Here is a 288,358-nt window from a genome sequence, read left to right as displayed (position 1 = left end):
TCTTCCTACTGGATGATTCATGGGGAGGGGGAAACAAACCCATGTTGCTAAAAGTCAGGCAATGTAAGACAGCCCCTGCGTATTTCATCCGTTCCCACCCGCTAGTCCCACCCCTCCCCCCCTGCACTCACCTGCAGCGGTGAGGCAGGCGGAGTAATGGCCCCAACTCACTTTGCTCTCCTGGCTGCTCTGTTTCTTGCCAGCAAGTGTGGGTCGGCCCTGCCCCTCCCCGGGCATTGGGAAGAGCACAGGGAGCTGGGCCCATTGGGGGATGGACCCCTCCTGCAGGTGCCAGGTTCCACCCTCAGTAGTCTCAGCCCCTCCTGCGCACAGCATTGGGGGAGGGAGGGGTGAATGTGACCCCTCCTGCATTCTCCCTCCCTGTGTCACTTATGCCACCAGAGGCTGTAACCACACCTCTTGCCTTACCCCGCATCCTGGCTAAAGGAAGGGTTGGCCACCAATTCATGCTGCTTTGAACAGAAAGGACCAGTCTCATGCACGTCTCCTTTATTCCAGGGAAAAGAGGATGGGTCAAAGACTGTTTTACAAGACGCACTTTACATGTGATGGGCTGCACCATGGGGCTGTGCTTCAGTCTTGGCTACTTTTGGTAAGTAGATTGCTTTGGTAAGCAAGAGTCTCCATCGCTCCCCTCCTGAGGTAGCTATTGCCTAAATTCCCTGCAATCTGTGCGGACCAGCCGGTTTAGCACCACACAGGTTCTCAGGGAATCTGCCCCTGGATCTGCCACAGCTGGGAAACGGCTGGTTCGAACCTTGGCCTGGACCTGCCATGGACAGGCACCCCTCTCCCACTCCAGCTCTGCTATGGCCTGAACCTGCCATGACACCTCGAGCTACTGTGGAGCCCAGACCTGCTGCAGTGCCCCTTCCCCAGCTTCCACCCAGTCTTTGCCCAGACTTGCCTGGTCCTGGGCCCAGGGGCCTATTTTGGGCCTCAGCCCCAGAGCTGCTTTGGCTGAGAAAGGTGCCTCTTCTCCCCCCCACAAACGAAGTGTTGCCCCGGGATGAAAAAGAGCTGGGGGAATCCTCTCCTTGCAGTAGCCCCACCTACACCCCAAATCTTTGCACCCCAACCCTCTGCTATAGCCTGAGTCCCTCATCCCTGGCCCTATCCCAGAGCCCGCAGCCCAACCCCCTGCTCACTCTGAACCCCCTCCCATATGCTGAACCCCTCATCCCAACCCCCATCACGTGAATTTTGTTGTGTCACACCTCATCTCCATATTGTTGCACATGATAATTCATTCTGCACATGGATGGGAAAAAGTAGCAGGGGCACTGAATATCTACAGAAACTCAAATCAGTGGTGCAAAATCCCAGTTCTTAGAGGTACACTAGATTCCCCAGTGTTGCGTTAGCCTAGATGGGCAGAAAAATGAGCAAGGGAGCAGACTCTTCTGTCACACCCTGTGCAACAGAAGTGACATGAGCGGGGCTGTCACACAATGGCTAATTGCACTGCACCCTTTAGCTCAAAGTGTAGAAATCATTAACTCTTAAAATCACTGCCCCTCCCTGTGAGCATCCTACAGCCTTTGTCTAGTTGCACAGCACATTTGCTACTTCAAAAACATGGCGGTTCAGACGGAAGCTTTCCCACTGTTCCTGAAGGTTCCTTCGGTTTGTCTCCTGCCAAGAATTGAGCTCCTGCCCCTGAGCTCCTGCTCCTGTCACTGCAATAGAGACCAAAGGGGGAAGGGAACCACTCGGAGGGCAATCCTTCTGCACCTGGGCTGGGAAAGCAGCAGGGATCCAGTCTGGCTCTGGTTGCTGACCACATGGGGCATGTCTACACAGCAGGGCTAAAGTCAATTTAAGCTGTGTAACTTCAGCTACATCAATTGTATAGCTTAAGTCAAAATAGCTTCACTCGGCTTTAAGGTGCTGTCTACACAGCAGGAAATCGAATTAAGCCATGCAACTTCAGCTGTGTCATTCTTTTTTTTGTGACAGTACTGCCCACTATGCAGTACCAGCACCTCCAATCAGAGCTTACCTGGAAAGAATGGAGTGTACTGACACCTCTGTAATGAAAATGGCCGAACGCCGGCTAAGCCACGTGTCTTAATGGGGCCATGTGTCTTAAAAGGGCAAAACCGGGGGGTTGATTTTTTTTTGCCCAACAACTGGAGTACTGGCCCCCCCCCCTTTTTTTTTTAACAAAAAGCACAGCAGCTATGTCAGTTGTATAGCTTAAGTCAATATAGATTAACTGGGCTTTTAGGTGCAGTCTACGCAGCAGGAAGAACACTAGTCCTTCGACCTCCCTTACTCCTCGTAAAATGAGGGTTACAGGAGTTGGAGATAGATGTCCTCCAGCTCGACATTATTCTGAAACAAAAGCTTGTAGTGTAGACGCACTTTGTTATTCCAAAATAATGCTGCTGTGTAGACATTCCCATGTAGATTGTTTGGCAGGGAGGCTGGCCTCATGGATAGGGGCAAAGGCAAAGACATGCCATAGCTTTATTTTAGTAATGCTTTTGACACTGGGACAGTCTCATCACTAAAATAGGTAAACGTGGTCTAGATAAAACCCTTACAAGGTACACCCAAAACTGATTAAAAGACTCTAAACAGTAGATATCAATAGGTGGCTGTCAAATTGGGAGGGTGTGTCTAATGGGGTCCCACAGCAGTCTGTCCTGGGTCCAATACTCTTCATTCTTTTTATTAATGATTTGGATAATGGTGTATGGTTATAAAATCAATGGATGACACCAAGATGGGAGGGGTTGCTAGCTTTTCTGAGGATTAGATTAGAATTCTAAACAACCTGGGCATATTGGAGAACTAGTCTGAATACAACGAAATTCAATAAAGACAAGGACAAAATTCTGCACTTAGCAAGAAAAAAAAAAATCAAATGCCCAACTACAAAATGGGGAATAATGGGTAGGTAGTAGTACTGCTAAAAAGGATGGGAGGTTACTGCAGATTACACATTCAATAAGAATCAACAATGTGGTTTTCCATGTTGGTTCCAGAATATCAGACACCAATTGATCAGAGAGACAAGGAGGTGATGCAATCTCTTTTATTGAGCCAAATTCTGTTGTTGCAAGGGACAAGCTTTCGAGCTTCACAGAGCTCCTCTTTAGGACTGGGGCAAGTATTTGAACTAAACACAACTTGGGAGAAGTTGTTGCACACACTGTGGGAGACTACCTAAAATTAAACAAAGAACAGGACTATGAGCACTTTAAAGACTAACAAGATGGTTTATTAAGTGATGAGATTTCGTGGGCCAGACCCACTTCCTCAGATCAAATAGTGGCTACATTTCTATCACTACCTAAAATTAAGTGAGCAATTAAAGGTTAGCTGGCAGGACTAATTCTTACAATGAGCCATAAAGCCAGAATCCATGGTTTTCAATATCTGGTAGAATTATGGATTTACTTTCCCAAGCCTGCATAACTGATTTTTCAGATTGGGTCTGGACCGAAGGAAAAAAGTCAGTTGGTTTCAATTTGAAACCGATTTTTTCCCCCCTGTCAAAATAAAAAATTTTTTGGGTCAAACGAAACATTTTGTTTTCAGTTTCTGGTTACTTTGGGAGTATTTCATCTTTTTAATTTTTTTTAAATAAAAATGAGTGAAATTTAAAAACAAAGGAGCTTTTGAAGCACAAAAGTTGAACCGTTATGTAACAGAGACAAAAAGAAATACTGTTGAGCGTGAGGTCTTCACAAGCTTGGTAAGTAAACACTACATCTGTTTTGCCATATAACTTTGATTATCTTTTAGTGACTAGTTTTGGCATTCCAATGATGATATAAGATGTAAGCTCCTTATTGCAGAGATCATGATGTACTGGGAGTGCACTCAATGATACATGACATAATAATATGAAACTGCTTTTCTTCATCAACCACAGCATTCTAGCCACCTTTGGTTTGTCTGGTTTGGTTTGTTCTGTTGAGGCTAAACTGCTGGGTTTGTTTCTTTGTTGTACTGTTTGCATCTTTAAACATGCCTAGAGATTGGACTAGGTGTAAAGCCTTTATGTTATTTAGATCTCCATGTTTGACATGACATTTGGATTTAATGTGCAGGAGTGTGTCCAATTATACCTGGCAGGAAACACCAGTCAAGATCTTCAACACAATGAGGTAACTATCCCCTGTTGGACTTTCCTGGATTTTGTGAACCCTTGAGGTCTCAGAATTAGAGCTCTGGAATCAATTCCGCTTTGCTGAGATTTCTAACCACTTCTCTTTTAGCTTTGATAAATGCAAAGTAGTGTACATTGGAAAAGATAATCCCAACTATGCATACAAATAATGGGAAATAATTTAGCTATCACCACTCAAGAGAAAGATCTTGGAGTCATTGTGGATAGTTCTCTGAAATCATCCACTCAGTGTGCAGCAGCAGTCAAAAAAGCAAACAGAATGTTAGGAAACATTATAAAAGGGATTGAGAATAAGACAGAAAATCTTATTGCCTCTATATAAAACCATGATCTACCTGTGGAATGCCTTGCCAGAGGATGTGGTGAAGACCAGGATTTTGACAGGGTCCAAAAATGACGTGGCTAAATTCATGGAGAGTAGGTTCATCAATACTTATTTGCCAGGATGTGTAGGAATGATGTTCCTAGCTAGCCTCTTTTTGCCTGAAGCTGGGAATGGATGACAGGAGAGGGATCGCTTGAGGATTTCCTGTTCTGTTCATTCCCTCTGGGGCATTTGGCATTGGCCACTGTCGGAAGACAGGATATTGGGCTAGCTGAACTTTGGTCTGATGCAGTACGGCCATTCTTATGCTCTTAAAACTTATTTGGGGTTTGCTGCCATGTTTCAAATGAAAACTCAATTTAAACTAGCAAGGACCCCTCAAAGGCAGGCGGAGAGGGACCGCACGGCTCTACTGCTTATCTTTTTCAGAGTTAGATATGTAAGAGCATGTCTGTGGCTGGTATGAATCAGTGCTCTCCTCAAAAGAGCCATCCCCAAGTAGGCCAGGGGTGTCCTTTTCCTCTCAGGTTCTTAAGTCCAGTCATCCAAACCCTTTCACATGCCTGACCCTCTGCACCCCACTCACAGTTGCTTGTCAATGTTGCTTGGCCGCTGCAGAGCTAAAGTTCAGAGGTGCAGCTATAACCACCCCCAAGCAGATTTGAACCTGGGCTTTCTAGAGCTGAGTATAGGAGCCTCTACCCTCTGAGCGAAAAGCCAGCTAGCTCCCAGCCCAGGCTGTAGAGGTCTCTTGGTCTTAATTGTTACTATGGTCTAGGTACCACTTGCATTGCTCAGTAACCTCACTAGGGGCTGTGTCTACACTGGCGCGATTTCATGCAAAAGTAGCTGCTCTTGCACAAAAACTTGCTGCCTGTCTACACTGGCCGCATGTTCTTGCACAAGTAAACTGATGTTCTAATGTATAAAATCAGGGCTTCTTGCGCAAGAACTCTCATTCTCCCACTCAGGAATAAGCCCTCGTGCACAAGAGCTCTTCCAGAAGAGGCCAGTGTAGACAGGCAACATGAATTTCTTGCGCAAGAAAGCCCTATGGTTAAAATGACCATCAGAGCTTTCTTGCACAAGAGAGCGTCTATACTGACATGGATGCTCTCGTGCAAAAGCACATCTCTTGCACTAAAGCACATGCCAGTGTAGGCGCTCTTGCACAACTACTTTAATGCAAGAACTCTTTCGCTAAAGAGTTTTGTGCAAGATCATGCCAGTGTAGACGTAGCCTTGGTGTGTGGGTTACACAACTACAGAGTTCACTTCCCACCCTAGGTGGAGTGGGGTGTAAAAAGGCACCTTATTCTTCCTGCTGCTTGGGTATTTGCTCACTGCCCCTCTCTGCTACTTGTTTGCCAACCGACTATCAGTCACCTTCTGCTACCACCTGCCTCTCTGCTGTGACCTCTGCACATCAGTCTCTTCGTAACTTTCATGTCTTTGCAGGCTGGGCAGAAACGCTGCCCCATCTCACCTAGTTTCAGCTGACAGTGATTTTTATCTTAGCAGGCAGGGCAGAATCAGTCCTCCCACAATGGATTTCAGCTCTGGGTGAGGACTTCAAATAACAAGGCAGAAGTGACGAGGCTTTCATAAGCTTTCTGAACACATGATTATAGAATCAGTGTCACAACTGAGATAAGCTTTATACAAGTTGCCTTAGGTAATATGTTTGGAACGACTGTCATCAACTGAATGAGATTATCCCATGTATATGCATGTATCATTTGTGTAGATCAAGTGAGGATTACTGAATGGGGTCTCTAATGGCATATTTACGGGTTTGCATCACTCCCACCAATTGGTAGGTATCAGTGAGTGGTGGGAATCTGTATCTGTAAACTGTCGAAGGCTTTTTGAAGAGCTATGAAAATCGTTCCTTAATTTGAAATAATTTTTGTTTTCCTGTGTTCCTTTTAGAAAGATTTACTCAAAGCCACAGATTCTAAAGCCACCGTAAGTAAAATTAAAAATAGATGTTTGTGTTAACTTAAGTGACGTCTTAGAGGTAACAAACGAAAGTCAGACCAAAATGCAAAAGGAAGTTTCTGAATTTAGAACCAGAGGCCTGACTGGGACCCTGAGACATAGGCGCTGACTTTCCCTTTAGCTGGGGGGCTTGACACCCTCCCCTCCATCCTTGTCCTTGCCTTTTCTTGCCCCTGCTCTGCCCCTGCCACCACGTACATTCCACCACGGCCCCCAAGTCCCCTGCTCTGCCACCTCCTCGGAGCATGCTGTGTCTCTGCTCCTGCTCCCAAGAGCATCCCGAATGCTGCAGAACAGCTCTTTGTGGGGGTGAGAGATACTATGTGGGAGGAGGAGGAGTTGGTTAGCAGGCCTTCCAGGGGGCAAGAGGCACTGAGGGGGGGGGGGGGCAGGCAGTAGGGGAAGCTTGGCTCCTTGTGCCTGATGAGCATTGCTAGTTTTTCCCAGTGGGAGCTCTACCTCGAGAACATTCATGGAGTCGGTGCCTGTGCATCGAGAGGTCATCTAGTCCAGTTCCCTGCACTCGTGGCAGGACTCACGAGGGTGTGTCTACACTGGCAGATGTACAGCGCTGGCAGTTACAGCTCTGCTCACAGAGCACTACAGGGAACCTCTGTTGTGCTCCTTGTGATGGTGGAGCGCACCTGCATTAGCAGCTCTTGCAACAGCCCAGGGAGCAGTGCGTTGTGGCAGCTATCCCACTGTACAACTAGACACAGGGTGCTTTGGGAAGGGTTTGCAATGCCGCATGGAGCAGGCAGTTTCACATGATGCAGGTTTCCCAATCCCACTGTTCTATGGTCATCCTACTATACCCACAGCTGCTTTTCAGCTGAAGTGGGGAGGGGTCAGAAGGAGAGTGTGACAGGGAGTGTCATTACCCTCATTAATCAGTGAGGATTACTACAGGGGATCTCTGTAATGGCAAATCATCAGGGAGATTTGGGTCACTCCCACTGTTTCAAGGCTGTGATGGCCCATTGCAAGAGACAATGAAGTTGAACCTTCCTGCAGAGGTTTGGGTCAGCCCATGAGATATGGAGACAAGGGCCTTACAGAGACATGATCCCTATCACCTGATACTGGAATCTATATTAAAATCTGCACTTTTGCACAGTAAGAGGGGAGGAGAGCAAACTGAAACAAAGGACTCTTGCTTATACTAATCCAATTTAAGGGTGGAGAATGAGTCAGTTCTCCTGGCTACCCCACCCAAGGTGACTGCTGTTAACAACTAAGACTTAAGTAGCAGAAGGAACTGACCTTAGCTTAGAAGGATGTCTGATCTCTGAAGATGATTATAAGAACAACTTGTAGGGTGAAATATTAATTAATAATTAATTTATTTAGTATATTAAGCTTACTTTGTTTTGTTTTATTTTCTTTGTAACCTAATTTGTTCTCTGTGCTAACTCTTATGATCTCTTACATCCTTCCTACCTTTTATACTTAATGAAATCACTTGTGTATTGATAAACCCAGAGTAAATAATTGTTACCTGTGTGGGGCAAGGAGTCTGTGCATCTCTCTCTTTATATTGAGAAAAAGGACAAAGTTACATGAGCTTGCTCTGTATTCCATAGAGAAGGAGACAGATTTGAGGTTCAGCTCCCAGAGATGCTGTGTGCTAGAGTACTGGGAAAAGGTCCTACAGCAGTGGTCTCTACCCTTTTTAAGCACAAGATCACTTTTTGAATTTAAGTGCAATGTAAGATCTACCTCAAACCCAAATACCCTGGCCCCACCTCCTTCATCCCCCTTCTCCGAGGCCCCGCCCCTGCTCACTCCATCCTCCCTTCCTTTCACCAGGCAGAGGGTTGGGGCACAGGCTCTGGTCTTGGGCTAAGGGTTTTGGAGTGTGAGGAGGCTCTGAGCTGAGCCTGGGGCAAGGAGTTGGGGTGCAGGAGAGTGTTAGGCCCTAGAGAATTGGGCCTAGTGCAGTTATGTTAAGACAGATCAAGGAAAGAGGTTAACCAAGGTTTCTGGGTAGTCCCTGCACAGAACTAGAAACATGGTTCAAGCAAGCAGCACTCCCTACATACTTGCTTAAGTTGCAAAAATAAAGTGTCAGGGGGTGCACACCCCCAGTGTGCCTCAGTGCCCCCTGACTGTCCTCATATAGCCCCTCAGGGCAAGTTACAGTCTGTATGGGTTGGTCATCATAGGCACCAAAGCAGTATATAACTGGCCCTTTACGCAAGGCCGAGTCCACAAAGCAGTTTATAACTGTTGTAGCGGGGCACGCCCCAGGTAGGAGGACCCAGGCCCACCCTACTCCACCGGGTCCCAGCCCAGGGCCCTGTGAGCAACCAGGTACCGGATCACTCCCTCAGCAGGGCCATCCAGCCAAAACGCACCAAGGCCCTCGGGCCAGGAGGGGTAGCTCCCGCTCCTGCCCTGGGCCACTTCCTACCTGGATCCCCAGGCTTCCTTCCCCTGGACTTGCCCAGCTGACTGCAATCTCCCAGCCAGCATCCCCTCGGCAGGCAGTCTCCAGGTGGCACCAACTCGCCTCCGCCTTCCTCCCAGCCTCTCCTGGAGTCCTTCTTCTTCAGCTGTCTCCCTCCAAGGAGCTCCTACTTCCTCTGCAGTTAGCCCTCCACTGGCCTCCCCTAAGCAACCTGTGCTTCTCAATATATACCTGCCAGCTGGGCTCTCACTCCCTTAATTGGTTCAGCTGGCTTCCACAAGCCAATTGTGCTGCCCTAGGTAGTTGCCAGCTGGGCTCTCACTGGCCCTAAACCGCTCCAGCTGGCCTCTTTCTTTCTAGCCCTGGCTCAGGGCCTGAGTCCTGGTCTTAAAGGGCCAGTGCAGGGCCGGCACCCTGTCACATAAAGTAAGTGAAAGGCTGCGCCTATACCGGCTGTGATGGGAACAGCTAGGTTGAGAACTGATAAGGTAACTCCCTGTTTCTGTTCTCACCCTGATCTTAATGAACTGCCCTCTGTTTGTTTTAACTCCCTGTCTCTTTGTTGTTTTGTACTTGCCTTCTGGGCTGATAAGAAAGCTGTTGACGCATTATGAATTGCTTAAGGCCTTGAAGTATACGCATTAACACTAGAAGCTTCTAACTAATTAATGGGGGCCTGAGATGCTTGGGCAAATGTTTTATGACGTGACGGGACTGTCTATATAATCTTACTTGTTACTGAAATCGTGGCTGGTTCACTTTGGAGACGGGCTGCTCTCTATTGTAGTGCACACTATTCAATAAAGAGCTTGTGATTTGGATCTTGCTAGTGTTGCCTGTCTCTTTGCGGTCAGACAACGAACGGAGGCCATCCGGGTTCGAGTCCCCGACAAGAGGGTTCAGGGTTCAGGGTCTGTAAGGAGGTCTGGGGGGGCTCAGGGCTAGGGCAGTGGTTTGGGGTGTAAAGGGAGGTACATGACTGGGGCAGGGCTTTGGAGCTGGCTTCACCTGGGCACTGCTTACCTCAGTTGGCTCCAGGGTGGTGGTGCAGTGCAGCTAAGGCAGACTCACCCCTGCCCTGGCCCGGTAGCACTCTCAAAAGCAGCCAGCAATTTCTATCCATCCCAAGCGCTGTTGTCCCCCTCTCCTTGTTCTGCGGAGACAGAATACAGGGTGGAAGAGGGGGCACCCTGACATCAGCACCCCTCCTCTCCCTTCCCTGCTCTGTACTGCAAGCAGGAGGCTCCCGGGAGGGGAGGGGGCAGGGGAAGCTCTAAGGCAAAGGGCAGGAGATGCACAGCAATGGGGGAAGGGGCAGCTGAAGTGCTTTGCTTGACAGCCTCTTGGCCAAACCAGTCAAGATCACCTGTCAGAGTCTCCAAGATCTACCAGTAGATCCCGATCTATTGGTTGGTGGCCACTGTCCTAAAATAAGGTGCTGCTTTATACTCTGTGTCTGCAGCCTGGGGGACGTGGCCCTGTCCCTGTGACTCAGTTGAAGTAGGCTGGAGATCTGGGCTCAACAAGACAGGGCTGCAAGGTATCCAGGCTGTCAGGGTAAGCAGGCTCAGGGGGGGTCTCAGCACTTCAGTCCCAAGGGGGACCTGACCCATCATAGAGGCTCCTAATGAAACCTATTTAGCTCTTTCTTTGATCAGTGGGGGCTGGGTGAACTAGTTAAAATGCCCCAAGGAGACCACTTCAGGGAGGGTTCACATCCCCTCTCAGAGAGAGCTGTCCCCACTCCTCTTCCTTGGCTAGGTAATTTTGGTATTGAAGCTCCTGGCTTAATGAAGTACTTTCAGATGAGGGTGAACCCCTCATTTAGGAGACACAAAGTAGAGTACTGCTTCCCTGTGTTCACACAATAATTGGTAACAGAATTTTATTACCCCAGCATTCAGTACAGGTCGAACCTCTCTAATCCAGAATTCTCTCTGAAACATCCCTGGTTGAGAATGATTTTAGTTAGCTGGATGTCCACGTTTTAGGGGCGAGGCCAAATTTCCCACGGTGCCACAAAGTTTGTTTACAGCCACCAGTTGTAGCTCTTAGTGTTCTGTGCTGTTATTTAGCTCAAATTTACCCCTAAATGTTCTCTAATAGCCCAGTAAGCAGAGGAAGTGTTGGTCATGATGTGGGACAATACTAAACTACCGTGGTCCAGAAAATTCTCTCATTTGGAACTACTCAGGTCCCAAGGGTGCTGGACAAGTGAGGTTCAACCTGTACTAAAGTGATTTGTAACCCAGCAGCAGCCAAAGTTGACAATTGTGAGCAACAGCACTCTATCTGCTGGAAATCTAAGCAGACTGGGTGTGTTTATATAAATATAGTTTTGTTCTAGATGTCTCTCCTACACCTAGCTAGCTGTCAGGGAAGAACTCATTCAGTTCATTTAGACTCTTACAACAGTAAGCACTGGACAAAACCCCTTACATTGAAGATGTGTGAGCCTTGATTACCTGATCAGAGTTTGCAATGAAATACAGAAGCAAGTGAGAGTGCATGGTTTGAGCTTTAGTTACAGATGTTCTGTTCAGCCCTCTTCCCCCATTTTCTCTCTCACCTGCATTGAGTCTATGGCACTATTTGGGCTGGCATCCAAAGGTGTAATTTATTGCTTACTAAAAACACTACCGACCATTCCTTCTCTAATGAGAGATGATTTGCTTATGGCCATCTTTAAAAGACTAGTTTCCTCTGTCTACCCAGATCTCTCTGTGTGCCACTCCCCCTCAGCCTTCACTTTCCCTCGTGGAGTCCCAGTATCCCCTATGCCTCTCAGCCTTCAAACAGTCCATTACAAGTTCATAACACACAAAAAGGCAATTAAATGAAATGAGTTAATGCTGAATTAAGAAGCATCAATTCAATATTTTGTTTTATCCACATGTGTGCCCCCAGCCTTTATATAAACTAATTTGTATGGCACCATGTAGCCTATGCACTTAATGAGGCAGGTGTCCTGTGGAAAAAATAGCATGTACTCAAGTAATTAAAGACTGTATCCCAATGCATATGCACTATGGGGCAGAATTAAGGTTTCACAGGCATCCTTAATTTTGGCATTTTGTAACTTCTGAATGTTTGACTTTACAGCCGTAACGATCTTCTAATATAATTTTCTTTGTAATACAGGAGACTTTATATAGCATAACCACTGCACAGACTAGTATAGTAATTACAAAATAAATATACTCTTGCTTTTGCCATTATCTTCAGGAGATTGCCCAGTTAGTCTGCACAGAAAAAAACCAACAAATGGTCTGGTAGCACTTTATAGAAAACATGTAGATGGTATCACGAGCTTTCGTGGGCACAGCCCACTTCTTCAGATGACTGGAGTTTTGAGTTTAGGATGTGCAGACCTAAAATAAATAGGAGAGAAGGGGGCGGGGGAGACAGATAGCAGAGGGTATGGAAAATCAGAGGAAAAACCAGGAAGGCAGACCTGGGAATCAATAATCACCTGACGCTTGGGTAGTTAAAATGAAGCAGATAAGAATCAAAATCAATAGATAGTATCCTTCCTCACACAGGAATCTACACAAAGAGTTGTTTGCACCGTCATTGAATGTTAGGTTGATAATTTCCCAACTATCCCTCATCACCATTGAGTCCATTACCAAGTGCGGCCCAGTCTGGCCTCGCTGTCACTGCTGGTGCGCGGCCGTGGAGGGAAGGGCGTTGCTGACCGGCGCCGTTGGGTTGCGGGTGGGCCGGCGCTGTGGGAGCTGGGTGCGCGGCGCCTGATGGCAGCTGTAAGGGATGCCATGCACCCCTTAAAGGAGTCATCAGGCGCCCCCCATTGGTTGGTGCCCTGGGCAGCAGCCCGGCTCACCCATACCTCCATCCGGCCCTGGCAGTGGGGCATTGCTGGCATTTGCTGGCATAGATCAAATTATTGGATGGGTCTGCACATCCAAAACTCAAAATTCCAGTCATCAGAAGATGTGGGCCGTGCCCATGAAAACTCATGATACCATCTACATGTTTTGTTAGTCTATAAAGTGCTACCAGACCATTTGTTGTTTTTCTCATTATGTTTGCTTCTGGGTTTTGAATGATGTTGCAGACCAGAAATTGATTCAGTAACAGTAGACAGATAAAAGTACTTTACTTCCAGGTAACAAGAGGGACAATGAGAGAACCCCACCCACCCAAATATCAGCACATAATTCAAGAGAAACTTGACCTACCTGTTGGAGATTACCACATGGCATGACATCCATACCAGAGCTGTTTATATGAAAGAACTGGCTGTGTTCCTGCCAATCAGTTTTGGGTTTTGTGGTGAATTTTTTTTCTCCTTGCTCTTCCCCACCAACTAAAAGGGATTATATTTCCTCTCTTGTTAACATATAAGGTGGTACCATGTGCTGGCTTGGGGAAAGAGCCTAATGCCCATCCCCTACCCTCCCATGCCTGTCACTATCCATACAAATTTAATTAATACAACTTCCAGCACTTTCTCTCCCATGACTTGGATGAGGCATAAGAAATAAAACATCCAAGGTGGAATCTTTTGTTCCCTTCTCTTAAATGTTTGAATGCTGTTAAACTTTACACTTCTGGTGACTGCCTATTTTGTTCTATGCTGTGTTTAAAACATCAACAACAAAACAACCAAACACTAAATGTGACATGCTTTCTTCCTGTAGCCCAAATACCCATGACCTGGATGACTTTCACAAAATAAATTTACCAAGGTGGGGCCTTTTGTTAATTCCATTTAATATCTGAGACATAATCCTGCAAATGCTTGCTAACTTGACAGGCCTTTACTGATGTGATAATACCATTTGCTTCAGTGGGATGACAAACTGAACCTCTCTAGCCCGGCACTCTCCAGTTCAGTAATATCCATGGTCTAGATTAAATGATTTTAATTAGCCAGATGTCCACTTCTTATGGGTGTCATTGAGTTTTCCGTGGTCCTATAGAGTTTTTTACATCCACCAATTCTGGCTCTCAGGGTTCTCTTCTCTTATTTAGCTCCAGTTTACCCCTAAGTGTCTTTTAAGAGCCTATTAAGCAGCAGAAGTGTTGGTAGTGCTGATATAAAATATTGACTATCCTTGGTTTGGCAAAGTCTCTGGTTCGGCATCGATCAGGCTCCGAGGGTGTTGGACTAAAGAGGTTTAACTTGTACTTATGTGAATAAGGAGTATTAATGTGTAGATTTGCAGATGTATCTTCCTTGGACTTATATTACTTTTAAACAAGTTACGCTCTAATAATACTATAGTTTTGGTAAACTAAATGTTTTCTTTCAATGAAAAAACAAATAAATGATTTTACTGATGTTAAAGAAAAAAAGATAATACAGCAGAATTTTTTGGATAATTTATTTTATATTTAAATGCTGGAAAACATGAAATAACTCAGGGTATGTCTACACTACAAAGTTAATTCAACAGCCGTTAGTTCGAATTAACTTTCATAGCGGCTATACATGCAAACTGCTATTTTGAATTTAATTCGAAATAGCGGAGCGTTTAATTTGAACTAGGAAAACCTCATTCTAGGAGGAGTAACACCTAGTTTGAATTAAGTAGTTCAAATTAAGGGCTGTGTAACCACTTAATTTGAACTAGCTGGAGGCTAGCCCTTCCCAGGTTGCCCTGGTGGCCACTCTGGGCCAAACCAAGGAAACTCTTCTGCCCCCCTCCCGGCCCCGGAGCCCTTTAAAGGGCACGGTCTGGCTACAGTACTTGTGCCAGTTGCAAGCCTGCCAGCACCCAGCCAGCAGACCCTGCACCTGGCACAAGATGAGCCAGCCACCCGCTGCCACCCAGCCCTCTGCCTCTTCCCAGGACCAGGCTGGCAGCTCACAGGAGCCTGCCTGGGGCTGCAAGATGGGTGCCCGCCTGGTCTAGTGCGGAGATCGTGGACCTCATCGAGGTTTGGGGGGAGGCCTCCAACGTCCACAATCTCCGCACTAGGCACAGGAATGCGACCATCTACAGCTGCATGGCTGACAGCCTGGCCATCAGAGGCCACATGTGGACCCAGGAGCAGGTACGCTGCAAAAAAAAGGACCTGCAGCAGGCCTACTCCAGGGCCTCCCAGCCAGGGGCCAACCCGGAGGAATGCCCTCATTATGAGGCCCTGAACCGCATCCTGGGGGCTCACGCAGTCCATGTCCCCCGGATAGTGATTGACCCCGGGGCAGAGGGTCCCATCCCTGACACGGAGGAAGAGGAGGAGGATGCTGAGAGCCAGGAGCCTGCAGGGAGCCTGCCCAGGAACCGGGACCCCTGAGGCATCCCACAGAGCACATCGGCTGTGTTGTCCAAGGCCAGAGAGGGCTCCACATGTGAGTGCTATCATGCTCCCCTTATGTGTATGGGGGGAGGAGAGGGAGCCCAGGGACCGTGCGTCTGAGCCTTGCCCACCATGGAGCAGCAGCTGGGTGTCATGCAGGGGCCCTGGCCCGTTCCCCACACGCCAACCTCACCTTGCAGAGGAGGGCTGGGTTTCACCCACTGTGTCTCCAGGGAGAACTGACCACTGCTCTTGTTTCACCACAGCCGCAGCACCTGAGACTGCAGGGTGCACCACCCCGCCTGGAACAGCCACCCGCACCCGGGCCAGCAGGTGCATCTGCAACCTGGAAGACTATCAGCAGCAGAACCTGTGGCTACTGGAGCAACAGCTCTGCACCTAGGACCACTGGGTCCGGGAGGACCTGTAGCTGTGGCTGTGACAGCAGAGCTTGGAGGCACTGGAGGAGCAGAGCTGTGCCCTCAGAGGCCACCTCCAGACCTTGGTGGACAGGTTCCTGCCTCCTCCTGCTCCAGCGCCTGCGACTGCACCAGCTCTTGCTCCTCCTTCCACCCCTGCTCCTCCTCCTGCTTCCTCTGCACCCCCCGTCCCTCCTGCCCCACCCTCCACACCCACTCCCCTCCTACGCCCCCGCACCCGCAGTGCTGCAAGACGGGAGAGCCAGCAGGACCCCGAGCCCTGAGCTTTCCCTTCCCTTCCTGCCCTTCCCCCTCCTTCCAGCTCCCTCCTCCTAGGTTTCCCCTTCCCTTCTTCCACCCTCATTCCTCCCTCCCCCACCCCAGTTATGTAAAATAAAAAGAGATTTATGTTGCTAAAACAGGTGTCTTTATTTGACATTAGGATGGGGGGTTAGGAAGGGGAAGGAGGGGACAGTGGAAGAAGGCCCCAGTGGGGCCTGCAGGGAGAGTTAAGTCCTCCTCCACCAGGAAGCTCTCCCGCAGGGCTTCCTGGATCTGGATGGCTTCCCACTGGTCCTCCCGGACAGCGATGGTGCAGGGCTATGTGTACCGGCCAGCCATGCGGTCAGTCTCAGCCATCCAAGCTGGCAGGAAAGCCTCCTCCTTCTGCTCACATAAATTGTGCAGCACTCAACATGCTGCCACCACGAGAGGGATATTGTGCTCTGCGAGGTTGAGGCGAGTGAGGAGGCATCGAAATCGGGCTTTCAGTTGGCTGAAGGCCCCCTCAACCACAATGCGGGCCCTGGTGAGCCTGGCATTGAAGGCCTGCTGGGAGGGGTTGAGGTGTCCCGTGTAGGGCTTCATGAGCCAGGGCTGTAGGCCGCATCCCCCACCAGGCAGATGGGCATATCCACGTCCCTGACCCTGATGTGACGATCGGGGAAGAAGGTCCTGGTGTGCAGCCTCTAGCACTCGGAAGAGTTGTGAAACTCCCTGGCGTCGTGTGCCTTGCCAGACCAGCCCACATTAATGTCCATGAACTGGCCCCGGTGGTCAGACACGGCCTGCAGGATCATAGAGAAGCAACCTTTGTGGTTAATGTAAAGGGAGGCCTGGTGTTCCGGGGCACAGATGGGGATGTGCGTCCTGTCGATGGCCCCCTTGCAGTTGGGGAAGCCGATGGCGCCAAACCCCTGGATAACCACGTCCAGGTCAGTGAGGCAGACCACCCTGCGGAGCAGCACCCAGTTGATGGCCTTGACCAACTGCAGAGAGACACACCAAACCACAAATCACTGGGGTGCCCGGGTGACTAGGAGTGTTTTTTCCCTGGCACTGCCCTGTGCCCCACTCCCAAAGGCGACCCCCGCTGCGATCCTGGCCACCATGAGTGACATGTAGTATGGCCGGGACAGACCGAACCCTCCCATGCGGGGCACTTTAGCCTCCTCCCCCCCATTTTCCCTGGGGTGGCCCATCCCCTCCTTGCAGCCCAGTGGCCAGTGAGTGCCGTACCTGCATGAGCACTGCTCCGACGGTGGATTTCCCCACACCGAACTGGTTCCCAATGGATCGGAAGCTGAAAAGCTTCCACGGGGCGATGGTCACACGCTTCTGGAGAGGGATGGCGTGCCTCATGTGAGTCCCATCACCACAGAGCAGAGGTGAGCCACTCGCAGAGCTCCAGGAAGGTGTCCTTTTTCATCCTGAAATTCTGGGTCCCCTGTTGGTCTCCCCAGCACTCCAGGACGATGCGGTCCCACCAGTCGCTGCTGGTGTCCAGACGCTGCTGCGGCTCCCCCACAACCCCCAGGGAGGCCAGGGGGAAGGGCAGGGGGCTGATGTGCACCAGATGGTGCAAGGCAGCCTCCAGCCATTCCTGGCAGGCTTGCAGCAGCAAGTCCAAAAACTGGAGCAGAATGCCCAGGGCGAGCTCTGGCTCCATGTGCCAACTGCAGTGGCGTCCCCAATGGGAACCACAGACACAGGCAGGCAGAGAGGAAAACGCTTTGCTGTCCCTTGGCAAGGTAGGCAAGCAAGTAAAAAAGCTGAGAACTGGCTGTCCAGGGGGGCCCCTTAAAGCACGAGCCTCAGATAGCCTCAGACAGCAGCCACACAAAGCAACTATTGACCTGATGCCCTGCCAGAACCGGTTTCAGCTGCCCTTAAATGTGACCCAGCGTCCAATCAGTGTGGACGCGCTATTTCCAATTAGCAAAACACTAATTCAAATTAGTTTTTGGGTTTAGATGCGTTATTTCAAATTAGCTTGACTTAACTAATTCGAAATAAGTTAGTTCGAATTAGCGCTGTAGTATAGACAGACCCTCAATGATTTCTTGGATTTGTTATTTTCTTTTTCATGTTGTCTTCTTGTAAACCAAACTTCCATTGCTCTTCCTCCATAGCAACCGTACCCACCTCTTGGAGAACTTGCTGGAAATTGAATTACCAAGGTAGAACTTTATTTAGTTTCTTTTAAGCATTTGATCTTCTTTCAGAAGAGCTCTGGGATTCCTGAAGGATGTTCATTTATGCTTGTGGAACTCCAGTACTATGGCTTAGCATGGTGTTTGTGTATTATGAATTGTCAGGAGAGCCTGATGACACTGAGATTTAGAGAAACTTGGATATTACCTACCTTTCAGGAGTGATATCATGGATTTCCCTCCATGAATGTTACCAGCCTGCACTTCTATTATTCAAGCTTTGAGCCACACCCACTGCTCTATCAATGTGCTCCATTCCCCATCTACAAAATTTTTCTTCTCCAATCCTGCAAGCTCACACTTTCTAATGCACATCATTCCTGACTTTTGCTATCTCCCTCTGAGCCTCTCTTAAGCATAGATTGTCAATGAAGACACACAATGTAGCAGTTTTCTGATCAGAACCAATATTAGAGGCCATTGAACTCATGTTCATTTGTGACCTGAACCAGGATTTAAACTCAAGCCAGAGGTATAGTTAAAACTCTTTCCTGGGGAGTCCTGAGTATTGGTCCCTGAGTGGGGGGAATCTTTTAGCTGTAAATTCCAGAAGGTTTTTTTTAACAGCTATGAAAATCGTTCTTTAACTTGAAATAATTTTTGTTTTAATCTTTTCCCTTCAGAATGATTTATGCAAAGCCACAGGTTCTAAAGCCACCGTAAGTAAAACTAAAAATAAGTGTTTTTGTTTCATCCAAGTTATAACTAAAGTTAATAGACTAAGGTGAAACCAAAATGATTAAGGAAGTTTCTGAACTTAGAACCATAGGCTTGAAAGGGACCTTGAGACATAGGTGCTGACTTTCCCTTTAGCTGGGGGTGCTCAATCTCTCCTCCACCACTGTCCCTACTTTTCCCATTCCCACACTCCCAGTCTAGCCCTGCTTCTTCTTGACCCTGCTTTGCCTGCTCCAATTCCATCTCTGCCCCAACTCTTCCTCTGAGCATGCTGTTTCTCTGCTCCTCTCCCTTCCTCCTGGAGTATCCTGAGTGCTGCAAAACAGCTGTTTGTAGGAGTGGGGGGTGCCAAGAGGATGGGAGAGGTGTTGCTCAGCAGGTCCGCCAGTGGGCAAAAGTTATTGGGTGGATGAAGGAGCTTGGCTGCCTATACATTTTTCCCTGTGGGAGCTCCAGCCCCTGAGCATCGATGGAGTCAGCACCAGTGCCTTTAGTCCAGTCCCCTGAACTTGTGGCAGGGCTCAGGGTATGTCTACACTGGCAGATTTACTGCACTGGCAGAGTGCTGCAGGGATACTGCTGTTGTGTGTCCGCACCATGCTCCTTATGATGGTGGTGTGCATCCACATTAGCAGCTCTTGTAATGGCCCAGAGAGCAGTGCATAGTGGCAGCTATCCCTCAACTAGACACAGAGTACTTTGGAAAGGGTTTGCAATGCGCATGGGGCAGGTAGTGTCACATGATGCAGGTTTTCCAATCCCATTGCTCTATGGTCAACCTATTACACTGACAGCTGCTTTTCAATAGAAGTGTCCTCTCTCAGTCTTCTCTTCCATAATAAACAAATCCACTTTTTCACTCTTCCCTCATAGGTCATGTTTTCTAGACCTTTAATAATTTTTGACATTCTTCTCTAGACTTTTTCCAGTTTGTTCACAACTTTCCTGAAATGTGGCACTGAGATCTGGAAAAGATGCTTCTAGTTGAGGCCTAATCAATGTGAAGTAGAGCAGAAAAATAACTTTGCGTGACTTGCTTACAATATTCCTGCTAATATATCCCAGAATTATGTTCAATGTTTTTTGCAACAGTCTTACACATATTTAGTTTGTGGTTCAATATAACCCCTAGATCCCTATGTGCACTACTCCTTCCTAGGCAGTCATTTCCCATTTTCTATGCGTGCAGCTGATTCTTCCTAAGTGGAGTGCTTTGCCTTTGTCCTTACTGAATTTCATCCTATTTATTTCAGACCATTTCTTCCGTTTGTCCTTTTCATTTTAAATTTTAATTTTATTCTCCAAAGCACTTGCACACTCTCCCAACTTGGTATAAAGATAACCTTTATAAGTGTACTCTCTGCCATTATCTAAATAATTGATGAAGATATTGAACAAAACCAGAGCCAGAACTGGTCCCTGAAGAACTCTACTCATTATGATCTTCCAGCATGACTGTGAACCATTGACTGAGAACAGTTTTCCAACCAACTATGTGCCCACCTTATAGTAGCTCCAGCTAGGTTGTATTTCCCTAGGTCATGTGAGACAGTATCAAAAGCCTTTACTAAAGACAAGATAAACCATATCTACTGCTTCCCCTCTCCCCCATCCACAAGACTTGTTACCCTGTCAAAGAAAGCTATCAGTTAGGTTTGACACGATTTGTTCTTGACAAATCCATGCTGACTGTTACTTATCACCTTATTATCTTTTAGATGTTTGCAAACTGATTGCTTAATTATTTGTTCCGTTATCTTTCTGGGTACAGAAGTTAAGATGACTGGTCTGTAATTCCCTGAATTGTCCGTTTGTTAATGTATTCATACAAAATCTCAGAAACACCTGGATCTTTAAACAAAATACAACCCAAGATTTTTTATTCAGTTACAAACTTTATGCATGATGAATAGATGGATACATGCCAGTGCAGTGCACCATTAGTTAGCTGATAGATTCTTATATTATTACTAAATCTTAAAGGGTTAATCCAGAGAGATTCCAATAACCTGTAACATTATATAGCCTTATTGCACAATGTCATGTGAGTTTGTGGACTTGTGTATTTCTATACACCTATTAGTTATCCATTTTTGAACTTTAACACATGGATCCGGTAGTGTCTTTCTAAATGGAGGGAAGGCAACTGCCTCCGTATTTCTTCCTTCTACAGTGTGATTCTAAAGAAAACTTCCTCTTCCACAGGAGAAATGACGTCCTTATGATGACTCCATGGTTTGCGCCAATAGTTTGGGAAGGGACCTATAACCTCGAGATCCTGAATGAGCAGTTCCGACAAAGGAATGTCACTGTAGGACTGACAGTTTTTGCGATCAAAAAGTGAGTATGGCTAATTCACAGAACTATATGTTAGTTACGAAAGGTGAAAGATAACCACTAAGAGGAGTGGGAATCTGTTTTCTGTATGTGTGTAGTGATGGTGTATCCCTTGTTCATCTCATCCTTCCTAGCAGGAGTGTTGTTGGAAGACTGCTGATTGACTTAAAACACATTTCAGTGACAGGGAAAGGACTGGGGTTTCACAGTGGGGCAGAGGAGGAAATTATAAGGATCTGGCATCTATGAAAAAGGGTCAAGTTAAGCTGCTTGTTGTGTGTATCAGAGAGAGGGGGACTGAAAGAATTAGCAACTATGGAAGCAACTATGTTTTATGCACAAAAATAAGGAGTGTGGATGGTTTTTTTTTTTTTTTTTTTTTTAGCAACAACACCGTTTTTACAAGATCCTTATGCCTGTCCCGGATCTTCAGCAAAACAGGGATTTTGTGAGAAAAAAAAAAAAAGTCAACACTGCTTCTTTTTGCGCAAAAACCCCCTGCCCAAAAAGAAATGGCAGAAAATATGCTAATGAGATCATGACTTATGCTACTGGGTCCCTCATTAGCATATTTTCTGCTGGACGAACTTGCAGTGAAGACATAGCCTAGGTCAGTGGTCCCCAACCTGCGGAGGTTGCCGGGCGCCAGGGGGCGTGGCCGTTCGCCCGCCGGGCGCCAGGGGCGGGGACGGGGCGGGGCCCCCCCATAGCCGCGTGCCCCCCCCATAGCCATGCCCGGGGCCGGCGCCCCCCCGCCCCTCCTCCAAGTGCCCGGGGCCACCTCCAAGCGCCGCGCGCCCACGGGCACCGTGTTGGGGACCACGGGCCTAGGTGATCTGTCTTCTCTCTACATTGTTATCACCAGGGCTTGACAAACAATACAATCTACTCGCCCGTAGCGAGTAGATTTCAGCCGTGCACCCCGTTCATTTGCGGCGTGCAGGGCCGGATTAAGGCATGGGCTAGCCGGGCAGCTGCCCAGGGTGCCAACCTATGGGGTGTACCTGATGGCAGCTGTAAAGGGCGCAAAGTGTCCCTTATAGCTGCCATCAGATGCTATGCACCCGGCTCCTGGATCGCAGGCTGCAGCAGCTCCCAGCGGCCACCCTACAGCAGCAGCCCGGGGCGGGGGCCACATTAACCCCCGCAGCGCCGGCCAAAAGCACCCTTCCCCCCACGGCTGCGGGGCCCTGCATGGCCTGGCTTGGCCCAACCCGGGCAGCCCTGGGCTGTGCACCCAGGCACCGGCATGGGGGCAGGGCCGCGCATGCGCCCTCCCCCAACCCGGGTCACAATTAAACTGTCCGCCTGGGGTGCTGGAATGGATCGGACTGGCCCTGGCAGCGCGCGCATGCGCATTGTGGCTCTTTAGCATGCGCAGTACGGGGCCAGCAAGCGGTTTTCGCCGCCGTTTGTCAAGCCCTAGTTATCACTCTACTTGGGGTGGAATATTTCAGAAATAGAACCGTAGATCGGGGTGGGGAACCTATGGCCTGGTGGCCGAATGCAGTCCCTGGCTTGCCTGGATCCAGCTCCTGAGTCTCAGGGCTCCTCCCCCAGTATTGGGGAGTCTGTGCTGGCGCTCCGTCCCTCCGTAGGGCTGGAGCACACAAAATGTACTAGCCTGGGCCCTCTCGGCTCTGGTGTGCTAGAGGAATGTGATTCCTTCTCAGTCAAGGGCCAGTCAGTGATGGGTTTGTTGTGCTTTTGTGTGGCCTCAGACTGGTTTTTCTGTGAGTCAGCAGCACCAGACCTCAAAAAAGTTCTCTACCCTTGTTGATCCAACTTGCTTTTAAATATCTCCGATGATGGAGATTTCATAACCTCCCTAGGCAATTTATCCCAGTGTTTAACCACTCGGACTGAAAGTTTTTCCTAATGCCAAATCTAAATCTCCCTTGCTGCAATTTAAGCCCGTTGCTTCTTGTCCTATCATCAGAGGCCAAAAGAACATCCAGTCGACACTGCCTCATGCTGCCCCTGTGTCTGTCTTACAGAAAGACCAGAAGGCTCCAATACCTTTCAGTTGCACAGAACACACCACTCACTCTTTTTTTAAACAAGTGCATGCCCCAGGCAGTGTCTCTGTCATGTTCCTGCATTCTGCAGCCCACTCAACTGCTAATGTTATATCCAAGCAGAGGGAGCAGGAGAAGGAGGGGTGGAGGGAGAAATTAATTTGAGAGGGTGAAGGTAGTGGGTGCAGAAAGATGGGAACATTTTACACTGAATTAGTATAACTTCCTTCCTCTCGCACGCATGCACACTCGAACACATGCACATCCACACCCAGGTACAGAGTAGCTAAGATTTCCTCCAAAGCCATAGAGGCAGGCAGGGGCAGCCCTAGACTAGCTGCCAGCAACTGGCACCCTAGGCGAACCATACAATCGGCGCCCCCACCTCCAAACCCCTCAACGATATTGCGCCACCATTTGGCGCCCCATTTAACTTGGCACCCTAGGCAACTGCCTAGTTCGCCTATATGGACAGGCCACCCCTGACAAGACTTGCACATTTAGAAAGTAACCCTCAGCCCTGTTGGGATGGAAAGATGATGCCTGTTATAATGAGGTCTCCAAAGCTGTGTCAACAGTCAAGAAATTGGGATCTGGGATTTCCCACCAATGATATTGACTGTAAGAGCTGCAGTGTAGACCAGATGCTGATGTTTTAAGCCTGTCGTTCAATTCTCCTCTGAGCAAGAGGGAGGCCTCAAGCTCCAGGAAGGGGGGAATTAGAGTAGGAGTCTCCCCCACTCCGTTCTCCGGTGATGGAGGGAGTGTAAGGTTCCTATGAGTTGTCTCCTCTTGCTCCGTGGAAAAGGGGAGAAGGGCAAACCATGAGTTGAAGAGCTACTCCAATGACTAATTGGTTTGCTCGCACTCAAGGCTCTGCTTTGCGTTCTAGCTCCATCCCCTTCACTTCCCCTGTTCCAGCCTAGAAATCACAGCCCAGCACCACCACACTGACCCAGAGACAGTGCTGGAGAACCCGGTCCAATTCCACAGTCTGACTGGAAAATGGGGGCATCAGGGTTGCCCAAGAGTGGGTTGCCTCTGTGATTTCAGTCCTCAGCTCCCAGCTTCGCACCTTGAGAAGCAATTGTGTGGAGGTGACCACTCCCTGGAAGTCAGTTTTTCATCCTTTCCTCCCGTAAGTGACTCAGCTGTTACCGCCATTAGGAATCTTATTTTCTTCATGACAGAGTTGGAGCTGCAAATAACTTCCAGTGAACACACCCATGAAGAGCAGGCATCTCCCACCTCCTTCCATTAAAATCAGTTGCAGCTTATAACAGTGTTCCTCAACCCATGGTACGCGTACCCTTAGGGCTACACAAGAGAAGTGTGGGGGGTACATCAACACTAGTGAAATTTGGCAAAAAATGTCTGGGATTTTGCCCTGCAAAGGGGATCGGGGAAGGGGCAGTGGCACGTGTATGTCAAATTGAATGTTCAGAGCCACGTGCCTGGATGTTAACAGCAGCTCTGCGCGCACACCCCAGTGCTGGTGAGAAAAGCGCATGGCTGTGGCTTCAGCAGCTCCGGTAAGACCTGGGACAGTTCCAAGTGGGGGGGTGGGTTTGGATGGGGAGAAAAAAAATCACTTCCACTGCTGCCTCTCTTAGAATCATAGAGCTGGAAGAGACCTTAGGAGATCATCAATTCCAGCTCCCTGCCCAAGGCAGAACCAATCCCAACTAAATCAACCCAGCCAGGGCTTTGTCAAGTTCATTTCCTCTCCAGCAGCCTCCCTGGGATGCTCCAGCAGGTAGGGTGGCTGAACTTGGAAATGTGCATTACCCCCACCCCCGCCAGCAGCTCAGTACAATGCATTTCCATTGCCACTTCCCCGTGGCACTGCGGAGAGGAGCTAAAAGGCGGTGAAGCGGCACAATAAGCTTTGCTCCAAAAGTCCCCCCGCATCAGTGGCGTAGCGAGGGAGGGCAGTTGCCATTGGGCACCACGCTAGGAGGGCCCTGCGCTAAGGTGGGAGCGCATAGCCCCACACAGCAAGCTCAGCGCTGGCAGGTCACTTGCTCCCTGCAGAAAAGCCACCAAGGCAGGGCTGGGCAATGGGAACAGGCACTTCAAACGGAGGGGAGGGACGTTGGGTTAGAGCAGGGAGGCTGGAGAGGCCTAGCTCTGCAGGAGAGTAAGGGCATTGGATTAGAGTGGGGTGGGGCTGGGGATGCCTGGCTCTGGGGGAGGGATGGGTTCATTTGATGAGAGCTGGGGAATTGGGGGTATTTATAATTTTTTTAAAGGGGTACTTTATAAAAAAAAGATTTAGTAACACTGGCCTATAATTGCTTTAAGAGTACCTCAGATGGACACACCCTGTCTCTGCCAGGGTATGGCCTATGTAACCCCATAGCCACAAGTGAAGAGCAGCCACCCCTCAGCCAGTGGAGACATCACACTCACTAAGGCAGACAAAGAAATCTGTAGAAATGGCTCACAGGGCTAAAGAAGTTTCTTTGAAGACATTTTGCTATATTTGTTCTAGGCCCCCCCCCCCCCTTAGGGATGGACCTGGTTGGTGGGACACTGCTTTCACAGCTAGATGCCCAGCCAACAGCCGCCATTCTCCTGCTGCTCAGCTCTCAAGGCAGCACATAAGTAAGGGTGACAAGACTGTGACGCATATTTTTATGGAAATATGCTTATGAGTATGACATAACTGGAATATGTTCTATGCAAAACAGGTCATGTAACATATCACTAGAAAAGTTATAATCTGCTGAATATGTATAGTCTGTTTGGGCACTTTTACACAGCAGGGCTAAACTTGAAATAAGCTACGTACCTTGAGCTACGCTAATTATAAGCGTAAGTCGAAATAATTTATTTTGACTTTTAGTGTTGTCTACAGAGCAGTTATTTTGAAATAAAGCATTCTTTCCCCAACTTCCCTTACTCCTCATGCAATGAGGTTTACAGAAGTTGGAGTAAGAAGCCAGTTATTTCGAATTTATTCTGAAATAATGCTGCTGTGTAGACTTGCCCTTTGTGTGCATGTATCATTCCTGCATTTGAAGTTAGAAATATGAAATATAAACCTGTTTTACTAAACTAGACATGCTAAGTAATACTCAAGAAACTTAATGGCCCACTACTCAGAACAATAATATGTGAATAGTCTTGTTTTCCCTGTAAGCCTGGACTATGGGTGGTCCTGTTCAAGGCTGGCAACAGACTTGGCTGAGCCTTGGGTAATGTGAGAGCAGGCTCAGCTCTAGACCCCACAGAAGGGGTGGAACCTTGTCAGTAGGGACAGCCAGCCCTCTGCACCGTCTAGACTGTTCTGTGTGGGGTTCCAGTGGTGGTTTAAAGAGTCCTCACTCTAGGCAACTGTTCCCTTTGCCTACTCCCCCCATCCCATTGGTGACCCTAGTCCTGCCAAGGCCTGATGCTGAAACCCATTTTGGATGCTGTATTTTTCCACTGGAAGCATGAAGAAGTTGGAAGTGAACACAAAGAATTCCCATCTTTGGCAAAAAATATATAAAGGTGGGAAATCAAACAATAGGGGCTGCTGCCAGACATAAGGACATCCCTCCTTACCACTCAAGATGATTGCTAGAAACATCTAAGACTAAATAAGGGGAAGGATCAAACCCAGTCTGGGAGGCAGACTAGAACTACAGCTAAGGTAAAGTATTGTATGTAACATGTTTCTTAGTGTATTAGGCTTAGCCAGGCCCATTGACAGGGAGGGTAATGGGGACAACTGCAGTGTTGAGGGCCAGCTGCCCTAGCTCTGCTCCTTACGCCTGTGGCCCTGCTCCCTCTCCCCTTTCCCAGGGACCCAGAAGGTCTGTTGGCTCTTCTGGATTTAGCTGGTGTGTTTTGTTTTACTTCGCTTAGTAACTTCCTTTGATCTGTCTGGTATTACTTGCAAATTGCTTCAATCCTACTTTTTGTACTTAACAAAATCACTTTTTTATATTAATTAATCCTGCGTAAATAATTGTTACCTCAGGGGGAAACAGCTATGCATATCTCTCTTTCATTGATAAAGGGGGCGAACATTTTATGAGCTTGCTCTGTGTAAAACTTAATACAGAGTTAAGTGTATTTAGCTGGGATTCTGATCCCATTGGGGATGTGCACCTGAATGCCATGACTAGCCCATTTGACTGAGCCTTCCCAGAGCTGAGCTGAGTGTTTGTTTTACTCTGTTGTGGGCTGAGTCCCCAACTCTGTGCTATTGCTGGAGGAGACCAGAGGGTCTGGATCAGTAGGACAGGGTGGTGAGACAATCCAGAGAGCAGGTAGGTGAGCTCAGTGGTATTTCAGCACATTAAGTGCAGTCTCAAAGATGTCTCTATGACTGAAATGGCCCCTGAAATGGCCTGCAGCTACTTTTTGGGCTAGGGCCTTCAATTTGAGAAACGCCCATCTCCCCACTGCATCAGATAGGGTAAAAGCTCACAAATGATCAGATTTCCCGGAACGAGATCAAATTTCATGGTCCGAGGCATGTTTTTCATGGCTGTGAATTTGGTAAGGCCCCAGGCATGAAGCTTAGGTTCAGACAGCATTTAACAAGCTTTTTCTAAGCTCTTAGAGATTAACAGAAACTTTTTGATCTTTCAGTCCTGTTTTACAAAAGGACTCCAGTGCAAAGTATAGTAAAATATCATGATTATTTTTCCATTATTATCCTGTTAAGCATGGATAAGTAGGTTTTTGTACCTGTGCTGAATAAGCTGCTGAATAAATATATGCAAGGTTGATTTGGCCACCAATCAGATGCAGCAGCTTTTCAATGTCGTACATCAATGAGACACAACACGTTAGGACAGAAAGCATAGAATACCAGATCGTTTTGAAAATACGGGGCCTATTTGGGAAGATGGAATGATAGAAATGAGGTCCAAATTTGTCCAGGATACTGAAGCTAACTTTCCCACTCTTGTAAAAAGTTTAATAGGACTGATAATGAGTACATGCAGTCAGGACTTTGAAAGACAAAACTCCAAGCAATGTAATACCCCAATATGTGTTGCTGGCACAATGACTCTGGCACTATCCCAGAATCAATATCAATTAGAATCTCTTCCCAATAATATGTTGGGTATAAGTAGCACATTTGTACCCTTTGTTTTATAGGGAAGGTTGCTAAATGATTCCTGGTGCACCTTTACATTTTTTTGTAATGAGAAATGGGCTTACTTAAAAATGCTTAGCTTAGAATCAGAAATCAGTTTCTTCAAGCAAGGCTAAATATGTTGCAGAAAGGTCTTCTGGAGCATCCAAACTGCATGTGGCCAGTAACTGCACTGGAAATGACTGTGAATGAACAATTCCAGTCTTCACTCTGTGCTGTATATCTGTATACTGTATAAAGAGCAGCCAAACAAGGACATAGACCGGGAGGATGTTTCTCATTCACTACTACTGTGGTCTAAAGGGGCAACAAATGAGGCTGATGTTAATTTCTAAGAGCCACAGCATACAACTGTCATCTCTCTCATAGTCAAATGAAGGGGGCTTGGATATTTGCAATGTAACTGTAAAGCCCCCTCTCTCCTACTGGGTGTGAGTTGAAGTCTGGTGCCTCATCTCACCCTTCTACTCTTGAGAGGTCTGAATGGATTTTTTTTAACAGGTTCCTTTGCTGACTTTCTCCAATATGACAGCAGGATAAGGCTCCTGAGTGCTAGTGGTTCTAGTGCCCAGGCTGTTTCTCAGCCATTGATGTCAAATCACTGCCAGAGATCTTGGCTCATCGTTGGCTACATGGCGGGGAGCTCTTGTAACACTTGGTTCAGATACAGACAGGGTACATGTCAGCTCTTCACTTTTCCCAGGTAGACTTCCTTCCTGGCTGTGGGGAAGGATAGAGTGCCATTCTGTCTGTGCTTCATTTCTCGGCATTTCTACATGTATTCATGGGCAGAGCACTCGGGTAATCAGCACCAGTATCTAAGATCTCACTCGCTCCTATAGCACAGACTCCATCAGAGTCATGTACACTGCCTTGAAGAGCTGAATGTGGCTCAAGAGATGAAGGTTGATAATCACCAGGATTTGGAAGGAAGTAGTTCTAACCAGGGAACACGCAAGAAATATTTTTAAAGCATTGTTTCTGATTAAAACAGAAGAGTAATTTTGGCTGGGCATGAGCATTATCAATTCCTGCTTGCAACAAAGCCTGTTAGGTGGCATCACAGTGATTTGTTACTTCTTAATAGAAATCTTATATTAATTGTTGTTTTCTCCTATGAAAAAAAGCCAGACAATTACACTGCTTTGATCGTCACCAAGTGCTTTTAATTGGTTCATCTGCCTCTCCCTAAATAACAACAGCTGAATCCTAGATCCCTCTAGTGAGTCCAGCCAAGTCACCAGCCCTCACCAGTCCTTTTACCACCTCTTATCTTTTTCCATGCTAAGTTCAGTATTTTCATCCTCACCTTCATGATACTGTACAGTTCTGCCCATTCTTACACTGCCACCCTTTTCCCCTCTCTATTCCCTCTTCTGCACTTCACTTTGTTGCTCTCTATGTCCCCTTCTTTCAGTCTTCTCTACTGCACCTTTTATTTCTAATAGATAATTTTTTTTTGTAGGTATGTCGTGTTCCTCAAGACATTTTTAGAAACTGCAGAGATGTACTTTATGGTTGGACATAAGGTGAACTATTACATTTTCACAGACAGACCACAAGAAGTTCCTAAAGTTGAGCTCAAAGAAGGAAGGAACGTAGTAGTTCTGCAAGTCCAAAACTACTCGAGGTGGCAAGAAATCTCTATGCGACGCATGGAAATGATCAACCACTTCTCCAAGAAGCAGTTCATTAATGAGGTCGACTACCTTGTGTGTGTTGACGTAGACATGAGGTTTAATGACCTAGTTGGAGTAGAAATCCTGAGCAACTTGTTTGGCACACTACACCCAGGATTCTACGGTTCAGAGCGTCGGTCTTTCACCTATGAACGTCGACCTGCTTCTCAAGCTTATGTTCCCCATGATGAGGGTGACTTCTACTATGCTGGAGGATTTTTTGGAGGAACAATAAAGGAGGTTTACAAGCTGTCCAAGAAATGCCATGAAGCCATTATGGTGGACAAAGACAAGAGAATTGAGGCAATATGGCAAGAAGAGAGTCACTTAAACAAGTATTTTGTTTACCACAAACCAACTAAAATACTTTCCCCAGAATATGTGTGGGATGACAATATGGGTAGGCCACAGATCCTTAGGAAAAGGAGGTTTCTTGCTGTACCAAAGAACCATGCTGCAATCAGAAATAAATGAAGTTTTCTGACCGGTCTTAGTGCAATCGTGGGCAACCTGCAGGCCACATGCGGCCCAAAGTAATCTGATTGGTGTCTGCGAGACATTTTGCTGATGTTGGTCATTTGCAGGTATCACACATCACAGCTCCCATTGGCCAAGAACAGAGAAGGGCTGCCATTGAATGTTACAGGGGCAGTGTGCACAGTCAATGCTAGCAAAATATTTTGTGGTCTAGAATCAGATTAACCTGATGGGCCACAGGTTGCCCACCATTATCTTATTTCAAACTAACCTAACTGATATTGCAGGTTCCCTTGGTTGATGAGAATATACAGACAATTGGAAAGGCTCCATAACTGTTTCTTACATCTCCAGTGGTTCTGGATATGGGAATGGTTTGCAAAATGACACTTATCATAAGGATACTTTGCTGATTCCATCAATTTCCTTGCCAAAAATACATTAATATTTTTGTGCAATACAGCAGTACTGGCATTATGTTGTATTTAGTGCTGGGGAAATACAGAGACCTGTGGATTCAGATACTTATCCAAACCTCTTTTGCCAGACATCTGATGCAAAGAAGCTTTCATGACACTTCCAATTCTTTCTGCTTTTATTTGGCTCTGAAGTGATGTGGAAACACAAGAGATATTAACGTGTGAGTGTGTGACCGTAAGAGGTATTTTGGAATTTCTATTTGTTACAAAACCAAAATATCAGTGGGTATATTTGTGTGTTTAAAAAAAAAATTAACACGACTTTTTGCTTATCTAAAAAATATTTGGTTCACTTTGATTTTCCAGATGATTTGGGTAACTATCCTAATCTTTAAGATATTTGAAATGTGTCTCAAAGTTCTGCTACTTCCGTTCTTCTTATGCTCTCTCCCTTGCAAAATACCCTTGACAATGAAAGAATTTTGTTTCTTAATAGCTGCAATTTATTTGGATCCAACTTTTCAATCTCAGCTAGCTGAAAATGGCATCAAATTTTTAGGTTTTCATCTCATTTATAATGAAAAAAGCTCAGGGTTATCGGATCTATTTTCAATTAATGTTTTCTTCTGAAGTCATAGGACTGTGTTTACATGACCTTAGCTTCTTGGGAAGAAATGGGAGAAGTAGTATCACAATAGAAAGGAACCCCATTAGCGGTGCTCCTAATACCTCATAAATCTTTGAATCCGCAAAGGAGATTCTAAAATTGTGTCAAAGCCACAGACTTTTCCTCTCTGTGACACATAACTCATGAGTTAAGACACACAAGAAATCCTAAAACAATAAAATCTTATTCCTGAATTTAAAACAACTTCTAGGGAAATTATGGAATCTCCATCATTGGGGATTTTTTAAAGAGCAGGTTAGACAAACACCTGTTGGGAAAGGTCTAACCTGAGGTAGGCAATTTTCAATGGCAGGCTGAGTCAAGAATTTGGTAAGTGGTAAGCGGCTGCACTTTCCTGAGCTATCAATGGAGAGGGTGTGGGATCTGGTACAGCATTTCCATAGAGAGTGTAGGTGGGAATTCTGACCTGGAGGAGGACAGCAGGGTCAGTGAGGGAGTTTGAATACAGGAGGAGGTTGTGATGTGGGGCAGGGAACTGAAGTCTGGAAAGGGGTGGGGTGCCTGGTGCAGGCTCTGGTGGCCCAGCAGGACCCTCAGGCAGGTTCCCTGACAGCTGCATCCCCATACCTCTGTAAAGCAGCTAGCATCTGGGACCAGCGTCTGTGTGTCTACTTGCTGTGCCCTTTGAGGGGGGTGCAGTGGGTCTCTCTATGCTGTATGCACGCACAAGCACTGCCCTTGCAGCTCCCATTGACCAATTTCCAGTGGGGGGCAGGGTGCAGAAACTCCTCTCCCCCAAAAGTGGCTCTGGCCACACAGATACACAAGCTGGCCCTAGCATCTGACCGTTTCAACAATGTGTGGCACCATGGCAGACAGAGAGGTTGCCTGAGTGTCCTGTTGGGCTGCTGTGGGATGGAGCCAAGTGTTTGGTGGGCTGGACGTGGCCCACTGCTATATTTTGCCCACTCCTGGTCTAGATGGTGCTTCTCCTGCCATGAATGCAGGGCACTGGAATTAATGAATAGAGGTCCCTTCCAGTTCTTTGATCCTATGAAATGCAGTGGCTTGGATCTGGAGAAGGGGCTACAGCTAGTGTGAGGCTTCTCTGGGCTAGGATTGCCAGGTGTTCGGTATTGACCTGGACAGTCCGGTATTTTTGGCTCCTCTCTGGTGGTAAATTCAGAAAATACCGGACACCTAAAATGTCCGGTATTTTCTGGTTTTTTTTTCCCTGCCAGGAAACGAGAATAACGGATACCTGGCAACCCTACAACATGCTCAGCAACTGGGCCCAGCTCACTCCCTCCAACCCCGCACCAGGCCCCCCCCCCACCGGATGCTCTCCCCTCCCTTGCTTACCTGGTTCCGCAAGGGCTTGAGCTGTTGCTGGAACAGAAAAACAAACTGGGTTCCAGCAAAAAAAGACTCTTCTTAAAGGGGCCATGTTGATTTTTAATTAAAAAAAAATGTTTCTTGACATTGCTGTCAGGATCTTTTTTTTTTTTGCTCAACAATTTTGATCTCCCCCTTTTTTTTCTCAACAGAATTTTTTTCCTGTTTTTTTTTTAAGGGGGGGCGGGGACGGTATTTGGTATTTTTGGTTAAACCATCTGGCAGCCCTTCTCTGGGCAGATGAGGGACAGAACTGCAGCTGGCGCAGGGGACCTCTGAGCGAGTGCGCAATAGGGCTGCAACCAACCAGGGGATCCTCTGGTCAAGAAGTGGTACTTGGAGTTTCTCTGGGTGGAGAGAGGGAGGTTTGTGGCTCCATCCGAGGGAAGGAGACAGGAGCCCATTAACTGTGCTGTCCTGAGCACAGTTACACCGGGCCAAATGTCAGAACCCCTCCCCTTTCAAAAACCTCCTCCTTCTATCTGCATACCACTTCCGGAAAAAAAAGACAGTGTAGAGCCGTACCCTAAGACTGTGTCTACACTGGCATGAATTTCCGGAAATGCTTAAAACGGAATACTATTCCGTTTTCAGTTTTTCCGGAAGAGGAGCGTCTACATTGGCAGGCTGCTTTTCCGGAAAAGCCCTTTTTCCGGAAAAGCATCTGTGGCCAATGTAGACGCGCTTTTCCGGAAAAGAGCCCCGATCTCCATTTTCACGATCAGGGCTTTTTTCCGGAAAAGACTACTGAGCTGTGTACACTGGCCCTTTTCCGGAACAGTATTCCGGAATAAGGACTTATGCCCGAGCGGTAGCAGAACAGTTTTTCTGGAATAGCGGCTGATTTTGTACAGTAGAGCGTCGTTGCTTTTCCGGAAATTCAAGGGCCAGCGTTGACAGCTCACAGCTTATTCCAGAAAAGCAGCTGATTTTCCGGAATAAGTGGCCCAGTGTAGACACAGCCTTTAAGAGTCCAGTAAGCAGTGGCAATCTGGGGAATGCCGCTAGACAATATTGAGCGCCCCTGGTTCAGTGGGTTTCTCCCAGAGGGTGAGGACGAAGGACTCATTGTTTGTAGACTCCTAAGGTAAATACCGTGGTTAGTTCTTCATCTGCCAAATGAAAGGTTCTTGCAGACACCGAGGGCGGGACAGAAAATCTGCTTTTTCTTTTTCTCACAAACCGTGGAGCGTCCAGACGGGAATTCCCTGCAAGGCTCTTCCAGCTCTCCGGGTCTAGGACTCTGTGACTGGGGGGAGCGGCCGGCTCGGCAGCCTTGGAACATGCAGCCCCCGCCCCAGTCACCCGGTAGGTCCACGGGAAACAAAGCGCCGAGAGGGGCTGAAGAACTTGACTGTGCGGCCCTCGGCCGCCTGGGAGACCCGCCCCCACTTCTCCCCTGGGGCTTGGGGGGGGGTAACTGCCCCAGCCCGGCTCCCCCCGCCCCTGTGGGAATAGGGGTGACAGGCAGCGGCCCAGCCTCGCCCCCTCCCCTGCCGGTACGGACAGCCCCGGGCCCAGGCGCAGGCAGCTGCCGCTGAGGACGGGCGCTACTCAGGGCCCCTCCCACAGCAAAAGGGCGGGTGATTTTCCCTGGGGGCGGGGCAGCGCTACCGTACAACCGCCCCTCCCCCTCCCCCTCCCCCGGGTGAGAGACGCGCGCCTCCGCCTCCCTCCCTGCGTTTCCAGGGCAACAGGCAAGCGCCTGAGAACTCGCGCGGCGTGCAAAGGTTCTCGCGAGAAGATGAGTTCTCGTTCCCTATGTCTCCGACGTCCCGGGTTGCCATGGAGACCAGGTACTCCAGGCTTATCCGGGAAGCGGCGCAGAGAGCTGAGGGACTGTTCAGGTCGTGGGAGTGCGCGAGAGATTGAACCCGCCCTGGTGTGGGAGGGGTGCAGGGGAGAGGGACCCCCCTTGTGTTGCTGTGGGAGGGGGTGCTGGGGAGAGGGACCCCCCCTTGTGTTGCTGTGGGAGGAGTGCAGGGGAGAGGGACCCCCCCTTGTGTTGCTGTGGGAGGGGGTGCTGGGGAGAGGGACCCCCCCTTGTGTTGCTGTGGGAGGGGGTGCTGGGGAGAGTGACCCCCCCTTGTGTTGCTGTGGGAGGGGTGCAGGGGAGAGTGACCCCCCCTTGTGTTGCTGTGGGAGGGGTGCAGGGGAGAGGGACCCCCCTTGTGTTGCTGTGGGAGGGGTGCAGGGGAGAGGGACCCCCCCTTGTGTTGCTGTGGGAGGGGTGCAGGGGAGAGGGACCCCCCCTTGTGTTGCTGTGGGAGGGGGTGCAGGGGAGAGGGACCCCCCTTGTGTTGCTGTGGGAGGGGGGTGCAGGGGAGAGGGACCCCCCCTTGTGTTGCTGTGGGAGGAGTGCAGGGGAGAGGGACCCCCCCTTGTGTTGCTGTGGGAGGGGGTGCTGGGGAGAGGGACCCCCCCTTGTGTTGCTGTGGGAGGGGTGCAGGGGAGAGGGACCCCCCCTTGTGTTGCTGTGGGAGGGGGTGCAGGGGAGAGGGACCCCCCCTTGTGTTGCTGTGGGAGGGGGTGCAGGGGAGAGGGACCCCCCCTTGTGTTGCTGTGGGAGGGGGGTGCAGGGGAGAGTGACCCCCCCCCTTGTGTTGCTGTGGGAGGGGTGCTGGGGAGAGGGACCCCCCCTTGTGTTGCTGTGGGAGGGGTGCAGGGGAGAGGGACCCCCCCTTGTGTTGCTGTGGGAGGGGGGTGCAGGGGAGAGGGACCCCCCCTTGTGTTGCTGTGGGAGGGGGGTGCAGGGGAGAGGGACCCCCCCTTGTGTTGCTGTGGGAGGGGGTGCAGGGGAGAGGGACCCCCCCTTGTGTTGCTGTGGGAGGGGGTGCAGGGGAGAGGGACCCCCCCTTGTGTTGCTGTGGGAGGGGTGCAGGGGAGAGGGACCCCCCCTTGTGTTGCTGTGGGAGGGGTGCTGGGGAGAGGGACCCCCCTTGTGTTGCTGTGGGAGGGGGTGCTGGGGAGAATTACCCCCCCTTGTGTTGCTGTGGGAGGGGGTGCTGGGGAGAGTGACGCCCCCTTGTGTTGCTGTGGGAGGGGATGCTGGGGAGAGGGACCCCCCTTGTGTTGCTGTGGGAAGGGGGCAGAGGAGAGAGACCCCCCCCTTGTGTTGCTGTGGGAGAGGGACCCCCCCTTATGTTGCTGTGGGAGGGGGGTGCTGGGGAGAGTGACCCCCCCTTGTGTTGCTGTGGGAGGGGTGCTGGGGAGAGTGACCCCCCCTTGTGTTGCTGTGGGAGGGGGTGCAGGGGAGAGGGACCCCCCCTTGTGTTGCTGTGGGAGGGGTGCAGGGGAGAGGGACCCCCCCTTGTGTTGGTGTGGGAGGGGGTGCAGGGGAGAGGGACCCCCCTTGTGTTGCTGTGGGAGGGGGTGCAGGGGAGAGGGACCCCCCCTTGTGTTGCTGTGGGAGGGGTGCAGGGGAGAGGGACCCCCCCCTTGTGTTGCTGTGGGAGGGGTGCTGGGGAGAGTGACCCCCCCCTTGTGTTGCTGTGGGAGGGGGTGCAGGGGAGAGGGACCCCCCTTGTGTTGCTGTGGGAGGGGTGCAGGGGAGAGGGACCCCCCCTTGTGTTGCTGTGGGAAGGGTGCAGGGGAGAGTGACCCCCCCCTTGTGTTGCTGTGGGAGGGGTGCAGGGGAGAGTGACCCCCCCTTGTGTTGCTGTGGGAGGGGTGCAGGGGAGAGGGACCCCCCCTTGTGTTGCTGTGGGAGGGGTGCTGGGGAGAGGGACCCCCCTTGTGTTGCTGTGGGAGGGGGTGCAGGGGAGAGTGACCCCCCCTTGTGTTGCTGTGGGAGGGGGTGCAGGGGAGAGGGACCCCCCCCTTGTGTTGCTGTGGGAGGGGGGAGCAGGGGAGAGTGACCCCCCCTTGTGTTGCTGTGGTAGGGGTGCTGGGGAGAGGGACCCCCCTTGTGTTGCTGTGGGAGGGGGTGCAGGGGAGAGGGACCCCCCCTTGTGTTGCTGTGGGAGGGGGTGCAGGGGAGAGGGACCCCCCCTTGTGTTGCTGTGGGAGGGGGTGCAGGGGAGAGGGACCCCCCCTTGTGTTGCTGTGGGAGGGGTGCTGGGGAGAGGGACCCCCCCTTGTGTTGCTGTGGGAGGGGTGCAGGGGAGAGTGACCCCCCTTGTGTTGCTGTGGGAGGGGGTGCTGGGGAGTGTGACCCCCCCTTGTGTTGCTATGGGAGGGGATGCTGGGGAGAGGGACCCCCCTTGTGTTGCTGTGGGAAGGGGGCAGGGGAGAGAGACCCCCCCCTTGTGTTGCTGTGGGAGAGGGGCCCCCCCTTATGTTGCTGTGTGAGGGGGGTGCTGGGGAGAGTGACCCCCCCTTGTGTTGCTGTGGGAGGGGTGCTGGGGAGAGTGACCCCCCCTTTTGTTGCTGTGGAAGAGGGTGCAGGGGAGAGTGAACCCCCCCTTGTGTTGCTGTGGGAGGGGTGCAGGGGAGAGGGACCCCCCCTTGTGTTGCTGTGGGAGGGGTGCTGGGGAGAGTGACCCCCCCCTTGTGTTGCTGTGGAAGGGGGTGCAGGGGAGAGTGAACCCCCCTTGTGTTGCTGTGGGAGGGGTGCTGGGGAGAGGGACCCCCTATTTCAACTGGAGGGAACTGGTAGACTAAAGTGTGATTTACTCTCATCCTGCCAGAGGCTGGTAGAATTCCGTCCTCGCCCACTTCTCATAATATTGGAATGTTGCTGCTTCAGTGCTTCTCATTTCCCTAATTGACAAGCCTGATGAATTTTGCAAAAGTGCTAGTGGGCCCCTCCCATTTCTTAGGAAAGGTGTAAGAGCAGAAGGGGGCAGTGTCCTGTTAGGATCTCTGAGGAGAAATTGCATCAAGGGAAGAGCATTCTCATGTGGGTTTGTGCCACTCTGGGTCTCCATGATGTTCACATTAGGGATGTTAAATATTGCTTAATTTAATAGCTGAGTAACCTCACTAATTCTTTTTGGCTAGACAACTATTCTATAGTCCCTGGGGGTGGGGCGGGCAGGCAGTGTGCTCCGGCCCAACTCTGGAGGAGCCCCCTGCTACATCGCATTGCTCCCTCAGTATTAGAGGCAGCAACGCAGGGTGCCAGGTGGGAGCTGGTCTGTGAGGGTCCAGCTCCCCTCATAGGATTCAGCATGAGCTGGAACTGAGCTGGGCTGCCTATCCGCCCAGCTCTTAATACACTTTAAATGCAGAACTGCAGTGGGCTATAAGTCCCGGACCCGGCATGAGCCAGGATTGAGCCAGGCTGCAGCCTGCTAAAAAATTTACTAGCAGGGGGTGCGGGAGGGAAATGGTGTAGTCTATAACATTAACCTATAAGCTTTTGCTTATTGGTTAGTTGGTTAATCGACTGCACTATTACATCCCTAGTTCACACCCTACCCTGTATGACACATGTAGTCCTCTGAAATACCTTAAAATAATTAAAAAGATGTCATAGCTGATGCAATGAACTCACAAATTGCTTTGTACTTTTTGATTACTTATTTAGGAAATGTGAAAATGTTGTAACCCTCAATAGATTCTGGGCCTTCAGTGCAAATCAGTAAGGCTCCACTATTTGCAATCTAGGCTATGGAAGAAACACTACAAAATCACACCTGTGTTCTTCATTAATAGCTCTCAGGATGGCCATCATCATTAGTTTTTAGTTTCTGTAGGTAGAGGGTTTTCAAAACATTTCTCTTAAGGCCCTGATCTTTCAGATGACCATGCCTGACAGATCCTTGTGCCTTTGTGGATCCCACTGATGTCAGTGAGATTACATTGGCACAGGAATTCACTCACATGAAGTCACTTATAGGATTGGAGGCTATGTAATTTGTTTAAAAAAGCCTTGAGTAAGGAATAATTTCTCTTTAATGGGAGAATGGCAACTTGGAAACAAGGCAGTGCAACCTAAGTTTCCTATGAAGAGTGGAAGGATTCTTGTGGTTAGGGACATGGAAATGTGTGCTGGTAAAGGACTGTTATCGCCAACAGAAATGGGTTGAGGGAATGCCCAATAATGGTTCCATTGAAAACCCAGTGTTGTACAGGTATAGATTGGAAGTATAAATTTGTAATTATCGTTTGGTAGCGGTTGAGTTAAACCTCTTTGAAATTAGTTGGTAGAACAGCCAAGCTTCATAAGTGTGAGAAACAGTGAAGCTCCTTTATGGAACCAGCTGAAATATTATCAGCTTCCACCCAAAACAAAGAAACATGCAAGGCACATGTGGGTGGCAGGCTTTCAGTGGATTTGGTGGAAGTGTGTGTGTATATGGTCTGTGTCTTTCTTTTTGAAAGGAGAAGAAAGAAACAGCAGAGAAGCTGGGAGAGAAACAGCAGAAAGTCAAAGCTGCAGCCAGAGCAAACATGGGGAATGTTGCATTGAGAAAGACCAAAAATTCTTTCTCTAGGCCTAAGTGCTACCTGGACAGAGGCTTGGAACTAAGAGCAAATAAACTTACATGCTGTGTTGAGAGGACTTTGTATATTCTTTGTAATGAAACAGGATTGCATCAAAGAAAGATCTGACTTCAACATCAATTTTTTCTCCTAACCAAAACAACCCATTGGACTGCAAACTTTGGCCCAGCTACTTGGGTCAAAAAGGGGTAACCACATGTATTATGACTATGGACAGTGAAATGTGAGCATGGAACTGAAAGCTAACAACTCCTTGAATTTTAATTGTGGCTCGAGTAATAATTCTCCTACTGGGCAAATTATTCAACATCCACATGACTCTGTTCCCCTAGCTGTAAAGAAAGGCAATACTGGCCTGGCCATCTACTGCACGTTTCACGAGGCATAAGGGATCGGTTGGCAAAGGCTTCCGCAGCCGACAGATCTGCGTCTAGACTGCCATGCTGTGCTAGATCAGCTGATCGTCAGCACAGCACGGCGACCATGTTTATTTTAATGATGCGGGGATTATTTAAATTCCTGCTTCTTTGCCTTTGCTGGGTAAACTAGTTTACATGGCTCTGTCGATGGAGCCATGTAGTCTAAACATAACCAAAGTGTCTGCTAACTTCTCTTTTAACAGTCAAGGTGTAAGAACAAGGGTCTCAAACTCATGGCCCACAGGCCATTTAGGGTCTGAGCAGTTTCACATTCCATCCCGGGTGTGTCTGTCCCCCCCCCCCCTTTCCTCCAAACCTCTTCCCCTTAATGACATGGCCTGGGGGATTAGCAGGGGAGGCATGGCATAGGGGAGAGCAGGAGCACTCTCTGCATATTGTGATGATTCTTAATGTCATTTAGATTTTTTTACAAAATATGAAGCAATGCCTTTTTGAAATCCCTACTTTTTCTTCTGTGGCATAGTGCAAGGCTTTCATCACTGTTTCTATTACAGGGAAATTACCACATTTCGAAAAGGTCAAGACAGTGAAAATGTGATTGCAGCCCGTGAAGTTAGAGGCCTCAGTGATTTCATTAGTAAAGTTTACTACTTAATCTTAAGTTATTTTTTTATGATTCTTTGGGTATTTTCCACATGGAAGGGAGGGAATAATCACGGAAACGTTTATTGTATTATTGTACTTGTTTAATTACTCAGAATTTAGAGACATGGAGTCAGATTCAACCCTGGTAAAAACAGGCACAAGTCCTTTGTCGGGATGTTAGCATAGCATGTAGTCGTTTACACAATTAACCAATAAGCCTATTATGTGATCATGCATTAATTCATATTGGTTCAAGGTTTCCTTCGGGTTTTTCACTCAATAACTTGTTCCAGTGTGAAAATTAAAGACAAAGTTTTCTTGGGGCTGGACCAGGGGAATGGGAATCAGTATTTCTTGATTTCTATTCTGTGTCCTTCACAATTTGGCAAGACACTTAACATGTTTTTGCCTTAATTTTCCCCACCTGTTCAATTGGAGATAATATTTGCCTTACAGAGGGAACGTGAAACTTAATAAATGTCTGCTAAGTGTTTTGGCATCACAGGATAAAAAGTGCTTTATTTCAAAGTGGTGCTATTATCTGTGCCCTTTTGTGTTGTTCGTGCTGCACAAAACCCAGAGATCTTTGTGTTGATTTAGTCAAGGGTTGGTGGCTACCTTACACATTCTGCAGCATCACATCCGGTCTGCACCATCTTTATTTTCTTCCTTGGCAGTTCCTGAGAGTACAAACAGCAATATCATTGAAAGTATCTCAGAGCGCAGACGAGGCCGTCATAATGAAGCCACAGCTAGGCTACAGCAGGAGTTAGCCTGCATTGGGAGGGTGAGTCTCTAAGGGTATGTCTACACTACAAAGTTAATTCGAACTAACAGCCGTTAGTTCGAATTAAATTTCATAGGCGCTACACATACAAACCGCTAGTTCGAACTTAATTCGAACTAGGTAAACCTCATTCTACGAAGACTAATGCCTAGTTCAAATGAAGTAGTTCGAATTAAGGGCTGTGTAGCCACTTAATTCAAACTAGTTGGAGGCTAGCCCTTCCCAGCTTGCCCTGGTGGGCACTCTGGGCCAAGCCAGGGAAACTCTTCTGCCCCCTTCCGGCCCCGGAGCCTTTAAAGGGCCACGGTCTGGCTACAGTGCCCATATCAGGTGCAAGCCTCCAGCACCCAGCCAGCAGACCCTGCACCTGGCACAGCATGAGCCAGCCACCCACTGCCACCCAGCCCTCCGCCTCTTCCCAGGACCAGGCTGACGGCTCCCGGGAGCCTGCCCGGGGCCGCAAGACACAGGTGCCTGCCTGGTCTAGTGCGGAGATTGTGGACCTCATCGAGGTTTGGGAAGAGGCCTCCAATGTACACAATCTCCGCACTAGGCACAGGAATGAGGCCGTCTAAGGCAGGATAGCTGCCAGCCTGGCCACCAAAGGCCACATGCAAACCCAGAAGCAGGTCAGCATGAAAATCAAGTTGGTCCAGTAGGACCCCGACCCTGAGCTTAGAACATAAAAATGGCCATACTGGGTCAGACCAAGGATCCATCTAGCACAGTAGCCTATCTGCGGCCAGCGGCCAGCACCAGGTACCCCGGAGGGGATGGACCGAAGTCAATGACCAAGCGATTTGTCTCGTGCCATCCATCTCCAACCTTCCACAAACAAAGACCAGGGACACCATTCCTACCCGAGCACCCGAGCCCAAAAAAAATCTTGTCTTCGAGTGCGGGCAGGTGGGGCACTTCTGGCGAGACTGTCCGTTTATGGATTGTTCCTATGGGCAGGCGCTCACAATGTACCGGGGGGGACCGGAGGGGAACCCCCAACTGACGGTCCAGCTCCACCTTAGCGCCATCCAGGTAGACGCCCTCGTCAACACCGGGAGTAGTCAAACCATCTTCCGAGAGGACCTCGTGGACCCCACGAATCCGAGGGGACCCCCGGTGGAGACGTCTGAGAGTATCCCACTGCCTGGGTGACCCTGACCGATGAAAGGGGGGAGACCTGGTGTCGGGTGGCCTTGGCGCCATGGCTGCCCTACCCCCGATACTGGGATGCGACTGGAGGGGGTTCCAACGCCTATGGGAGGCGTGGCGGCAACCTGAGGGAGCCGGCCGAGCCTGCGCGACCAAACCCGTAACCCCGGGGGCCCACACTACTAATGACGCCCCCCAGCAGATCGACCGAGGCGACGAGGGGCAGTGGCAACCGGCGACGGAGAGGGTCCTCGAGGGGAGGGACTTCGTCGAGGCCCAGCGCGCAGATGCCTCCCTCCAGCGAGTGTGGGAATATGCAACCGACGGGACAGTGGACAACCCCGACAGTGGATGAGACGGACCCCGGTTTGAGGTACATGCGGACCGACTGTATCGCGCTTTTAGGGACCCGGTAGGCGAGGGGGACCGGAGGCAGCTACTCGTCCCGGCCACCCATAGAAGAACAGTCTTGGAGTTGACCCACGATAACCCGTGAGCAGGACATCTGGGGATGGAAAAGACCCTCCAGAGAATCCTGCAAAGGTTCTATTGACCCAGGATGTATAGGGAGGTACGGGATTTCTGCCAGTCATGTGAGGCTTGTTGGAGGACAGCCTCGGGAAGGGTGCCCAAGGCTCCTTTAGGGCCCATGCCGCTAGTGAGTGAGCCATTCGAGCGGATTGGCCTGGTGGGGCCCCTCGAACGCTCTAAAACGGGGAACAAGTACATTATGGTGGTCGTAGATTACACCACAAGGTACCCCGAGGCGGTCCCACTAAGGAACCCCACCGCCCCCACACTCGCCACCGAACTGGTAAAAATGTTCGCGAGGGTAGGGATCCCCAAGGAGATCTTGATGGACCAGGGCACAAACGTGACCTCCCGCTTAATGGCCGAGCTGAGCAAGCTGATGGAGATCAAACTCCTCAGAACGTCGGCTTACCACACCCGTGCTGATGGCCTGGTAGAACGCTTTAACCGAACGCTGAAGGCGATGCTCCGCTGGTTTGTGGAAGAGGACCCCAGCGGCTGGGACACCCTCCTCCCCGCCTTGCTGTTTGCGATCTGGGAGGTCCCGCATGCGTCCACGAGGTACTCCCCCTTTGAGCTCCTGGATGGGCGAAGACCCAGAGGGATACTGGACATCCTGCGGGAAACCTGGGAAGAGCAAGGCCCGAGGGGAATGAGCACGGTCCAGTACATTATACAACTAAAGGAAAGGTTGCAAAGGCTGGCCGAGTTCACCCAGATCATTCTTACCCGGGCTCAGGAAAGACAGACCCGGAACTACAACCAGAGCACGGAATGGAGGAGCTTCGAGCCCAGGGACCAGGTGCTGGTGCTCCTCCCCTCCCAGGAATCAAAGTTGCTGGCCAAGTGGAAGGGCCCGTTTAAGGTCATCCGTAGGGTTGGGGAAGTGGACTATGAGGTACGGCAGGAGGGGAAGAGGCGGACCACCCGGATTTACCATGTGAACCTGTTAAAAAGGTGGCGGGTCCGCGAACAACTCCTGGTCGTCCCGGAGAACCGCGAGATGGACCTGGGACCGTGGGCCAGAAACCTAGACCCCGCCATGCCGATACGAATGAACGAGGTGCTGACGCCGGAGCAACAAGACGACCTCCGCACCCTGCTCCAGCGGTACCCGACGGTACTGTCGACTATGCTGGGGAGGACTGCGGTGACGAGCCATCACATCACGACCACGCCTGGTAAGAAGGTGTGTGACGCGATCCGCCTCCTTCCCCGAAAGATGTGGGACACGGTACGGGGGGAGGTCAAGGCGATGCTGGAACTAGGGGTCGTGGAAGAATCCCATAGCGAATGGAGGAGTCCAATTGTCTTCGTCCCCACGCCTGACGGAACACTCAGGTTTTGCATAGATTTTAGAAAGGTTAATGCCTTCTCCGGGTTCGACACATACCCCATGCTGCGAGTGGACGAATTGTTGGCCCGATTAGGGGGGGCCCAGTACATCTCGACCCTCGATTTGACCAAGGGGTACTGGCAGATCCCCCTTACGCCCGCCTTGAAGAGGAAGACGGAGTTTTACACCCCTTTCGGGTTATTCCAGTTTGTGACAATGCCCTTCGGCCTTCACGGTGCGGCGGCCACCTTTCAATGGCTCACGGACAAGGTGCTGCAAGACCACCAGCAATACGCAATGGCTTACATCGACGACATAGCTGTCTTTAGTAGGTCATGGGCTGATAACCTTCGGCACCTCGAGGCTGTTCTGAAAGCCCCGCAGGGAGCCGGACTGGCGGCTAACCCCAACAAGTGCCAGTTCGGGAGGCAGGAAGTCACCTACCTTGGGTACACGGTCAGGGGAGGGACCCTGAAGCCGCTCATAGATAAGATCGAGGCGCTGAGAGACTACCCGGCTCCTAAGACGAAGAAGCGGGTCCGCCAGCTACTCGGGCTGGCCTGGTACTACCGCCGGTTTGTGCTGGACTTTGCGGCCATAGCTGACCCCTTAACAGACCTGACCAAAAATGACCAGCCGACAAAGGTAAGGTGGACCCCCCAGTGCGAGAGGGCCTCGCAGGTGCTGAAGGACCGTCTGACCCAGCCCTGAGGCACCCTGACTTCGCCAGGCCCTTCATCGTCCAGACGGACGCCTCCGAGGGGGGTTTGGGAGCCATCCTCTCACAGGAGGTGGACGGGGGTGAACACCCCATACTTTATCTAAGCAGGAAGTTGGTAGCTGGGGAGCAGAATTACGCCACTATAGAAAAGGAGGCTCTGGCGGTGAAATGGGTGGTTGACTCGTTAAGATGTTATCTTATAGGCAACAAGTTCAAGCTCGTGATGGACCATGCCCCGCTCAGATGGATCAACTCAATGAAGGACAACAACGCAAGGGTAATGCGGTGGTACCTTGCCCTGCAGCCTTATCAGTTTGAGATCGTGCATTGGCTCGGTAAGGAGGCGGCCCCGCCCAGTCACAGGAGACGTCATCACGGCGGGATGCTTAAAAGGATCGCCGCCGCCAGCCAGAAGGGGGCGGAGAGCAGCAGGACGCCAGGCAGCTGGACAGAGGCACCGCGGACGACTCCTGCAGAGACCTTTGGACTCGGCAAGGGAGGTAGGAAGCGACCCAGGGCAGGGTGCTGGAACCCGGGGGGTTGGTGTGTTTAGGGGACTCCCTCCCCCACCAACCAGGACTGGGGACAGAATTCCCCAGACCTTAGGGCTCTGGGTCGGGGCTCGGAGTGAGGGTGGGCCCGAGCCCCCCTACCTCTCCCCGCCGACGCGGATGCCACTAAGACCTTACTAGCGACGGACCAACCCTGCCGGACCCGGGGCAGGGCAACGGGGTGATCAGCGAACACGAGGGGAAGAGACCTCGGGTGAGGGAAGACGGGGAGGAGGGTGCGGAGGCCCTGTGCAGCCCGGGTGGGGTCGCACTGACACCACGCCTCTCCAGAATTCCCTGCAGAAAATGCTAGTGATGTCTTTGTTTGATTAAAGGCCGAGAACAAGAAAAAACTGCGTCCAGCTCTGGGGCACCCAGACAACTTACCCCTATTGGAGGTTTTGTGCCAGGAAGAGTTAAAAAGACAAAAATACCAAGCTGATGGGATACTCCTGAATACCCAGAAACTGCAGGCATGAGTGACACACTGAATTGTGGTTTATTAGCACCTTTGTGATTTCTTGCTTGAGGTCAGCGGTCGGAGTCTAGGTGCATTTTACCTCCATGGTTAAAAGTGAACTGGGAAACTTTTTTTAATTTTAGGGAGCCCCCAACAAAGACAATATCTTTTGACTCTTCATTCTGTGCTGTCATCATTAGACCCTATGATCTTCATAAGAGTGCATGGATACAGATTTATAGTTAATCTGTTATTCCCATAGGGTATTTGTTCATACTGCAAACTGAGGTAAGGAGTGAACTTGCATTTGACTGCTCCCATAATGATATCATCTTTGGTTCTGAAACAGAGTAGTATTATTCAATCACGCAGCATGTGAAAATGGAGCAATGTTGACATCTCCTGGCTAACATTCTTAATTGCAGCACGTGGGGGGTGCTTTTCCTCTGGGTGTTTCAATTTTCTGTTTAATCATATTGTGCAACTCTTGAGCTTGATAGTCTCTTACTACAGAGATCTTCTTGTGCCATTTTATAATTTACATCAGTCTGAACCGTGATGTGTTTGCAGGGAAGCATTTCCAAGAAGCCAAACTCTGAGCTTTTCCTAAAGTGCTGCTCTGCAGCTGTTGCACACAAGCAAGGGTGGAGAGTTGTGTAGGAGATGAGGATGTTTGGGAGGAGCATGTTTCCCATTTGCACTTGAGTCCTAAATGATAACTGTGCCCCTGCAGGCCTGTGCTACTGAGTGTGTCCAGAAATTTGTTTCTGCACTAGCTAGCCTCACGGAAAACCTGCTTCTGGAGTTAGATGAATGTATCACCATTGATGATGTACAAGTAGCAAGTCAACTGAAAGGAGCACTTACCCAGTTCTCCACTTCTTTCTTGATGCTTCCATCAAAATGTTGTTAAAAGGAGAAATAGAGTCCCTTCTGCACTATTCATTCTATAATTGACGATGCCTATTGCTTATATTAGCTGTATTTCATTATACTGAGGAACTTGTAATGCCAAGTGCAGTCATCCATTGATTTTAGCCTCCAGTCCCCAGGTGCTGGAGTATCTGGTCTCCTTGAAACATCAGAGACTGGCTACCTCCTCATTGAAGGTTCTTCATCGAGTAGTGTCCCCAAGGGTGCTCCACTCGAGGTGCTGGGCTCGTCCCGGTGCCGCAAACCGGAGGAATTTTCACTAGCAGTAGCCCCCTACCGGACCGCGCATGCGCGAGTGCCCCTTCGTGCCTTTCATCTGAGCCCGGTCCGGTCTTGTCAGTTTCTCTCCAAGCGTCCGCAGCCGCAGACGGAGTTAGTTTAGGCTCCCTTCCCCTCTCTGAGGAGAAAGGGAAATTTTCCTAGTTATAGTTAGTTACTTGGTTAGTGATAGGTAGTTATCTGTTATACTGTTTCTAGTTGTAGTTCTCTTCTTTAAAAAAAAAAACAAAAAACGTTTTTTCTTCAGCGGCCGGTCAGTGCCTTCCTGACTGAAATTGACTAACAGACTAAATAAACAACAAAGGACTCAAGGATGCCAGGATCACCTGGCTTCAAGAAGTGCCTCCAGTGCCAGGAGGCTATCCTCATTTCAGATGGACACTCCCGGTGTGTCAGATGTCTCGGGGACACTCATGTCCCAGTGAAGTGTAGCCACTGCGCGAAGATGACAGCTCTTGCCAGAAAGGATCGGGAGCTGAGGTTGAGAGTCCTTTTGTTTAACAAGGCTCTCCAAGCTCCGGAGGTCTCCGAGCCGCGTTCTGCATCTACTGAGCACGCTGGGCAAGCCCGCAAGATCCACGGGACACCGGGTGGCACCACGGACAAGCCGGGGAGCTCTGGCTATGCGCCGAGACTCCCCGCGGGCAAGGGCCGTAGCTCTTCTGCCCCAACTACAGCCTGCCCCAAAAGCTCCGCTCCGGCATCCAAGAAGGGGTCGCGAGCGGAGTCGGTGCCAGCAACGGCTTTAACGGCCATTGCGGAGCCAGCAAGAGAAGCCCCAGCACCGGGAGTTCCGGCGCATGCGCGCCTGCAGCCAGCTGTGTCGGCACCCACAGTGCCTTCCCTAGGTGCCGCTCCGGGCTCCTCAGTGCACTGGGCGGCGCAACAGTGATTCTGATAGCACCTTTCTGGCCCAGGCAGATCTGGTTAACACAGCTGTCGAGAATGTCAGCGGCCTATCCACGACCACTACCGCAGCTGTCCAACTTGCTATCTCAGAAACACGGCACGATTCTTCACCCAGCCATCGACCACATGCACCTCATGGCATGGCTCCTAGTTGGCTCCAAGCTTCTGAACGCTCATGTTCCCAAGAAGTGAGACGCGTGTTGATTAACAGTAGGCGCAGTACAACGCATAAATCCTATCTCTATAAATGGCGTCGTTTCCATTCGTGGTGCTTGGCAAGGGATCTTGACCCTCTATACAACAGATACTGGATTATATGATGCATCTAAAGACGACGGGACTAACTATTTCTTCCCTAAGGGTGCATCTAACAGCAATTTCAGCCTTCCGTCTTCCCGTTGACGGTTATTCAGTGTTCGCCCACCCTATCACCAAAAGATTTCTGAAGGGGTTAGGCAACTTGTATCCGACCCACAGGATCCCACCAGAGCCTTGGGACTTGCCTCTAGTATTGGACACTCTGACTCGCATGCCCATTGAGCCGCTTGCAACGTGTGGTCTACGGATGCTCACGATGAAAACTGTGTTTCTACTTGCCATCACGTCGGCGCGTCGAATAAGCGAATTAGCAGCTCTTTCCGCTGATCTGCCGTATACGCAATTCTTCAGTCATGCAGCAGTGCTGCGTGTCCAACCAGCGTTTTTGCCAAAGGTCAACTCTGCTTTCCATATAAATGAGCCCATAATTCTACCGACTTTCCACCCAAAGCCTCACTCCTCATTGGAAGAAGCACGTCTACACACCCTAGATGTCAGGCAAGCACTGGCTTTTTACCTTGACAGAACTCGGGTCTTTAGGAAATCTCAGCGGCTTTTCCTTTCTACAGCCGAACGCTCCAAGGGCAAACTACTTTCTGCACAGCGTATTTCCCGTTTGGTCATTGCTTGCATCACACAATGTTACGCGTTGCGCAACAAATCTCTTCCGAGCAGTCTTCGTGCTCATTCCACCCGGGGCATAGCAACATCCATTGCCTATCTTCACGGAGTAGCATTGCAGGACATATGCCATGAGGCAACCTGGTCGTCCACCCTCACATTCGCTAAACACTATGCCCTTGCGAACATACTTACCTCCGATTCGAGGGTAGCTCAGGCTGTCTTGTCTACAGCCCAAAGGCGATAGGTCCGAAGCACTCATGTCACGTTGGACCACTGTTGTGTACTCACCTCGAGTGGAGCACCCTCGGGGACACTACTCGATGAAGAAAAGAGAGTTACTCACCCGGTGCAGTAACATCTGTTCTTCGAGATGTGTGTCCCCGTGGGTGCTCCACGTCCCACCCTCCTCCCTGCTTCAGAGCTTCTATTTATGTCTTTCAGATGCTTCCGGTTGGGAGGAAACTGACAAGACCGGACCGCGCTCAGATGAAAGGCGCGAAGGGGCACTCGCGCATGCGCGGTCCGGTAGGGGGCTACTGCTAGTGAAAATTCCTCCGGTTTGCGGCGCCGGGACGAGCCCAGCACCTCGAGTGGAGCACCCACGAGGACACACATCTCAAAGAACAGATGTTACTGCAGCGGGTGAGTAACTCTCTTTTCACCAGGCAGCTATTTTGGCCTTTCACCCGTGTGACGCTGGTTGCTTTGTTTTCATGAGCCCCTGGTTGGGCATTTTTTCGAGGGTATGGATAGACTCTACCCACCAGCGCAGCCCCCTGTCTCTGCTTGGGATCTCAACCTGGTCCTCTCAGCGCTCACAGGTCTCCCATCCTCCACCCCTTTGATCCTTTAGCAACATGTTCATCACTTTACCTTTCATGGAAGGTTGCCATCATCTCTGCTAGGTGGGCGTCAGAACTCTGCACCCTCATGTTAGAACCTCACAATGCTGTCTTCCATAGACACATGGGTCAGCATCGCCCTCACCCAGCTTTTCTCCCCAAAAGTGGTCTCTGCCTTTGAAATAGGTCAGGACATTTTCTTTCTGGTTTTCGACACCAAAGCTCACCAGAGCTCATAAGAACAGCCATACTGGGTCAGACCAAAGGTCCATCTAGCTCAGTATCCTGTCTTCTGACAGTGGCCATTGCTAGGTGCCTCCCCAGGGAATGAACAGAACAGGTAATCATTAAGCAATTCTACCAATCACCCATTCCCAGCCTCTGACAAACAGGCTAGGGGCACCATTCCTACCCACCTTGGCTAATAGCTGTTAATGGACCTAACCTACATGTAATTCGAAATGGAGCTTTTGGCGCCACATTACTTGAGTCAGCTATGCATTGACTCTGACCCGTGCTCCTGGGAATGAATCACCTCAACTGGAATACACACAAGCAAGCACTGGAAGAAGGAAAAACAGCAAGAAAGAAGAGTGGTGCTCGGATAGGCAGGGTCATATATAGTGCACCACACCTGCACCACTCTAGGGGGCTCAACAGTCGACCAAACGGGGAGCACCTAGGGTAAAACTTTCCAGCAGGCATAGGCACAACGCGGGCACACCTCAGTTGGAATACATGGGTATGTCTAAACTACATGGCTCCGTTGATGGAGCCATGTAGTTGAGTTTACTAGACATAGGGAAATAAAGCGGTGATTTAAATAATCACCGCTTCATTTACATCAAAATGGCCGCCGCACTGTGCCAATCAGCTGTTTGGCAGCACAGTGCGGTAGTCTAGACATGCCGCAGTCGACAAGGGAAGCCTTTGTCGACCGCCCCGGTAAACCTCATTTCATGAGGCATGTCAAGAAAACTCATCTAAATGGCTCCGTCAGCGCACGTACGCACATACCCCATATGAGCAGCACAAGGTGAAGAACAACAGTTACAATATTAAGTAACCATTTTTTATTCCAGTATTCTCCATTGTATCTTCTGGGTACATGGAGAAAATGGACAAAAACTTGCAAGCTCATCAAATTAGAAATGGGCCAGAATCCACATTTTTAAGGTGTCCATCGCCATGACAGTGAGAGCACCAAAACATCATTTTAGAAGTAACCAACAGTCCTGCCTCCCTGTCAATTTTAGTTTCAGCTGCTCACGTGTAGGGCTTTCAATCTAGATGGTTTTCTTGAGTACAATTTAATGTGGTACTGTCCCTGTAACTCAAAGCATCATCTCTCAGCATTTTAAAAAACAACATTCTTGGCACTATCTCCATAGCATGATGATGACTGGCCTTGCTCAGAGCAGGTCTCCAAATGGCATGATCGCCTGTGTGCTGCTGGGAGCAATCTGGCATGTCCGTGCTCGGTGTGTTGTTGGCTCATTAGAGGCCTCAAGTGGTTAGGAGGCAGATATTTCTAGAGCAGACCAGGCCTGAGACACATGACACATTCGTTTAAAATCAGGAGAGCAGATCATGGCTGAGTTGTACAAATTCTTGAGAGGAAAGGAGATGGGAGTGTTGCACCCGAGCACCATATGGGCCAGCTTCCTACCTATGGCTTGACGGAGCACAGAGTGAACAAGCTAGCTACCACAGTGTTGTATCATGCAAGCAAGGTACTAACAAGCTTCAACAGACCTTTATTTCCCAAATGTGAAACCTCTTTCCAAAGCTGCTGCTGCTTCCCTCTGTAACTCTCACTCAGGCCTGGCCCATCTCTTCCCCCCTCCTTCCTGTGCTTCCAGATTCTCAACAGCCAGTGCTCCCAGTTCTAATAATTACAAGCAGCATCTAAAACACCACACACGGTTGCCAGCACATAAAGTCTGCAAGGAGCATGCTTAGCAAACAAGTGTTTATTCAAATCCCCAGGTGATAGAGAATGTCTCTTTTTAGAGCAGCAATAAAGCACACCTTGGATAACGCCCTCAACTGCCAGCCTGTCTCGATAGATGTTGCCTTCCAAAGAAAAGCTGGCTCTAGGCCACGGGTGTGGCAACAGTTACTGTACCCAAGCAGCTTACTCCTGCCTCGGATTACACGGACCGAGGGTGAGTTTCTGTGAGCGAGGATTGGACTGCGTCAGAGCACGTGAGGATTCTCATAGGCTTGCAAACTGCCCATTTCATTACTATTTGTATTGATAAGGATATAAAATAAGAGGTTTTGGTGCCTGCTGCCCTCTATAGAGAGCTCCCAGCTTCTTCAGACTGCTCCAGTCAACAGCTGTCAGCAATAAGATCCCCAGTTCCTTCTTCTTCACACTCAGTCCTTTGGGAGTAATTGGGTATACGATGAACAAGGACCAAGGTATCCGTAAATTTTCCTTTAAGACATTCTATGAGCTGTGTCATGTCTAATCTTGTTTGGCTTTTGAAAGAATGCAGCAGGTGTGGAGTTTGTAGGGGGACAATGTGGAGAAAGAACTTTAAAGTGGCGGATATTAAATACACAAAACAAACCAATGTACTATTAACTTAGATCCATTTCCTGCTCTTGGCTATGCCGAGATAGATCTGGATTAATTCTACTGGCTCTCATAGGTCTGATTTATGCTGGGATAACTTATACCAGAACAATATTTGTCCCATTTTCTTGCAGAAATTGAATCAAATTCATATCTGAGTCTAGAGAAGAGGGAAGTCTTAGGCACGCATGCATTTTTAAATATTCTCTTCCCCTTTCTTTCTCTGTATCCCTTTCCCAATTTTCTTTCTCTCTCCTCTTTTCTTTCTTCTCCACATATTTCCCTTGCTATCAACCACTTTCCTTATTTGTCCACAAAGGAATGGAAGCAGTAAATGCTTTTGATATGTGGGGTATACATATATCGTAGACCGAGGGTTATTTTTGTCCTTCCTATGGGGCCAAATTCTTCTCATTTTCAGTAATGGAATAATTAGCAGAGAGTAGAAAACAGCCCCTGCATATTGGCCCCAGTAAAGTCACACCAATGTAATGGGAGAGAATTTGTTCCTGTGCACTTTACCTATATGCTTTTATGTATATAATGAATATAGGACTCAGTCCTGACCCACTAAAGACAATGGAAGTTCAGTCAATGCAGGAAGGGGCCCATACTTTTTTATCTATTTGGGGAATATGGAAGATTATCCAGGAGGAGATGATATCAAACACGGCACTGGCTTTCTATCAGATGTAAAAAAAAACCCTGAGTTTTATTTTGCTCTCCCCAATGTCTGAGTTGATTTTCTATTTTTATAAATAATTTTCAGGGAAAATCTCAAATACACAAAAATCCCAGGCTCTTAGTTGGATTTGCAGCCTTCCTTGCATTCATCTAGCACCTAACAGAAACTCACCATTTGTGAGTGTAACTATATGGCATTCAGAGCCTAAAACCCTGATTTGATTGTACAATTCATTATGTTGCCCTGGTCAACTCAGTGGAGCTGTTTCCATTAGGATCACTTGCATAAGAATTTCTAGACCTTCAACATCTCCCTTTCTTTCCCCTGCATACTACAGATTTCATGACCCTTTCTTCAGTAACCAACATGTTTTCCTGAAACTGGGTTCATTCTGGAGAAAAGCGTCTTATGAAAAAGAACAATTCCTGTTTAAGAATTAGCCTGTGACACTTAAAAACATTTCCATCTCCTGATTCTTGATAATTTATGTGATCCAACTATGTGTGGTCCAAAATCTTTTTAAGGTAGAATTCTCTCTCTCTCTCTCTCCATGTTTCACCTTTTAAAGCGCTTATTTAATTGATTAAAAGATCAGGGCATTATCCCAATGTATCTGTTGTGGTAGACAGCTTAAAAATTTGGTGGAATTGGCTAAGTAGCAGTTCTGCGTAAAGGACCTGGGGATTACAGTAGATGAGAAGCTGGATATGAGTCAACAGTGTGCCCTTGTAGCCAAGAAGGCTAATGGCATATTAGGTTGCATTAGGACCATTGTCAGCAGATCTAGAGAAGTGATTATTCCCCTTTATTTGGCTCTGGTGAGGCCTCATCTGAAGTATTGTGTCCAGTTCTGGGCCCCCCATTATAAAAGGATGTGGAGACATTGGAGAGGGTCCAGCAGAGGGCAACCAATATGATTAGGGGACTGGAGCGTATGACCTATGAGGAGAGACTGAGGTTTGTTTAGTCTGCAGAAGAGAAGAGTAAAGGGGGATTTGATAGCAGCCTTTAGCTTCCTGAAGGGAGGTTCCAAAGAGGATGGAGAAAGGCTGTTCACAGTAGTGATGGACAGCAGAACAAGAAGCAGTGGTCTCAAGTTATAGTTGGGGGAGGTCTAGGTTGGAAATTAGGAGAAACTATTTCACTAGGAGGGTGGTAAAGCACTGGAATGGGTTACCTGGGGAGGTGGTGGAATCTCCATCCCTAGAGGTTTGTAAGTATCCTCTTGACAAATCCCTGGCTGGGTTGATTTAGTTGGGATTGGTTCTTCCTTGGGCAGGGGGCTGGAGTTGATGACCCCCTGAGGCCTCTTCCAGCTCTATGATTCTATGATTCTAAGTGGTGCTTGTTTCCATTGTTGTTTCTAGAAGAGCATTGGATTAAGATTTATTTTGGCTCCTGGAGAGCTCTGAGCAGGCAGTATTTTCTGCGGACACATATGTGACAGCTATAGAAAGAGCTGCCAGCTATGTGGCTGAGCAGATCTGAGTTGCAAACCGGGACTAGTCAAAGAAGGGTATTTCCTAGTAGTTGATCCCTTCCACTGTGGGATAAAATCCACAGGCAATTTTGGTGGATTTACTCCTGTCCAAAGAATGCTGCTCATTTAACCAGCATGGGTTGACAATGAGCACTAAGTCCCTTTCGTTTTTGAGGAGTCCCATTATCCATTGGCTTGGAGAGAGAGACCTTGGATCTGCTGTGTTAATATCTAAGAAGTAAGTCGTCCAGGAGAGGCGAAAGTGTTAACACAACCCTGCAGCTATACAAACACTAAACAGTTGATCTTGGCTCATTAAGTTTGACTATGACAACCAATGCTATAGAAATGATCTTTTACTTAAAGATTTACTTGGCGTTGCTTGGGTCCTTCAGGGCAGGGGGCTGTGGGTGTGGGGTATTAGGAGGAGTTAAGAGGGGGCTCAGGATAGGGGGTGGTAGGTGAGCAGAATGGGGAGTGAAGGACTTAGGATGGGTGGGAGGGCTCAGGGCAGGGGGCTGGGAGGTTGCAGGGGGGGCTTACTGGGGTTGCCCATGGCAGTGAGGGTGGTGCCAGGGGGCTGGGGCTGCACTGGCCTCAAGGCACTTCCTGGGGATGAGCTGCCCAGCCCCCCCCATCCTGGTGGCTACTTTACTTGTGGAGGGGGTGGGGGCTGCCTGGTCCCTTCAGCTGGCAGCTCCTTGTGCAGGGGGTTTGGGAGCTGGGATGGCTGGATCCCCCCACCGGTGGCTCCTCCCAGGCAAAGATGCCCTGGAATGGCCTCTAGGTTGTTGGGGGGGGCGCGGGGTCCATGGACTGGCCTCAGCCTCCTGCCTGTCTGAGGGGGGCAGAGATCCACAGGCCAGCCCTGGCCTCTTGCCTGTCCTATCAGCCCCCTCCCTTTCCATGCGCTGAGAAAACATGCGGATTCCTGGCACAACCCTACTCTACCTTCCCTTAAATTAGGATAAGAGTAAGCTGCCTACCAAATTTGGAAGGAAGGGGATCCTAGCTCTTTCCATTTAGGAGGAATTCTTGAACAAACAGGCTCACAGACAGACAGACGCACAAACTCTCTAAAACCTATACATACTTAGAGAAACTGTAAGAAAATCAATTGAAGCTTTGAATATATTTGTGTTACTTAAGGCTTTCATTTAACAAATATCCTTTCTTCTCTTTCCCATGAGCTATTGGTGGAGTTTTTATAAGGAAAACCTTCTCTTTGATATTAGGTGATATTAATGATCATGATAACTGTCATTTTGGGGGGGGGGGGAACAAAGGTAGGTTAGGTGAGGCTAGAGCTGCTGTTACTGTTAATATCTGAGCCAGTTTCTTTAAACACAAAACAAGACAACACAAACAAAAGGGAAGAGAGGGTATGTCTACACTACAAAGTTAATTCGAACTAACAGCCATTAATTCGAATTAACTTTAATAGCATCTCTACATACAAACTGCTAGTTTGAATTTAATTCAAACTAGCAGTGCGCTTAATTCGAACTAGGTAAACCTCATTCTACGAGGACTAACGCCTAGTTCGAATTAAGTAGTTTGAATTAAGGGCTGTGTAGCCACTTAATTCGAACTAGTTGGAGGCTAGCCCTTCCCAGCTTGCCCTGGTGGCCACTCTGGGCCAAACCAAGGAAACTCTTCTGCCCCCCTCCCGGCCGCGGAGCCCTTAAAAGGCCATGGTCTGGCTACAGTACTTGTGCCAGTTGCAATCCTGCCAGCACCCAGCCAGCAGACCTTGCACCTGGCACAAGATGAGCCAGCTACCGGCTGCCAGCCAGCCCTTTGCCTCTTCCCAGGACCAGGCTGGTGGCTCCCAGAAGCCTCCCTGGGGCCGCAAGAGGCAGGCGCCCGCCTGGTCTAGTGTGGAGATCGTGGACCTCATCGAGGTTTGAGGGGAGTCCTCCAACGTCCACGACCTCCGCACTAGGCACAGGAATGCGGCCATCTAAGGCAGGATAGCTGCCAGCCTGGCCACCAAAGGCCACATGTGAACCCAGGAGCAGGTTTGCATGAAAATCAAGTTGGTCCAGTGAGACCTCCGACCCTGAGCTTAGAACATAAGAATGGCCGTACTGGGTCAGACCAAAGGTCCATCTAGCCCAGTAGCCTGTCTGCTGACAGTGGCCAACACCAGGTACCCCGGAGGGGATGGACTGAAGACAATGACCAAGCGATTTGTCTCGTGCCATCCATCTCCAACCTTCCACAAACAGAGACTAGGGACACCATTCCTACCCCCTGGCTAATATCTCTCCATGGACCCAACCTCCATGAATTTATCTAACTTCTCTTTAAACTCTGTTCTAGTTCTAGCCTTCACAGCCTCCTGCAGCAAGGAGTTCCACAGGTTGACTACGTGCTGTGTAAGAAGAACTTTCTGTTATTAGTTTGAAGCCTGCTACCCATTCATTTAATTTGGTGTCCTCTAGTCCTCCTATTATGGGAACTAATGAAGAACTTTTCTTTATGCACCCTCTCCACATCACTCATGATTTTATATACCTCTATCATATCCCCCGTCAGTGTCCTCTTTTCTAAGCTGAAAAGTCCCAGTCTCTTTAGCCTCTCTTCATATGGGACCTGTTCCAAACCCCTAATCATTGTAGTTGCCCTTTTCTGAATCCTTTCCAAGGCTAAAATATCTTTTTTGAGGTGAGGAGACCACATCTGTACACAGTACTGAAGATATGGCGTACCATAGTTTTATACTTCCCCTCCTCCTTCTTCCCCTGGCTTTCCCCTTCCAGCTCCCTCCTCCTAGGATTCCACCTCCCCTCTTCCACTCTCTCTCTCTTCCCCTCTCCCACCTTCTTTTCCCAGTCTCCCCAGAGGTTAATCCTCTCCCCCCCCCCCCCTCCAGTTTTGTTAAATAAAGAGAGTTTCTATTTTTGAACACACATGTCCTTTATTTTTTACATCAGGAAGGGAGGCTAGGGAAGGGTAAGTGGAAGGAGGTGAGGGAGGAATGGGGCATGAGCCCCCAATGGCCGAGTGCTGTGATGTGCCGAGCGTGGGCATTCAGTGCACTCTAAGACAGGACTGCTTTGCTGTCCCTCATCGAGTTAGACAAGCAAGCGGGGAACCCTGAGAACTGTCTGTCCGAGGTAGGGGTTGGGTCCCTTTAAGCACAGCCCTTGGCTAGCCCGAGACAGCAGCTCCACACTCCTGATGCCCTGCCAGCACTGGTTCCGGCCAGCCTTAACTTCGGTTCAGGGTCCCTCAATGTGGAGCCTGCTGAGTCCAGGGACATATGAGGGATCAGCTTGTGAGTGTTGATTTCCCAGTCCTCTCAGACATGCTCTGTTAGTGGGTGTGAGTGTCTGTGAGTGTGTTGCTAAGTTGGGAAGAACCCCATCCTGAGGAACCTACTTCCTGCAGAAGAGCTCCAGTGGGAGGGGGAACTGGCAGCAGGGAGATTCAGCTCCATATGAAAGCACAAATAAGCACAAACAGGAACTGATAGAATTGTTAACCTTCCCCCAACCCGGTAAGAGTAACCCTAACGAGCATACCCCAGAATATCAGGCAAATCTGGTAACACTGTGCTGCTGGGCCAGAAGCTTTGGTCTCCCCTAGCCAAGGCACAGAGTTGGGGTAACAGCCCCCCTCCCTCCAAGCAGGACAACACAGATGCTGAACCAGATCAACTCTAGGAGGGCTTGGCTATTGGGCTGTTGACAGCATCCAGGAGCTCAGGCCCCAAAAAAGACCAAACCCCCCCCCAATAAATCCATCATACTCTGTATAAAAATGTTGCGCAGAGAAAGTTTGTAAGATTTTCTCTTTTTATTAGTGACAAGGAGATATACACAGCTGTTGCTCTCTCCCAGGTATCAGTTTTTTTCACTGGCCTTGTTAATAAACACAAGGGATTTTATTAAGTATAAAAATCAGGATTTAACTGATTGCAAGTGAAACAGACAGATCAAAGCAAGTTACTAAGCCAAAATAAACAAAACATGCCAGTTAAGCCTAATACATAAAAAGAAATTGTTTCAAAGTAAATTCCTCACCCTTGTCCTTATTCCAGGTAAAATCCTTCAAGATAATTGCATTTTTTCCCTGGCCTGGTCTACGGAGTTCTTTGTTTTCAGGTTTCTTCACGTATTTCATCTTAAAGTGGGGAGGCAATTTCAAAAGACAGTTAAAGACAAAAGACTGATTGCTTTCCATTCCTTAAATAGACTTTCCCCAGGGCAGGAATCCTTTAATATTCCCCATCCTCATGAGAAAATGCCAGATTCAAGATGAATTCCAGCACCAGGTGGCATGATCACATGTGTCCCTAGAAACAACCAAAGTTTGGGCTTACAGTATAACCACCTCTTTCCTCCCTCTTTACTCAGGAGCAGGCCACACTCACCTGTGTGCCTGGGCACCTGATGTTTTGAACATAAAAGGAGATCCTGGGTACTCCAGTAGTGATCTTGTTTAGATGGGGATTCCCTATTCACCCCCTTGCTGCAGTTCCATGCTCCTAAAGGAATATACAATGGCGGTGTCATGATTATGAGTGTAGGCCAGCAGCCTGGGGATTAAGGGGTTAACTACACCTAGCCAGGTGGAGTGACCAGTAGGAATGTAGGTGGGACTTTCAACCTGGGACAAAGGAATTTGGGTTTTTTCCTTTCTCCTTTTGTCTCTCTGAGAGAGTCCTCTGCAGTTACAGAGAGGGACAAGCATGTCCCTCTCTCTCCAAGACACCATTCTTCATTCTTCATTTTCTGTAAGTAGGGTAAAGTTTAGGTAGTTTCGTTAGGCTTTATTGTTTTAAGGGTTGGGTATGGGATCTGATGTCTGGCACTGCTTAAAAGATGTTTTGGGTTTTCTTTGTAACTAAGTTCTAGGCCCATGGAATTTCTCCATGAGTATATTTTGTTACCTTCCTATCTAGTCATTATACTTGCAACCGGAATATTGTTGTAATAATAAAAGTTCTTTCTTTTCTTTTTATTAACCTGGCAGTGGTTAATTGTGTGCCCTAATTTTTGTTTTAGGGGTGAGATTTCCCAAATGATCTTTCCCCTGATTTCTTTATCAACATTTGGGTGGTGGCAGCGGAAGTTTTATTCCCAAGATCTCACTTACTCCTTGTGAAAACAGGAATACCAGCATTGACCAGAGATTCCCTCTCAGTTCGAATTAGCGTGTCTTCACTGGACCCACTAAATTAAACCCTGGAAGATAGACAACGGCGGCTTTGACCTTCTCTGTAGTGTGGACAAATCCTTAGAGATTAACCCATGAAAGCTCAGGATTCTATGTATTTTTTTAGTCTCTAAAAGGTACTACAGGACTACAGGAGGCCCTTGACTTGCGACCGCCTGAGTTCCGACCCCCAGCACTTACAACCATTTTTGTAAGTGCAAAAGGGGCGGGAAACCCCCAACTTATGTCCTTGGCCTGCATTTAGGACGGTGCACGGCGCCTCTTGCAAATGAGGTTTCACATTACGATGCCTCCGACTTACAACGCTTCCCACAGAACCAATTGCATCACAAGTCGGGGGCCTCCTGTACTCATTGTTTTTAAAGTTACAGACTAATACGACTACCTCCTGAGCCGTCTCCCTCCACTATTTTCACTGGCAGGCTCACAGCTACAGCAGCATGGGCATAAATGGTACTTTAACAGTCAAATTAGTACCAACATTGGCCTCTTCAAGGCATTGCTTTTATCTCTGATCACTGGCTCCCAGCAGCAGTGCAAGAGATATAGTCTTTGCTGGTAAGTGAGACATTTATTAATCAGAAGGCAAAGAGAGATAAGAAAAGGAAGTTAAAAAATGGGAAAGGTAAATGACATCAGGGAGAGGTGATAGCAGGAGTGCAAAGCTCACATTGCAGGTGCTGTTCAGGTCTTAACTGAAGCCAGTGAAGGTGGGGGTTTGATCTGTGGCTCATTCTGGTCAGGACACTCTCAGGATCAGGCTGATGAAGGCCCATTGGGGTCCCAGAGATTCCCAGGATATGATGGGGTGGCAGCCATGATGGTAAAGCTTGCACCTACCAATCCACTTGTCTGCATTTTGGCATTGTGATTCCCCTCCAAAGTCTCTTCAAGAACCCCCAAAGGCAGGGTCGTATTAAGATACATCAAGTTTAAGAGGCCCCGTAGCGTTGGCAAGAAAGGTGTAGTATTCTAACAGTAAGGAAGGTGAACATAGAAATAATAATGTTTTATTATTGAGAGGCGAGGATGCAACTAAAAACTAGTCATGTTTCTGTATTTAGAGGCCCTCATAATCTGAGACCCTCCTAAGTTACAGATAAGGTAAAAAGACATCGCCCCCTCTCTCCGCCCCACATACACATACCTGCAAAGTTTGAACCACAAGCTGTTTTTCTTAAAGACCTGGGCTGCGCTGCTACACAACACTCATAATAAACGGTGGCAGGAATGATTCCCTTGGCAAGGAGCAACTAGTGCCCTTCACGTGGCCCCAGTCCCGGCCGCCAGAGCAGTTGCCGCCTGCCTCATGAGTCACACAGGCTGCAGCTCCACCCCTGGGGAAAGGCTGAAGCTAGGGCCAGCGCTGGGTGGTGACTACCCTGCTGCTCCTGGGGTGGGGCGGTGGACAGCCACGCACCCCCCACCCCCAGAGCAGCTGAGTAGCCAGTGTGTAGCTCAGCTGAGGAGGTGGGCAGTCCTCAGCTCAGCTCTTGGAAGGCTCAGTCAAAGGGACTTGACACAGCACCCAGGTGCACTGTCCCAATGGGATTCCAATCTCAGATAAATCCACCTTACTCTGTTTAAAGCAGAGGTGGGGAACCTATGGCCCACAAGGCTATATCCAGCCAGCCAGACTCGGCCTCTCCACCTGCAATGGAGAGCTCCAGCCACGCAGCAAGTTTCTGAGCCTCCATTTCCCTCATGTGGCTGGAGTGCCAGCATCAGCTCCACGCTGTGGGAAGAAGAAGCCCCAACCCTTGCAGACAGGATCAAGGAAAGCTGCAGGACTCATTTGGCCTGTGGGCTGGGCCTGTCAGGGGAAAGAAACAGCTTGGCATGGCAGTACAGGGAAACTCTATTCCTGTGCTCGCTTGCAGGCTCCACCCCCTGTCATTTCCATTGGCCAGGAATTGCAGTCGGGAGGGGGCAGTACCTGCAAGAATAGTGGCATGGAGCCATCTGTGCTCCCTGGGAACTGTGCCACATAGGCACCCCAATTACCTGCCCTTGCTACCCAGACCCTGCATCCCCCTCTCTAGTCCACTCCTGCACCCTAGCTCCTGACCAGACTCCACACCCCCACTCTGCTCCTGCACCTTACCTCCCACTCGGACTCCGCTCCCTCACCCCAGCGCACTCCCCAGCAGCCTTACATTCCCCCCCTTTGACAAAGTCAAATCTGCAGCGATAAAACATTTGGTCAGGAAGGTACCAACTTAACTGCTCTTTAATATGAGTCACATGAAAAACCACTTGCTGTTTAGAGACCCAGAGTCAGCCATAAAAGCATGAACACTGCTATAGGTATATATGAAACACAATTTTTGTCCCAAAAATAAATCCATATTATTTTTTATTGCTCTTCAGCTGGTACCAGCTCTTTCTGAAAGACAAAAGAAAACATTTCTACCCCCTTGAGGGTGGCACATTATATCTTGAAATACTTCTTTCTTTTACAGATATTCTTAATGATTTCTCTCTTTTTCTTAAGTGACTCCAATACTTCCCTATCATTTTGTTTTATAAGCAGACCAAGTTTTAATAACTTTTCCCTTTGTGGGTTGAATTATTCCACTGTTTAATCATTAAATTAATAAGGTGGTGTACCTCAGTTTCCTTATCATACTACAGAAAAGATGTGTTTCCAACTACCACTTCATTATACTTAAAGGCTACGTCTAAACTGCAGGCTTTTTGCGCAAGAATGGCTATTCTTGCACAAAAACTTGTGGAGCGTCTACACTGCTTGTGTGTTCTTGCGCAAGTAAATTTACAGTAAAGAGTCAGAAAAGAGGGCTTCTTGCGCAAGAGTTATTCCTCTTCCTACGAGGAATAAGCCCTCTTAGACAAGAGCTCTTGTGCAAGATGGCAGTGTGGATGGACAACATGAGTTTCTTGTGCAAGAAACCCCTATAGCTAAAATGGCCATCAGAGCTCTCTTGCACAAGAGAGTATCCACACTGCCAAAGCACATCTCTTGCGCTAGAGCACATGGCAGTGTAGATGCGCTCTTGCACAAGAATTTTTGTACAGAAACTTGTACAAAACAGTTCTTGCGCAAGAAGCCTGCAGTGTAGATGTAGACAAAGGATTTTCCTTTTCCAAAACAAAATCATATGCATTACACATTGTTACAGGGTTACTTTGTAATCATTAAGTTTATCCCAGGATTAAACAATAATATTAGTATACATTTCTTACAAATGGATGTTTACCATGTCTTTTAAAAAATTTATCTTTGAGGCCAGTGTATTCCATGTTTTTCTGATATCTTTACATAGTCTTTAATTTATCCTGGAGATATGTGTAATTTAAAAAAAAGATGTATCACGCATGTAAGCAGATCCCTTTTGTGCTGCCACATATATTCACAGACACTTTTTGGCTCGCTCTGCTATTCAAAACTGTTCATAGAATCATAGAACCATAGAACTGGAAGAGACCTCAGAAGGTCATCAAGTCCAGCCACCTGCTCTAGGCAGGACCAATCCCAACTAAATCAACCCAGCCAGGGCTTTGTCAAGCCAAGACTTAAACACCTCTAGGGATGGAGACTCCACTACTTCCCTAGGTAACCCATTCCACTGCTTCACCACACTCCTAGTGAAATAGTTTTTCCTAATATCTAACCTGGACCTCTCCCACCACAACTTGAGACCATTGCTCCTTGTTCTGCCATCTGTCACTACTGAGAACAGCCTCTCTCCATCCTCTTTGAAACCTCCCTTCAGGAAGTTGAAGGCTGCTATCAAATCCCCCCTCACTCTTCGCTTCTGCAGACTAAACAAACCCAATTCTCTCAGCCTCTCCTCATAGGTCATTTGCTCCAGCCCCCTAATCAGTTTGGTTGCCCTCCGCTGGACCATCTCCAATGTGTTCACATCCTTTTTCTAGTGGGGGGCCCAGAACTGGACACAATACTCCAGATGTGGCCTCACCAAAGCCGAATAAAGGGGAATAATGACATCTCTGGATCTGCTGGCAATGCTCCTCTTAATGCAACCTAATATGCCATTAGCCTTCTTGGCTACAAGGGCACACTGTTGACTCATATCCAGCTTCTCATCCACTGTAACCCCCAGGTCCTTTTCTGCAGAACTACTACTTAACCGGTTGGTCCCCAGCTTGTAACTATGCTTGGGATTCTTCCGTCCCAAGTGCAGAACTCTACACTTGTCCTTGTTGAACCTCATCAGATTTCTTTTGGCCCAATCCTCCAATTTGTCTAAGTCACTCTGGACCCTATCTCTGCCCTCAAGCTTATCTACCTCTCCCCCTAGCTTAGTGTCATCCGCAAATTTGCTAAAGATGTAATCCATCCCCTCATCCAGGTCATTAATAAAGATATTGAACAAAATCGGTCCTAGAACTGAACCTTGGTGCACTCCGCTAGAAACCGACCGCCATCCTTACATCGAGCCGTTGATTGCTACCCTCTGGGCCCGGCCTTCTATCCATCTTTCTATCCATCTTATCATCCATTTATCCAATCCACATTCCCTTAACTTGCTGACTAGAATATTGTGGGAGACCGTATCAAAAGCCTTGCTAAAGTAAGGTATATAATATCCACTGACTTTCCCATGTCCACCAAGCCAGTTAACTCATCATAGAAGCTAATCAGATTGGTCAGGCATGACTTGCCCTTTGTGAATCCATGCTGACTATTCCTAATCACTTTCCTCTCTTCCAAATGCCTCAAAATGGATTCCTTAAGGATCCCTTCCATGATTTTTCCAGGAACCAAGGTAAGACTGACCGGCCTATAGTTCCCTGGATCGTCCTTCTTCCCTTTTTTGAAGATGGGCACTACATGTGCCTTTTTCCAATCATCTGGGATTTCTCCCGATCTCCACGACTTTTCAAAGATAATAGCCAAAGGCACCTCAATGACATTTGCCAACTCCCTCAGTACCCTCGGATGCATTAAGTCCGGACCCATGGATTTGTGTACGTTTAGCTTTTTTAGCAGCTTAGAGTCTCTGCCTTAAAAGAGACACAATAAACGTTAGCGTTCTGATTGATGTTTACTTTAAAATCCTACTTGTTTGCTATTTTGCCAAAACCAAGACATTTGGAATCTCTTCCCTTAGTCTTTTCCCATTTTTCTGATTCTGGCTGCTTCTTGTAACAGCCAGATCTTGGTCTATAAAAATATAAAGCATTGAGACACCATAAGGGTTAAATGCTAGATTCAGAAAGTTAAGCAACACTAATTACTAATATCTAGCAAAAATGTCTTGTCAGTTTTGCAACTGTGAAAGAAATAGCATTATTGAACAAAACCAAACCAATTCATTTACCTAAAACCTACAAAACAGAATTTCATAAACATCCAAAAACACTGGTTAGGTCCTAGAAACCTCACATATTTACACAATATATTCATACATGTACATGCACACGCTCTTTTCTCATAGCTAGACAAAAATTGCATTCCCTCATGCTCTTTTAGAAAGTTCCACTAACATGACCATGGCTACATTATTTAAATCAGATTGCCTTGTTGCCTGGATTCTGTACTGACTTTCCTTTGGAAAAGGGGTCCATTTTTCCTCCAGAAAGGCTGCAAAGAAACAAAGGATTCTTCTCCTATAACTATTTTCCTTCTAGCGTATTACATTTACTCAATTCCTTCCACATTCCACAGAATTAATTTCTCACTCTCTTCTCTTTCCCTTTATCACGTGCTTTGTCCTTCAAATGAAAACTTCACGGCTGTGTCTACACTGGGCCACTTATTCCGGAAAATCAGACGCTTTTCCAGAATAAGCTGCGAGCTGTCTACACTGGCCCTTGAATTTCCGGAAAAGCAACAATGCTCTACTGTACAAAATCAGCCACTATTCCGGAAAAACTATTCTGCTCCCGCTCGGGCATAAGTCCTTATTCCGGAACACTGTTCCGGAAAAGGGCCAGTGTAGACAGCCCAGTAGTCTTTTCCGGAAAAAAGCCCCGATCGCGAAAATGGCGATCGGGGCTCTTTTCCGGAAAAGCGCATCTACATTGGCCACAGACGCTTTTCCGGAAAAAGGGCTTTTCCGGAAAAGCAGCCTGCCAATGTAGACGCTCCTTTTCCGGAAAAACTGAAAACGGAATAGTATTCCGTTTTAAGCATTTCTGGAAATTCATGCCAGTGTAGACACAGCCCCCCAGTTCCTTCTACTATGCCCAAAGGGCTCCAAACCTCTTACTCACTCACACATGCTTATTTGCTTTCTTATCTGTCTGGGCCCGATCCTACTTTTTCTGCAGTATGGCCCCTTTCTTCAGACATAGGTTTATCTATTACTAATTTAGGAGGAAGGGTGGGCTCCTTACCTAGCCATCACACCTTCTGGTTCCTCTTTGGGTAAATCCAAATGTTCATGTATTTGGGAAGCTAATATAGTGGAATGCTCTTTAAGACATCTTACATTAATTGCAAAATTTCAGCTCTTTTACTTTTATTCCTATTCTTTAGAGCTTCCTATTGCTTTACAAATACCAATCTATGTTTCCCCTGATTTTTACCAAATTACTGCACTTCTACCTCAATCCCAGCCGATGAGCAGCTCAGTTTGTCTTGTAAACTGCACAAGGACAGTCCAGGGGTTACAAACTGTCCTTGCCAGCATCATCCCCCAGTCCTTATCCTTTTCTCCCCTGCCACTCCTGAAAAGTGACATGGTTCCTATATCTCCTGGATCTGTCTGGGTCACTTGGTTCCTGTTCGTGACACCAATTGTCGTGTGGTTCAATTTATTGTAGATCTAAGGGAAACCAGTACACTTCGGGTCTACTTAACCACTTTCTTATTTATTGCAAGCTTTAAGCAGTTAATATAGTTTCAAGCCTTAATAACTATTACGCTACAATTTAAACTTTAAATACTATAGATTCTAAAGCAATTAATGCAGCACAAAGCAATGCAAAAGCAATTGCTAAAAGATCTACTACATACAGTAATAAAGCTTAATTCACTTACACTTCACCCGTATGCTACCTACAGTGCCAGGCAGGAGGTCGTGATTCTGTTTCTTCCCACGGATAGGAACTCCACACACTGCGCCGCCAGTGTAAAGGGCCTAATTACTTCTGGTTATATTGAGCAGAACGTATGGGTTAGTCCTGCCCATTCCCTCCCATCGATTGTTCTTACTAAGCCTAATTTATAGCAAAGCAAGACTTGGTCGTTCTAATAATATTTACCAATTGATTCCGTATTGTGTAGGATACGTAACATGCCCAATGCCCCTATCTGGAATACATCCTGCTACTCAGGATGTTGCTTTTTTGTGTGCAGTTGACAGTTTCATGGCTGCATCTGTACTTTTTGCTTATCAGAAACAAGTGTGTTCTTGACGTGGTCTCGCGTACTATGCTTAATCTGTTATGCAAAACAATTCCTGACTCTCGGGCACCAGACTTTAAATTGGCCAGAAATCCACACTTTGGACAAGGGAGACATCACCATTTATTGCCAAGGCAGGCCCCCAAAAATCTACTACCTTTGGGCCTTAGAAAAGTGAATTCAGCCCTGGGAAGAAGCCCTGAGCTTCAGTGCTCTGCCAACATTTGGGGATGTAGTACAAAGGGAATGAGGTGAGTGTCTTTTTACTTTTCTGCATCTCACTTGCAAGCCACGTGTGTGAGGGTTTGGGGTCTTTTTCTCCTTCTTCTGATTTTTCTGAGGGTCAGTGGCGATCAATCCAGAAAAAGTTCCCCACCCTGGTATGAAGTTTTACAGAGCAAGCCCATAAAAATGCTCACACCCTTGTCAATGAAAGAGAGAACTTCATAGCCCAAGGTAACAATTATTTACACTAGGTTTATTCATAAACAAAAGTGATTTTATTAAGTATTAAAAGTAGGATTTAAGTGGTCATTAGAGATAGCAGAGGGAATAATGTAGGTTACTAAAAAAATAAAAACATTCAAGCTAAGTTTAAGGCACTGACTTGTTATAAGTCATAATTTCTCGCCCTAGTTCTTATTTCTGAGATTTCAGGCCAGAGATGTCTTTTTTATTTGAGTCCAGCCGTTCCCTTCCACCCCTATTGTTATAGTCTGTAACCGGGCTTGCCTCACTTCCAGGGGCACCTCCTGCTGGACACTCCGGGAGTTATCTTTTTGGTCTTGGTTTTGCCCCCTTCTGGACAGTGTCTCACCCACAGTTACCTATTTTCTCCACCTCTGGGTACTGCCCTACCACAGTGAACCCTCACTCTTGGGTCATCTTACTCTGGGAACCCCCAATTCCCTATGCCCACCTTGCCTCAGTGACCCACTGCCAGTCATCCTCTAGCCCCTTACCTCAAGGCAAACTGCAGTCTGTGATGGCCACTTCTCACTGGCAAGGTGGTGTGGACCTGCTGCCTTTGCCTACCCTGGCTGCCTCTCTGCAACCTTAGTACACTCAGGCCTTGCAGCCTGGGAGCTTGCCTGCCCAGAACTTTGCCAGCTCTGCCTGCCTTTCCCCAGCCCTAGTATTCTTAGGCCCTGAAGCCTGGGAATGAGGCCAGGCCAGAGCTCCCCCACCCTGCCTGCCTGCCTCATCCCAGCACTACTGTGTATCAGGATGCCTCCTTCTCCTGCCCTGCCTGCTGTACCCCTTTGCCTCCCTCCAAAAATTAGTGAAAAACCACAGTGTAGGATTTTGATCTTCCCATCCAAACAATGACATATATTGTGTGCGTACAGACGCAATGTCCAATAGCAAGTGATCGCTCAAAATTAATCACCACAATGAATATGCAAATCAATTAATTACCATAAATTAAATTACCATACATTAATTACCATATGCAAATGCTTCTGTGCTGGTCTGCCAAAAGTTTTTGAATCAGTTGGCCGGTCCCTGATATAAAAAAGGTTGGGAATCACTGGCCTATTTCCTGAGGCTACAGTCACCTGGATGTTTGGAAGGAGTCTCATTAGGGAGGTGTGAACCAATTTCCCCCACCCCTCCGCAATGCAGAGGTGACTGGTGAATGGGGGTGGTAGGGACCACTGGGCACGTGACTTCCCCTCAGCCCGGGGAAGGGATAAGACAACCCCCCCTTGGCCTCAGGCCCTGTCCCTCCCTGCCTTTGCTCAGCCCTCTCCTCACCCCCACCCCATGTGGGATGAGTGGGGCCAGGTGGCCAATGCCAGTAGCAAGGATGTCCCTGCCCCCTTCCCTCCTAGCACTCACCTGCAGCGGTGAGGCAAGAGGAGCAACGGCCCCAACTCACTTTGCTCTCCTGGCTTCTCTGCTTCTTGCCAGTGAGTGTGGGTCGGCCCTGCCCCTCCCCCGGGCATTGGGAAGTGCACAGGGAGCTGGGCCCACTGGGGGATGGACCCCTGCTGCAGGTGCCAGGTTATACCCTCAGTAGTCTCCCCCACTGGCTGATGGTCAGCCCCCTCCTGTGCACAGCATTGGGGGAGGGGCACGTGACTCCTCATTCATTCCCCCTCCCCGTGTTGCCCACGCCACCATGGATAACTACACCTCTCACCTGACTCCACATCCTGGCTAAAGGAAGGGTTGGCCGCTAATTGATGCTGCTTTGAACAGAAAGGACCAGTTTCATGCACGTCTCCTTTATTCCAGGGAAAAGAGGATGGGTCAAAGACTGTTTTACAAGGCGCACTTTGTATGTGATGGGCTGCGCCGTGGTGCTGTGCTTCAGTCTTGGCTACTTTTGGTAAGTAGATTGCTTTGGTAAGCAAGAGTCTCCATCGCTCCCCTCCTAAGGTAGCTATTGCCTAAGTTCCCTGCGAGCTGTGTGGACCAGCTGGTTTAGCACCACACAGATACTCAGGGAATCTGTCCGTAGATCTTCTGCAGTTGGAGAATGGTTGACTCAAAGCCTGGCCTGGACCTGCCATGGACAGGCACCCCTCCCCCACTCCAGCTCTGCTATGGTCTGGACCTGCCATAATAACTCAAGCTACTGTGGAGCCCGGACAGAGCGTCCCTTCCCCAGCTTCAACCCAGCCCCAGCCCAGACTTTCCGGTGCCAGGGGCCAGGTGCCTATTCTGTGGCTCCAGCCTCACAGCTGCCTTGGCAGAGAGGTGCCTCTTCTCCCCCGACAAACCAAGTGTTGCTGTGGAGAGAGAGAGCTGGGGGAATCCTCTCCCTGCAGTAGCCCCACCTACACCCCAAACCTCTGCACCCCTGACCCTCTGCCCTTGCCTGAGCCCCTCATTCCTAGCTCTACCCCAGAGCCCTCACCTCAACCCTCTGCTCACTCTGAAGCCCCTCCCATAGGCTGAACCCCTTGTTCCAACCCTCACCACATGAATTTTGTTATGTGTCACACATCATCTCCATATTGCTGCACATGACACAATTCATTCTGCACATGGATGGGGAAAAAGTAGCTGGGGCGCTGTAATATCTACAGAAACTCAAATCGGTGTTGCAAATCCCAGTTCTCAGAGGTACAATAGAATCCCCAGCATTGTGTTAGTCTAGCTGGGCAGAAAGATGAGTGAGGGAGCAGACTCTTGTGTTATACCCTGTGCAATCCAAGTGACATGAGAGGGGCTGTCACAGTGTGGCTAACAGCAACATTTACCTCAAAGGCTACGGCTGCGTCTAAACTGGCATGAATTGCGGAAATTCTTTTAACGGAAAAGTTTTTCCATTAAAAGTATTTCTGCAAAAGAGCGTCAAGATTGGCATGGACGCTTTTGCGCAAAAAGTGCTTTTGTGCAAAAGCATCCGTGGCCAGTCTAGACGCGATTTTGCGCAAGAAAGCCCCAATCGCCATTTTAGCCATCGGGGCTTTTTTGCGCAAAACAGTTCTTCCCTGTCTACACTGGCCCTCTTCCACAAGTATTCTTGCGTTAGAGGGCTTTTTCCCGAGCGGGAGAATGAAAGTATTTGCACAAGAAGCACTGATTTTGTACATTACAAAGTCAGTGCTCTTGCGCAAATTCAAGTGGCCAGTGTAGACAGCTGGCAAGTTTTTGCGCAAAAGATTCAAAGAGAAGGATATTGGCGTTCGAGAGCACTTGTTTTTGAAAAATCCTGAGAATAGGATAGATACAGAAGGCCACCAACGAGGAGTTATATGGGAAGATACAGGCAAACGAGAGCCTACTGCACAAAGTTATACAATGGAAGTTACAGCTATTCAGACATAGCTGCAGAATGAACAACAGAGAAAAGTTAAGATTCTGATATTCAGCATAATGGATAGTCCAAAGAGGAGAGGCAAACCCCACAGAGAATGGGTAGATGATATAGTAGATTGGTCCAGAGCTAGTCTACAGAAACTAAGCCACTCTGCACTGGACAGGGAATGATGGAAGGAAATAGTGAGGGAGGCATTGGACGCCAACGGCTGTTGAGCCCATGCTTGTCGATGTTGATGATGATGATGACTATTTGTTACAATGAGACATAAAGCCAGAGTCCATGGTTTTAAATATCTGGATGAATTATGGATTTATGTTCCCAAGCTTCCATAACTGATTTCTCAGATTGGGTCTGAACAGAAGAAAACTATCAGTTGGTTTCAGATTGAAACTGATTTTTTTTTTCGTTTCCTGGCAAAATAAAATAATCTTTTTGGGTCAAACAAAATGTTTTGTTTTCAGTTTTTGGTTGTTTTGGGGGTATTTTTCTTCTTCTTAATCTTTTTAAATAAAAATGAGTGAAATTTTTAAAAAAAGGAGTTTTTGAAGCACAGATGTGGAAACGTTATCACGTAACACAGAGACAAAGAGAAATATTGTTGAGCTTGAGGTCTTCACAAGCTTGGTAAGTAAAGCACTACATCTGTTTTGCCATACAGCTCTCTTCAATTATCTTTTAACAACTCTAGTTGTGGCATTCCAATGATGATGTAGGATGTAAGCTCCTTTTTGCAGAGATCATGATATATCATTGAGTGCACTCCCAGTGCATGACAGATAATAATATGAAACTGCTTTTCTTCATCTACCACAGCATTCTAGCAACCTTTGGTTTGTCTGGTTTGTTTTGTTCCGTTGTGAGGCTAAACTGCTGGGTTTGTTTCTTTGTTGTACGGCTTGCATCTTTAAACATGCCTAGAGATTGGACTAGGTGATGTTTAGCTTTTATGTTATTTAAATCTCCATGTTTGACATGACATTTGGATTTAATTTGCAGGAGTATGTCCAATGATACTTGCCAGGACACACCAGCCAAGATCTTCAACATAATGAGGTAACTATTCCCTGTTGGACTTTCCTCGATTTTGTGAGCCTTTGAGGTTTCACAGTTAGAGCTCTGGAATCAGTTCCACTTTGTTGAGATTCCTAACCACTTCTCTTTTAGCTTTGATAAATGCCAAATAATGCACATTAGAAAAAATAATCCCAACTGCACATACAAAATAATGGGAAATAATTTAGCTATTATCACTCAAGAGAGAGATCTCGGAGTATGTCTACACATGAAAGTTAATTTGAAATAACAGCCATTATTTCGAATTAACTTTACTAGTGTCTACACAGCCAAACTGCTATTTCGAAATAAATTCGAAATAGTGGAGCACTTATTTCGAATTTGGTAAACCTCATTTTACGAGGAATAACACCAAATTAGAAATAGCTAATTTGAAATAAGTGCTGTGTAGACACTTATTTCGAAATAGGAGGCCTCCAGCCTTCCCAGGGTGCCCTGGTGGCCACTGTAGCCTCACACAAGAACACTTCTCTCCCACCCCGGACTCCTTAAAGGGTTTGACACTGGCCACAGTGCCTGTGCCAGCTCCAAGCCTGCCGGCCCAGAGCCAGAAGTCACTACTACTGACCCAGTGGCCTCAAAATATAAGCCAGCAAGCCACTGGCAGCCAGCCCTCCACTGCTCCAGGAGCAGGTTCGCATGAAAATCAAATTGGTCTGGCAAGACCCCCAACCTTGAGTTCTGAGCTTCCCCTCCCCCTTCTTCCCCTTGCTTCCCCCTTCCAGCTTCCTCCTTCCAGGTTTCCCCCTCCCCTCTCCTACCCTCTTTCCTCCCTTCTCCCACCTCCTTTCTCCAGTCTCACCAGTTTCATCCCCCCCCCCCCCTCCCAGTTTTGTTAAATACAGAGAGTTTGTGTTCATGAAAATACGTGTATTTTATTTGACATCCGGAAAGGGGGCTGGGAGGATAAGTGGAATGATGTGGGGGAGGAATGAAGCACAAGCCCAGTCCAGGGAGGCTTTTAGTGCTCCTCAGGGTGGAAGCTGTCCCGCAGGGCCTCCTGGATACTGACAGCCCCCCGATGGACCTCTTGGATGGCAGCCTGCAGAAAGCGCAGCCAGGCTCACATCAGTGCATTCACGAGAAGCACCAGAGTGCTCAGGGGCAGCTCCGGCTCCATGTTGCAGAGTGCTGTGGTTTCCCAACTGAGGGCAACCAGAGGCTGCAGAGACACAAATGCTTTGCTGTCCTTCATCGAGGTAGGCAAGCAAGCAGGGAAAGCTGAGAACCGGCTGCCCGGGGTGGGGGTACGTTTAAGCACAAGCCTCAGATAGCCTTGGGCAGCAGCCACACAAATAAACTCCTGACCTGATGCCCTGCTGGACCTGGTTCTGGCCTGCCTTCAATGCAATTCAGTGTCCAGTCAGTGTCCAGCAAAATGCCATTTCGAAATGCATTTTGTGTGTAGATGTGTTATTTTGAAACAACTTATTCCGATTAACTATTTCAAAATTAGATATTTCGAAATAACAGTGTAGTGTAGACATACCCTTGGAGTCATTGTGGATAGTTCTTTGAAAACATCCACTCAATGTGCAGCAGTAGTCAAAAAAGCAAACAATGTCAGGAACCATTTAGAAAGGTATAGAGAATAAGACAGAAAACATCGTATTGCCTCTGTATAAAACTATGATACACCACATCTTGAATACTGCGTACAGATGTGGTGACCTCACCTCAAGAAAGAAATATTGGCATTGGAAAAGGTTCAGAAAAGGGCACCACAAATGATTAGGGATTTGCAGCGCTTTTTCTGTGATGCGCCAGTATGGCGTACTGTCACCTTTTGGGGGGAGCTCTCCCACCGCCACCACCACTTCCCCCAGCAAAGTCCCAATCAGTCCCGGGAGCAGCTTTCTCCACTTCCCCGGCACAGCCCCACGGCCTGGGAGCAGTTTGGCCGCCTCCCTCAGCACAGCCCCTGCCAGCCCTTGGAGCAGCTTCCCCCAGCACAGCCACCAATGGCCCCAGGTGCAGCTTGTGCCACGTCCCCCGGCACAGTTCCCATCCACCCTGAGAGCAGCTTGCGTTACACAGCTTTCCTCTGCACATGATATAGGCATGTCATGTGATTTCCAACGTGAACACCAGTGTGAGTACACGTGTATGTTTTAGTTCTCTGTGTCTTGAACCCCAATGTAAAAATGAAAAGGATTACAAGTTTCTTTTCACCTTCCGTGAATAAGAAAGCCAGAACAAGTGAGGAAGTGAGTGAAGAAAAGAAGTAATTGAGTCAGTGACCATTTCAGTTCCTGGTTCAATGAGTGTCCAAGAGCAAACTGACAGCGAGTGGCCTACCTGCTGGACTATTGAACAAAAAAATGACTTTTGCATGAAGTACGATTGGCTAAATTTTCGAAATAAGAAACTTGGCTCTACACCCTGTCAAAAAAATTGGAACTCTTGGAGTAGAAAAGAAGGCAGGAATGAAAATTTCTAAAGAATGAGCAAACAATGAAATAACCTATATTGGTGAAAATCGACAGGAACAGCTTATGTCTATACAAAAAAAACTTTTCGATCACAAGGACACTACAGGGCATAAAGCTGCGTTAAAATTGCTTGCAGAAGCTGAGAAAGAGACCCTTGAGAATGTGTGTTTAAAGGCTTTATCTCGCAAGAAAGTGATTACTGCAAAAAAAATTTGCACAGCATATAAGGTGGCAAAAGAAAACCAATCATTTCATAATTTTGAATCTGAAATTGATTTACAAGAACTAAACGGAATTGACATGGGCCGTATTCTTCACTCAACCACGTGTGTATTAACATCGTGAATCACATTAGTGATGAAATGAGAAAAAATTTGGCTAACGAAATTGCTAGGTCGAAAAGCAAAATTTCATTGATGATTAACAAGTCTACTACTCTGAGTAAAAAATTGACCCCCAATTATGTATGTTCGAATTTGTGTCGCGGATAGTGGAACGAACTCTACGGTAAGCTTATTTTTGGACTTCATCGAACTCCGAAGTGTTATGGCAAAAGTCATTTTTGATTCTTTGCTTGGTTGTCTTCAGTCATATGGACTGACAGAAGAGGACTTAAAAACTTATTTAGTTTGTGTTGCATGTGATGGTGCAGCCGTGATATTGGGGAATAGAAGTGGAGTAATGAAACTAATGAAGGACATTAGTTTCTGTGCGCTAATCACAGATTAGAGCTGTCGGTCGGTGACACAGTAAAATCAGTTTCAAGTATCAAAAGATTTCAAGTGATTATTGATAAGCTTTATGTCCTTGTCAGGGGGTACGCCCATAACAGGGGTTACGGCACCCTCCTACGGGCCCGTGTCTCGGTCTGGACCCTTCTCTCAGGGCAGTTACAGTACCCAAAGTCCCCAAAAGTCTCGGCCCCTCTCTCAGGGCAAATATGGTATTCCCAGAATTAACAAGTCCAGGCCCCTCTATCAGGGCATATATGGGACTACCCAAAAGTTTCGGCCCCTCTCTCAGAGCAAATATGGTATTCCCAGAATTAACAAGTCCAGGCCCCTCTATCAGGGCATATATGGAACCTGCAGCCTAGCTCTGGAAAAAGTATCTCCTGGCCGGTGCGTTTGCCCCGGTTGTGGAAAGGGATGTTAGGGGGACCCGGGCCCTCCTTCTCGACTGGTTCCCAGCCCAGGGCCCTGTAGGCAGGGGTTCTTACTCCTGCCTGCTCGGTGGGGAATCCAGCCAGTACACACCAAGCAAGTCCTTGCCCTGGGCTGCTTCCTACCACTCTGGATCGGGCTTCAGCTGCTGCAGGAACACCGGGGCTGCAGCCTGGGCCCTCCTACTCTCAGGCTGCCTCCTCCCTTGCCGGGCTCCCTCAGCCTTTATATACTGGCTCTGCTTCATAAAACTATGAAGCTTTAGTGCAACATTTCAAAGAAGCGAAGAATGATTCAATGAGAGACACAAAAGATAAATGCACATATGAGGGCTTACAGCGAAAAATTACAAGCGCAGATTTTATATTGGATTTAGGATTGATGTGTGATGCTCTTCAAGAATTGTCTGACTTGAGCTTGGACTTGCAAGAGCACGACGTGGACCTATACAGGGCAGATCAAAAGATAAAAGCAGTAGTACAAATTTTTCAAGAAAGACAAATGATCCCAGACCCATAATATGAAAGTGCCACCAAATCTGTTGAAAATCTCTGCTTTCAGGGAGTTTCACTTCATAAGAAAGATTGCAAAAATTATCCTTCAATTGATCCAGAAGCTTTTTACAGAACCTTGAAAAAATCAATCGAAAAAAGGTTGCTTGATAGTGAAGATGCTGATTGTCACAAGAACCACAGGTCTGATGATGCATACCCAAGGGGGGAAGGACAGAACCATATGGACCGTTTTAGTAAATAAGAGTTATTTATTTATTTATTTATTGTACACCGTAATAGATAAGATCCACATTCTGACCCGTCAACCCAAACCATCGGTGGGAGTGGTAGCCGCGGTAACTTCAGGACCCCACCCCCAGCCCCAAGGGAAAAAAAGTACCCCGAACGCACCCCCCAGGAAAGGGTCGTGTTTGGTTTCCTGCTTAACAGCGGGCTTACCAAAGAGGAGGTTAGGCGACTCTCGACCTCCGAACAACTCTTCTTAGCAAAAGCAAAGGGCTTCAAGCCATGGGGCAACAAAAGCGAACTCCTGAACACCCAGCCAAAAAACGAGTGGCGGCCGCATACCATCAGGCGGCCACCCTGGATGACAATCTAAGGCCATTTACCACCCTTATAGTTGGAGTCCTGCAAGGCACCCCCTCAACCTGACACCGGCCCTACAGACACCAATGGAATCTGGTAAAGTTCTTACTAGACACCAGCGCACAAGTATCCATAGTCACCCCCTCAACACTGCATAAAAAACTAGGGAGGAAGCTGTGGGTTCAAGGCCTAAACCAAGCTGCCCAAGCGGAGCTTGTAGAAATTAAAATCACTCACAATGGGAGGGTGTACCGAGTCAAAGCCCTGGTAGGAGGCCAGAACTTGCTTGGCATGGGTGAGCTAAAATGCCTTGACTTAAAAGACCAAGTACTGTCAGTGCTACCTAACTGCCTGACCGCCCAGCCTTTAGCCCACTACCCTACGCTAGTCAGTCCTGCACAATGGAAACACCAACACATTCCCACCCCCAGCCTCCGATGGCATCGGCCAAATCCGAATGCTAATAAACAATCTCATGGCCAAGGGAAAGCTACGAGAAGTTAGTGGTAGCAAATAGCTTTCAGCAGGCTGGGGTATACCAAAATCGAATTGTCCTAGAGACGACCCCATATATCGCCTGGTCATTGATTACCACTGAGCAAATGACCATGTAGAATCTGTGCCATTGTGCTCAACAGGACATTTGCGTGGGGGGCTACACTGGACCTGAAAGACATGTTCTACCAGGTCCCTATGGTAGATGAAAAGAGGGTGCTTAATTTTTCTTTCGGGGGCCGCATGTTTAATTGGCTAGTTTTCCCCCAAAGGTACAGAAGCTCACCCGCTGTCTGTAGCGCGCACCTACAGCGCACTCTCGACAAGATCACCCCCTACGAGGGTTCACGCTCGATGGCATTTTGGTTATCGGCAGTGCAAAAGACACCTCACAGGTCACCCTTAATGCCGTATGGGATGCCCTACAGCACAACGGGTGGATTATGAACGAGGGAAAAAGCCAAAGGGCCGTAGCAACCACATTTACCTTTCTAGGCATCATGATCTCCTCCCAGACAATTTCCCTCAAATTGGATAACGAGTCACCCCCCAGGAAGTGGTCCCTTAACCCTCCCCTCAAACAAGCGCAAGTTACAAGTGCTGTTGGGGGTGCTTAATTACTACTGCCACTTTGTGAGTCCAAAATGCACTTCAGCCCTTGACACGCTACAGCTGCTAGTCCGAAAATTCGTGCCCTTCTCCTGGGGTGAGGAGCACTGCCAGGCTCTGCAGGTGTTAGTGCGGGCCACGGAAATTCCTTCTCCCCTAAGTCGTTATAACCCGGAGGTGCAATTGTTAGCAGTGGTCAATTGGACAAATAGTCACTTCATTCTAGAGGTCTGCCAGGAGGATGCAGTAGTTTATGCACTGTATCCAAGGGCCAGAACACCGGAATGGACCCCATGGGAAACTGCTGCTTGCCCTCAAGTATACAGAACCCTGGGCGAGAAGTTGTTGGGGAATCCTGCAGGCCCCTGGGCTGTTAGCCCTCCTTATGATTTCAGGGGAACGGATAAAATGTGGTCTGACCTTTGGCACCGAGCCAGGTACTGCTGGAGCCAGTGGAATCACCACGATGACTTGTGTCAAGCCCATGATGACCAGTTCCCTCCTTTCCACCACAGTGCGGGTGTGGAAGACGGATTGGATCGTGGTGTTACCTTGTTGGTCCACCAGGTGCTTGGTGACCACCACGGGGCAAACCCCTTGGGGCCAGATATCTTTTTCGGCAGGGGTGGGAGATTTTTCGGGCGGGAGTGGGGTGGAGGGCTATGGGAGGGTGGTTCAGGTAAAGGTGGTCTTGGTTCTTCAACAGGGTTTTGTGTGCCGCCAGCTCTAGCGCTGTTCGTGGGGCACATTTGCTGTGTGACTGTTTGTGCAGAAACTTCGTACTGTCCTATTAGGTGCAGTGCGGTTATGAGCTGGCCATACAGTGCTCCTAAAAGTGGTGAGATTCATAGGTATCAGGTTTTAACTTATGACGCGTTCGTGCATTTATGAGAATGGCGGCTACGATGGCGGCTAAGGTGTGTGCTCGGCCCCCGGTCTCTAAGTCAGGGTAGAATGTCGAGGGAGAGACAGAGGTGCCTGCCTTTGTTATGCAGGCCTACATAGCCTTAAGGGCATGACGGGGGGTCGCTGCTGGATCTAGTGGCTTTTTAATGGCTGCTAGTTTTACCTGCTTTTTCTCCAGCAACGGGAAAAAGCGACTAGTGGGGTGTGTGCGGAGGACGCAACCCAGTGATGGGCCGTCAAGGTGTCCCAGCAGCGATACTCAGGTGTCCCAGTATGTCATCACCTGTGTTGGTGATTTGGTGATATTGGGCATGAAAGAGTAAATCTTCCGTGGCTAAGTTAGTTCTGTCTTCCCACGGGCATCCTGTTCATGACGCCATGTCGCAAGAACCACAGGTCCAATGGTGCATACCCAAGGGGGGAAGGACAGAACCAGGTGGACTGTTTTAGTAAATAAGAGCTATTTATTTATGACAGTGATGAATTTATAGTATTTATTCTAAGATTTTTAATTGACCGTGTCAGTAATGAATTTACAATATTTATTATATTTATTCTACGATTTCTAGTTGAACATATCAGAAACATAAGGTTGGGAACGGCAAGGGGAATAGTCTCTGCTCTAAAGATATCAAGCTATACTAATTAATAACAATGATAACTACAAACTCTATGTACTACCAAAACAACTATAACATTAAGCTATACAACAAGCAAAATCAAATCATACATACCAACTTACACAGCACACGGAACATTTCAAAGATATTGGTTCGGTTGCGAAGACCTTGGTTATGCCCAAGAGTCGGGGGAGGTGGCTGGTTGGTTGATCAGGCCGGCAGCGCTTTGAAGTATACGGGAAGGCACACACACGGTGGTCCATGTGTTGTGAAGACCTCCCTGAGCGAACTGTGCGATGGGTTTTTATCCCCAAATCTGCACATGGCTTTCCCGTGCTTGCATATTACCATATACGGCCCAACGGTCAGCAAGTGGGGGTATGTATCACAGGGGCTGGGCCGAAACTGTGCAGGTTTTATGCGACGAGGTAAGCTTTGCAGTTCTCACGCCAAGGTGACGGGTGGGGGGAGTCCAAGGCTATTTTCCCCTTTTCACACCTTCCCTTTTCTAAAGGCAATGGTATGCAGGAAGGGTGCGTCCGGTTTCTCCTAAGGAGTACTGCGGCCCACTACAGCAAGAGCAGCCTGGCCAAACTTTTTACTGGGGGGACAGGGTTTTTTTTTTGTAATTTCTAACACTGATTTGGCGCAATGGTTACATGTGCTTCATAAAAAAAAACAGTGGCCTGAAGACGTTAATTCTTAATTGACATTGGGCAAGATTGAAGTTAGAAAATTATCAATTAGACTGAAACTAAATGAAAGAGATATGATTTGCAGATTTCATGAGTATCTGACTGAAAAGACAGTTCCGGAAAATTGCTACATTTGAAACGCGCTCTAAGTACTATTCCCATATCTTCAGGTGAATGTGAAGGAGGATTTTCACAAATGAATCTTTGACCAGAGCTTCGTTGATGACAAAAACAGTTACAGCACTATTGTTTATTCAAATTATTGGTCTGCCCCCCCCACGCTTCGACCATGAAAAATATGTGGACTAATGGTTATTCTGAAAACGTCACTCAGCCATAGACACCAGCAGCAAAGAACGAAATCTACTAAATTTAGTATGTTTTCCTGTATTAATTCTTTAAAATCAAAGTAATAAGTGGCACATACAAATGTCTAATTTTGATATTTTATTTGAACACTCTGAGTGAGGCTTTAGACAGGGAGTTTGCCAGGTAGAGGAGAAGCAGATACAGGACGCTTGAGGAAAGTGTGTGTTGTGTTTGGGGCTTTCTTGCTGTATGCTGAGCTTGTGTTTGTGAGTGAGGGTTGGTGTGGGTTTTTTTTGTTTGTTTGTTTGTTTGTTTGTTTCTCTGTGTTTGTGAGTGAGGCTTTTTTTTCCTTTCTTTCTCCACTTCCCCTTTGCCCTCCCCCTCTCCTTTATGGAGTGTGTGCTGTGACTAGCAGGTGGAAACTGTTGGCTTCTAATTAAAGTTTGAATTCTAGAAGCCTCTGCTGATTGGCTGAGCCTTGTTAGAGGGAGGGACTTTCAGGCAGTCCAGGTCTTTATAAAGCAGTGAGCAAGCGACCAAGGAGCTTATGAACAGGTGAGTGCTAACAGGGAGTTTAGAGGGGGAGAGGAAAGGGGGCCAGGTTCTCTTGCCTTTTTGTTTTTAAATCCTTTCTCCAGGGCAGCAGGGATGGATGGTGATCAGTCTGCTGTTGTTACCTGCGGAGAGTGTGCCATGTTTGTCTTCCTCCCAGAAGATATAAGGTATTTCATCTACACTAAGTGCAAGCTGGTCGCCATTTTGGAAGAAAAACTTAAAGGACTGGAGGCCCAAGTGTCGACCCTACGCTCAATCAGAGAGGATGAAGACTTCCTCGATAGAAGGCAGCCTTTCATCCTGCAAGCACGGCAGGCAGAAGAGCCAGAGAGGGCAGTACAGGACCAGGAAGAGAACTGGCAGCATTTAACTTCTAGAAGGGGAAAAAGGCCAGCACAGGAATCCCCCAATACTGTAGAGGTAAGTAATCGCTTTCAGGATCTCTCCACAGGGTCTGCAGTGGTGAATGCTTTGGAAGGGACCTCACAAGGAAGAAACCAGAAGGGAAAACCATCTACTGGAAGGCATGGGATGCGTAGTCCTAGGGATGGGGCTTCCACGACCACCACCCCCAAAAGAAGACGATGGCTAGTGATGGTCAGGAACTCCCTCCTAAGAGGGACTGAGCCATCCATCTGCCATCCGGACCTGGAACCTCGAGAGGTGTTCTGCTTACCAGGAGCTCAAATTCAAGATGTGACCGAGAGGCTTACCAAACTGATAAAACCTTCGGATTGCGACCCCTTCCTGTTTCTCCACGTGGGAACTAACAATACGGCCAAAAATGGCCTTGAGCAGGTTACTGCAGATTATGTAGCGCTGGGAAGAAGGATCCAAGAATTCGGAGTGCAAGTGGTGTTCTCGTCCATCCTCCCTGTTGAAGGAAAATGACTGGGCAGGGATCGTCAAATTGAGGAAGTAAATGTGTGGTTGTGCAGGTGGTGTCGCAGAGAGGGCTTTGGTTTCTTCGACCATGAGACTCTGTTCCAAGCACAAAGATTGTTAGGAAAAGATGGGATCCACCTAACCAAGAGAGAAAGGAGCATCTTCGTGGGCAGGCTTGCAAACCTAGTAAGGAGGGCTTTAAACTAGGTTCGTTGGGGGACGGTGACCAAAACCCTGAGGGGAATGGGAAAATTGGATACCGGGAAGAAATGCAAAGCGGAACGAGCAAGAAAGGAGGACCCCTGATTTGAATGGAGCAGATAGGACGATCAACTGGTTATCTGAGGTGTTTGTACGCTAATGCAAGAAGCCTGGGCAAGAAACAGGAAGAACTGGAGGCCCTGGCCCAGTCCAAGAAATATGATTTAATTGGGATAACAGAGACTTGGTGGAATGACTTGCATGACTGGAGTGCTGTCATGGAAGGGTATAGACTGTTCAGGAAGAACAGGCAGGGGAGAAAAGGAGGAGGAGTTGCACTATACATAAGAGAGCACTATGATTGCTCTGAACTCCAGTATATAGAGGGAGAAAAACCTGTTGAGAGTCTGTGGGTTAAGTTTGGAGGTGCAAACAAGTGATGTTGTGGTTGGTGTCTGCTACAGGCCACCGAATCAGCTGGATGAGGTAGATGAGGCTTTCTTCGGACAACTGAGAGAACCTTCCAGATCGCAGGCCCTGGTTCTCGTAGGGGACTTTAATCCCTTGACTTCTGTTGGGAGACCAATACGGCAGTACACAGGCAATCCAGGAAGTTTTTGAAGAATGTTGGGTATAACTTCTGGATACAAGTACTGAAGGATCCAACCAGGGGCCATGCGCAGCTTGACCTTCTGCTCACAAACAGGGAGGAACTAGTAGGGGAAGTAGAGGTAGGTGACAACCTGGGAAGCAGTGACCAGGAGATGGTAGATTTCAGGATCCTGAACAAAGGAAGAAAGAGAGTAGTAAAATACACACCTTGGACTTCAGAAAAGCAAATTTCGACTCTCTCAGAGAACTGATGGGCAGAATCCCCTGGGATGCTAACATGAAGGGGAAAGGAGTCCAGGACAGCTGGCAGTATTTTAAAGAGCCTTATTGAAGGCACAGAAAGAAACCATACCGATGCATAGTAAGAGAGGCAAATATGGTAGAAAACCGGATTGGCTTACAGGGGAAATCCTTGGTGAACTTAAGCACAAAAAGGAAGCTTACAAAAAGTGGAAACTTGGACAAATGACCAGGGAGGGTTATAAATGTATAGATCAAGAATGCCGGGGGGTTATCAGGAAGGCAAAAGCGCAAATGGAATTGCGACTGGCTAAGGATGTGAAGGATAACAAGAAAGGTTTCTACAGCCATGTTAACAAAAAGAAGGTGATCAGAGAGGGTGTGCGGCCCCTACTGGATGAAGGAGGTAACCTAGTGATAGATGATGTGGGGAAAGCTGAGGTACTCAATGCTTTCTTTGCCTCTGTATTCACGGACAAGGTGGGCTCCCAGACTAATGCAAGATGGGATGAAGATGGAAAGCCCTTGATGGGTAAAGAGCAGGTTAGAAACTATTTAGAAAAGCTAAATGTACATAAATCCATGAGTCTGGACTTAATGCATCCAAGGGCAGAGATAGGGTCCAGAGTGACTTAGACAAATTGGAGGATTGGGCCAAAAGAAATCTGATGAGGTTCAACAAGGAGAAGTGCAGAGGCCTGCACTTGGGACGGAAGGATCCTAAACATTGTTACAGGCTGGGGACCAACCAGCTAAGTAATAGTTCTGCAGAAAAGGACCTGGGGGTTACGGAGGATGAGCAGCTGGATACGAGTCAACAGTGTGCACTTGTAGCCAAGAAGGCTAATGGCATATTAGGTTGCATTAAGAGGAGCATTGCCAGCAGATCCAGAGATGTCATTATTCCCCTTTATTTAGCTCTGGTGAGGTCACATCTGGAGTATTGTGTCCAGTTCTGGGCCCCCCACTACAAAAAGGATGTGGATGCATTGGAGAGGGTCCAGCGGAGGGCAACCAAAATGATTAGGGGGCTGGAGCATATGACCTACGAGGAGAGGCTGAGGGAGTTGGGTCTGTTTAGTCTGCAGAAGCGAAGAGTGAGGGGGGATTTGATAGCAGCCTTCAACTTCCTGAAGGGAGGTTCCAAAGAGGATGGAGAAAGGCTGTTCTCAGTAGTGTTGGATGGCAGAACAAGGAGCAATGGTCTCAAGTTGCGGTGGGAAAGGTCCAGGTTGGATATTAGGAAAAACTATTTCACTTGGAGTGTGATGAAGCAGTGGAATGGCTTACCTAGTGAAGTAGTGGAGTCTCCACCCTTAGAGGTGTTTAAGTCTTGGCTTGACAAAGCCCTGTCTGGGTTTATTTAGTTGGGATTGGTCCTGCCTAGAGCAGGGGGCTGGACTTGATGACCTTCTGAGGTCTCTTCCAGCTCTATGGTTCTATGATTCTGTGAAGCTTTATTTATTTTAACATAATTATAAAAGTTGATCACAAATTCAATACAAAAGGATTTAGGGAGCTCAGTAAGAAAAAGGATTGGAAACCATTTTCCAATTTACTGTCCTCAAGAAATGAGTATTGTCACCTTTTCACTTTTTTTCCTGTGGCCAGTTTGTTGCCCGCCAGGAGGTGGCCGACTTTTTTTTCTTCCTCCACAAAATCCCTCAGAGGGGTGAGTACTGGCACTTCTTCATTTTTTAAACAAAGATTAAAAGACAGGGACTTTTCATCTAAGAAGAGAGGACACTGAGGGGGGAATATGACAGAGGAGGACAGGTATGGAGAAAATGAATAAGGAAAAGTTATTTACTTGTTCCCATAACATAAGAACTAGGAGTCACCAAATGAAATTAATAGGTAGCAGGATTAAAACAAACAAAAGGAAGTTTTTCTTCATGCAGCACACAGTCTACCTGTGGAACCCCTTGCCAGAGGATGTTGCGAAAACCAGGACTTTAACAGGGTCCAAAAATGACGTGGCTAAATTCATGGAGGTTAGGTCCATCAATACTTATTTGCCAAGATGGGTAGAAATGGTGTTCCTAGCCTCTGTTTGCCAGAAGCTGGGAATGGATGACAGAAGTGGGATCGCTTGATGATTACCTGTTCTATTCACTCCCTCTGGAGCATCTGGCATTGGCCACTGTGGGAAGACAGGATACCGGGCTAGATGAATTTTGGTCTGACGCAGTATGGCTGTTCTTATGCTCTCAAAACTTATTTGGGGTCTGCTGCCACATTTCAAATGAAAACTCAATTTAAACTAGCAGTGACTCCTCAGAGGAAGGTGGAGAGTGACAGCACGGATCTAGTGATTACCTTTTTCTGAATTAGATACATGGAGAGAGCAGGTCCGCAGGTGGTATAATCAGTGCACTCACTGACTTCAGTGGAGCTATGCTTGCTGAGCATTTCTCCTAAGACCTGTACCTAATTCTGAATCTGGCTCTGCAAGGCCCTTTCCTGTGTCCACATCATCTACTAACCTTCTAATGACACCAGCAGCCACAGATGAAGAGCTGAGTTGCACCTGTTGTCATGCCGATCCTTTGGAGCCGTACTTTGCAAAGATCTTGACACACCATCACAACCCATGTTAGTGTAACCGTTCTGCCAGGTGGAGCCAGCAGCAACCAGGGCTGGGTGCAGAATAGAGGGTTTCCTTTCCATCAATACAACACAAAACTGGCTCAGGCCCCCACCTTGTAACCTGTAAAATTCACACACCACAGCCAGGCACTACAGAGAGTCAATCCTTCTCCACTCGCAAGCACAGAGTCCGAGTGTGGGAAAGAGACTTTTAATAGAAGAAAGGGAGTCACTTGGCCTTAATTTCAGAAAATACCAAATTAAGAAGGTTCATAAACATAAACCATGAGCAAAAGAGCCATCCCCAAGTAGGCTGAGGAGTGTCCTTTTCCTCTCAGGTTCTTAGGTCCAGCCACCCAAACCCTTTCACATGCCTGATCCTCTCTGCACCCCACTCACAGTTGCTGGTCAGCATTGCTTGGCCAGTGCAGAGCTAAAGTTCAGAGGTGCAGCTATAGAGTTCACTTTCTGGGTGGAATAGGGTGTAAAGAGGCATCTTATTTGTTCTGTTGCTCGGACACTCGCTCACCGCCCCTCTCTGCTAGCCACCCAGCCACTTGTTTACCAGCCAACTGTCAGTCGCCTTCTGCTACCACCTGCCTCTCTGCTGTGACCTCTACACATCAGTCTCTTAGTAACTTTCATCTCTTTGCTGGCTGGGCAGAAACGCTGCCCCATCTCACCTAGTTTCAGCTGACAGTGATTTTTATCTCTTAGCAGACAGAGCAGAATCAGTCCTCCCACAACTGATTTCAGCTCTGAGTGAGGTCTTCAGATAACAAGGCGGCAGTGAAAGGGCTTTCCATAAGCTTTCTGAACATGATTATGGAATGAATGTCATAAATGCTATTAGCTTTATGCAAGATGCCTCACATAATATATCCTTCGAAAGGTTGTAATCTACTGAATAAGATTATCCCATTTGTATGCATGTATCATTTGTGTAGATCAAGTGAGGATTACTGAATGGAGTCTCTGTAATGGCATATTCGCTGGTTTGGATTACTCCCACTGATTGGTGGGAATCAGTGAGTGGTGGGAATCTCTATCTGTAAACTGTCAAAGGCTTTTTGAAGAGCTATGAAAATTGGTCCTTAACTTGAAATAATTTTTGTTTTCCTGTTTTCCTTTTAGAAAGATTTACTCAAAGCCACAGATTCTCAGGCCACCGTAAGTAAAATTAAAAATAGGCGTTTTGTTACCTGCAAGTTGTAACTAAAGTTAATAGACTAAAGTCAAAATGCAAAAAGAAGTTTCTGAATTTAGAACCATAGGCCTGACTGGGACCTTAAGACATAAGCGCTGACTTTCCCTTTAGCTGGGGGTACTTGACTCCCTCCCCCTTTTTGCCCCTGCTCTGCCCCTGCCACCATGTCCATTCCACCACAGCCCCCAAGTCCCCTGCCTCCTCCTGTGACCAGCTGTGTCTCTGCTCTTGCCCCTGCCTTCCAGAGCATCCCAAATGCTCAAGAACAGCTGTTTGTGAGGGGTGACAGATACTGTGTGGGAGGAGGAGTTGGTTAGCAGGCCCACCAGTGGGCAAGAGGCACTGCGGGGAGTAGAAGACAAGTATATATACCTTCCCATTACATACATCAACAATTAACAGTTATCTCTCTGCTAACACAATTCCCTTCAGATGCTACCTTATATCAGGGTTCCTGCTGGAGTCAGCATTCCATCCTAATCTTTTAGAGTGAAGCATCTCTGACAATTCTCTCCAGCGCATTGTTAGGCCTCAGGGTTAGCCTGTCTCTTGCTAAATTGCTAACAACCCTAAAATAGCTGCACACAAATCCCCCTTTTCCTTTCCCTGCTTCCACAGGTGGTACCATGTGCTGGCTTGGGGAAAGAGCCTAATGCCCATCCTCCACCCCTCCATGCCTGCCTCTAGCCATACAAACTTAACTAATAAAATTTCCATCACTTTCTCTCCCATGGCTTAAATGAGGCACAAGAAATAAAACAACCAAGGTGGAATCTTTTGTTCCCTTCTGTTAAATGTTTGAATGGTGTTAATCTTGACATTAATGGTGACTGCCTATTTTGTTCTATACTGTGCTTAAAACAACAACAACAACAAAACAACCCAACACTAAGGCTACATCTAGACTGCAAGCCTCTCTCAAAAGAGGCTTTTTCAAAAGTATCTTTGGAAAAAGCCTCTTTTGAAAAATAGCGTCTAGACAACAAGAAGATTTTTCAAAAAAGTGGCTCGCTTTTTCGAAAGAGTCTAGACGCTCTCTTTCGAAAAAGCCCTGTTTTCATGCAATAGCACCTTTTTTCAAAAGATGGCTTTTTTCAAAAGGCGTTATTCCTCGTAGATTGAGGTTTACCGCCGTCGACAAAACCGCCATGTTCTGGTCTAGTAGTAGTCTAGACACACCCTAAATGTTAAATGCTTTCTTCCAGTAGCCCAAATAACCCGCACCTGGATGACATCCACAAAACAGATCTGCTAAGTTGGGGCCTTTTGTTAATTCCATTTAATTTCTGTGACATAATCCTGAAAACGCTTGCTAACTCGACTGGCCTTTACTGATGTGATAATACAGTTTGCTTCAGTGGGACGACAGGTTGAATCTCTCTAGTCCAGCACTCTCCAATCCAGTATTATCTGTGGTCCGGAATGATTTTAGGTAGCTGGACGTCCACTTCTTATGGGCGTGGTCAAGTTTCCCCTGGTCCTATAAAGTTTTTTTACAGACACCAGTCCTGGCTCTCAGGATTTTGTACTTTTATTTAGCTCTAATTTACCCCTAAATGTCTTTTAACAGCCCATTAAGCAGAGGACGTGTTGGTAGTGCTGATATAAAATATTGACTTCCCGTGGTTTGGCAAAGTCTCTAGTTTGGCACTGGTCAGGCCCACAGGGTGCTGGACTAAATAGGTTCAACTTGTACTTATGTGAATAAGGAGTATTCATATGTAGGTTTGCAGATGTATTTTCCTTGGACTTGTATTACTTTAGACAAATTATGCTCTAATAATTCTATATTTTTGGTAAACTAAATGTCTGATGTTTTCTTTCAATGAAAAAACAAACCAATGATCTCACTGACATTCAATAAACAAAGATAATTCAGCAGAATATTTTTGTTAATTTCTTTTATATTTAGACGCTGGTAAACATGAAATAACTCAATGATTTCTTGGACTAGTTATTTTCTATTTCATGATGTCTTTTTGTAAACCAAACTTCCATTGCTCCTCCTCCATAGCAACCATACCTACCTCCTGGAGAACTTACTGGAAATTGAGTTACCAAGGTAGAACTTTATTTAGTTTCTTTTAAGCATTTGATCTGCTTTCAGAAGAGCTCTGGGGATCCTGATGGATGACCATCTATGCTTGTGGAACTCCAGTTCTATGGCTTAGCATTGAATTTGTGTATTATGAATTGTCAGGAAAGCCTGATGGCACTGAGATTAGATAAGCTTGGATATTACCTACTTCTCAGCAGTGATATGATGGATTTCCCTCTATGAATGTTACCAGCCTGCATCTCTACTATTCAAACTCTGAGCCACACCCACTGCTCTATCAACGTGCCCCATTCCCCACCTGCAAAACTTTTCTTCTCCAATCCTGCATGATCACACTGCTTTTCTAATGCACATCATTCCTGACTTTTGCTATGTCCCTCTGAGCCTCTCTTAAGCATAGATTGTCAATGAAGACACACGATGTAGCAGTTTTGTGATCAGAACCAATATTAGAGACCATTAAACTCATGTTCATTTGTGACTTCAACCAGGATTTAAACTCAAGCTAAATTCAAGTTAAAACCCTTTCCTGAAGAATCCTGAGTGTGGGTCCTGAGTGGGGGAAATCTTTTATCTTGGAAACTCCAGATGGATTTTTTTAACAGCTATGAAAATCGTTCCTTAATTTGAAATAATTTTTTCCTGTTTTCTCTTTAGAATGATTTACGCAAAGCCACAGGTTCTAAAGCCACCGTAAGTAAAACTGAAAATAAGTGTTTTTGTTTCTTCCAAGATACAACTGAAGTTAATAGACTAAAGTGAAACCAAAATTTTTAAGGAAGTTTCTGAACTTGGAATCAAAGGCCTGAAAGGGACCTTGAGACATAGGTGCTGACTTTCTTTTTAGCTGGGGGTGCTCAATCTCTCCTCCACCCCTTCCCCACTTTACCCATTTCTCCATACTCCCAGTACAGCCCCACCTCTTCTTCCTCTGCTCCGCTCCTGTCCCAGCTCTGCCCCATCTCTTCCTCTCAGTGTGCTGTGTCCCTGCTCCTCTCCCTCCCTCCCGGAGTATCCTGAATGCTGAAAAACAGCTGTTTGTGGGAGCGGGGAGGTGCCAAGAGAGAGGGGGAGGAGTTGGTCAGAAGGTCCGCCAGTGGGCAAAAGTCACTGGTGGGAGGAAGGAGCTTGACTGTCTATAAAGTTCCAGCCCCTGAGCACCGATGGAGTCAGCGCCAGTGCCTCTAGTCCAATCCTCTGCACGTGTGGCAGGACTCAGGGTATGTCTACACTGGCAGATTTACAGCACTGGCTGTTACAGTTCTGCTCACAGAGTGATGCAGGGATACTGCTGTTGTGTGTCCGCACTGTGTTCCTTGTGATGTTGGAGTGCATCCAAATTAGCAGCTCTTGCAGTGTCCCAGAGAGTAGTGCATTGTGGCAGCTATCCCACCGTGTAACTAGACACAGAGTGCTTTAGAAAGAGTTTGCAATGCCGCATGGGGCAGGCAGTGTCATGTGATGCAGTTTTCCCAATCCCATTGCTCTATGGTCAACCTATTACACTGACAGCTGCTTTTCAGTAGAAATGTAGGGGACGGGGAGAGTGTGGGTATGTGTTGGGGGGGAGAGACTGTGTTTTGGGGGACATCAGCATGCTGCTTTGTAAGTTTAGACAGCTACACAGTAATCTGTCTCTCCCTCTATATCACACACACACACACACACACACACACACACACACACACACCTGTCTTTTTGTACAGCAGCACGAGCATTCCACTGGATGGCTTGCTCTTGTCCTGGAGCAGATCAGCAGGGTGTCAGAACCAGAGCTTTGAAAGGGGATATGCATGTGCCTGCAGGGCAGAGAGACAAGTTCAAAATAATGAGCAGAGTGGCCACTTGAAGGATTATGGGACATATCCAAAGGCCTGTAACTATGCAGAAAACAACTGAAGTGTTTACACTGGCATCCCAGTGCTGTAGCCACAGCGCAGAAAGCTCTATGCCTCTTGTAGAGGTGATTTACCTAGAGTACAACAACTGTGGAATTAGTGCACATTAAGTACCTTGCCAGTGGGGACACTTTAGGAGTTATAGCCCTGGAAGCTGATTTACTGCCCCGTAATTTGCCAGTGTAGACTAAATATTAACTAGACCATTCCTGACAGGTGTTTCTCTAACCTACTCATAAAACTCTCCAATGATAGAGATTCCAAACCCTTCCTAGGCAATTTATTCCAGAGTTTAACCACCTGACAGGAAGTTTTCCTAATGTCCAATCTAAAATTCCCTTGCTTCTTATTTATCTTCAGCGGTTAAGAACAACAATTTTTCTCCTTCCTCATTGAAACAACCGTTTAAGTACTTGAAAATGTTTATAATGTCCTCTCTGTCTTCTCTTCCATAATAAACAACCTAACTTTTTTCACTCTTCCCTCATAGGAAATGTTTTCTAGACCTTTAGTAACTTTTGACATTCTTCTCTAAACTTATTTCAGTTTGTTCACAACTTTTCTGAAATGTGGCACTGAGATCTGGAAACGATGCCTCTAGTTGAGGCCTAATCCATGTGGAGTAGAGAAGAAAAATTACTTCTCGTGACTTGCTTACAATACTCCTGCTAATATATCCCAGAATTATGTTCAATTTTTTTGCAACAGTATTACACATATTTAGTTTGTGGTTCACTTTAACCCATCGATTCCTTTGTGCAGTACTCCTTCCTAGGCAGTCATTTCCCAACTGATTCTTCCTAAGTGGAGTGCTTTGCATTTGTCTGTACTGAATTTCATCCTATTTATTTCAGACCATTTCTCCAGTTCGAATTTTAATCTTATTCTCCAAAGCACTTGCAACCTCTCCCAACTTGGTATCATCCATAACTTTTATTAGTGTACTCTGTCATCATCATCCTCGCCTCGAGCATCCGTGTATCCAAATACCGATAGCCTGCACCTAGAAACCCTTCTAGCACCCCAACTGCCTGCCCTAAACTCAGCTCACAGCCCCTCTCAAACTCCAAATCCTGTAATCCAAGACCAGAGCCTGCACCCCAACCCACTGCTCCTACCTGATGAAAGTGAGGGAGGATGGGGAAGGGAGGCAGGATGGAGTGAGCAGGGAGTAGGGCCTTCCAAAGGGCACAAAGGAGGTGGCGCAAGGGTATTTGAGTTTGAAGTAGACCTTGGCTTACACTTAAATTAAAAAAGTGATCTTGTGCTTTAAAAGGTTGGAGACCACTGATCTAGCTTGTATTTCCCTAATTGATTAATGAGAAGGTCATGTGAGACAGTATCAAAAGCCTTTACTAAAGACAAGATAAACCATATCTACTGTTCCCCTCCTCCCTCCACCCCCCAATCCACAAGACCTGTTACCCTGTCAAAGAAAGCTATCAGTTAGGTTTGACACTATTTGTTCTTGACAAATCTATGCTGACTGTTACTTATCACCTTGTTATCTTCTAGATCATGGGTTCCCAAACTGGGGGGTATGCCCCCCTGGGGGGACATGAAGAAATTCCAGGGGGGCGTGAGTGACCCAGCCCCCCATCAATCCTCCCCCCACCCAAGTTTTGCTGCTATTTTTTTTCTGCCCTCGTCAGTTTCTTTTTTTTTTTAATGCACAACAAGTTTTGCTCGGCTTGGGGGGGGCAGTGTGAGGGTTTCTCATAAATCAAAAAGGGGGCATGATACGGAAAAGATTGGGAACCACTGTTCTAGATGTTTGCAAATTGATTGCTTAATTATTTCATCCATTATCTTTCTGGGTACAGAAGTTAAGATGACTGGTCTGTAATTCCCTGGATTATCTCTGTGTTCATGTATTCATACAAAATCTCAGAAACACTTGGATCTTTAAACAAAGTACAACCCAGGATGTTTTATTTGCTTACAAACCTTATGCGTGACGGATAGATGCCAGTGCAGTGCACCATTAGTTAGCTGATAGTTTCTTACATTATTACTAAATCTTAAAGGGTTAATCCAGAAAGATTCCAGTAATTTGTAACATTAAATAGCCTTATTGCACAATGCCATGTGAGTTCATGGACTTGTGTATTTCTATACACCTATTAGTTATTTCTGAACTTTGACACATGGATCTGGTAGTGTCTTTCTAAATGTAGGGAAGGCAACTGTCTCTGTGTTTCTTACTTCTACAGTGTGATTCTAAAGAAAACTTCCTCTTCCACAGGAGAAATGACGTCCTTATGATGACTCCATGGTTTGCCCCAATAGTTTGGGATGGGTCCTACAACATCGAGATCCTGAATGAGCAGTTCCGACAAAGGAATATCACTGTAGGACTGACAGTGTTTGCGATCAAAAAGTGAGTGTGGCTTATTCACAGAACTGTATGTTAGTTACGAAAGGTGAAGGATAATCACTAAGAGGCGTGGGAACCTGTTTTGTCTGTGTTTGTGTGTGTAGTGATGGTGTATCCCTTGCTCATCTCACCCTTCCTAGCAGGAGTTTTGCTGTAAGACACCCACCAGTACTCCGCACCTGCCCCCTCCCTCCTGGCCAGACACTTACCCCCGCTTGCTCCTATATTCTATTTTCCACCCAGATTCTGCACCTTGTCCAGCACACTGGGTCCCTCATTTTTGGCCCCTCCTCAGAATGTAGAAGGGCCCACAAATTCCATTAACCCTTGAACCCCAGAAAAGTCTGGCCTGAGGCCTTGATCCTCAGTCTTACCTACCCTCCTTCCACATGGGGCTAGAGTGCCAGGGGAGTGAGATGTCTCTGTTGGGGCCACATCAGTGAGGTTTAGGGGGTTTTGGAGGGGTTCTTTCTTGCATCTCACTTGTGTGGTCCCGACTGATTTTTCTCTGGGCCAGTGACCCCTGACCCAAAACAGGTTCCCTTTGCCTCCCGCAAATAAAGATAATTCTGAAACATGTTGTGTTGGACATAATGTTTTATTTAAAAATGAAGCCTGGCCAACTAGCCCCCAATTATGTCGAAGCCCCCATCTGGCTGCAGCATCATAACACTCCTGCACCCCCACAGACTCCAACCCTGAGCCCATCATACACCTAAGCACCTGTCCTGAGCCCCTCACATCCCCAAACTCCTGCACCTCCACATCCCCAAGTCTTCTGCCACAACACTCCTAAAACATCCACACACTGCCCTAAGTTCCTCATACACCCCATCCCAAATACCTGCACCCCCACATCCACAAGCCTGCACCTTGCTCAGCACCCAACCCTCCACCAGATGCCAACACTCCCCAGCCTGGAGCCCCCTCTCTGAGCCAGAATCCCCTTCTCCACCACCTCCTGCACCCAAATTCCCTCCCAGAGCTTGAACCTCTCACCCCTTCCCACACCCAAATCCCTCATTCCCACCCCAGAGCCCGCACCTCCTTCCTCAACCCAGTGAGAGTGAGTAAGGGCTGGGGACAGCAAGTGATGGAGATGAGGGGAATGGAGAGGGCTGGGCCTCAAGGAAGAGGTGGAGCTTTGGGGAAGGAGTGGGGTAGATCTTGGCTTGCCCTGACATTTAAAAAGTGATCTTGGGTGTTAAAAGGTTGGAGACCACTGGTCTAGGTATACGAAGTCCACTGCTTCCCATTTATCCACAAGACCTGTTATCCTATCAAAGAAAGCTATCGGATTGGTTTGACATGAGTTGTTCTTTACAAATCCATGCTGGCTTCTACCTATCAGCTTATTATCTTCCAGATCTTTGCAGATGAATTCCTATATTATTTGCTTCATTATCTTTTTTGGCACAGAAGTTAAGCTACTGGTCTGTAGTTTCCTTTGTGCAATTAGTCCTTGCCACAGAAGGGATAGCTGAGACAGAGGTCAAGTGACACCAGCAAGCCAGTGTGGCAGGTCAAGAGAACACACAAGGCTCAGCCCACCAGCTGACACTGCTTCATGCTGCCTCTCTGTCCTGCAGAGAGACCAGAATGCTCCAACACCTTTCAATTGCACAGAACTCACCACATGCTCTTTTGTAAACAGTGCATGCCCCAGGCAGTGTCTCTGTCATGTTCCTGCATTCTGCCACCCCCTCATCCGCTAAATTTATATCCAAGAAGAGGGAACAGGAGAGAGAGGAGTGGAGGGAGAACTTAATCTGATAGAGGGTGAGGGTACTGGGTGCAGAAAGATGGGAACATTTACACTGAATGGCTACGTCTAGATTGCATCCCTTTTTTGTAAATTAGACGTATTGCAATTGCTAATGAAGTGGGGATTTAAATCTCCCCCGCTTCATTAGCATAAACATGGCTGCCGCTTTTTTTTGGCACGGATCTTTCCGAAAGATCCCTTATCCCTCTTGGTATAGTCTTCCCAAAGGTGGCAAACCATACAACAGGGGCTGCTCCCAGACACAAGGACACTCCTGCTTTCCACCCAAGATGATTGCTAGAAACATCTAAGACTAAATAAGGGAAAGCATCAAACCTAGTCTGGGAGGCCATCCAGCCTGTGGAAAAGGACGACTAGAACTACAATTAGGGTAAAGTATTGTATGTAACACATTTCTTAGTTTATTAGGCTTAGCCAGGCCCACCAACAGAGAGGGCAAAGGGGACAACTGCAGTGTTAAGGGCTGGCTACCCTTGCTCTGCCCCTTCCACCCAGGGCCCTGCTCCCTCCCCACTTTCATAGGGACCCAGCAAGTCTGTTGGCTCTTCTGGGTTTAGCAGGTGTGTTTTGTTTTACTTCACTTCGTACAGTAACTTATTTTGATCTGTCTGGTATTACTCGCAATTGCTTAACTCCTACTTTTATACTTGAGAAAATCACTTTTTTATATTAATCAATCGTGTGTAAATAATTGTTACTTGGGTGGGAAACAACTATGCATAGCTCTCTTTAATTGATAAAGGGGGAGAGCATTTTATGAGCTTGCTCTGTGTAAAACCCAATACAGAGTAAAGTGTATTTAGCTGGGATTCTGATCGCACTGGGGATGTGCACCAGAATGCCATGTCTAGCCCATTTGACTGAGCCTTCCCAGAGCTGAGCTGAGTGTTTGTTTTACTCTGCTGTGGGCTGGGTCCTCAACTCTGTGCCACTTCTAGAGAAGACCAGAGGGTCTGGATCAGCAGGACATGGTGGAGAGGCGCACCAGAAAGCAGGTAGGTGGGTGCAGTGGTATTTCAGCACATTAACACTGTGTCTAGACTACATCCCTCTGCCGGCACAGGGATGTAAATGAGGCACTTCGAAAGTGCAAATGAAGCAGGGATTTAAATATCCCATGCTTCATTTGCATAATTGCATCATGGCACTCTTTCGAATAAGCGCCATTTTGTAACTAGAACCGCGGTCTAGACGCGTTTTTTTTTCCAAAATGGCAGTCTTTTTCAAAAGATCCTGTACTCCTCAAAAAATGATATTTAATTATATTTAAATGCTATTTAAATATTTAAATGACATTTAATGATACTTAAATCCCCGCTTCATTTGCACTTTCAAAGTGCCTCACTTACATCCCTCTTCCGACAGAGGGATGTAGTCTCGAAGTACCCTAAGTGGCAGTCTCAAAGGTATCTCTGTGGCTGAACCTATCACACCCCTAAAATAACCTGCCAACCCACTTGCAACTACTTTTTGGGCTAGCACCTCCAAACCCCCATCATCAAAAAATGAGGCGTACAGGATCTTTTGAAAAAGCCTGCTGTTTTTCAAAGAACCGCATCTAGACTGCGGTTTTAGTTTTGAAATGGCGCTTATTCAAAAAAGCGCCATGATGTGATTATGCAAATGAAGCATGGGATATTTAAATCCCTGCTTCATTTGCACTTTCAAAGTGCCTCATTTACATCCCTCTGCCGACAGAGGGATGTAGTCTCAACGTACCCCAAGTGGCAGTCTCAAAGGTATCTTTGTGGCTGAACCTGTCACACCCCTAAAATAACCTGCCAACCCACTTGCAACCACTTTTTGGGCTAGGGCCTCCAATTTGAGAAACACCCATCTCCCCACTGACATCTGTATAGGATAGGGTAAAAGATCACAAAAGATCAGATTTCCTGGAACGAGACCAAATTTCATGGTCCGAGGCATATTTTTCATGGCTGTGAATTTGGTAAGGCCCCAGGCATGGAGCTCAGGTTCAGCCAGCATTTAACAAGCTCTATTGCCGGCCAACTTCCGCCACTCCCTCAGCTTTTTCTAAGCTCTTAGCGTATGTCTACACTACGAACTAGTGAAGCTAATGCAGGCATTCGAAGTTGCAAATGAAGCGCGGGATTTAAATATCCCGGGCTTCATTTGCATCCTCCCGTCCGGGCGCCATTTTTAAATCCCCTTAGTCCAAACTAACTGCCCTCGGCTACACGCGGCAGTTAAACGTTAACTCGAACTAAGTCTTTAGTTCGAGTTAACTGTTACACCTTATTCCACGAGGTCAAACCCAGGTGGGGAGAGGAAGCAGCCCAGGGCGGGCAAAGGGAGCCTGCGGGCTGGCGAGTTAAGGCAGACGCCCCGCCAGCCAGACCGGACAACCGTGATCCTATGACAACTCTATTGAGGGTAGTGACTCGCACTACTCAACTATCAGGCTGTGTCTACATTGGCACCCTTTTCCGGAAAAGGGATGCTAATGAGACACTTCGGAATTGCAAATGCCGCGGGGGATTTAAATATCCCCCGCGGCATTTGCATGAATATGGCTGCCGCTTTTTTCTGGCTCGGGGCTTTGCCGGAGAAAAGCGCCAGTCTAGACGGGCTCTTTCGGAAAATAAAGCCTTTTCCGGAAGATCCCTTATTCCTGATTTTCAATCCCCCGCGGCATTTGCAATTCCGATTTGTCTCATTAGCATCCCTTTTCCGGGAAAGGATGCCAATGTAGACACAGCCTGCATGTGCGTCCTTGCGCAAGTAAATTTACAGTACAGCGTTGGCAAACAGGACTTCTTCAGGAAGCATTATTCCTCTCTCCACGAGGAATAAGCCTTCTTGTGCAAAAACTCTTCCACAAGAAGGCAGTGTAGACAGGCAACATGAGCACATCTTTTCCACAAAAGCACATGGCAGTGTGGATGCACTCTTGTAGAAGACCTTTTGCACAAGAACTCTGGCACAAAACAGTTCTTGTGCAAGAAGCCTGCAGTGTAGACGTAGCCAGGGAGTTCAGGAGAGGGGAGAAGCCATTTTTTTGAGTAAGTCTGGAGCCAGCCAAGGCAAGGGCAGGACTGGCTGCTTGGGGAGCTGGTAAGCCCCAGGCCTGCATGCAGGGTTGCTCCAGAGAATTGGCCTCTAGGGACCTGAAAGCAAAATCCCTTAGCTGGGCTCTTTCTTCGCCACTCCTGATTCCCAGTTTGTAGAGTTTGCTAGGAAACTTCCTCAGCCAGGCTGAATTAGCCCTCCAGCTCCCTCTGTGAGACCAGTCACCACATGGTCAGCTCTGCTCTGTCTGCTAGTTCAGGGCTGCTTCCTGCTGTGTGTCTGGGCTAGGAGACTACAGTTTGGATTTTAGTACAGTTGTGTAATCTGCACCTTGAGCCCTGCACCCCTTTGTGGTGAGAGGAAATCCTGGGACCGAAGCAGCCTGATTCCAGCCTGGACAGGATCCCTGCTAGCAGAGATCAGCCCTCTGCAGTGACTGAGGAGTCCAGAGTCATCTCTGAACCTGAGGATCATTCATGGAGTTTGTGAGTGCACCATCTTTTAGTTAGTCAGTCAGGGAATTTGTTTTGGGGACCCCCCCCCTACTTACTGAACTGTGTCCTCAAGCCAGGGAGTAAGGGTTTCGGGATTTTATAACCTGCTGCATATTAAACCTGTGCAGGGATTTACCACCTTATCCCCCTTGTTAGTCCTTTGGGCTGTACTGAACCTAGTCAGCCATCCTGCTAAACCACTGAAGTGAAGAATTTTGTAGTCATAGGTCATCAAGGGCCCCAACAAAGTACGTGTACCAACAGGACACTCATCTTATATTTGCTACATCAAGTCACATGACTGGGGAAAGTCACAGGTATTAGCACCGTGGGCACCAGGGAACTTAAAAATAGTGTTTTACCCTGTTAAGTTATATTTGTCTCCTGTTTAATATAATTATTGTGTTGAATATATTGTATGTGTTTGTGTTATTTCTTGGAAGTCTCCAGCTATCTGGCAAGTAAGTGGAGATTATCTTGTAGTTAGAATTTTCCTCCCAAGCTGCCCTGGTGACCCTGCCAGGAAGGAGTGAGGTGGGTGGAGGCACCGCCAAATAAATTCACAGGAAAAAATAAAGAAGATACACCCTGCTGAGTGGGTGGCGGGATCCAGAAGAATCCAGACCTGTCCATCAAAACCCGTAAGCAGATTGGCATTAAAGAAGGTAACCGGGTGGAGAGGGGGCACTACATTCAATAGACTTGATTTCATGCAATCAGGACTTTGATATTGATTCTGGGGTAGTTATAAACGATTGTGCCAGCATCATATATAGGGGTGTTACATTGCTTGGGGTTTTATCTTTTAATTAGAATCTCTTCCCAATAATATCTTGGGTATAAGTAGCATATTTGTACCCTTTGTTTTATAGGGAGGGTTGCTAAATGTTTCCTGGTGCACCTTTACGTTTTTTTATAATGAGAAATGGGCTTACTTGAAGAAACTGATTTCTGATTCAAAGCTAAGCATTTTTAAGTAAGGCTAAATATGTTGCAGAAAGGTCTTCTGGCGTCCAAACTGCATGTGGCTAGTAAATGAATTGGAAATGACCGTGAATGAACAATTCCAGTCTTCACTCTGCTGTATATCTGTTTACTGTATAAAGATGAACCAAACAAGAACAAAGACCAGGCAGATATTTCTCATTCACTACTACTAGTTCAAAAGGGGCAACGAATGAGGTTGATGTTAATTTTTAAGAGCTACAGTGTACAACTCTAATGTTCATCTCTCTCATAGTCAAATGAAGGGAGCTTGGATATTTGCAGTGTAACTGTAAAGCTCCCTCTCTCCTATTGGGTGTGAGTTGAATTCTGGAAGTTAGTGGTGCCTCACCTGGCCCTTGATGGGTTTTGATGGATGTTTTAGAGGTTCCTTTGCTGGCTCTCTCCAATATAACAGCAGATAAGGCTCCTGAGTGCTAGTGGTCCTAGTGCCCTGGCTGTTTTCCAGCCACTGATGTCAAATCACAGCTAGAGGTCTTGGCTCATTACTGGCTACATGGCAAGGAGCTCTTGTAACACCTGGTTCAGATACAGACAGGGTACATTTCAGTCTTCACTTTTCCCAGGTAGACTCCCTTCCTGGCTGTGGGGAAGGATAGAGCGCCATGGTGTCTGTGCATTTCTCCGCACTTCCATATGTATTCATGGGCCGAGCACTCATGTAATCAGCACAGTATCTAAAACCTCACTCGCTCCTGTAGCACAGACTCCATCAGAGTCATATAAAATGTCCTGATGAGCTGAATGTAGCTCACGACATGAAGGTTGATAATCACCAGGATTTGGAAGGAAGTAATCCTAACCAGGAAACTCAAAACTCATATTTTTGAAGCATTGTTTCTGATTAAAATATAAACGTTATTTTTGATGTGCATGAGCATTATCCGTTCCTGCTTGCAACAAAGCCTGTTAGGTGGCGTCACAGTGATTTGTTACTTCTTAATAGAAATCTTATATTCATTGTATTTTTACATAGGAGAAAACTACTGACATTTACACAGCTTTGATCATCAGCAAATGCTTTTAATTGGTTCATCTTTCCCTCCCTAAATAATAGCAGCTAAATTCTAGATCCTTCTAGTGAGTCCAGCCACGAAACCAGCCCTGTCGGTCCTTTCACTATCTCTTATCTTTTTCCACACTAAGTTCAGAATTTTCATCCTCATCTTCATGATTCTGTCCAGCTCTGCCCATTCTTCCAGTCTTCTCCCACCATGCCTTTTATTTCTAGTAATTTCTTCTTCTTTTTTTTGGTAGGTATGTCGTGTTCCTTCAGAAATTTTTAGAAAGTGCAGAGACGTACTTTATGGTTGGATATAAGGTGAACTACTACATTTTCACAGACAGACCACAAGAAGTTCCTAAAGTTGAGCTCAAAGAAGGAAGGAACGTAGTAGTTCTGCAAGTCCAAAACTACCCGAGGTGGCAAGAAATATCTATGCGACGCATGGAAATGCTCAACCACTTCTCTCAGAATCAGTTCATTAATGAGGTCGACTACCTTGTGTGTGTTGATGTAGACATGAGGTTTAATGACCACGTTGGAGTAGAAATCCTGAGCAACTTGTTTGGCACACTACACCCAGTATTCTACGCTTCAGAGCGTCAGTCTTTCACCTATGAACGTCGACCTGTTTCTCAAGCTTATGTGCCCCACGATGAGGGTGACTTCTACTATATGGCAGCATTTTTTGGAGGAACAGTAAATGAGATTTACAAGCTGACCAAGAAATGCCATGAAGCCATCATGGTGGACAAAGACAATGGAATTGAGGCAATATGGCAAGAAGAGAGTCACTTAAACAAGTATTTTGTTTACCACAAACCAACTAAAATACTTTCCCCAGAATATCTGTGGGATGACAATCTAGGTAGGCCAAAGATCCTTAGGAAAAGAAGGTTTCTTGCTGTACCAAAGAACCATGCTGCAATCAGAAATAAATGAAATTCTTCTCTGACTCGTCTTAGTGCAGTGGTGGGCAACATGCAGGCCACATGTGGCCCAAAGTTATCTGATTGCTGTCAGCGAGACATTTTGCTGATGTTGATCATGTGGGGAAAATCAAATAACTCCAATTGTGTCAAAGGGGGGACTGTGCGGAAATCAAAACTCTCTAAAAGAAAACTGCTGTAAGGGTTAAAAAGTTTTCCAGGCCTCTCTCCCTGTAACAGAGAGAAATCAAATTAACTCTAATCAAGACCCTTACAATGCCTATCTCAACTTCATGGATACTCCTAGTCTGTCACAATTTGTCATGTAAACCCTTATCTTTGTCACAGTTTGCCTTGTAGACTCCTCCACTCAAGTTCTCATGTGGCTTTGTGTACTGTAAAAACTTACTTCTAGCACTCCTGGGGTGAACAGAAGTCTCAGAGTGCTTCTGCTGAGACTTTGATATGTTAAAGAAAAACAATCCACAACTGAGCTGTCTGAACTTACTGTATAAAGATTCCCTGAATCTGTCTGTCAGGGCTGCTGCTTCACTCTTGGAAGTGACAGCCTGCATGCATGCATCATAAAGTTTTCTCTTCTAGGTTTCTCTCCTGCCTCACTGATTTGACCTCCGGCCTCGGACCCTTCTGGGGGCTCTGTACCCCAGGGGAGCGAGATTTCCCCCTCAATCATTTGCAGGCACCACACATCACAGCTCCCATTGGCCTGGAACAGAGAAGGGCAGCCACTGAATGCTATAGGGGTGTTGCACAAAGTCAGTGCTAGCAAAATATGTCGTGGCCTAGAATCAGATTAACCTGATGGGCCACAGATTGCCCACCACCATCTTAGTTCAAACTAACCTAACTGATATTGCAGATTTCCTTGGTTGATGAGAATATACCAGGGTGGCCAATCCATTAGAGATGAAGATCCAAAATAGCGGTCGATAGAGCACAAAAAGCCACGTATTACATATTTATTTTTATATATCTATCTATTTAGGTGCTGGTTCTCCGCGGGGAAAGTTGTTGAACAAAAAAAAAAAAAGCCGCACCAAGGGCACCCTTTAAAACCATGTACCCCAGGAAAAGAGATGCATGCAATTCATTTAAGTTATGGAGATATATATAGTGCACAAAATATAGTGATAAAAATAAAATTACAGGAATTTTCAGACAAGAGCCATTCTCACTGGATTGAAACAGGAGGTGCGGGCTCTGGGGTGGAAATGAGGAATTTGGGTGTGGGAAGGGGTTCAGAGGTGCAACTCTGGGAGGGAATTTAGGTGCAGGAGAAAGTAGAGAAGGGGATTCTGGCTCAAGGAGGGGGCTCCAGGCTGGAAAGTGTTGGGGTCAGATGGAGGGTTGGGGAGCTGAGCAAGGTGCAGGCTTGTGAATGTGAGGGTGGAGGAGTTTGGGTTGGAGTGTGTGAGGGGCTCAGAGCAGGGGGTTCCAGTCTATGATAGGCTCAGGTTTGGGATCTGGGTGTGTGTGCGGGAGTGTTATGATTTTGCGGCCAGATACAGGCTTGACCCCATTTGGGGGCTTGTTGGCCAGGTTTCATTTTTAAATAAAATATTATGTCAAGCACAACATGTTTCAGTGTTGTCTTTAATTATGAGAGGGGCGGGGAACCTGTTTTGAGTCAGGGTTCACTGACCCTCACAAAAGTTAATTGGGGCCACACAAGTGAGATGCTAAAAAAATTACTCCTTCAAAACCCCCCAAGCTCCAACTGTGCTGGTGGGAGCAGGGGACAGGGTGCTTGGGCAGGGACTCATGAGGGGATCTAGCCGGGGGAGGGGACAGGGACAACTGGGGCCAGTACGTGGGGATCCTACAGCTGCACGCAAGGTGTGGGGTCTCAGTAAACACGTGCGCCGATTCCCCCCCTCCCCGAAACAGCCGGCGCGTTTCCTGAACAGCTAAGTTTGTGACACGCCAGCAACTTCCTTCCCCCGCTGCCTGCCTGTGGGGGGGAGGAGGAGTCCCAGGACTGCGCCAGCTCCCACTGCTCAGGAAGCACACACCCTGCTCCTCACTCCCCACGACAGCTGCGCGCTTCCTGAGCAGCTGGAGCTGACCCCTACTCCCTCACCCCCTAACCCAATCCTCCTGTCCCCTCCCTTAGCCCAGAGCCAGGCACTCCCCCCACTCCAATCCAAACCTCCCCCCCCACTCTAACCTAAGCCGCCGCCACTCCTACCGCCACGCATGTCTGGTGCTGGGGTGCGTACACTGAGTGGCTGGACTTGAACACACATTGGCTGGGACGCCATGCGCATGGGACGGCGGGGCTGGGAGCAGAGAGGTGGTCCATGAGCACACGCTGGCTGGGAAGCCATGCGCAGGGGGGACACTGTGAGCAGAATGGCAGGCTGCGAGTATGTGCTGGAACGTGGCTCAGAGCGGCCGGCCTGAGTGGTACAATCAGGAGCTGCCATTTTTTAATCAAAGCACTGCATAAAGCCTGTGAGCCAAGGGTTGGTCACCCCTGGAATATACAGACAATTGGTAAAGCTCCATAACTTTTTCTCACATGACATAGAATCATACAGCTGGAAGAGACCTCAGGAGGTCATCAAGTCCAGCCCTGTGCCCAAGGCATAACCAATCCCAACTAAATTAAACCAGCCAGGGCTTTGTCAAGCCGAGACTTAAAACCTCTAGGGATGGAAACTCCACCACCTCTCTAGGTAACCCATCCCCAGTGCTTCACCACCCTCCTAGGGAAATAGTTTTTCCTAACATCCAACCTAACCCTCTCCCACTGTAACTTGAGACCATTGCTCCTTGTTCTGCCATCCCGTCACTATTGAGAACAGCCTTTCTCCATCCTCTTTGGAACCTTCCTTCAGGAAGTTGAAGGCTGCTATCAAATCCCCCTTCACTATTCTCTTCTGTAGACTAAACAAACCCAAATCCCTCAGTCTCTCCTCATAGGTCATGTGATCCGGTCCCCTAATCACTTTGGTCAACGTCTGCTGGACCCTCTTCAACGCGTCCACATCCTTCCATAGTGGGGGCCCAGAACTGGACACAATACTCCAGATGTGGCCAAATAAAAGGGAATAATCACTTCTCTAGATCTGCTGGCAATGCTCCTCCTAATGCAACCTAATATGCCATTAGCCCTCTTGGCTACAAGGGCACACTGTTGACTAATATCCAGCTTCTCATCTGCTGTAATCCCCGGGTCCTTTTCTGCTGAACTGCTACTTAGCAATTCGGTCCCCAGTCTCTAATAATCCTTGAGGTTCTTCTGTCCCAAATGCAGGACTCTAAACTTGTCCTTGTTGAACGTCATCAGATTTCTTTTGGCCCAATCCTCTAATCTGTCTAGGTCACTCTAGACCCTATCTCTGCCCTCCAGTGTATCTACCTCTTCCCCTAGCTTAGTGTCATCTGCAAACTTGCTGAGGGTGCAAGCCATCCCCTCATCCAGGTCATTAATAAAGATATTGAACAAACCCAGCCCTAGAACCGATCCTTGGGGTACTCCGCTAGAAACTGACCGTCAACCTTACATTGAGCCGTTGATCACTACTCGTTGGGCCCAACAATCTAGCCAGCTTTCTGTCCATCTTACAGTACATTTATCCAATCCATGCTTCCTTAACTAACTGGCAAGAACATATCAAAAGCTTTGCTAAAGTCAAAGTATATCACATCCACTGACTTTTCCATATCCACAGAGCCCGTTACCTCATCATAGAAGCTAGTCAGATTGGGCAGGCACGACTTGTCCTTTATGAATCCATGTTGACTATTCCTGATCACTTTCCCCTCTTCCAAGTGCTTCAAAATGGATTCCTTGAGGATCCCTTCCATGATTTTTTCGGGGACTGAGGTAAGGCTGACTGGTCTGCAGTTCCCTGGATTGTCCTGCTTCCCCTTTTTAAAGATGGCGACTACATTTGCCTTTTTCCAATTATCTGGGATCTCTCCTGATCTCTACGAGTTTTCAAATATAATGGCCAAGGACTCTGCAATGACATTTGCCAACTCCCTCAGTACCCTCGGATGCATTAAATCTGGACCCAAGGATTTCTGTATGGTTTGCTTTTCTAAATAGTTCCTAAACGGTTCTTTCCCCACCAAGGGCTGTCCATCTCCTTCCCATACTGTGTGGCCTAGTGCATTAGTCTATGAAGACAGAGGCAAAGAAAGCATTGAGTATTTCAGCTTTTTCCACATCATCTGTCACTAGGTTACCTCCCTCCTCCAGTAAGGGTCCCACCCTTCCTCTGATCATCCTCTTAGAGTACATCTAAACTACATGGCTCCATCGATGGAGCCATGTAGATTAGTTTACCCAAAAAAGGGAAATGAAGCTGGGATTGAAATAATCACCGCTTCCTTTAAATCAAAATGGCCGCCGCGCTGTGCCAATCAGCTGATTGTCGGCAGAACACGGCAGTCTAGATGGGGATCTGCCGATCCCAGAACCCTTCGTCGGCAGATCGTTTATGCCTCGTGAAATATGAAATGAGGCATAATGGATCTGCCGACGAAGGGTTCTGTGGTCGGTAGATCCCCGTCTAGACTGCCGCGTTCTGCCGACAATCAGCTGATCGGCACAGCGTGGCAGCAATTTTATTTTAAGGAAGCAGTGATTATTTAATTCACAGCTTCATTTCTCTTTGCCGTCCTGCCTAATCTACATGCCTCCGTCCACGGAGCCATGTAGGGTAGACACACCCTTATTGCTAACATGCCTGTAGAAATCTTTCTTGTTACCCTTCGCATCCCTTACTTGCTGCAATTCCAATTGCGCTTTCGCCTCCCAGATAATTCCCCTGTATTCTCGAGCAATAGCTTTATACTCCTTCCCAGTCATCTGTCCAAGTTTCCACTTCTTGAAAACTTCCTTGTTGTGTTTATGCTCACCAATGATTTCTCCAGTAAGCCAATCTGGTCACCTACCATATTTGTTTTTCTTGCTGTGCATCGAGATGTTTTCTTCCTGTGCCTTTAAAATACTGCCAGCTCTCCTGGAAAAGTCTCCTTTTCTGAAGTCTAGGGTGTGTATTTTGCAACTCTCCTTTCTTCCTTTGGCCAGGATCCTGAAATCTACCCTCTCCTGATCACTGCTTCCCAGGTTGTCACCTACCTCTACTTCCCCTACTAGTTTCTCCCTGTTTGTGAGCAAGATGTCAAGCTGTGCATGGCCTCAGGTCGGTTCGTTCAGCACTTGTACCAAGAAGTTATCCCCAAAATAATCCTAAAACAATAAAATCTTTTTCCTGAATTTAAAAAAAAATTATAGGGAAATTATGGAATATCCATCATTGAGGATTTTTTCAGAGCAGGTTAGACAAACACCTGTTGGGAATAGTCTAACCTGGAGTAGGGAATAATTTTCAATGGCAGGATGAGCCGAGAATTTGGTAAGAGGTCAGGGGCTGCACTTTCCTAAGATATCAGTGGAGAAGGTGTAGCATCTGGGACAGCATTTGGGTGGGAATTCTGACCTGGAGGAGAATGAGAGGGTCAGTGAGGGAGTTTGAGTACAGGAGTGGGTTGTGACGTGGGGCAGGGAATTGAGGTCTGGAAAGGAGGGTGTAAAGTAATTGACTCGTCTCACGGGTTCCTCCCTGTGTGGACACTATTGGGTGTTTCTGCGTCTTTCCCCATCCTCGTATTCCCCAACACAAATCATACGCGACGGAAGTCCTCCAGTCCTCCAGCTGGAGACCTTGCTCTTCAAGGTTATCACCCTGGCTGCACTACAATTTCCACTCAGTGGAGGAGAAGGGGGGCTCGGGCCCACCCTCTCTCCAAGCCCCGGCACAGGGCCCTAAGATAGGGAAGGCGTCTCCCTGCACAGCAGACGGGGTAGTTGCCCCTAAAACCACCTGCTCTCGGGTTCCACTGCCTCGCCCTGGGCCGCTTCCTACTCTGCCTCTGCGACCCCTGTTTCCCCCCTTCTACAGCGAGGGGGAGGTCCCCTACTCACCCCCGTCCCATTCCACCTCGCTTCCCCTCCCTTGGCGTCTGCCTCCTGCTTTTTAATCATCCCGCAGAGCTGGCTGCTGCTGTCATCCGCCTGCATCCTGGCCGCGCCTACGGTGACATAGGGAGTCGCCTGTGGCCGCGCGTGACCTCCCAGCACGGCCGAGTCGGCAAACACCGGACGCATGGCAGCCTGCCCGGTCTCCACACACTCCCCCTAATCTCTGGAGAGTTTGTCCCAGCTCTCCGGAGTGCGGGGCCGGAGCACCCTGTCACAGGCAGGGTGCCAGCTGCAGGCTCTGATGACCCAGCAGGACTCTCATGCTGTTTCCCTGACAGCTGCATCCCCATACTCTGTGTAAAGTGGCTAGTGACTGGGACCAGCATGTGTGTGTCTACTTAGTGTGCTCCTTGAGGGGGGTGCAGTGGGTCTCTGCATGCTGTGTGCACCCACAAGCACTGCCCTTGCAGCTCCCATTGACCAGTTTCCAGCGGGGGGCAGGAGCAGAGTGCAAAGACTCCTCTCCCCCCCCAAGTGGCTCTGACTACTCAGAGACACACAAGCTGGCCCTAGCATCTGACCATTTCAGCAATGTGCGGCGCCATGGCAGGCAGAGAGGTTGCCTGAGGGTCCTGCTGGGCTGTAGTGGGATGGAGCCAAGTGTTTGGTGGGCTGGATGTGGCCCACTGCTATATTTCGCCCACTCCTGGTCTAGATGGTGCTTGGTCCCGCCATGAATGCAGGGGACTGGACTTGATGACTTCTAGAGTTCCCTTCCAGTTCTATGATCCTAGGAAATACCGTGGCTTGGGTCTGGGAAAGGGAGAGGAGGCACGGCTGCAGCTGGTGTAAGGTTTCTCTGGGCAGATGAGGGTCAGGACTGCAGCTAGCCCAGGGGTCCTTGGAGCAAGTGGGGGATGGGCTGCAACCACCCAGGGGATCTTCTGGTCAAGGGATGGTACTTGGGGTTTCTCTGGGTGGAGAGAGGGAGGCTTGTGGCTCCATCCAAGGGAGGGAGAGAGGGGCCCATTAACTGTGCTGTCCCAAGGCCTGGAATTCCTGTCAGAAGGCCTGAGTGACTATTGCCAAATATCTTATTGCTTAGATGGAAAATCAAATTGCTTGTAGGGATAGAGATTTGGGGACCTAGAAGCTAAAAAGCATATCATATTTTGAAGAAGGACCGCAGACAAATATGAAAAGATTTGTTCTAACTTTTTAGAAACCTTTAATTAATTCCTAGTGAATGGAAACCAAAATGTCAGTCTTCTGTCCTCTCCCAGCCCCACTTCCTTCTCCTTCCTTTTTCCACCCATTCCTTCACTGTTCTGTTTTCTGCCTCTCTCCTTCCCATTCTCCCCTTTTTTACGGATGGGGATACACACACACACACACACACACACACTCAAACAGTTCTGAATGCTAATCCCTATTCTGACATTTTTCACTGTGCCTCAGTTTTCCCATTAGTGGAATGGGAATACAGATTGAACCTCTCTAGTCCATCACTATCTGGTCTGGTAACATCCATTGTCTGTCTTTCTAAGAGTCCAGTAAGCAGTGGAAATGTTGGTAATACTGCTAGACAATATTGACCTCCTGTTGTTCACTAGTTTTCTCACAAAGATTGTGAAGGAATCATTGTTTGTAGGGTTGCCAGATGGTTTAACCAAAAATACCCCCCCGCTCCTAAAAAAAAAACATAGGGGAAAAAATTATGTTGAGAAAAAAGTTGTTGAGCAAAAGGACCCAATAGTCATTAAGCAAAAAAAAAAAACAAAAAACCACCAGCATGGCCCCTTTAAGAAAGGCCTTTGAGGTTTTTTGAAAGTGGCCATCTTGTTTTCCTGCTCCGAGCCAGAAGACAACTCCCCTGCAGAACCGAGTAAGCGGGCCTGGGCCCGGCTGCTGAGTGTGTGTAGGATTTCCAGGTGTCCGGTATTTTTGCCTCCTGACAGGGTAAAAAAAATCAGAAAATACCGGACATTTTAGGTGTGTCTGGTATTTTGTGAATTTTTTTACCGGACAGGAGGCGAAATACTGGACTGTCTAGGTCAATACAGATAAGGTGAACAGACGTCCTCCTTTGAGGACAGTCCTCCTTTTGAGGGGCTTGTCCTCCCCAACAGCGGCGGATATAGGACAGGGCAAACGGGGCGGCTGCCCCAGGCCCCGCGCTTCAATAGGTCCCGTGCACGCACGCTACTTCCAGTTGGCTGCTGCCGAGACACATGCGTGAAATGCTACTTCCGGTCGGCTGCTGCCAAGGCGCATGTGCAAAATTGTGCCTCCCCGGGCCCCGCAGCACAGCCCTGGGCTCCGCAAAATTATCATCCGCCCCTGCTCCCCAATAATTATGTCTTCCTTTTGTCCTTCTTTGGATAAAAAATGTCCTTCTTGTCCTACTTTGCCTTAAAAATATATCCCACTGTTTTTTAAAGTATCATTATACTGCAACTGAACCCCTGTTAAAAGGCTTAATATAAAGTAAAAGTACACTTAGAGTATATTTATGAAATGTTATTGTTTATTTTGAGCCATTTTAATTTAATGTCAATGTGATTTTTTAGTTGACACAATTAACCCTAAAAATGTTGGAGAAAAGAAAATGCCATTTCAACGAGAATTTAAAAAAGGAATTTCCTTTCATCAGAATTGTGGATGAAACAAGAAATGATTCATTAGTGAAGTGTACTGTCTGTTTGGTGGAATTCAGTGTGGCAGTAGGTGGCCGATCCAGCAGAACGAAGCATGTTTCATCAAACAAACATCAAAATTCTTTAACATCGGCATCAATATCCCAGAAAGTTACAGACTTCTTAGGAAGTACTGTGACAGACCGGGCCGTGTCTGGGCACAGCTGAGGGCGTCCGCTCAGGGTGAATTGCTCGAATCCGGGGCTCCTTACAGCCCCCGACTGGTGACCTCTCCACACAGGCCACAAACCAGTCCCACAGAGCACTTCAGCAGCCTGCCTGAAGCCTCATGATCAAAACCCCTCCGACACCCCAGCAATATCTGTGCCCCAGATGGCCCCGGGCCTCATACACAGGTGGGGGGGTCCTAGCACCCAATCCCACCTACCCCGAACAAGTTCTGTCCGGTTCCAAGAAACCAGCCACAGATCCCTGGTCAATTTACCCTCTGGACCTTACCCACAAATCACGCTGGGCCAATCCTTTGGAATCTATATCTAAAGGTTTATTATTACAAGAAAGAAAAGCCTGAGAGTAAGGTTATTAAAGTACAGTACGTTACATGCACCGAATCTCCCAGTTCTCAATGCAGGCTCTAGCAGAGATGTTGCAGCTGCTGGTTTAAATGTTCTTATTGCACATCCTAAGATCAGGATGGGTTCACAGGTCTTCCGGGCTCTTCAATCCCTGCAATGCTGCCTCTGGGATGAAGTGCTGAGCTGAGAATAAAATGGCATCGACCGCATGGCCTCTTTATACCTCCTTCCTTGCCTCTTCTTGTATGCAGCAAGTCACCTGGTCAGAGGCCAATCTCTGTGTTTCCTGCTGGCTGCCCTCAGGTGACAAACCCCATTCTTTGGGTGTGTCCATAGCCTATTGAGAGCCATTGTCCCACAGGGCTTCGCTACACAGCCTGTCCATAGCAATGCTTAACCACATTCAGAGAAATATTCAGCTTCCACACAGATTACAGATTCCTACCTACACACACAGACATTATATATTCACATAAATAGCGTACATAAGATCAACAAACAATAAGCTCCCATTCAATACCCCACACGGCTCCCTTTTATACCAATTTCTGGGGCCAACACCCCCACCTAGGGGTGCAGCAGCGATCTGGCTGCTTCCCTCCAATTCAGTAATGTGACAAGTACATTTATTGGAGAAGATGAAAAGAATTTAGCAGCTGCCGAAGGCCTGACTGCGTACCACACTGTGATACACTATCAAAGTTTTCGGAACATGGACTGTACATCAAAACTGAATAGAGTACTTTATAATAAAAAATTCCATTGTGCCAGAACTAAAGGAGAGGCTATTATTCGCAACGTTTTTCAAACTTACGCACAAGAGAATTTGAAGAAAGATTTAGATAAAGCTAAATTTGTTACGCTTCTTTCAGATGCTTCAAACCACAAAGATACAAAGTTGTATCCGGTGTTATTTCGTTACTTCAGTTTTGAAAATGGAATTCAAATCCAAGTTTTGAATTTGGAAGCAATTGATGATGAGACATCTGAAATAATATTCAATCATATCCAAAAATTAGTGGATAATTATAATTTGAATGATAAAGTTAGTGCGATGTGTGCCGATAACACAAATACAAATTTTGGCAGTGTAAATCGCAAAGGCGATAAAAATGTTCATAAGAAAATCATGCATTTACTTGGGAAAACTATTATTGGAATCGGTTGCAATGCCCATATTGTATCTAATGTCATCAATACAGCATCAAGCTTAATGTCCATCGATGTTGAAGTTGTGATACCTCAAATTTATTTACGTTTTAAACAAGTTACATAATTAAAGACTTTCTGCGAAGAAGCCTCAGTTGAATATAAAAAACTGTTGGGATATTCAAAAACAAGATGGTTAGCTTTAATGCCAGCCATTGAACGAGTGCTGCAATTGTTCGAGCCTCTAAAATAATATTTTCTAAATTTGGAAAAATGTCCACTGATCTCGAAAAACTTTTTTAAGAATTAATCTGCTGAAGTAACTCTGTATTTTGTTCACAAGCAAGCAACTTTGTTCCAGTCAGTTATAAAAAGTATTGTAAAAGAGCATATAACTTCTACAGAAGTGGGATTGCATATTAAACAATTAAAGGAGCAACTTTAATCACGTCTTGAATCCAACTTCCAACTACAATTGGTTGTAATTACTAATTTAAACAAATTACAAGAGAGCAATCTGGAAATGAAGAAAGAATTTATAAGGTAGGCGACGAGCTTTTATAAAAATGCTCTTGAATAGCTAGAAAATTGGACTAAGAATGAGGAATCAGTGTATGTGTATGATTGGATTCTGCTGAATGAAAAAATTCAATGGAATAAAATGCTTGAAACAGTTTTATTCGTTCAAGAAAAATTTAGCATCACAATAAATGACAATTTATTGTTTGACGAAGTACGAAGAATTAACAATATAATAAAAGACAATGGACTGAACACAATATTGATAAAACATGGATCGAGATTTTAAATTTCTTAAAAGAGTGACAAATACTGATGTTTTTAATGTTATATGATTGTTTCTGTTTGTCTTATAAGACGACTAATATCATGATCATTTATTTATATAATTATTTATATACATATACAAGTTGGTTTTTTTTTTGTCAACTCAAGTGTCCTCCTGAAACGTTTTCAAATTCTGGTCACCTTAATACAGGACACCTGGCAGCCCTAAAGAGTTTGTAAAGTCCTAAGGTAAACACTGTGGTTATTTATTCATCTGTCAAATAAAAGTTTTATGCAGACACAGAGAATGGGAAAGAAAATCTGCTTCTGCTCTCCACTCCCCCCCAAATGTGAAGCTTTCAGATAGGGTCGCCAGGTGTCCGGTTTTGAACCAGACAGTCCAGTATTTCAGCTTTCTGTTTGGGAAACAAATTGAGAAAATACCAGACATAGAAACGTCCGGCATTTTCTAGTTAAGTAACGTTTATTGTTATCAGGAGTATCCGTGCGTAGCTGCTACCGGGAGCCTGTCCCCCAGCCGGGCGGAACACAGCTGCAGTAGAAAGGAGGAGGGTGGGGGCGGGGTGGAATCCCCAGGGCCGGACTCGCTCGTGCACCCCGGGACCGTGCACAGGCCAGGCAGCACCCCGGGATCTGCGTGAACCCGGGACAGCCCCGCTCCCCACTGCCTCTGAGGACGGGCGCTACTCTGGGCCCCTCCCACGGCAAAAGGGCGGGTGATTTTCCTTGGGGGCGGGGCAGCGCTACCGTACAACCGCTCCTCCTCCTCCCTCCGGGGGGAGACGCGCGCCTCCGCCTCCCTCCCTGCGTTTCCAGGGCAACAGGCAAGCGCCTGAGAACTCGCGCCGGCGTGCAAAGGTTCTCGCGAGAAGATGAGTTCTCGCTCCCTATGTCGCCAAGTCTCGGGTTGCCATGGAGACCAGGTACTCCAGGCTGAGCCGGGAAGCGGCGCGGAGAGCTGAGGGACTGTTCAGGTCGTGGGAGTGCGCGAGAGATTGAACCCGCCCTGGTGTGGGAGGGGTGCAGGGGAGAGTGACCCCCCCCCTTGTGTTGCTGTGGGAGGGGGTGCTGGGGAGAGGGACCCCCCCTTGTGTTGCTGTGGGAGGGGTGCTGGGGAGAGTGACCCCCCCTTGTGTTGCTGTGGGAGGGGGTGCAGGGGAGAGGGACCCCCCCTTGTGTTGCTGTGGGAGGGGGTGCTGGGGAGAGTGACCCCCCCTTGTGTTGCTGTGGGAGGGGGTGCAGGGGAGAGGGGACCCCCCCTTGTGTTGCTGTGGGAGGGGGGTGCTGGGGAGAGTGACCCCCCCTTGTGTTGCTGTGGGAGGGGTGCTGGGGACAGTGAACCCCCCCTTGTGTTGCTGTGGGAGGGGGTGCTGGGGAGAGGGACCCCCCCCTTGTGTTGCTGTGGGAAAGGGACCCCCCCTTATGTTGCTGTGGGAGGGGGGTGCTGGGGAGAGTGACCCCCCCTGTGTTGCTGTGGGAGGGGTGCTGTGGAGAGTGACCCCCCCTGTGTTGCTGTGGGAGGGGTGCTGGGGAGAGGGACCCCCCTTGTGTTGCTGTGGGAGGTGTGCTGGGGAGAGGGACCCCCCCTTGTGTTGCTGTGGGAGAGGTGCTGGGGAGAGGGACCCCCCCTTGTGTTGCTGTGGGAGGGGTGCTGGGGAGAGGGACCCCCCCCCTTGTGTTGCTGTGGGAGGGATGCTGGGGAGAGGGACTCCCCCTTTGTGTTGCTGTGGGAGGGGTGCAGGGAGAGTGACCCCCCCTTGTGTTGCTGTGGGAAAGGTGCTGGGGAGAGGGACCCCCTTTTTCAACTGGAGGGAGCTGGTAGACTAGAGTGTGATCCACTCTCATCCTGCCAGAGGCTGGTAGAATTCCCTCCTCGCCCACTTCTCATAATATTGGAATGTTGCTGCTTCAGTGCTTCTCATTTCCCTAATTGACAAGCCTGATGAATTTTGCAAAAGTGCTAGTGGCCTCCTCCCATTTCTCAGGAAAGGTGTAAGAGCAAAAGGGGACAGTGTCCTGTTAGGATCTCTGAGGAGAAATTGCATCAAGGGAAGAGCATTCTCATGTGGGCTTGTGCCACTCTGGGTCTCCATGATGTTCACATTAGGGATGTTAAATATTGCTTAATTTAATAGCTGAGTAACCTCACTAATTCTTTTTGGCTAGACAACTATTCTATAGTCCCTGGGGGTGGGGCGGGCAGTCAGTGTGCTCCGGCCCAACTCTGGAGGAGCCCCCTGCTACATCGCTTTGCTGCCTCAGTATTAGAGGCAGCAACGCAGGGTGCCAGGTGGGAGCTGGTCTGTGAGGGTCCAGCTCCCCTCATAGGACTCAGCATGAGCTGGAACTGAGCTGGGCTGCCTATCCGCCCAGCTCTTAATACACTTTAAATGCAGAACTGCAGTGGGCTATAAGTCCCGGACCCGGCATGAGCCAGGATTGAGCCAGGCTGCAGCCTGCTAAAAAATTTACTAGCAGGGGGTGCGGGAGGGAAATGGTGTAGTCTATAACATTAACCTATAAGCTTTTGCTTATTGGTTAGTTGGTTAATCGACTGCACTATTACATCCCTAGTTCACACCCTACCCTGTATGACACATGTAGTCCTCTGAAATACCTTAAAATAATTAAAAAGATGTCATAGCTGATGCAATGAACTCACAAATTGCTTTGTACTTTTTGATTACTTATTTAGGAAATGTGAAAATGTTGTAACCCTCAATAGATTCTGGGCCTTCAGTGCAAATCAGTAAGGCTCCACTATTTGCAATCTAGGCTATGGAAGAAACACTACAAAATCACACCTGTGTTCTTCATTAATAGCTTTCAGGATGGCCATCATCATTAGTTTTTAGTTTCTGTAGGTAGAGGGTTTTCAAAACATTTCTCTTAAGGCCCTGATCTTGCAGATGACCATGCCTGACAGATCCTTGTGCCTTTGTGGATCCCACTGATGTCAGTGAGATTACATTGGCACAGGAATTCACTCACATGAAGTCACTTATAGGATTGGAGGCTATGTAATTTGTTTAAAAAAGCCTTGAGTAAGGAATAATTTCTCTTTAATGGGAGAATGGCAACTTGGAAACAAGGCAGTGCAACCTAAGTTTCCTATGAAGAGTGGAAGGATTCTTGTGGTTAGGGACATGGAAATGTGTGCTGGTAAAGGACTGTTATCGCCAACAGAAATGGGTTGAGGGAATGCCCAATGATGGTTCCATTGAAAACCCAGTGTTGTACAGGTATAGATTGGAAGTATAAATTTGTAATTATCGTTTGGTAGCGGTTGAGTTAAACCTCTTTGAAATTAGTTGGTAGAACAGCCAAGCTTCATAAATGTGAGAAACAGTGAAGCTCCTTTATGGAACCAGCTGAAATATTATCAGCTTCCACCCAAAACAAAGAAACATGCAAGGCACATGTGGGTGGCAGGCTGTCAGTGGATTTGGTGGAAGTGTGTGTGTATATGGTCTGTGTCTTTCTTTTTGAAAGGAGAAGAAAGAAACAGCAGAGAAGCTGGGAGAGAAACAGCAGAAAGTCAAAGCTGCAGCCAGAGCAAACATGGGGAATGTTGCATTGAGAAAGACCAAAAATTCTTTCTCTAGGCCTAAGTGCTACCTGGACAGAGGCTTGGAACTAAGAGCAAATAAACTTACATGCTGTGTTGAGAGGACTTTGTATATTCTTTGTAATGAAACAGGATTGCATCAAAGAAAGATCTGACTTCAACATCAATTTTTTCTCCTAACCAAAACAACCCATTGGACTGCAAACTTTGGCCCAGCTACTTGGGTCAAAAAGGGGTAACCACATGTATTATGACTATGGACAGTGAAATGTGAGCATGGAACTGAAAGCTAACAACTCCTTGAATTTTAATTGTGGCTCGAGTAATAATTCTCCTACTGGGCAAATTATTCAACATCCACATGACTCTGTTCCCCTAGCTGTAAAGAAAGGCAATACTGGCCTGGCCATCTACTGCACGTTTCACGAGGCATACGGGGTCGGTTGGCAAAGGCTTCCGCAGCCGACAGATCTGCGTCTAGACTGCCATGCTGTGCTAGATCAGCTGATCGTCGGCACAGCACGGCGACCATGTTTATTTTAATGATGCGGGGATTATTTAAATTCCTGCTTCTTTGCCTTTGCTGGGTAAACTAGTTTACATGGCTCCGTCGATGGAGCCATGTAGTCTAAACATAACCAAAGTGTCTGCTAACTTCTCTTTTAACAGTCAAGGTGTAAGAACAAGGGTCTCAAACTCATGGCCCACAGGCCATTTGGGGTCTGAGCAGTTTCACATTCCATCCCGGGTGTGTCCCCCCCCCCCCCTTTCCTCCAAACCTCTTCCCCTTAATGACATGGCCTGGGGGATTAGCAGGGGAGGCATGGCATAGGGGAGAGCAGGAGCACTCTCTGCATATTGTGATGATTCTTAATGTCATTTAGATTTTTTTACAAAATATGAAGCAATGCCTTTTTGAAATCCCTACTTTTTCTTCTGTGGCATAGTGCAAGGCTTTCATCTCTGTTTCTATTACAGGGAAATTACAACATTTCGAAAAGGTCAAGACAGTGAAAATGTGATTGCAGCCCGTGAAGTTAGAGGCCTCAGTGATTTCATTAGTAAAGTTTACTACTTAATCTTAAGTTATTTTTTTATGATTCTTTGGGTATTTCCCACATGGAAGGGAGGGAATAATCACGGAAACGTTTATTGTATTATTGTACTTGTTTAATTACTCAGAATTTAGAGACATGGAGTCAGATTCAACCCTGGTAAAAACAGGCACAAGTCCTTTGTCGGGATGTTAGCATAGCATGTAGTCGTTTACACAATTAACCAATAAGCCTATTATGTGATCATGCATTAATTCATATTGGTTCAAGGTTTCCTTTAGGTTTTTCACTCAATAACTTGTTCCAGTGTGAAAATTAAAGACAAAGTTTTCTTGGGGCTGGACCAGGGGAATGGGAATCAGTATTTCTTGATTTCTATTCTGTGTCCTTCACAATTTGGCAAGACACTTAACATGTTTTTGCCTTAATTTTCCCCACCTGTTCAATTGGAGATAATATTTGCCTTACAGAGGGAACGTGAAACTTAATAAATGTCTGCTAAGTGTTTTGGCATCACAGGATAAAAAGTGCTTTATTTCAAAGTGGTGCTATTATCTGTGCCCTTTTGTGTTGTTCGTGCTGCACAAAACCCAGAGATTTGTGTTGATTTAGTCAAGGGTTGGTGGTTACCTTACACATTCTGCAGCATCACATCCGGTCTGCACCATCTTTATTTTCTTCCTTGGCAGTTCCTGAGAGTACAAACAGCAATATCATTGCAAGTATCTCAGAGCGCAGACGAGGCCGTCATAATGAAGCCACAGCTAGGCTACAGCAGGAGTTAGCCTGCATTGGGAGGGTGAGTCTCTAAGGGTATGTCTACACTACAAAGTTAATTCGAACTAACAGCCGTTAGTTCGAATTAAATTTCATAGGCGCTACACATACAAACCGCTAGTTCGAACTTAATTCGAACTAGGTAAACCTCATTCTACGAAGACTAATGCCTAGTTCAAATGAAGTAGTTCGAATTAAGGGCTGTGTAGCCACTTAATTCAAACTAGTTGGAGGCTAGCCCTTCCCAGCTTGCCCTGGTGGGCACTCTGGGCCAAGCCAGGGAAACTCTTCTGCCCCCTTCCGGCCCCAGAGCCTTTAAAGGGCCACGGTCTGGCTACAGTGCCCATATCAGGTGCAAGCCTCCAGCACCCAGCCAGCAGACCCTGCACCTGGCACAGCATGAGCCAGCCACCCACTGCCACCCAGCCCTCCGCCTCTTCCCAGGACCAGGCTGACGGCTCCCAGGAGCCTGCCCGGGGCCGCAAGACACAGGTGCCTGCCTGGTCTAGTGCGGAGATTGTGGACCTCATCGAGGTTTGGGAAGAGGCCTCCAATGGCCTCACAATCTCCGCACTAGGCACAGGAATGAGGCCGTCTAGGGCAGGATAGCTGCCAGCCTGGCCACCAAAGGCCACATGCAAACCCAGAAGCAGGTCAGCATGAAAATCAAGTTGGTCCAGTAGGACCCCGACCCTGAGCTTAGAACATAAGAATGGCCATACTGGGTCAGACCAAGGATCCATCTAGCGCAGTAGCCTATCTGCGGCCAGCGGCCAGCACCAGGTACCCCGGAGGGGATGGACCGAAGTCAATGACCAAGCGATTTGTCTCGTGCCATCCATCTCCAACCTTCCACAAACAAAGACCAGGGACACCATTCCTACCCGAGCACCCGAGCCCAAAAATAATCTTGTCTTCGAGTGCGGGCAGGAGGGGCACTTCTGGCGAGACTGTCCGTTTATGGATTGTTCCTATGGGCAGGCGCTCACAATGTACCGGGGGGGACCGGAGGGGAACCCCCAACTGACGGTCCAGCTCCCACCTTAGCGCCATCCAGGTAGATGCCCTCGTCAACACCGGGAGTAGTCAAACCATCTTCCGAGAGGACCTCGTGGACCCCACGAATCCGAGGGGACCCCCGGTGGAGATGTCTGAGAGTATCCCACTGCCTGGGTGACCCTGACCGATGAAAGGGGGGAGACCTGGTGTCGGGTGGCCTTAGCGCCATGGCTGCCCTACCCCCGATACTGGGATGCGACTGGAGGGGGTTCCAACGCCTATGGGAGGCGTGGCGGCAACCTGAGGGAGCCGGCCGAGCCTGCGCGACCAAACCCGTAACCCCGGGGGCCCACACTACTAATGACGCCCCCCGGCAGATCGACCGAGGCGACGAGGGGCAGTGGCAACTGGCGACAGAGAGGGTCCTCGAGGGGAGGGACTTCGTTGAGGCTCAGCGCGCAGATGCCTCCCTCCAGCGAGCGTGGGAATACGCAACCGACGGGACAGTGGACAACCCCGACAGTGGATGAGACGGACCCCGGTTTGAGGTACATGCGGACCGACTGTATCGCGCTTTTAGGGACCCGGTAGGCGAGGGGGACCGGAGGCAGCTACTCGTCCCAGCCACCCATAGAAGAACAGTCTTGGAGTTGACCCACGATAACCCGTGAGCAGGACATCTGGGGATGGAAAAGACCCTCCAGAGAATCCTGCAAAGGTTCTATTGACCCGGGATGTATAGGGAGGTACGGGATTTCTGCCAGTCATGTGAGGCTTGTTGGAGGACAGCCTCGGGAAGGGTGCCCAAGGCTCCTTTAGTGCCCATGCCGCTAGTGAGTGAGCCATTCGAGCGGATTGGCCTGGTGGGGCCCCTCGAACGCTCTAAAACGGGGAACAAGTACATTATGGTGGTCGTAGATTACACCACAAGGTACCCCGAGGCGGTCCCACTAAGGAACCCCACCGCCCCCACACTCGCCACCGAACTGGTAAAAATGTTCGCAAGGGTAGGGATCACCAAGGAGATCTTGACGGACCAGGGCACAAACGTGACCTCCCGCTTAATGGCCGAGCTGAGCAAGCTGATGGAGATCAAACTCCTCAGAACGTTGGCTTACCACCCCCGGGCTGATGGCCTGGTAGAACGCTTTAACCGAACGCTGAAGGCGATGCTCCGCTGGTTTGTGGAAGAGGACCCCAGCGGCTGGGACACCCTCCTCCCCGCCTTGCTGTTTGCGATCTGGGAGGTCCCGCATGCGTCCACGAGGTACTCCCCCTTTGAGCTCCTGGATGGGCGAAGACCCAGAGGGATACTGGACATCCTGCGGGAAACCTGGGAAGAGCAAGGCCCGAGGGGAATGAGCACGGTCCAGTACATTATACAACTAAAGGAAAGGTTGCAAAGGCTGGCCGAGTTCACCCAGATCAATCTTACCCGGGCTCAGGAAAGACAGACCCGGAACTACAACCAGGGCACGGAATGGAGGAGCTTCGAGCCCGGGGACCAGGTGCTGGTGCTCCTCCCCTCCCAGGAATCAAAGTTGCTGGCCAAGTGGAAGGGCCCGTTTAAGGTCATCCGTAGGGTTGGGGAAGTGGACTATGAGGTACGGCAGGAGGGGAAGAGGCGGACCACCCGGATTTACCATGTGAACCTGTTAAAAAGGTGGCGGGTCCGCGAACAACTCCTGGTCGTCCCGGAGAACCGCGAGATGGACCTAGGACCGTGGGCCAGAGACCTAGACCCCGCCATGCCGATACGAATGAACGAGGTGCTGACGCCGGAGCAACAAGACGACCTCCGCACCCTGCTCCAGCGGTACCCGACGGTACTGTCGACTATGCTGGGGAGGACTGCGGTGACGAGCCATCACATCACGACCACGCCTGGTAAGAAGGTGTGTGACGCGATCCGCCTCCTTCCCCGAAAGATGTGGGACACGGTACGGGGGGAGGTCAAGGCGATGCTGGAACTAGGGGTCGTGGAAGAATCCCATAGCGAATGGAGGAGTCCAATTGTCCTCGTCCCCAAGCCTGACGGAACACTCAGGTTTTGCATAGAGTTTAGAAAGGTTAATGCCTTCTCCGGGTTCGACACATACCCCATGCTGCGAGTGGACGAATTGTTGGCCCGATTAGGGGGGGTCCAGTACATCTCGACCCTTGATTTGACCAAGGGGTACTGGCAGATCCCCCTTACGCCCGCCTTGAAGAGGAAGACGGAGTTTTACACCCCTTTCGGGTTATTCCAGTTTGTGACAATGCCCTTCGGCCTTCACGGTGCGCGGCCACCTTTCAATGGCTCACGGACAAGGTGCTGCAAGACCACCAGCAATACGCAATGGCTTACATCGACGACATAGCTGTCTTTAGTAGGTCATGGGCTGATAACCTTCGGCACCTCGAGGCTGTTCTGAAAGCCCCGCAGGGAGCCGGACTGGCGGCTAACCCCAACAAGTGCCAGTTCGGGAGGCAGGAAGTCACCTACCTTGGGTACACGGTCAGGGGAGGAACCCTGAAGCCGCTCATAGATAAGATCGAGGCGCTGAGAGACTACCCGGCCCCTAAGACGAAGAAGCGGGTCCGCCAGCTACTCGGGCTGGCCGGGTACTACCGCCGGTTTGTGCTGGACTTTGCGGCCATAGCTGACCCCTTAACAGACCTGACCAAAAATGACCAGCCGACAAAGGTAAGGTGGACCCCCCAGTGCGAGAGGGCCTCGCAGGTGCTGAAGGACCGTCTGACCCAGCCCTGAGGCACCCTGACTTCGCCAGGCCCTTCATCGTCCAGACGGACGCCTCCGAGGGGGGTTTGGGAGCCATCCTCTCACAGGAGGTGGACGGGGGTGAACACCCCATACTTTATCTAAGCAGGAAGTTGGTAGCTGGGGAGCAGAATTACGCCACTATAGAAAAGGAGGCTCTGGCGGTGAAATGGGTGGTTGACTCGTTAAGATGTTATCTTATAGGCAACAAGTTCAAGCTCGTGATAGACCATGCCCCGCTCAGATGGATCAACTCAATGAAGGACAACAACGCAAGGGTGATGCGGTGGTACCTTGCCCTGCAGCCTTATCAGTTTGAGATCGTGCATTGGCTCGGTAAGGAGGCGGCCCCGCCCAGTCACAGGAGACGTCATCACGGCGGGATGCTTAAAAGGATCGCCGCCGCCAGCCAGAAGGGGGCGGAGAGCAGCAGGATGCCAGGCAGCTGGACAGAGGCACCGCGGACGACTCCTGCAGAGACCTTTGGACTCGGCAAGGGAGGTAGGAAGCGACCCAGGGCAGGGTGCTGGAACCCGGGGGGTTGGTGTGTTTAGGGGACTCCCTCCCCCACCAACCAGGACTGGGGACAGAATTCCCCAGACCTTAGGGCTCTGGGTCAGGGCTCGGAGTGAGGGTGGGCCCGAGCCCCCCTACCTCTCCCCGCCGACGCGGATGCCACTAAGACCCTACTAGCGACGGACCAACCCTGCCGGACCCGGGGCAGGGCAACGGGGTGATCAGCGAACACGAGGGGAAGAGACCTCGGGTGAGGGAAGACGGGGAGGAGGGTGCGGAGGCCCTGTGCAGCCCGGGTGGGGTCGCACTGACACCACGCCTCTCCAGAATTCCCTGCAGAAAATGCTAGTGATGTCTTTGTTTGATTAAAGGCCGAGAACAAGAAAAAACTGCGTCCAGCTCTGGGGCACCCAGACAACTTACCCCTGCTGGAGGTTTTGTGCCAGGAAGAGTTAAAAAGACAAAAATACCAAGCTGATGGGATACTCCTGAATACCCAGAAACTGCAGGTATGAGTGACACACTGAATTGTGGTTTGTTAGCACCTGTGTGATTTCTTGCTTGAGGTCAGCGGTTGGAGTCTAGGTGCATTTTACCTCCATGGTTAAAAGTGAACTGGGAAACTTTTTTTAATTGTAGGGAGCCCCCAACAAAGACAATATCTTTTGACTCTTCATTCTGTGCTGTCATCATTAGACCCTATGATCTTCATAAGAGTGCATGGATACAGATTTATAGTTAATCTGTTATTCCCATAGGGTATTTGTTCATACTGCAAACTGAGGTAAGGAGTGAACTTGCATTTGACTGCTCCCATAATGATAACATCTTTGGTTCTGAAACAGAGTAGTGTTATTCAATCACGCAGCATGTGAAAATGGAGCAATGTTGACATCTCCTGGCTAACATTCTTAATTGCAGCACGTGGGGGGTGCTTTTCCTCTGGGTGTTTCAATTTTCTGTTTAATCATATTGTGCAACTCTTGAGCTTGATAGTCTCTTACTACAGAGATCTTCTTGTGCCATTTTATAATTTACATCAGTCTGAACAGTGATGTGTTTGCAGGGAAGCATTTCCAAGAAGCCAAACTCTGAGCTTTTCCTAAAGTGCTGCTCTGCAGCTGTTGCACACAAGCAAGGGTGGAGAGTTGTGTAGGAGATGAGGATGTTTGGGAGGAGCATGTTTCCCATTTGCACTTGAGTCCTAAATGATAACTGTGCCCCTGCAGGCCTGTGCTACTGAGTGTGTCCAGAAATTTGTTTCTGCACTAGCTAGCCTCACGGAAAACCTGCTTCTGGAGTTAGATGAATGTATCACCATTGATGATGTACAAGTAGCAAGTCAACTGAAAGGAGCACTTACCCAGTTCTCCACTTCTTTCTTGATGCTTCCATCAAAATGTTGTTAAAAGGAGAAATAGAGTCCCTTCTGCACTATTCATTCTATAATTGACGATGCCTATTGCTTATATTAGCTGTATTTCATTATACTGAGGAACTTGTAATGCCAAGTGCAGTCATCCATTGATTTTAGCCTCCAGTCCCCAGGTGCTGGAGTATCTGGTCTCCTTGAAACATCAGAGACTGGCTACCTCCTCATTGAAGGTTCTTCATCGAGTAGTGTCCCCAAGGGTTCTCCACTCGAGGTGCTGGGCTCGTCCCGGTGCCGCAAACCGGAGGAATTTTCACTAGCAGTAGCCCCCTACCGGACCGCGCATGCGCGAGTGCCCCTTCGTGCCTTTCATCTGAGCCCGGTCCGGTCTTGTCAGTTTCTCTCCAAGCGTCCGCAGCCGCAGACGGAGTTAGTTTAGGCTCCCTTCCCCTCTCTGAGGAGAAAGGGAAATTTTCCTAGTTATAGTTAGTTACTTGGTTAGTGATAGGTAGTTATCTGTTATACTGTTTCTAGTTGTAGTTCTCTTCTTTAAAAAAAAAACAAAAAACGTTTTTTCTTCAGCGGCCGGTCAGTGCCTTCCTGACTGAAATTGACTAACAGACTAAATAAACAACAAAGGACTCAAGGATGCCAGGATCACCTGGCTTCAAGAAGTGCCTCCAGTGCCAGGAGGCTATCCCCATTTCAGATGGACACTCCCGGTGAGTCAGATGTCTCGGGGACACTCATGTCCCAGTGAAGTGTAGCCACTGCGCGAAGATGACAGCTCTTGCCAGAAAGGATCGGGAGCTGAGGTTGAGAGTCCTTTTGTTTAACAAGGCTCTCCAAGCTCCGGAGGTCTCCGAGCCGCGTTCTTGCATCTACTGAGCACGCTGGGCAAGCCCGCAAGATCCACGGGACACCGGGTGGCACCGCAGACAAGCCGGGGAGCTCTGGCTATGCGCCGAGACTCCCCGCGGGCAAGGCGGGCAAGGGCCGTAGCTCTTCTGCCCCAACTACAGCCTGCCCCAAAAGCTCCGCTCCGGCATCCAAGAAGGGGTCGCGAGCGGAGTCGGTGCCAGCAACGGCTTTAACGGCCATTGCGGAGCCGGCAAGAGAAGCCCCAGCACCGGGAGTTCCGGCGCATGCGCGCCTGCAGCCAGCTGTGTCGGCACCCACAGTGCCTTCCCTAGGTGCCGCTCCGGGCTCCTCAGTGCACTGGGCCGCACAACAGTGATTCTGATAGCACCTTTCTGGCCCAGGCAGATCTGGTTAACACAGCTGTCGAGAATGTCAGCGGCCTATCCACGACGACTACCGCAGCTGTCCAACTTGCTATCTCAGAAACACGGCACGATTCTTCACCCAGCCATCGACCACATGCACCTCATGGCATGGCTCCTAGTTGGCTCCAAGCTTCTGAACGCTCATGTTCCCAAGAAGTGAGACGCGTGTTGATTAACAGTAGGCGCAGTACAACGCATAAATCCTATCTCTATAAATGGCGTCGTTTCCATTCGTGGTGCTTGGCAAGGGATCTTGACCCTCTATACAATAGATACTGGATTATATGATGCATCTAAAGACGACGGGACTAACTATTTCTTCCCTAAGGGTGCATCTAACAGCAATTTCAGCCTTCCGTCTTCCCGTTGACGGTTATTCAGTGTTCGCCCACCCTATCACCAAAAGATTTCTGAAGGGGTTAGGCAACTTGTATCCGACCCACAGGATCCCACCAGAGCCTTGGGACTTGCCTCTAGTATTGGACACTCTGATTCGCATGCCCATTGAGCCGCTTGTAACGTGTGGTCTACGGATGCTCACGATGAAAACTGTGTTTCTACTTGCCATCACGTCGGCGCGTCGAATAAGCGAATTAGCAGCTCTTTCCGCTGATCTGCCGTATACGCAATTCTTCAGTCATGCGGCAGTGCTGCGTGTCCAACCAGCGTTTTTGCCAAAGGTCAACTCTGCTTTCCATATAAATGAGCCCATAATTCTACCGACTTTCCACCCAAAGCCTCACTCCTCATTGGAAGAAGCACGTCTACACACCCTAGATGTCAGGCGAGCACTGGCTTTTTACCTTGACAGAACTCGGGTCTTTAGGAAATCTCAGCGGCTTTTCCTTTCTACAGCCGAACGCTCCAAGGGCAAACTACTTTCTGCACAGCGTATTTCCCGTTTGGTCATTGCTTGCATCACACAATGTTACGCGTTGCGCAACAAATCTCTTCCGAGCGGTCTTCGTGCTCATTCCACCCGGGGCATAGCAACATCCATTGCCTATCTTCACGGAGTACCATTGCAGGACATATGCCATGAGGCAACCTGGTCGTCCACCCTCACATTCGCTAAACACTATGCCCTTGCGAACATACTTACCTCCGATTCGAGGGTAGCTCAGGCTGTCTTGTCTACAGCCCGAAGGCGATAGGTCCGAAGCACTCATGTCACTTTGGACCACTGTTGTGTACTCACCTCGAGTGGAGCACCCTCGGAGACACTACTCGATGAAGAAAAGAGAGTTACTCACCCGGTGCAGTAACATCTGTTCTTCGAGATGTGTGTCCCCGTGGGTGCTCCACGTCCCACCCTCCTCCCTGCTTCAGAGCTTCTATTTATGTCTTTCAGATGCTTCCGGTTGGGAGGAAACTGACAAGACCGGACCGCACTCAGATGAAAGGCGCGAAGGGGCACTCGCGCATGCGCGGTCCGGTAGGGGGCTACTGCTAGTGAAAATTCCTCCGGTTTGCAGTGCCGGGACGAGCCCAGCACCTCGAGTGGAGCACCCACGAGGACACACATCTCAAAGAACAGATGTTACTGCAGCGGGTGAGTAACTCTCTTTTCACCAGGCAGCTATTTTGGCCTTTCACCCATGTGACGCTGGTTGCTTTGTTTTCATGAGCCCCTGGTTGGGCATTTTTTCGAGGGTATGGATAGACTCTACCCACCAGCGCAGCCCCCTGTCTCTGCTTGGGATCTCAACCTGGTCCTCTCAGCGCTCACAGGTCTCCCATCCTCCACCCCTTTGATCCTTTAGCAACATGTTCATCACTTTACCTTTCATGGAAGGTTGCCATCATCTCTGCTAGGTGGGCGTCAGAACTCTGCACCCTCATGTTAGAACCTCACAATGCTGTCTTCCATAGACACATGGGTCAGCATCGCCCTCACCCAGCTTTTCTCCCCAAAAGTGGTCTCTGCCTTTGAAATAGGTCAGGACATTTTCTTTCTGGTTTTCGACACCAAAGCTCACCAGAGCTCATAAGAACAGCCATACTGGGTCAGACCAAAGGTCCATCTAGCTCAGTATCCTGTCTTCTGACAGTGGCCATTGCTAGGTGCCTCCCCAGGGAATGAACAGAACAGGTAATCATTAAGCAATTCTACCCATCACCCATTCCCAGCCTCTGACAAACAGACTAGGGGCACCATTCCTACCCACCTTGGCTAATAGCTGTTAATGGACCTAACCTACATGTAATTCGAAATGGAGCTTTTGGCGCCACATTACTTGAGTCAGCTATGCATTGACTCTGACCCGTGCTCCTGGGAATGGCTTATGAATCACCTCAACTGGAATACACACAAGCAAGCACTGGAAGAAGGAAAAACAGCAAGAAAGAAGAGTGGTGCTCGGATAGGCAGGGTCATATATAGTGCACCACACCTGCACCACTCTAGGGGGCTCAACAGTCGACCAAACGGGGAGCACCTAGGGTAAAACTTTCCAGCAGGCATAGGCACAACGCGGGCACACCTCAGTTGGAATACATGGGTATGTCTAAACTACATGGCTCCGTTGATGGAGCCATGTAGTTGAATTTACTAGACATAGGGAAATAAAGCGGTGATTTAAATAATCACCGCTTCATTTACATCAAAATGGCCGCCGCACTGTGCCAATCAGCTGTTTGGCAGCACAGTGCGGTAGTCTAGACATGCCGCGGTCGACAAGGGAAGCCTTTGTCGACCGCCCCGGTAAACCTCATTTCATGAGGCATGTCAAGAAAACTCATCTAAATGGCTCCGTCAGCGCACGTACGCACATACCCCATATGAGCAGCACAAGGTGAAGAACAACAGTTACAATATTAAGTAACCATTTTTTATTCCAGTATTCTCCATTGTATCTTCTGGGTACATGGAGAAAATGGACAAAAACTTGCAAGCTCATCAAATTAGAAATGGGCCAGAATCCACATTTTTAAGGTGTCCATCGCCATGACAGTGAGAGCACCAAAACATCATTTTAGAAGTAACCAACAGTCCTGCCTCCCTGTCAATTTTAGTTTCAGCTGCTCACGTGTAGGGCTTTCAATCTAGATGGTTTTCTTGAGTACAATTTAATGTGGTACTGTCCCTGTAACTCAAAGCATCATCTCTCAGCATTTTAAAAAACAACATTCTTGGCACTATCTCCATAGCATGATGATGACTGGCCTTGCTCAGAGCAGGTCTCCAAATGGCATGATCGCCTGTGTGCTGCTGGGAGCAATCTGGCATATCCGTGCTCGGTGTGTTGTTGGCTCATTAGAGGCCTCAAGTGGTTAGGAGGCAGATATTTCTAGAGCAGACCAGGCCTGAGACACATGACACATTCGTTTAAAATCAGGAGAGCAGATCATGGCTGAGTTGTACAAATTCTTGAGAGGAAAGGAGATGGGAGTGTTGCACCCGAGCACCATATGGGCCAGCTTCCTACCTATGGCTTGACGGAGCACAGAGTGAACAAGCTAGCTACCACAGTGTTGTATCATGCAAGCAAGGTACTAACAAGCTTCAACAGACCTTTATTTCCCAAATGTGAAACCTCTTTCCAAAGCTGCTGCTGCTCCCCTCTGTAACTCTCACTCAGGCCTGGCCCATCTCTTCCCCCCTCCTTCCTGTTTCCTGTGCTTCCAGATTCTCAACAGCCAGTGCTCCCAGTTCTAATAATTACAAGCAGCATCTAAAACACCACACACGGTTGCCAGCACATAAAGTCTGCAAGGAGCATGCTTAGCAAACAAGTGTTTATTCAAATACCCAGGTGATAGAGAATGTCTCTTTTTAGAGCAGCAATAAAGCACACTTTGGATAACGCCCTCAACTGCCAGCCTGTCTCGATAGATGTTGCCTTCCAAAGAAAAGCTGGCTCTAGGCCACGGGTGTGGCAACAGTTACTGTACCCAAGCAGTTTACTCCTGCCTCGGATTACACGGACCGAGGGTGAGTTTCTGTGAGCGAGGATTGGACTGCGTCAGAGCATGTGAGGATTCTCATAGGCTTGCAAACTGCCCATTTCATTACTATTTGTATTGATAAGATATAAAATAAGAGGTTTTGGTGCCTGCTGCCCTCTATAGAGAGCTCCCAGCTTCTTCAGACTGCTCCAGTCAACAGCTGTCAGCAATAAGATCCCCAGTTCCTTCTTCTTCACACTCAGTCCTTTGGGAGTAATTGGGTATACGATGAACAAGGACCAAGGTACCCGTAAATTTTCCTTTAAGACATTCTAGGAGCTGTGTCATGTCTAATCTTGTTTGGCTTTTGAAAGAATGCAGCAGGTGTGGAGTTTGTAGGGGGACAATGTGGAGAAAGAACTTTAAAGTGGCGGATATTAAATACACAAAACAAACCAATGTACTATTAACTTAGATCCATTTCCTGCTCTTGGCTATGCCGAGATAGATCTGGATTAATTCTACTGGCTCTCATAGGTCTGATTTATGCTGGGATAACTTATACCAGAACAATATTTGTCCCATTTTCTTGCAGAAATTGAATCAAATTCATATCTGAGTCTAGAGAAGAGGGAAGTCTTAGGCACGCATGCATTTTTAAATATTCTCTTCCCCTTTCTTTCTCTGTATCCCTTTCCCAATTTTCTTTCTCTCTCCTCTTTTCTTTCTTCTCCACATATTTCCCTTGCTATCAACCACTTTCCTTATTTGTCCACAAAGGAATGGAAGCAGTAAATGCTTTTGATATGTGGGGTATACATATATCGTAGACCGAGGGTTATTTTTGTCCTTCCTATGGGGCCAAATTCTTCTCATTTTCAGTAATGGAATAATTAGCAGAGAGTAGAAAACAGCCCCTGCATATTGGCCCCAGTAAAGTCACACCAATGTAATGGGAGAGAATTTGTTCCTGTGCACTTTACCTATATGCTTTTATGTATATAATGAATATAGGACTCAGTCCTGACCCACTAAAGACAATGGAAGTTCAGTCAATGCAGGATGGGGCCCATACTTTTTTATCTATTTGGGGAATATGGAAGATTATCCAGGAGGAGATGATATGAAACATGGCACTGGCTTTCTATCAGATGTAAAAAAAAAAACTGAGTTTTATTTTGCTCTCCCCAATGTCTGAGTTGATTTTCTATTTTTACAAATAATTTTCAGGGAAAATCTCAAATACACAAAAATCCCAGGCTCTTAGTTGGATTTGCAGCCTTCCTTGCATTCATCTAGCACCTAACAGAAACTCACCATTTGTGAGTGTAACTATATGGCATTCAGAGCCTAAAACCCTGATTTGATTGTACAATTCATTATGTTGCCCTGGTCAACTCAGTGGAGCTGTTTCCATTAGGATCACTTGCATAAGAATTTCTAGACCTTCAACATCTCCCTTTCTTTCCCCTGCATACTACAGATTTCATGACCCTTTCTTCAGTAACCAACATGTTTTCCTGAAACTGGGTTCATTCTGGAGAAAAGCGTCTTATGAAAAAGAACAATTCCTGTTTAAGAATTAGCCTGTGACACTTAAAAACATTTCCATCTCCTGATTCTTGATAATTTATGTGATCCAACTATGTGTGGTCCAAAATCTTTTTAAGGTAGAATTCTCTCTCTCTCTCTCTCTCTCTCTCCTTGTTTCACCTTTTAAAGCGCTTATTTAATTGATTAAAAGATCAGGGCATTATCCCAATGTATCTGTTGTGGTAGACAGCTTAAAAATTTGGTGGAATTGGCTAAGTAGCAGTTCTGCGTAAAGGACCTGGGGATTACAGTAGATGAGAAGCTGGATATGAGTCAACAGTGTGCCCTTGTAGCCAAGAAGGCTAATGGCATATTAGGTTGCATTAGGACCATTGTCAGCAGATCTAGAGAAGTGATTATTCCCCTTTATTTGGCTCTGGTGAGGCCTCATCTGGAGTATTGTGTCCAGTTCTGGGCCCCCCATTATAAAAGGATGTGGAGACATTGGAGAGGGTCCAGCAGAGGGCAACCAATATGATTAGGGGACTGGAGCGTATGACCTATGAGGAGAGACTGAGGTTTGTTTAGTCTGCAGAAGAGAAGAGTAAAGGGGGATTTGATAGCAGCCTTTAGCTTCCTGAAGGGAGGTTCCAAAGAGGATGGAGAAAGGCTGTTCACAGTAGTGATGGACAGCAGAACAAGAAGCAGTGGTCTCAAGTTATAGTTGGGGGAGGTCTAGGTTGGACATTAGGAGAAACTATTTCACTAGGAGGGTGGTAAAGCACTGGAATGGGTTACCTGGGGAGGTGGTGGAATCTCCATCCCTAGAGGTTTGTAAGTATCCTCTTGACAAATCCCTGGCTGGGTTGATTTAGTTGGGATTGGTTCTTCCTTGGGCAGGGGGCTGGAGTTGATGACCCCCTGAGGCCTCTTCCAGCTCTATGATTCTATGATTCTAAGTGGTGCTTGTTTCCATTGTTGTTTCTAGAAGAGCATTGGATTAAGATTTATTTTGGCTCCTGGAGAGCTCTGAGCAGGCAGTATTTTCTGCGGACACATATGTGACAGCTATAGAAAGAGCTGCCAGCTATGTGGCTGAGCAGATCTGAGTTGCAAACCGGGACTAGTCAAAGAAGGGTATTTCCTAGTAGTTGATCCCTTCCACTGTGGGATAAAATCCACAGGCAATTTTGGTGGATTTACTCCTGTCCAAAGAATGCTGCTCATTTAACCAGCATGGGTTGACAATGAGCACTAAGTCCCTTTCGTTTTTGAGAAGTCCCATTATCCATTGGCTTGGAGAGAGAGACCTTGGATCTGCTGTGTTAATATCTAAGAAGTAAGTCGTCCAGGAGAGGTGAAAGTGTTAACACAACCCTGCAGCTATACAAACACTAAACAGTTGATCTTGGCTCATTAAGTTTGACTATGACAACCAATGCTATTGAAATGATCTTTTACTTAAAGATTTACTTGGCGTTGCTTGGGTCCTTCAGGGCAGGGGGCTGTGGGTGTGGGGTATTAGGAGGAGTTAAGAGGGGGCTCAGGATAGGGGGTGGTAGGTGAGCAGAATGGGGAGTGAAGGACTTAGGATGGGTGGGAGGGCTCAGGGCAGGGGGCTGGGAGGTTGCAGGGGGGGCTTACTGGGGTTGCCCATGGCAGTGAGGGTGGTGCCAGGGGGCTGGGGCTGCACTGGCCTCAAGGCACTTCCTGGGGATGAGCTGCCCAGCCCCCCCATCCTGGTGGCTACTTTACTTGTGGAGGGGGTGGGGGCTGCCTGGTCCCTTCAGCTGGCAGCTCCTTGTGCAGGGGGTTTGGGAGCTGGGATTGCTGGATCCCCCCACCGGTGGCTCCTCCCAGGCAAAGATGCCCTGGAATGGCCTCTAGGTTGTTGGGGGGGGCGCGGGGTCCATGGACTGGCCTCAGCCTCCTGCCTGTCTGAGGGGGGCAGAGATCCACAGGCCAGCCCTGGCCTCTTGCCTGTCCTATCAGCCCCCTCCCTTTCCATGCGCTGAGAAAACATGCGGATTCCTGGCACAACCCTACTCTACCTTCCCTTAAATTAGGATAAGAGTAAGCTGCCTACCAAATTTGGAAGGAAGGGGATCCTAGCTCTTTCCATTTAGGAGGAATTCTTGAACAAACAGGCTCACAGACAGACAGACGCACAAACTCTCTAAAACCTATACATACTTAGAGAAACTGTAAGAAAATCAATTGAAGCTTTGAATATATTTGTGTTACTTAAGGCTTTCATTTAACAAATATCCTTTCTTCTCTTTCCCATGAGCTATTGGTGGAGTTTTTATAAGGAAAACCTTCTCTTTGATATTAGGTGATATTAATGATCATGATAACTGTCATTTTTGGGGGGGGGGGAAACAAAGGTAGGTTAGGTGAGGCTAGAGCTGCTGTTACTGTTAATATCTGAGCCAGTTTCTTTAAACACAAAACAAGACAACACAAACAAAAGGGAAGAGAGGGTATGTCTACACTACAAAGTTAATTCGAACTAACAGCCATTAATTCGAATTAACTTTAATAGCATCTCTACATACAAACTGCTAGTTTGAATTTAATTCAAACTAGCAGTGCACTTAATTCGAACTAGGTAAACCTCATTCTACGAGGACTAACGCCTAGTTCGAATTAAGTAGTTTGAATTAAGGGCTGTGTAGCCACTTAATTCGAACTAGTTGGAGGCTAGCCCTTCCCAGCTTGCCCTGGTGGCCACTCTGGGCCAAACCAAGGAAACTCTTCTGCCCCCCTCCCGGCCGCGGAGCCCTTAAAAGGCCATGGTCTGGCTACAGTACTTGTGCCAGTTGCAATCCTGCCAGCACCCAGCCAGCAGACCTTGCACCTGGCACAAGATGAGCCAGCTACCGGCTGCCAGCCAGCCCTTTGCCTCTTCCCAGGACCAGGCTGGTGGCTCCCAGAAGCCTCCCTGGGGCCGCAAGAGGCAGGCGCCTGCCTGGTCTAGTGTGGAGATCGTGGACCTCATCGAGGTTTGAGGGGAGTCCTCCAACGTCCACGACCTCCGCACTAGGCACAGGAATGCGGCCATCTAAGGCAGGATAGCTGCCAGCCTGGCCACCAAAGGCCACATGTGAACCCAGGAGCAGGTTTGCATGAAAATCAAGTTGGTCCGGTGAGACCTCCGACCCTGAGCTTAGAACATAAGAATGGCCGTACTGGGTCAGACCAAAGGTCCATCTAGCCCAGTAGCCTGTCTGCTGACAGTGGCCAACACCAGGTACCCCGGAGGGGATGGACTGAAGACAATGACCAAGCGATTTGTCTCGTGCCATCCATCTCCAACCTTCCACAAACAGAAACTAGGGACACCATTCCTACCCCCTGGCTAATATCTCTCCATGGACCCAACCTCCATGAATTTATCTAACTTCTCTTTAAACTCTGTTCTAGTTCTAGCCTTCACAGCCTCCTGCAGCAAGGAGTTCCACAGGTTGACTACGTGCTGTGTAAGAAGAACTTTCTGTTATTAGTTTGAAGCCTGCTACCCATTCATTTAATTTGGTGTCCTCTAGTCCTTCTATTATGGGAACTAATGAAGAACTTTTCTTTATGCACCCTCTCCACATCACTCATGATTTTATATACCTCTATCATATCCCCCCTCAGTGTCCTCTTTTCTAAGCTGAAAAGTCCCAGTCTCTTTAGCCTCTCTTCATATGGGACCTGTTCCAAACCCCTAATCATTGTAGTTGCCCTTTTCTGAATCCTTTCCAAGGCCAAAATATCTTTTTTGAGGTGAGGAGACCACATCTGTACACAGTACTGAAGATATGGCGTACCATAGTTTTATACTTCCCCTCCTCCTTCTTCCCCTGGCTTTCCCCTTCCAGCTCCCTCCTCCTAGGATTCCACCTCCCCTCTTCCACTCTCTCTCTCTTCCCCTCTCCCACCTTCTTTTCCCAGTCTCCCCAGAGGTTAATCCTCCCCCCCCCTCCAGTTTTGTTAAATAAAGAGAGTTTCTATTTTTGAACACACATGTCCTTTATTTTTTACATCAGGAAGGGAGGCTAGGGAAGGGTAAGTGGAAGGAGGTGAGGGAGGAATGGGGCATGAGCCCCCAATGGCCAAGTGCTGTGATGTGCCGAGTGTGGGCATTCAGTGCACTCTAAGACAGGACTGTTTTGCTGTCCCTCATCGAGTTAGACAAGCAAGCGGGGAACCCTGAGAACTGTCTGTCTGAGGTAGGGGTTGGGTCCCTTTAAGCACAGCCCTTGGCTAGCCCGAGACAGCAGCTCCACACTCCTGATGCCCTGCCAGCACTGGTTCCGGCCAGCCTTAACTTCGGTTCAGGGTCCCTCAATGTGGAGCCTGCTGAGTCCAGGGACATATGAGGGATCAGCTTGTGAGTGTTGATTTCCCAGTCCTCTCAGACATGCTCTGTTAGTGGGTGTGAGTGTCTGTGAGTGTGTTGCTAAGTTGGGAAGAACCCCATCCTGAGGAACCTACTTCCTGCAGAAGAGCTCCAGTGGGAGGGGGAACTGGCAGCAGGGAGATTCAGCTCCATATGAAAGCACAAATAAGCACAAACAGGAACTGATAGAATTGTTAACCTTCCCCCAACCCGGTAAGAGTAACCCTAATGAGCATACCCCAGAATATCAGGCAAATCTGGTAACACTGTGCTGCTGGGCCAGAAGCTTTGGTACCCCAACTCTGTGCCTTGGCTAGGGGAGAACAGCCCCCCTCCCTCCAAGCAGGACAACACAGATGCTGAACCAGATCAACTCTAGGAGGGCTTGGCTATTGGGCTGTTGACAGCATCCAGGAGCTCAGGCCCCAAAAAAGACCAAACCCCCCCAATAAATCCATCATACTCTGTATAAAAATGTTGCACAGAGAAAGTTTGTAAGATTTTCTCTTTTTATTAGTGACAAGGAGATATACACAGCTGTTGCTCTCTCCCAGGTATCAGTTTTTTTCACTGGCCTTGTTAATAAACAAAAGGGATTTTATTAAGTATAAAAATCAGGATTTAACTGATTGCAAGTGAAACAGACAGATCAAAGCAAGTTACTAAGCCAAAATAAACAAAACATGCCAGTTAAGCCTAATACATAAAAAGAAATTGTTTCAAAGTCAATTCCTCACCCTTGTCCTTATTCCAGGTAAAATCCTTCAAGATAATTGCATTTTTTCCCTGGCCTGGTCTACGGAGTTCTTTGTTTTCAGGTTTCTTCACGTATTTCATCTTAAAGTGGGGAGGCAATTTCAAAAGACAGTTAAAGACAAAAGACTGATTGCTTTCCATTCCTTAAATAGACTTTCCCCAGGGCAGGAATCCTTTAATATTCCCCATCCTCATGAGAAAATGCCAGATTCAAGATGAATTCCAGCACCAGGTGGCATGATCACATGTGTCCCTAGAAACAACCAAAGTTTGGGCTTACAGTATAACCACCTCTTTCCTCCCTCTTTACTCAGGAGCAGGCCACACTCACCTGTGTGCCTGGGCACCTGATGTTTTGAACATAAAAGGAGATCCTGGGTACTCCAGTAGTGATCTTGTTTAGATGGGGATTCCCTATTCACCCCCTTGCTGCAGTTCCATGCTCCTAAAGGAATATACAATGGCGGTGTCATGATTATGAGTGTAGGCCAGCAGCCTGGGGATTAAGGGGTTAACTACACCTTGCCAGGTGGAGTGACCAGTAGGAATGTAGGTGGGACTTTCAACCTGGGACAAAGGAATTTGGGTTTTTTCCTTTCTCCTTTTGTCTCTCTGAGAGAGTCCTCTGCAGCTACAGAGAGGGACAAGCATGTCCCTCTCTCTCCAAGACACCATTCTTCATTCTTCATTTTCTGTAAGTAGGGTAAGGTTTAGGTAGTTTCGTTAGGCTTTATTGTTTTAAGGGTTGGGTATGGGATCTGATGTCTGGCACTGCTTAAAAGATGTTTTGGGTTTTCTTTGTAACTAATTTCTAGGCCCATGGAATTTCTCCATGAGTATATTTTGTTACCTTCCTATCTAGTCATTATACTTGCAACTGGAATATTGTTGTAATAATAAAAGTTCTTTCTTTTCTTTTTATTAACCTGGCAGTGGTTAATTGTGTGCCCTAATTTTTGTTTTAGGGGTGAGATTTCCCAAATGATCTTTCCTCTGATTTCTTTATCAACATTTGGGTGGTGGCAGCGGAAGTTTTATTCCCAAGATCTCACTTACTCCTTGTGAAAACAGGAATACCAGCATTGACCAGAGATTCCCTCTCAGTTCGAATTAGCGTGTCTTCACTGGACCCACTAAATTAAACCCTGGAAGATAGACAACGGCGGCTTTGATCTTCTCTGTAGTGTGGACAAATCCTTAGAGATTAACCCATGAAAGCTCATGATTCTATGTATTTTTTTAGTCTCTAAAAGGTACTACAGGACTACAGGAGGCCCTTGACTTGCGACCGCCTGAGTTCCGACCCCCAGCACTTGCAACCATTTTTGTAAGTGCAAAAGGGGCGGGAAACCCCCAACTTATGTCCTTGGCCTGCATTTAGGACGGTGCACGGCGCCTCTTGCAAATGAGGTTTCACATTAGGATGCCTCCGACTTACAACGCTTCCCACAGAACCAATTGCATCACAAGTCGGGGGCCTCCTGTACTCATTGTTTTTAAAGTTACAGACTAATACGACTACCTCCTGAGCCGTCTGTCTCCACTATTTTCACTGGCAGGCTCACAGCTACAGCAGCATGGGCATAAATGGTACTTTAACAGTCAAATTAGTACCAACATTGGCCTCTTCAAGGCATTGCTTTTATCTCTGATCACTGGCTCCCAGCAGCAGTGCAAGAGATATAGTCTTTGCTGGTAAGTGAGACATTTATTAATCAGAAGGCAAAGAGAGATAAGAAAAGGCAGTTAAAAATGGGAAAGGTAAATGACATCAGGGAGAGGTGATAGCAGGAGTGCAAAGCTCACATTGCAGGTGCTGTTCAGGTCTTAACTGAAGCCAGTGAAGGTGGGGGTTTGATCTGTGGCTCATTCTGGTCAGGACACTCTCAGGATCAGGCTGATGAAGGCCCATTGGGGTCCCAGAGATTCCCAGGATATGATGGGGTGGCAGCCATGACGGTAAAGCTTGCACCTACCAATCCACTTGTCTGCATTTTGGCATTGTGATTCCCCTCCAAAGTCTCTTCAAGAACCCCCAAAGGCAGGGTCGTATTAAGATACATCAAGTTGAAGAGGCCCCGTAGCGTTGGCAAGAAAGGTGTCGTATTCTAACAGTAAGGAAGGTGAACATAGAAATAATAATGTTTTATTATTGAGAGGCAAGGATGCAACTAAAAACTAGTCATGTTTCTTTATTTAGAGGCCCCTCATAATCTGAGACCCTCCTAAGTTACAGATAAGGTAAAAAGACATGGCCCCCTCTCTCCGCCCCACATACACATACCTGCAAAGTTTGAACCACAAGCTGTTTTTCTTAAAGACCTGGGCTGCGCTGCTACACAACACTCATAATAAATGGTGGCAGGAATGATTCCCTTGGCAAGGAGCAACTAGTGCCCTTCACGTGGCCCCAGTCCCGGCCGCCAGAGCAGTTGCCGCCTGCCTCATGAGTCACACAGGCTGCAGCTCCACCCCTGGGGAAAGGCTGAAGCTAGGGCCAGCGCTGGGTGGTGACTACCCTGCTGCTCCTGGGGTGGGGCGGTGGACTGCCACGCACCCCCCACCCCCAGAGCAGCTGAGTAGCCAGTGTGTAGCTCAGCTGAGGACGTGGGCAGTCCTCAGCTCAGCTCTTGGAAGGCTCAGTCAAAGGGACTTGACACAGCACCCAAGTGCACTGTCCCAATGGGATTCCAATCTCAGATAAATCCACCTTACTCTGTTTAAAGCAGAGGTGGGGAACCTATGGCCCACAAGGCTATATCCAGCCAGCCAGACTCGGCCTCCCCACCTGCAATGGAGAGCTCCAGCCACGCAGCAAGTTTCTGAGCCTCCATTTCCCTCATGTGGCTGGAGTGCCAGCATCAGCTCCACGCTGTGGGAAGGAGAAGCCCCAAGCCTTGCAGACCGGATCAAGGAAAGCTGCAGGACTCATTTGGCCTGTGGGCTCTGGGCCTGTCAGGGGAAAGAAACAGCTTGGCATGGCAGTACAGGGAAACTCTATTCCTGCGCTCGCTTGCAGGCTCCACCCCCTGTCATTTCCATTGGCCAGGAATTGCAGTCGGGAGGGGGCAGTACCTGCAAGAATAGTGGCATGGAGCCATCTGTGCTCCCTGGGAACTGTGCCTCATAGGCACCCCAAGTATCTGCCCTTACTACCCAGACCCTGCATCCCCCTCTCTAGTCCACTCCTGCACCCTAGCTCCTGCCCAGACTCCACACCCCCACTCTGCTCCTGCACCTTACCTCCCACTCGGATTCCGCTCCCTCACCCCAGCGCACTCCCCAGCAGCCTTACATTCCCCCCCTTTGACAAAGTCGAGTCTGCAGCGATAAAACATTTGGTCAGGAAGGTACCAACTTAACTGCTCTTTAATATGAGTCACATGAAAAACCACTTGCTGTTTAGAGACCCAGAGTCAGCCATAAAAGCATGAACACTGCTATAGGTATATATGAAACACAATTTTTGTCACAAAAATAAATCCATATTATTTTTGATTGCTCTTCAGCTGGTACCAGCTCTTTCTGAAAGACAAAAGAAAATATTTCTACCGCCTTGAGGGTGGCACATTATATCTTGAAATACTTCTTTCTTTTACAGATATTCTTGCTGATTTCTCTCTTTTTCTTAAGTGACTCCAATACTTCCCTATCATTTTGTTTTAGAAGCAGACCAAGCTTTAATAACTTTTCCCTTTGTGGGTTGAATTATCCCACTGTTTAATGATTAAATTAATAAGGTGGTTGTGACGGGGTGAGGCCCGCCTACCCCCCCGAAACAGGCCCAGCCAGCACTGATCCGGCGATTGCCCTCTCGCTCGTGGGGGGCCGCACGAAGGGGGCTGCGTGCGTGCTGGCGGTGTAGCGCGGCCGCACGCCAGCTGAACGGCAGGCCGGCAACCGTCGCTAGGCAACGGCAGACGCCGGGACGCTGGGTAATGGCGGCCGGAAGTGACGTCGCGGGTAGGGAGGCGTACCGGGGGTGGGAGAGCGATAAAGGCCAAGAAGCGGCAGAGGAAGGGGGGAAGGAGGAAGCAGGAAGGGAAAAGGGAGAGCAGTAAGGAGCCATAGGCGGGGTGGAAGCAGTCCAGGGCAAGGCGAGGAGCCAGCGCACCGGCGGGTTTCGGGAATAGACCCCCCCCCCCCGGTGGGACAAGTCCTGGGGGACGCTGTCCTTAGGGCCCTGGGCTGGGGTCTGGGAGTGAGGGTGGGCCCAGACCCCCCACCCTGCACACGGAACAAACTTTGTGTACTGCGGCCAAGTGACCATTTAGGAGCAAATCGAGGCAAAACAGGGAAAGGGGCGGGACTGGACCCCCACAGTGGTGTACCTCAGTTTTCTTATTATACTACAGAAAAGATGTGTTTCCAACTACCACTTCATTATACTTAAAGGCTACGTCTAAACTGCAGGCTTTTTGCGCAAGAACGGCCATTCTTGCACAAAAACTTGTGGAGTGTCTACACTGCTTGTGCATTCTTGCGCAAGTAAAATTAACAGTAAAGAGTCAGAAAAGAGGGCTTCTGGCACAAGAGTTATTCCTCTTCCCATGAGGAATAAGCCCTCTTAGACAAGAGCTCTTGTGCAAGAAGGCAGTGTGGACGGACAACAGGGGTTTCTTGTGCAAGAAACCCCTATAGCTAAAATGGCCATCAGAGCTTTCTTGCACAAGAGAGTATCCACACTGCCAAAGCACATCTCTTGCGCTAGAGCACGTGGCAGTATAGATGCGCTCTTGCGCAAGAATTTTTGTACAGAAACTCTTGTGCAAAACAGTTCTTGCGCAAGAAGCCTGCAGTGTAGATGTAGACAAAGGATTTTTCTTTTCCAAAACAAAATCATATGCATTACACATTGTTACAGGGTTACTTTGTAAACATTAAGTTTATCCCAGGATTAAACAATAATATTAGTATACATTTCTTACAAATGGATGTTTACCATGTCTTTTAAAAAATTTATCTTTGAGGCCAGTGTATTCCATGTTTTTCTGATATCTTTGCATAGTCTTTAATTTATCCTGGAGGTATGTGTAATTAAAAAAAAAGATGTATCACGCATGTAAGCAGATCCCTTTTGTGCTGCCACATATATTCACACAGACACTTTTTGGCTCGCTCTGCTATTCAAAACTGTTCATAGAATCATAGAACCATAGAACTGGAAGAGACCTCAGAAGGTCATCAAGTCCAGCCACCTGCTCTAGGCAGGACCAATCCCAACTAAATCAACCCAGCCAGGGCTTTCTTAAGCCGAGACTTAAACACCTCTAGGGATGGAGACTCCACTACTTCAGGAAGTTGAAGGCTGCTATCAAATCCCCCCTCACTCTTCGCTTCTGCAGACTAAACAGATCCAACTCCCTCAGCCTCTCCTCATAGGTTATATGCTCCAGCCCCCTAATCATTTTGGTTGGACCCTCTCCAATGTGTCCACATCCTTTTTGTAGTGGGGGGCCCAGAACTGGACACAATACTCCAGATGTGGCCTCACCAAAGCCGAATATAGGGAAATAATGACATCTCTGGATCTGCTGGCAGTGCTCCTCTTAATGCAACCTAATATGCCACTGTTGACTCATATCCAGCTTCTCATCCACTGTAACCCCCAGGTCCTTTTCTGCAGAACTACTACTTAACTGGTTGGTCCCCAGCTTGTAACTATGCTTGGGATTCTTCTGTCCCAAGTGCAGGACTCTACACTTGTCCTTGTTGAACCTCATCAGATTTCTTGTGGCCCAATCCTCCAATTTGTTTAAGTCACTCTGTACCCTATCTCTGCACTCAAGCGTATCTACCTCTCCCCCTAGCTTATTGTCATCCGCAAACTTGCTGAAGGTGCAATCCATCCCCTCATCCAGGTCATTAATAAAGATATTGAACAAAACCAGTCCTATAACCAAACCTTGGGGCACTCTTCTAGAAACCGACCGCCATCCTGACATCGAGCCGTTGATCGCTACCCGCTGGGCCCGGCCTTCTAGCCATCTTTCTATCCATCTTACCGTCCATTTATCCAATCCACATTCCCTTAACTTGCTGACAAGTATATTGTGGGAGACCGTATCAAAAGCCTTGCTAAAGTCAAGGTATATAACATCCACTGACTTTCCCATGTCCACCAAGCCAGTTACCTCATCATAGAAGCTAATCAGATTGGTCAGGCATGACTTGCCCTTTGTGAATCCATGCTGACTATTCCTAATCACTTTCCTCTCTTCCAAATGCCTCAAAATGGATTCCTTAAGGATCCCTTCCATGATTTCTCCAGGAACCGAGGTAAGACTGACCGGCCTATAGTTCCCTGGATCATCCTTCTTCCCCTTTTTGAAGATGGGCACTACATGTGCCTTTTTCCAATCATCCGGGATTTCTCCCGATCTCCACGACTTTTCAAAGATAATAGCCAAAAGCTCCTCAATGACATTTGCCAACTCCCTCAGTACCCTCGGATGCATTAAGTCTGAACCCATGGATTTAGCTTTTTTAGCAGCTTAGAGTCTCTGCCTTAAAAGAGACACAATAAACTTTAGAGTTCTGATTGCTGTTTACTTTAAAATCCAACTTGTTTGCTATTTTGCCAAAACCAAGACATTTGGAATCTCTTCCCTTAGACTTTTCCCATTTTTCTGATTCTGGCTGCCGCTTGTAACAGCCATATCTTGGTCTATAAAAATATAAAGCATTGAGACACCATAAGGGTTAAATGCTAGATTCAGAAAGTTAAGCAACACTAATTACTAATATCTAGCAAAAATGTCTTGTCAGTTTTGCAACTCTGAATGAAATAGCATTATTGAACAAAACAAAACCAATTCATTTACCTAAAACCTACAAAACAGAATTTCATAAACATCCAAAAACACTGGTTAGGTCCTAGAAACCTCACATATTTCCACAATATATTCATACATGTACGTGCACACACTCTTTTCTCATAGCTAGACAAAAATTACATTCCCTCATGCTCTTTTAGAAAGTTCCACTAACGTGACCATGGCTATATTATTTAAATCAGATTGCCTGGTTGCCTGGATTCTTTACTGACTTTCCTTTGGAAAAGGGGCCCATTTTTCCTCCAGAAAGGCTGCAAAGAAACAAAGGATTCTTCTCCTATAACTATTTTACTTCTAGTGTATTACATTTACTCAATTCCTTCCACATTCCGCAGAATTAATTTCTCACTCTCTTCTCTTTCCCTTTATCACTTGCTTTGTCCTTCAAATGAAAACTTCACCAGTTCCAAGTAATTTAACTCTACAATGCCTGTACTTACTGCTTTCCTTATTCCTTCTACTATGCCCACAGGGCTCCAAACCTCTTACTCACTCACACATGCTTATTTGCTTTCTTATCTGTCTGGGCCCGATCCTACTTTTTCTGCAGTATGGCCCCTTTCTTCAGGCATAGGTTTGTCCATTAGTAATTTAGCAGGAAGAATGGGCTCCTTACCTAGCCATCACACCTTCTGGTTCCTTTTTGGGTAAATCCAAATGTTCATGTATTTGGGAAGCTAATATAGTGGAATGCTCTTTAAGACATCTTACATTAATTGCAAAATTTCAGCTCTTTTACTTTTATTCCTATTCTTTAGAGCTTCCTATTGCTTTACAAATACCAATCTATGTTTCCCCTGATTTTTACCAAATTACTGCACGTCTACCTCAATCCCAGCCGATGAGCAGCTCAGTTTGTCTTGTAAACTGCACAAGGACAGTCCAGGGGTTACAAACTGTCCTTGCCAGCATCATCCCCCAGTCCTTATCCTTTTCTCCCCTGCCACTCCTGAAAAGTGACATGGTTCCCATATCTCCTGGATCTGTCTGGGTCCCTCGGATCCTGTTCGTGACACCAATTGTCGTGTGGTTCAATTTATTGTAGATCTGAGGGAAACCAGTACACTTCGGGGCTACTTAACCACTTTCTTGTTTATTACAAGCTTTAAGCAGTTAATATAATTTCAAGCCTTAATAACAATTACTCTACAATTTAAACTTTAAATACTATAGATTCTAAAGCAATTAATACAGCACAAAGCAATGCAAAAGCAATTGCTAAAAGATCTACTACATACAGTAATAAAGCCTAATTCACTTACACTTCACCCGTATGCTACCTACAGTGCCAGGCAGGAGGCCGTGATTCTGTTTCTTCCCGTGGATAGAAATGTCACGCACTGCACCACCAGTGAAAAAGGCCTAATTACTTCTGGTTATATTGAGCAGAACGTATGGGTCCGTCCTGCCCATTCCCTCCCATCGATTGTTCTTACTAAGCCCAATTTATAGCAAAGCAAGACTTGCTCGTTCTAATAATATTTACCAATTGATTATGTATTGTGTAGGATACGTAACATGCCCAATGCCCCTATCTGGCGTATATCCTGCTACTCACAATGTTGCTGTTTTGTGCGCAGTTGACAGTTACATGGCTGCATCTGTACTTTTTGCTTATCAGAAACAAGTACCAGTACAAGGCCGCTTGTCGTGTGTTCTTGACGTGGTCTCGCGTACTGTGCTCAATCTGTTTTGCAAAACAATTCCTGACTCTCGGGCACCAGACTTTAAATTGGCCAGAAATCCACATTTTGGACAAGGGAGACATCACCATTTATTGCCAAGGCAGGCCCCCAAAAATCTACTACCTTTGGGCCTTAGAAAAGTGAATTCAGCCCTGGGAAGAAGCCCTGAGCTTCAATGCTCTGCCAACATGTGGGGATGTAATGCAAAGGGAATGAGGTGAGTGTCTCACGTGCAAGCCACATGCATGAGAGTTTGGTTGTTTTTTTCTCCTTCTCCTGATTTTTCTGAGGGTCAGTAGCGATCAATCCAGAAAAAGTTCCCCACCCTGGTATGAAATTTTACAGAGCAAGCCCATAAAAATGCTCACACTCTTTGTCAATGAAAGAGAGAACCTCATAGCCCAAGGTAACAATTATTTACACTAGGTTTATTCATAAATAAAAGTGATTTTATTAAGTATTAAAAGTAGGATTTAAGTGGTCATTAGAGATAGCAGAGGCAATAATGTAGGTTAATAAAAAAAATAAAAACATGAAAGCTAAGTTTAATGCACTGACTTGTTATAAGTCATAATTTCTCGCCCTAGTTCTTATTTCTGAGATTTCAGGCCAGAGATGTCTTTTTTTATTTGAGTCCAGCCATTCCCTTCCACCCCTGTTGTTATAGTCTGTAACCGGGCTTGCCTCACTTCCAGGGGAACCTCCTGCTGGACACTCTGGGTGTGTCTAGACTACATGCCTCCGTCGACGGAGGCATGTAGATTAGCCAGATCGGCAGAGGGAAATGAAGCCGCGATTAAAATAATCGCGGCTTCATTTAAATTTAAATGGCTGCCCCGCTCTGCCGATCAGCTGTTTTGTCGGCAGATCGGGGCAGTCTGGACGTGCCGCGCCGACAAAGAAGCCTTTCTTGATCGGCACAGGTAAACCTGGTTTCACGAGGCATACCTGTGCCGATCAAGAAAGGCTTCTTTGTCGGCACGGCGCGTCCAGACTGCCCCGATCTGCCGACAAACAGCTGATCGGCAGAGCGGGGCAGCCATTTAAATTTAAATGAAGCCGCGATTATTTTAATCGCGGCTTCATTTCCCTCTGCCGATCTGGCTAATCTACATGCCTCCGTCGACGGAGGCATGTAGTTTAGACGTACCCTCTGGGAATTAGCTTTTTGGTGCTGGCTTGTCCCCTTCTGGCCAGTGTCTCATCCACAGTTACCTATTTTCTCCATCTCTGGGTACTGCCCTACCACAGGGAACCCTCACTCTTGGGTCATCTTACTCTGGGAATCCCCTATGCCCACCTTGACTCAGTGACCCACTGCAAGTCATCATCAAATGATATGATCACATGTCCTTGTGGGGATGCTGAGCCCTTCCTACTAGCTGGTTCATGGGGGCGGGGAAAGCAAGTAGGGCAGTGTAAGGCAATTTCAGCGGTTCCCAACTGCCAGTCCATGGACTGGTGGTGTCCTATGAACCCCTGCCTGCCGGGCCGGGCCACCCTGACAGGCCTCACCCCCAGCTGCTAATGAGCCCCGCTTGCTGGGGAGCACAGTTCCCAAAAATTCTCCTCCCACCTACTTCCCCATGTAGCAGCACAGTGAATGACGTGGCTGGCAGCTGGGTGTCCTGCAGCTGGAGCCGAGGCTGCAGGGCTGCAAGGCAGGTGGCTGCCACATGGGCCATGGTGAGGCTGTCCCTACTTCCTACTCCACGGCAGCCATGTGGCCCGGCTGCTCTAAGACAGCTGGGCTGTGTGGCGGAGCAGGTCTGCTCAAGGGGCCCGGGCTGCTGCAGGGGAGGCCAGCCCGAATGGCGGAGTGGGGCTGCTCTGGAGTGGCTGGGCCATGTAGCAGAGCAGGGCCCCACCATTTTCAGCCCAGCCTCTCCCAGCTTGGTCCCCGTTTTCTTTTCTTTCCCTCCCTTCTTCCTCTTGGCCACAGTCCCCCTTCTCCTGCCCTCCCTGCTGTACCCCTTTGCCTCCCTACAAAAATTAGTGAAAAACCACAATGGAGGATTTTGATCTTCCCATCCACACAATGACACGTTTTGTGTGCATACAGAGACAATGTAAAATAACATGTGATCGCTCAAAATTAATCACCACAATGAATATGCAAATAAATTAATTACCATAATGAATATGCAAATGCTTCCGTGCTGGTCTGCCAAAAGTTTTTGAATCAGTTTGCTGGTCCATGGTATAAAAAAGGTTGGGAAGCACTGGCCTATGTCATGAGGCTTCAGTCACCTGGATGTTTGGAAGGAGTCTGGCATTAGAGAAGTGTGAACCAATTTCCCCTTATCCCTCTGCTATGCAGACTGGTGAATGGGAGTGGTAGGGACCACTTGGCACGTGACCTCCCCTCAGCCCAGGGATGGGCTGGGACAACCCCCCCCCCTCGGCGTCAGGCCCTGTCCCTCCCTGATCTTGCTCAGCCCTCTCCTCACCCCAACCCCATGTGGGATGAGTGGGGTCAGGTGGCCAGTGCCAGTAGCAAGGATGCCCCTGCCCCCTTTCCCTCCAGCACTCACCTGCAGCGGTGAGGCAAGATGAGCAACAGACCCAACTCACTTTGCTCTCCTGGCTTCTCTGCTTCTTGCCAGTGAGTGTGGGTCGGCCCTGCCCCTCCCCCGGGCATTGGGAAGAGCACAGAGAGCTGGGCCCATTGGGGGATGGATCCCTGCTGCAGGTGCCAGGTTCTACCCTCAGTAGTCTCCCCCGCTGGCTGATGGTCAGCCCCTCCGGTGCACAGCATTGGGTGAGATGCCTGGGATCCCTCATGCATTCCCCAAGTTGCCTACGCCACCATGGATAACCACACCTCTCGCCTTATTCCACATCCTGGCTAAAGGAAGTGGGTTGGCCGCTAATTGATGCTACTTTGAACAGAAAGGACCAGTCTCATGCACGTCTCCTTTATTCCAGGGAAAAGAGGATGGATCAAAGGCTATTTTAGGAGGCGCACGTTGCATGTTATAGGCTGCACCATGGTGCTGGGCTTCAGTCTTGGCTACTTTTGGTAAGTAGGTTGCTTTGGTAAGCAACAGTCTCCATTGCTCCCCTCCTGGGGTATCTATTGCCTAAGTTCCCTGCAAGCTGTGTGGACCAGCTGGTTTAACACCGCACATATGCTCATGGAATCTGCCCATGGATCTGCTGCAGTTGGGGAAAGGTTGACTCAAAGCCTGGCCTGGATCTGCTATGGACAGGCACATCTCTCCCACTCCAGCTCTGCTATGGCCTGGACCTGCCATGACACCTCGAGCTACTGTGGACCCCGTACCTGCTACAGCGCCCCGCTTCCACCCAGCTCCAGCCCAGACTTTCCGGTGCCAGGGGCCTGGTGCCTATTCTGTGGCTCCAGCCCCAGAGCTGCTTTGGCAGAGAGGTGCCTCTTCTGCCCCCACAAACCAAGTGTTGCTGTGGAGAGAGAGAGAGCTGGGGGAATCCTCTCCCTGCTGTAGCCCCACCTACACCCCAAACCTCTGCACCCCAAACCTCTGCACCCCAATCCTCTGCCCTAGCCTGAGCCCCTCATCCCTGGCCTTACCCCAGAGCCTGTATCCCCAGCCAGAAACCCCACTACACTGCACCCCAGCCTTCTGCCCTGCTCCTCAGCCCCTCAGCCCTGTCCCTACCCCAGAGCCCTCACCTCAACCCTCCGCTCACTCTGAAGCCCCTCCCATAGGCTGAACCTCTTGTCCCAACCCCCACCACATTAATTTTGTTATGTGTCACTCATCATCTCCATATTGCTGCACATGACACAATTCATTCTGCACATGGGTGGGAAAAAGTAGCTGGGGCGCTGTAATATCTACAGAAACTCAAATCAGTGGTGCAAAATCCCAGTTCTCAGAGGTACAATAGAATCCCCAGCATTGTGTTAGTCTAGCTGGGCAGAAAAATGAGTGAGAGAACAGACTCTTCTGTCACACCCTGTGCAATCCAAGTGACATGAGAGGGGCTGTCACAGTGGCTGTGTCTAGACTACATGCCTCTGTCGTCAGAGGCATGTAGATTAGATACATAGGCAAAGGTAAATGAAGCCGCAATTTAAATGATCGCGGCTTCATCTACATTTACATGGCTGCCGTGCTGAGCCGACAAACAGATGATCAGCTGTTTGTCCGCTCAGCGCGCTAGTCTGGATGCTCCCCTGCCGACATCAAAGCCCTTTGTCGGCAGCCCCGTTATTCCTCGTGGGACGAGGTTTACCGGGGCTGCCGACAAAGGGCTTTGCTGTCGGCAGCGGAGCGTCCAGACTAGCGCGCTGAGCGGACAAACAGCTGATCAGCTGCTCAGCGCGGCAGCCATGTAAATGTAAATGAAGCTGCGATCATTTAAATCGCGGCTTCATTTACCTTTGCCAAAACTACAAATCTACATGGCTCCGTCGATGGAGCCATGTAGTTTAGATGTACCCAGTGTGGCTAACAGCAACATTTACCTCAAAGGCTACATGTATACTGCAGCCTTTTCCTGGCAGAGAGTATGCTAATGAAGCGCTCATTACCATTTGTTACGCTGTCATTTGCATATTCTCTGCCGATGCTTTTTGCACAAGGTAGTGTAGACTGGTCCATTTTGTGCAAAAAAAAAACCCTTTTGCACAAGAATCTGTATACCTTCTTTGTTGCTAGCTCTTCTGAGGATAGGATTAGAATTCAGAACAACCTGGACATATTGGAGAACTAGTCTGAAATCAATACAATAAAATTCAATAAAGACAAGGACAAAATACTGCACTTAGCAAGAAAAAAATCAAATGTCCAAATACAAAATGGTGAGTAATTGGGTAAGTAGTCGTACTGCTGAAAAGAATGGGAGGTTACCGCAGATTGCACATTCAATATGAATCAACAATGTGGTTTTCAGTGTTCAAGGTGATGATGCAATGTCTTTCATTGAATCAAATTCTGTTGTTGCAAGGAACAAGTTTTTGAGCTTCACAGAGCTCCTCTAAGTCTGGGACAAGTAATCAGAGTATTTGTGCTAAATACAAGCTGGGACAGGTTGTTGCACATAAGGAGGATGTGTATGACACACATGCTGTGGGATGCCATCTAAAATGAATAGTAATAGAAATGTAGCCGTGTTAGTCTGGTGTAGCTGAAGCAAAATACAGGACTATGTAGCACTTTAAACACCATCTTGTTAGTCTTTAAAGTGCTACATAGTCCTGTATTTTGCTTCATCTAAAATGAAGTGAGCAATTGAGGCATATCTGGCAGTACTAATTGTTAAGATCACAGGAGAGATGATGAAATATGGTGGAGAAAGTATGATTCAGGAAATACACCGACTATGTAATATAGTGTGGAAAGAAGGGAAGGCACCTAAGAAATGGACAAGATCTGAGCTAGTGACAATACACAAGAAAGGAAGCGCATTGGAGTGCAAGAACTACAGAACAATTGCCTTAACAAGTCATCTAGGCAAAGTGCTGATGATGATACTGACAGAGAGATTGAGATCACAGATAGAAGAACATCTAGCGGATGATCAAGCAGGATTCAAGAAAGATAGAAATACCACAGCAGATGTTGGCACTAAGATTGATCGTGGAGAAAGCTCTGCGAAAGAACAAGAACATGTACAATTGCTTCATCGATTTTCAGAAGGTATTTGACAGTCTAGATCAGAAAGTGACTTGGGCGGTGTTGGAGTCATATGGAGTGGACAGCAGACTGATACGGTTGTTGAAGGATATCGACGATAATGCGGAAGCAGTGGTGAGAACGTGCGGAGAGTTGGGAAGTTGGTTTAGAACAAGTAGCGGTATGAGACAAGAAGATCCGATATCGCCAAATATTTTCATCACGTACCTAGAGAGAGCAATGGACAAGATCAAGGAAGAGGTCGAAGGGATATTGGTGCATGGGATGAGAATTAACAACTTGAAGTTTGCAGATGATATAGTTATGGAGGAAGATGAAGAGAAGCTAGCAAGAATGATATAGATGCTAAATGAGTAAGGGAAGCAGTATGGACTGATTATGAATATTGATAAAACTAAGACAGTGGTATTTGGAGATAAGGAAATAGGAAGGAAGATCAATATAGATGGGATCGAACTAGAGAACGTAGAGAAATTCACATATTTGGGGAGCAACATGACATATGAGCTGGACTGCAAGAAAGAAATAGCAACTAGAATAGCGAAAGCAAGAACGAGTTTGAAAGCAATAGATAAGATCTGCAAAAGTAAATCGCTTAGCTTAGGAACAAAGTTGAGCATCTTCAAAATGTGTGTATTTATCAGCATGTTGTACGGATGTGAGACGCGGGTGATAACGAAAGATTCAAAGGGAAGGATATTGGCATTCGAGAGGAGTTGTTATAGAAAGATCCTGAGAATAGGATGGATGCAGAAGGCCACCAACGAGGAGTTATATAAGAAGATACAGACAAAAGAGAACCTACTGCTGAAGGTTATACAATGGAAGTTACAGCTATTCGGGCATAGCTGCAGAATGAACAACAAGTGAAAAGTTAAGATTCTGGTATTCGGCATAATGGATGGTCCGAAGAGGAGAGGCAGATTCCACAGAGAATGGGTAGATGATATAGTAGATTGGTGCAGAGCTAGTCTACAGAAACTAAGCCACTCTACACTGGACAGGGAAAAATAGAAGGAAATAGTGAGGGAGGCATCGGACACCAATGGCTGTTGAGCCTATGCTTGTTGTTGATGATGATGATGATGACTAATTATTACAATGAGCCATAAAGCCAGAGTCCATGGTTTTCAGTAGCTGGTCGAATTATGGATTTACGTTCCCTAGCCTGCATAACTGATTTTTCAGATTGGGTCTGAACAGAAGAAAACTATCAGTTGGTTTCAGATTTAAACTGATTTTTTTTTTTTTTTTTTGGTTTCCTGGCAAAATAAAATAATCTTTTTGGGTCAAAAAAAAAAGTTTTGTTTTCAGTTTTGGATTGTCTTGGGGCTATTTTTCATCTTTTTAATTTTTTTAAATAAAAATGAGTGAAATTTAAAAACAAAGGAACTCTTGAAGCACAAGTTGAAGCGTTATCACATAACACAGAGACAAACAGAAATACTGTTAAGCGTGAGGTCTTCACAAGATTGGTAAGTAAAGCGCTACGTCTGTTTTGCCATACAACTCTCTTCAATTATCTTTTAACGGCTGTACTTTTGGCATTCCAATGGTAATTAGGATGTCAGGGTATGTCTACATTAGCCCCCTAGTTCGAACTAGAGAGGCTAATGTAGGCATTTGAAGTTGCAATTGAAGCCCGGGATTTAAATATCCCGGGCTTTATTTGCATCTTCCCATCCGGACGCCGTTTTTAAATCCCCTTAGTCCGAAATAACTGCCCGGGGCTGCAAGCGGCAGTCAAACGTTAACTCAGACTAAGTCTTTAGTTCGAGTTAACTGTTACACCTTGTGTACTTAACTGTTACACCTCGTGGAATGAGGTGTAACAGTTAACTCGAACTAAGGACTTATTTGAGTTAACGTTTGACTGCCGTGTGTAGCCGCAGGCAGTTAGTTCGGACTAAGGGGATTTAAAAATGGCATGACAGATAATAATATGACACTGCTTTTCTTCATCCACCACAGAATTCTAGAAACCTTTGGTTTGTCTGGTTTGTTTTGTTCCATTGTGAGGCTAAACTTCTGGGTTTGTTTCTTGGTTGTACAGTTTGTATCTTTAAACATGCCTAGAGATTGGACTAGGTGATTTTTAGCTTTTATGTTATTTAGATCTCCATGTTTGACATGACATTTGGATTTAATTTGCAGGAGTATATCCAATGATACTTGCCAGGACACACCAGCCAAGATCTTCAACATAATGAGGTAACTATTCCCTGTTGGACTTTCCTCGATTTTGTGAGCCTTTGAGGTTTCACAGTTAGAGCTCTGGAATCAATTCCACTTTGTTGAGAATCCTAACCACTTCTCTTTTAGCTTTGATAAATGCCAAATAATGCACACTGGAAAAAAATAATCCCAACTAAACGCACAAAATAATTGGAAAAAATGTAGCTATTATCACTTAAGAGAGAGATCCTGGGGTACGTCTACACATCAAAGTTAATTAGAAATATCAGCCGTAATTTTGAATTAACTTTACTAGTGTCTACACAGCCTAACCGCTATTTCAAATAAATTTGAAATAGTGGAGCACTTATTTTGAATTTGGTAAACCTCATTCTATGAGGAATAACACCAAATTTAAAATAGCTAATTCGAAATAAGTGCTGTGTAGACACTTATTTCAAAATAGGGGGCCTCCAGACTTCCCAGGGTGCCCTGGTGGCCACTGCAGCCTCAAACAAGAACATTCCTCTCCCTCCCCTCCCTCCCCAGAGCCCTTAAAGGGGTTGACTCTGGCCACAGTGCCTGTGCCACCTCCAAGCCTGCCAGCCCAGAGCAACAAGTCACTGCCCCTGACCCAGTGGCCCCAAAACATGAGCCAGCAAGCCACTGGCTGCCAGCCCTCCACCTCTCCCCAGGAGCAGTCTGCCAGCTCCTAGGAGCCTGCCAGCGGCTGGAGAAGGTGGGCGCCTTCCTGATTCACGGTGGAGATCAGAGTGGACCTTACTTAGGTTTGGGGGGGATGCCCCCAATGTCCATGATCACTGCACTACACGGAGGAACGCAGCCATCTATGTCAGGATAGCTGCCAGCCTGGCCACCAAAGACCACATGCGAACCCAAGAGCAGGTTCGCATGAAAATGAAGTTGGTCCGGCAAACCCCCAACCCTGAGCCCTGTGCTTCCTCTATTCCTTCCCCTTCTTCCCTTTGCTTCCCCCTTCAACCTCCCTCCTCCCGGTTTCCCCCTCCCCTTTCCTACCCTCTTTCCTCCCCTCTTCCACCTCCTTTCTCCAGTCTTACCAGTTTCATCCCTCCCTCCCCCCCAGTTTTGTTAAATAAAGAGAGTTTGTGTTCATGAAAATACATGTATTTTATTTGACATCAGGAAGGGGGGCTGGGAGGGTAAGTGGAATGATTTGGGGGAGGAATAAAAAACAAGCCCCCACTGGGGCAGACCAGGGAGGCTCTTAGTGCTCCTCAGGTTGGAAGCTCTCCCGCAGGGCCTCCTGGATACTGACAGCCCGTCGATGGACCTCCTGGATGGCAGCCTGCAGAAAGTGCAGCCAGGCTCGCACCAACGCGTGCACAAGAAGCACCAGAGTGCCCAGGGGCAGCTCTACCTCCATGTTGCAGAGTGCTGTGGTGTCCTGACTGAGGGCAACCAGAGGATGCAGAGACACAAATGCTTTGCTGTCCTTCATCGAGGTAGGCAAGCAAGCTGGGAAAGCTGAGAACTGGCTGCCCGGGGTGGAGTTCCCTTTTGGCATAAGCCTCAGATAGCCTCAGGCAGCAGCCACACAAATAAACTCCTGACCTGATGCCCTGCTGGACCTGGTTCCGGCCAGCCTTCAATGCAATTCAGTGTCCAGTCAGTGTGGACACACTATTTCGAAATAGCAAAACACTATTTCGAAATGCATTTTGTGTATAGATGTGTTATTTTGAAATAACAGTGTAGTGTAGACATACCCTTGGAGTCATTGTGGATAGTTCTCTGAAAACATCCACTCAATGTGCAGCAGCAGTCAAAAAAGCAAACAGAATGTTAGGAACCATTTAAAAAGGTATAGAGAATAAGACAGAAAATATCTTATTGCCTCTGTATAAAAGTATGATACACCTACTTCTTGAATATTGCGTACAGATGTGGTGACCTCACCTCAAGAAAGAAATATTGGCATTGGAAAAGGTTCAGAAAAGGGTAACACAAACGATTAGGGATTTGCAGCGCTTTTTTTGTGACACACCAGTATGGCGTACTGTCACCTTTTTTGGGGAGCTCTCCCACCACCACCACTTCCTCCAGCAAAGTCCCTGCCAGCCCCGGAAGCAGCTTGCTCCACTTCCCTAAGCACAGTCCCCACCAGTCCCAGGAGCAGCTTGTGCCACTTCCCCCGGTACAGTTCCTACCGGCCCTAGGAGCAGCTTGTTCCACTTCCCCCGGCACAGTTCTCATCAGCCCTGGGAGCAGCTTGCTCTGCACAGCTTTCCCCTGCACATGATATAGGCAAGTCATGTGATTTCCAACGTGAACGTCAGTGTGAGTACACATGTATTTTTTAGTTTTCTGTGTCTTGAACCCCAATGTAAAAATGAAAAGGATTACAAGTTTCTTTTCACTTTCCGTGAATAAGTAAGCCAGAACAAGTGAGGAAGTGAGTGAAGAAAATAATTAATTGAGTCAGTGACTGTTTCATTTCCTGGTTGAACTAGTGTCCAAGAGCAAACTGACAGCGAGTGGCCTAGCTGCTGGACTGTTGATCAAAAAAATGACTTTTGCATGAAGTAGAATTGGCTAAATTTTTGAAATAAGAAACTTGGCCGTATGCCCTGTCAAAAAATTGGAACTCTTGGAGCAGAAAAGAAGGCAGGAATTAAAATTTCTAAAGAATGGGCAAGCAATGAAATAACCTATTCTGGCGAAAATCGACAGCAACAGCTTATGTATTTACGAAAAAACCTTTTCGATCACAAGGAAACCGTGGGGCATAAAGCTGCATTAAAATTGCTTTCAGAAGCTAAGAAAGAGACCCTTGAGAATGTGTGTTTAAAGGCTTTATCTCGTGAAAGAGTGATTACTGCAAACATTTTTCGCACAGCATGTAAGGTGGCAAAAGAAAACCAATCATTTAGTAATTTTGAATCTGAAATTGATTTACAAGAACTAAACAGAATTGACATGGGCCATATTCTTCACGCAACAATGCATGTATTAACATCATGAATCACATTAGTGATGAAATGAGAAAAAATTTGGCTAATGAAATTGCTAGGTTGAAAAGCAAAATTTCATTGATGCTTGACAAGTCCACTACTCTGAGTAAAAAATTGACCCCATTTGTGTATGTTTGAATTTGTGTCGCAGATAGTGGAATGAACTCTGCGGTAAATTTATTTTTGGACTTCATCGAACTCCGAAGTTTTACAGCAAAAGTCATTTTTGATTCTTTGCTTGGTTGTCTTCAGTCATATGGACTGACGGAAGAGGACTTAAAAACGTATTTAGTTTGTGTCGCATGTGATGGTGCAGCCGTGATGTTGGGGAATAGAAGTGTAGTTATGGGAAACTAATGAAGGACAAATTTCCGTCTTTAATTGTGTGGCATTGCACTAATCATAGATTAGAGCTGTCGGTCGGTGACACAGTAAAATCGGTTTCAAGTATCAACAGATTTAAAGTGATTATTGATAAGCTTTCTGTCCTGTATAACACGTTGCCTAAAAATAGCAGAGAACTGAAAGTGTATGCAAACTTGCTGGAGATTCGGCTTGCAAAAATTGGCTGAATTTTAAGCATGTGATGGGTGACAACCAGTTTCCGGACAATTTCAGCTGTTTGGGAAAACTATGAAGCTTTAGTGCAACATTGCGAAGAATGAGACAACGAGGGGCACAAAAGATAAATGCTCATATGAGGGCTTACAGTGAAAAATTTCAAGCACAGATTTTATATTGGATTTAGGATTGATGTGTGATGCTCTTCAAGTATTGTCTGAATTGAGCTTGGACTTGCAAGAGCGTGACGTGGACCTATACAAGGCGGATCAAAAGATAAAAGCTGTAGTACAAATTTTTCAGGAAAGACAAACGATCCCAGGCCCATATTATGGAAGTGCCGCCAAATCCGTTGAAAATCTCTGCATTCAGGGAGTTTCACTTCATAAGAAAGATTGCAAAAATTATCCTTCAATTGATCCAGAAGCTTTTAATAGAACCTTGAAAAAAATCAATCCAAAAAAAGGTTGCTTGATAGTGAAGACGCTGATTTGCTGCAATGGGTACATGTGCTTGATAAAAAAAACAGTGGCCTGAAGATGTTAATTCTCAATTGACATTCGGCACGATTGAAGTTAGAAAATTATCAGTTAGACTGAAACTAAATGAAAGAGATATGATTCACAGATTTCATGAGTGTCTGACTAGAAAGACAGTTCTGGAAAAATTGCTGCATTTGAAACGCGCTCTGAGTACTAGTCCCATTTCTTCAAGTGAATGTGAATGAGGATTTTCGCAAATGAATCTGATCATCAGTTCGACCAGAACTTCATTGATGACAAAAATGGTAACAGCACTATTGTTTATTAAAATTGTTGGTCCACCCCCCACGATTCGACTCTAAAAAATATGTGGACTAATGGTTATTCCGAAAAGGAATTCAGCCATAGACACCAACAGCAAAGAACGAAACCTACTAAATGTAGTATGTTTTCCTGTATTAATTCTTTACAATCAAAGTAATAAGTGGCATATACATATGACTAATTTTGATATTTTATTTCAACAATCTGTATTTATTTCAGCATAATTATAAAAGTTTATCACAAATTCAATAGAAAAGGATTTAGGGGGCTCAGTAAGAAAAAAGATGGGAGACCATTTTCCAATTTACTGTCCTCAAGAAATGAGTACTGTCACCTTTTCACTTTTTTTCCTGCGGCCAGTTTGTCGCCTGTCAGGAGGTGGCCGACTTTTTTTTTTTTTCCTCAACAAAATCCCTCAGAAGGGTGAGTACCGGCACCGTTTTTTTGTTTTGTTTTTTTTAAACAAGAAAAGCACTGGGGGTTTGGAATGGGTACCATATGAAGAGAGATTAAAAAGACAAGGACTTTTCATCTAAGAGAGGACAGTGGGGAGGGAATATGATAGAGGAGAACAGGTATGGAGAAAATGAATAAGGAAAAGTTATTTACTTGTTCCCATAACATAAGAACTAGGGGTATGTCTACACTACCCCGCTAGTTCGAACTAGCGGGGTAATGTAGACATACCGCACTTGCAAATGAAGCCCGGAATCGCTTGATGATTACCTGTTCTATTCACTCCCTCTGGAGCATCTGGCATTGGCCACTATGGGAAGACAGGATACCGGGCTAGATGAACTTTGGTCTGACGCAGTACGGCTGTTCTTATGCTCTTAAAACTTATTTGGGGTCTGCTGCCACATTTCAAATGAAAACTCAATTTAAACTAGCAGTGACTCCTCAGAGGCAGGTGGAGAGTGACAGCACGGATCTAGTGATTACCTTTTTCTGAATTAGATACATTAAGGGAGCAGGTTCGCAGCTGGTATAAATCAGTGCACTCACTGACTTCAGTGGAGCTATGCTTGCTGAGCATTTCTCCTAAGACCTGTATCTAATTCTGAATCTGGCTCTGCAAGGCCCTTTCCTGTGTCCACATCATCTACCAACCTTCTAATGACACCAGCAGCCACAGATGAAGAGCTGAGTTGCACCTGTTGTCATGCCGAACCTTTGGAGCTGAACTTTGCAAAGATCTTGACACCATCACAAGCCATGTTAGCATAACCTTTCTGCCAGGTGAGCCAGCAGCAACCAGGGCCGGGTACAGAACAGAGGGTTTCCTTTCCATCGATACAACACAAAACTGGCTCAGGCCCCTGCCTAGTAACCTGTAAAATTCACACACAGCCAGGCACTACAGAGAGTCAATCCGTCCCCACTCGCAAGCACAGAGCCTGAGTGTGGCAAAGAAACTTTTAATAAAAGAAGGGGAGTCACTTAGCATTAATTTCAGAAAACACCGAAGCAAGAAGGTTCATAAAAATAAACCATGGGCAAAAGAGCCATCCCCAAGTAGGCTGAGGAGTGTCCTTTTCCTCTCAGGTTCTTAGGTCCAGCCACCCAAACCCTTTCACATGCCTGACCCTCTCTGCACCCCACTCACAGTTGCTGGTCAGCGTTGCTTGGCCAGTGCAGAGCTAAAGTTCAGAGGTGCAGCTATAGAGTTCACTTCCTGGGTGAAGTAGGGTGTAAAGAGGCACCTTATTTGTTCTGTTGCTCAGACACTTGCTCACCGCCCCTCTCTGCTAGCCACCCAGCCACTTGTTTGCCAGCTGACTGTCACCTTCTGCTACCACCTGCCTCTCTGCTGTGACCTCTGCACATCAGTTTCTTAGGGCATGTCTACACTACAGCACTAATTCAAACTAACTTAATTCGAATTAGTTAATTCAAACTAAGCTAATTCGAACTAGTGCATCTAGACCTAAAAACTAGTTCGAATTAGCATTTTGCTAATTCGAACTAGCATGTCCACATTGAGTGGACCCTTAACCAAAGTTAAGGCTGGCTGGAAGCAGTGCCGGCAGGGCATCAGGTTAGGACTTAGAGCGTGGAGCTGCTGTCTCAGGCTAGCCGAGGGCTGTCCTTAAACGGACACAACCCCCACCCCGGACAGACAGTTCTCAGGGTTCCCCACTTGCTTGTCAACCTCGATGAGGGACAGCAAAGCAGTCCTGTCTTGGAGTGCCCTGAATGCCCACACTCGGCACATCACAGTACTCAGCCATCAGCCCGGCTGCACTTGCCGCAGGCTGCCATCTAGGGGAGTCAATCGGGGGGCTGCAGGAGAGTTTCCACCCCAAGGAGCCCGCAGAGCCACCCCAGTCCTCCCCATCGGGGGCTCGTACCCCATTCCTCCCTCACTTCTTTCCACTTACTTCTCCCTATCCCCCCTTCCTGATGTAAAAAATAAAGGACACGTGTGGTCAAAAATAGAAACTCTTTTTATTTAACAAAACTGGGGGGGGGGGGGAGATTAACCTCTGGGGAGACTGGGAAAAGGAGGTGGGAGAGGGGAAGAGAGAGGGTGGGAGAGGGGAGGGGGAAACCTGGTAGGAGGGAGCTGGAAGGGGGAAGGCAGGTGAAGAAGGAGGAGGGGAAGTATCAAACTATGGTATGCCCACATCTTCAGTACTTCTCCTCACCCCAAAAAAAGATATTTTGGCCTTGGAAAGGGTTCAGAAAAGGGCAACTAAAATGATCAGGGGTTTGGAACAGGTCCCACATGAGGAGAGGCTAAAGTGACTGGGACTTCTCAGTTTGGAAAAGAGGAAACTGAGGGGGGATATGATAGAAGTCTATAAAAGCATGAGTGGTGTGGAGAGGGTGCATAAAGAAAAGTTCTTCATTAGTTCCCATAATAGAAGGACTAGAGGACACTAAATGAAATGAATGGACAGCAGGTTTAAAACTAATACGCGAACGTTCTTCTTCACACAGCACATAGTCAACCTGTGGAACTCCTTGCTGCAGAAGGTTGTGAAGGCTAGAACTATAACAGAGTTTAAAGAGATGTAAGATAAAGTCATGGAGGTTGGGTCCATGGAGTGCTATTAGCCAGGGGGTAGGAACGGTGTCCCTGGCCTCTGTTTGTGGAAGGCTCCAGATGGATGGCATGAGACAAATGGCTTGGTCATTGTCTTTGGTCCACCCCCTCTGGGGTAGCTGGTGTTGGCCGCTGTCGGCAGACAGACCACTGGGCTAGATGGACCTTTGGTCTGACCCATTATGGCCGTTCTTATGTTCTAAGCTCAGGACTCAGGGTCGGGGGTCTTACTGGACCACCTTGATTTTCACGCAGACCTGCTCTTGGGTTTTCATGTGGCCTTTGGTGGCTAGGCTGGCAGCTATTCTGCCCTAGACGGCCGCTTTCCTGTGCCTAGTGCGGAGGTCGTGGACTTTGGAGGCCTCCCCCTAAACCTTGATGAGGTCCACGATCTCCGCACTAGACCAGACGGGTGTCCGCCTCTTGCAGCCCTGGGCAGGCTCCTGGGAGCCACCAGCCTGGTCCCAGGAAGTGGCAGAGGGCTGGGTGGCAGCAGGTGGCTGGCTCATGCCGTGCCAGGTGCAGGGTCTGTTGGCTGGGTACTGACAGGCTTGCACCTGGTATGGCCACCGTAGCCAGACCGTGCCCCTTTAAGGGCTCCGGGGCCGGGAGAGGGGCAGACAAGTTTCCCTGGTTGTGCCCAGAGTGGCCACCAGGGCAAGCTGGGAAGGGCTAGCCTCCCACTAGTTCAAATTAAGTTGCTAAACAGTCCTTAATTCAAACTACTTAATTCGAACTAGGCATTAGTCCTCGTAGAATGAGGTTTACCTAGTTTGAATTAAGCGCACTGCTAGTTCGAATTAAGTTCGAACTAGCGGTTTGCATGTGTAGCGCCTATTAAAGTTAATTCGAACTAACAGCTGTTAGTTCGAATTAACTTTGTAGTGTTGACATACCCTTAGTAACTTTCATCTCTGCAGGCTGGGCAGAGACGCTGCCCCATCTCACCTAGTTTCGGCTGACAGTGATTTTTATCTCTTAGCAGATGGGAGAATCAGTCCTCCCACAATTGATTTCACCTCTGAGTGAGGACTTCAGATAACAAGGCAGCGTTGAAAGGGATTTCCATAAGCTTTCTGAACATGATTATGGAATGAATGTCATAACTGAGATGAGCATTATGCAATATGCCTCACATAATATATCCTTCGAAAGGTTGTAATCTACTGAATAAGATTATCCCATTTGTATGCATGTATCATTTTTGTAGATCAAGTGAGGATTACTGAATGGAGTCTCTGTAATGGCATATTCGCTGGTTTGGGTTACTCCCACCAATTGGTGGGAATCAGACAGTGGTGGGAATCTGTATCTGTAAACTGTCAAAGGCTTTTTGAAGAGCTATGAAAATTGTTCCTTAACTTGAAATAATTTTTGTTTTCCTGTGTTCCTTTTAGAATGATTTATTCAAAGCCACAGATTCTAAGTCCACCGTAAGTAAAATTAAAAATAGGCATTTTGTTACCTGCAAGATATAACTAAAGTTAATAGACTAAAGTCAGACCAAAATGCAAAAAGAAGTTTCTGAATTTAGAACCATAGGCCTGACTGGGACCTTAAGACATAAGCGCTGATTTTCCCTTTAGCTGGGGGTACTTGACCCCCTCCCCCTTCTTGCCCCTGCTCTGCCCCTGCCACCATGTCCATTCCACCACAGCCCCCAAGTCTCCTGCCTCCTCCTGTGACCAGCTGTGTCTCTGCTCCTGCCCCTGCCTCCCAGAGCATCCCAAATGCTGAAGAACAGCTGTTCGTGAGGGATGACAGATACTGTGTGGGAGGAGGAGGAGGAGTTGGTTAGCAGGCCCACCAGTGGGCAAGAAGCACTGCGGGGAGGGGGAACTTGCCTACTCGTGGGTGATGAGCATTGCTAATTTTTCCCTATGGGAGCTCTAGCTCCAGATCATTCATAACAAATCCCATTGCTCTAGGGTCAACCTATTACACTGACAGCTGCTTTTCAGTAGAAGTGTGGGGGATGGGGAGTGTGTGGGTATGTATTGGGGGAGAGACTGTGTTTTGGGGGACATCAGCATACTGCTTTGTATGTTCAGACAGCTACACAGCAATCTCTCTCTCCCTCCCTCTCTCTCTCACACACACACACACACACACACACACACACACACGTCTTTTTGTACAGCAGCACGAGTATTCCACAGAATGGCTTTCTCTGTGTCCCGGAGCAGATCAGCAGGGTGTCAGAACCGGAGCTTCGAAAGGGGATATGCATGTGCCAGCAGGGCAGAAAAATTACTTCTCGTGACTTGCTTACAATACTCCTGCTAATATATCCCAGAATTATGTTCAATTTTTTTGCAACAGTATTACACATATTTGGTTTGTGGTTCACTATAACCCCTACATTCCTTTGTGCAGTACTCCTTCCTAGGCAGTCATTTCTCAACTGATTCTTCCTAAATGGCGTGCTTTGCATTTGTCTATACTGAATTTCATCCTATTGATTTCAGACCATTTCTCCAGTTTGAATTTGAATCTTATTCTCCAAAGCACTTGTAACCTCTCCCAACTTGGTATCATCCATAACTTTTATTAGTGTACTCTATCATCATCATCAACAACAACAACCACCACGATGGATTCAATGCCTGTTGGTGTCCGATGCCTCCCTCACTATTTTCTTCCATCTTTCCCTGTCCAGTGCGGACTGGCTAAGTTTCAGTAGCCTAGCTCTGTACCAGTCTACTATATCATCTACCCATTCTCTGTGGGATCTGCCTCTCCTATTCAGACCATCCATTATGCCGAATCCGAGGGTCTTAACTTTTCACTTGTCGTTCATTCTACAGATATGCTCAAATAGCTGTAACATCCATTGTAGGTTCTTTTTTGGCTGTATCTTCCAATATAACTCCTCGTTGGTGACCTTTTGCATCCATCCTATTCTCAGGATCTTTCTATAACTCCTCTCGAACGCCAATATTCTTCTCTTTGAGTATTTCTTTATCACTAGTTTGATCCCATCTGATTATCCTTCCTATTTCCTTATTTCCAAATACCATTGTCTTTGTTTTATCAATATTCATAATCAGTCCATACCTCTTCCCTTCCTCTGGGTATGTCTACACTACCCCGCTAGTTCGAACTAGCGGGGTAATGTATGCATACCGCACTTGCTAATGAAGCCCGGGATTTGAATTTCCCGGGCTTCATTAGCATAAGCGGGGAGCCGCCATTTTTAAATCCCCGCTGCTTCGAACCCCGTGTAGCGCGGCTACACGGGGCTCGCACTAGGTAGTTCGGACTAGGGTCCTATTCCGAACTACCGTTACTCCTCGTGAAACGAGGTGTACCGGTAGTTCGGAATAGGCACCCTAGTCCGAACTACCTAGTTCGAGCCCCGTGTAGCCGCGCTACACGGGGTTCGAAGCAGCGGGGATTTAAAAATGGCGGCTCCCCGCTTATGCTAATGAAGCCCGGGAAATTCAAATCCCGGGCTTCATTAGCAAGTGCGGTATGCATACATTACCCTCCTAGTTCGAACTAGGAGGGTAGTGTAGACATACCCTCATTTAGCACCTGCCCCGTTCTCGCTAGCTTCTCTTCATCTTCCTCGATTCATACGATATCATCCGTGAATTATATCATCCCTGATCTCTCGATTGGTATCACAGACCTTGTTTAACCAGGCAACGTCCGAGCCAGCATCTTTTATCAGTTAATCGTACTGGCATCAGATTTCATTCGTATTGTGTTTTACAATCAGTGCATTGATACTCATGTGACTAACCCTCCTCTTTTATCCAGGCTTGGTCCTGGCATGAAACCCCTAGAGGCTTCATGGTGGAGTTAATGTACTCTATGCCATTATCTAAATAATTGTTGAAGATATTGAGCAAAACCAGAGCCAGAACCAATCCCTTCAGAACTCTACTCATTATGCTCTTCCAGCATGACTGTGAACCATTGACTGAGATCAGTTTTCTAACCGATTATGTGCCCACCTTATAGTAACTCCATCTAGATCAGAGGTCACCAACCAGTAGATCGGGATCTACTGGTAGATCTTGGAGTGTCTGACAGGTGATCTTGACTGGTTTGGCTAAGAGGCTGTCAAGTGCTGGCACTTCAGCTGCCCCTCCCCCCACTGCTGCGCAACTCCTGCCATTTGCCTTAGAGCTGCCTCCCCCAAATCCCAGTAGCCTCTTGCTTGCTGTGCAGGATAGGGGTGCTGATATCAAGGTGCCCCCTCTTCCACCCTCTTCTATCTCCACAAAGCAGAGTGAGGGGCATAATAGGACTTGGGAGGGAGTTTTCTGGCTGCCTTTGGGAGTGGCACAGGGCCAGGGCGGGGTGAGTCTGCCTTAGCCCCACTGCACCACCACCCAAGAGCCACCTGATGTGAGCAGTGCCCAGCCGGAGCCCACATCCTGAAACCTTACCCCAGTCATGAACTCCCTCCTGCACCCCAAACTCTGGCCCTAGCCTCAAGCATCCGTTTATCCAAACACCCTCCCATAGTCTGCACCTAGAAACCCTTCCAGCACCCCAACTGCCTGCCCTAAGCTCAGCTCACCACCCCTCTCAAACTCCAAGTCCTGTAATCCAAGACCAGAGCCTGCACCCCAACCCACTGCTCCTACCTGATGAAAGTGAGGGAGGATGGGGAAGAGAGGCAGGATGGAGTGAGCAGAGGGCGGGGCCTCCGAAAGGGCACAAAGGAGGTGGGGCAAGGGTATTCAGGCTTGAGCTAGATCTTGGCTTGCACTTAAATTAAAAAAGTGCTTTAAAAGGTTGGTGATCTTGTGCTTTAAAAGGTTGGAGACCACTGATCTAGGTTGTATTTCCCTAATTGATTAATGAGAAGGACATGTGAGACCGTATCAAAAGCCTTTACTAAAGACAAGATAAACCATATCTACTGTACCTCCCTCCCGCGCCTCCCCTACCCCCCCCCCCCCCACCATCCACAAGGCTTGTTACCCTGTCAAAGAAAGCTATCAGTTAAGTTTCACATGATTTGTTCTTGACAAATCCATGCTGACTGTTACTTATCACCTTATTATCTTCTAGATGTTTGCAAATTGATTGCGTAATTATTTGCTCCGTTATCTTTCTGGGTACAGAAGTTAAGATGACTGGTCTGTAATTCCCTGGATTGTCTGTGTGTTAATGTATTCATACAAAATCTCAGAAACACTTGGATCTTTAAACAAAGTACAACCCAGGATGTTTTATTTGGTTACAAACCTTATGCATGATGGATAGATGCCAGTGCAGTGCACCATTAGTTAGCTGATATATTCTTACATTATTACTAAATCTTAAAGGGTTAATCCAGGGAGATCACAGTAACTTGTTACATTATATAGCCTTATCGCACAATCCCACGTGAGTTCATGGACTTGTGTATTTCTATACACCTATTAGTTATTTTTGAACTTTGGCACATGGATCTGGTAGTGTCTTTCTAAATGTAGGGAAGGCAACTGTCTCTGTACTTCTGACTTCTATAGTGTGATTCTAAAGAAAACTTCCTCTTCCACAGGAGAAATGACGTCCTTATCATGACTGCATGGTTTGCCCCAATAGTTTGGGATGGGACCTATAATCTTGAGATCCTGAATGAGCAGTTCCGACAAAGGAATATCACTGTAGGACTGACAGTTTTTGCAATCAAAAAGTGAGTATGGCTAATTCACAGAACTGTATGTTACTTACGAAAGGTGAAGGATAATCACTAATAGGAGTGGGAAACTGTTTTGTGTGTGTGTGTGTGTAGTGATGGTGTATCCCTTGCTCATCTCACCCTGGGATATCTCTTGGCTTCCCCTGACATTTAAAAAGTGATCTTGGGTGTAAAAAGGTTGGAGACCATTGGTCTAGGTATACGAAGTCCACTGCTTCCCATTTATCCACAAGACCTGTTATCCTATCAAAGAAAGCTATCGGATTGGTTTGTCACGAGTTGTTCTTTACAGATCCATGCTGGCTGTTACCTATCAGCTTATTATCTTCCAGATGTTTGCAGATGAATTCCTGTATTATTTGCTTCATTATCTTTCTTGGCACAGAAGTTAAGCTGACTGGTCTGTAGTTTCCTTTGCGCAATTAGTCCTCGCCACAGAAGGGATAGCTGAGACAGAGGTCAAGTGACACCAGCAAGCCAGTGTGGCAGGTCAAGAGAACACACAAGGCTCAGCCCACCAGCTGACACTGCCTCATGCTGCCTCTCTGTCCTGCAGAGAGACCAGAAGGCTCCAACACCTTTCAATTGCACAGAACTCACCACATGCTCTTTTGTAAACAGTGCATGCCCCAGGCAGTGTCTCTGTCATGTTCCTGCATGCTGCCACCCCCTCATCCGCTAAAATTATATCCAAGAAGAGGGAACAGGAGAGAGAGGAGTGGAGGGAGAACTTAATCTGATAGAGGGTGAGGGTAGTAGGTGCAGAAAGATGGGAACATTTACACTGAATTAGTATAACTCCCTTTCTTTCGCACACATGCACGCTCAAACACATGCACACGCATACCCACAACCAGGTGCAGAGTTGCTAAGATGTCCTCCAGAGCCATAGGGACAGGACTTGCATGTGTAGAAAGTAACCCTCATCCCTGTTGGGATGGAAAGATGATGCCTGTTATAATGAGATCTTCAAAGCTGTGTCAACAGTCAGGAAATTGGGATCTGGGATTTCCCACCAATGATATTGACTGTAAGAGCTGCAGTGTAGACCAGGTGCTGATGTTTTAAACCTGTCATTCAACTCCAGTGACTAATTGGTTTGCTTGTACTCAAGGCTCTATGCAAAATAGGTCGTGTAACATATCACTTGAAAAGTTATAATCTGCTGAATGTGTATAGTCTATTTGGGCACGTTTAAACAGCAGGACTAAACTCGAAATAACTACGCAATTTGAGCTACGCTAATTGCGTAGCTTAACTCAAATTTGCTATTTTGACTTTTGGTGCTGTCTACATGGCAGTTATATTGAAATAGAACATTCTCCCCTTGATTTCCCTTACTCCTCACACAATGAGGTTTACAGAAGTTGGAGTAAGGCACCCATTATTTCGAATTTATTTTGAAATAATCGGCTTTCTGTGTAGACGCGTGCTATGTTATTCCGGAATAACTGACATTATTCTGAAAAAACCTGCTGTGTAAAAATGCCCTTTGTGTTCATGTATCATTCCTGCATTTGAAGTTAGAAATATGTGAAATATAAACCTGTTTTATGAAACTAGACATGCTAAGTAAGGGCCCTTAGTAATACTCAAGGAATTTAATGGCCCAGTACTCAGAACAATGATCTGTGAATAGTCTTGTTTTCCCTGTAAGGTTGGACTATAGTTGGTCCTGTCCAGGGCAGGCAACAGACTTGGCCGGGCCCTGGGCAATGTGAGGTCATGCTCAGCTCTAGGCCCCACAGAAGGGGTGGAACCTTATGAGTAGGGACAGCCAGCCCTCAGCACGGCCTAGACTGCTCTGTTTTGGTCTCCAGTGGTGGTTTATAGTGCCCACACTCCAGACAACTGTCTCCTTTGCCTGCTCCCCCCATCCCATTGTTGATCCTGGTGCTGCCAAGGCCTGATGCTGAAACCCATCTTGGATGCTGTATTTTTCCACTGGAGGCATGAAGAAGTTGGAACTGAACACAAAGAATTCCCATCTTTGGCAAAAGAGATACAAAGGTGGGAAACCAAACAATAGGGGCTGCTCCCAGACACAAGGACATCTCTGCTTACCACCGAAGATGATTGCTAGAAACATCTAAGACTAAATAAGGGAAAGCATCAAACCTAGTCTGGGAGGCAGTCCAGCCTGTGGAAAAGGACAACTAGAACTACAATTAGGGTAAAGTATTATATGTAACACATTTCTTAGTTTATTAGGCTTAGCCAGGCCCACCAACAGAGAGGGCAAAGGGGACAACTAAAGTGTTAAGGGCTGGCTACCCTTGCTCTGCCCCTTCCACCCGTGGTCCCTCCCCACTTTCCCAGGGACCCAGCAAGTCTGTTGGCTCTTCTGGGTTTAGATGATGTGTTTTGTTTTACTTCGCTTAGTAACTTACTTTGATCTGTCTGGTATTATTTGCAATTGCTTAAATCCTACTTTTTATACTTTTTTATATTAATCAGTCCTGTGTAAATAATTGTTACCTGGGTGGAAAACAGCTATGCATATCTCTCATTCATTGATAAAGGGAGTGAACATTTTATGAGCTCGCTTTGTGTAAAACTTAATACAGAGTAAAGTGTATTTAGCTGGGATTCTGATCCCATTGGGGATGTGCACCTGAATGCCATGTCAAGCCCATTTAACTGAGTCTTCCCAACGCTGAGCTGAGTGTTTGTTTTACTCTGCTGTGGGCTGGGTCCCCAACTCTGTGCCACTGCTGGAGAAGACCAGAGGGTCTGGATCAGCAGGACATGGTGGAGAGGCGCACCAGAAAGCAGGTAGATGGGTTCAGTGGTATTTCACCACATTAACACTGTGTCTAGACTACATCCCTCTGTTGGCAGAGGAATGTAAATGAGGCACTTTTAGGGTACGTCTAGACTACAGGCTTTTATCGACAGAGTCTTTGTCGACAGATACTGTCAACAAAGCTTCTGTCAACAAAGAGCTTCTAGACTACATCTAGTTCTGTTGACAAAGCAAGCTGCTTTGTCGACATGAGAATGTAGACGCAAAGGATAATGTAGATGCAATAATGCCTTCTGTCGACAGAACTCTGTCGACAAAAGGCGTTATTCCTCATAGAATGAGGTTTACTGCAGTCGACAAAACTGCCGAGTTCTGTCGACATTATGTAGTGTAGACGTAGGTATAGTTTTGTTGACAAAAGTTCACTTTTGTCGACAAAACCCTGTAGTCTAGACATACTCTGAAAGTGAAAATGAAGCGGGGATTTAAATATCCCACACTTCATTTGCATAATCACGAATAAGCGCCATTTCAAAATTAAAACCGCAGTCTAGATGCGGTTCTTTCAAAACAGCAGGCTTTTTCGAAAGATACTATACTCCTCATTTTTTGATAATGGGTGTTTCTCAAATTGGAGGCGTTAGCCCAAAAAGTTGTTGCAAGTGGGTTGGCAGGTTATTTTAGGGGTGTGACAGGTACAGCCACTGAGATACCTTTGAGACTGCCACTTAGGATACGTCTAGACTACATCCCTCTGTCGGCAGAGGGATGTAAATGAGGCACTTTGAAAGTGCAAATGAAGCGGGGATTTAAATATCATTAAATATCATTTTTTGAGGAGTACAGGATCTTTTGAAAAAGCCTGCCATTTTGGAAAGAACCGCGTCTAGACTGCGGTTTTAGTTTCAAAATGGCGCTTATTCAAAAGAGCGCCATGATGCAACTATGCAAATGAAGCTTGGGATATTTAAATCCCTGCTTCATTTGCACTTTCGAAGTGCCTCATTTACATCCCTCTGCCGACAGAGGGATGTAGTCTAGACGTACCCTAAGTGGCTGCCTCAAAGGTATCTCTGTGGGTGAATCTGTCACACCCCTAAAATAACCTTCCAACCCACTTGTAACAACTTTTTGGTCTAGGGCCTTCAATTTGAGAAACATCCATCTCCACACTGACATCTGTATAGGATAGGGTAAAATCACACAAAAGATCAGATTTCCTGGAATGAGACCAAATTTCATGGTCCAAGGCATGTTTTTCATGGCTGTGAATTTGGTAAGGCCCCAGGCATGGAGCTCAGGTTCAGCCAGCATTTAACAAGCTCTGTTGCCGGCCAACTTCCGCCACTCCCTCAGCTTTTTCTAAGCTCTTAGGGTATGTCTACATATCAAAGTTAATTTGAAATACCAGCCATTATTTCAAATTGACTTTAATAGTGTCTACACAGGCAAACCGCTATTTTGAATTAAATTCGAAATAGCAGGGCGCTTAATTCAAATTTGGTAAACCTCATTCTACGAGGAATAACACCAAATTCGAATGAGCTAATTAGAAATAAGTGCTGTGTAGACACTTATTTCGAAATAGGGGGCCTCCAGCCTTCCCAGGGTGCCCTGGTGGCCACTCCAGCCTCACACAAGAACACTCCTCTCCCACCACGGACTCCTTAAAGGGTTTGACACTGGCCACAATGCCTGTGCCAGCTCCAAACCTGCCGGCCCAGAGCCAGCAGTCACTACTACTGATCCAGTGGCCCCAAAACATGAGCCAGCAAGCCACTGGCAGCCAGCCCTCCACTGCTCCCCAGGGCAGAGATCAGGGTGGACGTTATTCAGGTTTGAGTGGGGGATGCCCCCAATGTCCATGATCTCCGTACTAGATGGAGGAACGCGGCCATCTATGGCAGGATAGCTGCCAGCCTGACCACCAAAGACCACATGCAATCCCAGGAGCAGGTTCGCATGAAAATCAAGGTGATCCGGCGAGACCCCCAACCCTGAGATTCCCCTCTCCCTTCTTCTCCTTGCTTCCCCCTTCCAGCTCCCTCCTCCTAGGTTTCGCCCTCCCCTCTTCCACCCTCTCTCTTCCCCTATCCCGCCTCCTTTCCCCAGTCTCACCTGCGTTTCATCCCACCCTCCCCTCCCCCCCCCCCCCGCCAGTTTTGTTAAACAAAGAGAGTTTGGTTTCATGAAAATACGTGTATTTTATTTGACATCAGGAAGCGGGGCTGGGGGAGGGTGTATGTGGAAGGACGTGAGAGAGGAATGAGGCACAAGCCTCCAGTGGGGCAAACCAGGGAGGCTCTGAGTCCTCCTCAGGGTGGAAGCTGTCTCGCAGGGCCTCCTGGATACTGACAGCCCCCCGATGGACCGCCCAGATGGCAGCCTGCAGAAAGTGCAGCCAGGCTCGCAGCAACGCATCCAAGAGAAGCACCAGAGTGCCCACGGGCCACTCTGGCTCCATGTTGCAGAGTGCTGTGGTGTCCGAGTGAGGGCAACAAAAGCACTCCGAGACACAAATGCTTTGTTGTCCCTCAGCAAGGCAGGCAAGCAAGTAGGGACACCTGGGAACCGGCTGCCCGGGGTTCTGTGTGTGTGTGTCCCTTTAAGCATAAGCCTCAGATAGCCTCAGGCAACAGCCACACAAAGACAGTCCTGACCTGATGCCCTACCCCTGACCGGATTCCAGCCAGCCTTAAATCCGAATCAGTGTCCACTTAGTGTGGAGGCGGTATTTCGAATTAGCAAAACACTAATTCAAACTGCATTTTGTGTGTAGACGCGTTAATTCCAATTAGCTTAATTCGAATTCACTATTTTGAATTAAGATAATCTCTAAGGGTATACCTACACTATAGTGTTAATTCGAGTTAAAAGAAACTTTTATCTTTATCAGTCCTGTTTTACAAAAAGTCTCCAGATCAAAGAACAGTAAAATATCACAATTATTTTTCCATTATCATCCTGTTAATCATGGGCAAGTAGATTTTTGTACCTGTGCTGAATCAGCTGCTGAATAAATATATGCAAGTCTGATTTGGCCACCAATCAGATGCAGCAGCTTTTCAATGTTGTACATCATTGAGACACAACACATTAGGACAGGAAGCATAGAATACCAGATAATTTTCAAAATACAGGGCCAATTTGGGAAGATTGTACGATAGAAATGAAGATTGAATTTGTCCAGTATACTGGAGCTAACTTTCCCACCCTTGTGAAAAGTTTATGTAACCCCCAAGGAGATTACCTAGATTCCTGGGGCTCTGTCTGCTGGCAGCTCAGGGAGAGGCACACTGTCCCTGGTAGGGAGGGTGATCCAAGGCAAACTCAGAGTCTGCCCGGCAACCAAGAGGAAGTGAGATGCCCCTCCCAGGGAGTTCAGGAAAGAGGAGAAGCCATTTATTTGTGTGAGTCTGGAGCCAGCCATGGCAAGGGCAGAACTGGCTGTGTGGGGAGCTGGTACGCCCTAGGCCTGCATGCAGGGTTCCCCCAGAGAACTGGCCTTTATGGACCTGAAAGCAAAATCCCTCAGCTGGGCTTTTCCTTCTCCACTCTTGATTCCCAGTTTGTAGAGTTTGCTGGGAAACTTCCCCAGCCAGGCTGAGTTAGCCCTCCAGCTCCCTTTGTGAGACCAGTCACCACGGGTATGTCTAGACTAAATGGCTCCGTCGATGGAGTCATGTAAACTAGCTTACCCAGCATAGGCAAAGAAGCGGGGATTTAAATAATCCCCGCTTCATTAAAATAAACATGGCTGCCACGCTGTGCCAAAGATCAGCTGATCCAGCACAGCACGGCAGTCTAGACACGGATCTGTCGGCTAGGGAAGCCTTTGCCGACCAATCCCTTATGCCTCATGAAACGAGGTTCACAGGATCGGTCGGCAAAGAACATAAGAACATAAGAACGGCCGTACTGGGTCAGACCAAAGGTCCGTCTAGCCCAGTATCCTGTCTGCCGACAGTGGCCAGCACCAGGTGCCCCAGAGAGGGTGGACCGAAGACAATGATCAAGCGATTTGTCTCCTGCCATCCTTCTCCAGCCTCTGACAAACAGAGGCCAGGGACACCATTTCTATCCCCTGGCTAATAGCCTTTTATGGACCTAACCTCCATGAAATTATCTAGCTTCTCTTTAAACTCTATAATAGTCCTAGCCTTCACAGCCTCCTCTGGCAAGGAGTTCGACAGGTTGACTACACGCTGTTTGAAGAAGAACTTCTTTTTATTAGTTTTAAACCTGCTACCCATTAACTTCATTTGGTGTCCTCTAGTTCTTCTGTTATGGGAACTAATAAATAACTTTTCTTTATTCGCTCTCTCCACACCACTCATGATTTTATAGACCTCTATCATATCCCCCCTCAGTCTCCTCTTTTCTAAATTGAAAAGTCCCAGTCGTTTTAACCTCTCTTCATATGGGACCCATTCCAAACCCCTAATCATTGTAGTTGCCCTTTTCTGAACCCTTTCCAAGGTCAAAATATCTTTTTTGGTGTGAGGAGACCACATCTGTACACAGTGTGATGGCATGTTGGGATTTCCCCGTCTCCTGCACCCTGTAGTGGCACAAACAGACTCCACCAGCTAGTAGAATAGAGGGAGTTTATTGGTTCTCCAGGATACAGCACAGCACAGATGTAATCTGGTTACAGGGCAGGCCTAGGATGCCTCAGCCCCCCTTGAGATGGGGGGGACTGGGCCCCTAAATTCCAGCCCCTTCTCTAGGCTGTCTCCTCATGATCCCAGACAGAATCTAAAAACCGTCCTTTCCAGCCCTGCTCCCCAGCCAGGGGCGGCATTCCACCTTCCTTTGTTCCTCTCCATGGGAGGTAACTGATCGGACAGGTTACCTCCCTGTCCCATCAGCTACTCTTCTGGGCCGTGGTACAGACAGCAGCCAGTGGGGATCACACACACCCCAAGCCTAGCAACCAGCAAGGTACCCACACTACGTCACACACAGTATTCAAGATGTGGGCGTACCATAGATCCACGTCTAGACTGACGCGCTGTGCCGGATCAGCTGATCGTCAGCACAGCGCAGTGGCCATGTTTATTTTAATGAAGCAGGGATTATTTAAATCCCCACTTCTTTGCCTATGCCGGGTAACCTAGTTTACATGGCTCCGTCGACGGAACCATGTAATCTAGACATACCCCACATGGTCAGCTCTGCTCTTCCTGCTAGTTCTGGGCTGCTGCCTGCTGGGTGTGTGTCTGGACGCTGGGCTAGGAGACTACAGTTTGGATTTTAGTACAGTTGTGTAATCTGCACCTTGAGCCCTGCACCCCTCTGTGGTGAGGGGAAATACTGGGACCGAAGCTGCCTGATTCTGGCTGGAAGAGGATCCCTGCCAGCAGAGATCAGCCCTCTGCAGTGACTGAGGAGTCCAGAGTCATCTCTGAACCTGAGGATCATTCATGGAGTTTGTGAGTGCACCATCTTTTAGTTAGTCAGGGAATTTGTTTTGGGGACCCCCTACTCCCTGAACTGTGTCCTCAAGCCAGGGAGTAAGGGTTTGGGGATTTTATAATCTGCTGCATATTAAACCCGTGGAGGGATTTACCACATATCCCTCTTGTGAGTCCTTTGGGCTGTACTGAACCTAGTCAGCCACCCTGCTAAACCACTGCAGAGAAGAATTTTATGGTCATAGGTCATCAAGGGCCCTGACAAAGTACGTGTACCAACAGGACACTGATCTTACATTTGCTACATCAAGTCACATGACTGGGGCAAGTCACGGTTTTAGCAGCGTGGGCACCGGTGAACCTAAAAATAGTGTTTTACCCTGTCATGTTCTATTTGTCTCCTGTTTAATATAATTATTGGTTTTAATATATTGTATGTGTTTGCGTTATTTCTTGGAAGTCTCCAGCTATCTGGCAAGTAAATTGGGATTACCCTGTGGTTAGAATTTTCCTCCCAAGCTGCCCTGGCAGGAAGGAGTGAGGTGGGTGGAGGCACCGCCAAATAAATTCATAGGAAAAAATAAAGAAGATACACCCTGCTGAGTGGGTGGTGGGATCCAGAAGAATCCAGACCTGTCCATCAAAACCCATAAGCAGATTGGCATTAAAGAAGGTAACCGGGTGGAGAGGGGGCGCTACATGTAATCGAATTGATTTCATGCAATCAGGACTTTGATATTGATTCTGGGGTAGTTATAAACCATTGTGCCAGGATCATATATAGGGGTGTTACATTGCTTGGGGTTTTGTCTTTCAATTAGAATCTCTTCCCAATAATATCTTGGGTATAAGTAGCATATTTGTACCCTTTGTTTTATAGGGAGGGTTGCTAAATATTTCCTGGTGCACCTTTACGTTTTTTTGTAATGAGAAATGGGCTTACTTAAAAACGCTTAGCTTTGAATCAGAAATCAGTTTCTTCAAGCAAGGCTAAATATGTTGCAGAAAGGTCTTCTGGCGCATCCAAACTGCATGTGGCTAGTAACTGTATTGGAAATGACTGTGAATGAACAATTCCAGTCTTCACTCTGCTGTATATCTGTTTACTGTATAAAGATGAACCAAACAAGAACAAAGACCAGGCAGATGTTTCTCATTCACTACTACTAGTTCTAAAGGGGCAACAAATGAGGTTGATGTTAATTTCTAAGAGCTACAGCGTAGAACTCTAATGTTCATCTCTCTCATAGTCAAATGAAAGGGGCTTGGATATTTGCAGTGTAACTGTAAGGCTCCCTCTCTCCTATTGGGTGTGAGTTGAATTCTGGAAGATAGTGATGCCTCACCTGGCCCTTAAGGGGTTTTGATGGATGTTTTAGAGGTTCCTTTGCTGGCTCTCTCCAATATAACAGCAGATAAGGCTCCTGAGTGCTAATGGTCCTAGTGCCCTGGCTGTTTCCCTGCCATTGATGTCAAGTCACTGCCAGAGATCTTGGCTCATCGCTGGCTACATGGCGGGGAGCTCTTGTAACACTTGGTTCAGATACAGACAGGGTACATGTCAGCTCTTCACTTTTCCCAGGTACACTCCCTTCCTGGCTGTGGGGAAGGATAGAGTGTTATGGTGTCTGTGTTTCATTTCTCTGCACTTCCATATGTATTCATGGGTAGAGCACTCTGTAATCAGCACAGTATCTAAGACCTCACTTGCTCCTGCAGCACAGACTCCATCAGAGTCATGTACAATGTCCTGAAGAGCTGAATCTGGCTCAAGACATGAATGTTGATAACCACCAGGATTTGGAAGGAAGTAATCCTCACCAGGAAACACACAACAAATATTTTTTTAAAACATTGTTTCTGATTAAAATACAAAAGTTAATTTTGATGTGCATGAGCATTATCAATTCCTGCTTGCAACAAAGCCTGTTAGGTGGCGTCACAGTGATTTGTTACTTCTTAATAGCAATCTTATATTAATTGTATTTTTACATAGGAGAAAACTACTTACATTTACACAGCTTTGATCATCATCAAGTGCTTTTAATTGGTTTATCTTTCCCTCCCCAAATAACAGCAGCTAAATTCTAGATCCTTCTAGTGAGTCCAGCCAGGAAACCAGACCTGTCTGTCCTTTTACTGCCTCTTATCTTTTTCCACACTAAGTTCAGAATTTTCATCCTCATCTTCATGATGCTGTCCAGCTCTGCCTCTTCTTCTAGTCTTCTCCAACCATGCTTTTTATTTCTAGTAATTTTATTTATTTTTTTGTAGGTATGTCGTGTTCCTCCAGAAATTTTTAGAAAGTGCAGAGATGTATTTTATGGTTGGATATAAGGTGAACTATTACATTTTCACAGACAGACCACAAGAAGTTCCTAAAGTTGAGCTCAAAGAAGGAAGGAACGTAGTAGTTCTGAAAGTCCAAAACTACCCGAGGTGGCAAGAGATCTCTATGCGACGCATGGAAATAATCAACCACTTTTCTCAGAAGCAATTCATTAATGAAGTCGACTACCTTGTGTGTGTTGATGTAGACATGAGGTTTAATGACCACGTTGGAGTAGAAATCCTGAGCAACTTGTTTGGCACACTACACCCAGGATTCTACACTTCAGCGCGTCAGTATTTCACCTATGAACGTCGACCTGCTTCTCAAGCTTATGTGCCCTACGATGAGGGTGACTTCTACTACATGGCAGCATTTTTTGGAGGAACAGTAAAGGAGGTTTACAAGCTGACCAAGAAATGCCATGAATCCATCATGGTGGACAAAGACAATGGAATTGAGGCAATATGGCAAGAAGAGAGTCACTTAAACAAGTATTTTGTTTACCACAAACCAACTAAAATACTTTCCCCAGAATACTTGTGGGATGACAGTCTAGGTAGGCCAGAGATCCTTAGGAAAAGAAGGTTTCTTGCTGTACCAAAGAACCATGCTGCAATCAGAAATAAATGAAATTCTTCTCTGACTGGTCTTAGTTCAATGGTGGGCAACATGTAGGCCATGTGTGGCCCAAAGTAATCTGATTGCTGTCAGCGAGACATTTTGCTGATGTTGATCATTTGCAGGCACCACACATCACAGCTCCCTTAGTTCAAACTATCCTAACTGATATTGCAGATTGTCTTGGTTGATAAGAATATATCAGGGTGGCCAACCCATTAGAGATGAAGATCCAAAATAGTGGTGGATAGAGAGCAAAGAGCCATGTATTATATATTTATTTTTATATATCTATCTATTTAGGTGCTGGTACTCTGAGGGGAAAGTTGTTAAGCAAAAAAAAAAGCACCAAGGGCACCCTTTAAAACCACGTACCCCAGGAAAAGAGATGCATGCAATTCATTTAAGTTATGGAGATATATATAGTGCACAAAATATAGTGATAAAAATAACATTACAGGAATTTTCAGACAAGAGCCACTCTCACTGGATTGAAACAGGAGGTGCGGGCTCTGGGGCGGAAATGAGGCATTTGAGTGTGGGAAGGGGTGAGAAGTGCAAGCTCTGGGAGGGAATGTAGGTGCAGGAGAATGTAGAGAAGGGGATTCTGACTCAGGGAGGGGGCTCCAGGCTGGAAAGTGTTGGGGTCAGGTGGAGGGTTGGGGAGCTGAGCAAGGTGCAGGCTTGTGAATGTGAAGGTGCAGGAGTTTGCTTTGGAGTGTGTGAGGGGCTCAGAGCAGGGGATTCCAGTCTATGATAGGCTCAGGTTTGGGATCTGGGTGTGTGTGCGGGAGTGTTATGATTTTGCGGCCAGATACAGGCTTGACCCCATTTGGGGGCTTGTTGGCCAGGCTTCATTTTTAAATAAAATATTATGTCAAACACAACATGTTTCAGTGTTGTCTTTAATTATGAGAGGGGCGGGGAACCTGTTTTGAGTCTGGGGGGGTCACTGCCCCTCACAAAAGTTAGTCAGGGCCACACAAGTGAGATGCTAAAAAATAACTCCTTCAAAATCCCCCAAGCTCCAACTGTGCTGGACCTGTGCGCCAACCTGACATTGAGCTGTTGATCACTACCCGTTGGGCCCAACAGTCTAGCCAGCTTTCTATCCATCATACAGTCCATTTATCCAATCCATGCTTCCTTAACTTACTGGCAAGAACATTGTGGGAGGCTGTATCAAAAGCTTTGCTAAAGTCAAAGTTTATCACATCTCCATGTTGACTATTCCTGATCACTTTCCCCTCTTCCAAGTGCTTCAAAATGGATTCCTTGAGGATCCCCTCCATGATTTTTCCAGGAACTGAGGTAAGGCTGACTGGTTTGCAGTTCCCTGGATTTTCCTGCTTCCCTTTTTTAAAGATGGGGACTACATTTGCCTTTTTCCAATCATCTGGGATCTCTCCCGATCTCCACGAGTTTTCAAATATAATGGCCAAGGGCTCTGCAATGACATTTGCCAACTCCCTCAGTACCCTCGGATGCATTAAATCCGGACCCATGGATTTCTGTATGTTTTGCTTTTCTACATGGTTCCTAAACTGTTCTTTCCCCACCAAGAACTGTCCATCTCCTTCCCATACTGCATGGCCTAGTGCATTAGTCTATGAAGACAGAGGCAAAGAAAGCATTGAGTACTTCAGCTTTTCCCACATCATCTGTCACTAGGTTACCACCCTCATCCAGTAAGGGTCCCACACTTCCTCTGATCATCCTCTTAGGGTACATCTAAACTACATGGCTCCATCGATGGATCCATGTAGATTAGTTTACGTGAAAAAGGGAAATGAAACTGTGATTGAAATAATCGCCGCTTCATTTAAATAAAAATGGCCGCCGTGCTGTGCCGATCAGCTGATTGTCGGCACAGCATGGCAGTCTAGACGGGGATCTGCCAACCCCAGAACCCTTCGTCGGCAGATCCTTTATGCCTCGTGAAACCTGAGAGGTCCCTGTGAAAGCATTCTTCACCGCAGTGCCTGTAGAGAGAGCCTGCAAGCAGTTACTTACCTCTATAGGAATGGGGGAATACCTGAGTTGGCCGCCTTCTAGAGGTTACATGCTGCTAGTTCTCTTCCTTGTCCTGTATTGCCCTCACTGACTCTTCAGCCTGCTGAGCGTGCACTGCCCTTGCAGCTCCCATTGACCAATTTCCAGCAGGGGGCAGAGACTCCTCTCTCCCCAAAGTGGCTCTGGCCACACAGTGACACACAAGCTGGCCCTAGCATCTGACTGTTTCGGCAATGTGTGGCGCCATGGCAGGCAGAGACGTTTCCTGAGGATCCTGCTGGGCTGTAGTGGGATGGAGCCAAGTGTTTGGTGGGCTGGATGTGACCCAGTGTTATATGTTGCCCACTCCTGGTCTAGATGGTGCTTGGTCCCGCCATGAATGCAGGGGACTGGACTTGATGACTTCTAGAGGTCCCTTCCAGTTCTATGATCCTAGGAAATACTGTGGCTTGGGTCTGGGAAAGGAAGAGGAGGCACGGCTGCAGCTGGAGTGAGGCTTCTCTGGGCAGATGAAGGACAGGGGACCTTGGAGCAAGTGGGGGATTGGCTGCAACTGCCCAGGGGATCTTCTGGTCAAGGGATGGTGCTTGGCAGGGCCGTCCTTAGGATTTATTGTGCTCTACGCAAGATTATTAAACTGGTGCCCCTATGACTGACTTGCTCTTCCACCCCTACTCCCTCCCCTTCCCAGAAACCCCAGCAGCCAATCCCTTCCCTCGGACTGTGCTGCAGACACTGCATTCAGCTCTCTAGGACCTAGCCCTTCTGTTACATGCTCTATTGCTTCCTGTCATAGGCATGCGCAGCATATTTAATTAGGGTGTGCACCCAAAGAATTTTTTTTAAGTGTACTCTTTGACCCCCCCATTAGCCACACCCCTGACCCCCATTAGCAATGCCTCTGGAGGCAACACTCTCAGGGCAAGATGGACACATGACCAAAAGTAAAAGTTGTCATGTGACACTCCTCCCTCCCCCCAGGACTTTTCCTACCATCCTCCTACGAATAGGGATTAGTTTGGCCCCCACCAAACCCCCCTCGTGCAGCTATCCTGCAATTGCATTAACCCAGTGGCTGCGACTAGACTGGCAAGTTTTTACGCAAAAGCAGCTACTTTTGCGGAAAAACTTGCCAGCTGTCTACACTGGCTGCTTGAATTTGCGCAAGAACACTGCCAATCTAATGTAAGATTGTCAGTGTTCTTGCGCAAATACTATGCTGTTCCCGCTTGGGAAAAAGCCCTCTTGCGCAAATGCTTTTGCACAAGAGGGCCAGTGTAGACAGCTAAAAACTTTTGCGCAAAAAAGCCCCGATGGCGAAAATGGCCATCGGGGCTTTCTTGCGCAAAACCGCGTCTAGATTAGCACGGACGCTTTTCCGCAAAAAGTGCTATGGCGCAAAAGCGTCCGTGCCAATCTAGGCGCTCTTTTCCACAAATGCTTTTAATGGAAAAACTTTTCCGTTAAAAGCATTTGCGGAAAATCATGCCAGTCTAGATGTAGCCAATGTGTGTGACATTAACTCGGGGGGCAGAGAGGCTGGGGGAAGTGTTCCATCTCAGGCTGTGTCTACATTGGTGCGATCTTGCGTAAAAGCGGCCACATTTGCGCCAAAACTTGCTGCCTGTCTACGCTGGCCGCAAGTTCTTGCGCAAGAACACTGATGTTCTAATGTATGAAATCAGTGCTTCTTGCACAAGAACTGATGCTCCCGCTCAGGAATAAGCCCTCCTCCTCAACTGTTCTTGTGCAAGAGGCCAGTGTAGACAGGCAACATGAATTTCTTGTGCAAGAAAGCCCGATGGTTAAAATGGCCATCAGAGCTTTCTTGCACAAGAGAGCATCTACACTGGCATGGATGCTCTTGCGCAAAAGCACATCTCTTACGCAAAGGCACATGCTAGTGTAGACACTCTCTTCTGGAAGAGTTTTTGCACAAGTACTCTTCCGCAAAAGAGTTCTTGCACAAAATCATGCCAGTGTAGACATAGCCTAAGAGTTTCCTCCCATGAGCAAAATGAATTTTGTGTTGTGCACCAGTACTGAGTTCATGTGACTTGTTTGGATGTGCCACTGTGGCACCCAAGTTATTAATAAATATCTTATAAACCTCTACCTTTTCCCTCTGCTGCCATGTCTCCTCCCCTTGCTCCATCAGCTCCCCAGGTGCCTGCTGCCCCCAACCCCCTACCCTCCTCTGCTGTCCTGACTCCTGCCCTTCTCACTGCCCTCAGCCTTCCTGAGACCTGCCCCCTTCCACCAGCACTTCTCTCCCCCCTCTGCCCACTCCTCCAGGAGCCCCACTCTGATCACCTGAGCTACCCCTCCCCATCCCCTCTTCTAACACCTCCCTCTACACACCTGTCCTGCCTCTCTCCTCTGGTGCTGCTCTCTCCCCTACAGATGTCTGCCCTTCTGCTTCACCCCCAGAATCGCCTGGCACCTGCACCTTCTCTTACCCCTGCACCCTCCTGGTGCCTCCCCCTTCCCTTACTGCCCCTGCCCCCTTTTTCCCTGATGCCCACCCCCTCACCACTCTCTGCCCCCATTCCCTTCCTGCCCCTCTGTGCCCTCACACATGACTTGCTCCATCCCCACCTTTCTCATGCCCACCCCTTCTTTCAAGCCTTCTCCCCTCCCCCTCTACCCCCAATGCCCTTCCCCTCTCCTCTCCCAGCATCACCCTGTCCCCCCTTCCACTGACACCTCCCCTCCTGCCCTTTTCCTCATTGTCTCCACTTGCCCCCCCCCCCCGCATTAGTCTCTCCTGCACCCCTGCCCCTTGGTGCCTTCCCCTTTCTTCTCCTGACCTGCCCCCTCTCCCCACCTCAGCACAAGCCTCCCCCTCCCCCTCTCCCTTGCCCTTCCCCTCACCCTCCCCCTCACCCTCACCTTGCCTCTCCTGGTCTCCCTTCTGCTTTCCTGTTTGCAGGGCTGGAGTCTGCTGCAATCGGGCCCCAGAAGTCCCTGCAGCCCGGGCTCCAAACCACATGCCGGACCTGGAGCTGGGCTGCTCGGCGCTCGCAGCCCCGGCCCATCACAGCACGGACGGTCCCGCCTTGGCGAGGCTCTGCTCCCCCCACACCCCGCTCAGCGCGTCTCCTGCAGAGGCGCGGCTTGGCCATTTTTAAAAACGGTGCCACAGAGCCAAGCCACGCGTGACCCCGCCCCCTCCGGCTTGCCGCGCGTGACCCTGCCCCCGGCACAGCCCCGGCTCCCCCCGATGCTGCCACCCGGGCTGACAGCTCCCCTTCCCCAGCCAGGATCATCTTGCCGGCCTCCTCGCCGGAGTCCCTCGGCCCGGTGGGGTCTTCTGGCAGGGCTGTAAGTGCCTGCAGCGCCCCTACTAGCGCTGGTGCAGAGCACACGTGTATGCTTCCCCCTCCGTGCCGGGCCGGCAGAGTGGTGCCCCAGAAAGTGTGGTGCCCTACGCGACTGCGTACTCCGTGTATGCCTAAGGACGGCCCTGGTTCTTGGGGTTTCTCTGGGTAGAGAGAGGGAGGCTTGTGGCTCCATCCGAGGGAGGGAGACAGGGGCCCATTAACTGTGCTGTCCTGAGGCTTGGAATTCCTGTCAGAGGGCCTGCGTGACTATTGCCAAACATCTTATTTCTTAGAAGGAAAATCAAATTGCTTCTGGGGATAGAGATTTGGGGACCTATCTGCTAAAAAGCATATCATATTTTGGAGAAGGACCTCAGACAAATCTGAAAAGATTTGTTTTAACTTTTTAGAAACCTTTGATTAATTCCTAGTGAATGGAAACCAAAATGTCAGTCTTCTGTCCTCTCCCAGCCCCACTTCCTTTTCCTTCCTTTTTCTGCCCATTCCTTCACTGTTCTGTTTTCTGCCTCCCTCCTTCCCACCGAATGCTAATCCCTGTTCTGACATTTTTCACTGTGCCTCAGTTTTCCCATTAGTGGAATGGGAATGGAAATACAGATTGAACCTCTCTAGTCCATCACTCTCCGGTCTGGCAACATCCATTGTCTGTCTTCCTAAGGGTATGTCTAGATCGTATCAAAGTTAGACTCAGGACTCACAATTTTTGTAGACCACTCTGTTTTATTAGCAAAGCGCTTTGCTAATACAACCAGAAAAAGTGAGACCCCCACACAAACCCAAGTCACCTTATTTATATAGATAAAAGAGTAGCGCAGACAAAGGATTGAAAAAGGGCGCAAATTGACAAAGTTAGCCAGTCAAGTATCTTATTTCCTTATTAACTCTTATCAATCTCCTGTTAATGTCTCACTATCACCCTTAACAAAATACAGGACTATGTAGCACTTTAAAGACTAACAAGATGGTTTATTAGATGATGAGCTTTCGTGGGCCAGAACCACTTCCTCAGATCAAATAGTGGAAGAAAATAGTCACAACCATATATACCAAAGGATACAATTTAAAAAAATGAACACATATGAAAAGGACAAATCACATTTCAGAACAGAAGGGGGATGCAGGGGGGGGGGGGGGGGAGGAAGGTAAATGTCTGTGAGTTAATGATATTAGAGGTGGGGAAAGGTAGATGTTTGTGAGCTAATGGTATTAGAGGTGATAATTGGGGAAGGTATCTTTGTAATGGGTAAGGTAGTTGGTGCCTTTGTTGAGCCCCCCGCGGTGAGTGTCGAATTTTAGCATGAATGACAGTTCAGAGGATTCCCTTTCAAGTGCAGATTTTAAAGTCTTCTGGAGTAGGATGCAGGTGACTAGGTCGTTGAGACAGTGTCCTTTCTGGTTGAAATGGCAAGAAACTGTTTTTCTTTGTGATCCTGTCTAATATCTGTTTTGTGGGCATTGATCCTTTGGCGAAGTGTCTGAGACGTTTGTCCAATGTACATAGCAGACGGACACTTTCAGCACGATAGCATAAATTATATTTCTGGGTGCGCAGGAATATGTATTCCTGATCTTATAACTCACTTGGTTAGGCCCAATAATGGTATCAGCAGAGTGCATATGTGGACAAAGCTGGCAACGGGGTTTGTTGCAAGGGAAAGTACCAGGGTTGGTATTAGTGTGGTATGTCCTGTAGTTGTTGGTAAGAATCATCCTGAGGTTAGGTGGTTGTCTATAGGAGACGATTGGTCTGTTTCCCAGAGATTCTTGGAGTTTATTATCCTGTTCCAGTATAGGCTGTAATTTATTGATAATGTGTTGGATGGGTTTAAGTTGGGGGCTGTAGGTGATGACAAGTGGTGTTCTATTGTGGGTTTTCTTGGGTCTGTCTTGTAGTAGATGGTTTCTAGGTATTCGTTTGGCTCTTTCAATTTGCTTTTTTATTTCTCCGGGTGGGTAGTTGAGGTTTATAAATGCTTGGTAGAGATCCTGAAGTTTCTGGTCCCTCTCAGTGGGATTAGAGCAGATGCGGTTGTATCGAAGGGCTTGGCTATAGATGATGGATCATATGGTGTGTACTGGATGGATCGTATGGAGTGTGCTGGTGTGTCAGTGACTCATAGTTACCTGCATGCCTCCAGCTCCCATCCAGCACACACCATACGATCCATCATGGCATAGACTGGCATGATTTTCCAGTAATGGAAAAGTTTTCCGTTAAAAGCATTTGCAGAAAAGAACATCTAGATTGGCATGGACGCTTTTCCACAAAAGCATTTTTTGCGACCGGGGCTTTTTTGCACAAAACAAATCTCAGCTGTCTACACTGGCCCTTATACGCAAAAAATTGGTGCCAAAGGGACTTTTGCCCGGGGAGCAGCATAGTATTTCCGCAAAAAGCACTGATTTCTTACAGTAGGAAGTCAGTGCTTTTGCAGAAATTCAAGCGGCCCCTGTAGACAGCTGGCAAGTTTTTCCGGAAAAGCGGCTGATTTTCCAGAAAAACTGGCCAGTCTAGACACAACCCTTGAGAAAATACCAGACATAGAAACGTCCGGCATTTTCTAGTTAAGTAACGTTTATTGTTATCAGGAGTATCCGTGCGTAGCTGCTACCGGGAGCCTGTCCCCCAGCCGGGCGGAACACAGCTGCAGTAGAAAGGAGGAGGGTGGGGGCGGGGTGGAATCCCCAGGGCCGGACTCGCTCGTGCACCCCGGGACCGTGCACAGGCCAGGCAGCACCCCGGGATCTGCGTGAACCCGGGACAGCCCCGCTCCCCACTGCCTCTGAGGACGGGCGCTACTCTGGGCCCCTCCCACGGCAAAAGGGCGGGTGATTTTCCCTGGGGGCGGGGCAGCGCTACCGTCCAACCGCCCCTCCCCCTCCCTCCGGGGGGAGACGCGCGCCTCCGCCTCCCTCCCTGCGTTTCCAGGGCAACACGCAAGCGCCTGAGAACTCGCGCCGGCGTGCAAAGGTTCTCGCGAGAAGATGAGTTCTCGCTCCCTATGTCTCCGACGTCCCGGGTTGCCATGGAGACCAGGTACTCCAGGCTTATCCGGGAAGCGGCGCAGAGAGCTGAGGGACTGTTCAGGTCGTGGGAGTGCGCGAGAGATTGAACCCGCCCTGGTGTGGGAGGGGTGCTGGGGAGAGTGACCCCCCCTTGTGTTGCTGTGGGAGGGGGTGCAGGGGAGAGGGACCCCCCTTGTGTTGCTGTGGGAGGGATGCTGGGGAGAGGGACCCCCCTTGTGTTGCTGTGGGAGGGGGTGCTGGGGAGAGAGACTCCCCCCTTGTGTTGCTGTGGGAGGGGGTGCAGGGGAGAGAGACTCCCCCCTTGTGTTGCTGTGGGAGGGGGTGCAGGGGAGAGGGGCCACCTCGTTGTGTTGCTGTGGGAGGGGGTGCTGGGGAGAGGGACCCCCCTTGTGTTGCTGTGGGAGGGGGTGCAGGGGAGAGGGGCCACCTCGTTGTGTTGCTGTGGGAGGGATGCTGGGGAGAGGGACCCCCTTGTGTTGCTGTGGGAGGGGGTGCATGGGAGAGTGACCCCCCCCTTGTGTTGCTGTGGGAAAGGTGCTGGGGAGAGGATTTCAACTGGAGGGAACTGGTAGACTAAAGTGTGATCTACTCTCATCCTGCCTACAGGCTGGTAGAATTCCCTCCTCGCCCACTTCTCATAATATTGGAATGTTGCTGCTTCAGTGCTTCTCATTTCCCTAATTGACAAGCCTGATGAATTTTGCAAAAGTGCTAGTGGCCTCCTCCCATTTTTCAGGAAAGGTGTAAGAGCAAAAGGGGACAGTGTCCTGTTAGGATCTCTGAGGAGAAATTGCATCAAGGGAAGAGCATTCTCATGTGGGTTTGTGCCACTCTGGGTCTCCATGATGTTCACATTAGGGATGTTAAATATTGCTTAATTTAATAGCTGAGTAACCTCACTAATTCTTTTTGGTTAGTCAACTATTCTGTAGTCCCTAGGGGTGGAGCGGGCGGGCGGGCAGGCAGTGTGCTCCGGCCCAACTCTGGAGGAGCCCCCTGCTACACCGTGTTGCTGCCTCAGTATCAGAGGCAACAACACAGGGTGCCAGGCGGGAGCTGGTCCATGAGGGGAGCCGGTTTAAAATCTAACTCCCCTCACAGGACCCAGCATGTTCTGCCTACCCTCCCAGCTTTTAATTCACTTTAAATGCAGAACTGCAGCGGGTGTAGGTCCCTGACCTGGCATGAGCCAGGATTGAGCCAGGCTGCAGCCTGCTAAAAAATTTACTAGCAGGAGTTGGGGGAGGGAAATGCTTGTTGTCTATAACATTAACCTATAAGCTTTTGCTTATTGGTTAATTGACTACACTATTACATCCCTAGTTCACAGTCTACCCTGTATGACACATGTAGTCCTCTGAAATATCTTAAAATAATTAAAAAGATGTCACAGCTGATGCAATGAACTCACAAATTGCTTTGTACTTTTTGATTACTTATTTAGGAAATGTGAAAATGTTGTAACCCTAAATAGATGCTGGGCCTTCAGTGAAAATCAGTAAGGCTCCACTATTTGCAATCTAGACTATGGAAGAAATACTGCAAAATCACACCTGTGTTCTTCATTAATAGCTCTCAGGATGGCCATCATCATTAGTTTTTAGTTTCTATCGGTAGAGTGTTTTCAAAACATTTCTCTTAAGGCCCTGATCTTGCAGATGACCATGCCTGACAGATCCTTGTGCCTTTGTGGATCCCACTGATGTCAGTGAGATTACATTGGCACAGGAATTCACTCACATGAAGTCACTTTAGGATTGGAGGCTATGTAATTTGTTTAAAAAAGCCTTGAGTAAGGAGTAATTTCTCTTTAATAGGAGAATGGCAACTTGGATTTTTTTTAATTGGCTAATTTCAAAATATGTTTTGGTGTGCTTTTAACAGTTTGTCTTGAGATTTTAAAAAATTAATAAAGACGTATAAGCTTTTCTGTTCTCCTGTTTATTAAGAGTCTTTCCAGCACAAAACTGCTTACACACAGAAACTGCAATCCATCCCTCTGCCAATATTCGTCTTAAGTTTAGGAGCTCAGAGAGGCACTGAGGACAAGGTACTTTTCCTCTCCTGTGGGTGGCCTGGGATTGACCTGATATCTGGCACAGATTAGAAAACCATGGAAGAAGTCCCTGTTTGCTTGCCTACTGGAATAGCTAGATAGTAGGCAGTCCTGTCAAATGCACAAACTAGAGAAATCACCAATATTTTTGCATCTTTAAGCTATAGTATTTGTATACACTTATAATGATATAAAGGTCCAAAATTTTCAGCCAAGTGTCTAATTTTAAAGTTGATGGAGTCCTAAGGATTTAATTCTCTTGCCTCTCTTTCTCTGTCTCTCTTCCCCTCCCTCCAAGTTGGTACAATTGTTCTGCAAACAAGCAAAGACCTGAGCACTCTGCAAGATGGTGCTGGTGGGAGCAGTACGTGTTGTCCCCAGTGGGAAAGTCTACAGGCAGATTTTTGATGATGAGGTACAGAAACATCAGAGGCTAAACCAAATTTACTCTTCATTTGTGCTGTTGTGAATTCAATACAGTTAGATAAGACATGAATTTGGGCCTTTTGTATTTTTTATTCATTTTAGAAGAGAATAATGTTAATATCTTCAGGGTGCCCTCCTCAACAAACCTTTTGAGGTTGTGCTATTTGTCTTTTGAACTTCAGAATGTGTTTACCAAAGCTAAAATTTGCTATATTAATGACATGGCAATGATGGATATGTTCAGAGGTTTAGTGTGCCAGACTCATATATTTGGGTATTGTACATAGCTGGTTTAATTTTTAAAAGGAACATCCAGATATCTTAGTGGGTGGAACGTGGGATTTGAAGCCAGGATTACTTAATGTGTTCCCAAGTCTGCCACTGATTTGCTGTGTCACCTTAAGCAAGTCATATAACCTTTTTGTTTCTGTTTCCCAATCTGTAAAAAAAGATGTTCTTATTCATATTATAAAGAACCTTGGATGAAAGATGTTATGTAAGGGTAAATAACTGTTTATTACTTTAACTTTTCAGCTACTTTTCCCCCACTTTTTTCAGTGTGGCTTCTTTGAATTTTCTCTGCTTTCTGTGGATTAGTGAAAATTCTAACATCTTGATTATACTTCTATGAAGGTTCACTTAGTACGCTCTCTGGAGGAAGCAAGAAACAAGGCAGTGCAACCTAAGTTTCCTGTGAAGAGTGGAAGGATTCCTGTGGTGAGGGACATGGAAATGTGTGCTGGTAAAGGACTGCTATCTCATCGCCAACAGAAATGGGTTGAGGGAATGCCCAATGATGGTTCCATTGAAAACCCAGTGTTGTACAGGTATAGATTGGAAGTATAAATTTGTAATTATAGTTTGGTAGCGGTTGAGTTAAACCTCTTTGAAATTAGTGGGTAGAATAGCTAAGCTTCATTATTGATACATGTAAGAAACAGCTAAGCTCCTTTATAGAACCAGCTGAAATACTAGCAGCTTCCACCCAAAACAAAGAAACTTGCAAGGCACATGTGGGTGGCAGGCTGTCACTAGATTTGGTGGAAGTGTCTGTGTGTATGGTCTGTGTCTTTCTTTTTTGAAAGGAGAAGAAAGAAACAGCAGAGAAGCTGGGAGAGAAACAGCAGAAAGTCAAAGCTGCAGCCAGAGCAAGCACTGAGAATGTTGCATTGAGAAAGGCCTAGAGAGAGAATTTTTGGTCTATGTGCTACCTGAACAGATGCTTGGAACTAAGAGCAAATAAACTTACATACTGTGTTGAGAGGACTTTTTTCTCTCCTAACCAAAACAGCCCATTAGACTGCAAATTTTGGCCCAGCTACTTGGGTCAAAAAGGGGTAACCACATGTATTATGACTATGGACAGTGAGATGTGAACATGGAACTGAAAGCTAACAACTCCTTGAATTTTAATTGTGGCTCGAGTAACAATTCTCCTACTGGGCAAATTATTCAACATCCATGTGGCTCTGTTCTCGTAGCTGTAAAGAAAGGCAATTCTGGCCTGGCCATCTACTGCACGTTCACAAGGCATAAGAGATCAGTTGGCAAAGGCTTCCCCAGCCGACAGATCCATGTATAGACTGGTGCACTGTGCCAGATCAGCTGATCGTCAGCACAGCGCGGCGGCCATGTTTATTCTAATGAAGCGGGGATTATTTAAATCCCTGCTTCTTTGCCTATGCCGGGTAAACTAGTTTATATGGCTCCGTCGACGGAGCCATGTAGTCTAGACATAACCGAAGTATTTGCTAAGTTCTCTCTTAACAGTCAAAGTGTAAGAGCAGGGGTCTCAAACTCATGGCCCACAGGCCATCTAGGGTCCGAGCAATTTCACATTCCATCCCGGGTGTGTCCCCCTCCCCCATTTCACCCCTTTTCCCCAAACCTCTTCCCCTTAATGACATGGCCTGGGGGATTAGCGGGGGGGGGGGGCATGGCATAGGGGAGAGCAGGAGCACTCTCTGCATATTGTGATGATTGTGATGATTCTTAATGTCATTTAGATTTTTTTACAAAATATGAAGCAATGCCTTTTTGAAATCCCTACTTTTTCTTCTGTGGCATAGTTCAAGGCTTTCATCACTGTTTCTATTACAGAGAAATTACAGCATTTCGAAAAGTTCAAGAAAGTGAAGATGTGATTGCAGCCCGTGAAGTTAGAGGCCTCAGTGATTTCATTAGTAAAGTTTACTACTTAATCTTAAATTATTTTTTATGATTCTTTGGGTATTTTCCACATGGAAGGGAGGGAATAATCGCAGACATGTTTATTGTATTATTGTACTTGTTTAATTACTCAGACTTTAGAGACATGGAGTCAAATTCAGCCCTGGTAAAAACAGGCACAAGTCCTATGTAGGGATGTTAGCATGTAGTCGTTTACACAATTAACCAATAAGCCTATTATGTGATCATGCGTTAATTCATATTGGTTCAAGGTTTCCTTTGGGTTTTTCACTCATTAACTTGTTCCTGTGTGAAAATTAAAGACAAAGTTTTCTTGGGGCTGGACCAGGGCAATGGCAATCAATATTTCTTGATTTCTATTCTGTGTCCTTCACAATTTGGCAAGTCACTTAACATGTTTTTGCCTTAATTATCCCTACCAGTTCAACTGGAGATAATATTTGCCTTACAGAGGGAATGTGAAACTTAATAAATGTCTGATAAGTGTTTTGGCATCATAAGATAAAAAGTGCTGCTATTATCTGTGCCCTTTTGTGTTGTGTAGTGGATCGTTCGTGCTGCACAAAACCCAGAGATCTTAGCGTTGATTTTGTAAAGGGTTGGTGGCTGCACATTCTGCAGCATCACATCCGGTCTGCACCATCTTTATTTTCTTCTTTGGCAGTTCCAGAAAGGACAAACAGCAATATCATTGAACGTATCTCAGAGCGCAGACGAGGCCGTCATAATGAAGCCACAGCTAGGCTACAGCAGGAGTTAGCCTGCATTGGGAGGGTGAGTCGCTAAGAAGTCTGGAGTGTTATGTAAGCATCAAGGCCGAATATCCAATATCTAACTGGCATACCTCCCTGTTTTAGGAAATGGAACCATTCATTTTGGAGCCTGGAAAGTTGCTTTTGACAAAACTGTCAGAATCTGATAGAACAATTGAACTTCTATTCAAAAAGATTGAAAATGACACTGATCTGGAAGCCTTTTCAATTGAAGTAAGGGAGTGTATTTGATTTGATCTAGTTCTCTAGCTCAAGCCCTTGTCTCTCCTTTTTTCTTTGCCTGCCATCTGTATGTGTAATGTCCATTTATTTTTAATTTTTTCAATGGGTCTGATATTTACATTTTTCTTACAGAGTTTTGGAGAGTTATGGGATGTCATCTCTCAGGAATCCTTGTATAGAAGGCAGTGGATTAAAGAGATGGATGAATCCTTAATCAAGTGTGAAGTGGCTCGAGCTGAGAAAGTGAGCTAAAGTTTGAATGGTTATTAATTAACTAGCCAATTAGCCCGTCATAAGACGGGATTTTCAGGTCTCTCCTCCACGTCAGTCTTCTCTCCTGAGCTTCCAGTCTCTCATTCCGTCTCTCTCCTCCTCCTCCTCCTTCCTCCCCCTCTCTCTCAGCTCTCCTCCACCTCCTGCCTCTCTCTCCGTCTCTTTCACTTCTCCTCCCCCTCCTGCCTCTCACTCGGGGGACCACGGAGCCCAAATGGCCTTTTGGGCTCCGCACTCCCCGTGCTGCCAGGGGGGCACGGAGCCCAAACGGTCACTTGCTCCCACGCTGCGGCCTGGCTGAGTGGCGCAGAAGTCAGTCGAGCGCCTCAGCGGGAGGCAAAGGGGGGGTGGGGCGATGATGTTCACGGCCAGGGGGTGGGGCCTGGAGTCACTGTCATGCCGCACGTCACCGCCCCGCTTCCCTTCACCTCCCACCGTGGCACTCGGCTGACTTCTGCACCACTCAGCCAGGCCGCCGTGGGGGAGCCTGTTTCCTCTCTCCCCCGACACCTGCAGGGGAAATGTGAAAAGGCCATGCAGGTGTATGCGAGGTGTCTGATTCTCCTTTATGCCTCTGGTTGATTGGTTAGGGTAAAACCTCAATCAGACCCTAAAGTATTTGTTAGTATGCAGATCAGACACCACCACTAATAAATTCTATGTGCTATATGATTAGCTATTGTGATGATGAGTGTAACATTTGCAGTCTTTTAAGCACTAGAAACCAGTGTTCACAAAATAATCTTCTCAACTCATCAGTACTCTAGAGTTCTTACACCCATACTATATGTTTCTCAACTAACTTATTCCTGAGGAACTGGGAGGGGAGGGGGAGAAAAGCCTGGCTATAATGAATCATTCACTAAACAACTGTATACATGATGGAAACACATAAACAAACACAATCATCCTTGGTACTTAAGTATCCACCTTCTGAAGTTTGTTACATCTCTTGTAGTATTGCTAGGGAACTATTTTACTTCAAGCTTCAGCATATGATTATACTTAATCTATTATTTGTTATAATATGATAGTATCGGTTGAATCTTTCTAGTCTGGCATTCTCTGGTCTGGCAACATCAATGGTTCAGCATGATTTGTAGCTAGCTGTCTGTCCTCTTGGGTGTGGCCAAGTTTCCCTTCGTTCCATATATTTTCTTTACCGCCGCCAGTCCTGTCTCTCATGGTGTGTCTAAACTACATGGCTCCATCGATGGAGCCATGTAGATTAGGCTGATCGGCAAAGGGAAATGAAGCCGCGATTTAAATAATCGCGGCTTCATTTAAATTTAAATGGCTGCCACGCTGAGCTGACAAACAGCTAATCAGCTGTTTGTTGGCTCAGCGCACTAGTCTGGACGCTCCCACGCCGACCTGAAAGCCGTTTATTGACCATCCCGTTATGCCTCGTAGGATGAGGTTTACCGGGAAGGTCGATAAAGGGCTTTCATGTCGGCGCGGGAGCATCCAGACTAGAGCACTGAGCCGACAAACAGCTGATCAGCTGTTTGTCGGCTCAGCGCGGCAGCCATTTAAATTTAAATGAAGCCGCGATTATTTAAATCGCGGCTTCATTTCCCTTTGCCGAACAAGCAAATCTACATGGCTTTGTCGACAGAGCCATGTAGTTTAGACATACGCTCAGTGTTCTGTGCTGTTATTACCCCTAATTTACCTCTAAATGTTCTAAAAGCTCTAATTTACCCGTAAATGTCTTCTAAGAGCCCAGCAAGCGTGGAAGTGTTGGTAATGTCGCTAAGCATAAGCATGGTTTTTATGTTTTATGCACTTTATCTACTTCTTGTGCCCATACAATAAAATTGTATAACAACACTAATACTTTGTTATGAAGCGGGCTGATAAGCCTTGGCTAGTTATAGGCTTATATAGGGTATATCTGTACATTCATATGTTATTGAGCAGCATTGTGACCATTTTTCCATTTATTCGTCTCAGTGAAATAAAAATAAAAAGAGACTCACTTGCTGCAATATTGACTTCCTGTGGATTGGCAAATACTCTGATTTGGCTCTGTCAGGTCAGAAGCATGAGAGACTAGAGAGGTTCAACCTGAATACAGCTTTGTTTTGCCATCTTTCATAATAATTAACTATTTGTTTAAAAAAAAAGTCATTATGCGTATCAGGAATAGGCTTATAGCTTCTTACATATGAAACTGCTCTGTGCCTCAGTTTTCCCATCTGTAAAATGAGAAAATGATAGTGCCTCTATTTTCAAAGCTCTTTTAAAAGATACAATAGTAGCCTTTACAGATAAAAAGCATGATATGATGGTTCCATACTTAAAGAGCTAACCAGGGATTTGAGACACAGTTTCTTGCTTTGCAAAAGACCTTCAGTCTGCAAAATTTGGTATGCCACTTCCTTTTATCATAACTTACAGCAAGGGCAGGGTTTGGTTGTGCCAAGAAAATGGGAAGTGCTGTGAATGGGACTGTTTTCCATTAAATGGAAAGGGAGGTGCTCAGAGAGGAGGGACGTGATACTAAGAGTGGCTAATGGGGGCAGAGCCTGCAGGAGAGAACTATATTGCAGAGTGACTCTGGGAGCAGCTGTACCATCAACAGATTGGCCAGTAAGGCTGGGACTCCACTATCTTGCCTGCCACCAGACCAGATAAATAGTCCCCCTGCCCCAAATCCTTCCCCCCTCGAACCTTGGCCACAGTGCCAAAGAGAGGAGGGAGAGAAAAGGCCCTTGGTGGCTGGGAGGAGACCGAAGACTCCTGAAGGCCGGGAGGAGGGCTGAGGGGAGACAGAAGGTCCCTGGTGGTGAGGGAGGGCTAGGAGAGAAACAGCCCCTGTCAGCTCGGGAAGGGGGCAAAGTAGAGGAGAAAGCCCCCCCGGCTGAGGGGGAAGGGGAAAGAAAGCCTTGCTGGTTGGATTCCCCCACCCTGAGCCCCTCTTCACCTCCAAACCCTCACTCTTGCACCTTCTCTCACATCCCCAGTCTCCAGCCCTCCCCACACACACATCCCCAAGTCTTCCCCTGACTTCTGCACCCCTCACACCAGCATCCCCTCTCCTGAAGGCCCTGAGCAATGTTGGGTAAGTCTTCTAGTGTGATTATAAAATGAACTGGAATATAAATATTGTAATTAACACTTCAGTGTATAGTATATAGCAGGAGTCAGCAACCCCCAGCACGCGTGCCGCCGATATTTACTGGCATGTGGGGCAGGAACTCAGTCCCCCCATTCCTCCACCCACCCAGTGGGGAGCCAGTGCTGCGGGAGCCCCTTTTCCAGCACCCCACTGTGCCTGGTCGGGCTGGAGCCAGCCCTGGGCAGCCCTGGTCTCTGCCTGCCCCAGCCTCAGAGCTGCAGGTAAAGGGCTGGGCTGGGCTGGACAGGGAAGAGACTTCCCTCCCCCTCCTCGCTACCTCTCCTTGCCCCAGCACTGCTGCCCTGCTGGTGAGTACACTGGGGGCACAGGGATGTAGGGGCAGGATGGGAGGGGGTGGGGGTTGCACTGAGGAGGGATCAAGCAGGGGGTGGGGATCATGGGACTGAGGGGAGGGAGGATGGAGCAGAGGGAAGATGTGAGGGGGATACAATTTTACTTTGCAGAAGCTGCCCTTTCCTTCCCCAACTAGATATTTGGCTGCATTCTCACTCTCTCACCGTTTTTGTGTTACCCCTGCCCCCAGCCTACTCCGGCTCCCAAACTCCCTCTCATACCCACATCCTCTCCTGCTACCAAACTCCCTTCAAGAATCTGCCCTCCTCACCCCCTCCTGTACCCCACCTCCCACCCCATCCCATTCACTGGCAGCCCTGTCCCATGCATTGAACCCCTCTTTTTTTTCCCCACCCCAGAGCCTAAGCGGATCCACAAAATTCGCTAACTCTGGAACCCCACACAAGTAAATCTGCCTATGGGAAGTCTTGAACCTCAGTTCTTCCTGTCCCTTCCCTTTTACCCTGTGAGGCTAGAGAGCAGAGGAGTGAGGTGTCTCAGATGGATGCCACATCAGAGAGGGTTTGGGATTTTGGGAGAAGCTTTTTGCTTCTCACTTGTGTGGTCCCCAACTGATTTTTCTGTGGGTCACTGACCCCCAACCCCAAAAAGGTTCCCCACTCCTGCCATAATGAAGAAAACATTGACAGCTTTTCTGTTGGACATATTATTTTAATATATTATTTAAAATGAAGTTTGATAAACTAACATGAGAAAGTTAGAATGCTTAATCTGTATAATAACTTAGACTAAACCGTTTTCCCCAGTTGCAGAGGGAGCAAAATGATGTGGGCGTAATTATGTAATGAATGGTGAGTTTTCATTAGCAACTGATGGTCCACAGAAAGGTTTGCATTGACTCATGTGGGCCATGGGGTGTGCAATGGAGAGAGCTCCTCCCTTCCCTCCCTCCCACCCCTCGGAAAGTGATACAGCTCAGAACAGGAGAGTTAAATTGGTACACCACTTGGTACACCACTTCGGAAAGGTTGCTGACTCCTGGTATATAGAATAGCATAAACAAATCATTGTATGACATTTTAATTTGTATTTTACTTTGCTAATGCTTTTTATGTAGCTTGTAAAATTAGGCAAAAATGTAGATGAGTTGATGTACCCCCTGGTAGACCTCTGTGTACCCACAGGGCTACACGTACCCCTGGTTGAGACCCACTGATCTAAAGGGTGAAATATATTGAGAAGCAGTTGATTTTAGTAATGCTTGTATCAAATATTTTAGTTAGTATGTTTTTATTAAAGGTATCAAATTTTAGAAGAAAAATACAGTAGTTTTTAAAGTCATACATCCAGTTTTGAATGTATAATATGAGAGAGTATTTTAGAGAACTGATTTTTTTTAAAGAAACAAAACATCTTATTTCAGATCACTTATCTTAAGAAATATTGACTTTTGGGGCTTTTCCTTGTTTCTCTTTTCTTTGGTTTTCCAGATAAAAGATTTACTGAAGAAATATACCAAGATCCTGGAGGATATTTCTTATCTCTCACCCTCTGATGTTCACAGGTGCATACATACTGAAGCCATGGTAAATCTTTCATTTTGATATTCTGTCATTCATTGGTCTGAGAGGCTATAGAGAAAGTAGCAGGATAGAATATCCCCTGTGCACTGTAAGGCATGATTAATTCCTCTTTCAGTCAGGAAGTGTTCATTTTTTACCTCTTTCAAACTTAACACACCTCAATAACAATAAAAAGATTCAAGAGCTAGATCATCATTTCTCATAACTTTCTTCACCTGCAGTTTCCTCCATTCAGGTGCTATTTTCTATCTCTGGCATGCATCAGTATTTTCCAGTATTCAACATATCATTCCATTCTGAAACATATAGGTCCCTTTTCCAAACCTCATAACTATTCATTAGGGAAAGAAAACATCCTCCACTTTTAATATGTACAGTTCCCTCAAGGTAAGTGCTGATAATGATATGATCAATATCAGAGCTGTTGGCTCACTCGTGTAATTCACTGGACATATTGTGCGAAGGTTTTTCTTTCAACATATTTTTATAGCATTTACCTTACTGAATCATACAGCTGGGCCATTATGTCTAGTATCCTGCCTCTAATGCTGAGCCTAAACTGGCAGTTTCCAATAAATCTCCTTCTGTTGCATCTCCACAGTTAGGGGAGACTTCTTGACTGTAGACAAGGTCATCACTGTCTAATACCTTGAGCTTCAGAGGAAGTGACTTCTTGATTTGTTCAGTGTTGTTTTTCAAACCTATCAGTCATCCCAGTTTAGGAGGATTGTTCTATATTGCACAAAATACTCTCCATTTTCCCACTGTCTCTTTAAAAATCTCTTCTAGTTCATTGCATTGGATTAAAAACCTATAGCTGGAAAATTTGTGTATGCTTTGTGCTGCCTTTTATTCCTATTTGGCTCTTCCAATACACAGATGATAAACCAAGCACTTCTAGCCAATCAGAGGGCAATAGCCAAATTGTTTGTTAATCTGATGGAGGCAGATCTGAAGAGGGAGCTGTCTGAAAGGCTCAAGTGGCAAGAGAGAGTGAAGGCCTGGAAAATCATACAAAAGGACTATGCGGTTCGCAGTTTCAGGTCCATAATTTTGCAACGGATTATATTTTTAATGGGAAAACAACTAAATGACTAGACCCCATTTGTGTTTCTGTTAGAAAATGATCTTTGATTCTGTTCCCTTTGTAAAGCTGACAGTGTTCTGGCAATTATTCTGGCATTTATGCTCCCTTTTAGTGATTGGGGTTAAATCTACATGGTCTTATTATGTAATTTAGAAATGTTTGTCTGTCTGTCCAACTGTGAGTCCATTTGTTAAAAAACTCCTAAACGCCACCAAATTTGGTATGCAGCTTCCTCTTATCATACACTAAAGCAAGGTCAGGGTTTGGTTGTGCCAGGACAATGGGATGTGCCTGGAATTTGATTGTTTCTCATAAAATGGAAAAGAAGGGGTCTGGTAGGAAGGATATTTATGCTTATGAATGACCACAGGGGGGCAGCAAGGAGCCAGAGACTGGGACAGCTATAACTGCATTGGGCCAGCAGGAGGCAGGGGTGGAGAAAGGGACAACTATCTGCTATATGTTTCAGAGTTTGTGTGTCTGTTTATCTGCATGTCTGTTTGGGCCCCAGAGGGGGGGACATGCACCCCTCCCCCAGCTGTACCTGCTGCAGCTGCAGCAGCTATAGGCAAGCACTTTTCACCTTGCCCCAAGCTGCTGTGATGAGAGGGCTTGAGTTGTTCTCTCTCCCCAGGGAACCTGCATACTGAGACCCTCATCCCCAGCCCCACCTAAGAACAATGATTTAAATGAAGAAAAACAAAGTTTGTGTTTTAATAACTCAAGCAACCTCGGATAAATCTTCCAGTTCGAAATAACGTTTAGATGTCAAGATACAGATTGTTCCAAATATGTCTGTATTTAAATAGTTTCTTGTGTCCTGCAGAGAATTTATGTCCTGCAAGGAGATACAGGAACCCCCAAGAGTAAAAAGAGACTTGGAGAACATGAGGCAGGAGCAGATTTCACTCAGTAGAAAAAGAATGGAGCTTCTGCAAGTACTTTGGTATGAAGGAAGAGACAGAAAAAATAGTGATTCTTGTTATAGTGAATAATGGATCTTGTTTTCTGCTTGACTACTTGTTCATTTTACCTGTGACACCTTGCAGACTAACAAAAATAATATGTAGTATCATGAGCTTTCATGGACAAAACCCACTTCTTCACATGACATCACTTTACTTCTCTACAGAGAGAAAAGGACAATAAACTCCTATCGGCCTCAGGGTACTATAATTCCAGTACCCTCAACGGACCTAACAGCACTGTCATTCTATCCAACAACACTCGTAGCCCAATAGAAGAGTCTGTCCTGTCTCGGGGACTCTCTGCCCCACCACTTCCACACACATAATTCGGTTCTGCAGTGACCTGGAAGCCTTTTTCTCCACCTCTGTCTGAAAGAATATTTCCAGTACACCACTGAACATCATACCTTTGGGAGCCCACTGACTTTCTGAGGAAACTACAGAGCATCAGTAATCTTCCTGAAAACATCATCTTGGCCACCATGGATATAGAAACTCTTTACACCAACATTCCACACAATGGTGAACTACTGGCTGTCAGGAGCACTACCCCCAGTGATGCCATAGCACACCTGGTGGCTGAGCTATGTGACTTTGTCCTCATCCACAACTATTTCCAATGGGGGACAATTTATACCTTGAAGTCAGTGGCACTGCTATGGGCACCTGCATGGCCCCATAATATACCAACATTTTTATGACTTACTTTGAACAACAAACAGCGCCTCCTCAGTTCTTGTCCTCTACCATCCTCCCTCTGCTTATGCTACATTGATTACATCTTCATCATATGGACCCACAGAGATTTCAACAATTTCCATCCAGCAAACTTAGCCTGGTACAGCCACACAGCAGATCCACTTCCTTGACACTGCAGTACAATTAGCAGGTTTTTTGTTCCCCTACTGTGGGGTCTTGTATGTATATTGTAGTGTATGTGTATATATGTGTGTGTGTGTGTGTGTGTGTGTGTGTGTGTGTGTGTGTGTGTGTGTGTGTATATAAAGCCATATAGCCGCCTTGAATATTGCCATATAGCTGCCTCAAATATTTTAAACAGAGAGGTGGAATAAAAAAAACTTTTAAATAAATAAATGAAATGATGGCTACATTAACGCCACCTTATAATGGAAACCTACTGACTGCTATTCTTACCTACATTCCTCTAGCTTCTATCCAAGACACATCACATGATCGATTGTTTACATCCAGGCCCTAAGATACAATTGGATTTGCTCCAGTCCCACAGAAAAGATAAACACCTACAAGATCTTTATCAGGCATTCTTAAAACTTAAATACCCACTTAAAGAAGAGAAGAAACAGATTGACAAAGCCAGATGAGTACCAGGAATGAGTACCAAGACCGGCTCAACAATGAAAATAGCAGAACACCACTAGTCATGACACGTAGCCCCCCAATTTAAACCCTTGCAGTGCATCATTGATAATCTACAACTTATCCTGGAAAACGATCCTTAACTCTCACAGTACTTGGAAGACAGGCTTCTTGCAAGCAGCCACACATCACACCTCAAATACACTCACCCACAAACCTATCCCTGCAATAAACTCTGTTGCTAACTTTGTCCGCACATCTATACAAATGACACCATCACAGGACCTAATCACATAAGCCACACCATTAGAGGCTCATAAAACTGCACATCCTCTAATGCGATATATGCCATCAAGGGCAAGCAATGACTCCTGCCGTGTACATTGGCCAAACTGGACAGTCTCTAGGACAAAGGATAAATGGATACAAATCAGATATCAGAAATGGTACATACATAAATCTGTAAGGGATCATTTTAACCTGCCTAGGCACTCAGACATGGATTTAAAAGTAGCCATTGTTCTACAAAGGAATTTCACAAGCCAACTACAGAGAGAGTGTGGAATTGACCTTCATATGCAAATTTGACACTGTTTTCCTGGGCCTGAAGAAAGATATTAACTGGATGGCCCATTATAAAACCAGCCTTCCTTACATTTAACACCTAATTCACATCAAAAGTTACATACGGGGCACTGCCAGCCCACTCAACTAACCTCATTAGCACCGGCACTACAATTGACAGGTACTTTTTTTTCTATCACTTTTTTTTCTGTTATAAATTATGAGAGTCCCCCTTTTTTTCGCCAGTCAAGTTCATCTGAAGAAGTGGGATTTGCCCACAAAAGCTCATGATACTATAAATATTTTTGTTATTCTTTAAGGTGCCAAATGACTACTCATTTTTAAAGTTACAGACTAACAAGACTACCTGTCTGACATTTGTAAAATGAACCAAGATAGTACTCAGTGAGCCCCTAAACTTATTTTTAATCTTTTCTGCGTGAGGAGATGCTCATGATTTTCAGTGGGCAGACTGTATTGAATGAAGGGGCTACTAAATGTTTCATTATTAGCAATATAAAGTAGCTTCTAGTAGTAATGTAATGTACAGGGATGTCAAGAAGGAGGGAAATGTGGGACAATTGTACTAAGGACTGGAGCTCAAGTCTCCCCTCTCCCCCGCCCTCCCAAGTCTGTAACATCCTTGTAGATAAAGTGAAATGGAAGGAGTCAGGAACTCAATGAATATGATACACCAGGCCCCAAATTTCTCAGAATGGACCTGATGTAAAAACTCTAAAAACTAGAAGTCAGTGGCTCTAAAAATGTAATATAGTTGCAAGTCAGGATGAATGGGTAGGTGAAAATTCCATAACCCTAATTTGGCTAGACTGAAAAATGTGAATGCCTCTCATGGGAATGGTGTGAAACTTTAGAATATAGTAAATAATCAGCAGACGAGACAAAGGAAATCTCATATTGTGTATCTGGGACTCTCTCCATTCTAAAAAAGAAAAGTTGCTACGTGTAGAGCATATTAAAGTATTCTGGCAGCACTTTAAAGAGTAACAAATTTAATACCCTAATACATTCATTCGTCTTTAAAGTGCCAAAAGCTCCGTATTGTTTTTTGCTGAAACAAACTACCTTGGCTACCTCGGTAAAACTTATTAAAATACTGTAATTTTAAAATAATGATTCCTTTTCACTTTAATATTACTGGTAATATAGCAACTAAACAGATAACAATTCACCCATTTTCTAGAAAGCAGCTTCTTTGCTGATATTGCAGCCAACCCTGTGGCTGCGCCTTGCTGATTTAGCTGAAAATATGTCTTCTGAGAAACAAAATGTGGAAAATGTGTTGTCATATTACTTCACAACTTTAACCCATTGAGAACTGGAATGGATTATGTATGAAATTGTGTCACTTCTTTTCTATTTTAATAGTGATCTTTTGCCTCCAACACATTCAAAAGCCGAGATAAATGAATGGTACGAATCGCTTGTGGCTTTAAACAAATATATCGGTAAGCAAGGAATTCACCATGATGACTTGAGATTGAAGCAATAATTTTATTTCTAAGGTCATGATTGAATTGTACCCTGCATCTATACATAAATATGCTGCCCCGCTCTTGGTCTTTCAGGATTTTTTTTCTGTTTAGAATGAGAAAAAAGTGATTCCTTCCTCTAAGTTTTGCATTATGCCTTGTCTTTCTGTATATGTGTCTTCTAACCTGTAAACTTTCCAGGCAAGAACTATCTTGATATTGGTAACTGGTATAGCTTCACAAACAGTGTTGGGCTGTAATAAAAAATAGTAAACCACCATTAATAAGCATAATGTCAAAAAGATTTGGGTAGAGGCAGCCTACGAGTTGTTGGCCATACATGAGTGTCAAGCATTCCATCAGGGTAGAGTGAAGCTAGACATGACTGTACATTGATTTTTCCATGTGCTACTATGTGAAAAGGTGATGTCTTCACACTTGACTCTTATTTCCTTTCTTTCTTTTCTAAAGACACCCAAAATGTACAGCATATGATGGTAATTCGCATCCAGTATGAGAGAGTTTGCCAGGAATGTTTGGCCAATATACAGCTATGCAAGGTTGGTGTCATGAGATTGAAAGTTGCTGAATTTGGAGATCCAATGAAGGATTTTGGTAGCAGCAGATCATCCAATATAATATCTAGTTTGAGACCCACTATTTTGGCATGACAATCCAAATTGGTCTCTCCTATCCTATATGTTGTGCATTTTTCTACATAATAACATGTGGTATTTGTATTTGGAATATGTAGAATGTAACTACTAATACTAATTTAGTGGAGGGAAGAGAGTCAACTGCATAAGCTTGGAGACTGAGGGTCATGACCCCAGCATGGCTGTTGGTTCATTCTATAGCCTTGTTTGGGGAAAACATTTAAGCTCTGTGTCTCAATTTCTCCATATCGAGGATGGGGCTAATGCCACTTATCTACTGCATGGGTGAGGAAGGTTGAGGCTTAAATCAATGTTTGTAAAGAGATTTGAGAGCTTTGGATGACAGAGACAATATGTCAATACAAAGAATTAATTATTTACAGTTTTCTTGTCATTCTAGTTTAATCATGGGACTCAAATAACATAGGCGTTCATTTTCTGAAACTGTCACTGATTCTTATAAACAGTATGTCATCAAAGACTTAGTGCTCTTACTAATGGAGGAGTACACAACTTCTCACCTTGCACATCCACTGCTTATACCTAGCTTCATTTGTCCTCAACTGATGGTTTCTTCAGGAAAAGATGCTGAGATTGGATGTTTATTTCTAAATCTACCAGTTCAAAAGAAATTAATACCTGGGATGCCAGGGATTATGTCACCCATCTTGTCTCTCTAACAAATATTTTATTAGAGTATGGTGCATTGTTAAAAAAAACACAGCTATGTATGCACTTACATAGAGTTACTGGTCCAGACCTGAAGAAGAGCTCTTTATAGTTCAAAAGCTTGTCTCTTTCACCAGCAGAAGATGGTCCAATACAAGATATTACTTCATCTACTTTATCTTTCTAATATCTTGACACAACATGGTTGTTTGCACACGTCAATAACTTAATATTCCTTTTCTTTAGAATAAATTGTTGAGTTTAAAAGTTTGCACAGAGAAAGAGGCTGAAAAGGTTGTGAATCCTGACTTCTTCAGAATGGTTGGGAAGCTGCAGTGTCGGTTTGAACGAGAGCTGGAACAGATGGATGTATGTTTACAAAGGCCATTCTTTTTCTTACATCCTGGAAATAATCAAATCTAACATCTATCCTACAGCCTACACTGGTTTAAAATATTACATTTCATTTCATCATTCTATTGATGCCCCATTAGTGTGCCATATTATCATTGACTGCTTATAGTGTAAACAGGGAACTTGAGGAGATTGAATGGTAGTTCATAACTTTTGTTTTGACTTTTATAGTGACTATATATGAAAAGAACTGGCCTGTTTGTGCTCAAGGTTTTAGATCAGGGCTACTCAACTTTGGAATTCTTGGAAGCCACAACGATACGATACAGTATATGCCGAGGGCCACAAATTAAGTGTGGTGGCATATACATGCACATATATATGCAAATAGCTTCTTTCACACTGACAGACAAAGATTAAGCCTTAAGCTGCAGTACCAGACCCAGACATGGCCATTGTAAGTCAGTCAGCACCTCTCAGGCTCTGCCCACATGGCTAAGCAGCCAGCACTTCCCACAATGCCTTGGCACTCCTGGCACCTCCTCCCTGGCTGCTAGAAATGCCAACACCCTGCACCCGTCTGTTCCAGCCAGCCCGTCCACTTGCGTCTTTCAATGCTCACCCTACCTGGGAGACGCCTCATCGTTGTGGAGAGTGTTCCATGTGTTGAGCCCCGTGTAACCCAAACTGCACCGCAGGCCACAAACAAAGGGGCCAAGTGTTGAGTAGCCCTGTTCTAGATGGCTAAATAAGGCTAATGCTTTGTAGTTGCTACTCTTGTGAAGGATAGATGGTCTTTTAGCTGAAGTATTGGCTGGGAATTAGGCAATCTGGTTTTTTCTGACTGTCACTAATTTGTTGTGTGACCTTAGAGATCATAAAATGGAACATGATATATAAATACAAGATATTATTTTGTTGATCTCTTCTATTTGTGTACACTAGCTGTTGTTTTTAACCCGTAGTAATTCTCTGCTATTTTATAATGGAAAAGAGGTGAATTTTCTGTATTATCTTCCAGCATTAGCCATTATTTTGTTTGGTAAATGGCCTGAGCTTTAGCCATATGAATGTTTTATTTTGATGTGTATATACACGTGACTTTTAGATGTTAGCTATTTTTCCATCCATTGCCTTGAACTAACAAAACATCATAGTGTGTATATATCAGTTATAAATATTATAATCTGCAAAGTGATGTACAATGCTCATTCACTTTGACACTTTGTTTTAGATTTTGTTGGTGGTAAGAAAAATTTTCACTGAATTTGCAGGAAAGGAAAAAAGAGTAGCTCAAATTCATAGGCTATGCAATTGTTCTTTCACATTCTCAGGTCTGTATCTCTCTCTAGGTTCTCATACCTTGCTCTTTGTCATGGTATGAGGCTTCCATGTAAAGGCTTCCAATTTCCAAACAGCATTGTGGTCCTATTTTCTAATTGTATGATATGTCATTGAAAGTGGTACTACTAGACATTATATTCCTACGTTGGGCAATGTTGATGTTAATGTAATTCCCATTAGCACAGTTGCAATAACAGAATGGATGGTAGTGACCTAAAAAAAGATGGTGTTCTCTGATTCTTGATGCACCTTCCGCTTTATTGGGTAACTGTAGGATTTCTTTAGACAGTCCTGGCAAGTCAGCATTCCCCTGCAACTCTCTATTTCCAATAACAGTCTAATAATAATTTAATATAGTTTGTTCTATCCATTTGGCTGTTTTAGCGAGACTTTGAAGATCTGGCTAAATGTGTTGAACAGAATTGCAAAGACTTGTACAAATATTTCCAGCAAGTTATTGTCCTCTGGGATGAACATCAACTCAATCTGTCCCAGCAAGAAAATGAACTTCAGGTGAAACTGAATGAGTGCCGGCAGAAACATGAAAACCTAAATCAGGTACAATCAAAAGTCCAAAACACTGGTGTGGTATAAAGGAAGCACTTATTAGCAAAAAAGATGCTTTTGGCATTTAAACAATCTCTTTTTATAAAAATCACAAGATAAATTGGGAGTGTTTCTAATGGTTTCTGTGTTTGGAAGTGGTTGCATCTGCTATATGCATTAGTCAAATATCAGAGGATGTGTACAATATTTTATTCTTGGCAGGGCAGTGACCACATGTATCTAAATTGGTATTTTCCAGCTCTAACAACTATAAACTTGTTATTACTCATATACAATTGCATGCACATTCACAAGGAAAATCTTATACAGCTACACAACCATGCATGTATATCGAGTTATCACATCATATTTGTGTTCTGTGGCTTGATGAAAGAATATTTTCAAGCCATTATTAAAAACCTTTTAGTGATTTTCATACTTGCCAATTTTCTGTAGAGAAAGCAGCATAGCGTCCCCTCTATGTGTAAAATCATTCTGGGATATCTTGTGCATTCTCCCAGATCTCCCTGTGCCTTCAGCAGGGCATGCATTTAGTTTTGATGATGACTGAATTATTGGATATAGAAGCCTAGTCTGAATGTCTGTTGTTGATCAGTCAATCTCACTTCTACCATGCTTGAGAGAACCCCAAAGTAGATGAGTAGATGAGTTAGTGCTACTTAATGAAAGGTAGATGAGTTAGTGCTGAATTTACCAGGCCAAACATTCTGGAAGGGAAATGAGACAAAAGTGTTCTCACATGTTATCTGACTGGGCAGATTCTACCCATTAGAATCTTGAATATTTTGATCCTGATGGTCTTATTTACCTCAGACCATTTCTCCAACTTGTACAGATCATTTCTTCCAAAGCAGTTGCAACCCCTCCCAGCTTTGTATCATCTGCAAACTTAATAAGCATACTCTCTATGCCAATATCTATTCTCAGATCTGTCATTTCAATGGTCTGTGTTATAACAATTTCACTTATATTTTAAAACAGAAAAATTATTCTTAAAAATCATCCAACTCTGGATTACATTTTAGAAATGAGTTCCTTTTAATGATTAATTATTACTTTAAATTTTCAAATACTAGTGGAGTAGATAGATGATCTGAGGGAAATAAGAACAACCCAGGAAACTACAGACCAGTCAGTTTAACTTCTGTGCCAGAAAAAATAATAGAGCAAGTAATTAAGGAATTCCTCTGCAAATACTTGGAAGATAATAAGGTGATAGGTAACAACCAGCATGGATTTGTAAAGAACAAATCATATCAAACCAATCTAACAGCTTTCTTTGATAGGATAATCAGTCTTGTGGGTAAGGGAGAAGCGGTGGATGTGATATACCTAGACTTTAGTAAGGCATTTGATACAGCCTCGCATGATATTCTTATCAATAAACTAGGCAAATACAACTTAGATGGGGCTACTATAAGGTGTGTGCATAACTGTCTGGATAACCATACTCAGACAGTAGTTATTAATGTTTCACAATCCTGCTGGAAAGTTATAACAAGTGGGGTTCCGCAGGAGTCTGTTTTGGGACCAGTTCTGTTCAGTATCTTCATCAACGATTTAGATATTGGCATAGAGAGTATGCTTATTAGAGCGTGTATTGATGATACAAAGCAGGGAGGGGTTGCAACTGCTTTGGAGGATAGGGTCATAATTCAAAATGATCTGGACAAACTGGGGAAATGTTCTGAGGTAAATAGGATGAAGTTTAATAAGTACAAATGCAACGTATTCCACTTAGGAAGGAGCAATCAGTCTCACATATACAAAATGGGAAGTGACTGCCTAGGAAGGAGTACTGCAGAAAGAGATGTAGGGGTCATAGTGGACTACAAGCTAAATATGAATCAAGAGTGTGATGCTGTTGCAAAAAAAGCAAACGTGATTCTGGGATGCATTAACAGATGTGTTGTGAGGAAGACACGAGAAGTCATTCTTCCGCTCTACTCTGTGCTGATTAGGCCTCAGTTGGAGTATTGTGTCCAGTTCTGGACACTACATTGCAAGAAAGATGTGGAGAAATTGGAGAAGGTCCAGAGAAGGACAACAAGAATGATTAAAGGTCTAGAGAACATGACCTGTGAAGGAAGACTGAAAGAATTGGGCTGTTTAGTTTGGAAAGGGGAAGACTGAGAGGAGACATGATAGCGGTTTTTAGGGTGTCACAAGGAGGAGGGGGTCTCTGAGGATAGGACAAGAGGCAATGAGCTTAAACTGCAGAAAGGGAGGTTTAGTTTGGACATTAGGAAAAACTTCTTAACTGTCAGGGTGGTTAAACACTGGAATAAATTGCCTAGGGAGATTGTGGAATCCCCATCTCTGGAGATATTTAAGAGCAGGTTGGTTAGACATCTGTCAAGGATGGTCTAGACCAGTGTTTCCCAAATGGTGAAAGTAAGGGTTCCGCGAGAACCTGATCACCACCTGCTGCCCCTCTTAAAGAGACAGAGCCGGTGTGCTCTCAACAACTTTCGGAGGTTTGGGGGTGTTTTTTTTTTGGCTCGACAAATCCCCCCTCCCGGCTATAGGGGTTCCTTGAAATTCTTCTGAGGTTAAAAGGGTTCCGTGGCCAAATAAAATTGGGAAACACTGGTCTAGACAGTACTGGGTGCTGACATGAGGGTAGGGGACTAGACTCAATGATCTCTCTAGGTCCCTTCCAGTTCTAGTGTTCTATGCTTCTGAGCCACTTGCCCAGGCATCAGTCAGACTCGAGGTAGCAGAGGTATCTATTTCCTCTAGCAGCAGAGATGAGTCTTTGGCTCTTCCTGTTGTTCACTGGAGTGCCTGTCTGCAGTGAATAGTTTTGTTCAGTTGGGATTCACATCACTTGCTTTGGCCAGTTACAAATGTGATTACAAATGAGCAATAGCCATAGAGTAAATGCATGTAACACCCACAAGGCATGTGCTAGCTATTTATAATAGGTGCTTGAATGCAAAACTCTGTTTCCATAAATATATTATTTTCCTTCCATTATTCCCTTTCTTGCATGCATGGGCAAACACACACAGTACTTTTATCACTGATTCTTTTTAAAGGGCATTAATGCCTCTGATTTGGGAGAATACCTATTGTCTTAAATAGACAGAAGGAATTGGAGACAAGATAGATCAAATTTTGAGCCTTTTAACGTAGTAATGCCCTTTTAAAGTGCCATCTAATATGCAATTATGTACATATATGTAAAAAATGTATATTAAACTAATTACTTGAATCCTAAATCTGAAACATTTGTACTTCTTACAGCTCTATGCTTATTTTTTTCTTTTCATATGGGCCTAGATAAGGGAAGCTAATCTGGATATAACTTTGGACAAAATGAGAACACAAAGCTCTGAAAATAAGCTGACAAATCTTTTGGGAAAGGCCTTTGCTTTTCTGGATGTCATTAAAGCTGGGTATGTATTCAGAATTGTAGAAAATGCAATAAACTTTCTGAGGGCTTGTCTATAGTGTTTACTGCACTGTAACTTTCTCACTCGGGGGTGTGAAAAAACCACATCCCTGAGCACAGCAAGTTAGAGTACTATAAATTGCCAGTGTAACAGGTTCCCAGCACTGTTAGCTACTCCCCTTGTGCAGGCAGTTTACCTAGAGCACTGGTGACATGATCACACTGCCACATTAAAGGGCTGCCGCAGGAGTGCTTTAAACTCGGCAGTGTAGACAAAGCCTGAGTGGAGGATGTCCAAAGCTTGATAAGACCATTCCAATCACATTTGTGTTGCATTTTGAATGTGTTTGTACAAAAGCCAAAATTGCACTAGCTATTTCCCCTTCAAGAAAACTGATGTTAAATAATGTATTCTCTTGTCTTATTGCATTTGCTCTGCATGGGCAAAAAACTATTGGTGCAAAACGCCACCTGTTTTAAAGAGTTGGGAGGAAACAACAAATAATTATGGGATTTTTAAACATTTCTTTCAATTGAATTTCTTAGGTTTACATCATTAGTTTTCTGTATTGTGCTAAGCTAGTCCAGGACATGCTATCATATTACATTAATGATTTAATCACAAGTACATTGCAGTAGCTCTGGAAAGTCAAAATCTTGGGTAGTGAGACTGCATAGGTCAAGAAAGTTATTTATGCCTATTATTTCACTTCTAGATCACATATTAGATGCAAGTGTGTATGATGTTCACATTTAATTTTTAGTACATTATGTAATGATTTCTCTTAAATAGTGACCTGATATTTGACAGGTATGAGGCCTTTCACCAAGATCTAGTGAAGATAGTAACATCCTACCCAGAAGCTATACTGAAGGAATTGATTTCTTATAGTGCATCCATAAGCCAGTATTTTGGCGTGAAGGAAGTCTATAAACAGGTATAAAAACAAACTTTCTTATGATTTAAAATCTGGCTGGTGCATTGTTGTTTCATTTTTGGGGAACTTGCATTCAAATTCATAAGATTTGATCTATCAAAGGTTAAATCAAATGAAAGAGTTTTGGCCACCAGAGGACTGAGGTTCATTGGCAGAGCTGAGGGAGGGAGCTTTTTGCATCATCTGCCCACACTGTACCTACTTTTATTCTATTCTCAGATTTGTCATTTCAATGGTCTATGTTTTAACAACTTCACTTTTATAATTTTTCTGTTTTAAAATATAATTTAAAATCATCCAACTCTGGATTACATTTTAGAAATGAGTTCCTTTTAATGATAAAGTATTACTTTAAATTTTCAAATAGGAATGGAGTAGATTAACTTTGGAAAGAGAAGTGAATTTAATGTTGTTTTAATCAAGTAAATTGTCACCTTTGTTTTTCTTCTAGAACTTAGCAGGAGAGATGGACTCTGCACTTGAAGAAGAAGGTAATCTCTCAAGAATCCAAGTCTTTTTTTTTTTCAATATGTACTTCTATGGAAACTGATATTTCTATCTTATTTTAATTGGGAAGTATTTGCTGAAGACTCAGAAGTTGAAAATATGCCAGAGACAACCGGGGATAGCCTTTTACAAGAAACTGAAGAAACGGAGCAACAGTCTGAGACCCTTCCACAAATAAGTACAGAAGCAGTTCAGCAGGCTGAGAGTCTCACAAACGAAACTGAAGAAACAAATACGTTTGAGAATGAGGAGAGCATTGTACAAGAAATTGAGGAAGAAAAAAAACCAGAGGATGTGGAAAGCACAGCCCCAGAAAGGGAAGAAACTGAAAAGTTAGATGACAGTGTAGAAAATGAAGTAAATAGGTTTGAGGATGGAGACAATCCTGCACAAGAGTATGAAGAAACCGATTATTTTAAAGATATTCTTCCTGAGTGTGAGGTAGGTCTAACCTACTATATATTTTACAGAGTTTGTCTCTTTGATCAAGAATTCCTCCTAAAGGGTAAGAGCTAGCACCACCAAATATGGTATTCAGTTTCCGCTTATCATCAATTAAAGCAATGTAAGGGTTTGGTTGTTCCAGGAAAATGGGATGCGCCTGGAGTGGGATTGCTTGTCATAAAACCAAACAGAAAAGAGACAGAATCACCACATCAAATACATAACTGAGCAAATATTGAAAGAGATTGAACCAGGACGAGCCAGAAAACTAGGATGAACCTGGAATAGGATTGTTTCTCAATGAACCTTACAGAAAAAGATACAGTCTGGAATAGTGCTCTGTTTTGGCACAGCTAAATCAATGCTTAAGGTTTGAAAATTAGAAGAAAATGTTATTGGAAACAAAATTGACTATAGCCCTTTTTTATTAAAACATAGCAAATGATAAGAATTAATACGGATGAGGGAAAACATACTCTTGATGGAATTCCCATTTAAAAATACTAAAGAAATTAAAAATTTTAACAATCCTTTTTTTAAGAAATCTGAAATAAAAATTAACTTCATAAAAATAACACTATTTTGGAAAAATACAATCATTTAAATAAAGCATGTGCATTTTCCTTTTATTAAAAAAAACCCAAACCTTAATAGAATTAAGGAACTGAGCAATTGCCAGGTAAATCTACTTGTTTACTGTATATTTGAGAGTCCATCTGTCTGTCAATCCATGTGTCCATCTGTCTGTTCAAGAACTCTTCCTAAATGGTAAGAGCTAAAACCACTAAATAAGCTTCCCCTATCATAACTTAAAGCAAGGTAAGGGTTTGATTGTGCCAGGAAAATGGGATGTGTCTGGAATGGGATTGGTTCTCATAAAACTAAACAGAAAAGAGACAAGAATCACCAGGCAAGTGACATGGACTGGCTGGGGATGTGTCCCTCTGTCCAGGACTGCCCCAGCCCTGAGTCTCCCACCCCCTAGGCACTCTTTAGGGAGAGCGGAGAAGGCTGGCGGTCCCCTCACCTATTTCAAAATGGAACATCGGTGGGTGTTTCCCTTCATTAAGGAAAGCTAACAGTTTGCTACATTCCTCATTCTGGCTGAGGAGCACAGGGGGCAGACAAACCTGGACCTGCCACAGCCAGAATTAGGAAGGATGAAGGGGCCTGAAGCTCCTCTCCCCTCCCCAATTCATACGAGAATTTCGTTGGCTGTTCCCCTTCATAAGGAAGCAAGGGAAAAGTGCACAGTTTGCAGCATTCCTCACTCTGGCTAGGAGCATAGGAGGGCAGATGAACCTGCACCTGTCCAAGCTGGAGGACATACACCCCTCCCCTGGCCATGACCTTTGCAGCAGCTATGAACAGGCACTTCTCCCCTGGCCCCATGGTGCTGCGGTGAGAGAGGGCTATCGAGTCCTCTCTCCCTAGAGAAGCCTGAATACTGAACCCCTCCTCCCCAGCCCCACCCTAGCACAATGATATAAGTGATATAAATAGAGAAAAACAAACATTGAGCTAAAAACCCAAGTGATGCTGGATAAATCTTTCAATTTCTTCAGAAAGGTAAATCAGTTTCAGCACAAATTCAGACCTTTTTGGTGTTTATACAGCCAAGACAGATGTGGGTCTTTACTGCATTAGTTTGGTGCTGTTCTATAATATGTACCATTAGAGATTTAGAGCAGCTGTAGATTCTGTATGGGAGATGGTGAAGCCCATTCATGAGTGCATGACCATTTCCTCATGCACTTTTCCTGTCCTTTTTCAAAGCAACAGCTGAAAAGAGATTTTTCCGATAGGGGTCTGTTTTGTTCCTGCATCCACACTATCTCTATAGCTCATTGTTTCCTTTTCAGGTCTGTGCATAGTGGAAGACCTAATGGTCAGTGTCTCAATGTAAGAGAGCCTTTTATGTCAGTGGGGTAACCTCTGAATAGTTGCCAGTTGGTGGCAAGACATTAAAGGAAAGTTAACTAATTAGTGTCCCTCATCTCATATCTGACCTTGCCCTGCGTGTTCTGTACATTTCAGCTGCAAAATCCTGAACTGGAATCCTTCCTTGGCATTAATGGTCCTGTTAGGTCAACCCAACTGGGAATGAGTAGGCATTGTGCAGATGTTGTCTGATCTGAAAATCACTCTCTGCTTTGTGTGTTTTTAAATGACAGAAAGAAAAACTAGTTTCAATTGTAATATTGCTTTGAGGATATAGGGATCACGGAGGAAACGCTAAGAAGTTACAAAAGATCATTTCAACAAAAAAACCCTACAAAAGTAATTACAAAATTTGTGAATGGAAATCCATCAACCATATTTGATCTGAGGAAGTGGGTCTGGCCCACGAAAACTTATCACCTAATAAACCATCTTGTTAGTCTTTAAAGTGCTACATAGTCCTGTTTTTTGTTTCAAAATCTGTAGTGAAACTATACTTCCTTAAGTTCATCTGAGCACTTGTTACTCATATTTCAAGGCGACTGAAATAATAATAATAATAACTCAGTGAAGAGGATATATCTGTATCTAGAGCATCTTAATAAAGTAATTTTAAAAAGTCCAAGCCATGCAGATGTTTTGCTGGCTATGCTGTAAAGTTTCATTTGTACTGTTCCTGGAGACACTGCCAGAGCTACTGAGCTCAAGCTAATGACCACCCTGAAGTACTAGGATGTTCTCTATGACTCTGTAGAGTTAAGAAACTGAAATGGCCACCTGCTACTTTTTGCCTTGCACAAAGAATGCTAGGCTAAGAGCAAAATGGCAGCATGCTGAGATGCACAAACTTGCTTGCTCATTATATCTGTTTTCCAAATTAGGATTCAGGATATGGCTCATGATTCTTGAAATCCATAGGTTCTCAACATTAATCTGTGTATATAACCCATGTTAATAGGTCTTTGCTTATAAAAACTTATCAGTAGCAAATATAACCGATGATGACTTCCTATTACTTTCCTAGGTTCTGTTCCATGATTATGTTGAAGATGAAAGCTGTGAAGTAATTGCTGAGATCTTTACCACTTCTAGTGGGAATACTTACTCAGTCCTTGGACATGTTCAGATAGACGAGACCAAGACATCTGAGACTTGTGCTGAATTTTCAGAAAAAGCACCTCCTGTGCACCTGGAGAATGTTATTATGCCAGAAAGCTTGTTTACAGAGCTTAAGAAGCGGTTAGTAGAGTATACTTTGTCCTTTTTTTTTCTTTCTCCTAAGTAATTGGCAAACCTCAGAAAGTTTGGAGGAAAAGTTTGAATGAGCATGCAAAAGTTATCTGAAAACTACCCCTTTATATGACCTTTTCAAAAAATAATAAGAAACATTTTCTATTGCATTCTATCAAATATTTAAGCCTCATGGCATATGTATGAGGAAGATTTTATCCTTATTTTAAAGACTAACTGAGACACAGAAAGTTTATTGGATTGTCCAGTCACAAAACAAAGCACTGGCAGAGCCATGAACCAAAAGCACCTGACTTCCAGTTCCTTGCTCTAATTTCTAAACCCTATCCCTCCAAGCCCTTTTTCTTACCCTTCATTTTGATGGAACACCAACTCTTCTGTATTTCACCAGTTGCTTTTTTATATCCAAGAAATCCATGGCAAGAAGATTGAACTGAGATTCTGTAAAGATGACAAAATAGCAAGTTGCACAGGCTAACATTAGTTGTGTTTGGTTGAAAGAGGTGTGTCAGTATTGTGCAACTGGTAAAAAACCTTGTCCCAGTAGAGTCAGACATCCGAGAGCTTGGGTTTTTTACTAAAATCTTTGAAGAATCTGTCTGCAAAATGAAATCTGCTGTCTCTCTCTCACACACATGCACTCTGTCCCAAAGTAATAGGCTTGCTTTTCAATCATAGGATCCGCCTCTGCTTTTTTGAGCACCTCGAGAAGTGGTTTACCCAATCCATGTCCAACTCCTGGATCATTGTAACTTCCAAGAAAGAGGAGCTGAATTCAGAATTACAGCTGCGTCTTCATATGCATCAGCCAAGGCGCGAGAACATAGAAAAGGATATCCATAATGTCAGGGCTGGTACGTATATTTACTTTGGGTATCGCACCTCTGATTTTAGAACTACACAGGTGTGACTCATCATCTGGCACAGCAGTGGCTAGCACTAATTGATTGAGTATTGGGGGATAATGTAGGTTCAAGGGGACTTTTCTAGAGCCTAACATGAAGTTGTTGGTTCTTACATATTCTGGGGGGTTTTAACTTTCCTTTATATGTAACTCAGATTGGTTTCTTCCTGGTTTACATATTAGTAAGAGATTCATCTCTGAATCTGAACTGATTGACTGAATCTGAAGCATTGCTCTCTGAACTGATTAATAACAAGTATTCTCAGGTCCCACTGAAGTCAGTAGGACCAGTGGCTGCTCGGTACCTTTGAAATGCAGTTAATAAGGTTTTGGCATGGCAGACGGAAGAAAAAAGGGTCAGTTTAGAATTGTTTTCGAGAATGAAGTGACAAAGCTTAACAAGAGCCTGCATATAGGAAGAGAAGGACTGAGGTACTGAAAATATCACTGATGATTAGAGCTCTCTGGAAAATGAAATTTCTGTCTTGTGGAAAATTCTAAGGTGTGGGAAAAAATTAACATCTCAATTTGAGACAAAAAATAAAACCCTCTACATTAGCTGTCTAATCAGTTACTCCAGGTCCTTTGGCAGAAGTGAAAATTAGAGTCTCAAGACCAACACCTTCTGTGCCATTTTAATGTTACATCATAAATAATGTGTTACACAACTAGGTACTTGTCAATGTCTCTTTTCCTCCCATATCCATAGCTCAGCCTCTCTGCCTCCCTGTCTTTCAACCTTCCTGCTTTCCCTTCGTAGAGGCAGCGGTACTTTAAGAGAAATGAGCAGATGGGAGCCAAGATTTTTCAACCACCCTCCTTCCCCCACAAGTTTGGCTGCAGCTCTCCTTCAGGCAGAAAGCTGAGAATTATTTTCCTAATGGAAAGACAAAAAGAGCATTATCCATTGAAAAATCATTCAGAAAATAAATTTAACCATCTCTTCGGAGATTGAAAGTCTGGGTGATGGGAAGGATGGTGAAGATATCAGCAGTGACCAAGAAGGAGGGAGAGGGAGTAGCAAAGGAGCAAAGAGGAGAAATTCATATTTTAACATACTGAGTTAGAGATGAATCCAGAAAATGTCAGAGAAACTTTCAGAGATGGGAGGGAAGCCAGGTACACAGAGGCAAATTTTCCTTTATCAGTGCTAATTTTATGACTGATGTGATAATTTACCAGGCTTGTTTTCACCTTTCCTCCCCCCCATGAAATCCTACATGTTTTCACACCACATACTGAGCATAGCAGCTAGTTGTTGAAGTAAGCCATAGTCACTGGTGTTGAAAGTCAGGATAGGTCATTTTGTTACGCTCAAGCTAATTCCAAACTTGAGGTGACGGTTATATAAGAGGACTTCTTTCCTTTCAGCGGAGCTGCTTCTTCACCAAGAGCGTCTGGAACGTCACTGTGCAGGGGTGGTGGAAGCACTAAACAAGGAGAAAAATGCATTTTTGAAACTCCAAGAGGATCAGAATGACATCAGCAAGAACTTCCGCAAAAAGATCCAGGACATGGAGACCATCTTCCTCAGTTCCACTAAAGCTGACAAGTAAGCACGTTGTGAGTCTCATCATTTGTGTAGTTTCCTACTCGTGGACTGCATATTGAATCTGCCTTATCCCAGAATTCTTGAATAGCAGCACATACCATTGTCATTCTCCCACTGGGATAGTTTGAAACGTTTTATCTTACTATTTCATTGCCACACAGTTCATTTAAGGTATGAACATTTGACCTAAGATTCTTTATAATTATTGTCCAGTTCTTTTTCAGGTGGTCCATGACTCTGAGTGGGACACTCTTTACCTAATTCTTTTGTCTAATGTACAGTCATGTGACCCATGCAAGGTTGAATTTAGCATTACTCATGAAAAGCAGGAATACCAAAATCAATTTTAGCTGCCCTTAAAGTCGACGGACAGTCTTGGTGGAGTGGACTTATTATTTAGAAATTCAACCTAATGTGGCTGTGTTCAGACTAAAATCCCAAACTTTGTCTACATTGTGAGTTTTTGCCAGAAGAGTCAATGCAAATGAAGCGCTGATTAGCATTTTGTCATGCTTCATTTGCATAATCTATTCTGAGCCATTTTTGCGCAGAAACCCCTTGCGCAAAAAGAAACAGCAGAACATATGCTAATCATGGCATGACTTATGTTAATGAGTCCCTCATTCACTATTTTCTGCCAAAAAAACTTGTTGTGTAGACATAGCCCCAGTGTAAACTAGGCCCATAAATATGAAGAGGCAAAATAAAGCATCTTATAGATTTCTTTATCTCCTAGCTAAGAAACTAAAGTCAGTGGTGAAATTTATAATAATTTTAGAATACAGTAGGAAAAGCTTGTGTCATATATTCAGATTTCAGCCAGGCTACCTACCTTGGACGCTAGTAGTAATTGACAAGCTAGGTTATGTTAACACCTGTATGAGGGTCATGTTAAGTAAGGTTGAGTGATGGCTACTAGTGTATATGCTATATGCTGCCACATCAAAACATTTGTAATGAAAGGGAAACAGAAGCAGACTGATTAAACCTCCAGACCCCAGCCTTTGGAAAGGAGTGTCTGCTGATTTCCCTGAATAAGCTGTGGTTTGTCATTTGCTTTTAGGTTGGTTGCGCTAAGTAACTCTCTGCACTCCGAACTGCTTAATCATGTAGAAGTTATCCAGGTATCACTGCGGAGTTACCGGAACTATTTAGATGAAGCCTTGGGGAAACTAAGAGATTCAAATGTGGACTTTCTGAAAGCTTGCAGGTATAAGGGGGAGGGAGATGTGAATGTTTTTTTTCCTGTAACAATCTCTGTTCACCAAATATGTACAGTTTTATTCCTCTCTCTCTCCCTCCCTCCTTGTCTCCTTACCTAAATTCTGCAATTTGTCAAGTCAGCACAATAAAATTAAAGTTAATCTTTTCAAAATATATGCTATTAGTATTATAATTGTATTTTTATCCTATGAAAATATATATAATAGGGACTGCTTTGCCACAGATTCTTTGAGGGGAAATTGAAGAACCCTAGACAATTACTTTCTTTTCTCACCTTTTGTTTGCAGATTATTTTCAGAGGGAGGTAACTTTTCTCCAGACGAGGCGGAGTTCTTCTGTAAAAGTCTGGAGAAAGAATCAGGACGTATTGACTTCATTGAAGGCTTAATCATGATTGATATGGAGAAAATGGAGTCAAATTATTTAGAACAAGTGGGTAGATCTTCATACTCTTCTAGTGTTCAAATTCCTGGCTGCACCTAGTGAAACTTTTCTAATCCCCTCTGTTCCTAGATTTGGTTGTGAGACTTTCTTCAGTGCAATTAATGTTAATGGACAAATCATTATATAAATGCTAAGTTCTATTATTAAAGCCTAAGAAGGACAGGTTTATTTCCTGACTTATCTGCTAATTTTTGGCATTTGTTTTCAAGGCTACTGAGATTATCAACAAATTTGAAACGAAATTCCATAATCTTGCAGTGGATCGTCTCTTCATAGAGAAAATCCAGCGGTTTCTAACAAATCTACAAGTGAAAATCAAATCAGAGGTACAAATGAAATTTCCCGAATTTGAACTAAAACTAAATCTCAATCTTTTATATATATCTCGTTTATTCTCTCCAGAAGGGTTTTGTCTGGGCTGGCGGAGGCAAACACACTCATGGGACATAGGTATAAGATTTTTATTTATTATTTAAGTAAGGACTGTGTTGTCCTCTGCCATTGCCAGCGTTGAATGTTGGGATGTGGAACCCAATCCTGCTCCTGTTGTAGTCAAGTAGGATCACATCCTGGGTTTGCAGCACTTCACTCTAATCACCTACAACTAAAAAGTCCAGCCATCTGCTTGATCCAATATAATTAATGAAAAAAGTGCTGCTGTTATGAATGACTGAATTTGGCCTCCATTTTGGGTACCAGTGATTCAGTATTCTTATTCTTTGAAAATAAATATTGTGCTTTTTCATGAGGATCTGAAACCTCTGTGCTTGCTTCTTCCTGGAGAAATCTTTTGATGGTTCTATAAATGTTTGAGGTTTTATTCCACTAAAATCTGCTTCTACTCTAGGTGGCAAACTCCAATTTGCAGGCACAGACATTAAACTCCTCTTTGGATAAGTTCCTTAAGAAAATAGATGCCTGTGCTCATCCTACTGTGGATAAAGAAGTAAGTTCCAAAGAGATATCAGGTAACTGTGTGATATGCATGTTTGTGTGTGTTTCTTAGTATCCATCACAGTTCATTCTAGTCAAACTGACAAGATGTATGGTATTGAACTACACAGTGGTATGGGGGATGTTGTTAAACCAGCAATGAAGAGAAGTTCACACACATAAATATATAAAGTTTTTTTAAAAAGTCAGGAAAAATGCCAGAAAATATAAATAAAACTTTTTGAGAAACATGAATTTTGGTAATGAGACTGCAAAACTAGCAATGCCAATAAATCCTCTTTAAATCATCAGAAAATTTTCTCGCCTGATTTTGGAACAGTGAACTATCAGATTCTTGAGGTTGCCTACTGTTTAACAAAGAAAAAATTCATAATACATCTTAATAAACACCTACATGTGCAAATGGTCATATCGTAGATTAATGCATATGCAATTTACTTTGGGAGCCCTGAGTTCAAATCCTAAATGTTGACCTTGCTCACAATTGAAAATTAGCTCATCCTAAAATGAGTCTCTATTTGTTCTCATCAAAAAAACTACCAAACAATTTGACATGGCACTCTTTACTGAAGGGGCTGTTTTCCACAGACCTTACTTTAAGTTGTCCAAAGTAACAAAAGGCCTGTTACATACATTTTTTTATAAAAGTCAGCAAAACTTGAAGACAGACTGGATTATCCCAGACACAGCAGTCTACTGCCACTACCAAAGCACTGTGTTAAGATCATGACAGGTGAAGAAGGAAGAATGAAATCGGAAATTAATTACCTAAAATTGATGTGTTGGAAGGTAGTTTTAGTTGATGAATAAATAATGAGGGGACGGCTGTTCCGCTCATTATTCCCTTGTGGGTTCTTTAAAAAGAGATGGGGGAGGAAATCACCTAAGCCAGGATGAAGGAGAAATAGACTGAAAGGAATGAGCTTTATTCTTATGATGGACACTCTTATTATTACTATGAAGCTGGGTCCCACTATGATACCATTAGGCCTTCATCAGCTTGATTCTGAGAGGTGTCCTGGCCAGACTGGGCCAGAAATGTACCCACACAACAACACCTGGAATGTGTCATGTGTCCTTTACCTTTCCCCCACTTTATTTCTTCTCTTTCCTTACTCTCTCTTTTTTGCCTTCTGTTTCAGGGGGGATTGACATCTTCTGTGGGCCCCTGGGTAAGGTGTGGATTGAGGGGTGGCTCCACACCTCTGGAATGGGTAGGGCTGTAGCAGCCAGCCATCAGCATCACCTGGACCGTGGTACTGCCTCACCCCTCTCCCCCCCCCCCCCCCCCGACCTCAAAGCTGCACGGAGCATATGGAGAAGCACTCCAGTGCTCCCGTGGTGATTTAAAGGGTCCGGGGCTCCAGCCACCGCCACTGCTGCAGTATCAGTAGAAACAGCTGGGAGCCCCAGACTCCTTTGAATTACTGGGCCCTAGGACAGCTGTCTACTTCGCCCCTCTCCCACGTTGCTGGGCCTGTTCTGTTTAATAAGTCTCTGGCTTATCTGACCAAGACTGTCTCTGTTGCAACACTGGCCATGAGTCCATGACCAATGAGCCCTAAACTAAGAGTTTGACAAGTCTCAGAGTGACTGATGAGGTCACGTGTTTCTCTAGCAGGGAGGATGCAGATGAAAGTCATTGCCAGAGACAGATGGTGCATTTTCTGTCTATTCTATTCTTTGTTCTCCCATTCTGTGTACGTTTTGTATAGTCTTGAAAGAAGCAGGACTGGATTTCACCAATAGCAACCTCAGTTCCACACTTTCGCAACTAGTTTTTTCTCTTCCCTAAAAAGGACAATTATCATTTAAAAGGCTGTCAAATAGGAGGTTCCCACTACAAAAGCTCGGTACAACTAAAAAGAGAATAAGGGATATTTTCAAATGAAAGATTTTTCTTAATACTTTACATTTTAAACAATTTAACTCTTTTCCGTTTCTTTTTCTATATTTTGAATAAAAGGTTTAAAAGATTTGTAATGACCTTTATTGCCATGAGGCTAAACAGACCGAGGTCTCTATATTTAAAACCCTGAATCATGTTAAGCTGCTTAGTGGGTTTTTTTCAGTAACGGGAGTAACCTTTGACTCTCAAGGTCCATTTATTCTATCGATTTTACCACAACAAAGTTCCTTCTCTCTGCTTCCTCCCCCTATTATAGCATAGCTGAAAAGAGTCATAAGAAGTTGCACCAGTAAGGACTCTAAACCACTAGTCTTTTATTTTCTTGAGCCAGATAGTCACAATTAAAATTATTTTCAAAAAAGAAAAAAAGCTTCTGTAGCTATTGAACTGATCCCCTAGTTTCCACACATGCCTCGATACAGAAGTGATGGAACAGATTAGAAACATCTTTAAGAGAGAAATTGATATGTCAACGTGTTTGGTAGATTCTAAATGTTTTATCATGTGGAGCAAAATACTATCCACGTTATCCTTTCTTTTTAACTAGGCTGTGACTTCAGAAGAACTGTATGACTTTGCCAAAACTGTGATGAAAGAAATGAAAAAAAGAAGCAAATATCTGAATTGCCTGCTGGTAAATACATTCACTTCCTATTGTACTATAAGATAACCTTAGCTGGACTCTTTATTTTATGGAGACCTTGGGTGAATTTCATTATTCAAATGTGAACTATATCGATTACTCCTGTATTTTAAAAGGGCTACAGAATGCATATTTTGAATTTTCATGTAAAATACATATGCTATTGAATTTCAAATTATCACAAGCTGCCCAAGAGGTGGTAATATAAGGCCCAATCTTGCAAGGTCCTGAATACCCCACCAATGAGGCTACCAAGTGTTCAGGGTGCTCAGAACTACTCTGGAGATGCTCAGCACATTGGAGGAGGTGATCCTTAATGAGAGGTTGAGAGAGTGTGTTTTAAAAGTCTCTCTAAAAAATTCAGAATCATTTCCTGAAGTCGTTGACTGGATAGCACATTTTGTATCAAGTGATTAATCTTCCTGATTGGTTGGTACATCTTTACAATGTGTTGTCTTTTGTTAGCTAATAGGAATCGTTATTTTAATTATATTTATTTGAGGATTGCTTTTAACACATAACGTTCAACCTCCATAGCTGCAGGAAAAAGGGAAAATCTATTGGAAATGTTTCTAAGGGCACGTCTACACTGCATGCTTATTTTGAAATAAGCTATTCCAGAATAGTTATTCTGAAATAGTTTATTTCTAAATAGCACGTCTACACTGCAGGGAAGCCTCAAAATTAGCTCATGGCAGTCTTCCCTAATGTAGACTTGCTATCTCAATTTAGAGCCCCACGAGGCATTGGGGAGGAGCTATTTTGAAATGGCAGCAGTGGAGCATCTACACACCGTTTAATTCGAAATAGCTATTTCGGAATAGGCGTTATTCCTCGTAGAATGAGGTTTACAGATTTCAGAATAAGACGTCCGTTATTTCAAAATAATTTTGAAATAACGGAATGGCTGCGTAGACGCTCGCATTGTTATTTCAAAATAACACGAATTATCTCGAAATAACAGTGCAGTGTAGATGCATCCTAAATAATAAAACTCTTTCATGTAGCCTGTGGAGCAACATGGTTAGTATCCAGTGCCTCCATGTAATAGTATAACTAACTGCCTGTTCTCTTTAATAATACCTGATTTGGTTTTCCTCCACTTCCAGGACCCCATCCCAGCACACACAGAGTTTGCATTGCAGGGTTCTATTGCAAATGCCGTCCGCTCAGAAAGTCTCAGAGAGGAGAGTAGGATGATGGTCATGGGAGTGGATAATATTCCACTGCTAAATCCAAGCAGACTTGGAAAGTCAGTTATTGAAGATGTAGCAGTAAGCACTATCAGACATTTACTCCAGTAAGTAAAAGCTTCTCAGTGCCTTAAGATGTTATTCCTTTACCTTATTTAATTTTTTGTTCACTGTATGTACATTTGATTGTCATGCTGAACATAGGAAGCACAATTTGAAAGAATACAAATACAGTAAAACTCCAGTTGTTCAGCACCCAGTGGTCTGGCACTCCCAATAGTCCGGCACCAACTGGAACCCGGAAGTGCTCTGGCCAGCCGGACAATTGGAGCTTCTCTGCCCCTGGCTTCCCCAAGTCCGATGCTGGTCAGTTTCAGCAGTGGCGGACTTGGGGAAGCCATGGGGCAGAGCACCCCAGCTGCTCTGCCCCCGGCTTCCTGAAGTCCGACACTGCTGGAACTGACCGGACTTGGGGAAGCCGGGAGCAGAGCTTCCCAAAGTCCGCCGCTGGTCAGTTCCAGTAGCGGCAGACTTGAGGAAGCCGGGGGCAGAGCAGCTGGAGTGCTGCCCATGCTGCACAGTTCCCCGCCGACACCGCTCCCCCTCCCAGACTCCTTATAGCTCCCCTTCCAGTACTCCAGCATATCCAATAATCTTGCATCCCTTGGGTCCCAAAGGTGCCGGATTATTGGAAGTTTACTGTATATATTTATTATTTTTGTTCTGGTAGTGCATAAAGATCCCACTGAATTTAAATCATCCAGGCCATTTCTGTGCCAGTGCAAGATGGAAACGATTATATGCACGACTTTTTCATATGTTTTCTCCAGTCTAGTTTTAAAAGCCTCAAGTACTGAGATTTCTGCCTCTTCTTGAGAGAGACATTTCACAACCAAAGCTATTTTACTGTCACAATGGCAATGATAGAATTTCACTAGTTCAACTGAAGTGCTGTAAAAATAGATATTAAGTGGTTACAAGTTTTTAGCTTCAGGGGCACTGTTTGAATTAAATTGGGATAAATGTTACATAAAAGGTAAAATTATGTAAAAAATGTATAAACATTAATGAATAAGGAGACAGTGATTCATGTGAAATGGCAAGTTCCACCTTTTCAATTGCATGTTTGATTACATAATTGTGCTGGCAGGCATCTAATTTCTAGCTATGCTAGATCATTTGACTTGCTCTCCTGCAAATTATTGCAGTTAGACGTGCATTTGTAAATTTAGCCCTAGCATTAGACAGTATCTCCAAGATTAAAGTGCTCTCAGACCATGATAACAAGAGAGAACAGGTAGCTAGGTATTTAGAAGCCACGTAGCTCCTAATTTTTGTTTCAGAATTCAGCAATCCAAGAAATCTCCAGAACTGCGGCATGAGAGAGATGATCGCTCACAGTCAGTAGCAGGAGGTATGTTGAAGTGCTTTTTCTTATTGATTGGCAGAAAGAAATACATATTGTAATTGGCTACTCTTAATATGTGACTGTATATTTATACCTCTTAGAAGGAATAAAGTACGCTCCAGTATGCTTTCTCTTGCATGCATCATACATGCCAGTTGACTGGGGAGGGAGCACGGTGCACCAGACATCCTTTGGAATATGGTGTGCAGGGAAACACACTGGATAGTCATGTATCCTAGTGCTGTCTTGAGAGATTTGGATGAATCTTGTCCTGCTGCTTATGAGAAGGAAAGAGACCCTCTACATACTCTTTCTTTGTCCCCAACTTTATGTGCCAGTGTATAGTGCACAAGACTTATCCCTCTATCTTTATGGCTTCGTCTACACTGCCGTTTTTTTGCAGCAGAAGATATGTAAATCGCGCTCTCATTTGCTATCTTCTGCCGATCCTTTTTGTGGAAGAGGTTTTGCCACTAAAAAGCCCCATGTAGATGGGGCCATTTGTCGGAAAAACCCTTTTGCGCAAGATCCCTTATTCTTCAAAAAATGGTCCCTTATTCCTCCTCCGCAAAAAGGATTGACAGAAGATATGCAAGTGAGAGCACAATTTGTATATCTTCTGCCACAAAAAAATGGCAGTGTAGACGTAGCCTGTGAGTGCCTATATATTCCCATCAGGAGAAACCAATGATACGATCTCTCTCTCTTTTCGGTTAAATGAAGGATTATGTTGGTTTAGGTAAAATATATGTGGCAGTTCTACATGTAATTCTACTAAGATTTTGAAAGTGGCAGTCCCACCTATAAATCCCATTGTGTTTAATAGGAGTTTTAGCACTAAACCCCATGCAGCACTTTGAAAATGTATCCCTAATGGATATCCAGTGATCAAGTAAGTCCTCTTCCACATCCTTGCCTTGATTCTAGGCCTGATAGAATATGAGCTTTCTCAGGCCACCTAATCAATAACTTCCTTCTGACATGGAGAGTAGAGATGTTAAGGACTAGTCGAGTCGACTAGTTGATTTCCCCTCCCCCCCCTCCTGCTGTCTCTATCAGATAGAGGCAGCAAAGGCGGGAGAGAAAGAGAGGGTACTTCAAAGTGGCAGTGCCACATGGATCTGACCCCAGGATCCATGCGGCACTGCCCGTTTGAAACACCGTGGTGATATTTCAAAAGGGCAGTGCCGCACAGAGCCCGGGATCTGCTGTGCGGCGCTGCCCCTTTGAAACACCGCCATGGCATTTCAAAGCAGCAGCGATACGTAGAGCCTGAGGTCAGCTGGGGTTTCCCTAGCTGACCCCGGGCTCCCTGAAGCTTTTCCACGGAACCCGGAGTCATCTGTGGAGTCCCCAGCTGATCCTGGACTCTGTGCGGCGCTGCCACTTTGAAAAGTGTGCAGAGCCCAGGGTCAGCTGGGGAGTCTCCAGCTGACCCCAGGTTCCATGGAATGCTGTGCAGAGCCTGGGGTCAGCTGACATTTCAAAGCGAGCTCTGCATTCTTCCTTTGAAATGTACAAGAACCCCAGCAGAAGTGCCTATCGACTAGTTGAGTGGTCAATAGAAATTCCATCAACTACTCGACTAGTAAATTACTTGTTAGCTAACATCCCTAATGGAGAGTCCACTCTGGCCTATCCATACTGGCACATTTCTAAACCTCCCCTAAGCAGACACTCCCATTTGTGTCAAACGCATGGTGGTTTTATGAGGACAAACATTCACTAGAGGTTGAATTGAGGCCATAAAACCCATTTCACTTAATACTTCAAATTGGACTTGAACTCTGTTGAGAAAAGTGAAAGCTGAGAGCTATAGCTGGAAAAGAACCCAACATCTCATTAAATAAGCTTCTAATTAGGCAGGGACAAATTGATTTGGATGAGATAAAAATCTGTTCATATTTTCATCCAAACCTTTCCAAGATTCAGAAACTGTTTGTGTAACTTCTCTGTATGTTTTTCACTTTCTTTTGTTCCTAATTTAGTTCAGGATCTGAAGTGGAAATACCAAAATACAGTGAAATAGACTTGTGTCCAGATTGTGCCCTTGTCTTCAATGGACCTGCAAAGGAATAAGATCCTACACTGTATCTCATCTTTATCAAATATAACTTGGGTCTGCATCTGGTGTAGAAAGCATTTCCTAGGTTCTAGAGTCTCTGCTCATGAGCATATAGGTGGCCTGGAGGGAAGCCAGGAGTGGCAGATACACAAACCTCTTCCTTGTCCAAAAGTGTTGCAGGGAGCCCTTGCCGGGACGGCATACCTTCAAACTACAGAAGATTAGCCACCTAGACTTCTGGGTGCTGATTCAAATTTACAAACATCTTACTGTTTTCTCTTTGCTCGTTTTGGTTAATGTTAGGAGTACTCAGCATGGAAATGAAAACATATGTATAATAATATAGAAATTACTTCAAGTTAGACCTATAGAATTTACTGCCTCTTTTCTTATAAGGGATCTATCAACCCATCTATCAACCCATCTATCAACCAATTTATCAAACAACTTATCAGGCTCCCACAGCACAGAGAGTTTCTGTTTCAAATGTACATGCTGAAAGTCCCCAGAACTCTGTTCCTTATGGCAATGTGTATGGAGGACCCAAGAAGTCTTTCTCTGCAAACAAAAAGCTCTCAGTAGCGAGGTGAGGACTGTGGAAAGAGAAACTCGAGCATCTTGTGCGTCTGTTTGTATTTACTTCCTTCTGCTTGTTTAACACTAGACTGCTTTACATCCTCTTACACATTCTCTCTGCTATTGGTGTGAATCTTTTCTTAAATGTTGCCTCCAATCTGGACCAACTATGCGGTGTATTTGTGCCTTATCAACTCTCTCTCATTTCATTTCAGTTCAGTTCGCTCTCATTTCAGTTTTATCTGAAAACTCACCTCAACTCTACATATTAATTTCTCTCTCCCTCTCCCATTTCAGTAAATACAGAGTGTTTTGGGATTCAGGTTGATGCTATACAAAGAAGTGTGTATGTAATATAAAAACACTAAAGTGTTTCCAAATGTATGGATATGCGTATATATTATTGATAGCTAGCACAGATATCATTGTTTTCAGATATGGGTACCTAAACTGTATGTCTGATTTTGGAAACTCAGTTTGGCTCTGGGACACATTGAACAGGCATTTATGTGGCTAGGTGCTAATCAGTATGCAATGTAATTGTAGTTATATCAATAATAGGATAGTAGAGAGACAAGGCGGATGAGGTAATATCTTGGGGTATGTCTACACTACAAAGTTAATTCGAAATAACAGCCATTATTTCGAATTAACTTTAATAGCGTCTACACAGGCAAAACCGCTATTTTGAAATAAATTCAAAATAGTGGAGCCCTTATTTCGAATTTGGTAAATCTCATTCTACGAGGACACTGTGTAGACACTTAATTTGAAATAGGGGGTCTCCAGCCCTTCCCAGGGAGCCCTGGTGGCTACTCTGGGCACAACCAGGAAAGCTTACTCTTCTCTCCCCCAGCCCCAGAGCCATTAAAGGGGTAGATTCTGGCCACAGTGTCTGTGCCATCTCCAAGCCTGCCAGCCCAGAGCCAGCAGTGGCCACCGAGGCCCTTGACCCAGTGGCCCCAAAACATGAGCCAGCAAGCCACTGGCAGCCAGTCCTCCACCACTCCCCAGGAGCAGTCTGCCAGCTCCCAGGAGCCTGATGGGCTGGAGAAGGTGGGAGCCTTCCTGGTCCAGGGTGGAGATCATGGACCTTATTCCGGTTTGGGAGGAATGCCCCCAACGTCCATGATCTCCGCACTAGACAGAGGAATGCGGCTGTCTATAGCAGGATAGCTTCCAGCCTGGCCACCAAAGGCCACGTACGAACCCAGGAGCAGGTTAGCATGAAAGTCAGGTTGGTCTGGCAAGACCCCCAACCCTGAGCCCTGAGCTTCCCCTCCCCCTTCTTCCCCTTGCTTCCCCCTTCCAGCTCCCTCCTCCCAGGTTTCTCCCTCCCCTCTTCCACCTCTCTCTTCCCCTCTCCCACCTCCGTTTCCCAGTCTCCCCAGAGGTTCATCCCCCCGCCCAGTTTTGTTCACTAAACCCAGTTTCTATTTTTGAACATATGTGTCTTTTATTTGACATCAGGAAGGGAGCTAAGGGGGGGTAAGTAGAAGGATGTGAGGGAGGAATGGGGCACGAGCCTCCGGTGGGGAGGACCAGGGAGGTTGTGAGGGCTTCTCGGCGTGGATGCTCTCCCTCAGGGCCTCCTGGATCCTGATAGCCCCCCCGATGGAGCCCCTGGATGGCAGCGTGCCCAGGGGCAGCTCTGGCTCCATGTGGCCGAGTGCTGTGGTGTCCCAAGTATGGGCGCTCAGGGCACTCCAAGACAGGGCTGCTTTGCTGTCCCTCATCGAGGTAGACAAGCAAGCGGGGAACCCTGAGAACTGTCTGTCTGGGGTGGGGGTAGGGTCCCTTTAAGCATGGAGTTCAGTTAACCTCAGGCAGCAGCCCCACTCACTAAGTCCTAAACTGATGCCCTGTCGGCACTGGTTCCAGCCAGCCTTGACTTCTGTTCAGGGTCCACTCAGCGTGGACGTGCTATTTTGAAATAGCAAAACGCTATTTCGAAATAGTTTTTGTGTCTAGATGCATTATTTTGAATTAGCTTAATTCGAATTAACTGTTTTAAATTAAGTTAATTCGAAATAGTGCAGACATACCCGGGTGCATCTACACTGGCAAGATTTTGCACAAAAGCAATTGCTTTTGCGCAAAAACTTGCCAACTGTTTACACTGACCGCTTGAATTTGCACAAGCGTACTAACATTCTAATGTAAGAACTCAGTGTTTCTTGTGCAAATACTTTGATGCTCCCGCTCCAGGGATAAGTCCTCTTGCGCAAGAATACTTGCACAAGAGGGCCAGTGTAGACAGGCACCTTAATTTTTTGCGCAAGAAAGCCCGATGGCTAAAAAGGCCATTGGAGCTTTCTTGTGCAAAAGCGCGTCTAGATAGGCACTTTTTGCGCAAAAGCATCCGTGCCAATCTAGACGCGCTTTTGCGGAAATACTTTTAACTGAAAAACTTTTCCGTTAAAAGTATTTCCGCAAAATCATGCCAGTCTAGACACAGCCACCCTTGTATTGGCTCATTTGTTCTAAAAGAGGATCAGGAAAGGGAGGATCTGGAGTGCTAACAGGGAGCAAAATCCTGAGACCTTCTCTATCTGATGATAATTTTCACGTTAAATAAAAGAGGGGGCATGAAAAGCTTCCCAGTTTGCTTTAAATTTGATACAGCTTATATGACCATATTATCACAAACAACTGCCTAGAGGGGGAAGAGAGACTTATATATTAAATGTCTGAATTATTTTTAATAAAATAGAAAATCTTTGCCTCTTCAGTATGCAAAAATACTCCAGATCAACTCGAATTGACAAGAAATTCCACATCTTTGGAGAGAGGCCTAAACAATCTGAGTAAGTTTGCTCTGTATTTCTTTAACTATTGATCCAATACATTATTAAATTGCTATTTTGGTAAAGATAGATTATTGTACAGTCTTATTGTCAAAGAAATAAATGTGAAGTGTTAAGTATAGGACTGGTTGTTTACATCATTTGATGCCTTGGACAAAAAGGGGTAGGAGATGAAAGGAGAATGTGTAGAAACCCTGTCAAAAATCATCATGATACCCACAGCACAAAAATGTATCTTATTTTGCCTTTTTTGTTTTACTATACCTAATATTTTCTGCATGAATTTTTGTGTATGCATATTACTCTGGTCTTTACTTGCTTTGAAGAGAGATGGGTTCATCTTAGGCATTATTACAACACATTGTATAATATGATATTTACATTGTATTTATGATTATTTTAATATATTTACATCTCATATTCAATGAGATACACTGGGACTTTTAAAAGCATTGTAAGAACTTTTTGGTTTGTCACTGTGTTTTGGTTTCAGTCATTTTAAGGGGATTATCAACTGCATTCTTTGGGAAGGTAACAATACCTTGCTGTATCTTGCTGAGGTAAGAAAACTGTATTTTCTGCAGTCAATTTCTACTATTACAGATTTACTCCGGTACAGGTTGAACTTCTCTAATCCAGATTTCCTTTGTCTGGCAACATCCCAGGTCCAGCAAACAGGAATGATAGATGCATACAAATAGGAAAACACTATTCAGTAGATTACAACTTTCCAGTTATGCATATTCATAAGCATATTTTAATAAAGCATAGTGATAGGTCTGTGACACCCCTGATATCTGGGAATGAATCTGCACTGCATGCTCAGCAAACATTCCCTCTGATAAGGCACACGTGGGAGAGGATAAAGGTGGCACAGAATGAAGGGGAGGTTGAAAGCCAATGACTGTTTTGTTTGCAGTGGATTAGATTGGATGGGTTTGTCAAGTCCTTTTCTTTATCACATCTTTACCTTCCAAAGGAGTTTTACCGAAAGGATAAGCATCAAATCACAAGGCCTGAATATCTGCAAGAAACATTTGAACATTGTGCAGAAGTATTTGGGCAGAAGCTCCTGTCTTATCAGAGCCAGACAGATGATTACCATAATTCCTGCCTACTAGGTAAAATTCTAAAGCCTAATACTTTGTCATATGTACCAGCTGGAACTGAAAGCTGAAATGATCATAAGCCTAGAAATTTTCTTAATTCAGTCTTAAGTCAATTCAAATGGAAGATGGCAGCCATCCTGAGGGAGGTGAGGGGTCTGGGGCAAGCCCCCCCCCCCCCGTTGCAGGTCCCCCCTGACCCCACTTCATTCCTGCCCCAAGCCCCATCCTTACTCTACCCCTGCTCACCCTCCTTGCCCCCTCCCATGAGAATTGTAGCCCGGGAGATTATAGGGGTCTGGCATGGTGGCAGCAGGGCTTTGGGAAGCCAAGCCACAAGAGTGGGGCAGGGTACATCAGACCAGGCTGCCCGGTTGCTCTGGCGCCTGCCACCATGGTGAGTGAGGTGGGGGGACAATCCCTGCTGCTGTGGCACCAGGCACCTTGGTAATCCCCCAGGTCCCTCCCATCCATAGGATGGTTGGGGCAGCCTCCACGGGGCCCCCAAAAGATCAGGGCCTGGGACAGCTGCCCTGAATCATTCTATGGAAGGGACAGATCTGGAAGAAGGAACAAGAGCAGGCTTTGTATGGATTTAAGGTCCTATTATCACTGAGAAGGCTGGAAAGTTTTAAAGCCTAGTTATGTTTCCGTTTCAGTGAGTGGCACCAGAGTTGGGCCAAATACCTCTAACTAGAGTGGTTTCAGTTACTAAAATTATGTGAGAAAAACCATTGCAAAGATAGTTGACAGACCTGTACAAATGTGTTAGAACCAGTGTGGGTCTCCAACCACTGGTCCTGGGACAGTGGACACAAAGGTGGGATGTGTGTGGAAAAAAAATTATCCCTGTGAAAGAAAATTCCAGTCACTTTAGGTACTTATGCTAGACTTTTTGTTTGGTTGGTTTCTGGTTCCTTAAAGTCAGTGTCTTTTATGTACACAAACCATCTTGTGGCGGCCTTTTCCAACAGAGTTCTGGGATCAGCTGAAGTTATTTGAAGAACAGCTTCCTCATGTCTCCCGTCTGGTTATCGACAGCCTTTTCCAAGAGCACGAGCAGCAGCTCAGGCACTCCACTGATCAGATCCGGCAGCTCTTCAGAGCACAGCTGGAAGAATGGGACAGTGCAAAGGTACGGTTTATGGGCATGCTGGAATGTCTTCAGCATAAGATATCTGCTGTGAGACTGAACATGTTATTGGCAGTTATATTAAACTCATTTGCTTGCTTACGCCACTAGTTTCAGTCTTATAGCTGGGTTCAGGGTTTTGAACCCATGTTATGATTTTGTTTTCTTTCCAGTATTTTTACTTGCTGTCATATAAGTCTGTTCTATAAGTGCTCTGTGTTAACCGGAGTGGTGATCCTCAGTTGACACTAGTAAGCTGGGGTATGTCTACAGTACAGCACTAATTCGAACTAACTTAATTTGAATTAATTAATTCGAACTAAGCTAATTCGAATTAGCACAGCTAGACTTAAAAACTAGTTCGAATTAGCGTTTTGCTAATTCAAACTAGCATGTCCACACAGAGTGGACCCTGAACAGAGGTTAAGGATGGCCAGAAGCAGTGCCGGCAGGGCATCAGATGAGGACTTAGAGCGTGGAGCTGCTGTCTCAGGCTAGCCGAGGGCTGTGCTTAAAGGGACCCGACCCCCACCCTGAACAGACAGTTCTCAGGGTTCCCTGCTTGCAAAGCAGTCCTGGCTTGGAGTGCCCTGAGTGCCCACACGCGGAACATCACAGCACTCGGCCATCAGCCTGGCTGCACTTGCCGCAGGCTGCCATCCGGGGGGAGGGGGCAATCGGGGGGCTGCAGGAGAGCTTCCACCCCGAGAAGCCCGCAGAGCCAGCCCAGTCCTCCCCATCGGGGGCGCATACCCCATTCCTCCCTCACCTCCTTCCACTTACCCTTCCCTAGCCCCCCTTCCTGATGTACAAAATAAAGAAAACTTGTGTTCAAAAATAGAATCTCTCTTTATTGAACAAAACTGGGGGAGACAGGGAAAAAGAGGTGGGAGAGAGGAAGAGAAAGGCTGGGAGAGTGGAGGGCAACTAAAATGATCAGGGGTTGGGAACAGGTCCCATATGAAGAGAGGCTAAAGAGACTGGGACTTTTCAGCTTAGAGAAGAGGAGACGGAAGGGGGATATGATAGGGGTCTATAAAAGCAAGAGTGGTGTGGAGAGGGTGCATAAAGAAAAGTTCTCCATTAGTTCCCATAATAGAAGGACTAGAGGACACCAAAGGAAAGGAATGGGTAGCAGGCTTCAAACTAGTAACAGAAAGTTGTTCTTCACAAAGCAAAGAGTCAACCTGTGGAACTCCTTGCTGCAGGAGGCTGTGAAGGCTAGAACTAGAACTGAGTTTAAAGAGAAGTTAGATCAAGTCATGGAGGCTGGGTCCATGGAGTGGTATTAGCCAGGGTGTAGAAATGGTGTCCCTGTCCAAAGTTTGTGGAAGGCTGGAGATGGATGGCACGAGACAAATGGCTTGGTCACTGTCTTTGGTCCATCCCCTCCAGGGTACTTAGGGTTGGCTGCTGTCGGCAGACAGGCTACTGGACTAGATGGACCTTTGGTCTGACCCAGGACGGCCATTGTAAGCTCAGGGCTCAGGATCGGGGGTCTCAGTGGACCACATTGATTTTCATGCACACCTGCTCCTGGGTGGCCAGGCTGGCAGCTCTCATGCCCTAGACGGCCACTTTCCTGTGCCTAGTGCGGAGTTCGTGGACAAGGTCCACGATGTCTGCACTAGACCGGGTGCCCGCCTCTTGCGGTCCTGGCCAGGCTCCCGAGAGCCACCAGCCTGGTCCCGGGAAGAGGCGGAGGGCTGGGGGGCATCGGGTGGCTGGCTCATGGCGTGCCAGGTGCAGGGTCTGCTGGCTGGGTGCTGGCAGGCTTGCACCTGGCACAGGCACCGTAGCCAGCCCGTGCCCCTTTAAGGGCTCCAGGGCCAGGAGGGGGGCATACGAGTTTCCCTGGTGTTGGCCAGAGTGGCCACGAGGGAAAGCTGGGGAGGGCTAGCCTCCCACTAGTTCCAATTAAGGGGCTACACAGCCCTTAATTCAAACTAGTAAGTTCGAACTAGGCTTAGTCCTCGTAAAATGAGGTTTACCTAGTTTGAACTAAGCGAACTAGCGGAGCACTAGTGTAGCGCCTATGAAACTTAATTCGAACTAACGTCCGTTAGTTCGAATTAACTTTGTAGTGTAGACATACCACTGGTGTGTATATCACTCCTTTGGGAGCAGAGAATCTGGAAATTCAGTGAGTATTCAGTGGGTTAGGGTTGGGCACTCCAGAGGGATGCTTGAAGGACTCTGGTGTTATGTGCCTATCACTAACCTGCACAGAGAGCAAGGCCTCTGAAGGCCCGGAGGACAGTGCTAGGGACGGCAGAGGCTGGTGGAGTCAAGGACCTGATCGACAGACAAGATTTCCTCTTGCTAAGGGCAGGTGATACCAAAGTGCCTAACAATCCAGGGGATCCCAGGAAGCATCACAGCATTACTGATGTCTAAGGGTGCCTACTTGCTTCCCTCACCCTCTGACAGGTCTCTGTCCCGCTGCTGATCTACCTGGTGATTCTCTCTATGTTGCTGTTCTTTATAAGGGAGTCAGCTGATCCCTGCTCAGGTGTATCTCCTTAGTAACTACAGTTGGCTGGCCCAAGGCATTTAGCCATTAAAGAGCATGCCACCCTGTTATATATGATACATAAGAGTTGTGTTTCTACTTATCCCTCTTTCTCTTTAGAACTGTCAGCCGACGGTCAGGGCAGTGTGTGTGTGTATGTTTCCGAGAAAAGGTTTAACGTCCGTGTCTTTACTGCTAGGACCGGGGTCCCATCGCAGAGGGTGGCCAGCAGGCCAACAGACGCCCCGTTATATAGGAAGAGCTTATTACACCTTAGATTTTAACTGCTAGAACACAAAGTTCCTTCGCAGCGGGCAGCCTGGGAAAGGCTGGAAAGGTGCCCCAACGGATCTTGTCACCTGGGAGTGACACAGATCCAAACGCCCAAGCTCTCCCTATGTCTGTCCCTTTGTGACCGGCTGAAGTTCTTTTAAATTGTGCTTGGTTCTGTTACAGCAACTGAAGGAGTCAGGTTAAAGCTTAAACAGTTACAGGTTTATTAAAAGACTTATAAAAGCATATGGTTACAATGGCTATTGCTCTATTTCTTAAATGCTAGCATATATATATATATATATATATATATATATATATATATATATATATATATATATATATATATATATATAGGTCTTAAAAATGATCACAGGAAAAAGGTAAAGATAGAAAATAGAAATAATGGTACCAAGTGACAGCTTAATCTTTAAAGAGCTCTAACACTATGTATATATATACTTAAGCAAAGGACCACATCCAGGTACAATTTTTACCCCTTTCTGTGCCTCTCGACTCCAGCGTGTCAGGCCAGGGCCGGTCTCTCAATTCCTAGGAAAGACGAATACGAGGTGGGCGTCCCCTTGGAACCTCGGGAGATCAAACACCAAACCCGACCAGCAGATAGATGGTAGATTGACACTCAGAGAAAATGCGCTGCTGGACCCATCTTTATACCCCTGGGGGCCCGTATTCTCTTTCTTATCTAAGATGCCGAATTGTACTGGTCCGTTTTGTGGCGCCAGTTCTTACAAGCAAGTTTCAAGTTAATTTACACTTGCAAGAGAGATAACTAAATTGTGAGCACTAGACATTTTTTTACTGGGCGAGAGATTCCTCCCCCCGTGGATGGATGTGTGTTCGTATCAATATGGGTTTGAGTCAAGGGCACTCCTTGGCAGCCTCTTGGTCAGCAATTGGCGTATCTCTGTTTACAGCCATTCACGGTCACACAGCCTGGGCCTTCTGCTCTGTGTGCCCTGTATGCTCCAGGCAAGCAAAAATGGATGTTACAAGGGGGTTCCTGTCTGGCTACAAGAACCCAGTCACTCATTCCCTACAGAAAATGCTAGTGATGTCTTTGTTTGATTAAAGGCCGAGAACAAGAAAAAACTGCGTCCAGCGCTGGGGCACCCAGACAACTTACCCCTGCTGGAGGTTTTGTGCCAGGAGGAGTTAAAAAGACAAAAAGACCAAGCTGATGGGATACTCCTGAATACCCAGAAACTGCAGGTATGAGTGACACACTGAATTGTGGTTTGTTAGCACCTGTGTGATTTCTTGCTTGAGGTCAGCGGTTGGAGTCTAGGTGCATTTTACCTCCATGGTTAAAAGTGAACTGGGAAACTTTTTTTAATTGTAGGGAGCTCCCAACAAAGACAATATCTTTTGACTCTTCATTCTGTGCTGTCATCATTAGACCCTATGATCTTCATAAGAGTGCATGGATACAGATTTATAGTTAATCTGTTATTCCCATAGGGTATTTATTCATACTGCAAACTGAGGTAAGGAGTGAACTTGCATTTGACTGCTCCCATAATGATAACATCTTTGGTTCTGAAAAGACTAATTTATTCAATCACACAGCATGTGAGAATGGAGCAATGGTGACATCTCCTGGCTAACATTCTTAATTGCAGCACGTGGGGGGTGCTTTTCCTCTGGGTGTTTTAATTTTCTGTTTAATCATATTGTGCAATTCTTGAGCTTTATAGTCTCTTACTACAGAGATCTTCTTATGCCATTTTATAATTTACATCAGTCTGAACCGTGATGTGTTTGCAGGGAAGCATTCCCAAGAAGCCAAACTCTGAGCTTTTCCTAAAGTGCTGCTCTGCAGCTGTTGTACACAAGCAAGGGTGGAGAGTTGTGTAGGAGATGAGGATCTTTGGGAGGAGCACGTTTCCCATTTGCACTTGAGTCCCAAAATGATAACTGTGCCCCTGCAGGCCTGTGCTACTGAGTGTGTCCAGAAATTTGTTTCTGCGCTAGCTAGCCTCACGGAAAACCTGCTTCTGGAGTTAGATGAATGTATCACCATTGATGATGTACAAGTAGCAAGTAAGTCAACTGAAAGGAGCACTTACCCAATTCTCCACTTCTTTCTTGATGCTTCCATCAAAATGTTGTTAAAAGGAGAAATAGAGTCCCTTCTGCGCTATTCATTCTATAATTGACGATGCCTATTGCTTATATTAGCTGTATTTCATTATACTGAGGAACTTGTAATGCCAAGTGCAGTCATCCATTGATTTTTTTTTTTAACTATTCATTGTCAAAAGGTTTCAAGGAAAGTTTTATGCAATTTAAGGATGAGTGTTATTAACGACAAGTAAAAATTTAGAGTTTGTAGTTTCATCTCAAATTCTCAAGAGCAACATATTTGCATCTCCCTTCTTCCGTGGCTGACTCTGTAGGTGAAGTTTTGCTGTGTGCCCTTTGGAAATGCAGCATAGATGGCAGGGTGCAATGGTGGTTTGTGCATGCAAAATTCTAAATTGCCATGGGGGCTAGTACAACTTTGCTTATCAGAAACAAGTACCAGTATAAGGCTGCTTATCCTGTGTGTTCTTGACATGGTCTCGCATACCATGCTTAATCTGCATTATTATTCAAAACAATTCCTGACTCTTGGGCCCCGCCTGCATGCTTTGGCGCACCAGACTTGAAACAGGCCAGAAATCCACACTTTGGACAAAGCAGACATCAACATTAATGGCTCCCCCACAGGGGTTTAGGGAGTAAGAAGGGGCTTTGGGTTGAGGCAGGGAGTTGCAGTGCAGGGGACTGAGGGCTCCAGATGGAGGAAAAGGCACTGATGTGGGGTTGGGGATGAGGAATTTTGCCTGCAGGAGGGGGCTCTAGATTGGGATTGAGGGGCTGGGAGGAAGGGAAGGGGATCATGGCTGAGACAGCAGGTTGGGGTGCAGAAGGGAGTGAGGACTCTGGCTGGGGGGGTGGGCTCTGGGTTGAGGCTGGGGATGATGGGTTTGAGGTGCAGGGTGCTCTGGGCTGGAACTGAGAGATTCAGAGGGTGGGGAGGAGATCAGGGCTGGGACAGGTCAGTGGTGCTGACTGTAGCCACCAGGATCTCTTTTTGACAGGGTGTTCCAGTTGAAAACCAGACACCTGGTACCATGCCTCAGTCCCACCATGTAGCAGTTCAGGATGCTACAAACAGGGCTTTTGGCCCAATTGGAAAGCGATTTCTGTGCTCTGATGACCAGGTTAGGAATAGGAGACCTTTGAGTACTATGAAAAGAGAGAATTTGGATGATTCACTGATTTCTTGCAAAGTTACCCGTAGAAAACGAAAAGTATCTAGCTTTGTACAATTGCCTTGGCTCAATGATACGTAGCTGATCTTGTCTTGCTGCTACTAAGTTTTCTCTTTGCTGTGTCCCAGAAATTGAAATGCCGAAAGAAAAGACTTGCACTTTAATCCGTCGTAAACGAGCTGGACTTTCTTTAGAGATCCATGAGGTGAAGCCATTAACTGAACGTGGCAGCAGGTACCATTATATATGGCAGTTCTCTGCACATTTTCTGTCAAAAATGCTCTGGGTTCTGTCCACATAGTTTTCTACTGTGCTTGTTCATGTCAGTACACTTGTTGTCCTTCCTAAGTTCTACCCACAGCAATTAGGATGTTGTTCCTCTAAACTAGTCTACTTCTGAGAGATAGAAAATGCCTCTTTGGGGAAAAACCCTCCTTATTTTGACCCCATATTAATCAATGGAATTTGCATATAACAGAAAAAGTATTTTTGTTCTAGTTTTGATAAATAACTAAATTCCTCACTCCCAGTATTAGTCTAGATCGGGGCAGGCAAGATGAGGCCCACGGGCCAGGTGTGGCCCACCAAGGCTTTCAGTGACCATCAGTCAAGGTGCAGCCCCAGACTGCTCAAAATGGTTGGCTGCCAGTGGGAGCTAAGAAATTGTGCTGGAGGCAGGGGCAATGCATGATGCTCAGCACAGAGAGCAGCATGGAGCAGCCAGCCACTTTTGAGCCTGCCTGAGGGTCCTGCTGGGCTGCTGGTTGGGAGCAGCTTAGGTAAGCACCTCTGAGCCAGAGCCTGCATCTGGCACCCCACCCTCTTGTGCACCCCAACTCCCTATCCCAGGTCACTGCCCAAACCTTCTGCACTTTCCTCTTTGCCCCAGGTCACAACTCCCTGCCAGACCCGCCACCCACTCCTACATCTCTCCCCCAGGCCAGAATCCTCTCCTGCACCCAAAAACCCTCCGAGATCCTACACCCCAATACCCTGCCCCGCGTCACAACTCCTTGCTTCAGCCAAACTCCCTCTCAGACCCCATACACTCTCCTGAACCCCAGTCCCCTACCCTGAGCTTTCTTCTACATCCAACTTTCATCCCAGACTCTGCACTCTCTCCACAGAAAAGTGTGGCCCTTAATCACGTATCAATATCTTGGAGTGGTCCCCCACCAAAAATTATTGCCCACTCCTGGTCAAGCTCCTGCTTTTGTGGCAATTTCTTTTTGAAAAAAAAATTCAACCTGTATTTTCTCTTTAGGTATAATGAGCAGTAAAATTGTTCTACTCCTTTCCTTCCCCACCAACAAAAAGTCTTTTAAAGGATTTCTTTTTTGTGGTTTTAAGGACCTGGCCTGGAGTACCTATGACTATGCTCACAGATGTTCCAGACCATATTCTCTGCAGAGAAACTGCCTCTGTGACAACAGCCAAAACGACTCTGGGTCATGTTTCAGCAGAAGAAGCAAGAGATGCAGCCTATGTGGTTTGTGTGGGAGAGGGGGGTCATTTCAGAAGGCCATAGCTTATAGAAAATGTACCTGCTCATAAAACCAGGGCACACTGCAAGTCTTTTCAAAGATTATAGTCAAAATAAGGATGACCAGAAATCCCCTCTCATTTCCATTTCTTTATGATGGGGACTAAAGTAGAAAGTGCTTGAATGATTTCTGGCTGAAATCCTTTTCTCTCAGGCATTTCCCCACTTTTCAATAGGACAAAACAATGAATGGTGCCAAAACAAATTATGATGGACATAAATGTCAGTAGAGCTATAGTTTGGACAGGAACGGGTACGTCTACACTGCACACTTATTTCAGAATAAGCTATTCCAGAAGAAATACTCCAAAATAGCTTATTTTGAAATAGTGTGTCTACACTACAGAGTAGACTTGAAATTAGTATGAGGTAGGCTCCCCTAATGTGGATGCACTATCTCGATTTAGAGCCGCAGGAAGCACTAAAGAGTAATTACTTTGAATAGCCCTGGGGAGGAGCTATTTCAAAATAACAGCAGTGGAGCGTCCACATCTATGCTGCCCTCTCTTGTGCAATAAAATATGCAAATGAGGTGAAGCAGTGAATATCGCCATGCCTCATTTCATACTTAATGAGCCACCATTTTTGTGCAAGGGGCTTTTGCGCAAAAACCCCTTCTTGCACAACAGCCGTTCTGCCACTTTTTCAGGAAGAATGGCTCTTCCGCAAAAGCCCCTTGTGCAAAAATAGCTGCTCATTAAGTATGCAAATGAAGCACGGCGATATTCACCGCTTTGCCTCATTTGCATATTTTCTTGTGCAAGAGAGGGCAATGTAGACATAGCCTACAGCTATTCTGAAATAGCAGTTTCGGAAGAAGCATTATTCCTCATGAAATGAGGTTTACGGAAGTCGGAATAAGCCATCCGTTATTTTGAATTTATTTCAAAATAACGGAATTGCTGTGTAGACACTCACATTGTTATTTCGGAATAATGGCCGTTATTCTGAAATAATGCTGCTGTGTAGACGCACCCGAACTGTGGTGTCACAATTCTCCCCTCATACTGTTTCATTACAGTACTTATTTCTCTTCCTAAAGTCTGTCATTTCAGTTTTGGATCACAAAGCTAGTTCTCTCTTGGAGTGGAATAGGTGGTAAGATCTACTCCTATTTCCATCCTAAATAATCTTTGATTTCTCTTTCTACCACTACTAGGGTCACCCTCTCGTCACTTTGTCCAGTAGAAAAATGAACACATTCCTTTCCAATCTGCTTCCAAGCCCTCCAACTCGCATTGTGTATAGCTGAAAAACTCAACAAAATCAGCAGCTGGGGAAAAGTGCTCTGTTAAGTCCTCAGGGGAATAAAAGATCAGCATTGCTAGGCCAGTTCTGGTAGTGACTTTACCCCAAGTGATTAATTTCAACAATTCATTTCAACAGACATTTTGTATATATATCTATATATATAAAATTATGGCAGAAATAGCAAGATCATAAAACTGTGTCCAAATTTTGTGTGTGTGTAATGATAGTTAAGGACTTGTCTTAAAACACACCTGGGAGCTAGGCATGATGTATGTATATATGTGTGTGAGTAATATTTATCAATGTACGTATCATATAGTACATACATGCTGCACAATAAAATGTATTAGGTTAAGGCAAAATGAAATAATGATGTATACATTCAAGAAAACAGTATTTTAGAACAATAACTCATTTATGTGGTCTAGAGGTTTTGATTATGGTAAAAGTTTCATAATTCCCTAGTTCAGTCTAGGTGATGTATCTCAGAGCAGCTTCACGCAGTTTAGCTTGTCTCTGTGCCTTAATAAATTCTAAGACAAAAGAAGATTAGAGTTTTAGCATCCTTCTAGAATATGTAGAACTCATTGAGGAGGGATGGAGAATCTTGCATTTTAACCCACTTTATACTTAAAAGCAAAACTTAAATCTTTATTTTGCTTGTTTCAGTACCTATTAAAGAAAGAAACGGAAAGAATGTATTAAGTAATTAATTGCTTGTATAGCTCTATTGTCAAATGTGGCCATTACACAGTCATCTGACACGGGGTGGGGGGGGGCAGAGTATGGAGTTAGAACTGAAAGAGATGACAGGTAATCAGATTTTAATGTTTCTTATTTTTTGCTTATTTGTTCAGAAATATAAGCAGAAGCTGGAGGAAGAATTTGCCAAGATGAAGGAAGAAAACACAGCCCAGCTAACCCAGTCTCAGCGCTGGGAGGGGTGGTGGAAACAATCTGTTCAGAAGATAAAGCAGCTTTATGCATGAACCTCTTGTTACATGTAAATCTGTGTTAATAATGTATCAGTGTCTTTGTTCTACAAATAAAACTTTATTAGAGAAAAAAGTCTGATTGTCCTATAACTTTCCTAGAATAATTGGTGAATGTCTGTAAAGGGTCTGTGGAGAGTCCATCTTTGCTCAGAGGTCTATAGCCACAGCTGATTCTGTCATGAAAAAAATCAGTTTGTCTCTCTTTACAACAGCCAGTACTGATGGAGGTTAAGAAGAAATTTCTCCTATAGACGAGTTATTTTATAATTGTCCACCCTTGGATTTCTTGCATCTTACTCTTACATTAGTTACACCACAGGTCTGATCCAATCTTGCAGCTCCTATAACTAATGTACTTGTTATCTAAGTATGGGAGATTAGTCTGTAATTGCTATAATCCATAGCACCTTTTTGTATTGCTGCCCTCTGGAATAGTAGCTGATGATATTGAGACACTGGATATCTTTAACAACTCAGCCACCTCACTCTTAAATTCCCTGAAAACTCTTGGATTTATCCCATCCCTTGTACTTGTATCCAGACTAAAAATGCCTAATTCTTCCCTCTGAAAGCTTATATACACTGTTTTCTTCCAAGCTCTTTCTTTCTTTTATTCATTTTAAAGATACTAGACTTAAGGGGTCAAAACTTCAGTTTTTGGCCATTTAAAAATATTTTATTAAATGCAGATAAATTCAAGCTTCTTGGGAAGAATGTTAAAATATCTACCTATCATTTAAGCTAGGGCATTCATATATTCTCTAAAGGACACAATTAACACACTAATTGCATGAAGTTTTTGAGAGCTGGGTTTGAACTGAGGGAAGGGGCTTGCTGTCGAGATGTTCACTTTCTTGGAACTCCATTAGCTGTTTTATTTTATTGTATTCAAGCAGCTCTACACTGAAAAGAGACTTTTGGGACCAGAACCTCAGCTGGTTTAAATCAGTATAGCTCTGTTGAAGTCAATGGAACTGCATCCATTCACTCTGGCACTGTAAAAGTGACTCATTGCTAATAACAATGGTTATTGTCTTGATGATTTCTATGTGAGATGCACTCAGTTCGCTACCTCCCAAGCTTCAAGCTCCAGCTAGTTTCTGAGCGTCAAAATGGTTTATTTCCTCCTCGTGCATCATCATCAGAAGTATACATTATTCAAGCCCCAATAATCTTTGACAGCCCCATTAGACCAAATGATGCCCTCGGTGGGTACATTTTGCACTATTGTTTCCTCTTTCTGATACCTTTATTTGGAGTCCTTTATGCTTATTGTCTGAAACAACGAACACTGTGAGTGCCAGACTCAGGCACAGAGTCAAGAATCAGGACAGAGACCCTGTGACATTAGATTGTGAAATGAACGTACAAATAATTGTTGCAACCACTATTATCTGTTTGCACCAAATCTTGTACAAAATGTTTCAAGTTAGATGTCTTTGAAAAGCTGATTCTGTTTATACTATTCATATACATGTACCAGTTTTGTATTTGAAGATACAGGAATTGGCTATGCACTTGTATTTCAAAGTCTGCTTCTGGGAGCCTTCAGAAGGTTTGGCCAACCTATTGTGAAAAGGTTGCTAGTCAAATGAATAGCAATACTTCACTGACAATGTACCTTAGGTGGTGCCAATGCACATCCAATGAGCTTTGCTGTGAACGCTCGGACCAGCATGTAACCGATGGCAGCTGCCTAAAAAGGACTGTGTCATGTATGGAAAGGTAACTTTCTCATGTGACAAATGCCATCTTGGGGCATACTTTCACACAGGGAGAATAATGGGATTCCCTCCACCTGGGTAAGAATATAAAGAGGTCCCTGTGTGTTCCTCCATTTTGCCTTCACTCTTGGTACTCGCTTATGAAGGATCTCCACTATGAACTGAAGCCTGAAAGGACTGATGACCCCATACTAACAGAGGATGTATTTCAGAGATTTGTTTTATGACAGCAGTTTATTCCATCTCTGCCACTGTGCAATTGGTGTATGTATTTGATTCTTTTAACAATTCTAACTCTTTCTTTCTTTCTTTCTTTCTTTCTTTCTTTCTTTCTTTCTTTCTTTCTTTCTTTCTTTCTTTCTTTCTTTCTTTCTTTCTTTCTTTCTTTCTTTCTTTCTTTCTTTCTTTCTTTCTTTCTTTCTTTCTTTCTCCTTTAGATTTTAGTTTCTAAAGGATTGGCACAGCATGCTCTTTTGGGGAAGGTCTGAGGTACAAATTGACCTGTGAATGATGTGTTTAGCATGTAGGCTTTATGAAATGCTTGTAAGTCACCACAAGCTTTAATTTTATCATTTCTTTCACACATGCCACAAGGTAATAGTTAAGTTTTTGATTTCTAACTGTAAAAATGCTTGCTTTGAAATGGCAAACCCAGTCAGGAGGGATTCTCACCTGCCCATCAAGCAGGCCTATCAAAGCTAAATGGACCACTGTGGGGCATCACAATGGACAAATGTTGCTAATTTTCCCTTATGGCCATGAAAAGGCTACCTGAAAAAAAGTCTCTTGACCCACAGCTTGAATTCTGGAAGAAGAAAATCAAAATAGGGGACAAGAAAACTTTCAATGTGTTTTTCTGTTTGGACTCTCCCAGGGCTGGTGCTACGATACAAGTTAACTCTCAAAGTCATTCAGAGCTGACAGATTGCTGCAACTGTCGCCTTTGGAAACCATAAACTGTAACTCATTTGTGTATAGATGCTTGCCTGCTATAACCTTGTAATAACTTTATTGTTTCTTTTCTTAGTTAATAAACCCTTAGGTAATTTACTGTAGGAGTATGTATCAGTGTTGTCTTTGGTGTGAGATCAAGGTAACAAATTGACCTGAGGTAAGTAACTGATCTCTTGGGACTGGGAGCAACCTGAATATTTTGCAATCTTTGGTGTATAGCAAACAACTCTCAGCTTGTCTGGGTGGCAAAATACACTAGAATGCCCATGGGGACTGTTTGTGACTTCAAAGACTATTAAAGTGCTTTAGAAGTTCATATTTGTTACTTGTTTGGTGAAATCTAATTATACCACACACAACCTCTTTAGGAGAGACAGGAGAGCCTTGCAGAAGAACCCCAGGGAGGAGCACAGGGCCCCTTCTTGCCTGACCAGGGACTTGAACCCTGGGCCCTCAGATTAAAAGTCTGAGGCTCTACCGCCTGAGCTAGCCAAGCTTGTAATGCTGGAGGTTTCTGGGGCACTGCTGAGAGGGTCAAAAGACAGGGCTACTTACAGTCCAAGACTGAGGATGGCACACCAAACAGTCACTAAGGCTACATCTAGACTACAGGCTTCCTTTGGAAGAAGCTTTTTTCGGAAGAGATCTTCCGAAAAAACTTCTACCGAAAGAGAGCATCCACACTGCAAAAGAGCATCTAGACTGAATGGATGCTCTCTTGCATTTAAGCTGTGATTGCTATGGATGGAATGCCCACCAGGGCACCTGTACTTTTTCCTCTTTCCTCTTCTTCCGAAAGTACTCCCTCTTCCCTGTTCACACACACCTTTTTGCAAAAGAGTTCTTTCGCAAACAGGCTTCTTCCTCGTAGAATGAGGATTACCAATGCCAGAAAAACCCCTCTGTTCTTTTGATTTTCTTACAGAAGACCACAACTTCAATGTGGACATTCCTCAAGTTTTGTCGGAAAAACATCTGTTTTTCTGACAACTCTGTAGTGTAGACATACCCTAAGGCCATGTCTACACTAGGGGTATGTCTATACAGCAACATTATTTCAAAATAACTAATGTTATTTTGAAATAACTTAGTCTGCATCTACACAGCAGGCAGTTATTTTGAAATAATGTCAAAATATTGTCAAACTGGAGGACTTCTTACTCCGACTCCTGTAGCCCTCATTGTATGAGTAAGGGAAGTCGAAGGAAAAGTGCTCTATTTTGAAATAAGTGCTGTGTAGATGCTCCCAATTTCAAAATAAGCTATTTTGAAATAAGTTACGCAATTGACATAACTTGAAATAAGCTATACAAATTGAGCTAAGCCCTGCTGTGTCAACACACCCTACAAGAGTATCTCAAATTTAATACATTCAACTTCTGAGCACCTGATTTTACAAATTCGAGGTTCTGTGTCCTCATTACGGAGAAGAAGCGAATGCAGTCTGAGGCAGGCTCCCTTAATGTGGATGCACTACCTGGGACTGAGAGCCCCACAAAGCACTCTGAGGCCAATTAGTTTGAACTAGCCACACCGGAGAGTCCACACTAACATTATTTCGGACTTATATCATTATTCCTTGTGAAAAGCAGGACTACAGAGTTTGAATTCCATGGCCCCTTATTCCAGAATAACAGGCTTGGTAGTGTGGCTGCATCGCTTACAAGTTTGACCTTGGGGGGCAAATTTCGGACTGAATCTTAGTGCAGAACAGGCCTAAGAGAACTACTGTTTGCCATGCTGGCTAGCAAGAAGTCATACAAGCAATCCCCTTAGACCAGTGTTTCTTAAACTATGTTCCACAGAACACTGGTATTCCACGAACAACTCGTGGGTGTGCCGTGACCTCTCCTTTGTTTTTGATACTTCTTTGTTTTTGTCTTTTTTTGTCTGACAGCAAATTTTTTTGAAGAAAATTTTCATAGGTGTTCTGCGTAAAAAATACTATTGTTTGGTGTTCCGTGGTCTCACAAAGTTTAAGAAACACTGCCTTAGACACTTCAGCTTTCCTGTGCCATCAGCAGCACTACTCCTCATACAGAGACGAGATTATTCAAACCAGCTGCACCTAATAAGAACAGGTTCTCCTGATCCCAACGGACCGGCCACATTATGAGATCAACACACCCATCTCAATAATCGTGCTAACACACAGGTAAAACATTGGTTTCTAGCAATGAATTTGTCAGGGCTCTGCCGAAGCCAAAAGCCTTGGCATGAGCTGGTACGTAGTCTGCCAGCATCACACTCATAAATGCTGGGGAGGTTTAGCGCTTGTGGCTTCAAAGCAGGCAAATGAGTTCTGACCTGTTTGCAGGACTGCCTCTCCTTTGTTTTTATTCCTATTCCCTAGGAGGAGTTTTCCTTTCTTTAGGAGGCTGCCATTAGTCGATACTACACTAACAGCACTGACATGGTTATGAAATGGGCTCCTTGGCAGTGGCAGATGCTGCTGATTTCCTCATCCTCTGGGGATGTTCATCATATCCCATGTGAGATCAAATGTTTGTTCACTCATGCACACCTAAGCTAATGGAGAGCTTTCAATTGCAGACCCTTTTTTCATGGCCAGTCAATCCCAGGTATATTTTCCAAGGGTATTTTAAACTGCAGTTGGCAGCCAGCACGGCAGACAGATTTGCACTTACTCAGCAAGCTAGTATGCTAAAAATAGCAGAGTAGATCCAAACCCTCTATCCAAGCTCCGGTGGCTAAGTTGAGTCTCTGCCTGCCCAGCACCTATGTCCACAAAGTCATTTTTAGCCAACTAACCTGAGCTGAGCTAGCATCTATCTGTCTACCTGGGCTGGGAAGCTCATGCCCATTTGCCATGTAGACCAGTGCTCCCTGTAAGATGTGTGCTTGTGCAGCCACTCGAGAGATTCAAATGCCACCCAGCTCATTAGCAGAGTGCCCACAGATGGGGGTGGGTTGTACCGGTGGTACACATTTCTCACTGCACATGAAAATTATTCTGCACATGGATGGAAAAGATTAAAGAAAACATTGGTGTTGACATCATAACCCAGTTGTAACTTTAGCATCTGGTCTTTAGTAGCTATTTTTTTAGTGGCCCAACAATCCTTAAATGTCAGTTTTGAGTTGCTTTGGAGGTCGTTCTTTTTGCTGGCATTCCTTCTGAAGGATCACATACAGTAAGTTGATTCCTTAGGGGCAAGCTTCCAATAGTGGGAATTAAGGTTTCAATGGGGTTGAAATTCACTCCCATGCTGAGGCGCAGCGCAAGGATTACACACCATTTAAAACTGGCTCGAGTGTTGTATTAGCTTCATGTTGGCCCTATGCAGAGGTCTGAATTTCACAATCTATAAGGATCTTAAAAAATAACAATGATCCTGCAGCACCTTAGAGACTAACCAAACATTTTTTTCAGGAAGAACGGCTCTTGCACAAGAGGGGGTTTTTGTGCAAAAGCTTATTGCGCAAAAATGGTGCCTTGATTACACAAATGAGGCTCGACGATATTCCACACTTAGCCTCATTTGCATATTTCTTGCACAAAACAGGCGCAGTGTAGACATAGCCTTAGAGAATAGCCACCATTAAATCCATTAATGGATGCCTGGGCAAGTTAAAATGATCCCCAATGGGTTTCTGCATGTTACCATTTTGAACATCTGATTTGTGTCCATTAATCCTTCATCGTAATAGAGACTCTCCAGGGTGGCCAATGTACATGGCAGAGGAGCATTGCTGGCACTTGATGGCATATAGCACATTAGTGGAGGTGCAGTTGTATGAGCCTCTGAAGCCTATTAGGATCTGTTTGCCTAGGGGCAGGTGAAGTCCTCTTTTAAGATTTCTATTTGCTCCTTTAGGTTCAGGCAGCCAGTTCAAGAGCTGTTCACTGCTGGAGGCGCAGGTGTTCCCTGGAAGGCATTTTCTGAACATTTCATCCTTGCTAAGATCGGACTGTTCTGCTTTAATGGCATCTCAGGGGCTGGCCAAGCACAGTTGGATGGTAGATTGCTAATTAAGAGGCAACCTGCATAGCTCCTGTCATGCTCTCTGGAGTGACTCACAACTGGGAGTGCCAGTCTCAGGTTAGTGATAGAAATGTAGCTGTGTTAGTCTGGTGTACCCTGGTACTTACCCTTGCAACAAACCCCGTTGCCAGCTTTGTCCACATATTCACTCTGCTGATACCATTATTGGACCTAACCAAGTGAGTTATAAGATCAAGAACACATATTCCTGTGCATCCAGAAATATAATTTATGCTATCATGTGCCGAAAGTAGCCGTCTGCTATGTACATTGGACAAACGTCTCAGACACTTCGCCAAAGGATCAATGCCCACAAAACAGATATTAGACAGGATTACAAAGAAAAAACAGTTTCTTGCCATTTCAACCAGAAAGGACATTGTCCCAACAACTTGATTACCTGCATCCTGCTTCAAAGGCCTTTTAAGACTACACTTGAAAGAGAATCCTCTGAACTGTCATTCCTGCTTAAATTCGACACTTTACACTTAAGTTTGAATAAAGACTCTAATTATCTTACCCATTACAAAGATAGCTTCCCCAATTATCACCTCTAATATCATTAGCTCACAGACATTTACCTCCCCCCCATCCTCCTTCTGTTCTGAAATTTGAGTTGTCCTTTTCATATGTGTTCATTTTTTTTAATTGTATCGTTTGGTATATATGGTTGTGACAATTTTCTTCCACTATTTGATCTGAGGAAGTGGGTCTGGCCCACGAAAGCTCATCACCTAATAAACCATCTTGTTAGTCTTTAAAGTGCTACATAGTCCTGTTTTTTGTTTCAGTCTCAGGTTAGACCGGCAGAAAATAGGGCAGATGCCCCAAACGGGTGGTAGATTCAGTCATTAAATTTCACCAAGCCAGTAGCAAATGTGCACCCCTGAATCAGTCTGGGAGTCTTACAATGGAATCAGAACATCCTCAGAGATCCATGGAATGATTTGGAGCAGCCTCCCCAGATCCCACACTTTGGCCACCCCAACCATCCTACAGACAGGATGGCCCCCCACATTGATGGGAGCCTGCGGGGGTGGGGGGACCCAGATTAACCCAAGGGATTTCCTGAGGGGGGGGTTGGAATGGGGAGGCAGCGGAGGTCAGCCCCTCCCACTCCCTGTACTCACCTGCATCCATATTTATAGTTTTTCTGCATGGAACACAAGCTGTCCCCTGCTTTTACCCAGGTTTCTAATTAATTCATTTATTCAAGCATAGCCCCCTGGAAACATTAGGCACTATAAACACCCAACACTGGAATTCAATTTTGTGCTTGCTAGCTCAGTAAAAGCTTTGACGAATGTGCTGTACAGGGAATAATCATGCTGTCCGTGCCAAAACAAAGCTACCTCATTGCATCACTAATCAGACTGAGAAGCACTGAATCTTCTGTCTGAAGCCAGATACTGGATCCGTGACTGTAAAATTTTATAACTCTGAGAAGACGGGATGCGCTTGTGCCGTGGTTCCAGTCGGTGACGGGAATGCATTTACAGGAGGGAATCCAGTGGGGAAATTTCCCACAGATGTGAAAACAGCCACGTGATAGCCAATCTTGGTTGTTTGCCCGAAGAGAGTGTAATTCAAACCTTATTTAATCACCGCTTTCAGAAACCCGAAGGACTTGTTCTATGAAGAAAATCTTTTCTGGAAAGCCATCGCAAACAGGTATGTCTCTGAGACCAGAAAATCCTTCTGAGATGATGGGTGGGGGTGCGTGTATCATTTTGGTCTGGATGTAACATACAGGTTAATTTACCAGGAAAAAAAACCTCTTGAAGCAAAGCAAACCTGAGCAACGATGAAAGAGTTAAAAAATGTTAACAATGAAAACTCATGATTCTATATAGTCTGAAAAAAGAACAAATAGTCTGGTAGCACTTTATAGACTAACAAAACATGTAGATGGTATCATGAGCTTTTGTGGGCACAGCCTACTTCTCCAAATGACCAGAGTGTTGGATGTCTAGGACCAAAATAAATAGAGGAGATGGGAGAGGGGGTGGAAGAAGGGAAAATTGGGAAGGAGGGGACAAGAAAAGGCAGTCTGGTTAGTCTCTAAAGTCCATAGGACCACTCGTAATGAAAGAGGTGTTCGCTATTTTTCTGTCCCTTTGGAAGCTGGTGTTAGAATATTGTATCAACTACAACTTCCCCCAGATTGTTTTCACTTTCCTTGGTATTGAGTTTTGCTGTCCCTTTGGCCCTAACAGTATGAACGAGATGGGGAATTTTTTCACACAGAGTGGGCCAGTTTCTGAGCTCTGCTCACTCCAGTTCAAATCAGAAGGAACTCCCCTCAATGAGGATACTCCAGATTCAGAGTAAGGATATGTCTACACAGCACCCATACTTTGAAATAAGCTATGCAATTTGCACTATGAAAATTGCATACCTTATTTCGATGTTATTTCAAATAGCTTATTTCGAAATTTGGTGCTGTCTACACAGCACCAAATTTTGAAATAAGGCACTATTCCGAAACATCCCTTAATGCTCGTGTAATGAGCTTTATAAGGAAGTCGGAATAGTGAGCCTGTTGTATTCTGATATAATGGGCTTGCTCTGAAGACACAGAATAGCTATTTTGGGATAGTTCCAAAATAGCTCTGCTTGTAGACGTAACCTAACAGACACTTGTAGAAGTCTGAAAGCGGAGAGGGGGCTGCAGACAGGGGGGTTTGAGAGGGACCGCAAGAGATCCCACCGCTGAACAGGCTACCTGGTGAGAGTGAGAGTACTTGCTTTTGGTGTGAGTGAGTTTGCTCGACTGTTTGAATGTTATTTGTTGAATTCTGATTCTGATTACTGCTGACTGCAGTTTCAATTTCAGCTGCTGTGGCAGTTGGGACTTAGTGCCTGACCTTTTGTTCCCTCAATTGCTCTCTTGATTGCATCTGGTCAGCTTTCCCGTGTGACTCTGGAGGTCCCTTCCAGTCCTACTATTCTAGGATTCTAACTGAGCTGGGAATCTGGCCCGACGATCTGACTGTGTTACTATGTAATACTGCAAGGGGAAAAGGGCAGGGAGTTATTGCATAATATTGTGAGTGGGATATAAACATTTACTGCAAAAGTCATAAGCTAAAGTCTTCACTGCACATATAACAACATGCTTTTTCACAGTACGTTCAGTCAGCTAGTCAGACACACGGTAGTTTTATTTCCATCCTAATGCAAGAGCCAGCTTTATCCCTGGGGCAGCCTGTACTGGCTAACCAACAGCTCCCAGGGTGGGCTGGGCTCAAGCCAACCACCCTGTGCTCTCCAGGTAAATGTCCTATCCCCTAGTCCACTCAAGAACACAGCCCCACCTCACCTCACCTTCAGGGCATCCCTTATCTTGCCTTCCTGATATGGGAGACAGCTTGATCCCTGGGGCAGCCTGTGTTGGCTGTCCAGGAGCTGCCTGAGTGGGTGGAGTGGGGGCCGGGGACTCTAGTCAGGGGCAGCCCATCCATATAGGCGAACTAGGTGGTCGCCTAGGGCACCAAGTTAAATGGGGCACCAAATGGTGGCGCAATATCATTGAGGGGTTTGGAGGTGGGGGTGCCGATTGCATGGTTCACCTAGGGCACCAGTTGCTGGCAGCTAGTCTAGGGCCGCCCCTGATTCTAGTCAACCACATCCTGTGCCCCAGATGCTGATGCCCTATCCCCTAGGCCACTCCAGAGTTCACTCCACCTCCCGAGGGACCCTTATCCTGTGCTGGAGGTCTGGTTCCCCTCAAGATGCTCCGGTGAGGAGCACAGTGGAAATATCTCTGCCTGCCAGCATGCCTTAACTTTCTAAGGCTATGTCTAGACTGCAAGCCTCTTTCGAAAGAGAGCGTCTAGACTGCACGTTGAACTTTCGAAAAAGCAGCTTGCTTTTTCGAAAGAAAGCATCCAGTGAGTCTGGATGCTCTCTTTCGAAGAAGCCCTATTTACATTGAAGAACGCCTTCTTTCGAAAGAGGAACTTTCGAAAGAAGGCGTTCTTCCTCGTGAAATGAGGTTTACCGCCATCGAAAGAAAAGCCGCGTTCTTTCGATTTAATTTTGAAAGAACGCGGCTTGAGTCTGGACGCAGGGGAAGTTTTTTCGGAAAAAGGCTACTTTTTCCGAAAAAACCCCTGAGTCTGGACACAGCCTAAGTGAAATTTTCCACACAAAATTGCCATTGAGACCCCTGAGCACTGTCTGGGCTTTATTTGCAATGTATTAAACTCAGGCGTGTGAGGGACTGGGTGACTGAGCTAGAGGAGACTTCCATCATCAGGTTACTGGTTCTAACCCTGCCCAGGTTAGCTATTGAAAGTGGTGGGGTGTCAATTGAATTGACAAGTGGACACCTCAGAAAAGTTACCACCGCAAGCACAATGAACTTCCTCCCACAGAGCAGAGAGGACAAGGCGGCATGGGCCACGATGACTGAATTATTTTCCCTGAGGGGACCCTCTTGCTCTCGGAGACGGTGGCGATGCCTTTGTGAAAGGATTGGTCACAGAGATCCCCTTGAGACTGTCACTTGATGTGCTGAAATACCACTGAGCTCTGGAGTGCCAGACCAGCCGTCCCGCTCAGCCAGACCCTTTGGTCTCCTCTAACAATGGCTCAGAGTTAAAGTCACTGCCCTCAGCAGAGTAACACAGACACTGAGCTCAGCTCACCTCTGGGAAGGCTCAGACAAAGGGACTTGACACAGCACCCAGGTGCACAACCCCAGATTAAACCATCTTACTCTGTATACAATTTATTCAGAGCACGCTCATAAAATATTCGCCTTAACAATGAAAGCGCAATATTCACAGCTGTAGCTCCCTGCCTGTGGTAACAATTATTTACACTGGGTTTATTAATAAACAAGTGATTTTAAGTATAAAAATAGGATTTAAATGGCCATCAGAGATAGCAAGGGGAACAATATAGGTTACTGAACAAAAGAAAGGAAAACATGCAAGCTAAACATAATACACTAAGAGAATGTGTTATAAATCATAATATCTGAGCCTAGTTCTTATGATAAATAAAGTCCTTGTCAGGCCAGAGATATCCTTCCTGACCTAGGTCCAGCAGTTCTCCTCCCCCTCTTGTCGTCACAGTCCTTTGTTTCCAGGTGTTTTTCCAGAGTAAGGAGTCAGTCTGTAAAGCCAGCTGAAGGCAATCCATTGTTTACTTCCCTTGCTTTGTATAGAATTTCCCTAGGGCGGGGAGCCTTTGTCAATTACCCCACATCTCTGTGAAAAATTACAAAATTCAAGATGGATTCCAGCATCGGGTGACATGGTCACATGTCCTTGTGGGGATTGTGAGCCTCTCCTCCTGTCTGGTTCATAGGAAAACCAAACCCATTTACAGATTGTTGTCCTTATCCACAAGCCCTCAGGTTTCTGAAATACCCTTAATGGCCCTCACTTAGCATGTCTAGATTAGTCAAAATGAGTTCATATTTCTACCTTCAAGTACAGGAAAGGTACATGCACACAAATAGAATATGCCAACTCAGCAGATTACAGCTTTTTAAATGATACCTTACAAGAAGTATTTTGCATAAAGCATTGTCCAGTTATGCATATTCATAAGCATCTTTTCATAAAGCATAGGGGAAGCCTAGGCAGGACATAGTGTGTAGAGGCCAGTGCTGCATATGACCTCTGGAGGTGCACAATGCTTGCATGGAACTGAGTAATTCCTGATGACTGAGCTGAGGGGAGACCGTGCATGGCTGAAGTGAAATCCCAGTGTCAGTGAAGTCAATGATGGGATAGAGCATGCCCAAAGGCCCCCTGCTGGACACTTCAGGGCTCTGCCACACTCACTCCAGTAAAGAAGCAGCAGAGAGGTCCTCCAAAGCTGGCTAGAGTGGCTGCAGTGGAAGCAGCCAATCAGAGTGCAGGAGGGCCATATAAAAGGAGCTGCAGCCCAGCATACTAGTTTGTTCTTGCATGGTGCTTGAGGATTGAACAAAGAATGTGTGGCTGGGGGAAAAGACCAGTAGGTCCTTGAATAGGTCAATGTGGGCAGGCTGAGCCTGGGGGACCGTGTCCAGAACTTGGCCAGACCACATGAGGGTAGTGTGATGGGGCCTGCTTGTCTGGTTGCAAGATGATCCTGGGGAGGGCTGCTGGAAACCCCCCTGGCTGGGTGTGAGAAGAAGGCATTGCTTCAGGGAAGAAGCCTAAGAGCTACAGCCCCATTCCAGGGCCATGATAAGAACTTGGGATTGTATACTCTGAGGGGGGACAGTGTATGGCTCAGCTGGGGAGGGATAAACAGCCAAAGTTTGGCTAAGAGAGCCAGCAGCTGGGGAATGGGGTACTTGGAAGAAGTAGGTGCCACCCTGATGTAATACCAAAAAAGAAGAGCAGGCTCACACCTAACTAAGAGAAAGGGGGCATCCAGGAGAGGTGGGTGCCCCCTCCTGAAATAACTGTGCTTGCAGGCACTACTAGCTAGAGTAAAAAGGGTGCACACAAGAGGCAGGTGCAGACCCTGTAATGCTGATCTTTGCCTCTGATTTCAGGGGCTCAGACACTTTGTTAATGCAACAGTGAGCTGTGAGAATGCCCACAGCCTAACGCATAGCAGTGGGAGTCCGGTGATGGTCCTGTGAAAATACCACATGGACACATGGGTTTGAAAGGCCTCTTCCTCATCTCTTATCCATCAGAGCCCCTGGGAGTTGAAGGTGCTGAGGACTGGACTCCACAACAGCCCTGCAGAGCCTTCCTGTTTCACTGCTCTGGCCATTTGGCCTCTGTTTTTCATGCCACCTGGCTCCCAGCTAATTGAGCTTCCCACCGCTTCCTGCTGGCTACCAGCTCCTAGAACCCCGCAAGGTCTGTGAAGCTCAGACTGGCCTGCACTCCACTAGTGTCTTGCAGCCACTTTCTCCTTTACTCTAGGGCTGTGGTGTCCAACCAGTTCTGAAGCAGAAGCCACTATAGCGGCTACTGTTTCAGTGAACTAGCTGCATTCACCCAGCCAAATAGCCACGTGTGGCTCGTGGCTGGCGTCCTGGACACCACGGCTGTAGGGTGACCTTTTTGGGGGAGGGGAGTCACCTCTTTCATTACCAGCCTTTGTCAAATGGGAAGTCCTTAGAGCTCATCCTAAGGCTTTGGTGTGTTGGTGTCCTTCGTGGCACATGTGTTCAAGGTTTCTTTGCCATCAAGAGAGCCAACTTACTTTAAAAAAAAAAAAGAGCGAGAAATCCAGGTTTCTCACACCACAGGACTGTGGGAGCTGAGGCTTTAAGAAAAATGCGAGACTTGTTCTAAAATCACATGAGTTGGCCACACTGCTCTTGACTTCATAGAATCATAGAATATGAGGACTGGAAGGGACCTTGAGAGGTCATTGAGTCCAGTCCCCTGCCCTCATGGCAGGATCAAATACTGTCTAGACCATCCCTGATAGACATTTATCTAACCTACTCTTAAATATCTCCAGAGATGGGGATTCCACAACCTCCGTGGGCAATTTATTCCAGTGTTTGACCACCCTGACAGTTAGGAACTTTTTTCTAATGTCCAACCTAAACCTCCCTTGCTGCAGTTTAAGCCCATTGCTTCTTGTTCTATCCTCAGAGGCCAAGATGAACAAGTTTCTCCCTCCTCCTTATGACACCCTTTTAGATACCTGAAAATGGTTATCATGTCCCCCCCTCAATCTTCTCTTTTCTAAACTAAACAAACCCAATTCTTTCAGCCTTCCTTCATGTCATGTTCTCTAGACCTTTAATCATTCTTGTTGCTCTTCTCTGGATCCTCTTCAATTTCTCCACATCTTTCTTGAAATGCGGTGCCCAGAACTGGACACAATATTCCAACTGAAGCCTAACCAGCGCAGAGTAGGGCAGAAGAATGACTTCTCGTGTCTTGCTCACAACACATCTGTTAATGAATCTCAGAATCATGTTTGCTTTTTTTGCAACAGCATCACATTCATATTCAGCTTGTGTTCCACTATAACCCCTAGATCCCTTTCTGCCATACTCCTTCCTAGACAGTCGCTTCGCATTCTGTATGTATGAAACTGATTGTTCCTTCCTAAGTGGAGCACTTTGCATTTGTCTTTATTAAACTTCATCCAGTTTACCTCAGACCATTTCTCCAATTTGTCCATATCATTTTGAATTATGACTCTCTTCTCCAGAACAGTTGCAACCCCTCCCAGCTTGGTGGTATCTGCAAACTTAATAAGCATACTGTCTATGCCAATATCTAAATCGTTGATGAAGATATTGAAGAGAGACAGTCCCAAAACAGACATCTGCAGAACCCCACTTGTTATACCTTTCCAGCAGGATGGTGAATCATTAATAACTACTCTCTGAGTACGGTTATCCAGACAGTTATGCAACCATCTTATAGCAGCCCCATCTAAGTTGTATTTGCCTAGTTTATTGATAAGAATATCATGCGAGACCGTATCAAACACCTTACTAAAGTCTCAGTATACCACATCCACCGCTTCTCCCTTATCCACAAGACTCGTTATCCTATCAAAGAAAGCTATCAGATTGGTTTGACAGGATTTGTTCTTTACAAATCCATGCTGGCTGTTCCCTATCACCTTGCCACCTTCCAAGTGTTTACAGATGATTTCCTTAATTACTTGCTCCATTATCTTCCCTGGCACAGAAGTTAAACTAACTAGTCTGAAGTTTCCTGGGTTGTTCTTATTTCCTTTTTTATAAATGGGCACTACATTTGCCCTTTTCCAGTCTTCTGGAATCTCTCCTGACGTGAACTGGCTTCTTGCACAATGCAGGGTTGGGCCTGGTTATTATTATGGGCTGGCCTGAGTGATGGCCAGCAAGCAAACTGCACTACCCCAGAAAGAACTTCAGAGCCACCTGGGATGTACAAATTGCCTGGTGTTTGCCCCTGGCGCTGCATCATCTCCAGCTCCCAGCTCTGTGAATCGGCCTGGGGAGGTATGGTTTTCTTCTGTCTCTGCATGCACACCTGCCTTGTTCTGGGGGGAGGCAGGGCACCCAGTCTTTGCTTCACCTTGCACTCCCCATCAGCCTACCCGTAGCTATAATCTAAGCAGCTCTAACACAGCCCATGCTCCCTCCCTGGCTGCAGAAGAACCAGCACAAACCCCAGTCCTGTAACAAGCTAGAAAATGTGTAATCAAACTTAGTAGCCCCAGCACTTTGCCTAGGTTCTGACTGCCTGCTATGCGTCTCCGCCCCCTCATCTCTGCCCCTACCATGCAGAAGCTCAATGGGACTAGAGGGGAAATATTTACACTCATAGCCCCTGGATAAATATAATGTGTCATTCTCCAGGGCAGCCAGGCTGTCCTCACTTCCCAGCACTGCATTCAAGCATGGAGCAGGCTGCAAAGTGTTGCTCTTGAGACAAGCCTGCTTGTGCTGTGATTAATCCTGGTTTGAGTGTTTATTCTTGGCTGGTAGTTGTTATTCCCGTTAGGTCAGTGGTTTGAGCATTGGCTTGCTTAAAGCCAGGGGTGTGAGCTCAATCCTCAAGTAGGCTATTTAAGACTTTGGGACAAAATCTGAAACTGCAATGCGGTAGCACTTAGTGTTCTGTGGCCAAAAGAGGCGGGTCAGAGAACTGCAAGGAGAGAAGGGCTGGAGAGAAAATCTTTTTGTTGTTGCTCCTACTGGGGGGCCAGCAGAGCAGTCAGGTAAGAGTCTGGAATTGCCAAACAGGCTCCTATTAGGATTTTAAACACCTTGTTTTTCTTTATTGGGAATTGGGGCCATTTTTGCGCAAGAGTTCTCCCCCCCCCCCCGCCCGCGGATGAGTTGTGGAGGCAGAGAGAAATGTGTGTGGGATGACAAAGGAATGTCGACAGCTTTTTGCTCTCTGTCTTGTAGGAATGATCTTAGAAGTGGGGAAAGACCAAGGTGTCTGGACCAACGAGGGTGGGGAAGCACTGGGACGGGTTCCCTAGGGAGGGGGTGGAATCTCCATCCCTAGAGGTTAAGTCCCAGCTTGACAAAACCCTGGCTGGGGTGATTTAGTTGGGGTTGGTCCTGCTTTGAGCAGGGGTTTGGACTTGGTGACCTCCTGAGCTCTCTTCCAGCCCTCGGATTCTATGAGTCCATCTAGTGGTTTATCCACCCCCCCATGGGCCTGGGCAGGATGGCTCCCAGGGCAGCGTGGGCAGGTGATATCAAAGCACTGCCTACAGCTACCGTGTAGTGTCATGGTCGGTCCCCATCAGTGGCTGCTCTAGGCATAGGCAAGACCGGGAGCTGTCTGGGGGGGTTGCTGTAGATTCATTGGCAGGTTGGAATGGGACCCGCCCAGCACGAGCTGTCTGTGTGCACCCTGCTGATGCACCCTAAGCATTAAAGCACTTTGAGCTGGCCCCTTGTGCCCCTCCCCCGCCCTCAGACACCTTCTCTAGTGTCCTGCCCCATCTACCCACTCTGTCTTATCCCCTCCTCTGCCCCGTGATCTGCTCTCTGCCCTGTTTTCTAGCCTCCATGTCCTCGTTTCCCCTCCCATGTTAGTCCCTCCCTGCATCCTGCACCTCGTCTGTCCCCTGAGTCCTGGTCTCCCCCCGTTTCTGGCCCCTGGTCCTACCTCATGTCCACGCTCTAGTCCCCCTGTATTATGCTCCCATTGTTCTCTCGTGTCTTGCACACAAACCCCCGGCCACTCCCAGCTGCATGTTGGGGACTCCCCACTCTGTGGCTTGATGTAGCGCCATCTGCACGGCAGGGACCTTTTGAACAGACCCCCAGAGGCGTGTCCTGGGAGCTGGGAGGGGGATGCCAGAGCCCACCTGGGGAGAGGGGGGCAGAGGGAACCAAACACTGTGGGTGCCCACACATGGTGCTCTTTGGGGTATGTTTGTAATGAGGGACTGGCCAGGGCTGCAGGCTCCTGGGGGGTCCCAGTGGAAGTCCTTCTGGGGAAGCCCTGAAAGGGAAACGACCTGCTGGGTTCACTTCCATGTGCCTGAGTTATCCTCTCTGAAATGGGGGATGTTCCAAAGGACTCGCTCAGGTCCCGTCCCCCTTTCTCCCACATCCCGGATGGGAGGCAGGGCTGGTTTACTCACCCACCCAGCCAGGACAAGCCCCCAGATTCCATCCAGTTGGTATGGGCCACACGTGGGGTAGGGGGTCAGCCCTTTGCACCCCAGCTGAGGTCTAGATCCCAATACCATGGGCGCCTCCCACCCAATTGTATTAACCCAGCACCAATGTTGAGGAGCGATGAATGTGGCTAGTAGAGGGGGCAGCACACTGACGTACCGCGTAACGCAGACTGATTGTCCGGAGCAGCCTCTGGTCCTCCCCATCTCGGACCTTCCAGCTGATTACGGTTGAGTCAGGGATACAGAGCCCGTGAGCGGCGGTGATCAGGAAGAAATTACTCCCCTCCACAACTCCTCTATTCCAGTAGAAGTAGGCAGGGCACTGTGGCCACACAGAGGTTTTCCAGAGGACATGGCTGCAGCGACAGGACTTCAGACTAGTTGGCCCCTCTGTCTGATGCAGTCCAGCTGCTCTGGGATTCCTGGCTTTGACGAGGGGGATTTAGAAGCGTGAGATTAAAGATGCTGCATTTCAGGTGTCTCTCCTTCTGCTCCATGTAAGGCCCAGTGCCTGACCATTGATCTGTGGCCAACGGAGAGCTGGTGGGACTGGAAATGTGTCTCTTTTGCTCCACTCTAGGAGAAATGACTTGCTGGAAAGTGGTGAGACCTGTCCTCATACTCTGCCTGATCCTCATCCCCATATTTATCTGGTGAGTGTCTACTCTGGCCTTACTCATACTGACTCCTCTCAAGCAAAGCTCCCAGGCAAACACTGCTAGGCATGAGTCACAGACCACCTGGAGGGAGACTAAGACCAGGTATTGTATTGCTTATGGTACTTTGTATATATATCTGGCCCTGTTATAATGGCTGCAGTGTACCCCACCCCAGAGCCCGTAGCCCCAGCCAGATCCCCCCATCCCTCCCCCACACCCCAATCCTCTTCCCCAGCCAGGTGGAACAGTGTGCCCTTGTAGCCAAGAAGGCTAATGGCACATTGGGGTGCATTAGCAGGAGCATTTCCAGCAGATCTAGGGTATGTCTACACTACCACCCTAGTTTGAACTAGGGTGGTTAATGTAGGTATTCGAAGTTGCAAATGAAGCCCAGGATTTAAATATCCCAGGCTTCATTTGCATATTGCCGGGCGCCGCCATTTTTAAATCCCCGCTAATGCGGACTCCGTGCCCGCGGCTACACGCGGCATGGAGTACATAGTTCGAATTAGGCTCTCTAATTCGAACGACCGTTACACCTCGTTCCACCCAGAAAGGATATGGATGCATTGGAGATGGTCCAGCAGAGGGCAACCAAAATGATTAGGGGGCTGGAGCACATGACCTACGAGGAGAAGCTGAGGGATTTGGGCTTATTTAGTCTGCAGAAGAGAAGAGTGAGGGGGGATTTGATAGCAGCCTTCAACTCCCTGAGGGGAGGTGCCAAAGAGGACGGAGAGAAGCTGTTCTCAGTAGTGAGGGATGGCAGAATGAGGAGCAATGATCTCAATTTACAGTGGGGGAGGTCTAGGTTGGATATTAGGAAAAACTATTTCCCTAGGAGGGTGGTGAGGCACTGGGATGGGTTCCCTAGGGAGGGGGTGGAATCTCCATCCCTAGAGGTTTTCAAGTCCCGGCTTGACAAAGCCCTGGCTGGGATGATTTAGTTGGGATTGGTCCTGCCTTGGGCAGGGGGCTGGACTCCATGACTCCTGAGGTCTCTTCCAGCTCTAGGATTCTATGATTCTATGAAACTGAGTGAGGGCAGAGAGAAAGCAAGTGGCTATTTGTCCCCTGAGGTGAAGTGATGATCCCTGTACATTCAAATGATTTGTAGTTCTGTAAGACACTGGTATGTAAATAAAACGTACCCCTTACCTTAAAGCTGGATTCTACTGACATCGGCATCACAGATGCCCTTTCACATCTGAACCACAGTAATCCATAGCCCAGAGCTGTTTTCAGAAGGGTGAACCACTGTATTCTTCATCAGTGGGAGAACTGGCTAGAAAAACCTCCTCACAGCTCTTAAACTCTGTGCAGGATTCTGAGGAAAAATTTGGAAAATCCTGTCAAGTGCTGGAAAACATCTTCCTAATTTTTAAATAGTTTCTCCTATTGCTTACAGGACAGTAGTCTGGAATGGGCCAGTCCACTACCTGCCATACTACCTTCCATGCCCAGAAATCTTGTAAGTATCCAGTCTGAGACACAGTTGAAATTATGCCTGAAGTCACACAGTGAGTCTTGGCAGAGGTGGGAATAACATAAGTATGGCCATACTGGGTCAGACCAAAGATCCATCTAGATCAGAATCCTGTCTTCAATGCCAGGTGCCCCAGAGGGAATGAACAGAACAGGCAATCATCAAATGATCCACCCCCTGTCACCTATTCCCAGCCTCTAACAAACAGAGACCAGGGACACTGTTCTTACCCTTCTTGGTTAATAAGTATCAATGGATCTATCCTCCATGAATGTATATAGTTCTTTAACCCTGTTAAAGTCCTAGTCATCACAACATCCCCTGGCAAGGAGTTCCACAAGTTGTGCGTTGCATGAAGAAATAAATCCTTTTGTTTGTTTTAAACTTGCTACCTATTAATTTCGTTTGGTGACCCCTGATTCTGATATTATGGGAACAAGTAAATAACTTTTCCTTATATACTTTCTTCACATCAGTCATGATTTTATAGATCTCTATCATATCCTCCCTTAGTCTCCTCTTTTCTCAGCTGAAAAGTCCCAATCTTTTTAATTTCTCTTCAGATGGCAGCCATTCCAAAATCCTAATAATTTTTGTTACCTTTTTCTGAACTTTTTTCATTGCTAAGATATCTTTGTTAAGATGAGGTGACCACATTTGTACACAATATTTAAGATGTGGGCGTATCATGGATTTATAGAGAGACAATAAAATATTCTCTGTCTTAGTCTCAATATCTTTTTTATTGATTCCTAACATTCTGTTTGCTTTTTTGACTAGATTTTTTTGAGTGGATGTTTTCAGAGAACTATCCACAATGTCCCCAAGATCTCTCTTTTGAGTGGTAATAGCTAATTTAGTCCCCATCATTTTGTACATATAGTTGGGATGTTTTCCAATGTGCATTACTTTGCATTCATCAACATTAATTTATCAACATTTATCAACATTTATTCATTTGTCATTTTGTTGCCCAGTCATCTATTTTTTTAGATCCTTTTGAAGCTCTTCACACTCTGTTTTAGTCTTAATTATCTTGAGCAATTTAGTATCATCTGCAAATGTTGCCATCTCACTGTTTACTCCTTTCTCTAGATCGTTTATGAATAGGTTGAATAGGATTGGTCCCAGTACAGACACCGCTAGTTACCTCTCCCCATTCTGAAAACTGACCATTTATTCCTACCCTTTGTTTCCTATCTTCTAACCAGTTATCAATCCATGAGAGGACCTTCCCTCTTATCCCATGATAATTTTACTTTGCTTAAAAGCCTTTATTGAGGGGTGAGGGACCTTGTCAAAGGCTTTCTGGAAATCTAAGTGCCCTACTGTATATCCATTGGATCTCCATTGTCCACATGCCTGTTGACACCCTCAAAGAACTCTAGTAGTTCAGTAAGGCATGATTTCCCTTGACAGAAACCACGTTGACTTTTCCTCCAGCAATTTATGTTCATCTATATATCTGAAAATTCTGGTCTTTACTATAGTTTCAACTAATATGCCCAGTATTGACGTTAGACTTACCACTCTGTAATTGCCAGGATCACCTCTAGAGCCCCTTTTAAAGATTGGCATCACATTAGCTATCTTCCAGTCATTTGGTATGGAAGATGATTTAAAGGATAAGGTAAAAACCACCATTAATAGTTCCACAATGTCACATTTTGTGTTCTTTCAGAACTCTTGGGTGAATGTCATCTGGTCCCGGTGACTTGTTACTGTTTAGATTACCAGTTTGTTCCAAAACCTCCTCTAATGACACCTCAGTCTGGGACACTTCCTCAGATTTGCCACCTAAAAAGAATGGCTCAGGTTTGGGAATCTCTCTAGTATCCTCAGCCATGAACACTAATGTAAAAAATTCATTTAGTTTCTCCACAATGACCTTATCGGCCTTGAGTTCTCCTTTAGTTTCTTAGTTGTCCAATGGCCCTACTGGCTGGATAGCAGGCTTCCTGCTTCTGATGTACTGAAAAAAGTTTTGCTATTACTTTTGGGGGATTTGGCTAGCTATTCTGCAAATTCCTTTTTGGCCTTCCTTATTATATTTTTACACTGCAGCACTGAGATCTCCTAATTCCTGGTCCTCTTCCTTGCTGACTGTTAATAAATAATAATCATCATTAATTACTGTGTATTACCTGTATTGCTGTAGTGCCTAGGAGTTCTAGTCTTGCAGCAGGACCCCACTGTGTAAGGCGCTGTACAAACACAGAACTAAAAGATGACCTTTGCCCTAGAGTTTAGACACAGGCCCTCATAAGAATTTAGACCTCTTATTTCCATTGATTTCAATGCCAGTAAGTGGCCTAAATACCTCTGAGAATCTGGACCTTAGATCTAAGTAACCTTAGTGGCTTCTGTAGTCAGAGGTGGTTGACAATATTATTCCCCACCCTACGTCACAGTCTATCGTTAAAGAGCCCGTAACTTTTAGAGGTGGAAAGCACAACCTTCTGCAGAGGGGAAAAAGAATCTAGACTAGCTTTTTTCAAACCGATGTCCATCGACCTTTTTGGTTCCTCTAGGGCCCATTAATCAACTCCTCCCCTTCCCGGGGCTAAGGCAGGGGTCCTACCTGCAATGCATCAGCACAGCTCCTGGAAATGGCTGCCAGGTTCCTGCGAGCCGCTAGGTGCATGGGACAGCTAGGGACTGGGAGGCTCTACATGCTGCCCTCACCTGAGTGCCAGCTCCACAGCTCCCATTGGCCAGGAACCGTGACCAATGGAGATGCTGGGGCAGTGCCTATAGGCAGGAGGACAGCATGCAGCAGCTCCCTGGCTGCTCATGCAGCTAGGAGTCACAGGGACCTGGCGGCTGCTTCCTGGGGGCCACAGTAAACACTGCTGGGACCCCAAACTTTCTCCTACACCTCAAATTCCTCATCCTGACCCCCACCCCAGAGCCCACTCCCTCAGCCATATCTCTAACACTGCTGCACCCCAACCCTTTGCCTCAGCCCAGTGAAACTGAATGAGGGTGAAGTGAGAGCAAGTGACAAGGAGGGGGGCTGGAGTAAGCATGGTGGGGCCTCAGAGAAGGGGCAGGGCCAGGCCTCAGTGAAGGGGCAGGAGGGTCCCTGTAATGTTTTAAATCAAACTGGGTTTCCTCAGGTTGCTAAACTTTGAGAACCGCTGATCTAGACCGGGAGCAGGGAATCTTTTTTGGGTCAGGGGCCACTGACCCACAGAAAACTCAGCCGGGGGCCCCACACAAATCAGAAGCAAAAAAAACAAACCAACCAACCAAAACCCTCACTATCATGGTCCCTGACTGAGAAGGAGACACTCCCCACATTCCCCTCACACACCAGAGCTTTGGGGGGCCCAGGCTAGTAGATTTTGTGTGCTCCAGCCCCACAGGGGTATGGAGCTGCCAGCATGGGCTCCCCAATGCTGGGGGCGGAGAGCCCTGAGCCTTGGGGGCTGGATCCAGGGCTGCATCCAGCCCCCAGGCCTGAGGTTCCCCACCCCTGATCTAGACATTTCCACTTGCTTCTCAGTATCCCCAGCTTGGAACATCCGCTGCCCATTAAGATGCATACACCTCTGAAAGCCATTTTATACCGGGATCTGTGCCAACTGAACAAATAGCTCTCTCCCCTGTTTTTTTTTTTTTAAAAGGTGTGGTGCTCCCAGCTGAATAAAGGCTCAGCGAGCAGCATACAACCGCTCTGCAGTCCCCTCTCCTGTAATTCCTCATCTCTCTCTTTCCCTCTCCATGGTGGGTTTGGGATTTGTGTGTGGGGTGGGGGGGTATTAACACTCCATAACCATGTTCTCTGGTTCCGTAAAGCAAGTTGGGGACACAGAGCGTGTGAAAGAGCCTCTTCGAAATCAAGCCGTGCTGACTGGCCACAGCCGGAGCTGACCTGCTACCTGAGCACAGCAGCGGCCCGTGTTACCTTTAAACACATCGGCTATGTCTACACTGGCATGAATTTCCGGAAATGCTTGAAACGGAATACTATTCCGTTTTCAGTTTTTCCAGAAAAGGAGTGTCTACATTGGCAGGCTGCTTTTCCGGAAAAGCCCTTTTTCCGGAAAAGCGTCTGTGGCCAATGTAGACGCGCTTTTCCAGAAAAAAGCCCCGATCGCCATTTTCGCGATCGGGGCTTTTTTCCGGAAAAGACTACTGGGCTGTCTACACTGGCCCTTTTCCGGAACAGTGTTCCGGAATAAGGACTTATGCCCGAGTGGGAGCAGAATAGTTTTTCCGGAATAGCGGCTGATTTTGTACAGTAGAGCATCGTTGCTTTTCCGGAAATTCAAGGGCCAGTGTAGACAGCTCGCAGCTTATTCCGGAAAAGTGGCTGATTTTCCAGAATAAGTGGCCCAATGTAGACACAGCCATCTAATGCAGCTGGCGGCGGAGGGAAATCAAACCGAGGGCCTCTGGGCTTCCGGTGATGAAATCTAAGCAGGCTGTGAACTGTGTGACTCAGGGATGCTGGAAAGCACCCTGGACTGCTTATTAAATAGGGTTGATGCTGGCTGCAGCAATGCTGTTAACTGCCATCGCTGCCCTTCTCAGAAGTACCAGGGCAGGCTCTGTGCTGCAGCACCTCAGAGGCCTAGAGCTGCAGGGCTCAGATGTTAGCACCTTGAGGAGCCTGGTTTTGATTTAAATTTTTTCATGTTCCCTCCCCCCCCGCCCAACTGGCTTCTAGTTTTTCCCTGTCCCACCCCCATTCCGCTCCTTCCCCCACCTCTGCTGCTCCACCCCTGCTCTCCTCACCTCTTTTCTGCCCCTTCCCCTGAGCACGCCCCCGCCCTGCTCCTTCCCCACCCTCCCAGCACCCTCTGCCTGCTGTGGAACAACTGTGCCATGGCCTATAAGAGGCCCTGGGAGAGAGGCATTGATCAGCCCTGGACATGCCTCACGGACCTTCTGGCGTACGTACCCTTGCAGACTCCCTGTCAGGGCTGGCCTTACCACGAGGTGAACTGAGGCGCCCCTCAGGATTCTGTGTAGCCCACGTGACGATGTGTTTACTGCTGCACATGCGCAGGGTTGCCAGATTCTGCTGGTTTCCGTGTGACACACACGCGTGCAGTGCGGTGTGGGGGGACTGCTCACAGCATGGGCTGCGAGAGCCGTGTGCGCCCTCGGACTCCAGTCAAAGCGCTGCTACGGTTCACGTTCTAGGCACACAAGCACCCTTCGCAAAATTATCCTATCCCAGGAGACTGTCTTGGTTCACTCTTGCGGCCCACTGAAATGAAGGAGGGTCAGCTTGTGTGGTCACTCTCCCTTGCCCGTTGCGGAGCTAGCGCCAGCACTGATCAGAATCTAGAGTTCGCTGGGTTTGCTTCCCTTCCCTCCGTTAGAAGGTAACATTTGGCTGGGATGTTTGTGAGCTGCCCAGGGCAGCTGGGATCTGTGAGCTCAGCTGGGTGCTTCGTGCCCCTTCAGTTCTCACCAGTAGCAAAGAGCTGCCACACGGACATGGTGCGGCTGGTGCTGAGGAGAAGCCAGCACTTGCCCACCTGTCGCTGTTCATGCACTGCAAGGCCCAAAGGAGGACAGATGTCCTCTGGCGAGCAGGTACGAGCGGAAGGCTGAGCCCTGCTGAGTTGCGCTTCTGCTAGCGTTCGGCGCGGGCTTCCGGGGAATGCATGTGACTGCACGTGAGTCGGGCCCAACACACACACCCCGTCTCTCAGCTAAAAATTCCTGCACAAGTGGGGGGTGCCCCAGTGGGTCCAGAGCCAGCGCAGCCCGCTCCCTATGGGGAGCAAGCTGTGCTGTGTCTGATATGCAACGCCCACTGGCAATCTCTACTACCATCTATTCCATGGACTTATTGTCTGGAGGTGCTTCCCTTCTCCTGTTTCCCCCGGAGAATCCAGGAGGAACTTTAAAGGGCTCCCTGAAAGTCTATCCCACCCCCTAGGGGGTTGTGTAGCGAGGTGCCATTTTAAACAAATTGTGTCTGTAACTGCTCTTGAAGCATTACCTAGGGAGGCATTACACACAGCCCGCCGCCAGGGTGGGAGCAACCAGGGCCTGTGCTTTGAGGAGTATTTGGTACCAGGACCGATCCTGAAACTGACTTGCCTCCTCATTTCAAGGAGAATGTACAGACCTTTCCCTCTTTCTCGTGCAGCTCCATGAAACTACAGTATGCAGAAGAGAAGCCCGTCCAGCTTTTCCCTCAGTAAGCACTCATCTTTTTAATATCATCCCCTTGGAAATGCTTTTCCTCACCCCCAGGCCTGGTCCTCTCTTATTCAGTGAGTGTTTGTTCTCCTTTGCAGGCTAGTTTATCCTCAGCCAAGATCACTGGAGCAGAAGTAAGTACCCTCCCAATCCCAGAATAGTCTGATTTTTGTGACATTCCCCACCCCCCACAGCACCGCTGACCTTCAATTCAGGGTCGGTGGTTGGTGTCTCTGAGGATCGGACCCTTTAAGATGAAGAGTCAGGATGCAATACCCTTAACTGCAGTGAACAGCACCTTACTCTATGAGTTGAAGTCAAAGACACTGTGGGTATGTCTACACTAGCTCGTTAGTTCAAGCTAGGTAGGCAAATGAGGGCAACCGGGGTTGCAAATGAAGCCCAGGATTTAAATATCTCGGGCTTCATTTGCATCTTCCCAGGCACTGCCATTTTTAAATCCCCCTTAGTCCGAACTCCGTGCCCACAGCTACACACGGCATGGAGTAGGAAGTTTGAATTAGGATCTCTAATTTTACTACCGTTACTCCTCATGGAACGATGTCTACAGGTAGTTTGAATTAGAGATCCTAATTCGAACTACCTACTCCGTGCCACGTGTAGCTGCAGGCACAGAGTTCGGACTAAGGGGGATTTTAAAATGGCGGCGCCCGGGAAGATGCAAATGAAGCCCGAGATATTTAAATCCTGGGCTTCATTTGCAACCCCGGTTGCCCTCATTTGCCTACCTAGGTCGAACTAACGAGCTAGTGTAGACATACTCATGCTCCACACGCAGGGTAACGGGTAAGAGAATACAGCCTCTTGACAGTGAATGGATGGCTGATGCATTATCTCCCAAGGGTTGTGGTGCTGGTGTCTTTGGTCTCGTTCTCTGTTAATCATCCCTCGATAGCCAGTTAGGAATGACGAGTTAGGTGCTCAGAGGCTATGGTGATGACCAACAGTATAAAGCCCCAACAGGGGAAGTTTCAATTCCTTTTGGGCACATCATTAGGATTTGGAAAGAGCCTTGCATTGCGTTTCCATAACGATTGCCTACCAGAGTGAAAAATGCAGTCCCTGACCTTGCCCTGGCTCAAGCGGGGAGCTAAGCATGCACCGCACCTTTGCTGGAGTGAGTCTAATGTGGCCTCACTGACAGGGGCAGATGACCGTTTTGCAGGGCCCCGGGCAGCATAATTCCATGGGGCCCCCCCTTTGCCACGGCGCATGCGCGGGGCTTTCTGAAGCGCGGGGCCCGGGGCGGCCGCCGCGTTCGCCCTGCCCTATATCCGCCCCTGCTCACTGATGCCTCTAACGAGTGTCCTTCATAAGCCATCATTTTAACTCAAAGGGGAGGCGTGCGTATGCATCTATGTTTCCATCCCCATTGCTGTTTTGCCAGGACACGGTGGGCCTAATTCTCCTCTCAGGCACGCTGGTGTCAATTGCGAGTACAGTCAGCCCTTACGTAACGTGCATTTAGACAGCATGTTTTCGACATAATGCAGTTTTCCGTTGGTGACCCATTTTTCTGCTGTGTGTACTATTTTTATAGTGCTCGTAGGAGCATGGTCATAGGAGGGAGTTTGGGTGCGTGAGGTACTCGGGGCAGGAGGAGGTGGCTCAGGATGCTGAATCCAGGGGGCGCTCACCTCAGGCAGCTCCCCATGCCTGTGGCTCCTGGCAGAGGCCCTGTGTGCTGCCTCATCCCACAACCTGAGCCTCCTCCTATGCCCCAGTCCCTCTGCCCTAATCTCCCTCCCGCACCCAAGCTCCCTCCCAGAGTCAGCACCATGCACCCTTTCCTGTGCCCCCAACATGTACAACTTTGTCATGTTGGGAATATAACCCTATTTTTCTCATTTGCTCTTCAGTTTATATAACATGTTTTTATCTTTTCAAGCAAGATGTGGAGAAAGTTCAAAGAAGAGCAACAGAAATGATTAAAGGCCTAGAGAATATGACCTATGAGGAAAGACTGAAAGAATTGGGCTTGTTTAGTTTAGAAAAGAGAAGACTGAGAGGGGACATGATAGCAGTTTTCAAGTATCTAAAAGGGTATTGCAAAGAGGAGGGAAAAAAATTGTTCTCCTTGGCTTCTCAGGCTAGAACAAAAAGCAATGGGCTTAAATTGGTGCAAAGGAAGTTTAGGTTGGACATTAGGAAAAACTTCCTAACTGTCAGGGTGGTTAAACACTGGAATAAATTGCCTAGGGAGGTTGTGGAATCTCCATCACTGGAAATATTTAAGAGCAAGTTGGATAGACATTTATCAGGAATGATCTAGATGGTGCTTAGTCCTGCCATGAGGGCAGAGGACTAGACTTGATGATCTCTCGAGGTTCCTTCCAGTTCTACTATTCTATATGATGCAGTTTTCTAGGACCATTACTGTCATGTTACATAAGGGTCTATTGTAACTGCAGTGAAATCAATGGAGTTATATTGGCGTAAGTAAGAAGAGAATCCAGCCCATTATGTTGTGTTTTCTAGCAGCTTTTGGTGTGACATATTTCCCGGGGGGAGCTATTTAGTGGTTGCACATGCTACCCTGGATATAAATTCCATAGGGAATGAGTGACTCTGAGAGATCCAGTGAAGCCCTTTGAAATGAAAGAAACATTTGATAAAAGGGAAAAACTTACTCCCAGGGTGTCCAGAAATAAGACCTCAGGGATCTGGAAAGAGAAGCTCTTGCTTAAATGAATGTATTTTCTACATATAGAACCAAATTCTGTTCTTTCTCCCCCATCAGTTCCTGAATGTATTGTATCTAAATGTCATTCATCTCCCATATGTAAGCAGGGGATTGGTCCCTCTAGTGAGGGGAACATTCCTGGCTTCCACGCTACCCTGGTGAAGTGGGCTAGCAAAAGGACATGAATCCCCACTCCCACTTCCTTTACCCAGAGGCCTCCCTGACCTGAAGGGCTCCCCTTCCACTGCCCTGTGTGGCAGAGTCCTTGTAACCCTAACAAAGCTGGGCGCAGGATTCCTGGGGGGTTTGATCCCTGATCTTGTTGCGGTCACCTAGGGCAGGAGCTGGGTGTCCCCACTCTGGGGTCCTCTCTTCAGTCTGGACATTTCCCTGACCCCCTGATGGTGACGTACAGTTCAAACAAATATAATTTATTAAACAATTTAGAAAAAATAAGGGGGAAAATAGAAAAAGGGACCAGAAAACCCGTCACTCTGCTCTGTGGACCAGAGACCTCACACACAGTGTGTCAGAGGTGTAAGGACAGTTCAGTCTGTTCCTTGTAGATCCCAGGCCTCCTCCTCAGGCTCTGGCTGTGCTGCAGGGACGCTGCAGGTCAGACACTTGCTCTGGGAGGCAGGAACCTTCTCCCCAGTGGACTTCTAGGCTTTTTAGCTGGTGAAATCCCCCCTGAGCTGGGTCTTTACCTAGAGTCCCCCCGCTCTCCCCGGTTGCTCATCAGCTCCACTCTCTGCTGTGCTGCCTCCAGCTCCTGAGCTGTCTCTCTGGCTCCTCTGGCTCTGTGGCTGCAGCCCCACTCCCAGCATGGATCGGCGGCTGGGCTGTGTCTCTGGCTCTCTATGACTGGCAGGACTCTCCTCCCTGTCTCAGCTCTGGATCCTGCTCTCTGTAAATGGGACCCACTCCATCAGGCCCAGACAAATCCAGCTCATACAAGGCTGGGATCCCTCCCCTTCCCTGGCCTCCTCATTCCCTCATTAGTCTACCTGCCCTGTTGTCAGGGCTGTTCCCTATTCTGGGACTTTGATTGCAGAAGGTGGGGCCTGCAAGAGCTTTTAAAAATACCTTGCTTCCATAGGCTTCTGCTTAAACTCCTCAAGGACACAGATTCCCTAAGCTTGGGTGGGATGCTGCCATCACCCAAGTGAAAAAAACAACACCTTTCTTCTTGAACCCAGGAAGATTCACTTGGGAACTTCTTCCAGAGCTCTTTTACCACAAGAGAGTTTGAAAAAACCCCACCTGTAATCACTGATAGCTGATAGTCTTAGGCATGCATATATAGACCTCTTATTACCTTCCAGAATACAAGAATCAGATCATAGTCTTAAAAAAGGTGATTTTATTAACAAAACAAAAAGATCTACTTGGGAAAGCATAATTGGTTGCTAGGTGTTATAGAGCAACTAAGAAAATACAGATTACAGCACAGAGAATTGCTTCCCTGGGATTCAGTTTTAGTTACAGTGTGGAGGGGGGACATTTGGTTCTGTATGTGGAATACACATTCATTTAAACAAACTACAAAACACAGAAAATAACCAAAGCACATCTAATTAAACATTCACTATCACTTACATATCTGTAACTTCAAGGTCCAGTCCATTTCTAGGCATGAATATTCCTGCCTGGTCTAATTAATCTTTTCCCCTTAGCTTCTGGTTCCAAATCCCACAAAAGAACTGCAGCAGACAGAATCCCTTTCAATTCAAATCTCAACACTTTCTTTCCATTGCTTCTCCTGGCTCCCTGCCAACACTTCCTGGATACCCTGGGTTTAACCCTTTAGTTACTGACTGCTGGGATGTTTAGAAAAGAGCAGCATCCCTCACATCTGTCAATCAGCCTGACTTGGGGCATTGGCCTCCTCCCATTGTTCCCGAGTCTGAGTCCTGATTTCTCATTGACCCTTCCCCTTTCTTTTGGACCTAGGGCTAGCCAGCCAAAAAACCCCACAGAGTTTTAGTAAGTTACAGTACAAGAAAGTAACACTCAAGGCGCCTCGAACATGGGGTCCAATTAGTCACTAAGCCACTTTCCTGGTTTCTATATTACCCCAGTGAGGGCTAGCCAAAGGATCTGAGTCCTGCTCCCAGTTCCTTTACCCAAAGCCCTCCCTGACCTCGAGGGCTCCCGTTCCACTCCCTCATAACCCCAACAAGACTGGGCCCAGGATTCCTCTAGACTATTTCCTGGATTCCTTGAAACTAGTTGGCATGCCCTCAGTGATCGTGAGGATCTCAGCTGGAAGGTGGAGGCAGGGAGATAGTTGCATGCTGGCAGAGTCCTACAACTTGGCCACATAAGATTCTGGTAAGTCTCAGCCACAAATAGTTGTGGGGCATAGTCTGGAGAAAATTCTGGGCTGTCCAGCGTCACTGCTCGTGCAGCGAGGTGATGGCAGCAGCTGGAGAGAATCATATAGCTGTGAAGCCTCCAGGCTGCCGCGAGGGAAAATTCAAACAGAGGGGAGACTGGCCTGTTTCCTGCCCAATGGAACTTGAAAGGTTGACGATTGCCTTCACACATGCATTGGCCAGCGTCTCGTATTCTCAGCTACACTGGACCCAGGCCAAAGGGGCAGTTTCGTTTTGTTTACCACCCTTCTCTTCTGCCTGTAGGCGCCTGGACGTGCTGACTCTCACGCCCTGGCTGGCCCCCATTGTTTGGGAAGGAACTTTCGACTCCAAACTGCTGGACGGCACCTACAAGCCACTGAACCTCACCATAGGGGTGACAGCCTTCGCCATTGGCAAGTGAGTGAGTCACCCGACGGCTCGGATTCATGAGGCAAAAGGCTCGCCGCCTCCAAAAGCTCCCTCGCCAGTGTTGTCTTTGGCGTTGATCCTGCCAGTGCTTGGTGTCCTGCGGGGGTGTGGCAGTGAGAGCAACGGGCGGGCGGCAGTGGGATTAAATGACTTGCTCAAGGAAGAGGGCGAAGACAAGCATGGGCTAGAGATCTGGGGTCAGGCACAATCTCTTACGCATGCTCAAGTTTCCCCTTGAAGGTGAGGGCCTTGTGGCCTGTTCGTAGCAAATGCGCTAGCTCTGTGGAATCAGTTAGAAAAAGCACCATCATCCCTAGCTCTTATCAGTAGGTCACAGGAGACTTTGTTTGATCCACTATTACCCCATTTTATAGATGGATAAACTGAGGCATAGAGTGGGGAAATGTCCTGTTCAAGGTCACCCAGCGGACTAGTGACAGAGCCAGACATAGAACATAGCTCTCCTCAGTCCTCATGAAGTGCACTAACCACTAAACCAGAGGTTCTGAATCCCCCCTCCAAGGTCCAATAAAAACACCATGGCCCACCTTTGCCACAACTGCTTTTCTGCATACAAAAGCCAGGGCCAGTGTTAGGAGACAGCCCCCTCAAGGCTATATTGCTCAGGCTTCAGCTTCAGCCCTGGGCGGATGGGCTCAGGGCCCCAGGCAGTCTAATTCTGGCCCTGCTTGGCATAAGAATGATAAGTTTGCAGATGATACCAAACTGGGTGGGGTTGCAACTTCTTTGGAGGATAGGGACATAATTCAAAATGACCTTAGCAAGTTAGAGAAATGGTCAGAGGTAAACAGGATGAGGTTTAATAAAGAGAAATGCAAAGTGCTCCACTTAGGAAGGAACAATCAGTTCCATACATACAAGATGGGAAGCGACTGTCTAGGAAGGAGCATGGCGGAAAGGGATCTAGGGGTCATAGTGGACCACAAGTTGAATATGAGTCAACAGTGTGATGCTGTTGCAAAAAAAGCAAATATGATTCTAGGTTGTATCAACAGGTGTGTTGTAAGCAAAACTCGTGAAGTCATTCTGCCGCTCTACTCTGCACTAGTTAGGCCTCAGCTGGAGTACTGTGTCCAGTTCTGGGCACCACATTTCAAGAAAGATGTGGAGAAATTGGAAAGGGTACAGAGAAGAGCGACAAGAATGATTAAAGGTTTAGAGAACATGACCGATGAAGCCAGGCTTCATGAACTGGGCTTGTTTAGTTTGGAAAAAAGAAGATTAAGGGGGGACATGATAGCGGTTTTCAAATATCTAAAAGGGTGTCACAAGGAGGAAGGAGAAAATTTGTTCCTCTTGGTTTCTGAGGACCGGACAAGGAGTAATGGGCTTAAAGTGCAGCAGGGGAGGTTTAGATTGGACATTAGGAAAAAATTCCTAACTGTCAGGGTGGTCAAATATTGAAATAAACTGCCAAGGGAGGTGGTGGAATCTCCCTCTCTGGAGATATTTAAGAACAGGTTAGATAGACATCTGTCAGGGATGGTGTAGACGGAGCTTGATCCTGCCTTGAGGGCGGGGGGCTGGACTCGATGACCTCTCGAGGTCCCTTCCAGTCCTATTATTCTATGATTCTATGATTCTAAGAATGGCCACACTGTGTCAGACCAAAGGTCCACCTAGCCCGGTACCTGTTTACTGACTTTGGACAACACCAGATGCCCCAGAGGGAGGGAACACAACAGGTAATCCTCTCCTGTCACCCATTTACAGACAAACAGGCTAAGAACACCATTCCTACCCATCCTGGCTAATCGCCATTGAGGGACCTCACCTCCATGAATCTATCTAGCTCTTTTTTGAATCTATCTAGCTCTTTTTTGAACCTTGTTAAAGTCCTGGCCTTCTGGCAAGGAGTTCCACAGGTTGACTGTGCGCTGAGTGAAGAAAAACTTCCTTTTGTTTGTTTTAAACCTGCTGCCTATTAATTTCATTTGGTGTCCCCTAGTTCTTATATTGTGGGAATAAGTAAATAGCTTTTCCTTATTCATTTTTTCCTCACCAGTCATGATTTTATAGACCTTTATCATATCCCCCCTTAGTCTCCTCTTTTCTAAGCTGAAAATGCAAGTCTTTTTCATTTGTCTTCATATGGGACCCATTCCAAACCCCTAATAATTTTTGTTGCCCTTTTCTGAAGCTTTTCCAATGCCAGACCCCCCTCCCCCCCGAAACCTGCTTGCATACACACCGATGAGGGAGCAAAGGGGGCAATTACCCAGAGGCCTGGGCAGTTTAAAAGGGACAGGGAACCTCTGGCTGCTGCTGGCAGCACAGTGGAGCTAAGGCAGACGTCCTGCCCACCCTCTCTTAGTGGCCAGAATGTACCTATGACCCCTAGGGGGTGGGGTGGAAGTGGAGTCTCCATGTGCCGCCCCTGCAGCTCCCATTGGCCAGGAACTGCAGCCAATGGGAGCTAGAGAGGCAGTGCCTGCAGGCAATGGTATGCGGACACCCCTCTAGTGCCCTGCCTGGGAGCTGTTGCCAGAGGGATGCGTTGGTCACTTTTAGTAGACACCCAAGGTAAGTGCCAACCATCTGGTCCCCTGCTGCTCTCCAAACCCCTGCCACAGCCCAAGCCCAGAGCCAGCACTTAAGTCCCTCCTAGAACCCTCATTCCACACCCCCTCCTGCATCCAAACTCCTTCCCAAAGCCTGCACCCCAACTGCCTGCCCCAGCCTGGTGAAAGTGAGTGAGGGTGGGGGAGAGTGAGCCACAGAGGGAGAGGGGATGGAGTAAGCAGGAGGCAGGGCTTTGGACAAGGGGTGGGACAAGGACATGGCCTCAAGGACAGCAGGGCAGGGAAGGGGCCAGGGCAACCATGTTTGAGTTTGCATGCTTAGATAGTTGGCAACCCTGCTGGACAGGCATGTGGAAGGCCTGGCTGTGCCAGAAGAGTGCGCCACGCAGCAGAGCGGGCAACTCTCTGGGCACCAGCCCGTGGAGGTGCAGCACCACCCAAATGTCAGGCGGACAGCGTCGTGCGAATGTGGCTTTTGCATGCATGAGGGGGCCCATTGCTCGTTCTGCCCTGGGACCCAGAATTGCTGTTGGCGGGCCTGCCGGCGGACCCTGGATCACTAGACGATGCTGCCTCCCAAGAACTCAAGTAGGTTCGGTACCGCAAAGGTCCATTGCTGCCTCTCAGGCCTGCTCGACAGGTGGGGGATGGGGACAGTTACCCCAGGGCCGGGGATACAAAAGGGCCCAGAGTTCCCAGCTGTTAATGTGGTTTCAGCCGGAACCCCGGCCCCTTTAAATTGCTGGAGTGCTGCATGGCTGGGGGAGGCGCAGTACTCTCTGGGTGGCACTAAGGGATGCCTATTCCCCAGCCTGGGCTCCTGGCCCGGTGAGGCTGTCAGTCCTGCTGGACATGCTGTGTTGCATAACACCAGTGCTAGTCCAGTACAGAGACACTAAGGCCGGCTTGGTCTATAGTTAAAAGTTAGGTGGGCATGAATCACACCTCCTGACCGCTGTAGCCATGCCAACTGAAACAGTCTAGCTCTGGCTACGTCTTCCATCAATCTAGCTGCTGCTGCTTGGGGAGGTAGATTATCTACATCAATGGAAAACCCTCTCTCGCTGTAGGAAGCCCCCACAGCATGGTGCTACAGCGGCACAGTTACCGAGCTATCGTTGTGCCACCGAAGTGCCCAAAGTGTAGCTGTGGCATCAGGCAAGAGGTGTGATTCCTGAAGGTACAGCTACACTATGGGACAGGGTCGAGTGAAGATACGCAATGTCAGCTATGTTAATTGCGTAGCTAATGTCGAAGCACCTTCACTCGGCTTTTGGCGCTGTTCACACTGCAGGAAGCCGACGGGAGAACACTCTCCCTTAGACTTCCCTCACTCCTCATGGAAGCAGGACTACCGGCATGGACCGGAGCGCCCGTCTCGCTTCAAATTAGCTGTCTTCACTAGATCCACTAATTCGAACCCTGGAAGATCGACTGTGGCAGCTTCTATCGTTCTCTGTAGTGTAGACGTGCCTGACAAGCTGAGAAGCTACAATGAAGATGCAGATGTGTGGGCAAAGCTGCGCTTGCATTAATATAGCTTGTTTCATTGGTATAGACGCTGGCATGCAATAACCTCCCTTGCCAGCCATCAACTGCCAACTGTGTAGTATCCCAGGAACATTAGATGCAACGTAACACAGCCTTTAAAAATAAACATGGTTCTGGTGCTTGAGTGTAAGTCAAATGACCCCGCAGTGACTTCTCCCAGCTGACAAACTGGAACCACATGGGTGCTCATTAGACAATGTGAGAAGAGACCACTTCTGTCTGGAAAAACTGTCCATACCCATGCAGATCAAAATGGTGATGTTTTTGCTCCCACCAGGTACTGTGCAATGGAGGTGCGGTTGCAGCATGTGTAGATACACTGGAGCTAGCTTTAATCAGGCTAGCGTGGTGGGTGCTGTGACGCAGTGGGAATTTTCTCTCGTTGTTTTGTATGTGAGCCTAGGTGAGTCTTACTGTTTTGCATGATCCCGGTGTGTGCCTCAGTTTCCCTGCGTGTGGCACTAATCTGCTCCAGCTGCCAGCACTAATGCGAAGGCTGGCCCCTTTGTAACCTGAGCCCCAGGAGCAGGATGTGGCCTATGACTCTTGGCCCTGGAAGCAGGACAGAGGCTGGAGGAGAAACAATGAGGAGATTGGGGGGCCAGGCAGCTGCACATGGCTCAGTCTTGGAGGCTGGGGCTTAGGGGAGGGCAGAGCCCTCCCTCCCTTCCTCCTAAGATGGACTCTAGGGAATGTTCCTGACTTCCGTGCTAACTAGATCTATTCTGTGCTGTGTCCCTGTTGACGAATAAACCTTCCGTCCTCCCTGGTGGCCAAGAGTCGCTGCTGGCTGCAGTGTTGTGGTGAAGGGGTCCCAGCCAAGCAACCTCATGGTGTGGAAGGAGATGCTGGTTGCTCCAAGGTCAGACCCAGGAAGGTCAAAGCTGTGTCAGCTTCTCGCCCTGGCACCAGGGTGCTCAGAGAGAGGAGGCACCATACCGTAGAGTCCTGGCTGGCTTCTTGGGACAGTTTTAGGGCATCACCTCCCTGACTCCATAACAGGTGCTAATAGTAGTGATGCTGTGGACTGAGCACGGGTTGCAGTGTGGGCCAGCGGCCTGAGGACAGGCCTGCCAAGGAGCCTGGCTTCTTGGCTGGCTAGTGCATGCTGCCGCCCGACTGTTGGTGGGACCTGAGCTAGCTAGGTGACAGCTTGCTCTGGTACATCTACTCGTGCTGCAATCACACTTGGCTGCAGTGTCGACAGACCCTAAATGGCTGCCCAAGCGGGAAGGCCACGGAAGCCCAGCCAGCCATTGGGCAAGCACATCCCAGGTTCCCCTTGAGAACAGCGAGAGCTGGGACTAGGGTTGCCAGATGGTTGAAACAAAAATACTGAACACCCCTCCTCCAAAAAAAAAAAAAAAAAAACCACTGGGAAAAAAAATCTATCGAAGGGGGAAAATAAAAGGGGGGGGGGAGACCAAAGTTGTTGAGCAAAAAAAAATTAAAATAAAACAGAGTTAGTGCAGGGATAGGAACAGGGGAGTGGTTGAGCACTAAGACCCAGGGGAAAGCATTGCTTCCCCTAGGTCTTTTGGCCGTCAGTCTTGGGGAACCAGGTAAGCATGAGGGCTGGGTCGGGAAGCTGGGGGCTTTGGGAGCCGGGCGTTGAGTGTTTGTAGGGTTGCCAGGTGCCCGCCATTTTTACCTCCTGGCTGGGGAAAAATCCAGGTGTCCGGTATTCTCTGAATTTTTTTTACTGGACAGGAGCCAGACTGGATACTGGACACCTGGCAACCCCAACGGGGACATGAGGTGAGATTTCTTGTTCATAGGTAGCTAATGGGCCGTGGCGTGTTCTTTATGTCCCGCATCTAATTGAGTGCTATTCTAACCCACTGCACTTGCAGTGTACCTATGCCTGCCGATGGGTGATGGGAGGAGCAAAGGGGGCATCTGCTCCAGGGTCTGGTAGAGGCGGCAGCTGGATCCCCAGGCCCTTTAAATTGCTGCTAGAGTCCCACGTGGCGCACGCTGGACAGCATTGAGGACTGCCTGGGGAAGGTTAGCCTAAGTCCTGCCCCTTCTGCCTGAGGCCCCACAGCTTGTGGGGACACGGAACACTCCCCCCCCCCCACACCTTACCCAGGGGCCCGGCGAGTCTGTCAGCCCCACTGAATGCACCCATCATTATAGCAGTATCTAGGCAAAACTCTTCCTATCACATCAGTAAATTAAAGACCCCCAGTAACCGGGGACACAGCCGCCTGCCCCTCCCGGTGATAGGCACCACTGCCTTTGTGTCTGTGCAGGTACACCACCTTTGTGGGCCGCTTCCTTGAGTCAGCGGAGAAGCACTTCATGAAGGGCTATCGGGTCAATTACTACATCTTCACCGATGACCCCCAGGCGATCCTCACAGCCCAGCTGCAGCCGGGCCGGAGCCTCGCTATTGTCCCCATCAAGAAATACTCTCACTGGCAGGAGATTTCCATGCGCAGGATGGAGGCGATCAACAGGCACATCGCAGCTGTGAGCCACCGGGAGGTGAACTATCTCTTCTGCCTGGACATCGACATGGTGTTCCACAGCCCGTGGGGCGTGGAGACCCTGGGGGAGAGGGTAGCGGCCATACACCCCGGGTACTACAACGTCCCTCGCAGCCACTTCCCTTATGAAAGGAGGAGCTCTTCCGCTGCCTTTATCCCTGACAGCCAGGGGGACTTCTACTATGGCGGGGCGGTCTTCGGGGGGTTGGTCAAGCAGGTGTATGAGTTCACCAGGGACTGCCACACGACCATCCTGGCAGACAAAGCCAATGGGATCATGGCGGCCTGGCAGGAGGAGAGTCACCTCAACAGGCACTTCCTTTCCCACAAGCCCTCAAAGCTTCTCTCTCCGGAGTACCTGTGGGATGATACCAAACCCAAGCCCCCCGAGGTCCGCCTGATACGCTTCTCCACAGTGAATAAGGACTATGGTGCGATCCGGGACTGATGTGTCAAGCCTTCTTTGTTACCAGGCAATCGGGCTCTTGGTTTGCTGTTGGTGCAGGAAGCGTCCCGGTCGGAATTTTGGCTCCCCTTGGGGGACGGATTGTGGAGCTGGCGCAGAGAAGGGCAGATGGTTCTTTCAGCTCAGGGATGGCGTAAAGTACTTGGGAAGGGCGTGATGATGCCTCATTGGCGGTGATTTCCTGATCTGCTTCAACGAATCTATTTGATTCCACCTCTCTGTAAATCTGGGTGCTACAATTGCCTGGTTGGTGGCCTTTTTTGCCAAGCAATACCAAAGCCTAGAATCCCCTGTGTGTGAAAATACCCACATTGTAATTTGGTCTGAGACTGAGTAATAAAAGGAATATCATCCCTGTCAAATCTCAGTTCTCAGTGGAAAAATACAGTTAGCTATCATGAAGTTTTTCACACTCCACAAGTGCCTCATGTCTTAAACAAGGCTCTACTCATAATTAACCTGCGGAACTCATTGCCACAAGGCATTGTTGAGACCAAGTATTTAGCAGGAGGCCAAAAACAAAAGGACATTAATTGGGGTAAGAAGAACATCTGCAATGATGGTAAAAAAAAAGTAAAAGACTAAACAAGGAAGGAAAATAAGCCCTCATAAATGTAGGGCATAAACCAACCTCAAATGTTGGGGATTCTGAGGAAGCTTTTCCTGGGAGCAGGTTTTTCTCTAGCTGCCTGCCACCGGGTCTATTGCACCTTCCTCTGATGCAACCAGTTTCAGCCTCTGTCAAAGACAAGCTATTCAACTAGACAGAACAGTAATATTATCCTCTCTGGCATTTCCTATGTTCCTTGTATCCAGCCCAGTTTTGCAGACCCAAGCGATCGGAACAGATCTGACACAGCTCAGCCCAGCGTCTCAATGTATGAATATCTCACCCTAGGCCTTTGTAATGGTTCATGTTTTTGTTTATTATGCAGCCTTCTCTGATAAAGAAAATGTGGTGTCCACATAGAGGTGTCCAGGCGGATATCCCATTATTCTACCCATTCCAGCATTCCTAAGCACTGTGACACAAACTAGCTAGAAGCTGTGTTTGCTGGAAATGGATGGCCACACACACGGTGTTGGTAGCCATCTGGTTAATTTCATTACATCCTATTGATGAAATACTGCAGTGAAATTGTAAGTTATGTCGTGGGTCTCCCTCCTCCAGCCAAATATCCTTCCTGGGATGTTGCATGTTTAAAAGTCTCCTAGGGGTAGGTAGCTGTGTTAGTTTGTGACTTTAAAAAAGCTTAACAAACGTGTGGCCCTGTAGCACCTTAGATGCTATTTATAGTTTTGTGTTAGTCTCTAAGGGTATGTCTACACTACCCTCCTAGTTCGAACTAGGAGGGTAATGTAGGCATACCGCACTTGCAAATGAAGCCCGGGATTTGAATTTCCCAGGCTTCATTTGCATAAGCGGGGAGCCGCCATTTTTAAAACCCCGCTGGTTCGAACCCCGTGCAGCGCGGCTACACGGGGCTCGAACTAGGTAGTTCGGACTAGGATTCCTACCTAGTTCGTGCCCCGTGTAGCTGCGCTGCACGGAGTTCGAACCAGCGAGGTTTTAAAAATGGAGGCTCCCCGCTTATGCAAATGAAGCCCGGGAAATTCAAATCCCGGGCTTCATTTGCAAGTGCGGTATGCCTACATTACCCCACTAGTTCAAACTAGCGGGGTAGTGTAGACATACCCTAAGGGTATGTCTACACATGGAACGAGGAGTACAGCTAGTTCGGATTAGAAGCCTAATCCGATCTAGCTAGTCCGTGCTGCGTCTAGCCGCGCGGCACGGGGTTCGAACTAGCTGGCATTTAAAAATGGCGCCGGCCGGCTTCATGCAAATGAAGCCCGGGAAATTCAAATCCCAGGCTTCATTTGCAACTGTGGATGACTACATTACCCCCGCTAGTTCGAACTAGCGGGGTAGTGTAGACATACCCTAAAGTACTGCAGGACCACTGGTTGCTTTTTAAGCTTTTCGACCCAGGACAGGCAGAGGAAGGGTGGTGGAGGTGGAGGTAGGCTGAGGTTCTTATTTGGTTGACATGGGAACAAGGAGAGGTCCATCTTGTTACCGTGGAGACTTAGAATCTGACTCTTCCTTCTTCTTGAGAAGAGACATACAAATGCAGGGAACAACAATCATGGGCAACAGGTGGCTGCCTAACTAAAGCTCAGATGCCACCCACTCTGCTGCAGCACATGGGCCCTAAGCATCTTCCAAAGAGTGCCTGAGGCACGCGCCCAAAGAATCATACACGTCTTTGCCACATGCTCGTGTAATGTGAGCAGGTAGAGAAACCAGGGGGAAGAGTAGAGAGGCTGGAGCATAGCTCTGCTCCTGCACTAGCAAGCAAGGCGGGGAGGGGGGTGAGGTGGCAGGGTTAAGCTGTCTGTTTCCAAGGGAACCGTTCAGAACCAGGCTCCTTTGGCAGGAGAAGGAGAGAAAATCGGGAAGAGGCAGCTGGCTGCTCTTGCAGCAGACGATTGCAACGTGGCAGGGAATCAAGCCATCGGAGATGTGGGGCCCTATTTCCAAATGTGAGTGAGTGGCTCACGAGGCTGTTCCCGTTTCGGATCTGCGGGCTCGGATTGTCACTCAGCTGTGTCAGTGTGGACATTTGCCGGCTGCGCTGCATGTTAGAAAGCCCTCTGGCATGCCCATGAAATGTATAACAATGACAACACATCCCCCTCCCCGCAGATCATCACCAGCTGGACCCACTGGGCTCCCCTGCTATGCTTTCTTCATTCGTACTTAGATGCTGAGGTGAGACACCTTAGACATCTGTCTGGATCCCCTATTAAAGCGCCCACCTTGGGAAACTGCTCCTTGTCCCTTCCTGGGAACTTAGCTCAGCACAGAGCAGGAGGCTAGGGGACAAGCCCCATCCTATTTCAAGCCTTATTCATATGTCCCCGCCCCTCAAAGCTATGGCGGCTATCCATTTATTATTTGTATTGCAGTAGGGCTTGGAGAGCCTAACCATGGTGCTGGGCACTGTACACATGCGGATTCATAGGTTATCTGGCCAGAAGGACTCAGCGTTCCCAGTAAGCTGTGTGCTTGTGCAGCCACTTGGGAGAAATTCAGATGCCACCCAGCTGATTTGCAGAGCGCCCACAGCTAGATTTTTGGTTTCTACTGGTGGTGCACGTTCACACATGCCTTGGTGCCCATACAAAATTTATTCCACACCTGGATGGAAAACGTCTGCCCATGGATAGAAAAGATTAGGGGGATCATTGGAAAGGACCACTGGACACAACTAGTCTGATCTACATATAAGAATGGCCATAGTGGGTCAGACTAAAGGTCCATCTGGCCCAGTGTCCTGTCTTCCGACCGTGGCCAATGCCAGATGCCTCAGAGGGAATGAACAGAACAGGGAATCATCAAGTGATCCATCCCCTGTTGCCCATTCCTAGATTTTTGAAACCTGTTAAAGTCCTGGCTTTCATAACATCTTCTGGCATGGAGTTCCACAGGCTGACTGTGTGTTGTGTGTGTATACTGCAGGCCCTCAAATTTCACTCCGTGAGGCCTATGTCAAGCGTATAACTTGTAGCTGAGCAAGAGGGTATCTCTTACAATAGCATCTGGTTTTGACTTGAAGACTTAGTGATGGAGTATCCCATTGTCTTAGGGGCTCAGGTGCCTCATTGGTAAATTACCCCCATTGTTAAAAAAAGGTGTGTCTTACTTCCCATTTGAATTTGTCCAGCTTCTGCCTCTAGCCCAGGGGTGGGCAATAAGTGGCCTGCAGGTTGGATGTGGTTCCCCAGGGTTAGCCCCGGTGTGCTGCCAGATACTTTATTTACCTGCGTATCTGCAGGTATGGCCACTTGCGCCTCCTGTTGGCCACAGATCACTGTTCCCTGCTCTAGCCATTGGATCTCATTCTGCCTTTGTCTATTACATTAAAATGTCCTTTGCTCTCAGAAATCTGCTCCCTGTGTAGGTTTATAGACCATGCCAGCATCCCCATCCCCACACAGCGAGAAGTAGTCCCTGTCCCAGGCCGAGGGGAGACGGGGCGAGCCCCTGCTTTCGTGACAGTTGCTGATAGGGCCTCAGTTAAAGGGTGTCTGTATCTAATTCTTTGAGAGAGGTTGGAGTTTTGCTTCCCAGTCTGCTACCAATCAAAGGCCCCCCCATCACCCCTGTGATTGGCGCAGCATAGGGTCTAAGCTGTAGCATAACATGGGTGCGTGTAGTCCCTGGCAGGCCAACACGCTGCAGCATCTCCTTAGGGTGGACCTCCTGTCACGCAGCTCTGCAAACAGCGCTCTGCAGGGCTGCAATTTATCACCGAGTCTGGGGGAGTCCCATCCAATCCAGGCAGCAGGGCCGTGACACGCAAGGCTCGTACCTTACCTGGGGGCAGAGGGGGGCTCAGCCTGGATTAGTTTATCCTGGCTGAGCTCCTCCTTGAAGAGATAGGAACCAACTCCCTGCCATCACCTCTCCCGGCTTTGCCCCAAGAAGCCAAGAAAGCCCCCTTCCCCCAGCGCTAGCAGGCAGCTTTCACTCCAGTAGGAGAGCTGGAGTTTGTGGATGGCAGCCAGCCACAGAGCACCACCCTCTGCCTCTGTCTGCTCCCAGGGGGCCTCTGTAATTAGCCAACAGCCGAGTCTCCTTTCCCCTGTGGCTCAGGGTGGCATTAACACCAGGCAAAGAGGGTCTGTGATGCCATTGTTCCAGTCAGATGGCATTCTGCCCTGCTGTAAATGATGGCCCGAGAAACACAAAGAAACCACTTACCTCCAGAGGGGACTGGGTGGGCTGAGGCCTGAAATGCGCCTGGAAGCATCACTCCGTCATGGTGTTCATCCAGGGCATCGTTATCGATGCATGGGGGAAACAGAGGCAGCCAGTGGTGATGTGACCTCTTCCTTTATTTGCTGGCAGCACCGGATTCACCGTTGAGCCATGCTCTTGCCCACATTCTTATGCCAATGGAATGGAATTGATGGTAAGTGTCCACATAGCATCTAATTACATGTACGGTAGAGGTAGAACACCAGACCAGGTCCTCAATAGGTAGGAGTTGCTGTCACGCCCAGGGAGTTAGTTCACACCGGGTCGGTGAGGATCTGGCATGGGGCTTTCAAGGTATTTCTGCCTCAGCCTCAGCCTGGACCAAGGGCCCCTGGTTCCATCCATGGAACAGACTCGTCCATCATTGTCTGTCTAACCAGCCTTAGGGCCAGGCAACTGGGCATGGGTGTTGCTGGGCAAACAGGGTGGAGGATACAGGGGGAGGGGAGGCGGTGTGGTGCGGCATGCTGGAAGCGCAGGGCTGAGGGCACTAGTGGAAGGTAAGTGCAGGTGTTGGGAGGAAGGGGGCACTGTGCAGAGGTTGGGGCAAAGGGGGCACAATGCAGGGGTGGGTGGTAAAGGGGACACAGGATGGGGGTGTATGGATTGGGGAGCCCAGGGGTGCCAGGGGAAAGAGGTAGTGTTATGCCCCCGGCGGTCAGGGGGCACCAAAACACAGGTTTGCCCAGGGCACCATTTTCACTAACGTGAGACCCTTCTGAGGGGTATTTTCTTTCCTTACCTCTGCTGATGGCTTGCGCGATGCATTAAGCCACAAAAACAAGTCTGTGGCAGGCTGCTGGGAACGGAACCCCACAGTACGCAAGAGCAGCCAATGACCCAACTGATGCCATTAGCATTTACTTATCGGATAGTCTGTTGACTAGTCGACTAGTTGATTCCCCCCCCCCCCCCTTGCTGCCTCTCTGATATAGAGGCAGCAAAGGGGGGGAGGGGTACTTCAAAGCAGCAGCACCGCACAGCTGCTATGCGGCACTGCTCCTTTAAAAAGCCAAAGCGCCGTGGCGCTTAGGGTCAACTGGGGACTCCCCAGCTAACCCCAGGTTCCAAGCGTCATTTCCCCAGAAATTTCCCCGGCTGACTCTGGACTCCATGGCTTTGAAATGCACAAGAGCCCCTGCTGAGGACTCTTGTCCATTTCAAAGCAGGCACGCCACCTGCAGCCTGGAGTCAGTGGGACTTCCCGCTGGCTCTGGGCTGTACACAGAGTCCTCATTCCTCCTTTGAAATGGACGAGAGTCCTTGCGGGGGGCTCTTGTCCATTTCAAAGGAGGAATGTGGAAGGGCCTATCAACTAGTTGAGTAGTCGATGGAAATTCCATCAACTATTCGGTTAACCCGCATTTTAACATCCCTATTCTGGACCCTCCCTTAAACCCCATCTCAGGCTCTGGTTTTCTGTGTCACTTATCAGACATGTCACTTGCCATCGGTTGGTATTAAAAAAAATAGGAGTCGCTTGCCCCCTCATCCACTAGGGGCTGATCAGAGGCTGGAAAGAAGGGGAAAGAGGTGGTCTTGGCGAGAGCCGTGACTGATGGACATGGGCCATGTATTTGCTATAAGTTCTTTGTGCAAAGCTGGCACAAAGAGGCTGGGAAAATCCAGCAGAACAAACGCTTCTGGCCAGCTTGTCCACATGCCTGGGCAATGAGAGGCAGCATGGCCAGGATGTCTCTGAGCCGTGACCTGGGAGCCTGGGCAGCTGGTGAACCTAGGGATGGGGGAGGCAAGCTCCAAGCCCTGTCCCTTCCTGCCGAGGCTCCACCCCTGCTGTCCACCAGGGCCCCGTGGGAGCCAAAGGCCCCCCCCACAGTAGGGGCAGGCCAACCCTCCTGCAGCAGGTGGTGTGTGACCCCAGGCTTCCCCCTCCCAGCTCAGGAGCACGGGGAGGAGGGTGAGTGACACACAAGCCCAGTCAGAGCACAGGGGCCATGGAGGAGAGCAAGCAGAATGCAGTTCCAGCCTTCCCTGGCCCCATCTGGCACACAGTGGGGATGGGTGGACGGCACATGGCCCCAGCCTTCTCCGGCTGGAACACTGGGAAAAGGGAGGGAGGGTGGTGCCCAGCCCTAGCCTTCCTAGCCTTGGGGGAGACACGCTAAAGGGGGGACCGGGATGGGGGATGGCGTGCACGAGGGGCTGAGCTGGCAGTTTGAGAAGACATTGCCTTCCCCTGCCTCTTATTCCCACTGCCCATGCTTGGGAGAGCTGGGGTCTCTTCTTCGATCCACCGCTCAGCTGCAGGACAACCTTGGGCAAGTGACCAGCCACCTCCGTTTTCCACTTCCCCGCCCCTTGTTTTATCTGCTTAGGGGGGCAACCTGCAGCCCATCAGGGTTCTATGCGAGACCCGGGAGATGTTTCGTTTACCGTTGCCCGTGCACAGGGTTGCCAGATTCCTCTGGTTTCTCTCTCTAGTTTTTTTCCTACCTAAAGTGACACACCCGTAAAGCAAGGACCCGTGAAGTGAGGTGAGGGCTGATTGTGAGAGTTGGGTGCGCCTGCATCCAATCACAGCACTGCTACGGTTCAATGGGCACCCTCCACAAATGCCAGGCATGCAAGCACAATTAGCAAAACTATTCTGGGAGGCCGTCATGGTTACAGCAATCTTGCGGCCCGCTGCGATGAAGGAGGACCAATCATGCAGCCCATCCACTGACTTAGGTTGCCCAGTGCTGGGTTTGACTGTGAGCTTGTCAAGGCAGGGAGTGTCCCTCGCCCTAGGTACAGACAGAGCCTAGCACGTGCAAGGTGGGCTGGTGGAATTTCTCCACTAGTGGGCAATGAGGCTGGGGAGGGAGAGGGGCAGCTCTCGTACAATAGCCTGCATTGGTAGGTTTCCTCCCCACACACCCTGGCTCTGCTTCACAGCACGGCTCCTGCAGAGCCCTGCTGTAGGAGCGCTGCACCTGAGGGTGGCCACAGCTGTTTGGAGATCTGCAGAGGCGACTCATGCCAAGAACAACAGTGACATGCCCCATCCCCTTTCTCTCGAGGAGTGACAATGGCTGCGATGGGAAGGGTGGGGAGGGATCAGGAATCAGAGGCAGGAATATAGGGGGAACGTGCTTCACATCAGTGTGTGCCTTCCATTCACACTCAGACCCCCAACCTGCCATCAGAGCTGTACATCACAAAGCCATTGGGAGAACTGTGGTGGCTGAGTGTACTGGGCGTGTGATTTTTTTAAAGCTTCCTCCCCCATTACCTCCCATCTATAGATACTTTAGTTAACCTTTTCCAGACTTATCTACAGATTCCCCGAGAGGGTTTCAAGCAGAAGGAGTTGAAGGCTATCTGAACGCCAAACCAGAGGTGAAAGTAAGAGGGTGCACCCTGATACACAGCTCTGGCAAGAGCTGTCTGAGCTCCAGCAAAAGCCAGCAGGCAGCTATTTAAAGAGCTGGCAGAAACCCGGGTTGCGTTAGGACAGTACCTATTAGAAATTTAAGTGCTTTTCACCCCTGTGCAACACCCAGTCAGCTTTAAACCAGGAAACTTAACTTTTTCTTTCTCTACATTGAACTGATTTAGCAAGAGTTAAATGAATGCCAGTAAGCCTTTTTTGAGGATTTTATTCCAAGCTTTTGTAGGAATGTTTTGCCATGAGCAAATTTTACCTTCGAGGTCCAAATTCTTTCAACCATGTATTTTCTCCACTGTGCATCTGTGGCCCTGTTACTATAAGTAGAGAATTGCTCTATAGTGATCCCTAGTGCCAATTAGAGTAAGTGAGAACAATTTTGGTGAGTTTCTGTTTTGTTCACACAGAGCCAGGATGCCTACATTCTGTTGAAGGCAAAGGAGACTTCAAGAGAGAGTGTGGTATGGTGGGCTAAACTTGAAATCCACTCCCTGCTGTGCAGCTGAGTTGCCTGTGGCCTTGGCCAACTCACAGTATCTTTCTGCCTCCATTTTCCCACCTATAAAATGGGGATAATCCATCCCTATCTCACCAGGGTGTTGGGAAGATAAATTAAGGTTTGTAACCCTTGTATAAATGCTAAGGCTTATTTTATAAGTCAGGAAACCAGGGATAACCTCCCGACTGGTTTTGAAAAGTTAAGTTCCAGCTTCCATTGCTACATAGCACCAGCTGCCAAGAGTGAATTTCAGATGCCTTAGCGTGTCTCAGTTGAAGGAATTCTGCTTTAGCCAAGCAGCCACCCTTCTAGTGCTGAGTGTGGAACAGACAGAGCTAGTGTAACCTACACACCTACTGAGCTTAGTTCACCATCCCATGTAGTGGCACTTACACCACTGACAGCGAGAAAGAAAGAGATCATTCTATGACAGCGGTTCTCAAACTTTTTGGGCTCTGGAGCCCTTTACATGCGTAAAAATTTATGTGGAGCCCCAGTGGTCCACTGATTGTATGTGTGGTACTTATGCGGTGCCCCAGCAGTCCACTGATTATATGTGTTGTACCTATCGATGTTTCCAGTTTGTCAACCTCGCAGAGCCCCTGGAGATGAAAAACACTGTTCTATGGCATTAGCTGAGAGCCAGCTGGCTTTTAGCTCAAATAGTAGAGGCTCATGCACTAAACTCCAAAGGTTCAGTTCCACCTGTCAGTGATACACTAGGGCTGTGTCTACACTGGCCACATAACCCGTAATAGCTATGGAAATGAGAGACGTCAGAATAGGGAAATGCGCGGGGGATTTAAATATCCCCCGCGGGATTTAAATAAACATGGCCGCCGCTTTTTTCCGGCTTGGGGAA

General features: G+C 46.7%; 3 protein-coding genes, 1 long non-coding RNA gene and 1 other non-coding gene across 25 annotated transcripts; 4 read left to right on the top strand and 1 right to left on the bottom strand.

Annotated features, from left to right (window-relative positions):
- Positions 1-528: 528 nt before the first annotated feature.
- LOC142819331 (uncharacterized) lies at positions 529-18,049 on the top strand. The gene is made up of 4 exons (XR_012897186.1): positions 529-613; positions 4,086-4,142; positions 6,423-6,458; positions 18,002-18,049. It is a non-coding gene; the product is annotated as an uncharacterized LOC142819331 (long non-coding RNA).
- Positions 18,050-18,706: 657 nt separating this feature from the next.
- On the top strand, positions 18,707-31,386 carry LOC142819330 (histo-blood group ABO system transferase 1-like). Of its 2 annotated transcripts, XM_075905604.1 has the most exons (3): positions 18,707-18,741; positions 20,966-21,100; positions 29,682-31,386. In XM_075905604.1, exons 1-3 carry the CDS (start codon positions 18,707-18,709, stop codon positions 30,367-30,369), a joined length of 858 nt encoding a protein of 285 aa, XP_075761719.1. In that variant the 3' UTR covers positions 30,370-31,386. The 2 variants fall into 2 exon arrangements, with proteins under 2 accessions (XP_075761719.1, XP_075761718.1); XM_075905603.1 differs by lacking the exon at positions 18,707-18,741 and having other exon boundaries at positions 20,827-21,100.
- Positions 31,387-113,039: 81,653 nt separating this feature from the next.
- On the top strand, positions 113,040-240,235 carry CCDC180 (coiled-coil domain containing 180). 13 transcript variants are annotated; one of them, XM_075905191.1, is made up of 38 exons: positions 113,040-113,062; positions 186,265-186,381; positions 187,026-187,219; positions 188,493-188,575; positions 189,247-189,356; positions 189,440-189,568; positions 189,710-189,820; positions 194,780-194,875; positions 195,752-195,915; positions 196,786-196,905; positions 200,219-200,298; positions 200,794-200,882; positions 201,894-202,016; positions 203,730-203,903; positions 207,198-207,313; positions 208,121-208,247; positions 208,699-208,738; positions 208,825-209,195; positions 212,164-212,378; positions 213,069-213,244; positions 214,666-214,846; positions 215,910-216,056; positions 216,358-216,502; positions 216,724-216,840; positions 217,362-217,460; positions 219,925-220,011; positions 221,130-221,320; positions 222,557-222,627; positions 225,083-225,272; positions 227,995-228,069; positions 228,563-228,629; positions 229,049-229,190; positions 230,150-230,310; positions 234,188-234,325; positions 235,045-235,156; positions 236,502-236,607; positions 237,724-237,862; positions 240,025-240,235. In XM_075905191.1, the coding sequence occupies exons 2-38, from the start codon at positions 186,313-186,315 to the stop codon at positions 240,154-240,156; spliced, it is 4,887 nt and encodes a 1,628-aa protein (XP_075761306.1). In that variant the 5' UTR covers positions 113,040-113,062; positions 186,265-186,312; the 3' UTR covers positions 240,157-240,235. The 13 variants fall into 13 exon arrangements, 12 of the variants coding, with proteins under 12 accessions (XP_075761306.1, XP_075761305.1, XP_075761300.1 ...); XM_075905190.1 differs by lacking the exon at positions 113,040-113,062 and adding an exon at positions 113,091-113,113; XM_075905185.1 differs by lacking the exon at positions 113,040-113,062 and adding an exon at positions 183,775-183,920.
- A 3,028-nt stretch (positions 240,236-243,263) lies between these two features.
- On the bottom strand, positions 243,264-243,336 carry TRNAK-UUU (transfer RNA lysine (anticodon UUU)). The gene has a single exon. It is a non-coding gene; the product is annotated as a tRNA-Lys (tRNA).
- A 4,884-nt stretch (positions 243,337-248,220) lies between these two features.
- Positions 248,221-280,120, top strand: GBGT1 (globoside alpha-1,3-N-acetylgalactosaminyltransferase 1 (FORS blood group)). Of its 8 annotated transcripts, XM_075905405.1 has the most exons (8): positions 248,221-248,518; positions 255,605-255,770; positions 258,501-258,573; positions 259,988-260,050; positions 266,181-266,231; positions 266,332-266,367; positions 271,580-271,714; positions 278,076-280,119. In XM_075905405.1, exons 2-8 carry the CDS (start codon positions 255,695-255,697, stop codon positions 278,758-278,760), a joined length of 1,119 nt encoding a protein of 372 aa, XP_075761520.1. In that variant the 5' UTR covers positions 248,221-248,518; positions 255,605-255,694; the 3' UTR covers positions 278,761-280,119. The 8 variants fall into 8 exon arrangements, with proteins under 8 accessions (XP_075761520.1, XP_025034088.2, XP_075761523.1 ...); XM_025178303.2 differs by lacking the exon at positions 255,605-255,770 and having other exon boundaries at positions 278,076-280,118; XM_025178304.2 differs by lacking the exons at positions 248,221-248,518; positions 255,605-255,770 and adding an exon at positions 256,383-256,492.
- Positions 280,121-288,358: the final 8,238 nt, after the last annotated feature.

The sequence above is a fragment of the Pelodiscus sinensis genome, chromosome 22 (assembly GCF_049634645.1).
Source record: "Pelodiscus sinensis isolate JC-2024 chromosome 22, ASM4963464v1, whole genome shotgun sequence".
Classification (NCBI taxonomy): Eukaryota; Metazoa; Chordata; order Testudines; family Trionychidae; genus Pelodiscus; species Pelodiscus sinensis.
Note: the sequence above shows the minus strand (reverse complement) of the source record. Positions and strands in the feature narration are given on the sequence as shown.

What these genes read in the sequence shown, in the direction of transcription:
- LOC142819330 (XM_075905603.1), top strand. Translation starts at nt 20,892, where the DNA reads ATGGAGGGAAGGCAACTGCCTCCGTATTTCTTCCTTCTACAGTGTGAT. An exon ending in ACAGTTTTTGCGATCAAAAA is followed by an intron (nt 21,101 to 29,681) that starts GTGAGTATGGCT and finishes TTTTTTTTGTAG; the next exon opens with GTATGTCGTGTTCCTCAAGA.
- CCDC180 (XM_075905191.1), top strand. Translation starts at nt 186,313, where the DNA reads ATGGTGCTGGTGGGAGCAGTACGTGTTGTCCCCAGTGGGAAAGTCTAC. An exon ending in AGTTAGCCTGCATTGGGAGG is followed by an intron (nt 189,357 to 189,439) that starts GTGAGTCGCTAA and finishes TCCCTGTTTTAG; the next exon opens with GAAATGGAACCATTCATTTT. An exon ending in ATCCTACTGTGGATAAAGAA is followed by an intron (nt 217,461 to 219,924) that starts GTAAGTTCCAAA and finishes CTTTTTAACTAG; the next exon opens with GCTGTGACTTCAGAAGAACT.
- GBGT1 (XM_075905405.1), top strand. Translation starts at nt 255,695, where the DNA reads ATGTACAAATTGCCTGGTGTTTGCCCCTGGCGCTGCATCATCTCCAGC. An exon ending in CCCGTCCAGCTTTTCCCTCA is followed by an intron (nt 266,232 to 266,331) that starts GTAAGCACTCAT and finishes TCTCCTTTGCAG; the next exon opens with GCTAGTTTATCCTCAGCCAA. An exon ending in ACAGCCTTCGCCATTGGCAA is followed by an intron (nt 271,715 to 278,075) that starts GTGAGTGAGTCA and finishes GTGTCTGTGCAG; the next exon opens with GTACACCACCTTTGTGGGCC.